The following is a 257889-nucleotide window of genomic DNA, read 5'->3' as shown; positions in this document are numbered from 1 at the left end:
ATGCATTTTAATGCATTTGCAGTTCACATATATTAGGGCCCATTCACACTTAAAAATGCAGAACAGTAGCGCTTTGCGCACGTGAACCAATTTTTATCTTTTATCAGTAACTTTCTGGTAGGAAAATAAATATATTTGTCACTCAAAGTTGAATCACGCTCCCCACTGCACCAGATGCTCCTAAAAGATGTATACAAAAAAGCTCCACATAGCGTAACTCTGTTATACCGAAATCACACACCACCCGTGTTCCAGTGACAATAGTGCAGCACACGTGACCATAAACTTCCACTGTAGCTCGCTCACCAGATGATGACCACCTCAGAAATCAGGTGGATCTATCGCTTCAATCACAACTCCTCACTGGCACTGTGGATCTTCAACTTCTATTTAATATTGCAGTAATCGATTTCCAATCATATAAAACATAAAATCACAACATAGTATAAAACCTTTTAAAACCAATAAGCTTCCTGAACTACAAGTGCGCACTCACGTATGGATTCTTGATAATCAGGCACATCATATGGACCAACAGCAGGGTCTGTTGCAACATCAGGCCTAGTCCCGTCTGGGTATGGGCATCGCGTCCCGATTCCTCTCCCGGGCTCCCGTATGTAGTCGCGCTATGATCCTCCGCTCCGTAACCCGATTCAACCACCGCCGCTCTAGTACCGTAGTGACGTCAGACACACTGGACGTAGCTCCACCCTACGCGTTTCGTCCAATCGGACCTGATGAGTCCGATTGGACGAAACGCGTAGGGCGGAGCTACGTCCAGTGCGTCTGACGTCACCACTGTGAGTGCCAGTGAGGAGTTGTGATTTAAGCAATAGATCCACCTGATTTCTGAGGTGGCCATCATCTGGTGAGCGAGCTACAGTGGAAGTTTATGGTCATGTGTGCTGCACTATTGTCACTGGAACACGGGTGGTGTGTGATTTCGGTATAACAGTTCTGCTATGTGGAGCTTTTTTGTATATATCTTTTAGGAGCATCTGATGCAGTGGGGAGCGCAATTCAACTTTGAGTGATTTTTCTGTGTCTGGAACACCGTAATAGCGATCCCACTTTTTGTGATGAGAACTTTTATTTGTCGTGGTATTGAACTAATTGCTATCTTAAAAGGTCTAAGGACAGGCAGCGCAGCTTTGTGTAATATTAAATAAATATATTTGAGTGACAGTGCCCATCCTTACATTTTTTTTACATTGATCTCTAAATAGATGCACAATCCATCTCCCATCTTTGCCGTTCCCACCCATACCACCAAAAGGTGCAAGCAAGCATTCTTTTTAAGCGAGACAGCTGTTAGTGGTTTGGGGCTACCACCCTCCTCCACTCCAACCCCATCCACTGGCCTGGGTATCCCACAATACACATGTAACTTCCAGTTTGCTGTGAGGGGCCACATTCTTATATTGCTCCTGATATTTTTAGGCTTCCCATCAGAGACTCCCCCTCCCTCCCTGTTACATTTTAATAAACCCCTTATGGTGGCCATACATGGTACAATTTTTCATACAAGCTTACCATTTCTATGTAGTATAAGGGTAAATTAAGTGAATATACTGAAAGGATAATTTAGGCAGTTACCTTATACTACATAGAATTGGTAAGATTGGATGAAAAAATTGTACCATGTATGGCCACCTTTAGATTGTAAGCCTCTGGCAGGGTCCTCTCTTCCCTAGTGTAATCCTTTCCTATGACTTCCTGTACTTGTATTACTGGCCCTACCTAACCAGCCCATTTCACATGATCATGTATTTTGTACCGTTTGCCTTGTATAACTTTTGTTCTATGTTGTATAACCTTGTTATGTCTGTCATCCTTGTATCATTGTATATATATTTATTGTCCAGCGCTGCGTAATATGTTAGCGCTTTATAAATGCAATAAATAATAATAATAATAAACAATGTGGCCCACAACTAAGACCGCTGTCTTTCACCATCGTTGAGACATTTTATTTTAAAGGGTTATGGACCAACCCATCATTTGCTGTTCATTCTTTTCACATGTGTGTAGAGCTTAACCTCCCTGGCGGTCAATTAAAACCGCCAGAGAGGCAGCGCAGCAGTTTTTTTAATTTATTTTTTAAAATCATGTAGCTAGCCTAGCGCCATGGTACACCACGCATGTAAAACTCTGTGCAGGCATACGCAAAGTCGGGCTTTACGCTGCGCAAGCATGCACACGCCCCAACCACAGTATTCAACCTGCGGCTAGTGACGCACGCACATACAAGACAGGAAGGGTGCCATTGCAGGGACACAGGAATGTAAGTATGAGTCTACGTGCAAACATGACCAAGGGCAATTTATTCTTAACAAAATGTAAGAAAGAGCAACTACTTCCCAGAGTTTTATTGTCAAGTAATCCAACTCTGCACACAGAAGGAGATATGCAGTGCAATTATGTATCAGAACCTCTGAGGAGCACTAAAACATGATCACGATCCTTAAAAGGATGATACAGGAGGAGATGTAGGCCATCAAAGAACTACTGGGGAATGATATATTTGGATGAAATAGATTGCAGTTATACTACAGGAAATTATGTGGACTTAAGATGAATGACAGAAAGATGACAGATTGAGGCAGGAATGTTTTGAGCCCCCCTAGACCAGCAGCTGGCATAACCTAGGACAGCTGCATTGAGAATCTTTTCCTGTCCAGAAAAAGACATGGATAGAATTAAGCTATATGATACGGAAACGTTTTTCAAGAAACTTATACTGAAAAAACAATTCCATGACGGGGACGCACTCTACTTCACAGACTATACCACCCCCATAAATCCTCCAAATATCTACCAAGTCCTGGGTTAATACCATACTGTATAAATATATAGAATTCTACAGACAATGGTTAAGATACAAATCCTGTAAAAGCAAATAAAGACGGGCCTTAAACTTACCAAGAGTAAAAATGTAAGTCGGTCAGTGAGGGAAAACAGGCATGTAATAATACGTTTACAGAGGATGGGGGTGCTGTTGCCTTGAACACTGTTGATTATATTCAAGAAGCACAAAGACAGCTACCTAATTCAGTCAAGAAGACTCCAGGCTGATGTTTTTCTAAATCTTCCCCAGAATCCACAAACACTACACCCAGGCAGGCAGATTCATCATTTCAGGTGCTGGGACACCGAAAGAGAATGGCTTCAATTCATCAAAGGGTGTTCGATAACAAAATCCCAGTCCTTAAAATACCGCATTCGGTATTTTACACTTCACTGTGCTAATTCATCAATATTTTCCCATGTGTGGTAGAGGTTCGTTAAGTTACCGAAGTACTACGGCTTCAGTTCATCAAAGGCTGTTAGATAACAGCAGAGTGGTGAAGCAGCTTGGAATGTCTCTGTGTTGTTACAAGCTGATAACAATAGAAGGCATCCAGACATCCCTTTACATGTAAACGTGTGTTATATTTACTGTTACTTATACTGCCTCTGCTGCTCTGAATCTGTCCATCAGTGTTTCTTAACATTTTACTTCTTTGCCACAACCTAGATAAACTTCCTGGAGACATTACAAATGCCATGCTTGGTGATTTCACCACTTGCATCTTTCATATTCAAACAGGGACTCAAAGGGTTACACCACCGTTCTCTCTGCTCACTGCCTGGGGGGTCTGGAAGCTTGTGTGGAGAAGCCTGTGTGACCTATCAGCACCTATCAGTGGCACTTGCAGGAGAACAGGGGCTGTTTCTATTGGCTGCCTGCTCCTGTTAATCATGAAAACATTCACACAGAAGGCTTTCGAAGCCTGTAACGACAGGGGAGAGCTGGAGATAAACACCGAATGTGCTAGCGAATGTGGTAATTGTGGTTGAGCACAATTCGGTAATTTATCTCATTGCTCTGTCATTTCAGCTTCTCATTCGGTAACAGCTTTGATGAATTAACATTTTCTTAAGTGCTCCGTTAACTCAGCTGTTTTCAGCATTACCGAATGCGGTAATGCTTGATGAATTGAAGCCAATGTCTCTGGCTGGAAAACATCCTAAACCCCCTGGTCAATTTTCTATGTTACATGTGACCCTAACCTTCCCCCATAGCACTAAATACCCTTCCTGATGCTTAACCTTGACATTTCCACCTAACATTAACTCATTCTTGATGCCTTCTTGTAAAACATCTTAACCTTGCAACTAATGCAAATCTTCACACTAGCCCTCTTACTCTGGCTGCCTTACCCTAATAAATAACTGATACCTTTTGTCATCTCTGTCTGAATTATCGTCCAGAGTTTCTGCACTACAGAAACTAGTCTCCATGACACAGGCATTTGTTGAATACCTAGTTATCAGGTCCCTCCCCAAACCAAGCAATGCATACCCTCTTTCCCCAAAACTTTAAGACATCCCCTGAAAGTAAGCCCTAGCAGGAATTTTAAGCGTGCTCATAATATAAGCCCTACACTGAAAGTAAGCCCTAGCGGCAGTAAGGGGAAAAAGTATTGGCAACTTCTGTTATTACTGGAGCCCTTGGTCTTGCAGGCAGGTAGACATGGAACACAGGAGGACGGGGATTGCAGAAGACACAGGTATAAAGGGGGACACAGAGACACTACAGGAGGTGGATCCAGCAGAGAAAGAGGCAGTATAGTGGGGAAGGCAGGACGACACACAGCACAGGAACTTGTGTGTTCATAGAAATATAAGACATCCACTGAAAATAAGCCCTAGCACAGCTTTAAGTGTGAAAATAAATATAAATCACTGTCTTATTTGTGGGGAAACATGGTATTAATGTGTTTTGATCTCAGATTATCAGGACTTGGTGAATTTACCATCTTCACCCCTCTCTTGTCTTCTCTTGTTTTTCAGGTAACCATAAAGCACAAGACAGATAAATTGCTCACAGTGACCTAACTAATACCACCACCACCAGTCCCCTGTCTTCAGAGGCAGACACAAGTACTTTGTGAACAAGGTACTGGTGCCTCAATTGAACTCACCTTTTCCTGCAAATCCTTGAATGTTTTTTTACCTTATCATCTGTGAGCAGTTCCTCAAAACAGGGCATTGCATTGGTGACGAGGGGCAAACACTCTGTCAGCGTATCAGTTGAAACCAGTTTAACATTCATTGGCCCTTATTCAACTCACGTTTTCACTTACATTTTCTCCTAGGTGCTATTTTCACACTGTATCAATACAATGCCTTTATAGCAGCAAGCCAGAAAATACTCAGAATAGTTTGGACGGTAGTTTTTCTCTTGCAAAATCCTGAAAAGTTATTTTAAATGGAAGATGAAAAGTGCACAGCAATATTACCTGTACTTACATGCAGCAGAAGTACCACGAAATACGCTAGTATAATAATAATCCGAATATTTGTATAGCGCTTTTCTCCTGTCGGACTCAAAGCGCTCAAGAGCTGCAGCCACTGGAACACGCTCAAGAGGCCACCCTGCAGTGTTAGGAAGTCTTGCCTTGAACTCCTTACTGAATAGGTACTGACCCTAGCCAGGATTCAAACCCTGGTCTCCCATGTCAAAGGCAGAGCCCTTAACCAGTACACTATCCAGCCACCTAGTAGCGTGACCGCTCCTACTACGAGGCCCTGAGCAGGGCCGGATTATCAACCAGGCAACAAAAGCAGTTGCTTGGGGCCCCATTCAGAGTCAAAGGGGCCCCATCAGCACATAAACCAGCCCTCGCCATCCAGTCAGCGGTGGCTGGAAGGTATAATGGTTAAAGGGACTCTGAGCAGTGCAGTAACTATGGAAAGATGCATATCATTTTAAAGCTCTCTTTCTCCTCTTTCCAACGATATATAAATGGCTGCCCTATGCCTTTTAGTTTTCGCTTTTTTCGCGATCGAAATCGCAGCCACAGGACGACTTTTCTCCAAAGTCGGCAGCTCGATTCAGCACAATGCAATGAAATATAAGGAACCCAGGGGGATATAATTACAAACATCATGTTGGTAGGTGTGAAGATGTAATTAATTAGTTGTGGGTATGCTTAAAGGCATACCCACAGGCACTGCTCGGAGTCCCTTTAAGGGCTCTGCCTCTGACACAGGAGACCAGGGTTCAAATCTCGGCTCTGCCTGTTCAGTAAGCCAGCACCTATTCAGTAGGAGACCTTAGGCAAGTCTCTCTAACACTGCTACTGCCTATAGGGCGCGTCCTGGTGGCTGAAGCTCTGGCGCTTTGAGTCCGCCAGGAGAAAAGTGAGATATAAATGTTATTTGTCTTGTCTTTTCAAATGATCCCGTGATTGTCTTCAGAGCCAGGCTCTCCTCCTAGGTCCCCCTCCTGCTACTGTGCGCTCTGCCGCTGCCCACTCCGCCCTTCCTTCCCACAGAGAACCACAGCTGCAGCAAGAATGATTAGCAGCAGTTGGCAAACGCTCACTCACCTATCCATGATCCAAGCGATAGAGATCCCATCATCTGAAACCCATCTGTCTCTTCTACAGTGCAGCCACTCGCTCTGAACATCCTGATTCTCAGATCAGACAGGAAGTAGGAAGTAGTAATAGTAGTGGTAACAGAGCGGCAGCACTCTAGAGGAGACAGATGGGCTCCGGATGACAGGACCTCTTTTGCTTGGATCGCAATAGGTGAATGTGAGTCATCTGGTGCTGTCATTCTCCCCCGCTGCGGCTGCCTTCTCTGCTGGACTATTGTATTCACTTGGATGGAGGCTGCATGGCGGCTGTCTAGTTTGGGAGGAAATCGGTTGTTCAGTGGTGGGGGTGGTTATGTAATTCTGTCTGGGGAACGGCTTCCGGTTAGGCGGTGTCCAGATCTTTCTGCTATTGCCAGGCTCGAGATGCAGGGGGAAAGTGCTGCTGCTGTGATATCTGGCGCCCTCTTCACAGGGGTGCCCCAGCCCCTCAGTGCAAATGTCCCAGCCATTTATCTCTCACTCTGCATTTTGCCGCTGCTATTCCCTGCATTGTGCACCCACAGAGGAAAGCGGGCTGTTGCCCATAGCAACCAGTAGCTCGGCTGCCCCGGTGTGTGCGGCATGTTGCTGTGCAGCTGCATCTTTTGATTCTATTACAACATGATGGGGGGGCCCAAATCAGTTACTTTGCTTAGGGCCCCATTTAGCCTTAATCCGGCTCTGGCCCTGAGTACTGTTTGTGATATTTATATTTGGTTCCTATCACTGCTGAACCAGTTAGCCTTAATTTTATCACCTGAGTTTGGCAAAACTTATCTAAAGCTTGCCATATAAACATCAATTTTGATCACCCAAATGGGCTCCACCATCGTGCTCCCCTCTCCCTCTTCCCCCCAATAAAAATAAAATATTGAAGTTAGAGCTGCCGGTGCTTGGAGCATTAGACAGTCTTGCCCAAGGACTCCTTGCTGAATAGGTAACCGGCTGCAGCTAGGATTCAAACTCTGGTCTCCTGTGTCAGAGGTGGTGTGTTTAACCAGTATATGGGAGGGTCTGTCGATTTGTGGTACAAACATTTGTAGGTTGTCCCCTCTGATGTATATGGTGGTGTCAAGAAAGTTAATCTCCATGTGAGAGTAGCTTAGTTTCAGTTTGATTATGGGATGGAAGGCATTAAAGTTCCTGTGGAATTTGAGAAGATCTTCTTCACTAGCAAACCAGATGACCAAGTTACTTTTGAATGAGTTAGGATGTCTCCTCATCACACTAAGTCTGTGGTCTTATCTTTTTCTTGTAAATTAGCTAGCATGTGAGACCCACTAGATGGTGTAATTAAGGCATCCAATGACATTTATTGCAGAACAATGTATCTCCATGAGCACTTCGCCACTTTAACAATTTATTGCTAGGTCATACAACTTAGCATCCAAATAAATGTTACCTCCTTTTCTTGCCACTAATAGAGCTTTCTTTTGGTGGTCTCTGATTGCGACTGCGATCATTATTTTTTTTTTTATTAATAAAAAATGATTTTTTTCTTTTTTTTTTACCAGATCCGAACCGACATAGGTTGAATCTACGTCCAGCAGGTGGTGCTGCGGCCCTGACTGGATGTAGGTTCAACGTCCCATTAACCGCATGTCCCCGCCGTTACTGACGATTTTGCCGCTTTGACCCCGCCGCAATTCACTCACCCTGCTGTCCCTATGACGGCAGAGCACTGTGTGCAGGTCAGGAGCCGTTTTCATTTGCTCCTGGCCCTGTCACCACTGTAAGCCAATCCCATTGGCTTACATTGATTGACAGGGTCAGGAGCCAATGAAAGCGGCTCCTGACCTGCACACAGCGCTCTGCTGTCATAGAGACGGCAGAGAGAGGAGCCTGCGGCGGGGACAGAACGGCGGGAGTGGTGGATTTGTGTGTGTCACGGATGAGCCGTGAAAAAAAGCAATTGCAATCGGTTTTCTGCACCGATTGTGATTAACGGTACAATTCCAATTGTATGTGTAGTTATAGCAGAATGCAAATCACTTGGGGTTGCTTGTTGCTGGCATCTGTGTCTTCGAAATCTTGCCACTCTAGCAGATTCTATTCAGCTGAATGCAACTGTTTCTGGGGATCATAATGTTTTCTTTTAATTAACAAGAACAAAGGATTTTCCCCTCATTGGCAGATAACAGCTAGTTGTAAAGCTCTGCCTGCAGCCACCAGTACCAAATGGTTACCTGTCAGTAAAGGAAGCCAGCAGCAGCTCTTCACAGCAGGGGGTAGGCTTACTGGAGCCAGGCTAAGCAGATATAAACTAAATGTATTATATGATTTTTGTGCCTTGTAAAGGATGCCGTACATATGATAGGTATGGAAATTATATCATTTTGTTAGTCAAGATCCGCTGAGTAGTTTGATATTACGTTTATGCCGCTGACCTACCCCGCCACGAGTTATTAAACTTTTCAGTAACTGAACATCCTACGGAATCCATGTTTAATATAATTTCAACGTCTATTTCTTGAGGATTATGAATTTGTGATTATTATTTGTGTGCGAGAAGCGTGCACTGAAATATGGAAAAGGTCATATTTGTTGGGCTTAAGCTTCCCGCCCAAAAAATAATAACGCCCAGTCCAGCCCAACTACATTGTGACCCTCACTGATTAGAAATTCCAACTATAAAACACTTTCCTAGCAGAAAATGGCTTCTGAGAGCAAGAAAGAGGTAAAAAAAAGGGGGAATTTCTTAGCAGTGAGGGTCACACTGTAGTCACGTCAGGACTGAGTCAGCCACTTGCATACCTGATATTTAACTATTTCAGGCAGAGAAAGAAAAAAAGGAACACAGCATAGTTATTTGTGTGCTAGGCACTGTACATACACATGTCTATCTCATCATGTCACATGCCAGTTTGGGTATCCTTTAACCTCCCTGGCGGTATGATAAGTGCGGCTGCGGGAGGCTTTTTCACTTTTTTTATAGCATATAGCTAGCCTAGCGCTAGCTACATGCTTCCCCCCTCCCTGCGGCGTCCCCCCGTATTCACCGATCGCCGTCGCTTGCCCATAAGGAAATCCCGTTCTGAACGGGATTTCCTTGAGGGCTTCCCCCGTCGCCATGACGACGAACGTCGTGACGTCACAGGGAATCCCGATCCACCCCATAGCGCAGCCTGGCGGCGATTGGCCAGGCTGCGCAAGGGGTATGCGGGGGGGCCCTGTATCGCGGCGGGTATCGGCGCATCGGCGGCGGCGATCGCAACAAACACGCAGCTAGCAAAGTGCTAGCTGCGTGTTTGAAAAAAAATGATGCGAATCGGCCCAGCAGGGCCTGAGGAATCCTCCGCGGTGGCTTACCCCGTGTCCAGCACGGGGTTGGACTATTGTAAAATATGTGCAAACATAGACAAATAAGAAGTACGTTTTTTCCAGAGTAAAATGAGCCATAAATTACTTTTCTCCTATGTTGCTGTCACTTACAGTAGGTAGTAGAAATCTGACAGAAGCGACAGGTTTTAGACTAGTCCATCTCTTTATAGGGGATTCTCAGTAAGGCTTTTATTCTTTATAAAGATATTCCCTAAAAAGGATTTAAACAAAGATGCTGGCCAGCTTCCCTGCTCGCTACACAGTTTTTTGGCAGTTGGACAGAGCAACTGCCATTCACTAAGTGCTTTTGAAAATGAATAAATCCCTGAGAACCCCCCCATGAAGAGATGGACTAGTCCAAAACCTGTCGCTTCTGTCAGATTTCTATTACCTACTGTCAGTGACAGCAACATGTAATTGAAACTTTTTTTTTTTAACTCAGTTAAAAGAGTTGTCAGGGAAATTTTACTAAAATAAACGCTACTTACCGGGGGCTTCCTCCAGCCCCAAGCTCCCAGGACCTCCCTCGCCGCAGCTCTGCCCGCAGACGTTTGCCGGAGCTCCAACCTGGTCCCCGGCATTGACGTCAGAGCGACCTGGAGGTCCCTCTGTACTGCGCCTGCGCGATTGTCGCTGTCAATCACCGCCACGTGGGCCGGAGCAGACTGCGCAGGTGCAGTAGTTCTGCGCCTGCGCAGTCCGCTCCGGCCCACGTGGCGGTGATTGACAGCGACAATCGCGCAGGCGCAGTACAGAGCGACCTCCAGGTCGCTCTGACGTCATCGCCGGGGACCGGGTCAGAGCTCCGGCAAAGGGCTGCGGGCAGAGCTGCGGCGAGGGAGGTCCTGGGAGCTTGGCTGGAGGAAGCCCCCGGTAAGTAGCGTTTATTTTAGTAAAATTTCCCTGACAACTCCTTTAAGGTTCCCTTTAGGCTGCTTACACACCAAGACGTTACAGGCGCACGTTAGTGCAGCCTGTAACGCTCCCCCAACGCACAGCAATGTAACACAAGTGGGCTGTTCACACAGCCCACGTTGCGTTACATGTAACGCTGCACGTTCTGCGCAAAGTGCAGCATGCTACAGCGTTGGAGCGGCTATAGCCGCGTTAGACTGTTTGCACATGCGCAGTGGGGAGCGAAGAGGAGGCGGGGAGAGCCAGCTACAGTAGCCGCGCACATGGCTACTTAATATTCACTGCACTGGCGGGCGCTGATTGGCCGGCGGGACCACGTGATGCGGAGTGTCTCGCTCCGCATCACGTGGTCCCGCTGGCCAATCAGCGCCACTCTGGGAGACATTATAGGAATCGAGCCGCCTAACGCGGCTCACTCTACCGTCGGCTCTTGCAGCACCATACATTGTGTTAGGTGCACGTTATGCGACCTTAACGTGGCACCTAATGCAACGTCTTGGTGTGCAAGAAGCCTCAAGCGGAAAAAGCCCTCAGTGATCAACTAGTTAATAAAGCACAAGAAACTTACACTTGCGAATGACAGGAAGAGCTAGTTTACACTATACAAATACAATTGCAATCGCTAAGCGATTTTTCAAAGAGATTTTCAGAGCGATTTTTTAAGGAATGTACGTCTCTGCACCTTCCTTTAACCACTTGATGACTGCAGTGTTAAACCCCCTTAAAGACCAGGCCATTTTTTTTTAACAAATAGGTCATTGCTGCTTTATGGCCTTGCTGCAGGGCCGTCCAACTCAGCATACAAGTAATCCCCCCCTTTTCTCCCCACCAACAGAGCTTTCAGTTGGTGGGGTCTGATCGCTCCCCCACTGTTTATTTTTTTTTTATATAAATATTTGTTATTTATTTTTAAATAAAAATGTCTATTTTTTTATTTATTTTTTTTACTCCCCCCTCCCTCCCTCTCCCCGCCAGCCAATCAACATGATCGGCTGTCATAGGCTTCAGCCTATGACAGATGATCACTGTCATGTCACCCAGGGAGACAGCCGTGTCAAACGTCTGTCCCCAGTACAGAACTACCTTAGATCACAGTGCTGTACGGCAATAAAAGACGGCAGTTTCGACGACTAACAGTCTCCGAGCGGCGATCGCCGCTGGGAGACTGAAGGTGGGGGGGGAGCTCCGCCTACTAAGCGATCTCCTGCAAAAGCCAGCCCCAGGACTTGACGCCAATTGGCGTTAGGCGGTCCTGGGCCTGCCGCCGCGGTCACACCCATTGGCGTGACGCGGTCTTTAGGTAGTTAAGAAAAAGATAGCGGGGCCCAGACCTTTGCTAACGATGAAACGAGCGCATACTCTAAAATAGTGGTGCTCAAATACCCCTTTTTAAAATTCGAGTTTGGTCGAATTCGAATAGTAAATTATTCGAGGTCAGTCGAATATTCGAGTCGAATAATTTTTACTATTCGATTCGACCTCGGACTTCGAGCTCACTATTCGAGTCGGTATTCGAGCTCACTATTCGAGCTGACTATTCGAATTGGCCTTAAATAGCTTCCAACACTTGTTTTGAGGGTGAATGATGCAAGAAACATCTTTTTTTCCAAGTAACAACAGCAAGTGATTATGTGGGGATGTTCCTTTAAAAAAAAATGTGGAAAGAGAAGTTGTGTCCTTAATTTTGTTCAGTAGTGTTACTGTATATACTTGTTCTTCTTCTTCTTTATCTTTCTTCTTCTTCTTCTAGATCTTCTTCTTCTATATCTTCTTCTTCTTCTTCTATATTGTCTTCTTCTTCTTCTTCTTCATCATCTTCTTCTTCTTCTTCATCATCTTCTTCTTCTTCTTCATCATCTTCTTCTTCTTCTTCATCATCTTCTTCTTCATCTTCTTCATCTTCTTCTTCTTCTTCATCTTCATCTTCATCTTCTTCTTCATCTTCATCTTCTTCATCTTCTTCTTCTTCATCTTCTTCTTCTTCTTCATCTTCTTCTTCTTCTTCTTCATCTTCTTCTTCTTCTTCTTCTTCATCTTCTTCTTCTTCTTCTTCTTCTTCTTCTTCATCTTCTTCATCATCTTCTTCATCTTCTTCTTCTTCTTCTTCATCTTCTTCTTCTTCATCTTCTTCTTCTTCATCTTCTTCATCTTCTTCATCTTCTTCTTCTTTTTCATCTTCTTCTTCATCATCTTCTTCATCTTCTTCTTCATCTTCTTCTTCATCTTCATCTTCTCCTTCTCCTTCTTTTTCAATATCGTCTTCTTCTTCTTCACGTATTTCTCTTTTCAATTTTTTTTTTAAAGAAATGCAGCTATTTTTGAGCGTAACAAATAGCTGGTGGGCGCACGCATGTTGGAAGCGCCATTGTATGTGCTCCCTGGCAGTGGAAACACAAAGACAGCAGGAGGTAAATTCAGCAGCAGGAGGAGGAGGATGAGTGTGTGGCAGCAGGCAGTCAATGAGGCAGGCAGCTCGCCGTGACATAATAGCCCTGGTACCTAGCGGTGATACCAGGGCTGTAAATAAACACAACAGGAGGTCCCAGACAGCGGTCGTGCAGCCCACATTGTGTCCAATACACAACTGGGACAACACAGTTTTCAACCCGGGCACCTCAGAAAAATTAAACCTTTTTTTTTTTTTTTAATGGTTTGTTTGGTTTTGGTTTTGCAACCAATATAGCTATTGTTTGACGTAATAGCTGGTGGCAGAGTGGCAGCAGAAGGTAATTCTGTGTACCCTGGCAGTGGGAAACACAGACAGACAGCAACAGCAGCAGGAGGAATGGAGGAGTAATGTGAGCAGCTATTGTTTGACGTAATAGCTGGTGGCAGAGTGGCAGCAGAAGGTAAATCATCTGTGTAGTGTACCCTGGCAGTGGGAAACACAGACAGACAGCAGCAGCAGCAGCAGGAGGAGGTATGGAGGAGTAGTGTGAGTGTGGCAGCAGGTAGGCAGCGTGACATAATAGCCCTGGTACCTAGCGGTGATACCAGGGCTGTAAATAAACACAACAGGAGGTCCCAGACAGCGGTCGTGCAGCCCACATTGTGTCCAATACACAACTGGGACAACACCGTTTTCAACCCGGGCACCTCAGAAAAATTAAACCTTTTTTTTTTTTTAATGGTTTGTTTGGTTTTGGTTTTGCAACCAATATAGCTATTGTTTGACGTAATAGCTGGTGGCAGAGTGGCAGCAGAAGGTAATTCTGTGTACCCTGGCAGTGGGAAACACAGACAGACAGCAACAGCAGCAGGAGGAATGGAGGAGTAATGTGAGCAGCTATTGTTTGACGTAATAGCTGGTGGCAGAGTGGCAGCAGAAGGTAAATCATCTGTGTAGTGTACCCTGGCAGTGGGAAACACAGACAGACAGCAGCAGCAGCAGCAGGAGGAGGTATGGAGGAGTAGTGTGAGTGTGGCAGCAGGTAGGCAGCGTGACATAATAGCCCTGGTACCTAGCGGTGATACCAGGGCTGTAAATAAACACAACAGGAGGTCCCAGACAGCGGTCGTGCAGCCCACATTGTGTCCAATACACAACTGGGACAACACAGTTTTCAACCCGGGCACCTCAGAAAAATTAAACCTTTTTTTCTTTTTAATGGTTTGTTTGGTTTTGGTTTTGCAACCAATATAGCTATTGTTTGACGTAATAGCTGGTGGCAGAGTGGCAGCAGAAGAAGGTAATTCTGTGTACCCTGGCAGTGGGAAACACAGACAGACAGCAGCAGCAGGAGGAGGAATGGAGGAGTAGGCGAGCAGCTATTGTTTGACGTAATAGCTGGTGGCAGAGTGGCAGCAGAAGGTAAATCATCTGTGTACCCTGGCAGTGGGAAACACAGACAGACAGCAGCAGCAGCAGCAGGAGAAGGTATGGAGGAGCAGTGTGAGTGTGGCAGCAGGTAGGCAGCGTGACATAATAGCCCTGGTACCTAGCGGTGATACCAGGGCTGTAAATAAACACAACAGGAGGTCCCAGACAGCGGTCGTGCAGCCCACATTGTGTCCAATACACAACTGGAACAACACAGTTTTCAACCCGGGCACCTCAGAAAAATTAAACCTTTTTTTTTTTAATGGTTTGTTTGGTTTTGGTTTTGCAACCAATATAGCTATTGTTTGACGTAATAGCTGGTGGCAGAGTGGCAGCAGAAGAAGGTAATTCTGTGTACCCTGGCAGTGGGAAACACAACAGACAGCAGAAGGGCAGTACACAGCAACCCACTGTAGGTGTAAAATGTGTGGCTGCAGGCGACGTAATAGTCAAAGTGAACCAGGCTGGCTTAGTGAGCAGGAGCCAGGAGGTGGTAAAGGGTGGTAAGGCACATTAACGATGGTTCCGGCAGCCAGTTCATGTCCCCCTCTCGCCGACAACAGGGGCCAGGAACTCGCCTTCCACCCACGCCTGGTTCATCTTGAGAAACGTCAGTCTGTCCACAGACTTGTGAGACAGACGTGAGCGTTTCTCAGGGACCACGCCACCAGCTGCACTGAAGCAGCGCTCGGACAGCACGCTGGAAGGGGGGCAGGACAGCACTTCCAGGGCGTACTGCGCCAGCTCGCTCCAGATCTCCATGCGCTTGACCCAATACTCCATGGGATCAACAGGGGCATCGCTGTCAAGCCCGCTGTACGACCCCATGTAGTCAGCCACCATGCGGGTCAGGCGCTGGCTGTGACCGGAGGAGGATGCTGCTGCATGCATCTCCTCTCTAGTCACTGCTGCCGGAGCCTCTACAGTCCTGTAGAGCTCGTGGCTGAGAGACAGCAGGTCTGTGGGGCGCTTGCTGCTGCTGGATGCAGGCACCTGCTGCTGCCTCTGTGCTGGCTGCTGGACAGTGGGGGTGGAAGGCTGGGGGAAGGCTTCCTCCAAGCGCTCAACAAGGGCCTGCTGCAAGCTCCTTATTTGTTGCGCTGGGTCTCCTCCTGCAGGCGGCAGGAACTGGCTCAACTTCCCCTTGAGGCGTGGGTCCAACATCATGCTTATCCAGATGTCCTCCCTCTGCTTCATCTGGATCACCCTGGGGTCCCTGCGCAGGCACGTCAGCATGTGCGCTGCCATTGGGAAGAGGCGGGCCACGTCTGCTGGCACATCGACGTCAGTGCTGTCCTCATCCTCCTCCTCTGCCGCCTCATCCTCTCTCCACCCCCGCACCAACTCAGCTGCGCTGTGCTGATCCCCCTCATCAGCAGCCAGGTCAGGGACCTCCACCAAGTCCTCCTCCTCCTCCCCCTCAGAGGTGGACTGCGCAGCTGGTTGCCGCTCCTGCTGGTCCAAGGCTGCCGCTCCCTGTTCCAGCAAAGCATCGAGGGCCCTGTTCAGCAGAGAAACCAGGGGCACCCACTCGCAGACCATAGCATGGTCCCTGCTCACCATGTTTGTGGCCTGCAGGAAGGGAGCCAGCACAAAGCACACCTGCTGCATGTGCCTCCAGTCATCATCGGGGACGATGGACGGGATGTTGCTGGTCTTGTCCCTTCTCTGAGCTGCGGAAACAGTGGCCAGGGCAAGGTACTGTTTGACAGCGTGCCTCTGTTCAACCAGACGCTCCAACATCGCCAGGGTGGAGTTCCAGCGAGTCGGAACGTCAAGGATCAGCCGATGGCGTGGCAGATCCAGCTCCTTTTGCACGTCTTCCAGGCTCGCACAGGCTGCAGCCGAGCGCCGGAAGTGACGCACAACATTCCTTGCCGTTTCCAGCAGTTCGCCCATCCCCTGGTAGGTGCGCAGGAACTTCTGCACCACCAGGTTCAGCACGTGGGCAAGACAGGGGATGTGGGTCAGGTTTCCCCTGTCTATTGCGGCAACCAGATTGGCCCCATTGTCGGCCACCACCTCTCCGACTCTGAGGCCTCTGGGGGTCAGCCAAATCCTCTCCTGCTCCTGGAGTTTGGCCAACACATGGGTTGCCGTCAGCTTGGTCTTCCCAAGGCTGACCAAGTGCAGCAGCGCTTGGCAGTGGCGGGCCTTCACGCTGCTGCTGAGGCGGGGGGTTTGGCCAGGTATGCCGGAGGATGGCAGAGGATCGGAGGAACCTGCTGCAGTTCCCCTGACCCTGCGGGGTGGCACCACCCACTGTGTTGCTGCTGCTGCTGTGCCCGCTGCTGCTCTCCCATCCTCACCCCCTTCCACCAAGCTGACCCAGTGGACAGTGAAGGACAGGTAGCGGCCTGTCCCGAAGCGGCTGCTCCAGGAGTCCATGGTGACGTGGACCCTTTCACCAACCGCGTGCTCCAGCCCTCGCTCCACATTGGCCATCACAAAGCGGTGCAGTGCAGGAATGGCCTTGCGGGCAAAGAAGTGTCTGCTGGGGAGCTGCTAGTCTGGAGCTGCGCAAGCAAGCAGCGCACGAATGTCGCTCCCCTCCTGCACGAGCGTGTACGGCAGGAGTTGGGAGCACATGGCCCGTGCCAGCAAGCCGTTCAGCTGCCGCACGCGACGGCTGCTGGGAGGCAGAGCCCTAACCACCCCCTGGAAGGACTCGCTCAAAAGGCTCTGGCGTGGCCTTTTGCTGACACGAGAATCAGCAGACACAGCAGAGGAGGCCACTGAGGACTGGCTGCCAGAACAGGCCTCGGTGTCGGCGGCAGGAGTTGCAGAGGGGGGAGGAGCAGTGCGTTTCCGCACTCCTGCTGGTGCTGCTGGAGGAGCAGGAGGGCGGGTGGCTGCTGTTGCTGCTGCTGCTGCTGAAGGCTGTGCAGTGATGGGTGTGGTGCCACTGCCAGCACCAGATGCCTTCAGCCTCTGGAACTCCTCATGCTGGTGGAAATGTTTAGCCGCAAGGTGGTTGATGAGCGAGCTGGTGCTGAACTTTAAGGGGTCTGCACCTCTGCTCAACTTCCGCTGACAGTGGTTGCAAGTGGCGTACTTGCTGTACACAGTGGGCATGGTGAAAAACCGCCAGATTGGTGACAGAAACATCCCCCTACGGCATGGAAGTGCTGCTGCCTGTCTCCCTGTGGTGGTTGGGGGGGGGGGCTTGGGTGCGGCTGGTGGTGGTACTGGCTGATGCTGCTGCTGCTGCTGCTGAGCCTGAGACACCAGCAGGCTGTGGGACGCTGCCAATGCTTGCAATGATGCGCCTCCTTGCAAGGCCCACAAGCGCATCCTCCTCCTCCTCCTCAGAGCTGCTGAGGACGACATCCCCTGGAGGTGGTGGCACCCAGTCTCTGTCTGTCACCGGGTCATCATCATCATGCCCCTCCTGAAACATGTCCTGCTGGGATGATGACCCCCCAAACTCCTCTCCTGATGCATGGATGGGACGCTTGACTGTCGCCACAGTCTTGCTGTCCAATCCCTCCTCCCCCAAAGTGCCCATCAGCATCTCCTCCTCAAAATCGCCAACAACAGCAGACAATACCCTGATGGTGCCTGGGGTAAAAAGACTGCTGAGTGACAGGTCGGCGACTGATGGTGAACTGGCCTCCTCCCCAGGCCCTGCTGGGCGGCTGCTGCGAACAGGGGTGGTGGTGGTGGTGGTGGTGGTGGTGGTGGTGGTGAGGGTGGAGGCCTCGGATGCAGAGCTGATGGCGGGCTGCTCATCCTCCGTCATGAGTTGCACCACAGTGTCTGCATCCTTTTCCTCAATGGGACGTTTCCGACCCGGCTGGAGGAAAATGGGAGCAGGTGCTACACGCTGCTGCTGCTGTGTCTCTGCAGCGTGAGTTGCAGATGCTCCTGCTGGGCGGCGCCCAAGGCGTCCACGGCCAGTGGCTATGGGAGGAATGTTAGCCACTGACGCTGCTGCTGCTGCTGCGGAACTGTGCATGGTGGCGCGCCCGCGGCCGCGGCTTGCCACAATGCTGCTCCCTCTCCTCCTGATTCCCTTGCTGCCCTTCCCCTTGCCCAAACCGCGCTGGCTGCCACTTCCAGACATCTTCAATGTTTTGGGCGTATAGACAAAAGTTTTTTAAAAGGGCGGGTGAAAAGTGGGGTACTTTAATGGAGTGGGTTGGTTGGTGAGGTGACTGAGTGAGTGTCCCCTAGTACAGTAAGTAAGTAGTAACAGTCAGGAAGTACAACTAGCAGTTACAATAATCAGTAGTAATCACAAGTAAATTTAGTGTGTGTACACTCAGACAGTGAGTGCACGCACGCAGGAGCTAGTAGCCTATGAACACAGTGACTGAGTGTCCTAGACTCCTAGTACAGTAAGAGTAAGTAGTAACAGTAAGTACAACTAACTAATTACGATAATCAATCAGCGATCAGAAGGAAATAGAGTGTGTGTTGTGTGTGTACACTCAGACAGTGAGTGCACGCACGCAGGAGCTAGTAGCCTATGAACACAGTGACTGAGTGTCCTAGACTCCTAGTACAGTAAGAGTAAGTAGTAACAGTAAGTAGAACTAACTAATTACAATAATCAATCAGCGATCAGAAGGAAATGGAGTGTGGGTGTGTGTACACTCAGACAGTGAGTGCACGCACGCAGGAGCTAGTAGCCTATGAACACAGTGACTGAGTGTCCTAGACTCCTAGTACAGTAAGAGTAAGTAGTAACAGTAAGTAGAACTAACTAATTACAATAATCAATCAGCGATCAGAAGGAAATGGAGTGTGGGTGTGTGTACACTCAGACAGTGAGTGCACGCACGCAGGAGCTAGTAGCCTATGAACACAGTGACTGAGTGTCCTAGACTCCTAGTACAGTAAGAGTAAGTAGTAACAGTAAGTACAACTAACTAATTACGATAATCAATCAGCGATCAGAAGGAAATAGAGTGTGTGTTGTGTGTGTACACTCAGACAGTGAGTGCACGCACGCAGGAGCTAGTAGCCTATGGACAGTGACTGAGTGTCCTAGACTCCTAGTACAGTAAGAGTAAGTAGTAACAGTAAGTACAACTAACTAATTACGATAATCAATCAGCGATCAGAAGGAAATGGAGTGTGGGTGTGTGTACACTCAGACAGTGAGTGCACGCACGCAGGAGCTAGTAGCCTATGAACACAGTGACTGAGTGTCCTAGACTCCTAGTACAGTAAGAGTAAGTAGTAACAGTAAGTAGAACTAACTAATTACAATAATCAATCAGCGATCAGAAGGAAATGGAGTGTGGGTGTGTGTACACTCAGACAGTGAGTGCACGCACGCAGGAGCTAGTAGCCTATGAACACAGTGACTGAGTGTCCTAGACTCCTAGTACAGTAAGAGTAAGTAGTAACAGTAAGTAGAACTAACTAATTACAATAATCAATCAGCGATCAGAAGGAAATGGAGTGTGGGTGTGTGTACACTCAGACAGTGAGTGCACGCACGCAGGAGCTAGTAGCCTATGAACACAGTGACTGAGTGTCCTAGACTCCTAGTACAGTAAGAGTAAGTAGTAACAGTAAGTAGAACTAACTAATTACAATAATCAATCAGCGATCAGAAGGAAATGGAGTGTGGGTGTGTGTACACTCAGACAGTGAGTGCACGCACGCAGGAGCTAGTAGCCTATGAACACAGTGACTGAGTGTCCTAGACTCCTAGTACAGTAAGAGTAAGTAGTAACAGTAAGTAGAACTAACTAATTACAATAATCAATCAGCGATCAGAAGGAAATAGAGTGTGGGTGGTGTGTGTACACTCAGACAGTGAGTGCACGCACGCAGGAGCTAGTAGCCTATGGACAGTGACTGAGTGTCCTAGACTCCTAGTACAGTAAGAGTAAGTAGTAACAGTAAGTACAACTAACTAATTACGATAATCAATCAGCGATCAGAAGGAAATAGAGTGTGTGTTGTGTGTGTACACTCAGACAGTGAGTGCAGTGCGCACACGCAGGAGCTAGTAGCCTATATGAACAGTGACAGTGAGTGTCCCTACGGGTACAGTAAGAGTAAGTAGTAAGTAAGTACAACTAACTAACAATAATCTATCAGTAATCAGAAGGAAATAGAGTGTGTGTACACACAGACAGTGAGTGAGTGCACACACGCAGGAGCTAGCTAGTAGCCTATAAACAGTGACAGTCAGTGAGTGTCCTACTCCTAGTACAGTATAACTACAATACTATTAGTAAAGGACAGCAGAAATACTGGTATAGATGAGAGAAATAAACAGAGGACAGCTGCCCACAGAGGCAAGGCCCCCCTGAGGCCTAAACCTGTAAGCTTGCAGCAGCTGCCTGTCTCTAATGTAACACACAAGCTACTAACTAAAATACAATGTCTAAATAACTAACAACAATATAGGTGTGTATAGGAGGTGTATGTGAGCAAAAACGCTAGGTAAATGACCACAATAGAGCTCTTGCTAAGCCAAAGCACAAAGGAGCAACTCTCTCTCTGTACAAGTCTCAGGCAAGCACAGAGAAACGGAACATGGCGGCCGCTATTTATAGGGTAGGGGCTGGCCAGGGTCCCCCTCTGTGATTGGCTGCCGTCAGAGGGCCTGGGAGCCCTCTGATTGGCTCTAAGGACATCAATCTGGGCTATGACGCTATTCGAGCTCGGTACCGAGCTCGAATAGCGCCGGGTTGCTCGAATAGCTCGAATAGTGAATGGGCTATTCGAGTGTACTCGGATAGCCCATTCGAATAGCTCCAGCTATTCGGAGCTCGAATACCGAGCTCGAATAGCTGAAAAAGAGCTCGAATATTCGAGCTACTCGAATATTCGAGCTCTGCTGAGCACCACTACTCTAAAACACAAATTGGTCCATAGTGAGTATGTTAGGGACTCGTCCACATGGTTGAACAGGCATATCCCAATTGGTACTTTCAGATGTGGGAGAGGTAAACTAAGCCCATTTATTGATCTACAAGACAATAGACACGCATAATCTATATGACAGAGTGCCCCTGTAAGTTAAGTAAGCCTAGTTCACACTATAAAAACACAATCGCTAAGTGCTTTGCAATTGTAATTTTGCAAAGAGTTTTTTTTTGCAAAAAATTTGTGTTTTAGCACATTCCTTTAAAAAATTTGTACAGGCAGCACGTTTTCGATTTTCTCAAAATCAAAACGTTGCAGTGAGAACACCCTCATAGGGTGATACTGCGGTAGCCAGTGGAGTAGCAATAAGAGATGCAGAGGTTGCACTGGGGACCTTGGACCAGAGGGGCCAACTAGGGGTCCTCCTTCATCCATCTTATTAGCTTATCATTGGTGCTATGCTGGTTATGAACACCTCTACATGTGCATTGCATAGTAGTAATCCTTAAAGTGTTTCCTTAGTCTAAATTCACCTCGCTGGCGATCGGAAATCTCAGCGCAATTCTCATAGTGTGAACCAGCCCTTAGAGGCTGGAAATGAAATATGTCTGGCTTTGATCTAATAATCACTTTTTCATGTGAAACGCTCAGTGAAGGTACACGATGCAATTTTCCCATCAGATTGACGGGTCGTTTAATAATTTTCGGCATGTCCGATCTGCTTCCGATCGAGAATGGGATTGATTTTCGGATGAGTACAGCACAAAATCGATCCCGTTCTTGATCAGAAGCAGATCGGACATGGATTGATTCATCAATCTGACGGGATATCTGCATCATGTGTAGCAGGCTTTAGTAGTGTTTTTCCAGATAAGACGAGATAAGAGTGCTTAACCTCTCTGGCGGTACGCAGTTTATGAGGCTGCGTCCGCGGGAGGGATTTTTAGAATAACATTGCTTTACAGCTGGTAGCTAGCACTAGGCTAGATACCTGTGGCCCCCAAGTCCCCCGGCACCTCTCTGCTCCGCCCGATCGCCGCCGGCAACACTCACTCGTCCGTGATCCTGCGAGAGCCGCAGCTTCCCAATTAGCTTCAGTCGTCGCTATGGTGACGATCGGACATGACATCATGCACAGTCCCGATCCTCCCCATAGCGAAGCCGGGTGCTGATTGGGAGGCTGCGCCATCGCGGGATCCCTGGGGGGTATGTATTGCGGCGCTGATTAGGAGGAGAGGGGAGGGCCTTGGGGGGCATAGGTAGCTAGTCAAGTGCTAGCTGAAGACTATGGCACAGTTTTATTAAAGAATAATCCTCCCAGGGCCATGCGATCCCCTGCAGCGGCTTGCCCGACACTGTGTCGGGCTTACAGCCAGGGAGGTTAAGTAACAGAGACAGATTTATCAACAATATACCACTGCTGGGAGAAATGGAGAAAACCTGGGGCAGAACAGGTGGAGAAATAGAGCGGCTGCTCAGAGTGACCATTCAGTATCCTCCATGTGGGCATCTGCTGCATTTTCTATACGAGTTCTGCTCCAGTTTTCATTGCTCTGGTTTTGGTAAATGGGGAGAATAGCAAAAAGTCTAGAACCTGCTCTGAGCAGCGGATGTGGCTTTCAGAACTGGCGGTTATGTTCCATGCAGACAATTTTTATTGACTGTTTTGTGTAACAGCTGTAGGAATGATCGCTGTACAGACATGCCGCTTGGCTACAGCTCAGAAGCCTGTTCTGTTGAAAGGGGGAGGACAAGCAGGACATGCCCTACTGCAGGGGCCATATGTGTATGTTAGCGATTTGGCAATTGGATTACTGAATAATGTCTTTGGGTACCTACATCCCAAAAACCTACAGATTGGTTACCTCTAAATTGGCCTTAGACTGCAATGGACATATGACTATGAAAGCATTAGACTCTGAGCACCTTGTAGCGAATCATGATAAAACAGTGCTTCTAAAACTGCTACTTTACAGATAGGTTGTAGTAAACTATGCCCACGTTATTTGGCCACTCACAATGCTTTGTGCTGTAAAAGGGTAAAATTGGAAAACTGTTCCCTATGAGGTTTCCTGCCAGGCCCACTAAACTAGACTAATGTCAACTCACCAGTCGTCTGTAATTCATTAGAGCTCTGAAACCCCCCCCCCCCCCCCCCCCCCCCCAACAGCAAGACAGCCACGGACATGTTTGTCTGAAGTGTTACAAAGCTCTTCGGCCACAGAGCTCTTAAACACGTTAGAAAAAAAAAATTGTGACTATGGATTGCAATAGGTCAGTGTGTGGCAAGCACCCACGGAGGGTAAAATGATGTGCTATGACCTGTAGTGCCTCTGCACACTCCGACACTCCGACGTCTTCCCATCAGTCAAGTCAGCACCATCCAAAAATATTTAAGCTCTTTTATTGATAAAAAAGTAGCATAACAGGCATTACAGCGACAGCAGCGCTGTTTCGGTCCGCAGACCTTTTTCAAGCTGTATCAAGCATTGTTACGCTATACTGAACGCACAATGTGTTTAAATAGTTAACTCCCCCACCAAACACTAATCACAGGCAAAAATCACACAGCCAATCAGATGTTCCAGGTCGCCAAACGGACCACATAGGGAACTGCAGTCTCTAGCATGCAAAATAGAGACATCCCATAATACTAGGCAAGGCCCCCCCCCCCCCCCATAGAGCGGACCTGAGTGTAAACCGCTCATTCAGTATGGAAATATATGCAGAAATATGCGCATCTGCGCACTTGCTTACCAAAAGCCCCAAGCGAGACCAGTACAGCCCGTGAGTGCAGCCGCTGTTACTTCCTACAACGAATGACATCACCATGACGTCTAATCACATGACCAGAAGTCACCAGGGGGCGTCAACAAGACTATGGATGACTATGGATTGCAGACCTCTAAAGATTTACAGGTGAGCGGGTCCGAATCGGCCGCGGCTCCTGTCATCCCTGCACAGCTATAGGGACTCGGGTGCGTGCTGTAGGAATCTGCAGCATGCCATCCAGAATCGGACGGGCAACCCATTGTGGGTATAGGCAGCTTTTCCTAGTCCCTCTGGTTTGTGGGGAAATGCTGCCAATTTGCTCCAAATTCAGCCCTAGTGCTCTGCACATGCGCACTGCAACACAACGACGTAGTGCGCACAGCAGTCCCAGCTGCAGGCGCACAATCAAGGATGGGCAGCACTTGCACAGAGTGCGCCAACCCATCCGACCAAAAAAGTAGCTTCGGGAGGATCTTAGGCATTAACATAGGGGGATGGAGGAGAACAACACATAGGGGGAGCGGTGGGCAACACACCATACAATTAAATTATCCAATTTTTACGGCAATTTCGATAAAAAAAATCAGTTGTCCTGAAATATCAAAAGCTTTTTTTTTAATTCGTTTGAGAAATCTGATCAAATTTCCCATTTTTATTCTATAAAAGAAGATCAGGAGTGTTGGATTTTTCTGATCAATTTTCATAAAAATTGAATGGTGTAGGGTAGCTTGTCATTTACTTGATGTACCGGCCCAAGCAATTTTTTCAGAGTTTTCAATCATTTTTTTCATAATTGGTGGAAAAATTGAACATATAAGTATGGCACATTGGTCAGATTTTTGAAATGTTACAGTTAGTCAAAAAAATTGATTGCAATTCTTGAATTGAAAAAGATATTTAAAATGTTTTGGCGTGTGGCCACCTTTATACTTACCTATTTCTCCTGATTCCAACATATGAACTTTGAGAACTGACTGTTCTCTCACTGCTTAATGTGTCCCACTGCTTGATAGGTAACAATGACAATGAGATTATCATTTTCTACACATGTTGGGATTTGAATGTTGTTTCTGATCAGTGTATATTCCCTGCCTTCTTCCATTTGACCACAAGATGTCTTTGTTGAGTAAATCAAAGAGTTATACTGTAGTTGTATTCCTGTTTTATTAATATTCATACTCGGGCTATAATACTAAGTTTATCTATGGCAACAACAACCAATTCAGTCACATTCCATTGTGGAAATACAAAGGAGCCTGCATGCTGCATAAATCTGCAATGTGCCGTCCTGATTCGCTCTGTAGTGCGACCCGGAAGGCAAGCCACTGGAATGATTGGCAGCATTTCCCCGTGCAGCTCTCGCAGGGAAAAGCTGAAAATCTGCATATGGTGAAAACCGGCCCCTAGACTCTTCACCCTTGTGGTGCAATTAATCTTCAATCGCAACGGCAACATTGCTGAAAAGTTGCTTCGCACCATGACAACAAGACAGCTAATTTTGGCACAGAGCTGCGTCAATGATTTGTGTGTGCCACCATAGGCCGTAATGAGAATTACAGCTATAGCAGCGCTCAGTGACTAATTTGGGCACCAGCGAGGGCTGGAGCTCAAATTCAAGAAAAAGAGGTAATTTGGCTGCCGGTAATAGCTGGTGCCTGAATTACATGTCCCCTTAAGTTGTGACAACTCAGACGGAGAATAGCATCAACACCACCCTGAACAACGGCTCACCCTGCGACGACATTTGGCCGCGGCCATTTTACATGTATGCCATGACAGTGCGATGTGCCCTTACAGTGAGTCATACAGTACAATGCAAGTATGGCTCACAGAGTAAATGTGCACGTCATCCCGCACTGCATGCACTGCGATACTGGGATGGAACCCACTGCACCGCGATTAATGTGAAAGCCCCAGAGGACTATCATTGCCTTTTCATTTGTAGATGCGACACGACACAATGGGCATAGAGCCAGGTCCAATTCACTTTTTCTCCTACGTTTTTTCCTACGTAATATTTCTACATTATAAATAAAATGCGCTTTCACCAGAAAGAAAGAAAATACTGTGAATAATATTGACAGTACTTTTTCACCTACTTTATGGTACTTTTTAATTGCAGAGTGCAAACGTTATTTTAAACACTATCTCCTAGGAGAAAACTGAGGAGAAAAAGTGAATTGAATCAGCCCATAGTATGAAAGGGCCCTCAAAGGAGCTGAGTGCTGAAATTAATCTTTCTATCTCACAAACAAGTTGGTTTTATGAAAGAAGACGTGTATGTAGCATGTCTGCTATTTTCATTATGCCTTTTCTTAACCACTTGAGGACCCACCCTTTACCCCCCCTTAAGGACCAGCGCTGTTTGTTGGGATCTGTGCTGGGTGGGCTCTGCAGCCCCCAGCACAGATCAGCGGGCACGCAGAGCGATCAGATCGCCCCCCTTTTTTCCCCCCTATGGGGATGGTGTGCAGGGGGGGTCTGATCGCTCTGGTGGGCAGGCTTGTTGCGGGGGGGGCACCTCAAAGCCCCCCTCCGCGGCGAAATTCCCCCCTCCCTCTCCTACCTGCTCATCCCCGGTGATCGGGGCTGCACAGGACGCTATCCGTCCTGTGCAGCCAGTGACAGGACGTCCCCTGTCACATGGCGGCGATCCCCGGCCGCTGATTGGCCGGGGATCGCCGATCTGCCTTACGGCGCTGCTGCGCAGCAGCGCCGTACAATGTAAACAAAGCGGATTATTTCCACTTGTGTTTACATTTAGCCTGCGAGCCGCCATCGGCGGCCCGCAGGCTATTCACGGAGCCCCCCGCCGTGAATTGACAGAAAGCAGCCGCTCGCGCGAGCGGCTGCTTCCTGATTAATTAGCCTGCAGCCGGCGACGCAGAACTGCGTCGCTGGTCCTGCAGCTGCCACTTTGCCGACGCACGGTATAAGCGTGCGGTCGGCAAGTGGTTAAAGGGAGTCTGAAGCGTTAAGTTTTAAAAATAATTAAAAAAAAAAATTCACTTACCTGTGGCTTCCCCCAGCCCCCTGCAGACATCCTGTGCCTACACCGTGTCAACCGATCCTCCAGTCCCCCGCAAGCAGCTAGTTTTGTTTTCAGCAGTGCGCCTGCGCCGCTCTGGATGTGTGCGTACTTGATTGCACTCCCGCTGCCGTGGCTGTCCTGTGCAGGCGCAGTACGTCTGGTACATGTACGTATGTACGTAGCACATGTACTGCGCCCGCGCAGGACAGGCCACGGCGGCAGGAGTGTGATTGAGTACATGCGCGACTAGAACCACGCATGCACACTGGCTGACGACTGGTCAGTCGCCGAAACTGAAACTAGCTGCCTGCAGGGGACCGGAGGATCGGTTTGAGACTGCACGGGCACAGGATATCTGCAGGGGCTCGGGGAAGCCCCAGGTAAGTGAAACATTTTTTTATTCCTCGGTTAAAGGATATCAGATGTCAAAATTGTAAGACGGAGAAGCAGGCATATACTATCACCTGTCCTGATGCCTGTCGCTCCCCTGTTCTTCTTTTTACCCCCGCATTATAGCAAAAAGCCTACTGGGCCCCTCTTCTGGGTCGATGGAGTCGGGCATTACTGCGCAGGCGCTGGCTGGGTTGCGCGCGTCCTACAGCCCATAGCCAGGAGCGCTCTGCCCAGGCGTCTGACGTCATTGATATCATACAATGCGCAGAGCTCTCCTGGACATGGGAGTTGTGAAGGGTTTGTATCTACTTTATAAAAAAAATAAAAATCATATTTTCTGGGTCTTTTCTAAATGTTTTCAAGTTCCAGTGGCTACAGTGCAAATATTATTTAAAAAAAAAAAAACAAGATGTTCCGCACTGTGGAAAATCGCAGAGGACGTGGTTGGAAGCCAAAAGTGACACCTGTGCTGGCCAGAAGGATAGTGAGAGAGGTGAAAAAGAATCCAAGGATCACCACCAAGGCCACCTTGGTGAGTCTGGGCTCTGCTGGTGGCAATGTCTCAAGGCAAACAATCCAACGGACACTGAACACTGCTGGGTTCCCCAGATGCAGAACAAGGAGGAGGACACTTCTCCAGATAAGGCACACAAAAGCTCGTTTGGCCTTCGCAAATGCTGATCTGGACAAAGAAGAAGATTTCTGGTCTTCTATGTTATGGTCTGATGAAACAAAAATTGAATTGTTGGGTCACAATGATGTTTCTTTCATTTGGCGTAAAAAAGGAGAAGTCTTCAACCCAAAGAACACCACCTCCACTGTCAAACATGGTGGTGGGAACCTAATGCTTTGGGGGTGTTTTTCAGCCAATGGACCAGGGAACCTATTCACACTAAACGGCACTGTGACAAAAGAAAAATACATAAGGATTCTCACCGACAACATCAGGCAGTCTGCAGAGAAACTAAGTTTCTCTGCAGACTTGGGCACTAGGACATTTCAGCATGGCGGTGACCCAAAACACACAGCAAAAGTGGAGAAAAAATGGTTAACAGACAACAACAGTAACGTTTTGGAGTGGCCCAGCCAGAGTCCTGACTTGAATCCAATTGAGAATCTGGGGAGGAAGCTTAAGATCAGGGTGAGGGCAAGAAGACCCTTCAACCTGAAAGATTTGACGCTCATTGCTAAAGATGAATGAGCAAAAATACCTGTGGAGACATGCAAAAAGCTGGTCTGCAATTATAGGAAGCATTTGATTGATGTAATAGGCAATAAAGGCTTTTCTATTGATTATTGAGAAGGGTATGAATAATTTTGGACTGGACACTTTTTGATCAAATGTAAATAAAAGCTTAGAAATGATTTTTTTTTCCACAATAATGCCTCTTTTACATCCTCTTATTATCTTTTGGGCGACCCCAATGTCATTTCCCATCAAAAAAGTTACTTTCTGGTTGAATAAAAATAACTAAGTCAAAATTTGCCAGGGGTATGAATAACTATGGGCAGTACTGTAGGTGTTAAGATTTCCATTTATCACTTTCCTCCTCATTTTCTAAATGGAACCAGCAGTTTTGTATAAGAATCCCATCAAACTCTGCACAAAGAAGAACTCTGTTTCCCCCTCTTTTGGTTTCACCCCAGATCTCTGCCTGGACTGCCTATGCCTAAAAATGGCCCTGCCTGTATGGTTTATCAGTAAGTGCACAGATCACAATCACATATTGCAGATTTCAGGTATACATGGAATTAAATCCATTACCAAGGTCACTGCACTCAGAATAAATACACTGTAATTACCTGCTGGATGTCACTGTTATTTTCTTAGCCTTTCAGCAATCCTCTTTATGGTCTGCTATCACACTGGGTTGCAACCTTTTGTTTTGTTGTTTATGAGGGAAGGCTCTGGATCCCTAAAGTTACCTGTCCTCTTTGCTTCGCCTTGTTCCACCACCGTGCCCCCCGTTCTAGCGTCTGACTTTAATGTTGAAGAAGTACTTGGTGCCTCGTCTTCGGAAGTTCTCGAAAGACCCAGCTGGCGGGAGATCTGGCAGGGGCCTTGCAGGGGAATGAGGAGACTGAGAGGACTGGGAAGGCTCTTAAGGGATTGCTAAAGATTGGGAATGCTGGATCTTTAGCAAACATCATGCTGCTGCTGTACACGCACTCACAATTCTTGGCTGAGGTGGTTTTTATTGTCCACCACGGCTGGTCAAACCAGCATGTGTATGTAATAATAACATTTCTATAGCGCTTTTCTCCCATAGGACTCAAAACACTTAGGCTCTCTCAGTTTCAGTAATTGGTAGTAGGGTGAAGTATTAACACAATAAAACTATATTTCTGCAAATGCCAAACTGAACAGGGGGGGTTTCAGTCTGGATTTAAACATATCCAGAGATGGAGCTGTCCTGATCTGCTGAGATAAAGAGTTCTAGTGTAGGCGCGGCATGACAGAAAGCCATACCTCCCAATTTTTTGAAATAAGAAAGAGGGACACTTAAGCCATGCCCCTGCCACACCCTCAACCACACCCCCGGCAAACCCCTAGTCACGCATACCATAAAGATTTCATATGAGAAACATGTTTTATAATTCGAACTACATTGGTCCTTTCTATCCTGTTCTTTTTTCTTCATATTAACATTTAAAAATAAGAAATACATTAATTTAAAGGTTAAGAATAAGGTTTAGAGTCACTTAAAGCGGTTTAACACCCAGCATTACAACTTTGCTTTAAAAGATTGCTTACAGCTTACAAACTATTATGCCAGATTTTTTCTTAAGCAGAAATTCACTGAATGGGTTAAACATGACATTTTAGTGTTGGATTTAACTAGGAATCTGCATCCGTTCTTATCTGTAGTTACAAAATGTATCTTTATTTGTAATACAAATAGACCTTTGAAAAGCCTGCCGGGGAAGCCCTCTTTGTTCTCTCAGAGCAGTGTTTGTTTGTTACATTGTAGATAGATACATTTGTAACTAAACAAGCAAGCACAAGGAGCATTTCTAGCTAAATGCAGCACTAAAATGTCATGTTTAATCCATTCAGTGAATTTCTGCTAAAAAAAAATCTGGCATAATAGTTTATAAGCTGTAAGCAATCTTTTAAAGCAAAGTTGAAATGCTGGGTGTTAGACCACTTTAACCACTTAAGGACCGCCCCCAGCCGATGGGCGGCGGCAAAGACTGGGCCCAAACGACCGCAATACGCCCATCGGCGGGGGCGGCTGTGGGAGTGGCTATGCGGCGATCGCGTCATTCGTGACGCGATCAGCCGCCGGGGACTGGCTCCGCCCACCGCTCGTAGTAACCCGCCGGCCGTTCGGAAGCGCCGGCGGGTTACTAGCACCCGGATCGCCGCATGTACTTAGTATAATAGGCTTTGTAATGTATACAAAGCCTATTATACTGGCTGCCTCCTGCCCTGGTGGTCCCAGTGTCCGAGGGACCACCAGGGCAGGCTGCAGCCACCCTAGTCTGCACCAAAGCACACTGATTTCCCCCCCCCCTGCCCCCTGATCGCCCACAGCACCCCTCAGACCCCCCCTGCCCCACCCCCTTCCCACTGTTTGCACCCAGTCACCCCCCTAATCACCCATCAATCACTCCCTGTCACTATCTGTCAACGCTATTTTTTTTTATCCCCCCCTGCCCACTGCCCCCTCCTGATCACCCCCCACCCCTCAGATTCTCCCCAGACCCCCCCCCCGTGTACTGTATGCATCTATCCCCCCTGATCACCTGTCAATCACCTGTCAATCACCCATCAATCACCCCCTGTCACTGCTACCCATCAATCAGCCCCTAACCTGCCCCTTGCGGGCAATCTGATCACCCACCCACACCAATAGATCGCCCGCAGATCCGACATCAGATCACCTCCCAAGTGCAGTGTTTACATCTCTTCTCTCCTCTAAACACCCACTAATTACCCATCAATCACCCATCAATCACCCCCTATCACCACCTGTCACTGTTACCCATCAGATTAGACCCTAATCTACCCCTTGCGGGCACCCAATCACCCGCCCACACGCTCAGATTGCCCTCAGACCCCCCTTTATCAATTCGCCAGTGCAATATTTACATCTGTTATTCCCTGTAATAACCCACTGATCACCTGTCAATCACCTATCAATCACCCCCTGTCACTGCCACCCATCAATCACCCCCTGTCACTGCCACCCATCAATCAGCCCCTAACCTGCCCCTTGCGGGCAATCTGATCACCCACCCACACCAATAGATCGCCCGCAGATCCGACATCAGATCACCTCCCAAATCCATCGTTTACATCTATTCTCTCCTCTAAACACCCACTAATTACCCATCAATCACCCCCTATTACCACCTGTCACTGTTACCCATCAGATTAGACCCTAATCTGCCCCTTGCGGGCACCCAATCACCCGCCCACACGCTCAGATTGCCCTCAGACCCCCCTTAATCAATTCGCCAGTGCAATATTTACATCTGTTATTCCCTGTAATAACCCACTGATCACCTGTCAATCACCTGTCAATCACCTCCTGTCACTGCCACCCATCAATCACCCCCTGTCACTGCCACCCATCAATCAGCCCCTAACCTGCCCCTTGCGGGCAATCTGATCACCCACCCACACCAATAGATCGCCCGCAGATCCGACATCAGATCACCTCCCAAGTGCAGTGTTTACATCTCTTCTCTCCTCTAAACACCCACTAATTACCCATCAATCACCCCCTATCACCACCTGTCACTGTTATCCATCAGATTAGACCCTAATCTGCCCCTTGCGGGCACCCAATCACCCGCCCACACACTCAGATTGCCCTCAGACCCCCCCTTATCAATTCGCCAGTGCAATATTTACATCTGTTATTCCCTGTAATAACCCACTGATCATCTGTCAATCACCTATCAATCACCCCCTGTCACTGCCACCCATCAATCACCCCCTGTCACTGCCACCCATCAATCAGCCCCTAACTTGCCCCTTGCGGGCAATCTGATCACCCACCCACACCAATAGATCGCCCGCAGATCCGACATCAGATCACCTCCCAAGTGCAGTGTTTACATCTCTTCTCTCCTCTAAACACCCACTAATTACCCATCAATCACCCCCTATAACCACCTGTCACGGTTACCCATCAGATTAGACCCTAATCTGCCCCTTGCGGGCACCCAATCACCCGCCCACACCTCAGAACGTCCTCAGACCCCAGCCCTGATCACCTCGCTAGTGCATTGCTTGCATCTATTTTCCCCCTCTAATCACACCTTGAGACACCCATCAATCACCTCCTGTCACCCCCTAGCACACCTACCCATCAGATCAGGCCCTAATTTGCCCCGTGTGGGCTCCTGATCACTCGGCCAAACCCTCAGATCCCCCTCAGACCCCCTTCCGATCACCTCCCCAGTGCATTGATTGCATCTATTTTCCCCTCTAACCGCCCCCTGAGACACCCATCAATCACCTCCTGTCACCCCCCTAGCACTCCTATCCATCAGATCAGGCCCAAAACATCCTGTCATCTAAGAGGCCACCCTGCTTATGACCGGTTCCACAAAATTTGCCCCCTCATAGACCACCTGTCATCAAAATTTGCAGATGCTTATACCCCTGATCAGTCATTTTGAGAAATTTGGTTTCCAGACTACTCACAGTTTTGGGCCCGTAAAATGCCAGGGCAGTATAGGAACCCCACAAGTGACCCCATTTTAGAAAGAAGACACCCCAAGGTATTCTGTTAGGTGTATGATGAGTTCATAGAAGATTTTATTTTTTGTCAAAAGTTAGTGGAAATTGGATTTTTATTGTTTTTTTCACAAAGTGTCATTTTTCACTAACTTGTGACAAAAAATAAAATCTTCTATGAACTCACCATACCCCTAACGGAATACCTTGGGGTGTCTTCTTTCTAAAATGGGGTCACTTGTGGGGTTCCTATACTGCCCTGGCATTTTAGGGGCCCTAAACCGTGAGGAGTAGTCTAGAAAACAAATGCCTCAAAATGACCTGTGAATAGGACGTTGGGCCCCTTAGCGCACCTAGGCTGCAAAAAAGTGTCACACATGTGGTATCGCCATACTCAGGAGAAGTAGTATAATGTGTTTTGTGGTGTATTTTTACACATACCCATGCTGGGTGGGAGAAATCTCTCTGTAAATGGACAATTGTGTGTAAAAAAAATCAAAAATGTGTCATTTACAGAGATATTTCTCCCACCCAGCATGGTTATATGTAAAAATACATCACAAAACACATTATACTACTTCTTCTGAGTACGGCGATACCACATGTGTGACACTTTTTTGCAGCCTAACTGTACTAAGGGGCCCAAAGTCCAATGAGTACATTTAGGGTTTCACAGGTCATTTTGAGACATTTGGGTTCAAGACTACTCCTCACGTTTTAGGGCCCCTAAAATGCCAGGGCAGTATAGGAACCCCACAAGTGACCCCATTTTAGAAAGAAGACACCCCAAGGTATTCTGTTAGGTGTATGATGAGTTCATTGAAGATTTTATTTTTTGTCACAAGTTAGCGGAAATTGATATGTATTGTTTTTTTTTTTCACAAAGTGTCATTTTCCGCTAACTTGTGACAAAAAAAAAATCTTCTATGAACTCACCATACTCCTAACAGAATACCTTGGGGTGTCTTCTTTCTAAAATGGGGTCACTTGTGGGGTTCCTATACTGCCCTGGCATTTTAGGGGCCCTAAACCGTGAGCAGTAGTCTAGAATCCAAAGGCCTCAAAATGACCTGTGAATAGGACGTTAGGCCCCTTAGCGCACCTAGGTTGCAAAAAAGTGTCACACATGTGGTATCGCCGTACTCAGAAGAAGCAGTATATTGTGTTTTGGGGTGTATTTTTACACATACCCATGCTGGGTGGGAGAAATATCTCTGTAAAAGGACAATTGTGTGTAAAAAAAATCAAACAATTGTCATTTACAGAGATATTTCTCCCACCCAGCATGGGTATGTGTAAAAATACACCCCAAAACACATTATACTACTGCTCCTGAGTATGGCGGTACCACATGTGTGGCACTTTTTTGCACCCTAAGTGCGCTAAGAGGCCCAAAGTCCAATGAGTACCTTTAGGATTTCACAGGTCATTTTGCGACATTTGGTTTCAAGACTACTCCTCACGGTTTAGGGCCCCTAAAATGCCAGGGCAGTATAGGAACCCCACAAATGACCCCATTTTAGAAAGAAGACACCCCAAGGTATTCCGTTAGGAGTATGGTGAGTTCATAGAAGATTTTATTTTTTGTCACAAGTTAGCGGAAAATGACACTTTGTGAAAAAAAACAATTAAAATCAATTTCCGCTAACTTGTGACAGAAAAAAAAAATCTTCTATGAACTCACCATCCTCCTAACGGAATACCTTGGGGTGTCTTCTTTCTAAAATGGGGTAATTTGTGGGGTTCCTATACTGTCCTGGCATTTTAGGGGCCCTAAACCGTGAGGAGTAGTCTTGAAACGAAATTTCTCAAAATGACCTGTGAAATCCTAAAGGTACTCATTGAACTTTGGGCCCCTTAGCGCAGTTAGGGTGCAAAAAAGTGCCACACATGTGGTATCGCCGTACTCAGGAGAAGTAGTATAATGTGTTTTGGGGTGTATTTTTCCACATACCCATGCTGAGTGGGAGAAATATCTCTATAAATAGACAATTGTGTGTAAAAAAAATAAAACAATTGTCATTTATGGAGATATTTCTCCCACCCAGCATGGGTATGTGTAAAAATACACCCCAAAACACATTATATTACTTCTCCTGAGTACGGCAATACCACATGTGTGGCACTTTTTTGCAGCCTAACTGCGCTAAGGGGCCAAAAGTCCAATGAGCATCTTTAGGCTTTACAGGGGTGCTTACAATTAGGCACCCCCCAAAATGCCAGGACAGTGAACACACCCCACAAATGACCCCATTTTGGAAAGTAGACACTTCAAGGTATTCAGAGAGGAGCATAGTGAGTCCGTGGCAGATTTCATTTTTTTTTGTCGCAAGTTAGAAGAAATGGAAACTTTTTTTTTTTTCTTTTTTTTGTCAGAAAGTGTCATTTTCCGCTAACTTGTGACAAAAAATAAAATCTTCTATGAACTCACCATGCCTCTCACTGAATACTTTGGGATGTCTTCTTTCCAAAATGGGGTCATTTGGGGGGTATTTGTACTATCCTGGAATTTTAGCCCCTCATGAAACCTGACAGGTGCGCAGAAAAGTCAGAGATGCTTGAAAATGGGAAAATTCACTTTTTGCACCATAGTTTGTAAACGCTATAACTTTTACCCAAACCAATAAATATACACTGAATGGGTTTTTTTTTTATCAAAAACATGTTTGTCCACATTTTTCGCGCTGCATGTATACAGAAATTTTACTTTATTTGAAAAATGTCAGCACAGAAAGTTAAAAAAATCATTTTTTTGCCAAAATTCATGTCTTTTTTGCTGAATATAATAAAAAGTAAAAATCGCAGGAGCAATCAAATAGCACCAAAAGAAAGCTGTATTAGTGACAAGAAAAGGAGGTAAAATTCATTTAGGTGGTAGGTTGTATGAGCGAGCAATAAACCGTGAAAGCTGCAGTGGTCTGAATGGAGAAAAAGGCTCTGGTCCTTAAGGGGCGAAAAGACTGTGGTCCTGAAGTGGTTAAACTTATTTTTTTCAAATGCATATATTCACATAGATCTTTACATCAATCCTGAACGTAGGACAAATGAGCAAGGAAGAGGGACTGGGATCCCAAAGAGGGACTGGCCGGACAGTTGGGAGCTAGGCAGAAAGCTTTGGGACCAAAGGTTTTCAGGTGGACTCTGGGTATGACTATATTATTAGAACCTGTGGTCCAAGATTGCAGGGATTGCTAAACAGCTGTAACATTTCTTTTATGTATCCAGGGCCCAGATTATGAGTGATAATATGGCCTTATAATAGCAAGATCCTTCTAGTTTTTTTTGAAGAGGAACCATTTTGTGAGAGGGGGTCATTACAGATAAGGGAGTCATCAGGTTCCTATTTCAGGGGCAAACCCAGGATTTTCAAGGGGGGGGGGGGGGGGGGGGATTCCTGAAAGGTCTCCCTAGGCAACCCATAATACAGTATAATAATATGGTAGGACATCATGCTGGGTACTCATAATGCAATTTCCTGTCCAACTTACAGGATCTGTCAATTATTTCCTAAATGTCCGATCTGCTCCCGATCGACAACGGGATCGATCAGGAGCAGTTTGGATGGACAGCCGACATTGGTAATGAAGGGGAAAGTGAAGCATTTACACAGCAGGGCACAGGGCTTTGTTCATACCTGACTGTTAAGTTCCCCAGAGCTGCTCCATGCTTTGTACACACGCTGCTGCTCCATGCTCTGTACACACTGAGGGAAAGAAAGGGGGCAGTGCTGTTAGCTGCAAGATGCCTGCAGATATTCTGTTGTCCCAACTTGTGCCTGTCCCCAGACACTGCACTGCCCCGGTCTGAGGGGGGATTCTGGGCAGCTGTAATCCCCCCCCCCCCCCTGCGTTTGCCTATGTAATTGAAGCTTGGCTAGGTGGCTGTTTCTACAATGTCCACAGTCCTACTTGTCTGGTGTACTTGTTTCTGGTAAAAAAAAAAAAGATCTCCTTAGAACCTTAGCAAATCAGGCCCACTGTATGATGTGGCTTGAAAGAATTAGTTTAAAAAAAAAAAAAAAAACTACACCTGAGCTGTCATTTTTAAGTACAGATTTCAGCATGACTAGTAGCAATGGGATTATACACAGTGGTCTTATTTCTGGGACTTTAATTGATTCCCACTGTGTGAGAAACTGAAATATTCTATACTGTTCTGGAAAAATCAACCTCTATGTTAGCGGCAGGTAGTCCGTGTGATAAAAACCCTGCCTACATTAGACAAATGTTTTCCACTGCTGAAACGCCGCAATTACAAGTTTCCAGCTATGTCTTTGTTCTGCAACTGCCTAGGCATTATGCAGGCTCAACAATAAGGAAAAGCATAAGCAATATATGCAAGGGTTGATTTTAAAGCATGGAAAAGATCAAAGTCTAGTACACACTTTGTGTACATGCAAAAAGGGCACCTGGACATTTGGGCCCATAATATCGGTTAGTAGAATATCAGTAAATTTACCAATATAGTACTATAACGAAGTGCAAATTACGATAGTAAAATATTGGTGAATGATACTATTATTTTACTACCATCTGACCCTATTGTTTACACAGAACCCTCCCGCTACCTATACCTAACCCTAACCACCCCCCCCCCCCCCACACACACACACACACAAAAACACACCTAACCTTATGCACCCCCTCCCCATTACCTAACCTTAACTGCACCCCTTCCCCGCCACAAGGAACGCTAAATATGGGGCGCTGCAATGCTTTTGAACATACATTGTACAGACATGCTGCTGCTCATGCTCCTAACTGTAGGAAGAATGGCATACATATCAAATAGCATATAAACGTAGTTCTTATGTTGGATGGTAGAGTAGTACACAATTGAAATTCCTTCACCAAATATATTACATCCCACTCAATGCTACTGGAATCCTATTCTTAGGTTCATGGCAAGTAGTTTTAGTATTCCGTTTTAATACCTCAAAAATACACTAAAATATTTCTTAAAATGGTTTGAAGGTAATAGAAAAGTTCATAGCTATCCACTGGAAACATAAGACTGCCGCCACTGTCTGGATAAAGTTAATTAATAGCAGTCTACTATTATATACCGTAATTTTACACATTAATGTAGGGATGTCTAAGGAAATTTTGAAAAAATATGGGGTAACTGGGCTTAAATTGACAGGCTTTTTATCCATGTTCTTTTTGTTTAGTTAGAAGAAACCTGAAGTGAGAGGGATTTATTTCCTTTAAAACACTGCAACTTGCCTGGCTGTTCTGCTGATCCTCTGCCTCTAATGCCTGGTACACACAACGCATCTTCCAGTCAAATCAACCGGTCAAACTGAAATTTCCGTCATGTCTGATCTGCCCCCCATCGAGAACAGGATAGATTCTGTGCAGTACTGACCTGTAAATCGATCCTGGAGCAGACCACACATGCCAAAAATGATCGATTTGACCATTGATCTGACAGAAAATTGCATCGTGTATACCAGGCATAAAGTCCGGTAAACACCTTCAACTTTAGAACGAGTGGTAAATTATTGACAAAACAGCATTTGAAAAGAAAAAAACATCTCTAGTAGTGCATAGAATGAAGAGAACATACAAACCTTCACACAACTGTAAATAAGCTAATCAGCAGCTGCAGCTCAACAAGGGAGCCTTTCAGGATCTCAGCAAGTGTAGAATTTGTAGTTGCAAAATTAGTCAATTTACACTGAAACATGGCATTCCTGCAAATACAGAACCACACTTAGGACCAGTTTCTACTGCAGGATGCACGCTGGCACTTGCAGTGATGCAAGTGCGCAGGCTAAATGCATGATGTAAGCCAGCAGTTCTAGGTGTATGCATGGCTTTTTCAGGGACATAAAGGAATGATTTGAACAGTGGCGTAGCTAAGGAGCTATGAGCCCCAGTGCGAGTTTTACATTGCCCCCCTTCCCCAAGCACTGTATACATAACAATTGATACGGCACACCGAAAACCTGCCAAGGACAACCACATTGTCCGAGGTGCAAGAAGGGGCTGGGAAAGAGTTTCTTAATGATTAATACTATTCAACGCATCTGTAGAAGTGATTATTACCCGTACAGGACCAAAAGAGAGGTAATACTGTGGTTGAGGGAGGGCCCCAATGCGGTCACAACCTCTGCATCCCCTATTGCTACACCGCTGGATGTGAATATTCACACACTGACCTGAAGTTATGCTTGGAAAGGATGTTGAGGGAAGCCTCTGGACTACCCAGAGTCTTCCCACTACTGAGTTAAGTATTCAATTTTTTACCCCTTCAGGTACCCTTTAGGAAGACAAAATTGTATTTGGCATAACTACTGTAAATTCTAATATCAATATGTTTCTACTAAGGTACGGGGCCCGGATGGCATACATCCTGGGGTGCTAAAAGAATTAAGTTCAGTTATCAATAAACCCCTTTATCTTATCTTGCAAGTGGGATAGTTCCAATAGAGTGGTTAATGACTTATTTTTTCCCCATTATTTAAGAAGAGCAAAAAAAAATCTATAAGCTTAACATCAGTTTTGTGCAAACTATTTTAGGGCTTCCTAAGAGATGCTATACAATACTTTATATCAGAGAATAACCTAATGTCTCAGCATCAACAGGGGCATAGCAATAGCCATAGCAGCCACAGCAGCTGCTATGGGGCCCTGGAGCATAGGGGGCCAGGTGGTACTTAATGTATTCACTATTAACTTTCTAGTGTTTCTCCACCCTCTGACTTTGTCTCAGTGCCCATGAACTATGTGTAGTGATGATTGCATGAGAATGTAAATTGCCCAATTAACTCATATCCATAGGGTAGGGGCAGTCAGCATTGCGCATGAATGGCTATATCTGAGGGCCCCTATGAAAGTTTTGCTATGGGGCCCCATGATCTCTAGCTACGCCACTGAGCATCAACATGGGTTTGCTAAGGAGAGGTTATGTTTGCCTAACATGCTCAGCTTTTATGAGGTGGGGAACGCTAATGTGGATATTTGGAATGCTGTAGATGTGATATACTTGGACTTCACAAAGGCCTTTGATACTGTTCCCCACAAAACTCTGGAGCAGAAGTTGAGGATGCAAAGACTGGGGAAGAATGTGTGTGCATAGATATGGAACTGGTTAATGGACAGAAAGTATAGAGTTGTGGTCAATGGGTCTGTACTGGGTCCAGAGCTCTTCAATGTATTTGTTAATGACCTAGCAGTAGATTAAGTAGAAAGTAATGTTGCCACTGTTGCAGATGATACAAAGTTGTGCAGAATTATCAACATACAGGAAGATAGTGACATATTGCAGAGAGATCTGGATCATGGACATGTAAATAGCAGATGAAATTCGATGTTGAAAAATGTAAGGTCATGCATCTTGGTCGTACTAATGATGTAGCACCATACAGAATAAACAGGACACAGATGAGGACATCAAACTTGGAGAAGGACTTAGGAGTACTGGTTGACAACAAGTTAAATAATCATATTCAATGCCAAGCAGCTGCAGCTACAGAAAATACAATTTGGGGATGCAGTAAAGGGGAAATATAAAATAGAGATGCCAGCATAATACTGCCTTGTTTAGCTCTCTTGTAAGGCCATATCTGGAATATGGAATTCAATTCTGAGCACCTCATTACAGGAGGGCCAATTTAATGCTGGGAATACACAAGGTTTTTTTTGCTAGATTTACTTTCCGGTCGATTTTCCGATCAATTTATTTTTACTTCTATGATAAAATTGATCAGAAAAATTATTTGAGCCATCTATCTGCTGAAAAAGCTCATGGTTTATTCCCAGCATTAGAGCAGGTGCAGACGAAGTGTATTACCTCCGAGGATGACACTAGGTAAGGTACAAAAAGTGTTTCTTAGACAATGGGGACATGTATTGCACTTCCTCAGGCCAATGATCATGCTAGGTGTGATCATTAAGCCGAGCCCTGAGGGCCTCCGGCGGAGTGAAAATGCATACAGCATTGGTTTTGGATGCAAAGCACTGTAACATGCGTGGAAACGCATACATTGTGAGCTGCATTGGTGTCTGCTTCACATCAGTTTTGTGTTGTGCTACACCAGATCCATGAAGCTAACCCTAAGGGGAGTAAGAGGCACAGCATAGGGATCACTATTAGTCTGGGCTTAAGACCAGAGGGCATTATGATTGATTTTTGGTAGGGGGACAACTCTACCTACATATTTCTGTAGTTTAGGATTGGGACCTCAGGATAATTATGTTTGGGGGAACCCTGCCTTGTGATGTGAAATGCTGCCTAAATATGTTTGGGGAACATTTTGCCTAGTTATGTAAGGGGGAGCCCTGCTTTTTGTTGTTAAATTCTGCCTAATTATGTTAAGGGAATGTGTTGCCCAATTATATTTGGGAAAAGTGCTGCCTAATTATATGTCTTCTACGGGAAAACACTGCCTTTTTGTTTGTATAAAAATCCTTCTAACTTTCACAACACAGTAAAAGTAGCCATTGTTAGTATAGGTCCACTAATGACTTTGCAAAGGTGTCTGCTTGTTTATAACTAGTGCTAGAAGCACCCCTTTAAAGGAGATCTTAAAGGACAACTGTAGGGAGGCTGCCATGTTTTTTCCTTTTTGTGCAATACTAGTTGCCTGGTTGTCCTGCTGATCTCTAATGCTTTTAGCCATAGCCCCTGAACAAGCATGCAGCAGATCAGGTGTTTCTGACATTAATGTCAGAACTGAAAAGAATAGCTGCATGCTTGTTTCTGGTGTTATTCAGACACTACTGCATCCAAATAGATCAGCAGGGCTGCCAGGCAACTGGTATTGCTTAAGGGGGAGTAAATATGGCAGCCTCTATAAACCTCTTGCTACAGTTGCCCTTTAAAGAAATGCTTTCAACTTACCTGGGGCTTCTTGCAGCCCCCTGGAGTCATCCTGTGCCCACAGAGCTGGTCTGGGTCCCTCAGGCCACCTAATCTGGTTGGCCTCCTCCTCGTGCTCCCACGGCTGGGAATGTTCTTCACATGCGCAGTATGCAAAAATCGCTACTGCGTATGTGCAGAGTGCTCCTGACTGCTGGAGCACAATCAGGGCGCGCGTGGCTTGGCCCGCGCATGTGCAGTAGACACCGACAGGCAGTGACCGTGCAGCTTAGTGGGGAAAGTGTCACTTTTGTATCATCCTACCTCAAGTTCTCTTTAAATGTCACTTTTGTATCATCCCACCTCAGGTTCTCTTTAACCCTCCTGGCGGTCTAATAAATTCCGCCAGGAGGCAGCGCAGCAGTTTTTTTTTTCTTAAATCATGTAGCGAGCCCAGGGCTCGCTACATGATAGCCGCTGCTCATCGGCATCCCCCCGCCCGCTTCGATCAGGAAATCCCGTTCAAAGAACGGGATTTCCAGGAGGGCTTCCCCCGTCGCCATGGCGGGATGACGTCACCGACGTCGTGACGTCATTGAGAGTCCCGATCCACCCCTCAGCGCTGCCTGGCACTGATTGGCCAGGCAGCGCGTGGGGTCTGGGGGGGGCGCGCGGCGGATAGTGGCGATCGAGCGCGGGGCGGCGGCGATCGATGTGCTGATGCAGCTAGCTGCGTGCAGCAAAAAAAAAAATTAAGCAAATCGGCCCAGCAGGGCCTGAGAAAACCTCCTGCGCGGCTTACCCTGAACTACGTTCGGGGTTACCGCCAGGAAGGTTAAGTATCAATTTGTATCATCCCACCTCAGGTTCTCTTTAAGTATCAATTTGTATCATCCCACCTCAGGTTCTCTTTAAGTGTCACTTTTGTATCATCCTACCTCGAGCTCTCTTTAAATGTCACTTTTATATCATCCCACCTCAGGTTATCTTTAACTATCAATTTGTATCATCCCATCTTAGGTTCTCTTTAATGATCACTTTTGTATCATCCCACCTCAGGTTCTCTTTAAGTGTCACTTTTGTATCATCCCACCTCAGGTTGTCTTTAAGTGTGACTTTTGTTGATAAGAACTTTCAGTTTGGCTGTGTGTATTCAAAGGATTCATGGAAAAAATGATTTCAGCTTGATTATTTTGTTTTTGTGTGTATATAACACACAGTCTTTTTTTTCACAGAAAGTGGCAGATAGGAGTGCCCAACATTGCTTTCAGTTAATGCATTAAGCCAGGTATTGAAAATAAAAAACAAAAAAGCTCCTCCCCTGTGCAGCTAACTACTGTACTTCCACAGGAACATGGGATCTTCTGGACAGTCTGTGGCAACAGTACTCCTAACATATTACACTTAGTGCTGAAGTAAATGTTGTAAAACATAAAAAATTAAGTGATTTGTGCTTACTGCAAATTTTGAAAATTATTAGCAGGCTGCAATGTGAAATTGAAAGATACAGTTAAATGACATGACATTTCAAAGACTAGTACATTCCTCACATATGTGTATGGCAATTTATGGATCAATCACAGTCACCCATAATGAGTCTGCAGGTAAAGGTGGCCACTAATAGTACAATTTGCTGAATGATTGTTTACGAACAATTATTTGCATGAACGATCAGATATGGTCGTTTGTGACCACTATTGGAAAAAAAAATCTAACCAATCTGATCAGATTAATAAAATCGATCCGATTTTCAGATCGATCACGTCAATCTGATCAGATCATTAGTGGCCACCTTTAGATGTTCTGACTCTGTTTGTTCCAACTGACTCAAAAAACACAGAGCCAAAAAGATCAGCATGACAGCCAGCTAAACTGGTATTTGTAAAGGGGAATAAAGTTGTAAGCTTACATATTCCTTTTACTTTAGGTTTTATTTTAAGTGTAACTCGAGTCAAAACTTATTAGGTGTTGGATTGAGTGATAGGTTAGAACCACGGTCATGTTTTATTCTTTTTTTATGTTCCTTTGTAGCATTTACATAACTTCCTACAGCCACAAAATGCAAGCCGAATGGTAGTATTTTATTTTATTTATTTATTGTATTTATAAAGCGCCAACATATTACGCAGCGCTGAGTATTGGAGTTTGAATTTGGGATATGGAATTTGGAAACCCACGTTATCCCAAACCCCCTACTTCAGCACCTGAGCAAATGGACAGGGTCCAGGGGAGTCCACTTATTTGCATTTCATGGTGCGCTTCATGTGACTCCAATGCTTCCTGTTTATGGCTTCATGTGGAGTTCACTTACTTGTGCATCATAGCAGCTTCACATGACACCTGATACTTCCCTCTACTGGCTTGAAAGGAGGGTGCATCGGAGTCACATGAAGCATGCTGTCCACTTGCTTGGGTGCTGAAGGGTGGTTTGGGATAAGTCAGGTTTCCAAGTACAATATCCCGAATTCAAACACCTGTCTTAACCCTGTAGAGAGTCTCTTTCACGTGAACTTAAAGGGTACACGAGGTGACGTGTTATATGAGATAGTGTCAAGCGTACAAATAACAATCTTGTGTTCCTTTTCTTCTTTTTGTGCCTAGAAGAGTTAAACCGTTTCTCTCCAGTCAGGACCAAGTTGGCCTCACTGATAAGGAATTAAAACCATAAAGCTCTTTCCTGGAAGAGGACAGCTTCTGCATGCAGGGGATAGATAAAAAAAGGTCAGTAGTTCATATATTTTAGCTTCTGGGACACTGAAAGACTGTATCAGTCATATGAGACAATACAACATTAAAAATACTTTTTTAACTGATACACAGAAAATAAAACTGCGGGATTCTAAAAAAGTAATTTTCAATTGTTTATCTCATCAGTCTATTTTCTCCTCTTGTTTCCTTTAAACGCATAGAAACATAAGAACTGCCATTGCTGATTTTGTTTAGGTAACACTCTTGGCTAGTTTGTCCCTTGCTTTACAGTAAGTCAGTCAAACCAGAAAGGAACATGTAAGATCAGACTTTCAAGCTTCTTCTAGGTAAGTAATTCATTGGTGAAGTCTGAGAGCCTGCACTGTGTAGTGTACAGGCAGTTTCCAAGATTTTCCTTTGTCTTATGCCCATCCCCAGAGTATATCAAAGGTGAAATAAATAGATCTAAATTCAAATTTTGGTATTCCAAGAGGTTCTCCAAAATCACAGTCCCAAACAAACTGCTCTTTCCCAAAATTACTTAAAGAATTCTTGAATGACCCAAACAGTACATGCACTTATTAACCTTTTACAAACTAAAACTCATGTACACAATAGCTTTAGCTTTTGTCCTACATTCGCTATCATTCATAAAGCATTCCCGCATGCGGAAATGCTGAAAACAGCTGACTATACCGACCACTTAGCAAAATGTCTATTCATAAAAGCTGTTTCCGCATGAAAAGCTGACATTCCCAAGCAGAGCGATAAATTACCGCCTTGTGCGGTGATTATCTCAACACATGTCACCACATGTCAATTCATAAAAATTAGAGCAGGCGGAATCAGTACGGAGAATACCGCTCCCTTGGATGTGGCGATAAGTATGCGGATAACAGCTAAGTTAATGGAGACAGACCTCCCAGGCAGCAGCAGTGAGAGCAGAACAAAAAAAAGGCATCCCAGAATACCCAGGCTGTGTTTTTTAACCCCTTGAGTACCTGTTTTCAGATATATTTCACATCAGAAATCCTGCATGTGTAACATTTCTTCTAAGCTGTGGGAATTAAATAACTTGTTTAGAAAGACTAATAGACAGATTCAGCGCAAATACAGGGCAAACAGAGGCAGTTTTAAAAAAAAAATGCACATCTAAAGGGATGCTGGGGCTGCCTCTTCTATTGTAACACTGTCTCTGGAGAGAGAAAATGTATCAACTCAGGCAGCTTATCGTGGTTCCGCAAGCCTACCGCCAGCCTGGAGCCAGCCTAGTTCGGGAAAATACCGCAGTGCTATCGCAACTGTAAACATTTTTATGAATGAACACACAGAAGTCTAACATACCGAATGCGGTATTTTCCCGCCTGGATTTTTTTTACCGAACACACTTTTATGAAAGATAGCCATTGTCGATGGGAAGAAAGGCAATGTACACATGCATTTCATTATGCAAAGGGTTAATATGAATATGTAACGGTAAGTAACAACTGCAGGATCTCAGAAGAGTTTAGAGTGGGTGTGTGTTCTTTCCTTTCTCTCCCTTCTTACCTGACTACTTTTTTTCCTGGTTTCTGAAAGCTCCAAGGACTGCTCACAAGTACAATAGATGAGAGGCCAATAAAATGAATTTAGACAAGAGATAACATGCAAAGCTAAAGTTAGCAGCACGTTTCTCTGACCTGATCGTTTCTACAGAATCAAAGACAGCAAGTGATTCCACACAGCAATTTGAAAATGATTTTTGACAGATTTCAGTGTAGCCACATGGAAAGCAATACTGTCCTGCTTCTGAGACCAGAAATAAACTTTAAGCAATAATTCAGCAAAGACAGCTCCTGAATTTCTGTCATCACAGGTTCAAACGTGGGATACCTAGGAAATATAGACATTGTTATTCATACTGTATACTACATGTACATATATGCAAACATTTACATCGATCTGTAAGTTAGTATAGTATGTGAATAACTTTTCATGTAAAAATGGCACTAAACTGAGGCATGCAGGATATACCTTACAATAATAGCTCTTTTGTGAGGCAATATTCTCATAAATGCTACTTTACCATAAATCATGATGTGAAAGAAAACATCTGTATTTGCAACAAAATCCAGGACCAACAGAAACACATTACTGTTAAAACACAGAGCTATAGGATCATTAAAAAAAGTCCCTTTCCTCTGCAATTCTGTCTGTTGCAGGGACACTTTCATCATAAAGACTGTCCTCTTCTTTGCTGGCACAGCAGGTTTTATTTGGGGTGTCAAGTTCCAGGATACCTTTGACAGAACTGAAGTCTGTATGAGTGCCAAAGATTTTATCCCAGTGGGTAAAGTGAGGGGCATAGTTGCTCATGGGCTTCTGGTGGTGCACATCATGTTTTTGTGGACCTCCATAGATTCCAAATGGCATGAGATGGGAAGTAGACCAAGGCAAATCATAACCGCAGTGATCTTCCACAGAAACGTATACATGGAATACCATGAATATCCATGTTGTAAGGATGTGGCATCTGAAAATAATAGGATTTAATGTTGTCCAGAATCCAACAGTCACCAGCTCCCAACCACCAAGGCATTGTGTAGCTAAGGCAAAAGGTGCCATGTATTCATGGTGAATGGCGTGGAATGTCTTATATAACCAGCGATTTCTGTGGTGGATCATGTGCCAAATGAAATACTGGAAATCAAACAGTAGAAGGCTTCCCATCACACCAAACAAGATATCCAAAATATTTGGGGCATCTTCTGGTAGAGGACATGGAGGTCTCCAGTACCACTGGGCAACAGCAGCAGGGAAAATGAAGAACAGGTGGTTGTAGAGAGTCACTCCGAGGCAGTGGAAAATCATTGGTCCAGTTGGATTCCTGTCCTGCTGGATTTTATACTTGTGAATAAAGGGCCACCTTCTACCCATGATGTTGAAGACCAGGTAAGGGATGCAAAAGATAGCGTAGCTTGACACAGTGAGGACTACAGGAAAAAGTGGAGCTCTCATAGTATCAGAGTAATTGAGCCTCAGGTAGTCCCATACTGGCTGAAGAAGTGGTCTGCTGTGATGGTATGTATCGAGAACATGGGACAGACAAGATAACACTTCCATCATCAGCACCTGCTTAGCTATAATCTTCAAGGGAAAAGCTGCAAAGGATCGTCCTTTTTATTATTCATTCGGATGGCGCTGAGCCGACTCCCCCTCCCATCTAGCAGCTTTCACAAACCCAACAATTCAGACCCTTTCTAGCTCCCTGACAACACAGCCTGGCTTCAGGAGGATAATGTGACTGCTTTAAAGGGGACATAATTAACAAACAGCGGCTTACTGTTACAGCTAAGGAACAGTGCAAGATAGGTGTTGTTACATGCTCTTCAGTACCTATAGATGCTAAGCAGTTACCACAGTTCAACTAGAAAAATGTTTCATTTTAGGTAGAATAATTCGCCAACAGTTAATACAATAGTCATATGCTAAATTAGCTAAATGAGCACAGTAAATTATTTATTTTGGAAACCAGACTATATTAAAAAGAATTCTGAATTTGTTATTGAGCTAAATACCATTAAAGGCTGCCTTTGTTTGCCAGTTCCAGGGCAGGGAAGTATTTGTTCATTAATTGCTTTGAAAAAGAGCCGGGACAAGGTCCTCCAGCAGCCAAGGCTGAGACACCAAAGTGCTCCCCTCCATTCCTCCCACCCCAGCCGTCACACACTGATTGCTATTAGACTAAGAGGCGCCCCAGGGCCCCCCAAAAGACTTAATCTCTAGTTATCTGGCTTGCAGTCACTGCCATGTATCCCCTTTTCTTATTTCTCTCTGCTTCAAACACAATAGGGGAATGATAGCTGAGTGAGTTGTGCATCCCTCCTACCATGCGCCCTGAGGCTGGAGCCTCTCCCGCCTCTTCCTCGGCCCGGCCCTGCTTTGGACCTAGGATATGGCCTGTGTGTCAGACAGTGGCAGCTCAATTAGATGTATACTAAAGCAACCACTGCCCCCTTGTTGAAGCTATTCGACCTGCAGGTGAAATATCTCTTTGGAACTCCTTGTGCAGGCTTTGGAAGTACTGCCATCCCTGAGTACAGCCGAAGATGAGAGGATCCATACAGTACATGTGTAAGTGCGGGGTCGCGTATGTGCAGTACAGATGCACTCGCCTTCAGAAACACTAAACACAAAATTTGAATGGGTGACAGCGGTGGAGGGAAGGGACATAGCAAGGAATGAGAAGGCTCTATAGGATCCACAGCTCTGTACATGTTAGTAAACCGCCAGTGAGCTGGGAGCAAGGTGAGCAGAATGACAGCTCACCCTGCTGCCCCTCAAATTCCTGGTGGTGTTAAATACTATTACCCCTCCAAGTTGTAGCAACTCCTAGGGAGAAGTAATTTCCAGCGATTGCTGGAACCCAGAATTACCTTTGCGTGGGGTGGGCACTATAGCATTAGTGCTACAGTGCGAGTGTGGAGTGCCAAAAACACCTGTTTCGTCCACAGCCTTCCCTCTCCATAGGTGAGTATCTAACTTTTGTGTTTTTTTGTTGTTGTTGTGGTTTTCTTTACTCACTGCAGGGCTGATTTAAAGACAAAATAGCTATGTGATTTTCACTGCATGAGGCAGTATGTAACTATCAAGGCAACAGCTGTGCCAGTAAGGCTGTAACAGGTCCTCTTGAGGGTGCAATTGAACTATGCGCATTGCTGGTCACTCCATTGCTGCGTGCGGGAATGTACTACCAATACATTTATGAGCATGTTAATATCTCTATGTTGTAACAGACCATGATATCCAAAAGTACCTTCTACGGTACATTTTTGAATAATAAGCACGTTACTATAGCAATTCTATGAAAACATAAGGAAACCTAACATGCCTGTTACAACATGCAGAGTGTGCATTGGTTAGAGTGGACTTAGCCTTTAATCACACATTTTGCAATACTGTGTTTATTATTAAGAATACATTATCATACAAATTTTACTTTAAAGAGTAGACTCCAAGAGGGAAGTATGAACATGGCCACTGCTAAACTCCTTATAATACACGCTACTTGCCCAGCTGCATTTCTGATATACCTATAATGGTTTTAATTTCAGTCAAAACTGATGTATCCAGAATTCAGGTTTTAGTGTAGTTCAATGACTGTGTCACTTTAAGAATATTATTATTTAAATATTTAGTTTGAGCAAAAGGTCATATTTAAAACTGAAGCACAGGTATGTGTACTTATGTGTGCTCATGCAAATACAATTTATGAAAACATGTATTGCTTTTGCAGCTATGCAACTGGATTTATTTTCATATGTAAATTTGGGTACCAGTGCTTAGAATGGTCTGTGATTTTTTTTGAATGACTGACGTAAGAGGACAAACTGCCGGACAAACAGGCAGACTTTGATTTTACTCTAGTCATCGTAAATTGGGAAACAAATTGGTCAATGAATTCCAGAATATTATTTTGTGCTATTTGTCAACAGAGATTAAACTAACAAAAACAAACTGGATACATAGAAAGTATAAAAGAGATCTAAAAAATCTATAGAAGATCAAACATTTCAAGCACCTCCTAGAGTGTCACTTATTTCTGTCTTGTAAAGTACAAAAAAAAAAACCCTCAGCTTTTCTCTACAATAAAAATACTTTATTTTTAGCACAAATTTTTTTTTTCCAAGTCAGATTTGCATATTAACGATTTTCATTCATAGAACATGTTCCGAAAATGATGTCCCAGTGTCCAAAAAACGGAGCAAAGTTAGTGTCCGGTCTCTGATGATGCAGATCATGGGCCAGTGCACCTCCATATAAGCCACAGGGCAGAATTTGATGAAGGGACCAGGGGAAACTGTAACCTATGTGATCCTCAACAGACATCCACACACTAAGCAAATTACATATCCATAATGTCAGAGGGTGACATCCTAATGTGACAGGGTTCATGCTGCTCCAAAAGCCAACAGTCATCAGCTCATAGCCACTAAGATTCTGACTGGACCATGAAAATGGGGCAACATATTTGTGGTGGACAGCATGGACTTTCTTGTACAACCAATGGTTCTTATGGTGAAACACATGCCATATAAAATACTGAAAGTCAAACAATAGCAGACATCCCATGACCTCACCAAGAAGAGTAAATACAGATGGAGCATTAACTGGTAACGATCCTGTTGGCATCCACATCCAGTTTACAAGCACAGCTGGAAATACGTAAATCACATGGTTGTACACAGCCTTCCAGACACAAAGAGTCATCATCTTTATTGTTGGATGCATGTTCTTCTGAATTTTGTATTGATACAAAAATGGGCATCCTTCCCCCAGTATATCTATAATAGCAAATGGAAAACTAAAACACAGATAACCGCAGAATGCCAGAGCGACAGGGAACAAAGGACAAGTCAAAATGTCTCCAAATTCAGATCGAAGAAAATCCCAAAAAGGCTGAAGAAATAGGTGGTTATGGTTGGATGTGGAGGAGGTCATTCTGTACTGAGAATATTTACACCCCCACTGCTCATTTTATATTCCTGCTAATCTGCAAATCCAGTCACCTGATGCCCTAAAGCCATTTTTGCTGTTCAGACTTTTGTGGCATAATCTCATTATGCATAACAAAATAAGCAATTGTTTTACTTGCAGAACACTTTGTATGTAGACTAATACAGAAACAGAAGGACTGTTTTTGCTAACTGAAAGGAAGAAATTAATTACCAATCATATCCATTAAATAAAACTGCAGGGTTGTATTTGTGTTTACAGCCATCATTTTGAACAAAATTTGTATTACATGACTAAAAATTGGTATTCTCACATTAACAATCACATAAAGACATTCTGTAGAGTGGACTTGAGTTGTGCTGCAGAGAAAAAAAAATGTTCTCCTTTTTAAAGCTTAAATAGTTGAAAAATGTTGTTCTTAGAATCGAAAGTGCATGTAGTTTTAAAAACGCAACGTTTTGCCTGCATTTTTGATGCGTTTGCGTTTTTCTTGTAATTGCTGATTGGCTAAAGAATCCTTTGTTTTTTTTTCTAGTTTACATTTCAACAGGAATCAGGAAATTGCAGAGTCTTCTGAGATACTGACTTCTGAAAAACGCAATGGAATCGCATTGCATTGCGTTTTTTCATGCATTTTTCAAGCGCTGTGCTTAAAAAAGTGCAGCAGGTACTGCGATTGCGTTTTTCTAAAAATGCATCGCACCAGTGTGTATAGGTCATCACGATTTTCATTATTCATTTATTCAAAAGACCTTGCGATTTTAAAAACGCATGCATTTTTAAAAACGCGGCGCAGGCGCAGCAGTGTGTACAGGCCAAATTTTGAGCAACTAGCAGCTAGTTTTGAGAACACTTACAGAAAGTAGATGCAGGGCAAGACTTTAAACATTTGGGGGAAAGGCTGGAGAACTTGCGTAGGTGCTACAAGAGAACAACAATAGAATGAATTGCATCGGAGGATAGAGTCTTACTCATAGGAGATCTGGTGTGGAAGCTGGGTGACACCAGAAATATGGGGGGGGAGGGGGGGGGGGAATAGCATGAGATAACAGGGCTCCCATAGGAAATGGGGATGAAAGATCTTTATATCGGTATTTTATGACTTTAGAAAAGCTTTCACTGGGCGCTGAGTCCAAAGAATAGTCCTAGGGCCATCATTTGCTGTAGAGTAGAAGTGTTATGTAAAGCCCACTAAATGACTTTGAGCATGATGGTCACGTTTGCTTACTTATTGACTCCACCACAGACTCTTAACCAAGCTACTAATCCCACTACAAAGAAATCTGTCAGGGAAATTGGAGGTTAGTTGGAGTGTATTGACATCGGCTAATGAGGCAACCTATATACTTTAACATGGCTGAGCTTCTGCAGTTACCTCTGGTTATGCTTCCTCTGGCCTTGGGTTTATCTCTGCTTGTCCTTTTCAGTCTGCACCAACTGCTATTTTTGCTAGCTGGAGGCTTAAAAAGTATTTCACTCATAAGTTGTGAAAACAGTTTGTGTGATAAAACATTTCCTGTGAGAAAGGATAAGTGAATAAGGAACATACAGGCTTGCAGATGAAATAGACTTCTTCCCAAATGTAGCTTGTTTTTGGCCCTTTTGCAACACGACAAAACCAGACTCTCTCAGACATTCCTTCACAGTAGCAAGCCAAATGCTAATTGTCCTCCAGACCACACACATTAAGCCTCGTACAGTACACACACTATACTGTACTATTCCCACTCTCTTAACCACTTACTGTATCTTCTCTGTTATTTGTTTCTTCATCCATCGTCGTAACTTTTCTTTCTACAATCTTCTACTTTTAATATCGGAGGTAGACTATTAGTACAATTTCATATCAAACCTTTGGTTATTTACTGTAAGAACAGACTTTCTTAATGTCTTTGTGATTCAGTAGATTAATAGACCCGTCATAGCAGTAAAGCTTCCAAGCCAGAGTAGGCACATGCCTAGAGGTGCCAGTGTTCTAAAGTTGGCTGGTTTTCATTATTCCTCAACACTATTCCCAGCACCATGGAGAAATGTAGCAGCTGTAGCCATCCAGCTACTTCTCAGGTCCTGTACTCCAACTGGGGCAAATTGGTCAATTACCCAGGGCCCCAGAACTGGCTGATGGGCCCCTAGTTCTCCATTCAAGTTAAGTGTGGAACCCAGGGCCCTGTAGTCCTGCAGAATACTTGCAGTGGAGCAAACTCACCTGTTCTTTCATCTCCATCCCTGCAATGTCACTGATGAAAGGAGGGAGCATACTGTCCGGACAGGTGAGTTCCACTGCAAGTACAGGAACCAAGGGGACCACTATTAACTTGAGGGGAGACCTGAGGGGCCCATTAGCAGGCTTTGGGGCCCCCAGTAGGAAAGCCTAATACCACCTTAGTGGGGTGAGGAATAAAAGGGTCATCTAATGCTGCTATTTTGTGGAAAGAGGGGCCACCTAATGCTATATTGTGTGTGGGGGAAAGCTGCTGGGTCAGGTGGTCCCATGTTAATTTTTGCTAAGGGCCCCATTTTATGTAGAATCATCTTGCTGCTTCTAGTCCTTTTTTTTTTTTTTTTTTTTTTCGTCAATAATCTTTTTATTAAGCATTTTAAAAAATACAGAGAAGAACAGTGCTGGTATGGCATTGAAAACAAGCAATCAATAAATTTTTGACAAAGGGTACTCTTCAGTATACAATTATCTGAGGAGTTTTCACGACCCTAAAGGTATCCAAAGATAACGTCTCTTAATCTCCAATACTGGTGTTAACAGGTGGCCGCGGCCTACACCAGTGTTATAATAATGGCAGTATTTGTATAGCGCCTTTCTCCTGTCGGACTCAAAGCGCTTGCGAGGCAGCCACTAGAGCGCACTCAGTAGGCAGTAGCAGTGTTAAGGAGACTTGCCCAAGAAACTCCTTACTGAAATAGGTGCTGGCTTACTGAACAGGCAGAGCCGAGATTTGAAACCAGGTCTCCTGTGTCAGAGGCAGAGCCCTTAACCATTACACTATCCAGCCACTGCCAGAAGATCAACAGGGCTCCCAGGCAACTGGCATGGTTTTCAAGGAACCAAATATGGCAGCCTCCACATCCCTCTTACCTCAGATTCCCTTCAAAGCATTATGCTCCCTTAACACTGTAGCCATTACAACGGATAATACTTCTATGGTACGTTCACATCAGCAGTTTCTGTCGGGAATAACATGCAGCATGCATTAAGTTTACTGGACAAGGTGTGCACATACAGTGGTAGTGAGACATTTCTATGGACTGCATTCAGGAAAAAACCTGATTAAAAAAACAACTGATCTTCTGTTGTGATATGGGTGATGGTGTGTTCCTTCTCAGGTGTGTGTATATTCAATGTATTCTAATGGGAAGGTCCATTAGATATGTTCTAGTAGTTAATGTGAAATATCACCACTAGATGGTGCTCTAGAACTAAGGGTCTATAAGCTTGACAGCACCTCTGTCCAGTCCTTAGTCATGGGATGTACGCTTCTAGTCCTTTTTAACATATTGCCAACTGCCCATTCTGAGTTTGGTCTATGAAGCAGATTGTCTTTCATGTATTGCTCCATGCAGTACTAGCTCTTGTCATTTTGCAGTTGTTATGTTAGAGGTCCTCTACCCTGTCCTCTATATGGAAAAATAATCTGACCATACAGTGTGCTGCATGAGACACGCACGCACGCACGCACGCACGCACGCACGCACGCACGCACGCACGCACGCACGCACGCACGCACGCACGCACGCACGCACGCACACACACACACACACACACACACACGTATATGTGGACAGCCCTTCTAATTAGGGGATTGGTTATTTCAGTCACACAAATTAAGTGCATAAAGTCAAGCATACAGCTGTACAAACATTTGCAGTAAAATGAGTCAAGCTGAAATGCTTAAAGGGACTCCGAGCAGTGCAGAAACTATGGAAAGATGCATATCATTTTAAAGCTCTCTTTCTCCTCTTTCCAATGATATATAAACCGCCGCCCTACGCCTTTTAGTTTTCGCTATTTTCGCGATTGAAATTGCCGCGACCGCGATTTCGATCGCGAAAATAGAGAAAACTAAAAGGCATAGGGTGACGATTTAGGGGTCGTCAGAAAGAGGAGAAAGAGAGCTTTAAAATGATATCCATCTTGCCATAGTTACCTTGTATTAAACAGGGCGACTTTTTCCTGCTGAATGGAGCTGCTGACACTGGGGAAAGTGTTGTCCTGTGTAATACAATGTAACTATGGCACGATGGATATCATTTTAAAGCTCTCTTTCTCCTCTTTCTGACGACACATAAACCGCGGCCCTACACCTTTTAGTTTTTATCTATTTTCGCGATCGAAATCGCAGCCGCGGCAATTTCGATCGCGAAAATAGCGAAAACTAAAAGGCATAGGGCGGTAATTTATATATCATTGGAAAGAGGAGAAAGAGAGCTTTAAAATGATATGCATCTTTCCATAGTTTCTGCACTGCTCGGAGTCCCTTTAATGATTTTCAACACTGCAATGTCAGAAAATGCCATATTTACAACAATTTTAGTGAAATATCTGCATTTCTGCCCAGCAGACCAGTCCCGATCACGTGCATATTGTAACGCCGCCAGTGAGCTCGGCGCAGAGTGAGTTGAATGACGGCTCACCCTTCTGCTGCTCAAATTCCCGGTGGCGTTAAACACTATTCCCACTCCAAGTTGTAGCAACTCGGAAGGGAGAAATAAATCGGAGTCCTGCGATTGCCAGAACCCCAAATTACCCTTGTGCGGGGCACACATTATAGCAGTAATATGCTACAGCGGCACCTACCTTCGGCGTTCAGTGTCAAAATGACTTGATTCAGTCCCGTTTAGCTGTTATTGCAGAGCAGAATGATCTATGAGCACAGCAGATAAAGGCTCTTTCACACTAGAGCGGTGCTGTCAGTTATGAAGCACTGCATATTGTGTGCAACATGAATGATAACATGAAAGTCAGTTGACTTTCATGTTACCGTTCACAATACAGAATGCATGACGCACGCAACTTCCCATCAGGTTCATTGTGTTGGAGTCACTGATGTTCACACTAAAACAGACCCTGCCATGCAAGCCGTGCATCAGGAAAACATGCACAAAGTTGTATTCGTGTAATGCGCTGTCTAGTGTGGAAGAGCCTTAGTCACAAAGTGCTAGATCACATAAACTCACAATACAGGGTCAAGGGATGCTGAAGTGCATTGTGAGTAGAAATTATTCCTCCTGGAAAAACTAATAAGGTAAACAACTGCATCTATAGTCCTACTCCTAAATAGGACTGTGCTTTAATCCCATAGTGTTAAAGGTCAAAAACTTGTGAAAATTTGCCTGCGTCAGGTGAATGATAATGTTTGTTTCACTCTCATACAGATGGATCCTGAACTAGTGAACTTTTCATTTGCTTCCAGCTCTCAACGTGTATCTATTATACAGCCACCAGGAGATTTGGGCGCAGGATAAAGACGATAAACAGCTTACCCTGCTCCTGCACAAGTCCCAGCCATGTTAATTACTATTCCCTCTCCAAGCCACCATGGATAGTGGGGGGAAAGATGTAATTCTGCTTCCAGCTATTGCGGGCGGCCGAATTACAGTGTTTTCATAGCAATTTGTGCTCAGTCTTTTGACGGCATCCAAATTACTCACTGATAGCCATAATTTCTGTTACGGCCTATGGTGGCGCTGGCTGCACCCAAGTTTGCTGCATTGTTTTTACAGCGCTCCCTCTCAACTGTGTTCTAACACAAAAGTGTTATGACCTCTAATTAGTTATCAGTGAGAGTGACTACAGACAGGCTGCAGAACAACAGCCAATTAGAGCCCTGGGGCCTTATACAATTTCACTTTTTCTCCAATACTTTCTCCTAGGAGATAATTTTTTATCTTTTGTTTAAAATAACTCTACAATTGATAAAGTACCTAAAAGTAGGTGAAAAAGGATTGTCAAAATTATTCTGTGTATTTTCTTGCTTGTTGGTGGCTTTAAAGGCATTTTATTGATAAGGTGTGAACCTTCCCCTAAGAGAAAACTTATGAGAAAAAGCAAATGGAATAAGGGCCCTGGATCCTTAATCCTTACAATGTGAAACAGGAAACACAACCTAGTTATAGGTAGGATTGGGAATGTACATGTACATATTTATCTCATCACATAACATGTCACTTCAGAGTCCATCTAAAAATATTTTTCAGCTGTAATCCTATTATCTATCAGCAATCCCTATTACATGCCTATGGATAGTTCATGTTTTGCATTGCAGTATTTGCTCAGTATTGAATAACTTTATACTGTATTTATACGTTGATCTATGAGCTGTTGACACAAATTATGTAGAAGTTAGTGCTGCTGACATTATTATATTTTTTTGTAAGTGGTAACATATTACCCAGCGTTGTACAATAAATTGGGGGTGCTGATGACACACCTGCATACATAACAGGTACAAAACTATGACACAGGAGCAGAGGAGGATTGTGCCCAAGCAAGCTTGAACGCTGAGAGGCTGGCATATAAATATAAATACCCATACAGAGATGCAGATTGTGAATGCCTTTTGTGCAAAATCATTAGTGACTGATTCATAACGCCTCTCTCCATTCACGTTGTCACTGGCATTCAGCAGACCAATTACAAATAAGCATGGATATGTGGTTTTCTGGCTCATACAGCAGAGCAGAGCAATTCATTTTTTTCTTACTCACCCATCTGAATCACAAGCTGGCAGGAAACCAAGCTACATCCACTCAAAAGCTGTTTATCTGACATTAGTGAGAATAAAGGTACTGTACTGCTTTCTCTGAGTATATCATTTTGAAGGAGAATTTTTTCATTGTTAGCAAAAATAAAAGCAAGTAGCTGTGGATAGTACTTTCATCAGTGAGCAGTAGGTAGGTTTGAAGGACATAGGACTCATCTTCAGACTGACTGCAATGTTTCAGTTATATTTTATCATTACCGAGCTTGCAACTTGCAGTACTAGGTCCCATGTTCGAATATTAGCCAGGCACTATCTGCACAGAGTTTGTATGTTCTCCCCATGTCTGCATGGGTTTCCTACCACCCCCCCCCCCCCCAAAAAAAAAAAAACTAGAACATACAGATAAATTAACCACTTGAGGACCACAGTGGTAACCCCCCCCCCTAAAGACCAGGCTGCTGGTTTCATAATTGTTTGTTTATTTTTTTTAAATAAATATTTATTTTATTGTTTTTGTACTCTTTTTCCCCAGAAATCCCCTCCCTCCCCCAGCCGGCCAATCACGCGATTGGCTTTCATAGGCTTCTACCTATGAGAGCCGATCACTCTCTTGTCCCCCAGGGACAGTGTCACACGGCTGTCCCCAGTACAGCGCTGCTGCTGATCGCAGCGCTGTACTATGTAAACAGACGGCGATCATGCCGCCTAACAGTCTACCGAGCCTGAAGACAGGGCGGAGCTCCGTCCCCCCGAGAAGGAGATGCGCGTGCACCCTGAGCACGATATCCTTCAGTAGCCGGCTCCAGGACTTAACGCCAATCGGCGTTAGACGGTCCTGGGGCTGCCGCCGCAGCCACGCCCGTGGGCGTGGAGTGGCCTTTAGGTAGTTAATTGCCTTCTCCCCTAAAAATTGGCCTTAGACTATGATGGGCATAGGACTATGGTAAGGATTAGGTTGTAGCAGTGGCGTACCTAGGGCATTTGACACCCGGTGCTGGGTATTAAAAGACCCCCCCCCCCCAAAAAAAAAATGGGTGTGGCTATAACCTACGGCGCGCGAAGCGCACTGCAGTGAAAAATGGGCATGACCATGACCAGATGAGGGTGGAGCTAACTAATTTAAAGTGAACCCAGGATGAGAGTGATATGGAGGCTGCCATATTTATTTCCTTTTAAACAATAGGGAGCCCTGCTGATCTGTTTGGCTGCAGTAGTGAACTGAATTACACCAGAAACAAGCATGCAACTAATCTCGTCAGTTCTGACAATATTGTCAGAAACCCCTGACCTGCTGCATGCTTGTTCAGGATCTATGGTTGAAAGAATTAGAGGCAGAGGACCAGCACGGCAGCCAGGCAACTGGCATTGCTTAAAAGGAGATAAATATGGCAGCCTCAATATTATTCTCACCTCGGGTTCCCTTTAAAAGTGCAACGCAAAGACAGTGGGCCCAAGTTTTGGTGAGACTTTTCCCAGAAAATTCACATAATTGTGCAGGTTTTCTCAATAAAATACACGTAAAGTGAGTAGATTTGCCCAGAAAATAAATGCAATCATGGCGGTAGATTTGCCTAGAAAATACATGCAATCATGGTGGCAGATTTGCCCAGAAAATACATGCAATCATGTGGAAGATTTGACCAGAAAATACATGCAATCATGGCAGACCTGGCCAGAAACCATTTCAATCATGTAGCAGACCTGACCAGAAAATGCATACAATCACGTAGCAAACCTGGCCAGAAAACACTTCAATCGTGTAGCAAACCTGGCCAGAAAACACTTCAATCGTGTAGCAGATCTGGCCAGAAAATACATGCAATCATGTCGGCAGATTTGACCAGAAAATACATGCAATCATGTGGAAGATTTGACCAGAAAATACAAGCAATCATGTGGCAGACGTGGCCAGAAAATACATGCAAGCATGTGAAAGATTTGACCAGAAAATACATGCAATTGTGTGGAAGATTTGACCAGAAAATAAATGCAAACATGTGGAAGATTTGACCAGAAAATAAATGCAAACATGTGAAAGATTTGACCAGAAAATACGTGCAATCATGTGGCAGACCTGACCAGAAAATACATGCAATCATGTGGAAGATTTGACCAGAAAATACATGCAATCATGTGGCCGACCTGGCCAGAAAACACTTCAATCATGTAGCAGACCTGGCCAGAACAGTCGATACACCTGCTAATATAAATAAAAAAAAAACATTTACTCACCTGAAGCAGCAGCAGACCTCCTGTCCCGGCCTCCGTCCAGCGCAGCTCCCACAATCCTCTGCAGCCAGCAACTGAAACTCCCGCGCTTAGAGCAAGGCTATGGGAAAATGGCGCCCGAAGCCCTGCACTGCAGACTCAAAGTCTCCAGAGCAGGGCTTCAGGCCATTTTACTGTAGCCCTGCTCTGCCGCAGCTGTGGGCTGCTGCTGTCAGTGAACTGACACAGCGTCTATTAGACGCCGAAAGTCAGTTCACGCTGGGGGGGTGCTTTAGGGGTGCTTGGAGAATGTCGCTGCCATTGCCCCAGTATAGCTAGTATAGTTGCCCCCAATATAGCTAGTATAGTTGCCCTTTGTGTAGGTAATATAGTTGCCCCAGTATAGCTAGTATAGTTGCCCCCAGTATAGCTAGTACAGTTGCCCACAGTATAGCTAGTACAGTTGCACACAGTATAGCTATTACAGTTGCCCACAGTATAGCTAGTATAGTTGCCCCAGTATAGTTAGTATAGTTGCCCCAGTATAGTTAGTATAGTTGCCCCAGTATAGCTAGTATGGTCGCCCCAGCCAGTATAGCTAGTATAGTTGCCCCCAGACAGTATAGCTAGTATAGTTGCCCCCAGCCAGTACAGTTAGTATAGTTGCCCCCAGCCAGTATAGCTAGTATAGTTGCCCCCAGCCAGGATAGCTGCCCCCAGTATAGCTAGTATAGTTGCCCCAGCCAGTATAGCTAGTATAGTTGCCCCCAGCCAGGATAGCTGCCCCCAGTATAGCTAGTTTAGTTGCCCCAGCCAGTATAGTTGCCCCAGCCAGTATAGTTGCCCCAAGTATAGCTAGTATAGTTTAGTTGCCCCCTGTATAGCTAGTATAGTTGCCCCCAGTAAGTATAGTTGTCCCCAGTATAGCTAGTATAGTTGCCCCCAGTAAGCTAGTATAGTTGCCCCCAGTAAGCTAGTATAGTTGCCCCCAGTATGACTAGTATAGTTGCCCCCAGTATGGCTAGTATAGTTGCCCCCAGTATGGCTAGTATAGTTGCCCCCAGTATGGCTAGTATAGTTGCCCCCAGTAAGCTAGTATAGTTGCCACCAGTATGGCTAGTATAGTTGCTCCCAGTAAGCTAGTATAGTTGCCCCCAGTAAGCTAGTATAGTTGCCCCCAGTATGGCTAGTATAGTTGCCCCCAGTATGGCTAGTATAGTTGCCCCCAGTAAGCTAGTATAGTTGCCCCCAGTATGGCTAGTATTTTTGCCCCCAGTAAATTAGTATAGTTGCCCCCAGTAAGCTAGTATAGTTGCCCCCAATGTAGGTGCCCCAGGAGTGGGAAGCAGGGCTAGATGGAGGGGCCCCTCACCTGGGACCCCTCCTTCTGCCTCTCTCTCCCCTCTCCAGCATAGCGGCGACAAGTGCAGGGCGGCCGGAGGCGTACAGAGAATTACTCACCTGATTTCCGCGTTCCAAGAGATGGCAGCGTCATGACGTTACAGGTCTCCGCCTCCAATGCCGTCCACTGTGCTTCCGCTAATCAGGAAGCACAGTGGGCGGCATTGAAGACGGAGACCTGTAACGTCATGACGCTGCGCTCCACGCTTGGAACACGGAAATAAGGTGAGTAATTGTCCATACCCCGCACGTAATTGCCGCCCCGCACTTGTCGACGCTAATTTCTGGAGGGGGAGAGAGAGGCAGAAGGAGAGGTCCCAGGTGAGGGAGGGAGGGGATATTTCCCCCCTCCCCACCGCTGCCTTCACAGCCTCTCCTTCTAGCCCTGCTTCCCCCTTCTGCTGTGCTGCTGTGGGGGGTCGTGGAGACACCCCCTGGGTGTCTGTCACCCGGTGCGCCCCGCCCCCCTGCGCTCTGTGGTAGGGACGCCACTGGGTTGTAGGTTCTTCTGACAAACTGTTATGTGACACTAAATACTCTGTAGTGCTGCAGAAGATGTTGGCACTATATAAATACTAAATAATAATAATAATAATAATGTTATACCAGACTTAATACCTCAGAATAATCTCAGCATGAGTTTACTTGTCTTACCAGCATGCAGAGCTTTTATGAAATGGTGAAGAAGAATGTGGATTTTGGGGAAGCAATAGATTTAGGGCTTGATTCACAAAGCGGTGCTAACCTACTTAGCACGTCTAAAGTCTTAAGGCGCGCTAACCAGGGTGCTAAGTAGGTTAGCACCGGTTTTCTCAATTGAGAAATCCGGTGCTAACCTACTTAGCACCCTGGTTAGCATGTCTAAAGACTTTAGACGTGCTAAGTAGGTTAGCACCGCTTTGTGAATCAAGCCCTTAGTGTACTTGGACTTTGCAAAGGCTTTTGACACTATTCCTTACAATAGTTTAGAACCCGGAGGATACAGGTACTAGAAGAAAATGTGTATATGTAAATAGAGAACATGTTAAAGTGAACCTAAAGCCGATCAAAAAAAATGAGATTAACTCACCTAGGGCTTCCCTCAGCCCCCTGCATCCGATCGGTGCCCTCGCAGCTCCGCTCCGATGCCTCTGGACCCGCAGGCGACGACTTCCGGTTTCGCCGTCACCGGCCGACAGGCATGGGAACCCGAGTGATTGTTCGCGATCCCAGCCTGTATATCGCCCCCTATGCTGCTATTGCGGCCAGGAGGTCACAATAGCAGTATAGGGGGCGAATTCAGTAGGAGACCTTTGGCAAGTCTCCCTTACACTGCTACTGCCAATAGAGCGCGCCCTAGTGGCTGCTGCTCTGCTCTGGCGCTTTGAGTCCGCAAGGAGAAAAGCGCAATATAAATGTTATTTGTCTTGTCTTGTCTTGTCTTGATATACAGGCTGGGAATGCGAACAATCACTCGCGTTCCCATGCCTGTCGGCCGGTGACGGCCAAACCGGAAGTGTTGGCCGGCGGGTGCAGAGGCATCGGAGCGGAGCTGCGAGGGCACCGATCGGCTGCAGGGGGCTGAGGGAAGCCCCAGGTGAGTTAATCTCATTTTTTTTGATAGGCTTTAGGTTCACTTTAAGGGACAGAAAGCAAATAGTGCTGCCAAAAAGATCACATAACTGTTATCATGGTCAGTACCAGGTCCAATCCTTTTCTATATGTTTATTCATGATCTAGTAGATGAAAACCATTGTGATGTTTCCATCTTTGCAGATGATACAAGATTAAGCAGAATTATAAAAACAAAGCAGAATAGTGACATATTACAACAGGAGCCTGACAGCAGGGACATATGGGCAGACAGATGGCATATGCAATTTAATGTAGATAAATGTAAAGCTACATACCCACGATATGATATATCATGAAACTCCGCCAACAAACAATTGTCTTTCAACTTTGGAAGCGGTGTGATGCAGACGGGAAAGGAGGAAAAATTATTGTTTAAACTAAATGATTTTTTTTTGCTGAAGTCTGTTGACTTTAGCGTAAATTTGAATGATCGTTTCCGATGTGATTTTTCATTATGGTGTTTCAAAGCAAGCGATCGTCATGGTTTGTCGGCTGTCTTTAAGCGTTGTTAAACAAATTTTCATTAAATAACCGTTACAAGATATTGTGTGGAATAAATGATCGTTTGATAAATTGACAGACTAAATCTTTCCTTGAGTATAGACCTTTAGGTAATGCACCTTGGATCTGCCAATGGTAGAACACCATAAAAGATAAATGGCATAGAGCTGGGAACATAATATTTGGAAAAGGACTTGGGAATACTGATTGATACTAAGTTAAGCAATCTTATTCAGTGCCAAGCAAATATAGCAATTACAATTCTGGGGTGCAAAAATGGGAAATAAAATGATGAAATGCTAGTATGCTACTCCCTCGATATAAATCAAACTTGTGAGACACTGGCATACTAATTCTCAATTAATGAGAGGGATGGAAGGTCTCCTTTAACCCCCCCCCCCCCCCCCCCCCCAATAAAAAAATAAAAAATCAGATGAGCCTTTTGTCACTAGGCTTGCACAAAGAACAAGGAGGAATGATCTGCGTATGGATTAAAAAAAAAAAGTTTTGCCATCTATTTACGAAGGTTCTTCACAGTAAGAGTGGTTAAAGGGCAGTGCAGAAACTATGGAAAGATGCATATTATTTTAAAGCTCTCTTTCTCCTCTTTCCAATGATATATAAACCGCCGCCCTACGCCTTTTAGTTTTCGCTATTTTCGTGATCGAAATTGCAGAGGCCGCAATTTCAATCGCGAAAATAGAGAAAACTAAAAGGCGTATGGCGATTTATGTGTCGTCAGAAAGAGGAAAAAGAGAGCTTTAAAATGATATCCATCTTTCCATAGTTACATTGTATTACACAGGACGACTTTTTCCTAAATTCAGCACTCAGCAGCTCCATTCTGCTGAATGGAGCTGCTGACTTTGAGAAAAAGTCGTCCTGTGTAATACAAGTAACTATGGAAAGATGGATATCATTTTAAAGCTCTCTTTCTCCTCTTTCTGACGACACATAAACCGCGGCCCTACACCTTTTCGTTTTTATCTATTTTCGCGATCGAAATCGCAGCCGCGGCAATTTCAATTGCGAAAATAGCGAAAACTAAAAGGCGTAGGGTGGCGGTTTATATATCATCGGAAAGAGGAGAAAGAGAGCTTTAAAATGATATGCAACTTTCCATAGTTTCTGCACTGCTCGGAGTCCCTTTAAAATGTGGAATATTTTATCACAGATAGTAGTTATTGCAAATTTTAGGTCTGCATTTAAAGGAGGCTTGACCTCTCCCCACACATACATTCCCAATTTACTTAAACTAATTAAAACTTTTGGTGATAGGTCAGGGCTTAGGTTGAATATTGACAAGACTGAGGCTCAGGCTTTAGCCCAAAGTAAAGCCTTAACTGATTCCGTGGGATTCCATGGGCATTGTTCTTCAGCCAAAATACATTACATATCTTGGAGTCAAAAATCTCTTCCAACCCATCAGAACTCTTTCATTTAAACTATAAACTTCTGATAGCTATGCTTAAACAATATATGCCAGGAATCTGTGTGAATTAGCCCTTAACCTCCCTGGCGCTAGCTACATGATGCCCCCCTCCCTTCCGCATCCCTCCCACCCCTCCGATCGCCGCCGGCGCTGTTAGCCATAAGGAAATGCCGCTCTTTAGGGCTTCCCCCGTCGCCATGGTGACGATCGTGATGACGTCGTGACGTCATCCGGAGTCCCGATCCACCCCTCAGTGCTGCCTGCCACTGATTGGCCAGGCTGCGCAGGGGTCTCGGGGGGGGGGGGAGGCCCTTACACGGCGGGTAGTGGCGCATCGGCGGCGATCGTATACAACACGCAGCAAGCAAAGTGCTTGCTGCGTGTTTTAAAAAAAAAAATTATGAAAATCGGCCTAGCGGGGCCTGAGCGGCGTCCTCCGGCGGTAATGAACGTAACAACTCGTCCATACCGCTAAGGAGGTTAACCAGCTCCAGACCACCTAACACCGATGGGCGGGGGGAGCATGAATACTAGCGGACCGCCTAACGCCGATTAGCGTCAAAGTGCGGTGGCCAGGATTAGCAGAGAACGTGCGCTTTCTTGCACGCGAGTTCCCTGCAGGGATCCGTCAGCAGCCTGCCAGCCGCGATCGGAGCTGGCAGGCTATAATAAAGGGGAAAAAAGCAATTTACATTTGTACAGCGCTGCGATCTAGTGCAGCGCTGTACAGGGGACTCCCTTGTCACTTAACTATCCCCAGAAGGGTCTCACAATCTAATTCTTATCATAGGCTGATGTCTGAGAGGTTACTGTAGTGTAAGGATCGCAGTTGGAGCCAATTTAGGGGGAGGGAAATAAAATAGGATATCTTATTTTAAAAAATTAACTGTTTAAATGAATTAAAAAAAAAACATCGCAGCAGCAATCAAGAGACCATCAAAAATACTCTAGTAGTGGCAAGAAAAGGAGGTAAAATTAATTTGGGTGGTAAGATGTATGGCTGGTTAATAAATCGAAGTGAAGCAAAGTGCTGAATTGTAAAAAATCGCCTGGTCACTACGGGGGTATGAACCTGTGGTCTTCAAGAGGTTAAAGGAAGCCTGAAGTGAGAGTGATAGGGAGGGAGGCTGCCATATTAATTTCCTTTTAAAAAATAGCAGTTGTGGTGATGTTCCCTCCTATGTTCCCCCTGCCATTGTCCTACCTTCCCTGCCCCAAACTCCTTAACAGCTTAACCCATTCAGGTTCCGTCGTTTTCACGTGAGAAATGTTCACCTCCCATTAATTAGCCTATAACTTTATCACTACTTATCACAATGCACTGATCTATATCTTGTTTTTTCCGCCACCAATTAGGCTTTCTTTGGGGGGTACATTTTGCTAAGAGCCACTTTACTGTAAATGCATTTTAACAGGAAGAATAAGAAAAAACAGAAAAAATTCATTATTTCTCAGTTTTCAGCCATTATAGTTTTAAAATAATACATGCCTCCATAATTAAAACTCACGTATTGTATCTGCCCATATGTCCCGGTTATTACACCGTTAAAATTATGTCCCTATCACAATGTATGGCGACAATATTTTATTTGGAAATAAAGGTGCATTTTTTCCGTTTTGCATCTATCACTATTTACAGGTTTAAAATAAAAAAAATATAGAAATATTTCATCTTTACATTGATATTTAAAAAGTTTAGACCCTTAGGTAAATATTTACATGTTTTTTTTTTATTGTAATGTTTTTTTTGTTTATAGTAAACATTTTATTTGGGTAGTTTTGGGAGGGTGGGAGGTAAACAATAGATTTATAATGTAAATGTGTGTTAATTTTTTTTTATTTTTTTTTACAGGTGTAGTATTACTTTTTGGCCACAAGATGGCGGCCATGAGTTTGTTTACATGACGTCACTCTAAGCGTAACATACGCTTACAGTGACGCATCGGGAAGGGAGCGGCCAGAAAAGGCGCAGCTCCTGAGAGAAGCTGTCGCTTTTTCAGCGGGGGAGAGGAATCAATGATCGGGCACCATAGCCCGATACATTGATTCCCTGGCTACCGAATCCACGGCCGGGAGTGCGCGTGCACGCGCGCGATCGGCCGCGGTAGCGCGCATGGTTCCTGGACGTAGAAACTACGTCCAGGAACCAAAATAGGTTAAAGGATACCCGAACTGACATGTGACATGATGAGATAGAAATGGGTATGTACAGTGCCTAGCACACAAATAACTATGCTGTGTTCCTTTTTTTCTTTCTCTGCCTGAAAGAGTTAAATATCAGGTATGCAAGTGGCTGACTCAGTCCTGACTCAGACAGGAAGTGACTACAGTGTGACCCTCACTGATAAGAAATTCCAACTATAATACACTTTCCTAGCAGAAAATGGCTTCTGAGAGCAAGAAAGAGGTAAAAAAAAGGGAAATTTCTTAGCAGTGAGGGTCACACTGTAGTCACTTCCTGTCTGAGTCAGGACTGAGTCAGCCACTTGCATACCTGATATTTAACCCTTTCAGGCAGAGAAAGAAAAAAAGGAACACAGCATTGTTATTTGTGTGCTAGGCACTGTACATACACATGTCTTTCTCATCATGTTACATGTCAGTTCGGGTATCCTTTAACTAATACTGTTCTCTGTTCATCTACCTTTTGAGTCTTACTGAGCATGCGCCTGCGCCCTAACTATGCTTGCTTTGAATATTGCACAGCTTGTGCATGGAAAGGATGCACTTGGGAAAAGAGCGCTGACCTGGAACAAGTAGAGATGTCAGCACCAATCTGAAAGAAAAAGGTTATTAAAAAAAAAAAGGTATGAGCAGCAAACATGTAAGAGAGAGCTTTTATTTTAACTACACAAGTGTACTTTGAAAGGACACATGGTTCTGGGCTGACTAGGGATGAGGGAGATTTGAAACTGTACACTAAACCAATGATGTGGGAAGGGCAAGTTACACCTTTTCAGTTAGTTCACCCACTGAGGTTTGAACTGTGGGTATTGGCAAGCTGCTAGAGCAGTTTTCCCATTGGATGCAGATCAATTGTGGGCAGGGCCGGATTTCTGGCAAGGCCACATAGGCCATGGCCTAGGGCACCAGAAATGTAGGGGCGGCTCAGTGAGGGGCAGTAAAGCTGTTCTATGCAGCCATCCCTACCTACAGTGACAGCTTTAACCTTTGAACTCTCTGTCCTGTGTACTTGTGTCGTCCCTGCAAGACCTGTAAGCTCTGTCCTGCAGGTACACTTCAGCCTAACTCTCATGGTGACACAATGGGTCCATCATTAATGAGATGGGAAACATAACGTAAAAGTTCTTAAAGAGACTCCGTAACAAAAATTGCATCCTGTTTTTTATCATCCTACACGTTCCAAAAGCTATTCTAATGTGTTCTGGCTTACTGCAGCACTTACTACTAACACAGTCTCTGTAATAAATCAATGTATCTTTCCACTGTCAGACTTGTCGGCCTGTGTCTGGAAGGCTGCCAAGTTCTTCAGTGTTGTGGTTCTGCTATGAACTCCCCTTTATGCACACTGCCTGTGTGTTATTTAGGATTAGAGCAGCTTCTCTCTTCTCTCTTTTATCTTTTACAAGCTGGATAAATCGTCCTCTGAGCTGGCTGGGCTTTCACATAGTGAGGAATTACAAACAAGGGCAAAGCTGTTTGCAGGAAGAAAAGAGCAGCCTGAAACTTCAGTGCATGGGGGAAAGAAACACACAAATGATCTCTTGAGATTCAAAAGGAAGGCTGTATACAGCTATACAGCCTGCTTGTGTATGGATGTATTTTCTATGTGTGGACATACTGTACATCAACCTACTTCCTGTTTTGGTGGCCATTTTGTTTGTTTACAAACAAACTTTTAAAAACTGTTTTTAACCACTTTTAATGCGGCGAGGAGCGGCGAAATTGTGACAGAGGGTAATAGGAGATGTCCCCTAACGCACTGGTATGTTTACTTTTGAGCGATTTTAACAATACAGATTCTCTTTAAGGAAAATATAACTTATAATTTATACGTGTATTACTGAAATAGTTATTGTCTGTGACATCCAATGATGTAAGTACAATTCTCATTGGGGCACACAGAGATAATAACCATACAGACGGTATAGTTGGCCTTGGGCGGTAAAAAGTACAAATCCAGCCCTGATTGTGGGTAACCCCCCCCCCCCAAAAAAAAAAACTCCCTTGTGGATCTCCAGCTCCAGTAAGTGGATGTATTGTGAAAACATTACATGGTTAAAAGCAAAGGAAACAGTATGAACTACTTTGAGTTGAGTGAATATTTCACAGATCTGATCAAGTTGCATCTACAGTGCTGCCCATAATTATTCATACCCCTGACAAATTTTGACTTAAAGTTACTTCAACCAGCAAGTAATTTTTTGACGGGAAATGACATAGGTGTCTCCCAAAAGATAATAAGACGATTTACAAGAGGAGTTATTGTGGAACAAAAAAACAAAACGAAAAATATTTCTCAGCTTATATTTACATTTGAGCAAAAAGTGTCCAGTCCAAAATTATTCAGTGCAGGAGAAGGAGAGAGAGGAGAGGTGACCAGCACTGCGATCAGCTATTTATTCCATAGTGTGACATATTACAGGCAAAAACACAATAAGTGCAAGCATGCGACATACCAATCTGAGAAGCGGTGTGGGTGGCGGTGGGTGCTGGGCACTGTTAGCCTTACGGCCGTTTCACGCGTATGTGCGCTTCTAAGGAGGCTCTGGTGTGGGCTGGATGCTGGCCGGGTGCTAAATACACTCTGGAGTCAGCGTTTGGCATGTTTGCACCGATGGAGACCGCTCACTTACTTTCTAAGCTACCAATAGTGCGCTGGAATGCATATGCGTTCCAGCTGGAGCATCCAGGAGGGCAGCACTTCCTTCCTACGGATACCCAAGCAGACCACACTTATTAGGTGGCTGAAATGCTATTGCATGCATTGGGTAATTACAAGGATGGATGTGCGCCATCTTGTGGCCAAAATTGGGTAAGCAGTGCAAATAAAATAAAATAAATGAGAATCTTCATGTACAGTATTACTTTTTTTTTGATGGTGCCGTTTACTGTGATTAGGATCCCTGGTCCATTGGCTGAAAAGGCAACCCCAAAGCATTAGGTTCCTACTACCATGTTTGACAGTGTTTATAGTGTTCTTTGGGTTGAAGGCTTCTCCTTTTTTACGCCAAATGAAGGAAACATCATTGTGACCAAACAATTCCATTTTTGTTTCACAGAAGACCAGAAGTCTTCTTCTTTGTCCAAATGAGCATTTGCAAAGGCCAAGCGAGCTTTTCTGTGCCTTATCTGGAGAAGTGGCATCCTCCTTGTTCTGTATCAGTGGAACCCAGCAGTGTTCAGTGTCCGTTGGATTGTCTGCCTTGAGATATTACCACCAGCAGAGCCCAGATTCACCAGAATGGCCTTAGTGGTGATCCCTGGATTCTTTATCACCCCTTTCACTATTCTCCTGGCCAGCACAGTGTCACTTTTGGCTTCCGACCTCGTCCTCTGAGATTTTCCATAGTGCGGAACATCTTGTATTTTTAATAATACTTTGCAGTGTAGCGATTTAGAAATGGCCTTGTAGCCCTTTCCTGACTAGTGAGCAGCAACCATGCACAGCCACAGGTCCTCACTGAGCTCCTTTGTCTTAGCCATGACTGTCCACAAACCAACTGCAGGGAGCTGCTGTTTTTCACCTGTTGAATTGATTAAAACAGCTGTTCCAAATTAATCAGGGTAATTAGAATGCTTTAGAACAGCTTGGATTATTTGGAACGGTATAGAACTTTGGCTTTTCCCACAGACTGTGACAGTTTGTGAAGGGTATGAATAATTTTTTGGGGGACTTTTTGCACAAATTTAACCTCCCTGGCGGTTAATTTTTTTTTCCAAAATTTTTTCCATAATTTTTTTGTTTCATGTAAAGCTACCAGAGTGGTAGCTACATGAAACACCACTAGAGGGCGCATGTGGCCCTCTAGTCCGATAGTCGCCGGCATCTATAGCAAACAGGGGAACGCGTATATAACGCGTTCCCCTGTTTGGCTTCTCCTGTCGCCATGGCGACGATCGGGATGACGTCATGGACGTCAGCCGACGTCCTGACGTCAGGCACACCCGATCCAGCCCATAGCGCTGCCCGGAACTCATTGATCCGGGCAGTGCAGGGCTCTGGCGGGGGGGGGGCTGTGTGCAGCCGATCGCCGCAGAGCGGCGGCGATCTAGCTGTGCGCACGGCTAGCAAAGTGCTGGCTGCGCGCACAGCAATTTACAGCATGTAAATCGCCCCACCAGGGGCTGAGATCTCCCCCTGCGCGGCATAGCCCGAGCTCAGCTCGGGCTTACCGCCAGGGAGGTTAAATAAAAACAGAGAAATGTGTTTTTCCACAATAATGCCTCTTGTACATCGTTTTATAAATCTTTTGGAAGACACCTATGTTATTTCCCATCAAAAAATTACTTGCTGGTTGAATAAAAGTAACCATAAGTCAACATTTGCCAGGGGTGTGAATACTTATGGGCAGCACAGTATACTTTTTTCATTTTTTTTTAGTTCATTAACCTCCATTTATACTTTTCCTCCATTATCTTCTTAGATTCATGCAACTGTTTTATGACATGATGGGCTATTGGGCTATTTGTGAAGAAGAGCAGTCTCTATGACTACAGGTGAAGTTAAAAAAATTAGAATGTCATGCAAAAATTCATTTATTTCAGTAATTCAATTTAAAAGGTGAAACTAATGTATGAAATAAATTCATTACATGCAAAGCGAGATATTTCAAGCCTTTATTTGTTATAATTTTGATGATTATAGCGTACAGCTTATGAAAACCCCAAAATCAAAATCTCAGAAGATTAGAATATTGTAAAAAGGTTCAATAAACTAGGCTCAAAGTGTAAGACTCTAATCAGCTGATTAATCCGAAACACCTGCAAAGGGTTTATGTGCCTTTAAATGGCCTGTCTGGTTTAGTAGGAATCACAATCATGGGAAAGGCTGCTGACCTGACAATTGTGCTGGAAACCATCTTTGAGGGCAGAGACACACCAGAAAAGCTCCCCACACGCAATGTAATGCTATGGGTTTTTTTTTTTACAAAATCTCATCGCTCCAGCATGCATAGACACATAGGATAACATTAGCAGGAGGTTTCAAAAACTCAAAACGCTCAGAAAAACTCCTCTGGTGTGCACCAGGCCTGATAGACATCCTGCATAAGGAGGGAAAGCCTCAAAAGATAATTGCAATAGAAGTTGGGTGTTCCCAAAGTGCTGTATGAAAGCACATTAATAGAAAGTTATGTGGAAGGATAAAGTGTGGAAGAAAAAGGTGCACAAGTGGCAGGTATGACTGTAGCCTGGAGAGGATTGTCAGGAAAAGGCCATTGTAGCCTTTCACAAGGAGTGGACTGAGGCTGGAGTTAGTGCAATCACACAGACGGATCCTGGACACAGGATTTAAATGTCGTATCACTCTTGTGAAGCGGCTCCTGAACAACAAATGTCAGAAGCGTCTTACCTGGGCTAAAGAAAAAAACTGTTCTGTTGCTCAGTGGTTTAAACTCCTCTTTACTGATGAGAGCAAATTTTGCATCTCATTTGGAGACCAAGGACACAGAGTCCAGTGTGATGTTTCTACAGTCTGTGTTGATTTGGGGAGCCATTTCATCTGCTGGTGTTGGTCCATTGTGCTTCATTAAAGGACGCCCGAGATGAAAATAAACTGATAAGATAAACAATTGCATCTATCCTCCTTCTCCTAGAAATGACTTTTTTTTTAATATCCCACAGTTGTATTTTAAATTTAAATCTACTTTTTATGTTTTTACAGTTTTATTGTTTCTGCTCAATGACACATTCATTGAAGTATGCCAGAGCTAAAAATCTATGAACCATTGACCCTTTTTATCTCTTTCCTGCTCTAAGAAGCAATTTTTCTGCTAGGAAAGTGTTTTATGACTGTAATTCCTTATCACTGAGGGTTACACTGTAGTCTGACCCAGTCCTGACTCAGACAGGAACTGTCACTTACGGTATTTTCTGCCATATAAGACATTTTCTCCCCAAAAATGGAGAGAAAAAGTCCCTGCGTCTTATAAGGCAAAGGCAGGAAATCCCCGACTTCCAAACGCCCGCTGATATAAACTGCTGACCCCCCGTCACGTCGGGTATTTCCTGCCTTTGTGCCCGCTCTGTCCCCATTATCTCCCATGTTTCCTTCTTGTGTCCCCGATATCTCCGCCATGTCCCGGCTTCTCTCCCCCATGTCCCCGCTACTTGCATGTGTCCCTGCTTGATGTTTAAATCTATACAGTGTAGCGCTGCTGCAGGCTCTTACTTCTCTAGCAGCACCTGTGGGGATAGTCAACCTCTTCACCGCCGCACTTCTCGCTCTAGTGAATGCGACTTGTACTGACGCGTCATCATCAGTACAGGTCAACACTAGAGTGAGAAGTGCAGCGGTGAAGAGGTCGGCTATTCCGGTGGGCGCTGCTGGAGAGGTAAGAGCCTGCAGCAGCACTACACTGAATACATTTAAACATCAAGCAGGGACATGTGCAAGTAGCGGGGACATGGAGGAGAGAAGCGGGGACACGGAAAGGTAGTGGGGACACTGCAGAGATAGCGTGGACACGGGAAGAAACACCTGGGGACAGAAGGTTGACATCTGGGAAGACAGAAGGGGGGACCTGGGGACTAAAGGGGGAGGGGGACACCTGTGAACAGACAGGAGGGGACATAGGAGGATACCAACTGGGGGAGAACATTTACAAGATGCTCCTGGAACATGGACGCACCAGGTTTAGTATTTTTTTTTTCCTGGTTTTTGCCCTCTAAACCTAGGTTCGTCTTGTATTTTAAACCTTTCAGGCGGAGAAAGAAAAAAAGGAACACAGTATAATTATTATTGTGCTTGGCACTGTACAACACGTCTATCTCATGTCACATGTCACCTAGTGTATCCTTTAAGTCCAGAGACAACGCAGCCGTCTACCAGGAGATTTTGGAGCACTTCATGCTTCCTTCCACAGACAAGCTTCATGGAGATGCTGACTTTATTTTCTAGCAGCACTTGGCACCTGCCCACACTACCAAAAGTACCATAACCTGGTTCAATCACCATGGGATTTCTGTGCTAGATTGGTCAGCAAACTCACCAAAAGAAAGATGAGAGACATGAGAGCGAACAATGCATAGGAGCTGAAGGCCGCTATTGAAGCATCCTGCTCTTCCATAACACATCAGCAGTACCACAGGCTGATAGCATCCATGCCACTCGGCGTTAAGGCAGTAGTTGATGCAAAAGGGGCCCAAACCAAATTTAGTACATGTGCATGATTACACTTTTCAAAGGTCCAACATTTTTCAATTTTAAATCTTTGTTTTATTGGTTTCATGTAATATTCTAATTTTCTGAGATTTTGATTTTTTGGGGTTTTAATAAGCTGTAAGCCATAATCATCAAAATTTTAACAAATAAGTAAGTTTTAGCTTTTAAGTTGAATTACTGAAATAATATTCAATATATTCAATATTCAAATTTTTCGAACTTCACCTTTATATTGCACGTTTTGTAGAGTGGAACGTTCGAATAATAAAACATAACAGTAAAAGGAACTTGAGATAAGAGACACATGGAGGCTGCCATATTTATTTATTTTTAAACAATACCAATTGCCTGGGAGTCCTGCACATTCTTCTGGTCAGTAGTGTCTGATTCACACACCTGAAACAAGCATGCACTCATCTGAAGCAAGCATGCAGCTAATCTAGTCAGACTTCAGTCAGAGCACCTGATCTGCATGTTTGTTCGGGGCCTATGAGCAGAAGTATTAGATGCAGATGATCAGCAGGACAGCCAGGCAATGTGCATTGATTAAAATAAATATAACTCTCACCTCAGGTTCCCTTTCACAAGCGGTTCATTTCTGAGTAAAATTTGCAGGGTACAACAAGGTCTCTAACTACAATCAGAGAAAGAACATGTGTGCATCAACCAAGTGAACCTGACAAATCTGGCTTTGCAAATTTGGCCTATTGGCTAATCACGAGACATTGCTCATGCAAATAAGCATTTGCTTTCGCATGCCTAAATATGCAGGGTCAAAACCAAAAACCGCAAAACAATCGCCCTGCGGGAATTAGTTCATGCTATACAGCACTATCCAGGGGCGCCACGAGGAGGCTTCCCATTGCCCCCATACAACCGGGGGGCCGCGGGGGTCCCAGGCACTCTCACCGCCTGGAACCCACACAGCGGCACCCCGGAGGCGGAGGCTGGGGGGTGCAGGCGATCTCCCCAGCGTGGCCAGCGCCGGGAAGAGCCGCCCGCACACACCTCCCAAGATTAAAAACAGGCACTTACCTCAACGTCCATTGCGTTCTGCTGTATGGGGGGCAATGGGAAGCCTCCTCGTGGCGCCCCTGGATAGTGCTATATAGCATGAACTAATTCCCGCAGGGCGATTGTTTTGCGGTTTTTGGTTTTGACCCTGCATATTTAGGCATGCGAAAGCAAATGCTTATTTGCATGAGCAATGTCTCGTGATTAGCCAATAGGCCAAATTTGCAAAGCCAGATTTGTCAGGTTCACTTGGTTGATGCACACATGCTTTTTCTCTGATTATAGTTAGCATTGCATTTCTTTCTTCTGAGGGCAGGTAGTGAGTGGCTTGTTTTAGGAGGTGAGAGCCCTGGAGCAGGCTATTTGCGCCTGTCCGCCCCTTATGTGTCGCGCCCAGGTTATGCGCATATAGCAGAACGCAATGGACGTTGAGGTAAGTGCCTGTTTTTAATCCTGGGAGGTGTGTGCGGGCGGCTCTTCCCGGCGCTGGCCACGCTGGGGAGATCGCCTGCACCCCCTGGCCTCCACCTCCGGGGTGCCGCTGTGTGGGTTCCAGGCGGTGAGAGTGCCTGGGACCCCCGCGGCCCCCCGGTTGTATGGGGGCAATGGGAAACCTCCTCGTGGCGCCCCTGGATAGTGTTATATAGCATGAACTAATTCCCGCAGGGCGATTGTTTTGCGGTTTTTGGTTTTGACCCTGCATATTTAGGCATGCGAAAGCAAATGCTTATTTGCATGAGCAATGTCTCGTGATTAGCCAATAGGCCAAATTTGCAAAGCCAGATTTGTCAGGTTCACTTGGTTGATGCACACATGCTTTTTCTCTGATTATAGTTAGCATTGCATTTCTTTCTTCTGAGGGCAGGTAGTGAGTGGCTTGTTTTAGGAGGTGAGAGCCCTAGAGCAGGCTATTTGCGCCTGTCCGCCCCTTATGTGTCGCGCCCAGGTTATGCGCATATAGCAGAACGCAATGGACGTTGAGGTAAGTGCCTGTTTTTAATCCTGGGAGGTGTGTGCGGGCGGCTCTTCCCGGCGCTGGCCACGCTGGGGAGATCGCCTGCACCCCCTGGCCTCCACCTCCGGGGTGCCGCTGTGTGGGTTCCAGGCGGTGAGAGTGCCTGGGACCCCCGCGGCCCCCCGGTTGTATGGGGGCAATGGGAAGCCTCCTCGTGGCGCCCCTGGATAGTGCTATATAGCATGAACTAATTCCCGCAGGGCGATTGTTTTGCGGTTTTTGGTTTTGACCCTGCATATTTAGGCATGCGAAAGCAAATGCTTATTTGCATGAGCAATGTCTCGTGATTAGCCAATAGGCCAAATTTGCAAAGCCAGATTTGTCAGGTTCACTTGGTTGATGCACACATGCTTTTTCTCTGATTATAGTTAGCATTGCATTTCTTTCTTCTGAGGGCAGGTAGTGAGTGGCTTGTTTTAGGAGGTGAGAGCCCTGGAGCAGGCTATTTGCGCCTGTCTGCCCCTTATGTGTCGCGCCCAGGTTATGCGCATATAGCAGAACGCAATGGACGTTGAGGTAAGTGCCTGTTTTTAATCCTGGGAGGTGTGTGCGGGCGGCTCTTCCCGGCGCTGGCCACGCTGGGGAGATCGCCTGCACCCCCTGGCCTCCACCTCCGGGGTGCCGCTGTGTGGGTTCCAGGCGGTGAGAGTGCCTGGGACCCCCGCGGCCCCCCGGTTGTATGGGGGCAATGGGAAGCCTCCTCGTGGCGCCCCTGGAAAGTGCTATATAGCATGAACTAATTCCCGCAGGGCGATTGTTTTGCGGTTTTTGGTTTTGACCCTGCATATTTAGGCATGCGAAAGCAAATGCTTATTTGCATGAGCAATGTCTCGTGATTAGCCAATAGGCCAAATTTGCAAAGCCAGATTTGTCAGGTTCACTTGGTTGATGCACACATGCTTTTTCTCTGATTATAGTTAGCATTGCATTTCTTTCTTCTGAGGGCAGGTAGTGAGTGGCTTGTTTTAGGAGGTGAGAGCCCTAGAGCAGGCTATTTGCGCCTGTCCGCCCCTTATGTGTCGCGCCCAGGTTATGCGCATATAGCAGAACGCAATGGACGTTGAGGTAAGTGCCTGTTTTTAATCCTGGGAGGTGTGTGCGGGCGGCTCTTCCCGGCGCTGGCCACGCTGGGGAGATCGCCTGCACCCCCTGGCCTCCACCTCCGGGGTGCCGCTGTGTGGGTTCCAGGCGGTGAGAGTGCCTGGGACCCCCGCGGCCCCCCGGTTGTATGGGGGCAATGGGAAGCCTCCTCGTGGCGCCCCTGGATAGTGCTATATAGCATGAACTAATTCCCGCAGGGCGATTGTTTTGCGGTTTTTGGTTTTGACCCTGCATATTTAGGCATGCGAAAGCAAATGCTTATTTGCATGAGCAATGTCTCGTGATTAGCCAATAGGCCAAATTTGCAAAGCCAGATTTGTCAGGTTCACTTGGTTGATGCACACATGCTTTTTCTCTGATTATAGTACAACAAGGTCTCTGCCACATAATCTCTTATTTAGCTTTCACAGATTAAAAGGGGAAATAGGGATACAAAGACTTTATGTTGAAATTATTAGACTGGAGGAGAGGCATGTGAAATCCCTGACAAGATTTACTCAGTAATTCAGAGAAACCAAATCAAACTGTAAAAAAAAAAAAATCTATTCTGGACTGAAGTGGTCAAGTTCACCAACAAAATGTATCTTAAGAAACTCACCATGGACCCAGCAACTTTGCTCTTTCACCACTCTGCCTCTGCTACTCACAATGAACAATCAGACCATAAAGAGACGCCTTCTGATATTGTGCATTTATCCTTTGCAGCAGCACGGAAAGCTTTAATCATTGGATATATCCGACCAGCCCTACCATATGGGACCTAAACGCAAAACTAATGGACCTCTTTAACAATGGCCAAAATGGACACTCTTCTTCACATGGAAAAGAGCTCCAAAAAATTCCTCAAGATCTGGAAACTGTTCATTGTGTCCAACTTTACCACACAAGAGATAAATAATATCATGGAACCCTTTAAATATCCTAGCTGGTACGCTATGGAAGATCTGCAGGGGACCTTGGGAAAGTTGGCCATCACACCTACGTAGGCATAACCACATTAGGGGAAGAGGCAAGCAAGGCAAAATAACATATATACATACTGTATATATCTTCCTTCTCTCTGTTTTACAAGAGAGAAGGAAGACCTGTTCTTTTCTTCTTTACTCTCTGTCTTTTCTTTTTCACTTTCTGGAGTCTGGCTCTTTATGCTCAACTCTATATCAAATGGGTCCTCAGGAGGGAAGAGAGCAATACAGGAGCCCTCTGTGACGCTATCCTCTATTCTTCCTCTCCCTTCCACCCTTTAGTCATTCTACACTTCCTCTTTTCCCCTTTCCATGTAATGATATAAAGGTTCTCACTATACTACAGTCATTATTAATATCAAGTAATACATGTCTATTTGTTCAGGCCTTTGAAAAATCTGCCATGATATGTTTTTTCCCCAAAAAAAGCGTGAAACCACATGTATTTCTTTCAATATACTTTTATTGTCCATATGTACATTTTCTTCAAAATGCTCAATAAAAATTACGTTAAAAAAAAAAGAAAATCTGTCAAGCACACATGTAATTAAGGGTGCGCACACACATCTAATTTTGATTGGCCATCGAGTGCGCAATTTTACCACTTTCATGTAGTATGAGAGCTTACCTACACAATTTATGTATAGTAAAATCAGTTGACCACTATGTGGAACTGGTAAAATTTGCCAATCAAAATTGGATGTGCGCACACACCTTACGGAATGTAATTGTCTAGTATTATTTCAGGTAATATCTGCTCAGAGAAAACGAATTCTAGGAGGTCATTTACACAGGTCTATGTTTCTCTGTGCTCATGTCATCGGTGCAACCAACTTTGAGAGTGCTGATACGCTGCTTTCATTGTAGCTTTGGAACCCACTAAAAGTATATTGGAAGGTTCCAAATTATTTGATCAGCAGGGGAACTGGTAGCAGCATTAGGATGAGTGCTGTATTTAAACCAATATTAAATACTGGAGAACAGGTTATTAACCTCCTTAGCGGTAACCCCGTGTGTGACACGGGGTAAGCCGCCGGAGGTTGCCGCTCAGGCCCTGCTGGGCCGATTTTAATAATTTTTTTTTTGCTGGACGCAGCTAGCACTTTGCTAGCTGCGCCAGCACCCCGATCGCCGCCGCCGCGCGCCCGATCGCCGCTATCCGGTGCGGCGCGCGGCCCCCCCCCAGACCCCTGCGCTGCCTGGCCAATCAGTGCCAGGCAGCGCCAAGGGGTGGATCGGGTCTCCCAATGACGTCCTGACGTCGGTGACGTCATCCCGCCCCGTCGCCATGGCGACGGGGGAAGCCCTCCAGGAAATCCCGTTCTTTGAACGGGATTTCCTGATCGGAGATCGCCGAAGGCGATCGAAGCGGGCGGGGGGATGCCGCTGAGCAGCGGCTATCATGTAGCGAGCCCTGGGCTCGCTACATGATTTAAAAAAAAAAAATTTAAAAAAAAACTGCTGCGCTGCCCCCTAGCGGTATTTTTCATACCGCCAAGGGGGTTAAGTATGCATTAACCCCTAATGGGGGAGTAACAGGTGCCAATAGCCTTAGCAACAAAATAGGGAACCAATTTCTCACAATGCTTCTTAACCACTTGCCGACTGCACACTCATACCGTGCGGCGGCAAAGTGGTAGCTGGAGGACCCTAGTTAATCAGGAAAGGCCGCTCGTGTGAGCGGCCGTTTCCTGTTAGATCACAGAGCGGGTCTCCGTGAATAGCCTGCGAGCCGCTGATCGCAGCTCGCAGACTAAATGTAAACGCAGGAGACGTATGTCTCCTTTGTTTACATTGAACGGCGCTGCTGCGCAGCAGCGCCGTAAGGCAGATCGGCAATCCCCGGCCAATCAGCGGCCGGGGATCGCCGCCATGTGACAGAGGACATCCTGTCACAGGCTGCACAGGACGGATAGCGTCCTGTGCAGCCCCGATCACCAGGGGGGACAGGTAGGAGAGGTGGGGGGGAATTTCGCCACGGAGGGGGGCTTTGAGGTGCCCCCCGCAACATGCCTGCCGACCAGAGCTATCAGACCCCCCCTGCACATCATCCCCATAGGGGGAAAAAAGGGGGGCGATCTGATCGCTCAGCATGCCACCTGATCTGTGCTGGGGGCTGCAGAGCCCACCCAGCACAGATCATAAAAAACAGCGCTGGTCCTTAAGGGGGGGGGGGGGGTAAAGGCTGGGTCCTCAAGTGGTTAATTTATTGAATATCAATATACAAAAACACCCCGCATATAAACAACCCCCTCCCCCCTAAAAACAATGCCTAATTTGGATTGGAGCGCTCCCCATTCACACCAACACACTCACATGCAATTGTATGGCCAAATAAGCAAGTTCTGACAATGCTCTGTTGGGAATAGCAACTAACAATTCTAAATAGTTTTCCTTAAGACGTCACATATGTCAATGGAATTCTGTTTGGGGTCTAATCAAATTAGCTTCCACATCACAGTTCCATATAGTGCTCTGGATCTTTAAAGGAAATACTAATGTCCACGGACTACAATGCACCTTACTCCATGGCAAGCTGCGTTCCCATAACGCTATTAGAGCCCTCTCGAGCTTTCCGGGTATAATAGTCCTGTTAAAGTGCTTAATCCAACGCTGCACTGCAGCACTCACCACCTCGTATTACGTCTCGTCTCTTATGTATTCATCTCTGCACTCGTGGGCTTGTGTCCGCGGCGTCCCGCGGCTAACACTGCCATCACTTGCTGCAAACGCGAGGGCTGAGGGGGAGTCTTCTCTGACCGGCCAGACTTGCTGGATCCATGTGCTAGTATAGGGATACAAAGCGGCACACGCTCTCCTCCGGCGGCATGTAACCATGCCTCGCATACGCATTACGCCCACTAATCGTCACGTGGGCTTCCTCAGTGCATCTGCTGTGGTCTGTGGATGTGTTGGTGTGAATGGGGTTATATATTTATCGAATGTTTTACCGATAAAACGTTCAATGAATGGGGGGGCGTGGCCGGAGCTCAGTGTGGATGGCAGCAGTGTGAAGAGCTCCTGATCCCAGCCAGCCAAAGCGACATCTCACAGCATGCCAGGCGGGGAAAATCAGACCCAAACCCCAGCGGAGGAGGAGATGGAAGCCTCCAGCCCCTCACAGCAGGATATCCAGCTCCCACAACGCATCCCCGACATGTTCAAGCGGAGAAGACCTGGGCCGCATGGAGAGCAAGATGGCGCCGGCTCCTCCGGGACCCGTAAGTCCGCATTGCCAGTACGCATGACGAACGCATCACATAGCAATAAACAGGCGGCAAGCGTACAGAATACCGCATCCAGCCGCGGAGGCGCCTCACAAGCACCCGCTAAGCAGGCTTCCAATGTGGCCCTGCCCCGCAGTCCATCAGCCTCAGAGTCCTCTGAACAGGGGATACCCTCCCCCACCTTTCTTAGCCCGGCCAAATCTAAGCCCAGGCTGTCAGGCCCGGTAGACTCACAGGCAGAAGCTCTCCCCCTGCTCACAGCAGTCACAGGCCACAGCAGTGCATTTGCAGAGATTCCTGACTCCAACCAGCCTGTGGACCGTGCTTTTCTTAAAGATATGATGATTGCTCTGGAAACTTCCATGACAAACAAGATACTGACTATAGCAAATTCTATGCAACAGTTTCATGATGATCTGGGAGCTCGTGTGTCACTCACTGAAGACAGTGTCTCCATGTTAATAGAGGAACACAATAAGACTGTCACTGTGCTTGAACGCCATGATTCAGCTAACGAGGCTACTCAGCTGAAGATTGCTGACCTAGAGGACCGTAATCGCCGCTGTAATCTTAAATTCAGGGGTATCGATGAATCGATAAATAGCGCGCATTTGAAGGGCTATCTGATAGAAATGGTCAGGTCAGCAGTACCCCAGTTTTCCAGCATTGAGTATACAATTGAACGGGCTCACAGACTGCCTAAGCCCGCTTTTCTACCTGAGAGGATTCCTAGAGACACCATAGCATGCTTTCAATTTTACCATGTTAAAGATGCTTTTTCTTCTTTCATGCGTCAGAATTAGCAACTTCCGGATCCATATAGCAACATCAAAGTCTTCACTGACTTGTCGCAGTTTACGTTACAAAGGCGCAGGTCCCTGGCTCCTCTAACGGCCTTTCTCAGAGAGCAACAGGTGCAGTATAAGTGGGGATTCCCTACTAAACTCCTACTTTCCCGGGATGGCAAAATCCACGTCATATCTACATTGGAGCAAGGAGTGTCTCTTTTGAACTCACCAGGCCTACAAGTCACTCTCGCTCAATTGGAGAAATATCGTAAACAACCATTGAACAACACTCCCCGCTCTTGGCGCTCTAATACTTAAAATGGCAGGGAAACGGTCCTTCACTGCTGCACCACTTTAACTATTCTTTACCCAATTTGGGTTTAGTGATACGGGTATCACCCCCCCCCCCCCCCCCTCTCAGTGTGGTCCTGGTTAAGCCACTGAGAGTTTCTGGGCCTACTAGTCGTGGGACAGTTAGGAGTGATTGCCCAGAGATAATGTTGATTTTATGTTTGTTTTATATGTTTGGTTTAAGTAGCTATGTTCCTGCTATCTTAGGATATTTGAGTCTTTCTTTGCATTCTACAGGAGTCCTGTCTATTCAAAAAGATAATGAGCCACAAAGTGTAAATGCTATATTTTTCATCGTTACAGTTTTCTCATGCCTAGACTGTTCAATATGATAACGCATAATGTCCAGGGGTTAAATGAGCCAGTCAAACGTAGAAAAGCATTTCAACATTATGAGAGCCTGAAAGCCTCAATCTTATTTTTACAAGAGACGCATTTTGTTAACTCTAAACCACCTACTTTTTCACACCGGTTATATAACAAGGCCTATTATGCCTCATTTACCAAAAAAGCTAGAGGAGTAGCTATAGTGTTTCATAATTCAGTCTCATTCACTCATATTGATTCCTTCATGGACCCGGAGGGCAGAATTCTAATTCTCAAAGGTATTTTGGAGGGTAAAGCTGTTACACTGATTAATTGTTATGCTCCCAATGCCTCTAAAACTACCTTTTTACAACTCTTATCATCCCAACTAGACAGACTGTCCTCAACACACTTGATAGTTGCAGGAGACTTCAATGCGGTAGCTAACCCACTTCTGGATAGATCGGTTCAATCCCCTTTTGCGCAAACTTTCCCGAGAAAACTCACTAGCTTCCTTTCTAGAGCTAAAGTTATAGATATATGGAGAGCCCATAACATCGGCTGTAGGCAATATACCTTTTTTTCTCACCCTCGTCAATCCTATGCCCGCTTAGACTACATTTACTTGTCCCCAATAATTGCCTCCAACTCTTCTTCCTCGGATATTATTACTTGTGGCTGGTCTGACCATCATATGGTTCAGTCCTCCTTGACTGGTCTTGGCATACCCTTCAATCCCGGCAACTGGAGACTTAACGACTCTCTTTTGGCTGAGGATTCAGACAGACAGTCTGTGATGGGAGAGTTGGAGGAATATTTTTTGTTTAACAATGAGGACAACACCTCCCCTATTCTAAGGTGGGCAGCTCATAAACCAGTTCTGAGAGGTATCTTTATGGCAAAAGCAGCACGGGCAAAGAAACTAAAATCACAAAAAATTCAGGCACTAACAGCCGAGCTAGACTTATTATATAAACGACATTATGGAACAACAACTAGGGAAATTTTACATGAAATTAACCTGAAGAGAACCGAATTGAACTCTATACTAGATAACTCTCATGCTAAAGTGTTAAAATTCTCCAAAGCAAAGTTTCTCCTACGAGGCAATAACCCCTCTACTCAGTTTGCGCGTAAATTAAATCAATATTATAAACCCCCACATGTTTATAAATTAAAAAGTCCTGGAGGCAGAGAGGAGGTACTACCCCCCAAAGTCTTAAAAATATTTGAGGAATATTATAAAAATTTGTTAGGAACCGAAATATTATCTAACATCACGGAACTTAAAGCATGGTTGGACACCTTACAGTTGCCCTCCCTATCACCAGATCAGCTGCATGCTCTTAATGCTCTGATCACTCCCATGGAAGTGTTAGCTTCAATTAAGTCGCTTAGATCTTCTACTGCCCCGGGCCCAGACGGGTTTTCTCTTTTATATTATAAAAAATTTGCTGACACACTACTGCACCCTCTGACGTCTATGTTTAATGCCGTTCTTCATGGCGAAAAACTCCCATCTGAAATGCTTTTGGCCAATATGACCCTGCTTCCTAAACCGGATACTGATCATTCTACCCCGGCAGGATTCAGACCTATATCTATCCTTAATAATGATATCAAACTCTTTGCTAAAATCCTGGCTTCTAGATTAGGCTCTATGGTGCGTGATCTTGTCGCTCCCACTCAAACTGGATTCATCCCAGGCAGGCAAGGCTCTGATAATGTTAGATTAGCGGTGAACATATTACAGGATGCTGAACTTAAAAACTCTAGGTTTATGATGTTGGGTTTAGATATTAGTAAGGCATTCGATTCAGTGGGCTGGCAGTATTTGGCCGCTGCTTTGGAAGGCTTTGGCCTAACTGGCCCTATAATTACAGCAGTTTCAGCATTGTATGACTCCCCATCTACAGTGATCCGCATCCCTGGTGCATCATCCGCTCCTGTTCAGCTCAAACGTGGGACCCGTCAGGGTTGCCCTCTCTCCCCATTGCTATTCGCTCTTGCTTTAGAGCCTCTGGCGGTGGCGATTAGACGACATCCTGACATCCATGGTTATGGAATTGACAATATTAAATTAACCCTGTATGCGGACGATGCTCTCCTGTTCTTGACTAGACTTATAACAACCATGCCCAATTTGTTCCAAATATTGGACAAGTTTGCTAAATTTTCTGGCCTTAAGGTAAATCCCTCTTAATCCACAGCCCTCCCGATTAATCTCTATCCACATACAATTAAATGGTTAGACTCTACTTATGGGTTCAAATGGAGTAAAACTAAATTTAAATACTTGGGAGTCTTTCTTACACCCGGCTATGGGGACCTGTACGGAACTAACTTTTCACCTGCAGTTAATAATATTACTCAACTCTTGAAATCATGGTCCTCATTTAAGGTTTCATGGCTAGGCAGATGTGTAGCATGTAAAATGATCATTCTCCCCAAACTGTTATATCTGTTTCGCATGCTCCCAATAACTATATCTAAAAAATCTTTATCTAGCATACAGCCAAAAATTAATACGTTTATTTGGGATGGCAAACCTGCTAGAATTCGAGCACAAGTCCTGTACAGACCCCCTTTACAGGGTGGTATTGGTTTACCCAGCCTATGGCATTATTACTTAGCATCTAAACTCAGTCAAATCTTAGATTGGGGAATAAACTCTAACCCCCCCCCACTTGGTATCAGTTTGAATCTACCACAATCTTCCCATTTTACTTATCTACATTGGTCACGGTTGTATCTAAAAGAGACACATCAACTCTTGCTAGCAAGAACAGGATTGTATCGTCACTGACTAAGCTATGGATCTCGATTGCCACTTCATATAAGCTCATGACCCTTCCCTCCTCCAGGATCTTCATTTTTGGTAATCCACGTTTTATTCCGGCCTTTAGGAACCCACAGTTGTTTTCCTGGTGGAGGGATAAAGGCCTTTGTACTGCTAATAAATTCTGGATTAGAGATGTTCCAATTACATTTAATATGCTCAGATTTAGTCAAGATGCTCCCCCGGAGGAAGTATTCCGCTTTTGTCAAATAAAACATTACTTCTCCTCCATCTTTTCATCACCCCCAGAGTTTGATCCCTCAATGTTTGAGTCACTCTATTTTGGATTTTCACGACGAAAAGGATTAATTTCATCCCTATATGCCCAGCTTATGGGATGTGATAGTGAGAATAAACTGATATACATGAGAGCCTGGGAGCGCGACTTAGGAACTCAATTTGATCCAACAGATTGGTCTTATATCCGGACCGCTGTCTCTGGTGTAGTCAAATCTAATATGGTTAAGGACACAGCACTCAAGATCTTGTTTCGCTGGTATTACACCCCGGCTAAAATTCATAAAATTTATCCCTCGGTTCCTTCGACCTGTTTTAGAGGATGTGGAATGGAGGGAACGTTATTGCATGTCTTTTGGGACTGCCCCAGAGCACAGCGGTTCTGGGACTCATGGAAAGCTATGTTTCGGGAGGTGTTTGGCTTTCCGGTTTCATTATCTGTTATATACCTTTAATGATGATGTGCCAGGTAGATTTAGGCCTTTATATAGATATATGCTACTAGCCGCACAATGGTCAATAGCCTTCAAATGGAAATCCACAGATCTAGAATTATCACTAGTTACTCAACGTCTGGACCTAATGATGATAATGGATCGGGTATTTTTCTATAGTATTGAGAATATGACAAGATTTGATCTCATTTGGGAATCCTGGAAAGCATATAGGAGTTCTTAACCTCCCTTGGACATATGTGTTCATATATCATAGAATGTTATACAGGATTGGAATCATTCAGGACACCTGAAACCAGATACCATATGCAGGAATGTATCTCGATAGCTAGTTTTTTCTTTTTTTCCTGTCTCTTGTTTTTATGTATGTTTTCTTTTTTTTATTTTTAGTATACAGTTTTATGAATGTGTTAGAGGGAGCAATATAATCTCATATCAAGGGCGGATAGGACGGACTGACCCCTGGGATCTCAGAAGGAGGTACCAGATACCCCATTTCCCAGGCCGGATGGCCCGACTATCCACACTATGTCCTTCGGATGCTCCCCCTCATTATTTTTCTTTTTTTGATGTTTAGTTAGTATGTTACTACCTTGTGTTTTATTTGTTCTGCTTTCAAAAGCTTTGTATATCTGTTGATCTGCTCAATAAAGCTGTTTAATATAAAAAACGTTCAATGAATATATAACACCTTAGTGAATTCAAGATTAGATTTTACCCATGAGGTACCGGTAAATTATCAAATGTTTGATAAAGTGTTTGGTAAAGTTCCGTGAATTGAGGCCACATTGTGTCTCATTTATATACAGCACTTGGCACTGAAGGGGAACTTCCACAACTAGAACTCCAGAAACACAAAAAATACAGTTTGTTCACAAAAAAAAAACAAAAAAAAAAAAAAACAGAGCACAAAGTCTGAGCTATTCAGGTCTGAACTCCCGATACTTAATGGTGCTGATTGAGACTGGCGCTGCTTTGCTGTTGAGCGATGACCTCCTATAACATGAACCTGAGTTTAGTCAGCATTTAGTTTTAGCAAGACTTCATTCATCCACTCCTGAAGCTCAGCACACATTTATTTTTGGAGTAGGGTCTGCCACGACAGGTTTGAATGATCAGACCATGTTCTTTCCAAGTGGTAACATATATATGGTGAACAGTAAAGGGGATAGTATCAAACCCTGGGGCACACTGTATTTTAGTGGTACATGGCTGGAGAGGAAAGGCCACAAGGAGGCGTTGAATCATTGGAAAAGTAAGCCATCTATGCCACCACTGTACTCTTGCAGCCTGAAAAGCAAGATTTCATGATTGACTGCGTCAAAAGCTGCTGAGAGATTAAGCATAATTAAAATGGAACACTCACCTTTGTCTCTTGCCATGAGCAGATCATTGAAGATATGGGTGGGGGCTGTTTCCCAACTTAGATTGTTTTAAAGCCAGATTTGTAGAGTCAAATATGTTGTTTCTTGAGAGTCTACATCGGCAGAAGCCGACAACTTGGCCGGGTCGCTACCTGCTGTGCAGGGGACAGCAGAAGACCGGGTGAGTGCGGAACTGCGGTGAGGTACACAGAGACTTTTAGGTGGAAGATGCCACAGGTAAGTAAAGATGCATTCATTTTTCCACCTCATGTATCCTTTAAGGACCATTGAGTCAATGTCTAAACTGTGATCTGTGAATCCATTAAAAAAAAAAAAAAGGTTGTTTTGAAAGCGTTGGGATGTCAAACCTTTCAAGGGTCAATATTTTATCAGTTCATTCACTTGGGGCTTGATTCACTAGGACAATTAGCATGCCTTATCAGAGTTAACAGTTAACACGCTTATCAGCGTAGCATAGCGAGAGCTACAAACTTATGCCTGGTAATTGGCAATGACGAGAGCTCCACTCGTCCTGCCCTGAGCCCATGCGGGTCCAATCACTTTAAAGCACATTATTTCACACTTGATTGGCCCAATAGGCTGCCTGCCAAGTGACAGGCAGCCTATTGGGCCAATCAAAGTGTGGGGATAATGTACTTTAAAGTGATTGGACCCACAGGGGCTCAGGGCAGGACGAGTGGAGCTCGTCATTGCCAATTAGCAGACATAAGTTCATAACGCTCGCTAGGCTACTCTAATAAGGTGTTTTAACTCTGATAAGGCATGCTATTTGTCTTAGTGAATAAAGCCCTTGGTGTTTTACAGCTGGTGCTGCATGGGAAAAATTGATAGGTGTGGTGGTCTGATCAAACTACTGGATCAATATCTACATTGAATATTCAAACATCTGAATGGAATATGAGACCCAAAGTTTTGCCTTTTGGGTAGAGAGATTCATGGTTTGAGAGAAGCCCAGTTTATCCATAGAGAGAAGTAACTTTCTTCCTATTTGGGAGGGGTGGGTATCCAGTGAAATCTATTGGTCTATTAATCTGTGCACCCACCTCTGCCTCCCCACATGGGAAAAGTATACCTCCCCTTAAGATCACCTGTCCACTGGAGAGATCCTCTGGAGTCTACTCTCCGTCGCCCCTGGGACACCTGTATGCCATGACCCGGTGGCACATGTCACCATGTACATGCTATCAGGTCACGGGTTCAGGCACCTGACAGTGATGGAGAGAAGACAGGACAAAGCAGGAGCCGTGCCAGCGGACAGGTGGGCTTACGCACCACTTCAACACTCACCACGGCCAGGGGAGTATATATTACTCATGTGGGAGACTGAGCGGGGGACCATTGCTCATCCAGATATTAAAATGTCACTCCAGACATTCACACTGCAGACCCCTTTCATGCAAGGAAAATCAAACCAGATCAGAGATTGATGCAGCAAATTGAGTAATGTATGGGAACCTTTTAACAGGGCAACACTTCTTAATACTTCTCATTGTAACACTCCAGACGCACTGAAAGTCTAGCATTTAGGCAATAGCTGCCAGACGAATTACATCTTTCCTGAGTCCATGTCAGCCTGAAGGGGGAATAGTATTTAACACCACAGGACTTTTGCAGAAGCAGGGTGAGCTGTTTTTCAGCTTCACTCTGTGCCCAAATTTCCCAGCGCCATTTTTTCATGGATGCTACTCTACAATTGTAGTCTTTGCCATAATGGATTACCCTGGATCCAGTGTTTGATTCAAAGCAGTGTGGTGACTGTTTGGTTTGAGTTACCCTCAATGAATATGATATGTTGGACCTTTTGCTAAACAACCACAGCACTGTATTCTTGGCAGATTACTCTTGCATTCTGTGCAAACTGTGTGGAATGACTGCCATGCACAGGCTGTTCCATTGCTGCATGTTTCTTTGCTTCATGCCAAGACTGATATTTATCGGATCATTCAAGCAATTATATCATCTGCTAATAACGCCTCTGCATTGTTATTACCCTTAGATATTAGACTTATATCAGATATAAACAAATTTGTACCATTAAAATAGCCATTAGTCAATATGTGCTAGCCTATGAAATACTTACCTGGAGCTTCCTCCAGCTCTCCACTCGTATCCGCTGGCCCGGGGTCCCCGTCGGTGCAGAGGCCGACCTCCTCTACTGCGCCTGCATGTGCGCCGCTGTCAATCAAGCCCGCGTTGTCTGCAGAGCTGCTGCGCCTGCGCACTGTGGACTTGATTACAGTGGCGCCTCATGCATGCGCAGTAATGACGACCTCGAGGTCGGCCTCTGCACCGGCGGGGACCCTAGGCGGCAGCTGCGAGCGGAGATGCTTTGTGGGACATGTAGGCTGCAAGGGGCTGGAGGATGCTCCAGGTAAGTATTTCATGGGATAGGAAATATTGACTGATGACTTTAAAATTTACATCTGGTTTATTTAACCACTTGAGGACCGTGGGCTTTACCCCCCTTAAGGACCAGGCACTTTTTTTTCCATTCAGACCACTGCAACTTTCACGGTTTATTGCTCGCTCATACAACCTACCATCTAAATGAATTTTGGCTCCTTTTCTTGTCACTAATAAAGCTTTCTTTTGGTGCTATTTGATTGCTGCTGCGAGTTTTACTTTTTATTGTATTCATCAAAAAAGACATGAATTTTGTCAAAAAAATGATTTTTTTTAACTTTCTGTGCTGGCATTTTTCAAATAAAGTAAAATATATGTATACATGCAGCACAAAAAATGTGGACAAACATGTTTTTGATTAAAAAAAAACCTATTCAGCCTATATTTATTGGTTTGGGTAAAAGTTATAGCGTTTACAAACTATGGTGCAAAAGGTGAATTTTCCCATTTTCAAGCATCTCTGACTTTTCTGACCCCCTGACATGTTTCATGAGAGGCTAAAATTCCAGGATAGTATAAATACCCCCCAAATGACCCCATTTTGGAAAGAAGACATCCCAAAGTATTCACTGAGAGGCATAGTGAGTTCATAGAAGATATTATTTTTTGTCACAAGTTAGCGGAAAATGACACTTTGTGACAAAAAATAAAAGTTTCCATTTCTTCTAACTTGCGATAAAAAAAAAATTAATTCTGCAACGGACTCACCATGCCCCTCTCTGAATACCTTGAAGTGTCTACTTTCCAAAATGGGGTCATTTGTGGGGTGTGTTTACTGTCCTGGCATTTTGGGGGGTGCTAAATTGTAAGCACCCCTGTAAAGCCTAAAAGGTGCTCATTGGACTTTGGACCCCTTAGCGCAGTTAGGCTGCAAAAAAGTGCCACACATGTGGTATCGCCGTACTCGGGAGAAGTAGTACAATGTGTTTTGGGGTGTATTTTTACACATACCCATGCTGGGTGGGAGAAATATCTCTGTAAAGGACAATTGTTTGATTTTTTTTTTACACACAATTGTCCAGTTACAGAGATATTTCTCCCACTCAGCATGGGTATGTGTAAGAATACACCCCAAAACACATTATACTACTTCTCCTGAGTACGGCGATACCACATGTGTGGCACTTTTTTGCACCCTAAGTGCGCTAAGGAGCCCAAAGTCCAATGAGTACCTTTAGGATTTCACAGGTCATTTTGCGACATTTGGTTTCAAGACTACTCCTCACGGTTTAGGGCCCCTAAAATGCCAGGGCAGTATATATGAACCATATCAATATCAATTTCCGCTAACTTGTGACAAAAAATAAAATCTTCTATGAACTCACCATACTCCTAACGGAATACCTTTGGGTGTCTTCTTTCTAGAATGGGGTCATTTGTGGGGTTCCTATACTGCCCTGGCATTTTAGGGGCCCTAAACCGTGAGGAGTAGTCTTGAAACCAAATGTCGCAAAATGACCTGTGAAATCCTAAAGGTACTCATTGGACTTTGGGCCGCCGTACTCAGGAGAAGTAGTATAATGTGTTTTGGGGGTGTATTTTTACACATACCCATGCTGGGTGGGAGAAATATCTCTGTAAATGACAATTGTTTGATTTTTTTCACACACAATTGTCCATTTACAGAGATATTTCTCCCACCCAGCATGGGTATGTGTAAAAATACACCCCAAAACACATTATTCTACTTCTCCTGAGTACGGCGATACCACGTGTGACACTTTTTTGCAGCCTAGGTGCGCTAAGGGGCCCAACGTCCTATTCACAGGTCATTTTGAGGCATTTGTTTTCTAGACTACTCCTCACGGTTTAGGGCCCCTAAAATGCCAGGGCAGTATAGGAACCCCACAAGTGACCCCATTTTAGAAAGAAGACACCCCAAGGTATTCCGTTAGGTGTATGGCGAGTTCATAGAAGATTTTATTTTTTGTCACAAATTAGTGAAAAATGACACTTTGTGAAAAAAATAAACACACACAAATCGGGTTCATTATGTTCCTCATGACCTTCTTTGGTCTTTTCTAGGGCCACAGCACATCCCTGGATATTTCCCTCTATATGAATTGTTTACTGATTGGTCAGTTTTTTTCGTTGTTGGATACTGGACTTTGCATATGATGGAAGCATTAAATCGCCTTGAGAGGGGCTGGAATTCCCAGCTGAATGAGATCTTTGGCAATAAAACAGTGGTGGAAGATCCGAGGTTTCCACCGGATTTCAAAAAATTATGTTATGAGATAAAAAGTACACATGCTGAGTATGTCAAATTATGGTGGAATGGCCACAGTTTGGAGAACTATAAGAAAGAGGGTATTTTCCCTAGAGGACTTAGAGTTCAGATCTTTCCTTCCTGGGAAGTTTCCGAACAAGAAAAGAAAGATTGGGAATTGGGGCTTGGAAAGTGCTCCATTATTATTATAGACATGCTCTTAAAGCATGATAAAGATCTGTTACCCAAACTTAAAGAGAGGATTAATAGTCTGTTGGGCCAGTTGAACAAGTTTGATAGTGTTAGACTAGTACAACCCTTCCTGCAACAACTTGATAAAGATGTGCAACAAGTAGAAAAGGTGACTATTGAAAACAAAAAGACAAAGTTAATAAGAGATAGAAATGACTATGCATCTGGGAAGGCCTTCAGGTGGAAGCATCGGGGTAACAGAAAAGGCCAGGGCTATGAACAACCGAGACGACCTAGAAGAGTGAAAAAACCAAAACCGGTTGACCCAAAACAACCTACATCTAATGTCCCACAATATACATCTCTGTCTGAAACAAGTACTGATTTTTTAGAAACAGAAAGCGAGGCAGAAGGGGCGGCCTTGCTTTCAAACGAAAGAGGGATAAACAGCCCCGGGGATTTCTCCAACAAGAGGAGAAAGCTGAATGTGAGCCCAGGGGAATTGAGGAGATGAGTACCCTCCAGGTCATTAATTTAACAGACTACCAGCTTAGCCCGGCCCAATTAAGTGTCTTACAGAGAGGCCTTAACTTTTCTCCAACTAAAAACATGGACGTCTTTGAAGTGGTTAAAGATATATATTTGTTTTGTCGAAGACTAGCTTTGAAACGTTTATACCATCGGGAAAGTAATGAACTGGATGTGCGAACACAGCAGATTGTTGATCTCCCGGATGAAAATGACAGACAAGTGTTTGAGGACCTCATGGACTTGCTGAGTGAGAATGAGAACAATATGGGGTCTGATGGAGAGAAGACCGCAAGAGGTATGTTCAAACCAAAATCTACTTTTCTACCTAATCTGTCTCTTTTTCCACAAATAAAAATATTCTTTGATCTGGTGGTTCAGGACATAGAGAGTTTAACTGCACAACGTCCCCATACGTCCAATCTAACTAGGTAAGAGAATGTTGCCATTTCTGAACTATCCACTAGAGACGATTTTGTCATCCGTGAGGCGGATAAGGGTGGGAATATTGTGCTGTGGCCGACCAGTGATTACCTGAAGGAAGTAAAAAGACAATTAGGAGATAGAAGATACTACAAACGCCTTTCTGGCAATCCAACAGCTCAATTTAATACGGAACTCAATCATCTTTTAGATGAGGCCAGAGAGAGGGGTCTGATCTCCCAGAAGGAAAAGGGTTTTCTTACAGTTAAAGAACCAGTAATTCCAACATTTTATCTTCTGCCCAAGGTCCATAAGAATTTAGAGTGTCCACCTGGCCGCCCCATCGTTGCGGGGATAGGCAGCCTCATTGAGAAGGGGTGTAGTTTTCTGGATTTCTTCCTACAGGAACATGTTACTCTGGACTCGTATGTCCGGGATTCATTGGACCTGATTACTAAACTCAATCACATTTCTTTTCCAACAGGTACTTGTTTTATATCGCTTGATGTGGAATCTTTGTATACAAACATCCAACATGATGATGCGTGTCAAGCAGTCCATTATTTCTTGTCTACCACCACAACAGGTAGAGCGGAATTCAATCTGTTCTTGATTAGTCTTCTAGAATTTATATTGGCCCACAATTTCTTTGTTTTTGATGGACAATTCTTTTTACAGACCCATGGTGTTTCCATGGGGGCAAAGTGTGCCCCCGCCATCGCCAACCTTTTTCTTGGGTGGTGGGAGCGGGAGACAGTATGGGGTCCCTCGTTGGAACGGTACCACCCTAACATTTTGGGGTGGTACCGTTTTATAGATGACATTTTGATTCTCTGGGAGGGCCCCGAAACAGTAGCCAGGGAATTTATTCAGGAATTGGGGCAAAATAACATGAACATTGTTTTAACATCTAAGATTTCACCTGTCTCTGTGGATTTTCTGGATTTGCATCTTTATTTTACAGACAATGGGCAAATAGGAAGTACTCTTTTCCGAAAAACCACTGCAGTTAATTCTTTATTACACTATGGATCCTTTCACACAAAGCAGCTAAAGAACAACATTCCTACGGGACAATTCCTGCGAGTTCGAAGGAATTGCTCTGAGGAGCTGGAATTCGAGCGACAAGCAAAGGATTTGGAAATGAGATTCCTACAGAGGGGTTACCCCGAACGGACGGTCAAACAAGCATACCAGAGAGCTAAACACTCCAGACGGGAAGAACTCCTATACGCAAAGAAAAAACGGACCAGCTCTACGGTAAGGCTCTGTACCCCATACAACACAAGGTGGGATGATCTAAAGTGTATTTTGACAAAACATTGGCCAATTCTACACACTGACCCAGTTTTGGGGAAGTTCATCACAACCAGACCGACTTTAACAGCCAAAAAAGCACCTACACTCAAGGACCGTCTGTGTAGGAGCCATTTTCAACAACAATCCAGCACACGTCTGGAAACCAAGGGAAGATTTCCCTGTGGATGGTGCAGTATTTGCCCCTTGATGAGACCTACTAAGGAAGTAGTCAGCCCCAAAACATTTAAAACACACCGTATTGAGGAGTTTATCAACTGCCAGACAGAAGCAGTCATCTATTTGTTAAGGTGCCCATGTGATCTATATTATGTGGGTCAAACCAAAAACAAACTGAAAACACGCATTCAGAAGCACCTCTCGACCATTCGTTTGGCAGAGAGGGACTTCCTAGAAGGTAAACCCCTTACCCCTGTGGCAGATCATGCGTTAAAAGCACATGGGGGATTGACAACTGGTTGGACAGTGTGTGGTTTAAAACGTGTATTTATGTCTTCCAGGGGCGGCAATATTGTTACGTCACTATTGAGACATGAAACAAGATGGATTTTCGACTTAGGCTCAAAATCACCGGTAGGTCTCAATGAGGATTTTTCCTTTTTGGGTTTTCTACACTAAATACTTACCTGACCGGTGATATCCTTGGTGAGTGGGTTCACTGGCTTGGATCACACCCATGATGCCTTTTTTTCGCTTTGTTGTGTCTCTTTTTGGTTCCTTTGCTTCTGACATTCTGGTTCTGCTCTGTGATGCTGTGACCTTATGTTTTTGGAATTTGTGAGTAGTTCCATTTTTACCATATTTACTATCATACACCCGTCTATAAATTTTCCTGGGGTAATCTCTCTGGTTATTGTTATGTTATTTTATTGGATACTTTCTTGGTACCTTTGTGAAATGGTCCACATTGGTGATTTTATATGAGTGGTTTCATCCATTTATTTGACATGCTTATTCAATATGTTTACTAACGTTTACTCTTCCTGTAGGATCTCTGAATTCTGGATTGTTTCTGATTTGCCTATGCTGATGCATGATAACAGTCTACAGTGTTCTTCCTTGCCCCTCTGGCGTCTGTGGAAAAAGTTCTTTGGACGGAGCTTCCTGTGCCCTATTTTATGTCTATACATATAATGTACATTCTTATGTGTAAAGTTTTGTTATACGATATGGGTTTTTCCCTATTGATGTATTTGAAACTGCAGTAATATCAGGTTTGTCCACTAGATGGCAACATTTGACTATTTACATTTCTATTGAGATAGAGATCTGCTTGTTTTCTTGTATTTTTGACCATTATATTTATTATAGGTTATTAGTCCTATTCATTTATTTATTTGTTTACCCCTTCTTTATTCATATGAGGGATTTATCTTTTCTTTTGTTTCTGTCATGGGGCGTACTATCCTTATACTATAGCCTTATTAGCCCCGTTCAGTATTTCATCTATTTTCCGGCACTACATTTCCCATGAGCCTTGTGAGCTGAGGGAGGAAGCGGGGCGGCGTCTATTGACGTTGCTTCCGGTTCTTTCTAGTGCGCGGCCGCGCACACAACATTTTAGCATAGTGGCTTCCCCCTCCCCGCCCACATATGTCCTGTACTTAAAGCCGGCTATTCACGTAGGTCCTTTAGCCCAGTCGAAGCTGCGCATTTAGGCAGCGAATCGCGACGGCGTCCGTGGGGCACCCCATTCCCTTGCCTGACATTCCGATATCCTGGTAAGCTCCAAGCCCTGTCTATTTTTACACTACTTAGCACTGCGTTGCGCTTTACCTGCTTCTCACTATTTGCACATCTGCTTATATCCTTTCACATTTGCCTATATCCTTCTTGGATGGGTGGAACCCTTATCTCATCCTCGTCTTTTGCACTATGCACTTTACTTATTGTTACACTTTTTGCACATGCTTGGCTGACAGCTTGCCAAGGGATCTTTGATCTCTGCTATATACACTGTCATACTCCGTTAGCTCACACTTGTGTATTTATTTAGGAGTTGGTTGCAGGCTTTGTGGCTATATGAATTATTTTGTTTATTTATCAATATTATCATGTGCCCCATGATCTACTGTTTTTAGTGTTTTTAATTTTGTATACTGAATAAAATTTGTTGATTATTGATTATTCAATTGAGTGGTGCGGTTTTTAGGGAACTACTTTTCTCCTTGTTTTGTACTTTTTGAAAAAAAAAACAATAAAAATCAATTTCCGCTAACTTTTGACAAAAAATAAAATCTTCTATGAACTCGTCATACACCTAACAGAATACATTGGGGTGTCTTTTCTAAAATGGGGTCACTTGTGGGGTTCCTATCCCGCCCTGGTATTTTATGGGCCCAAAACCGTGAGTAGTCTGGAAACCAAATGTCTCAAAATGACTGTTCAGGGGTATAAGCATCTGCAAATTTTGATGACAGGTGGTGTATGAGGGGGCGAATTTTGTGGAACCGGTCATAAGCAGGGTGGCCTTTTAGATGACAGGTTGTATTGGGCCTGATCTGATGGATAGGAGTGCTAGGGGGGTGACAGGAGGTGATTGATGGGTGTCTCAGGGGGTGGTTAGAGGGGAAAATAGATGCAATCAATGCACTGGGGAGGTGATCGGAAGGGGGTCTGAGGGGGATCTGAGGGTTTGGCCGAGTGATCAGGAGCCCACACTGGGCAAATTAGGGCCTGATCTGATGGGTAGGTGTGCTAGGGGGTGACAGGAGGTGATTGATGGGTGTCTCAAGGTGTGATTAGAGGGGGGGAATAGATGCAAGCAATGCACTGGCGAGGTGATCAGGGCTGGGGGTCTGAGGGCGTTCTGAGGGTGTGGGCGGGTGATTGAGTGCCCTAGGGGCAGATAGGGGTCTAATCTGATGGATAGCAGTGACAGGGGGTGATTGATGGGTAGCTAGTGGGTGTTTGGAGGAGAGAACAGATGTAAACACTGCACTTGGGAGGTGATCTGATGTCGGATCTGCGGGCGATCTATTGGTGTGGGTGGGTGATCAGATTGCCCACAAGGGGCAGGTTAGGGGCTGATTGATGGGTGGCAGTGCCAGGGGGTGATTGACAGGTGATCAGTGGGTTATTATAGGGAAGAACAGATGTAAATATTGCACTGTTGAATTGATAAGGGGGTCTGAGGGCAATCTGAGCATGTAGGCGGTGATTGGGTGTCCGCAAGGGGCAGATTAGGGTCTGATCTGATGGGTAACAGTGACAGGTGGTGATTGATGGGTGATTGATGGGTAATTAGTGGGTGTTCAGGGTAGAGAACAGATGTAAACACTGCACTTGGGAGGTGATCTGACGTCGGATCTGCGGGCGATCTATTGGTGTGGGTGGGTGATCAGATTGCCTGCAAGGGGCAGGTTAGGGGCTGATTGATGGGTGGCAGTGCCAGGGGGTGATTGACAGGTGATCAGGGGTATAGAGGTATACAGTACACAGGGGGGGGGGGGTCTGGGGAGAATCTGAGGGGTGGGGGGGTGATCAGGAGTCCCCAGGGGGTAGTTAGGACCTAAACAAAAAAAATAGCGTTGACAGATAGTGACAGATAGTGACAGGGAGTGATTGATGGGTGATTAGGGGGGTGACTGGGTGCAAACAGGGGTCTGGGGGGTGGGGGGGGGGTCTGAGGGGTGCTGTGGGCAATCAGGGGGCGGGGGGGGGGGAAATCAGTGTGCTTGGGTGCAGACTAGGGTGGCTGCAGCCTGCCCTGGTGGTCCCTCGGACACTGGGACCACCAGGGCAGGAGGCAGCCTGTATAATACACTTTGTAAACATTACAAAGTGTATTATACACTTTGTATGCGGCGACCCGGGTGCTAGTAACCCTCGGGTCACGAATGACGCGATCGCGCCGCCCATGCCCCTACAAGGACCGCCGCCTTTGGGCATGAGCTGGTCCTTGCGGGGTCCACTTTCCGGCCGCCTCTGTGCGTTAGGCGGTCGGGGAGTGGTTAAACCGGCTCATCAATTTCCATTGCTGCTTGCTTTCATCTGCTATACTTATGGAAACATGGCCTCAGATCATCATGTCATCATGAGACCTCCACAACTTAAGCAAGGGAAAAGGGAGGCGAATGCGCCCTGTTAAAATGTTAAAAGCTGCAATTAGCAACTATAGACGGTAACTCGGGCAACCAAGCCTTAAAGCCACCATTTACCATTAATAGCCACTTTTAGCCACAGTTTTTCATTTATAGCCACTAATTGTGGCTAGTTAAGTACCATGGGTGGTTTGGAGGGTGCTACGGTTAGGCAGAGGGGTACGGCGTAGCTTGCAGATCATGGTCCTGGACAATTGCATACATCATATGTTTTCTGTATCTAATAATGGGATGTTGTTTACAACGATAAATCCATTTGAAGATTTGTGAACGGTTTTTACAAAAGAACTTTTTGATACATTAAAATTTAAGATCATCTTGAAACTGTGTCTCTTCAAAAATATTTTCTGCTATACAGTGGAGGAAATAATTATTTGACCCCTCACTGATTTTGTAAGTTTGTCCAATGACAAAAAAATGAAAAGTCTCAGAACAGTATCATTTCAATGGTAGGTTTATTTTAACAGTGGCAGATAGCACATCAAAAGGAAAATCGAAAAAATAACCTTAAATAAAAGATAGCAACTGATTTGCATTTCATTGAGTGAAATACGTTTTTAAACCCCTACCAACCATTAAGAGTTTTGGCTCCCACAGAGTGGTTAGACACTTCTACTCAATTAGTCACCCTCATTAAGGACACCTGTCTTAACTAGTCACCTGTATAAAAGACACCTGTCCACAGAATCAATCAATCAAGCAGACTCCAAACTCTCCAACATGGGAAAGACCAAAGAGCTGTCCAAGGATGTCAGAGACAAAATTGTAGACCTGCACAAGGCTGGAATGGGCTACAAAACCATTAGCAAGAAGCTGGGAGAGAAGGTGACAACTGTTGGTGCGATTGTTCAAAAATGGAAGGAGCACAAAATGACCATCAATCGACCTCGCTCTGGGGCTCCACGCAAGATCTCACCTCGTGGGGTGTCAATGGTTCTGAGAAAGGTGAAAAAGCATCCTAGAACTACACGGGAGGAGTTAGTGAATGACCTCAAATTAGCAGGGACCACAGTCACCAAGAAAACCATTGGAAACACATTACACCGCAATGGATTAAAATCCTGCAGGGCTCGCAAGGTCCCCCTGCTCAAGAAGGCACATGTGCAGGCCCGTCTGAAGTTTGCCAATGAACACCTGAATGATTCTGTGAGTGACTGGGAGAAGGTGCTGTGGTCTGATGAGACCAAAATAGAGCTCTTTGGCATTAACTCAACTCGCTGTGTTTGGAGGAAGAAAAATGCTGCCTATGACCCCCAAAACACCGTCCCCACCGTCAAGCATGGGGGTGGAAATATTTTGCTTTGGGGGTGTTTTTCTGCTAAGGGCACAGGACAACTTAATCGCATTAACGGGAAAATGGACGGAGCCATGTATCGTGAAATCCTGAACGACAACCTCCTTCCCTCTGCCAGGAAACTGAAAATGGGTCGTGGATGGGTGTTCCAGCACGACAATGACCCAAAACATACAGCAAAGGCAACAAAGGAGTGGCTCAAAAAGAAGCACATTAAGGTCATGGAGTGGCCTAGTCAGTCTCCGGACCTTAATCTAATAGAAAACCTATGGAGAGAGCTCAAGCTCAGAGTTGCACAGAGACAGCCTCAAAACCTTAGGGATTTAGAGATGATCTGCAAAGAGGAGTGGACCAACATTCCTCCTAAAATGTGTGCAAACTTGGTCATCAATTACAAGAAACGTTTGACCTCTGTGCTTGCAAACAAGGGTTTTTCCACTAAGTATTAAGTCTTTTATTGTTAGAGGGTTCAAAAACTTATTTCACTCAATGAAATGCAAATCAGTTGCTATCTTTTATTTAAGGTTATTTTTTCGATTTTCCTTTTGATGTGCTATCTGCCACTGTTAAAATAAACCTACCATTGAAATGATACTGTTCTGAGACTTTTCATTTCTTTGTCATTGGACAAACTTACAAAATCAGTGAGAGGTCAAATAATTATTTCCTCCACTGTATATCCTTGTTCTCACATGATCATGATCCTGGGCCATGAGGACATCTGGGACCCAGCCTGTTTTGCATACATGTGTGTGTTAGTTTTTAAAACCCTACAGGTAAGTTAGCTTTTAAGTCACATAATAGTGGTAGTGGCGGGGCCTGGAGACTGGCAGCCACATAATTGCATTATTATGTAAAACTGGGGTTGCCCTTTAGTTTAGAGGTAATACCCTCTTTCCCTGAAATTAAGACATCCCCTGAAAGTAAGCCCTAGCAGGAACTTTGTGCATGCTCGAAATATAAGCCCTATCCTGAAAGTAAGCCCTAGCGGCAGTAATGGGAAAAAGTACAGCAACTTGTGTTTTTATGGGAGCTGATGGTCTCACAGGCAGGACCAAGGCTCCGTCATTGGACCAATTGCTGCACTCGCTGCTATTTAGAGAGTGAAGTGATTGAACCAATAACCAAGCCATTGTCCCGCCTACAAGATCATCGGCTCCAGTAAAAAACACACATTTCTGTACGTCTTCCCCATATGCTAAAGATTGGGGACACAGCAGCATGGAGCTGGGGAAAGAAGAGGGTTAAGGGGACATTGCAGGACAAGGGGGACAGCGTGGCATGGAGCTATGGGAAAAAGGAAGATGCAGGGGGACATCAGAGGACACAAGGGACACTAATACCTTTAGCCGTAAAGCCTTAAAGCGGACCCAAACCAAACATTTTTTTAATTCAAAATATTTAGTTTCACCACTCTAACACATACAAAGATAAATAAACACTCCTTCAAGCCTATGAGCATTTCAGTGCATGCTTTTCACCCTTCTCCTTTAATAACTAGTGTTATACTGGGGGCAGCCATTAGCAATTTCTCCATTGCCGGACACTACCTACGCCAGCATTTTGCCGGATTTTGTCCCGGCAATTTGAAAGGAAGGGAGGGGTTTCTCTAAAACATGTAAAATATTTTAGATTTGTCATCATGTAGCTGAAAAAAGGCTGCTATTTATTATTATAATTTAGAAAATACATTTTAGTTCTGAAATCTTGTATTTTTAATTTGGGTCCACTTTAACAAGCATTCAGCATATCAGGTGTTTCTGACATTATTATCAGATCTGAGATTAGCTGCATGCTTGTTTTTGATGTGATTCTGACACTACGGCAGCTAAATAGACCAGTAGGGCTGACAGGCAACTGGTATTGTTAAAAGGAATTCAATGTCAGCCTCCATACACGTCTCACTTCACGTTCCCTTTAAACTAATTTTTTTCTGATAAGCATATTTTAGGCCATTCTCCTTTAACCTCGTAGCCAAGTTGTACGCCTCTAGGTATACACATTGGGCATGATTCACAAAGCTTTTTCTCCCGTTTCCCCTCGGTTTTCGCCTTATCTATGTTACATTTTAAGCTCCCAAAGTGCAAAAATATAATAAAATTAAGGTAAGAAAAGTAATATTGACATGAATTTAATCAGGAACATTACTTTGATTATTTTGCTTTGTTATCAATTAGGTGATCAATAAGTAATGTATGAGACGTTCTGTAAATAGAGCCCATAGTGTAATACCCCACATCCTGTTTCCTCCCTATTCCTCTAGAATAAATTGTAAATTTGCAAGGGCAGGGCCCTCTCACCATTCTGTGTCTTGGAAACTGCTATACAATTTATTCATGTTACATTTGTCACTGTAATTACTATGTCTACCCATTCTGTATTATGTACCAATGTCTATATATTTTGTGTATACCGTTGTCTGTATTATTATGTATCCCATGTTTGTCTCTTACTCTGTACTGTGCCACAAAAAAGGTTGGCGCTTGATAAATCAATAATAATATTTATATGTCCCTAATGGGCAGGAATAGAGATTCAGCAACATTGCTGGACTATAAGAAACACCTTATGTATTGTATGCTGTGTATTGTGCTTGCTTTCAGATTATTATACATTTTACTAAGCTAAGTACTGTCCATAGAGTTGCTGAGACAATTATCTTAAAACAAATTTAAATTGATTACACACTTCAGAGGTATTACCTGCAATGGCAACTCATGATGTGGAAAGTGGGGAGGGGGGGGATCAGTGCGTCTTATGGTCTGAATAATACATATTCGAACTGGCACCTGGTGTCCCCCTATAAGCGTCTGCTGCAGCATCTGCTGCCACTGGACCCCAATTGCCATCGATCTCAGTCCTCCTAAACTACGGCTTTGCTTGTGTATTAATGTGCAGTTCAATCTCTAACATAGGTCACCGCTACTCAGCGAGTGTTCCTATTGGAGCCTCTGTCCCACCTGCGAGTCCATTGGCTCAGATTAACAAATGGGGATGGTGGTGATGCTTTCTTCTGAAGGAATAATATGTTCTCCTATGTCCCTCCTCTGGGCCGCGTGGTCCCGTGACTGAACTTCATATTAACTTACAAGTAAAACTGTACTGTAGGAGGGGAACATGGGGATAGAGGGAACAAGGAGATACAGGAGGACACGGGGGAAGAGGAGGACACAGAAGGACACAAGAGGGAAACATAGGAGGGCACAGGGGGGATACGAGGTACAAGGGGAACATAAGAGGTACTAGAGGGAGAAGTTCTACAAGACGCCCATGGACGCACCAGGTCCAGATTTAGAATAATTTTTTTTCCCTGTGGTTTTTCTCCTAGGTGCATCAAATGCCAGTAGAGTCTTATGGTCTGTTATCTTCTGTAGTCCCCCAAAACACTTGCAAGTTTACCGGTAAGTTTTAAAATGGTTTTAATCTTCTGCCAAAACTATTGGATTTTAGAAAATGTTTGCCACAGGTAAATGACCACAATTTTTATTACATCCCCAACAATTTGGCTTGTTAATGACCTTAGGTTGGAGTAATTGTAGCTTTCAAGATGGACCATACTGATTTTAATATCTTTGACCATAGTTCATCACTTACAGTTATTTTAAGGTCTATACTCTTTATTTTGCATCCTAATAATGTTTTGGAGATTTGTCGCGCCAAAACCTTTCAGTATTTTAGAGAGAGAATTTTATGAAGTTTTCTTTCTAGCAGAAACCATTCCTTGACTTTAATAATGTTTCTCAAAGTGGGCATTTAGATTTCTTAAATTGTTCCTTGAAATTTTTGAGCTGATTTTCTCAGATTGTTGTAGTGCATAAGACATTGTTTTAGCTACAAATCTGTGAGATTTTTCTAATATCTAGGACAATTCTGTTTTGCCTGAACCATCCCAGAGTAGAAAGAGGAGGATGTGTAATTTATTTTTTTATATGGTATGGGAAGGGTATGCTGACAATCCTGTTCAATGCGTTGTTATTTTTGGTGCCAAGAAAGTGCAATATTGACTTCATAGCATGTCAGCTCCATGGTTATCTATAGATTGTGGCTCTTAAATAAATGCCGTACTAATTATCTATCAACACCAATACCCTGGTAGCAGTTGTAAACTTATCCAGTGCACCTAGACCACCATATTGTTTATGGCATGTTCATTTCTTGTATGTGCTTCTAGGACATTTTTTTTCTCCATATAAATTCTTGAAAAGTTTTTCTCCACAATTTAAACCAATCTGTGGGTAAAAAATAAGAATATCTTGTAATAGAAACAACATTGTAGGCCATCTAATAATTGCTATTCTGCCTAGAATATTATAATATGGTTTATCCCAAGATGCCAGGTTTTTTTTTTGCTGACTTTTAGCAGTTTATCATTGTTTAATGTATATACCTTGCCAAGGTTTAAAATCATTTTCACCCCTTTGTTATTTGATGTCTTGATGATCTCATAAAAAATTTGCTGGTTTCCTTGATTGACGATTTGGTTTTGGGATTGTGTCTAATAAACACAACTTGTTTTCATTAATTTTGAAATCCAATGTAGAAGTAAAGCTTGTAGACTAGATGGTTCTGTAAACTTGCACCCTTGTCGACATAACAGGAAATAGATCAGAGGTCACAGTGCTGTATGGTGGTTTCAACACATTTCCTTAAGCACAAAGTTGTCCAGAGCTGTCATTTAGGCTTTAAGCATGTAACTGAACAGCCCCGAGAACCAGCTCAATAGTAGGCCTTTAGATCCCAGTATGCCTTTGCTCGAATTACAGAGCCACCATTGGAAAGAAGGTCAGGTGCTCTAAACAGTTTTTCTCAAAATCACTGTAGCATGTGTGGGGGGCAGGGTGTGTAGGAGAACAATAGGGATGGCCTGTGGTTGCCGAGATGATCCAACAGTTCGTATTTCTCAACGATGCATCTGAGAGGATCAGTGGCCGCTGTACACACTCTAGATTTTCGGCAGGGGGCACCGACTGCCAAGAACCATCTAGACTACAAGGCTTAAAGCATACCTGAAGTTACATGAAGACACATTGGGCTAGTAACATTATGAGATATGCAGCTTGCTTCATCATGTATAGCTACCTGTATTCGATCCAGCTTGCATCTTCTAGTGTCCGGTGCAGCTTTTTGAACTAGCCACTATAGCGCCAAGTTCACTGCAGTAACATGACAGTGAGCCTGAAACTAGCAGCCAGTTCAGAAGCTGCACAGGACACTAAAGAATGCAAGCCGGACAGGTAGCTATACATGCTGAAGCACGCTCTGCAGCGCACTCTACACCTGCCCGAATTTTCCAAATCACGTTCTGCATGGAGGTGACATCGGCACATGGGGGAGCGGTGTTTGTGCAAGAGGGCTTATCCGGGCATGTATACTGAACCTCGCACGTTTATTTTCAGTTCTGCTTTAAGAACTTATGCGGTGTCCACAGCGTGGTTATATGCCAGTGTTGCAGATCTTTCAAACTAATAACTGATCATGTAATGCCAACAGAAACAAGTGTGACGATATTCTAAATCAAACAAAGATTTATTGCACACAAGTGTGGAGAATGATTAAAAGATATCTCGCTCAAGCAGGCATTGCAAAGTTCTGCACTTGCATTACAGCTAGAGATGGTGAATGAGAAGCTAACAATTGATAAAGTTGATAGAAATTTTAGATTCATTTGACTGAATTGTATTCAGCTTGGAATTGGGTCAATTAAATACCTAATGCTGGGAATACACGATGTGTTTTTGCAGTTGATTTGCCGTTTGATCGTGTTTCGATTTGTCTTTCCGCTCCATTTCTGGCTCGATTCTCTTATCTTTTCTTATCAATTTCTATTCACTTCTATCAGAAATCGAGTGGTAAAACGATTGAGAGTTCGGACATGTTGGAAATTATCTTTCTGCCTCAAAAACGCATCGTGTATTCCCAGCACAAGTAATGATTGTGATTGGTCTAATTCCAAGCTGCATAATTTGCATAAAATCAACATTAAATTTGCATCAACTAAAAATGATTAGCATCTCACCGGCTGTCTCTAGTTACAGCATATAAATGAATGGGATGGGTCTGGAATAATATGCGGACAGATGATGTATGCGTTCACTAGTCCAATTAAATTAAACATAATATCTGTAATTGGTTTATTATTCGGATTATTTGTCTGCGATTAAATCTTGATGTGTGCAAAGCCATATATAGCTACTACTTGCGTAAGAAAATTACACTGCAAAATGTAAGTGCTTTCCATTCTAAAGTTCAAACCGATTCCACAAGCCATTTGTTCCAGTTGCTATTTGCAACACCAGGGGTTTGAGTACTGGATATATCCCTTCGAATAAACAACAATTTGGAATCTGAAAAACAAAATGGCAATTAGGAGGTTAAAACAGATTTTTTTATTTACCTACTTCTTAAAAATGGTGTAAAATAGATAATGCAAGACCATATTGGAAACACACTAAAGTACACTAAGAAATAAAAAACAATTACAAAAAGACTGCAACAAATCTTTCCTCAAACCCTCCAAAAAACGCTGCTCCCGTGGGCCGCAATGGCCCACTTTCACTTTCGTGACCTATAGGTCACAACGCTGCACTGAGAGACTGTGTGTCTCTCACAGTGTGCAGGGAGGCGGGAAAGCAGCAGGGGCGTGGCCGGGGAGATCAGGAAACCCTGTAGGAACGCCCCTGGTGGGCGTTTTGAACAGGGAGTTCCTTGCCCCTGTGTTTACCTCCGAGTTAGCGACAAATTTGTTGCTAATCTCGGGGGGCCATAGTGTGGTGGTGGTGGTGGGGGCAGAGAGCGGTGGTTGGGGGACACAGAGGCATGTCATGAGGCAGAGAACATTCCTCTGTGTCCCACCTGACCCCCCCACCCCCACCCCACCCCCAAAAATCACCTTGGCTCAGGTTGTCTTTAAAGGATGCATGAGGCAAATTTAAAAACTTCAGATATGCTTACCTGGGGGTTCCTCCAGCCCCTAGAAACCTATGTGTCCCTCGCTGCAATTCCACTTTCAGGCATTCTCACAGGGCCTCCTTCGAAGCAGCTGCAGACATGGCCAGGTCGGTGGTTTCTGAGCACGAATGAGTGCACGGCCACATGGCTTGCGTCCCGCGGCCGTGAGCTTCCTGCAGTACTTCTACACCTGTGGATAATGTTCCCGGCCACAGGAGAGTGACCCCAAGCGGCGCTATGGAAAGACTGAGACTGCCTGAGAGCAGAGCTGTGGCGAGGGACACATAGGCTTCTAACCCATAGCATTTCACTACATCGAGCAGTGCAACTCTGTGGTACAACCTAATCCATGCTGAAATCTTTTGAAAATCTGCTGCTATAGGTTCCCCTTAAAATTGATTATGTGGAGAAACTGGAGATAACTATCCTTAAGAGATGTGATCTCCCTTTTCTTGTGGGATTTCTTCTATTTTCCTGTAATGTGCCTAGGACTGGATGTTGAGTAATTCTACCCAGCAAGGACAGCAGTAAAATTCTGACGTAGGGTCTAACCCTACCCCACTCTAAGATCAAATTAAAAGTTTTGGTTGGAGCTCTTTGTTGTTTGAGGAGGGATAGCCATGGAATGTTATTTGCAGCTTGTAGAATTTGTAATAATGTTCCTCCCTCTTGTGGTCAAAAGCAGTACTGAACTAGATGGTGTTCTGGGTGAAAGAGTGCAACATAATTATGCCTCTGCAAGGGGTGGAAATGTAAATTAATTAGAAATATGTTGAAAAAAAATGTTGAAATGCTACATACAGTTTTACAATTTTTTGATTCATAATTATGCAGGAAAACATTCTTGGTTACACTTTCCTCATGCATAGCCGAGTGACCAGTCTGTATTTGGGCCAGGACACTACTTTCTAATCTACACCCTGAAAACATACAGATAAGTTAATTGGCTTTCCAGCAAAAATTGGGGCTAGACTAGGATGGTCATAGGAGTATGGTAGGGATTAGATTGTGAGCACCTCTGAGGGATAGTCAGTAACAACACTGTACAGTATATGTTGCCAAGCACTGTGGAAGTGCTATATAAATCATAAATACATAATGTTCACATGGTTGCCACCAAAATGCAAGCAAAAAACAAGCAATTAATTCAATGTCTCCAGAGCGTTTACTCCGGAGTTAGGGCCGGTGCACACCTAAGAGCGCTAGCGTAATCGCAAATGCTCAGTACTTTTAGAAGTTTTGGCGTGTTTTTGTGTATTTTTTTTTTTTTTTTTAGGTACTGTACAGCTGGTAGTGTACTGGTTATATAACAAAAACACTTGGAAAATCGCTCTGATCTAGCGCTTTTCAGAGCGATTTTCCACTTTCCTATACTTAATATTGAGGCTAAATCGCAGGACCCACATTTGCATTTTGGGGGGAAAAAAAATTAAATCACATCGCTCTGGTGTGATCCATCCCATACAAATACATTAGCCAATCGCTTTTCCAAGCGCTAACGGTTTTAAAAGCGCTCAGAAGCACTCTTGGTGTGCACCACCCCTAAATTGTATTCAATGGTTGTGCAATTAAAATCTGACATCTCACACTCTGGTAGGATTTACTACTACAGATTATTACATTCGTGATTATTGCATATCGTTCATTGTACTCTGGGTGATTGTGTTTGGCTTAAGCAAGACCGCAAGGTTTGCTGGAGCCTATTATGTATACTTACCTTAGGGAGGGGAAGCCTCTGGATCCTGGATCCCACACATTTGGGCTTTTTCTTAACTCTATAAGCACTCTTAAAGAGACTAACAAAATTTTCAGCCTTATTTCTTTTATCCTATAAGTTCCTATACCTGTTCTAATGTGGTCTGGTTTACTGCAGCCTTTCTAGTTGCACTGTCTCTGTAATAGATCTAATCTTCTATACCTAATCCTACCTTTGTCAAGGTTTGTCAAGGCACAGAGGAATGCACTGCCTTTTGCTGTGATAGGGAGAAGTTATGCACACCCCCTGCAGGCTCTGTGTGTGTGCTTTGTTTATCCCTCACAGACAGGTCTCTGCTCACAGCCAGCGTGTCTGTGACCTTGTGAACAGCTGTGAGTGCAGAAAGATCAGTTCAAAGCCCAGACAAGCAGCTAAGGCAACAAGTGGGAGAAACATTACAGCAGTCAAGTCACTTTTGAGAGAAGCCTCTGCAAACAGGCACCTGCTCTGATGTAGTTCCTGTTTAGCAGCCATCTTCATTGTTTACAAAAACAATAAATAAAACAGTGATTTTATCACCAAGAAAGCAGCAGGAGCACCAAAAATGTTACAATGGGGGCTAGGAGAAGACAACAAACACGCTGGTACTTTTATTTATGTAAGATTTTCACAGTACAGATTTTCTTTAAAATTCAACTGAAGCAAAAATATACTAGGAGTTATAACAATTCTATCTGTATAAATAATCCTGAACAAGATTTTCCTGGAATCTTACATGCTTATTTTGGTTTTAAGGGTTAAAATGTATATTTGAAGAAAAACTGACAACTGCTGCCACTCATATTTCTTCAGCTCCCATAGAGAATAATGATGAATTATAGAACTTCTTATCGCTTCCATGCTTCCAGGAATGTGTGTCAAATGCTTTATAACCTTTTATTAGTTATTAGGGAGAATTATGCTGCAGTCTGACACTGACTACATAGAGACTGGAATTTATAGTACTTGTTTATTAACCCTTACAGAGAAGAATAATGAAAATAGGGAACAAATCCAAGTTTTATGTAGGATTGCTACTTTACGTATGTTTATCTCATTCTGTATCTGCATGCAAGCCGGAATTACTAGCATCTCACTGACCATCGCTACTGAGCATTGTAAAAGTAACCATGAAATACTAGCAGCCTGTAAAAAGGAATAGCTGGTATAAGGAATGTGCTTACCCCCCTTCACAAGTGTTCAGCTGAGCATGGAACGGATTCACTTGGTTGTACTCTTCCGTGAAATAGTCTTTGAGCAATTTGAGTATTTTTGCTTATCCTTCCTGCAAGTAAGTAAACATTTTCAAATCAGTTAATGTCATGGGCTTTAAAGCAATTCATAATAAGGCTTTAAAGTGATCCTGAAATGTATTGCTTCCATACGATGGAGTACTATCCAGGGTGTAATGCCCTGATGTGCATTTCCCATTTCCCCCCTTCTCCTGTGGAGACTGGCAACAAGTTGGAAGCATGGCTGAGTAAGTATGTCTCACCCCTCGTGGTTCCTGTGGTGATTGGCTCTCTCCTCTCACTGGTACTAACGCAAACCTTTTGTGTCGTCATCAAGCCAGGATCCAGTACATAGAGACAAGAGGCTGGCATTACGAGTGAGAGGAGAGGCAAGCAGCCACTTACAGATGGCCTTAGCCTCTTTCAGATAATCCCTTGTTGTCTCCTCGGGTTGCTCCTGTCCCCCACAATATGGCCCAAAAGCCTGGCCAAGTCGTGCTTCAATGTGCATGTGCGGCCCGTGGCACTCCCGCGGCTGGGAGCGTCCTGCGGTTAGGATAGGAGGTGACGAGGGGAGTACGCCTGGCCGCACATGCATGACGAAGTGCGACTCGACCAGGCTTTCGGGTTGTATTGCAGGGGACAGGAGTGGCCCGGGGAGACAGCAAGGGATTGAGCAGCCTCAAGGAGGCTTAAAGAAGCCCCAGGTAAGTATGGTACCTGAGATGTCTTTCATCTCAGGTACACTTTAACCACTTAAGGACCGCCCCCAGCCGATGGGCGGCGGCAAAGACCGGGCCTAAACGCCCGCAATACGCCCATCGGCAGGGGCGGCGGCAGGCGTGGTTATGCGGCGATCGCGTCATTCGTGACACGATCAGCCGCCGACGACTGGCTCCGCCCCCCTCGCGCTGTAACCCGCCGGCCGTTCGGAAGCGCCGGCAGGTTACTATCACCCGGATCGCCGCATGACACGCGTATAATAGGCTTTGTAATGTATACAAAGCCTATTATACAGGCTGCCTCCTGCCCTGGTGGTCCCAGTGTCCGAGGCCACCCTAGTCTGCACCCAAGCACACTGATTTCCCCCCCCCCTGCCCCCTGATCGCCCACAGCACCCCTCAGACCACCCCCCAGACCACTGTTAGCACCCAGTCACCCCCCTAATCACTCCCTGTCACTATCTGTCAATGTTATTTTTTTTAACCCTAAACTGCCCAGACCCCCCCGCCCCCCCTGTGTACTGTATGCCTCTATCCCCCCTGTAATAACCCACTGATCACCTGTCAATCACCCATCAATCACCCCCTGTCACTGCCACCCATCAATCAGCCCCTAACCTGCCCCTTGCGGGCAATCTGATCACCCACCCACACCAATAGATCGCCCGCAGATCCGACATCAGATCACCTCCCAAGTGCAGTGTTTACATCTGTTCTCTCCTCTAAACACCCACTAATTACCCATCAATCACCCCCTATCACCACCTGTCACTGTTACCCATCAGAATAGACCCTAATCTGCCCCTTGCGGGCACCCAATCACCCGCCTTACACGCTCAGATTGCCCTCAGACCCCCCCTTATCAATTTGCCAGTGCATTATTTACATCTGGTCTTCCCTGTAATAACCCACTGATCACCTGTCAATCACCTATCAATCACCCCCTGTCACTGCCACCCATCAATCACCCCCTGTTACTGCCACCCATCAATCAGCCCCTGATCTGCCCCTTGCGGGCAATCTGATCACCCACCCACACCATCAGATTGCCCCAGACCTACCCTCAGATCACCTCCAAAGTGCATTGTTTACATCTGTTCTGCCATCTAATCACCCACTGATCACCCATCAATCAGCCCCTGTCACTGATACCCATCAGATTAGACCCCTATCTGCCCCGAGGGCACCCAATCACCCGCCCACACCCTCAGAACGCCCTTAGACCCCAGCCCTGATCACCTCGCCAGTGCATTGCTTGCATCTATTTCCCCCCTCTAATCACACCTTGAGACACCCATCAATCACCTCCTGTCACCCCCTAGCACACCTACCCATCAGATCAGGCCCTAATTTGCCCCGTGTGGGCTCCTGATCACTCGGCCAAACCCTCAGACCCCCCTCAGACCCCCTTCCGATCACCTCCCCAGTGCATTAATTGCATCTATTTTCCCCTCTAACCACCCCCTGAGACACCCATCAATCACCTCCTGTCACCCCCCCCTAGCACTCCTATCCATCAGATCAGGCCCAATACAACCTGTCGTCTAAGAGGCCACCCTGCTTATGACCGATTCCACAACCTTTGCCCCCTCATAGACCACCTGTCATCAAAATTTGCAGATGCTTATACTCCTGAACAGTCATTTTTAGAAATTTGGTTTCCAGACTACTCATGGTTTTGGGCCCGTAAAATGCCAGGGCAGTATAGGAACCCCACAAGTGACCCCATTTTAGAAAAAAGACACCCCAAGGTATTCTGTTAGGTGTATGACGAGTTCATAGAAGATTTTATTTTTTGTCAAAAGTTAGCGGAAATTGATTTTTATTGTTTTTTTCACAAAGTGTCATTTTTCACTAACTTGTGACAAAAAATAAAATCTTCTATGAACTCACCATACTCCTAACGGAATACCTTGGGGTGTCTTTTTTCTAAAATGGGGTCACTTGTGGAGTTCCTATACTGCCCTGGCATTTTAGGGGCCCTAAACCGTGAGGAGTAGTCTAGAAAACAAATGCCTCAAAATGACCTGTGAATAGGACGTTGGGCCCCTTAGCGCACCTAGGCTGCAAAAAAGTGTCACACATGTGGTATCGCCGTACTCAGGAGAAGTAGTATAATGTGTTTTGTGGTGTATTTTTACACATACCCATGCTGAGTGGGAGAAATCTCTCTGTAAATGGACAATTGTGTGTAAAAAAAAAATCAAAAATGTGTCATTTACAGAGATATTTCTCCCACCCAGCATGGTTATATGTAAAAATACACCCCAAAACACATTATACTACTTCTCCTGAGTACGGCGATACCACATGTGACACTTTTTTGCACCCTAACTGCGCTAAGGGGCCCAAAGTCCAATGAGTACCTTTAGGATTTCAAGGGTCATTTTGCGGCATTTGGTTTCCAGACTACTCCTCGCGGTTTAGGGCCCCTAAAATGCCAGGGCAGTATAGGAACCCTACAAGTGACCCCATTTTAGAAAGAAGACACCCCAAGGTATTATGTTAGGTGTATGATGAGTTCATAGAAGATTTTATTTTTTGTTACAAGTTTGCAGAAATTGATTTGTATTGTTTTTTTTTTCACAAAGTGTCATTTTCCGCTAACTTGTGACAAAAAATAAAATCTTCTATGAACTCACCATGCCTCTCACTGAATACTTTGGGATGTCTTCTTTCCAAAATGGGGTCATTTGGGGGGTATTTATACTATCCTGGAATTTTAGCACCTTATGAAACATGACAGGTGGTTAGAAAAGGCAGAGATGCTTCAAAATGGGAAAATTTACTTTTGGCACCATAGTTTGTAAACGCTATAACTTTTAATCCAATATACATACACTGAATGTTTTTTTTTTTTATCAAAGACATGTAGCAGAATAACTTTCGAGCTCAAATGTATAGGAAATTATACTTTATTTAAAAAATGTCAGCACAGAAAGTTAAAAAAGTCATTTTTTTGACAAAATTCATGTCTTTTTTGATGAATATAATAAAAAGTAAAACTCGCAGCAGCAATCAAATAGCACCAAAAGAAAGCTGTATTGGTGACAAGAAAAGGAGGTAAAATTCATTTAGGTGGTAGGTTGTATGACCGAGCAATAAACCGTGAAAGCTGCAGTGGTCTGAATGGAAAAAAAGGCTCTGGTCCTTAAAGGGACACTTAAGTCAAACAAAAAAAATGAGTTTTACTCACCTGGGGCTTCCAATAGCCCCCTGCAGCTGTCCGGTGCCCTCGCCATCTCCCTCCGATCCTCCTGGCCCCGCCGGCAGCCACTTCCAGTTTCGGTGACAGGAGTTGACAGGCTGGGGACACGAGTGATTCTTCGCGTTCCTGGCCACAATAGCACCATCTATGCTGCTATAGCATATATCATATACCATATAGCAGCATAGAGGGTGCTAATGTGTCTGGGAACGCGAAGAATCACTCGCGTCCCCAGCCTGTCAGCTCCTGTCACCGAAGCAGGAAGTGGCTGCCGGCAGGGCCAGGAGGATCGGAGGGAGACGGCGAGGGTACTGGAAAGCTGCAGGGGGCTATTGGAAGCCATAGGCGAGTAAAACTCATTTTTTTTTGTTTGACTTAAGTGTCCCTTTAAGGGGCGAAAAGACTGTGGTCCTCAAGTGGTTAACAAGTCCAGTAAAGATCACACTGGAGTCTTCAAAAGGCACCAGTTTGCCATCTGTAACCCAGTTATATATAACAGACACTAAAAGTAAACTGGCTACGAAAAAAACTATTGAGGGCCTGTTTCCACTACACGCAGATTCTGCATGCAGAAAACTGACTCCAATGAATGCCTATGGGAAATCTGCATCAGAGAATTCGCGTTCAGTGGAAACAGGCCCATAGGCATTCATTGGAGTCAGTTTTCTGCATGCAGAATCTGCGTGTAGTGGAAACAGGCCCTTATAGACTCCAATGAATACCTATGGGAAATCTGCATCAGAGAATTCGTGTTCAGTGGAAACAGGCCCATAGGCATTCATTGGAGTCAGTTTTCTGCATGCAGAATCTGCGTGTAGTGGAAACAGGCCCTTATAGACTCCAATGAATACCTATGGGAAATCTGCATCAGAGAATTCGTGTTCAGTGGAAACAGGCCCATAGGCATTCATTGGAGTCAGTTTTCTGCATGCAGAATCTGCGTGTAGTGGAAACAGGCCGTGATGCATACATAAGAGCATAAGTAACAAGTTAAATTTACAAAAAGAAAACTGTTCCATAAATAAAAGAACAATCCCCAAGTGGAAGCAAAAAATAAAATATAAAATAATATGCATCAAAAAGGCATTCGTATACATAAATATAAAATGTAATTTTATGATGTAGACAAATAATCACATAAAGTCTTAATTTAGGACTTGATCTGTATTATTACTATTTATTGTATTTATAAAGAGCCAACATATTACGCAGTGCTGGACAATATATACAATGATATAAGGATGACAGACATGACAAGGTTATGTAACATAGAACAAAGTTATACAAGACAAACGGTACAAGATACACGATCATGTGATATATGCTGTTAGGTAGGCTTAGTAATACAAGTATAGGCTGACATAGGAAAGGAGCACACAATCCTATAGACTACACTAGGCAATGGAGGACCCTGCCAGAGGCTTACAATCTAAAGGAGGGGGGGTGGAAGCACTAGGTAGGGCTGTGGAACAAATATTCAGTAGAGAGTTACTATGTGGTAGGGGATGGGTAGGCCATCATAAAGAGGTGAGTTTTGAGGGCTGACTTGAATGTGTTGAAGGAGGGAGCAAGTCTGATGGGCGGTGTATTAACTTCATCTGAAATCCCAGGGTCGTAGATATTAGTCTATTGCTACCCGCGCACTCCCACTTGCTCCCGTGCGCGTTTTCACCGCCGATCATTAGAGGGGAGATTAATTCATTCATCTAAGTACCCATGTCAGTGATCGCCAGCAGGCATGAGCTTCGTAAGAAATCCGAATGAGTTTCATTCAGATTTCACCCAGGTAATTAGTGCAGCTGAGCGGGTGGGTGAGGGGGGTTAAACTTACCCAGAAGTTTTCTTTTTTAACCCCTCCCACGTCGCATTCCAAGCCGCGTTCTTGTGACTACTGCGCTTCCTCCTTCCGGGTTGAAGGAGGAAGCGTAGTAAATAATAATAATAATAATAATAATCCAAACATTTGTATAGCGCTTTTCTCCTGTCGGACTCAAAGCGCTCAAGAGCTGCAGCCACAGGGACGCGCTCAAGAGGCCACCCTGCAGTGTTAGGGAGTCTTGCCTTGAACTCCTTACTGAATACGTACTTGACCTAGCCAGGATTCAAACCCTGGTCTCCCATGTCAAAGGCAGAGCCCTTAACCAGTACACTATCCAGCCACTGTAGACACGTGAAGCGGCTTGGAACGCAGTGTGAGACGCGACGTGGGATGGGTAAAAGAAGACGACTTCTGGGTAAGTTTAACCCCCCCCCCCCCCGCCAGCCACATCAGCTGCACTAATTATCTGGATGAAATCTGAATAAAACTGATTCATATTTCATCCGGAGCTCACCACTGATCGCCAGCATCAATAACATGCCTGCGATCATTGTAATAGCAAAAGTAACACATCCACGCACTACTTCTGGTTAGCGTACTAATAGTACTCATGGGAAGATAATGCACGAGGACATCTTGTGGCTAAATAGTAAAATTACACCTACATACATTTTTTTTTTTAATAAAAGCAGCACGTACATTTAAAATTCTCCTTACCTCCCACACTCTCCCATAGTTACCAAAATAAAACTTTTGCATTAAATAAATAAATAAATGAAATGACAAAAAAACAAACCAGACATAAACCTTAGAGACTGAACTTTTTTAATATGCATGTCATGAGGGTATATTAATTTTTTAAATTATGGGCTTGTAATTAATGATGGATGCAAAACTGAAAAAAAATGCATCTTTATTTCCAAATAAAATATTGGCACCATACATTGAACTAGGGAAATATTTTAAACGTTGCAATAACTGGGACAAATGGGCAAATAAAATGTGTGGGTTTTATACACAGTAGAAAGTTTTATTTTAAAACTATATTGGCCGAAAACAGAGAAATATTTTTTTTCTTATTATTCCATTTAAAATGTATTTAGAATAATTATTTGCATAATATACCACCCAAAGAAAGCCTAATTGGTGGCGGAAAAAACAATATATAGATCATTTTGTTGTGATTAGTTATGATTATGTTATTGGTGAATGAAAGGGAAGAGCACTGAAAAGTAAAAATTGCTCTGGTCCAGAAGGGGAAAAACCCCTCAGTGGTCAAGTGATTAAACTCCCTAGCAGTACTGACTGTTATACACGTCAATACAAAACATCCTTGATGTAAAGTCTGAGGTGGCTAGATTGTCTAGAGAGCTATTATCTGTATATATTATCGTTGTCAGGAAAAATTATAGTATTAGTAACTAACAAGACCATTAAAATCTACACCAGCCTTTCTCAACCTTTCTACCCTGGAGGAACCCTGCAAACAACTTTGGAATCTCAAGGAACCCCTGCAAAAAAATGTTTTGGTCTCGAAGAACCCCTGCATTTATTTTGCAGGAGGCATGGTCTTTAAAGCGGGATTGTCACCATAAAAATCAAACTTCAACAGCAACTGGTCTGAGTGTATTAAGTGATAAAGATGCTAATCCTGCATTCAAAACTTGCTAAACTTTATTTCTCTGCCTAGCTGCTTATCAGAAACACCCTCTAATTACTTGTGTTTACAAGCAAGGTTGAGGTGACTTAGTGATTGGATGTGTAAATAAAAAAAAATAAAAAAAGACAGTGCAGTTGTTAGTATACACCTCAGTGGGAGTGTCTGAAGACTCTAGGAGGAGGGCAGCTAATGAATACACAATGAGCAAGAGAAGGGAGGGGGGGGGGAAACAAGAGTCAGGGAGGATATGATGTCAGCATTAGCTTGGCAAGATGGCCACTGCCTAGAATAGGATTTTCTGCTTTTCCTTTATAAAATTCACAGGAATCATTACATGGATAGCACAATACATCTGTTATGTAAGTAGAAGTAGTATTTATCTACTTATATATGTGTTTTTTATTTCTAGGTTAGCATGGGTGTCGCTTGTTCTTTAAAAGTAAGTGTGGCTGTCTATTTCACTACCCCCTAATACACTGCCACTCATTACGCTGTCTCTTGACCCCCCAATTTAGTGCTTCCTGTTACAATACCCCCCATTATAATGTGCTCTATTATACGTCCCCCACGATGGGGGAAAATGCCAAGGAACCCCTGCAGAGTACTCAAGGAACCCTGGTTGAGAACGCCTGATCTACACTAACCAAAGGGTCACAAATAAACTAAATACATTCTATAAAAGCAAAGGCTAAAGACAAAATCCCATGTCACTGACTGCAATAATTATAAACACTGGGAGTAAGGGCCCGTTTTCATTACATGCGGTGCGATGCGGCTACATAGCCAAATCGCACCGCGGGTGTCCTGAAACCAATAAACGTCAATGGAACAGTTTTCATTGTGTGCAGAGCGGCAGATTCTCGCGCATCCGCCCGTCGCCCCCACATACACTTCCGCATCTCCCGATGTGGAAGTGACGCGACTGGCAGCGAAAGTGATGCGATGCGGCAAGGTAGCCACACGAACATCACTTCATAGTGGAAACAGGCCCTTCATTAAGAAACTAAATGACATACAAGGAAATGAACAAACAAAAGTAGAGGCAAAAACACAGGGAATAGCAAAAAAAACTAAACAAAAAACAAACAAACAAACAACAACATATAATGCTGAAGCAAAAGGGAACATAGCCACAACCGACTAGTTTACTGCATCAGCCATTGAATCAAACCTAGTAACTGTTCCTATGGTTCTTTTGTAGCCAGGGCCGGCCCTATACTTTTTGCCGCCTGAGGCAAATTTAGGAGAAAATTGCTAAAGCCGCCACCCCTCCACGTGGGGGGCTGCTGAGCCGGAGGGGTAGCGGGCAGGTCGGGGGTATTGGGCCTCCCTCGCCTCGGTCCCCCTATCTGCCCTTCCCATCCAGCTGTAATTACGAAGCAGCCGCTGCCCCATAGTAAGAGGCACGGGCGGGGAGGACTCACCTTTTCCGCGTTCCAGCGTGCATTTCTACTGACCTCACTTCCTGCATCGCCGTCCACTTACAATATAGTGGGCGGCGATGCAGGAAGTGACGTCAGTGGAGCGCACGCTGGAACACGGAAAAGGTGAGTCCTCCCCACCCGTGCCTCTAACTATGGGGCAGCGGCTGCTTCGTAATTACAGCTGGAGGGGAGCGCAGATCGGGGGACCCAGGCGAGGGAGGGGGGTTCAACCCCCCTCCCCACCGCTAGGCCCAATACCCCCGACCTGCCCGCCACCCCTCCGGCTGGGCGCCCCCCCCCCCCCCGCACCCACGGACGGGCGGATGCCGCCCCTAGAACTTTGCCGCCTGAGGCAAATATTTCACCCCGCCTCATGAGCGGGCCGGCCCTGTTTGTAGCTGTAGGCAGTTGGTGAGTTGCTTAACGATATCCCAGCAGTATACGACATACTCATATTACTACAAAAGTGCAAAGTGATGAAGTAAATACATACCTAGACATCTTCACCTTGTTCCTGCAGCCTTTGCCTCCTTCCCAATGCACAGACTGGATGTTTTTATTCATCATGTTTCCACAGGCTATGCACGGCTTCCCATTACTACATGCCTAGATGGAGAGGACAAAGATTCAAATTCATAGAAATAAAACCATAGGAATTTGTACTCTGTAAGGCACAGTGAAAACTAAACAGGAAATAATCATTAAATTAGAAAAAAGTTTTTTTGAAGGTGTATTCAAACATCTGCAAGATTACGGTAACCTCTTAAAAATACCGTAGGCTTACACCCCCCTAGTGACCAGGCTATTTTGTTTTACAATTTAGGGCTCTGCAGCTTTAAAAGCTTGCTACAGAGCCATACCATGCAGCACACAAATGAATCCCCCACCCCTTTTCTGCCCACCAACAGAGCTTTCTGTTTATGGCCTCTGATCGCTCCCCCATTTTATTTATTTTTGGTGTATTTACTTGTTTATATATTTTTTTAATACATTCCTATTTTTTGTATTTTTTTCCCTCCCTCCCTCCAATGACAGCGATCGGCTGTCATAGGCATCAGCCTTTGAGAGCAAATCGCTCCTGAGCCTCCCAAGGGGACAGCCGAGTGACACGGCTGTCCCCAGTACAGCGCTGCCATAGATCGGTACAGTGTAAATAGACGGTGGTAAATAGATGGCAATCGCCGATGGGAGACTGATAACGAAGCAGAGCTCCGTCATTTAAGTAGAGATGTGTGTCCGATCTCCTGGAATACACGCACCCAGGACTTGACGCCAATTGGCATTACGCGGTCCTGAAGGAGCCGCCGCGTTCACGCCAACCGGCGGTCCTATAGTGGTTAAAGGTCATCCACTACAAATGCTAGAATTTCCCATCCATTTGATCCACTGCAATTTAAAGTAGACTTATCACTTAAAGGGAACCTAAAGTGAAAGGAATATGGAGGCTGCCATAATTATTTCCTTTTAAACAATTCAGATTACCGGTCTGTCCTGCTGATCCTCTGCCCTCTAAAGATACCCATACATCTAGTGATTTTAGCAGCTGATCGACCTAGAGACAGATCTCTCTCTGATCAAATCTGATTGGAGAGAGATCTGTTGGCCACCATAAACTTCACTAACCTTGGAAACTGGACCCCAAATGAAGATGTACACCCCCCCCTCCCCCCGGTGCATAAATACATTAACGGTCTGTGTCTGCTGTGGTCTCTGCACTCCTCACCACACAGGTGCCCCACGTGGTTGTTGGTGTACTGGTGCGGAGACAGAGACGGCGGCAGACACTGACAGGTGAAGTATTCATGCACAGACACCAGGGTGGAGGGGGCACATTCTACTCTAGGGGGACAGCGCTGGGAGTTCTGTTGCTCGTCCCGATATCGCACACCTTACTGCTGCACACCCAATCGAGCTCTTCGGCCTAAGATTTTGCAGCAGGTCTGGTCCATACATGCAACCAAATTCAGCCCGATTACAAATATTTATTCAAGGAATTGTATATGCAGCCCTCAGCTTTATCCATAAGTGTGAAAAGAAAAAATAAATAAATTTAAAAAAAGACTATAGTAGCTACAGTTGATGCCGAAAAGGCCTTTGATATAATATCAAGGCATGTCTTATGTAAAACATAAATATTCCGTATAAATTGCATTTTTATAGATAGAATCAGAGAATTGTATGAAAATCAATTCTCCTGTGTAAGGCTGAACGTCTGTGTAGCTAGAGACTTCAGATTGCAGAATGGTGTGTGAGGAAAGGTGCCCCTTTTCCCCTCTCCTCTTCAACCTCTGTTTAGAATCGGTAATCAATCGGATACAGAACAAAAAACAGAGTGTATTATATTGAAAGGGGTTGATCCTTAAAGGACAACTGAAGCGAGAAGAATATGGGAGGCTGCCATATTTATTTTCTTTAAGCAATACTAGTTACCTGGCTATCCTGCTAATCCCTTGCCTCTAATACTTTTAGCCATAGACCCTGGACAAGCATGCAACAGATCAGGTGTTCTGGCATTATTGTCAGATTTGACAACATTAGCTAAATGTAGGAGAATGAAAGGAATGTATAGACTACTACTAACGAAGAGCTCAACTTAGGTGGCTGAAAAGATAATAAATGCATGTAAGTGAATGGAACAAATTTATTAAGATGGCATGTGGAGAGGTCCTAATGTTTGAGGAAGAATGGAATGAATAGACCCTATACCAAAGTAGAACTGAACTCTGGGAGATGTATGAAAGAAATGAAACAAATAAATGTACAAGGATGAATAGAAGAGATTATTATTACTATGAAAGAACCCAAATTAATTTATCATTAATCAATTGAGCATCGGCATATACCGTATATACTCGCAAGCAAGCCGACCCGCATGTAAGCCGACCCCCCCAACTTTTACCTGAAAAACCAGGAAAAAATGATTGACCCTCATATAAGCCGGGGGTAGGAAATGCTGGCCGCGTGATCTCCCCAGTGTGTCCCAGTATAGCTAGTATAGTGCCCAGTATAGCTAGTAAAGTGCCCAGTATAACTAATAAAGTGCCCAGTATGGGTAGGTAGTCCCCCAGTATAGCTAGTAAAGTGCCCAGTATAGGTAGTCTAGTGCCCAGTATAGTTAGCATAGTGCCCCAGTATAGCTAGTATAGTGCCCAGTATGGCTAGCATAGTGTCCCAGTATAGCTAGTATAGTGCCCCAGTATAGCTAGCATAGTGCCAAGTTTAGCTAGTATAGTGCCAAGTATAGCTAGTATAGTGCCAAGTATAGCTAGTATAGTGCCCAGTATGGCTAGCATAGTGTCCCAGTATAGCTAGCATAGTGCCCCAGTATAGCTAGCATAGTGCCCCAGTATAGCTAGCATAGTGCCCAGTATAGCTAGTATCGTGCCCAGTATGGGTAGGTAGTGCCCCAGTATAGCTAGTATAGTGCCCCAGTATAGCTAGCATAGTGCCAGTATGAGTAGGTGGGTGGGTGGTTAGGTGGTGCCCCTCCCCGCGGCCGCCGCTGCTATTACCTTAGGCGGCACCGCTTCCTCTAACCCCGTCCTGCTCCGGCGGTAACTAATTCACAACAGCGCGCCCCTCGGCGGCTGCTGTGTGATGACGTCGGAAACAATGGAGAGCGGTTCCCATAGTAGCGGCGATACATATCGCCGCTACAGGAAGCCGCTCTCTATGGTTTCCTCCGTCATCACACAGCAGCGCCGAGGAGCGCGCTGCTGTGAATTAGTTACCGCCGGAGCATGACGGGTTTAGAGGAAGCGGCGCCTCCTAAGGTAATAGCAGCGGCGGCCGCGGGGGGAGCGGGGAGGGGCACTACCTACCCACCCATCTACCCATACTGGCACTGTTGCACATGACTCGCAAGCAAGCCGACCCCCCAACTTTTGGGCCACTTTTTTTGGGGGGTGAAAAATTCGGCTTGCTTGCGAGTATATACGGTAAAACCCCTAAAGGACCAGAGTAATTTTGATATTTTAGCTATGTCACTACTCAAGGCTACCAAGATAATTATATATATTTATTTATTTTTATTTTTTTTCCCAGAACAAACAAATCTTTCTTTGGGAATTTTTATTTCCCAAGAAAGATTTTATTTTTTATGCTTTTTAAAGCAAAAAAGTAGAAAAAGCCCCTGAAAAAATACATTTCTTAGCTATTACCCATTATAGTTTTAAATACTATAAGGTGTAAAACTATAAATTTATAACGTGCTACTGTACATAAAAGCCAGAAAATGTATTAGGCTAGTTCTCCAGTTTATCACAAAACTTAAATTATCCTGTTAAAATTTATGGTGATGATATTTAATTTTAAATAAAGATGGGTTTTTGCTACAGTGTTACTTTTTTTTGCCTTGAACTGAAAAAAAAAATACAAGTATTTTTAATGGTAAAAAAAAGAAAGAAATGGTTAACAGAAAAGGTTAATTAAAAATTGTATTATGTAGAGGGTGTGGTTTTAAAAGTGGGTGGGGTTATGAGCACGATAAGGATGCGTGCCGCTGTGACGCACATATGCAGTACAGCATGCCTTGGGACCACTAGAGAGAGAGACTGGGCCTGCAAGAAGGAGGATAGGAGTGTCCTTGGAGGATGGAGAGGGAGCCCATGGGCTGGGGGGGGGGGGGGAAGTCCCAGGTAAGTATTAATGCTTTTATGTAGGTACACTGTACAGTATACATAGTCAAGCATAGGTGACCCCAGTATAGATAGTCAGACATAGGTGTCCTCAGTATAGATAGCTAGGCAGAGGTATCCCCAGTATAGATAGCCAGGCATAGGTTTCACCCGCATAAAGAGGATTAGGTGACCTCAGACATTTACTTACCTCTCCAGGTCCAGCGACGAGCAGCTCTCCCTGCCGTCCAGCCTCGCATTGCCACTAAGTATCGGGTCCCAGCTTGATGACATCATCAAGCCAGGACCCGACACTAGAGGCAGTGCAGGGCTGGACACCGGGCAGAGTGGAGGGGAGAGACGGTCGCTGGAGGAGCGTCAGGAAAGGTGAGTGGGTCCTCTTCTTCCGCCTCCGCTTTGTGATCACTACGATTGGCGGTAAACATAGGCCTGGTGCACACCAAAAACCGCTAGCAGATCCGCAAAATGCTAGCAGATTTTGAAACGCTTTTTCTTATTTTTCTGTAGCGTTTCACCTAGCATTTTGCGGTTTTGGGAAGCGTTTTTGGTGTAGTAGATTTCAGATATTGTTACAGTAAAGCTGTTACTGAACAGCTTCTGTAACAAAAACGCCTGCAAAACCACTCTGAACTGCCGTTTTTCAGAGCGGTTTGCGTTTTTCCTATACTTAACATTGGAGGCAGAAACGCCTCCGCAATAATAAATCTGCAGCAGCCCGGAAGTATGCATTTCTGCAAAATGCCTCCCGCTCTGGTGTGCACCACCCCATTAAAATACATTGCCCTAGCGTTTCCACATCTGCAATCGGATCTGAAAACGCGACCGTGCACTAGGCCATAGCGATCATGTGATCAGAAGCCAGTGAGGGGAAATGTCAGCTGTTATGTGACAGCTTAATCTCCCTGTTCAGTCCCGATGCGATTGCCCAGACCTGAAGTCAGTAACAGTTAAGTCCCGTCAGCTCCATACAGCCAAATGCAGGATGTAGCTGTTACGTTCTTAGTGCCAAAGGGGTTAATAAAGAGATCTAAAAATTAATAAATCAATAAATAAATAAATAAAAAGATGCAAACTAATAACCAGACATAAGGAGTTTCTCAGTTAAGACTTTAGGCAAGTCACCGGTGGCAACATCTTTACTTTTGGCTGGTGCATCACTGAGGAATGTTTGTTTGTTTGGAAGTCAGTAGAAACAACACCTGGGCCCATATGTAATTAACTTTTTCTTCTGAGTTTTCAACTAGGTGACATTTTAAAACTTGTCAATAAATAACCATATTCGTATTCCACTTCTTCCCACTCAACCCACCTATATCTGGTAACCTATGGAATGCCTGCTCAGTCTTCAAAACCTTTTTATTTGTAATGTCCTTACTTTCTTTGGGGTCACTGTAACATGTCTAAGCCTATCTGACATGGTCTCACCTGCTGTCCTCCCATATAGTGGACTACACTTTTATAATGCTCCTAGTAGTGGGAACAAACATGAAGGCGGGGTGGGTTTTCATCTGACTGTTGCTTGTTTAAGCCACTCACTCCTTTTCATTTTCTCTTTGGGCCTGATTCACATACTTATAGTAATATTACTGTGCGCAGGCAGCACATTGCAATATTACCAGTACTAACAACAGCAGAGTACCGCGTGTTGTGCAATAAGCGTGATCCGCAGTGCTCTGCTGTGGTTAGTACCAATAATATTGTCATTCACTGCCTGCGTATGGCAATGACTCAGCCCCTTTCTTCCATCTTTTGAAGTCCATGCAGTTTGCCTATATTTCCCTCCAAATTGCATTTATCTCTCAACTAGGCATGGTCATTCAAATCAGAACTGGAATTAAAACTTCTGCAGACTTTGGAAAAGGGGGTGGGGGAGTTAACTCTATGCGCTGTGTTCCATGTCACGGTCCATCTCTGCGATACTTCCTCCTTCACAGCCGGAAGGGGGAAGTATTGGAAAGACTGAAGGAAACATGATGCACAGCACACATAGGCAATGACAAAGGTGAGATAACCTTCCTGCCACGGTCCGCAAAAGTTCAGATTCGAGTGCTGTTCCAAATGCTTCAGAATGCTGTTCCAGTTTTTAATGATCTCTACCTCCTAGCCACGGTTTCTTTTCCTAGATAACTTCTGATTGTCTTCTCCAGTTCCTGCCTACTGAAATCACTACCTCTCCAGTTCCCTCAGTTGCACATCAAATCTGGGGCTAATGACTGCACACTTGTTTAGTCTGCCTGTAAGATTGACAACAATGTTTCCAGTCCTGTGATCATCAATTATTTCAAACTCCTCAATGTAGCCATGCTTCATCATCACAGTAAGGAAGCCCACAATCACTTTAGAGCACGGCCTGATGAGGACCTGACGCCTGACACGGTTCTCTGCATTATTGATGCTTTTAAGTGCATCCGCAAACACGTTCATGTGCACCATGGTGCCAGGTCTGGAGTATGGCGGAAAGAGGGAGGAGTTCATCAGGCCACGCTCTAAAGTGAAAGTACTGAAATCACTAGCATCATCTTCCAAGGTGTCTTTCACATTCCTATTGACACCACAAATCGTGCCACCATCAAACTTATTTCACTCATATTCTTCTATGGGCTATCTCAGAGGTCACAGCAATGCAATAAATCCTGCAGGCCTCTACTGTTTGTATTGTGACCCTCTGGAAATCTCACAGGTCCTCTGACCAAACTCGCACTGATGGCCACACACACACACCTTTCTTCCTGCACAGGACTACACACACACACTATTGCATTCTAGATCTGTAAGCTCTCTCCTCACATTCCTATTCAGAACTAAGGTGTTCATAATGGATCAGTAGTCAAGCCAAAAAGTCAGCATTGCATGTCTTATGTAACTTATTCTGTATATGTTGGCAATAATGGAAAGGTTTAGGGTAAATTATTGCACAGGAGATAATGCAAGGTTGTGCTGGCTGCATTTGATTGGACAACAGAGAGACTTCATCCAGTTTATAAATAGGGACCACATTACTTGAAAAACCTTAAATTTGATTAGGACTACTAATTATAACGAGAAAGTAAGTGTTCTCTAAGTTTGTAGTGTGTGCTATCAGCTTTATCTAAAGCCTTGTACACATGCTAGACTAACCTCCGAAGAGGCACTCAGGCACATCTCTGCCAACAATCTAGTGTGTGTACAGCCACTCTGATATGTTGCTGAAAGATTCATACTGTAAATCCTCCCTCTCCTTACTTCTGCTGGAAGCTGTGGCATCTCTATGGAAGCGGGAGGCCTCGATAGAGACCATACACGGTGCTCTGGTATACCAGAGCAACATGTCTGTATGGCGCAGTTTCCCCACAAAGTCACCAACAGGATCAAACTCAATCCTGGCACTGAAGGCGCGCACACACCTTAAAAAGAAGTTTGGTAGCATCCTGCGTTAAAGGCTACAGTTACATTTTATCTTGTGTCTATTCTACAGCTAAATAGTATTTGTCATTTTATACATTAACCACTAGATGCTTTCTTGTTTTATAATTTGTCCATACAGAGGTAATCTGCATCATCAAAGAAATTACTGGCTCTCAGAAAGAAATGACTTGGCTGCCATCTGCTGGATGAATCCTGCATGTGCTTATTGGCACTAGAATGAACTCCTCACCTGTTCCTTAGCACAAAAACCACATAGCATGCGAGTTGCTAACTCCATAACATGGTCTTCCACTTCATCGTGACAGATATCACAAGGATAGGCTTTCCCACAGCATGGAAACCTGGCACAAAACATTTGAAAGAAAGAGTGGAGCAATCAGAACAGTCAGCTTTCATCAAGTATAATGCATTAGTACTTAAAAATGTAAACATCAACACCAGGAAAACATGTCAATCCCTGAACAGCATGGTAACCACTATGCTATGTTTACAATATGGCACTCCTATTTATGTGACTGCAACATTTCCTCTATTTTGCTTGAACTGTAGGACGAGGTTCACTGTTCCCTCCAATAAAATTGCGTATAAAGGTAATTATGTCAACATAGCATGCCCCCTCATCATGTTTCTCAAGCCAAAGAATCATGGGTGGTCTAAATAGAAAAGTAACAGTCATGTGACTCCATAATACTCTACAAAATAAAAGAATAAAGCCTCACTTTACGGTTTTAATAACTTTACCCGATCTCACTTGTATGTGATGAACGAACGTTCCACTAATAAAGTTGCCTAGAAATTACACAAATATACAACATACTGAAAACATGGGCAGATCCCTAGGTATTTATTAAAAGCAGACAACTTAAGGCAAATGTATTGAAGCAACTTGAAGCAAGAGGAGCTGTCACTCTGTAAATCAACTAGCCTTTCATGGTTTGTGCCATCCACAGGCCTCTGCATACACAATCAATGATCTGCATATATGGTTGAGGTCCTGTAAAACAGCCTTGACTGGAAAATCCAAATTTCCCACTAGAACTAGCTGGGTGATTGTACAGGACCAGCAAAGTCATTCACTCAATGAGCCAGTTGATGGATGATGGGAAAGTTGTTTATTAGGAGGACGTGTTACAGCACAGAACGACTCCCTCATTATTTGATGGTACTAGAATAAAGTTATCTCTACACCCCTTTCTTGGGTGGAAAGTGATATCTTACCATGCTATTTTAAACAACTTTTAATTATTTTATTCTTTTTGGGTACCTTCTATATCAGTTTGCTAGCAGATGTCCTTGAGTTTGGCACATTGGGCTATGGATTCCATCCACACAAACTACCCTTGTTATTTGGAAAGTGACTTTCACACAGAGGAACTTCTGGAGACCTGAGTGGGAACGGGCTTACCCGCCCCCCCCCCCCCCCCCCCCACCCTTCAGTCAACAGAGTGGTTATCTGGATGACAACCAGGGTTTGTAAACAAGCATTTTATATCTACTTTATTTCCACCAAATGAAGCATAATGTACTACCGGCTCTTGGTGTTGTCTTCCTTCTTGCGTTTGATTGTCCTAAGCCTAGAATTCATTTTAGAGCATATCTTCTCATGATTTTTTTTTTAGATTCATGTAAGTATGGAGCTGTACTGTATATGTAGACATGAGAAAGTAGAGCTCAAGGTCTTCAAGAAGCTTCATATGAAATCACCTAATAATAATTAGTGGATTTTGCAGATTAATTTTATGATATGGTATGATTCCTTTCTGCACCCCATTAAGCCACCAAAAAGGTGGCAGGAGACCATAATGAATGAGCAGGTGAGTGTACTGAAATATTTCAGTCCATGGCTAAAGCGCCTCAGAATTCTTCAAGTGGACCTGAACTCTAGCAAAGCACACAATTAAAAGTCTTTGTTCAACACATAGTTGCTTAATAAATTCACAGCTCTGTTCTTCTTGTATTTCCAATTAGTCTTATCAGCAGATGTGAATCAGAGCCATCAGATGCCTCCTCCTCAAAAGTTGTGACTCTCTACTGGTAAAGTAAACTGTGAAACTTAACCCTTTTTGTGCTCCCAAGAATGTGAAACCAATTTAAACTTTTTTCTTCTTTAGGATTTCCATAAACTAATGCTGAAATATTTTTCCCTAAAAGTTATTGTGCTGTGGCTAATCTTTTAGAGCAGATATGAAGTTCTGAGTTTAGATCCACTTTAAAGCGAAAGACTAACATTTCTCACAACTGGTATCAAATTTACATGATTGTACATGTCAAGGGCTTGGCACTGAGCAATCATTGTCCAAAAGCCTTGTACGCACGCTAGAGGAAACTTGGCTGAGGCGGCCAATGACGGCCACCTCTGCCGAGAATCTAGGTTGAAGTTTTCTGGTAGATCTACCTTCAGTTAATGTCTGATGCTTTAAGGAATGGGATTGCCCTGAATCCCTGGGCAGCACTATTTAGTCAAACAATCCCTTCTCCCCTTATACCACGCGAGCAGCTTTGGTGTGCTCATCTTTAAGATCCACGACAACTCCCCTGCAAAGTACCGCGATTGCTTGAAGTCTCGTTTACACCCGTCGTGTGACGTTGCGCATACCTGCCCGCAGGAAGATGAATCGGGGAGCGTTCATCAATGTGGGATATTGCGGTGATCCATATTCCTTCATTGCAAGTTGAATATTCAGCTTTAGGCTAACCTGACAGAAGTGTATTACATTCTTGAACCTTAAACGTGTGTCTTACCCCCTGCTGCATATAATGTGTTTTCTTTACAGTGTTGTCTTTTGTATTGTTGTATGAATATCTTTTGATACTCCCCTACATGGGATTCTGTCACAATACTGTTTGTATTCTTCAATGCCTTGATTCTTTGATCAATACAGCTTGAAGCTAAAACACAATAACCAGTAAGATATTTTCTCCTATTTTCTATGACAGCAATCCCTTTCTTTTCTAGGCTTCACTGAAAGAACGTTATTTTTTAGGAATATAGTCCATAGAAATGCCTCACATTTATTATAGTCAGGATGTAATGCAATTTGTCCCCATGTTCCATGTGTTTCTACAGAAGAGCTTTGCTCGGCTCACCTAAACCAGCGGCAGCTCTTCCTGTAATGTCTACAGGTCCCTTGATCTGGAAGAGGTTTCCCAGACCTAATTGCCGGATCTCTAAGTTTTTTCTTTCCATAGAGTAGTTGATTTTTGCTACCTGTAACAACATTATTGTTAGTAGGAAAAAAGAATCCCTGCATGGACTGACATGTTTAAAGTTAGTTTACTAATGCTTATGTCCTAATTAACATGTTACAACAAAGTCAAGCTGCAATAACACTCTACAGCTCATTAAGGTTACACGTTCTCACATTTTTTATTTTTTTTTAGTTAAGCAAAAAAAAAAAAAGTTACTAAGTTTAGCAATTACAAAAATATTTTCTGTCACCTTAAACAAGCTTGAAATTTTACAAATTGCAATTATTTAAAACCAAGTAACAAAATTAAATATCTGCTAAATATTTAAACTGCAGTAGTGCATTCTCTATTTTGGGGGCTCATTTCATCAAGTACAAAAATACTTAACTCGCTCAGTTTTCTCTTCTGCTATGGAGAATCAATTGTTATGATCACAGAGGGCTGGTGCACACCGAGCGGCTTTTTGGGCGTTTTCAGATCCGCTTGCGGCTGCGGATCTGCTTGGTCACTGTATCTCAATGGGGTGGTGCACACCAGAGCGGCAGGCGTTTTGCAGAAACGAAAAATGCCTGGGTGAGGCATTTTTTGGATTGCGGATGCGTTTCTGCCTCAATGTTAAGTATAGGAAAAACGCAAACCGCTCTGAAAAACGGCACTTCAGAGCGGTTTTGCAGGCGTTTTTGTTACAGAAGCTGTTCAGTAACAGCTTTACTGTAACAATATATGAAATCTACTATACTGAAAACCGCAGCAGCAATCCGCAAAACGCTAGCAAACCGCCTCATAAAAATAAAAAAAAGCGTTTAAAAATCTGCTAGCGTTTTGCGGATCTGCTAGCGGGTTTTGGTGTGCACCAGCCCAGAATCTGGAGTTAGTATCTGAACGCAATGAAATGTCACTTGTTTATACATGCAGGTTCCCTTCCATGCTGTTCCTCTTTCCTATTTTAACCTCCATTTTGCTGAGAGCTTATATCTTTTTATATCCCTTACAGCTGTGGCTCCGCAATTTTAGTCACCGAGTTCCCAGCATGTTTAGCTATTTCATTTCTTCAACCTGGTTTGTCTCACTGGAATCCTGGTGTCTGGAAACCCAGTTCTGCCAGGTCTCTGTATTCTTGTTATCCATGTACAAACCTGATTATCCATCTTCATTAACCTTGCCTTTGAGTGTGTAACTTGCTCTGACCTGAGTGACTATGACCCAATTAATCTCTGCCCATTCCTGGACTCTTGACTGACTGCAGCTTGCCCCAACTCTTGGTTTGTTTACAGACTTGCCTCTGATCTCTGATTTGTACCTCACTTGAATTTAAAGCAGGATTAAACTCCAATTAAAAATCATATTAAAATTAAAAAGAGAGTGCCCTTAAAATCTATAGATTTATTAGTGAGGGTCATGTCTAGAACTCATGGAGAAGAATGAGATTAGTTTGGTCAGGTGATAGATGTGTATGTTTCTGATCGTCATGGTCATGTGACCACAGCAATTCAGAGCTTTGCAAATCAATCAGCTGACCAAACAAATCACATGCTTCTCCATGAGTTCTCCTAGACAGGACTATCACCAATAATAATTTTTACACTCTAAAGCATGATTCCAGCCTTATGTATGCACATTTTTTGATTTTCAACATGCTTATTGGCCTACGCTGCAGATGAGCCACTGTGCATTCTGGGGCAGTTTTTCTTTCTATCACTGAAGCCCAGAGAGGTGCTGAAGTCTCAGCAAGACTTCCTATTTTAGTTTTTATTTATGATCTGCAGTTCCTGTCGTTTCAGCCCACATTAAAACAACTGTTTACATACAGTTGTGTCTGAGTGCTGCCAGGGAGCAGATCATAAAGCAAAACTGAAGTAGCAAGTCTCACTCAAGACCTCAACACCTGGTGAACATTTTTTTTCCTGCAAAACATGCAGTGTTGGAGGACCTTGAGGACAAGGTTAAGGAACACTAAAGGATGTAACATACCTAAGGCTTTATTTGGGAACCGCTCAACCTTCTGGAATCTGGCAGCTTCAGCAAGTATGCTGAGTTTGCTGTGGCATTTAAGACAATTCATGTCTTTAGTTACACCAAAAGACAAATTCTGGTGAGAGAGGACGACAAAATGCAGAAATTCAGATTGATGAAACAAGCGAAATAAAAAGGTTATATAGTTACATAAATATTACACAAAAGATAAATAATTAAATAAATAGTAAAGACAAAATTGCAAATGTACATTGTTTTCAAGTTCAAAATAGTATTCCTCCTCTGTGTAGTTATACTGCCTTGGTTCCTAACCTATATGCCATGACACATTCATGTATTGTGGCAGCTCAACTCATGTGACATGCTTTCTGATTAATACTGTTATTATGGTTTCTGCTTATAATGTATGATGCTATGTGTAAAAAAAACATTGTAATTACATGGGATGTGTTGTGATACGACAAGATTTAAAGGGATACTGTAGGGGTGTCGGGGGAAAATGAGCTGAACTTACCCGGGGCTTCTAATGGTCCCCCGCAGACATCCTGTGTTGGCGCAGCCACTCCCCAATGCTCCGGCCCCGCCTCCGGTTCACTTCTGGAATTTCTGACTTTAAAGTAAGAAAACCACTGCGCCTGCGTTGCCGTGTCCTCGCTCCCGCTGAGGTCACCAGGAGTGTACTGCGCAGACACAGACCATACTGGGCCTGCGCTGTGCGCTCTTGATGACATCAGCGGGATCGAGGACACGGCAACGCAGGCGCAGTGGTTTTCTGACTTTAAAGTCAGAAATTCCAGAAGTGAACTGGAGGCGGGGCCGGAGCATCGGTGAGCGGCTGCGCGGGCACAGGATGTCTGCGGGGGACCATTAGAAGCCCCGGGTAAGTTCAGCTCATTTTCCCCCGACCCCCCTACAGTATCCCTTTAAGAAACACAAGTCTACTAATGAGAGCACAGGTGTCAAACACAAGGCCCACAGGCCGAATGCAGCCCTTCTTACCATTTTATGTGGCCCTACAGAGCTTCAAGTGTGCCTCACTGTAAACAGTAAACGACAGCACACTGCCTTCCCACCCAGAGGAGCACACCAGTCTCTAATTGAAACATTGTCAATTTGAGGTGGGGTGCAGATATAACCTGTGGGACCCTTCAGCAAGATTACCATGGGGCCCCCTCTTGGGAACAAATCCCCTTGTGTGACTAGTAACCCCTCCTTCCCCCCCCCCCTACACGCCAACCTCAGCTTACTAAAAAGACTATAGAGAAAGTGAAGGCTAGCATTGGGCCATATTTTATCTTGATCCTTTTCTACAAAACAGAACTTGTGCAGGTATATAAAACTGCTCCACTGTGCTACTCAGCAAAAGGGGGTAGCAACTGCCCCTCCCCCCCCACGGTCGCTATAGTTACGCCACTTAATTTGAGACTGTTCAATAAATGTTAAATCTTAAAGAGTACCCGAGGAGGTGCGGGTGAGGGGCAGATGGGACACAGAGGCATGTTTCCTGCTGCATGACATGCCTTGGTGTCCCTCCCATCACCCCCGAAATTGGCGACTTGCAGCTTGTCGTCAATCTTGAGAGGAAGGTAGGAGAGTTATTCCTTGCTAAACGCCCACTGGGGGAGTTCCTGAAGGCCTTCCCTAGCTGCCATTGGACAGCTCTGCCTCTCCATGGCCGCTCCCCCTCCTCCCTGCACTCCGCTCTGTGTGAGATGAACAGAGCGGAGCTTCCAGTGCCATGACCCCAGGGGTCATGAAAATGGAACTAAGCCAATGCAAGCCACAGAAGCAGCACAGAGGGTTTGAAAATAAAATTAAACTGTGATAACTGCTATCTAATGATACAAAATATGGAAGCTGCCTTAATTTCTGACTTATTTGGAACTTGTTAGTGTCCCCTTATATTTAGTCATGCACTGTGTTACGTAATGAGTCACTGATGCAGAACCAGCAATCATGTGAAAGTATTAACTTGCATTACTATTCCAGGTCAGTGAATTACCGAGTGGATATAGTCTCTCAATAGAGTTATACAGGCAATACACAATTAACTGAATCACAGATTTATATATGTCCAGAAACCCGATTTCCCCAGTGTTCCCCAGTACCTGCACTGGCTCTTCATGAGAACAATTTAGACAGCCAACCATGAAAGTGCACTCTGGTAAAACAAGATCCTTGGCAGCGGCTCCTTGAAATTCCACATATCCCAGGATGGTAGAGTATTGATGCAGGATACTGGGATAGAATGTCCCAGAGATCTGACTGTTACATTTATCACACTGGGCTGTACATGGGAGCTTTCCAGTCAGTGATAGGTCGGCTGTGATGTTACACCTAAAAAGATGCCACAGAGAATACATAAGCAATAGTAAAAAACAAGCAGTAGCTTTATAAAAAAAAAAAAATAATACAAGCAATAGCTTAACTGCATACAGAATGCCCAGCTCATGGTGACCAAAACCCACTAGGAAAAACTGAAAAGCCCTCCTACTTAAAAGCAACGCCAAGTATAAATTGCCTTCTTCCTGATAGAGGGCCACAGCATAAAAACACATACCTGTGGTTTCCTCCAGCTCTCTCCGGCCTGATCACTCCCCATTTCCAGCAACTGGCCCTGTAAAATCCGCCAGTTGAGGTAAGATGGCACAGCTGCAGCCCGGCCAGGCGCTCCCCCATCTCGCTCCCATCGCTGGGAGCCACGCACGTGCAGTTGGCCCTGGACCAAAGGACTTTCTGGGGCAAAATTTGGGCGAATGGGGACTTAGAAGCGGTCGGCATGGGATCAATCAGGCTGGAGGGAACTAGAGGAAGCCCCAGGTATGTATATTTTTATGCTGTGGCCCCATCTCAGGTTCCATTTAGAACAGAAGGTATTTGCAATTAATGTATTTGCTTTAAAGAGAATCTGTATTGTTAAAATCGCACAAAAGTAAACATACCAGTGCGTTAGGGGACATCTCCTATTACCCTCTGTCACAATTTCGCCGCTCCCCACCGCATTAAAAGTGGTTAAAAACAGTTTTGAAAAGTTTGTTTATAAACAAACAAAATGGCCACCAAAACAGGAAGTAGGTTGATGTACAGTATGTCCACACATAGAAAATACATCCATACACAAGCAGGCTGTATACAGCATTCCTTTTGAATCTCAAGAGATCATTTGTGTGTTTCTTTCCCCCCTGAGGGGGGAGTGCATAGCAGAACCACAACACTGAAGAACTTGGCAGCCTTCCAGACACAGGCTGACAAGTCTGACAAGGGAAAGATACATTGATTTATTACAGAGACTGTGATAGTATAAAGTGCTGCAGTAAGCCAGAACACATTAGAATAGCTGTTGGAACTTGTAGGATGATAAAAAACAGGATGCAATTTTTGTTACGGAGTCTCTTTAAGTAAGCAACTTTGGTTTCCTAACATGCATCACTCCCAAAGCGTCGTATGAGAGGGTTTTTACTTTTATAAGAAAAGACAGAGCAAAAATATAAAGTATGTGAATGATTATACATCAGTGGCTCAACTGCCTTACTATGAGGCACAAGAAATCGTATCTAATAATGGCTTGTGGTCTCGCATTTAAGCTTCCCAATTTCCACAAGAGAAAATAAAGTTTTATGGATAGTTTTTTATACAGCAGAAAAGTGCAGTTAATAATGCCCACAGGTACAGGTCACATATGCTCCTCTGGTATCAGATGTGATACTTTTTTAATCCAAGGGCAAGGATTTATTTAGGATATTTTCTTATGGTAGCTCTCATTTCTTACCTGCTGCAGCGCAAGCTCACTACAATTCGATATGCGATTAACGTTCCCACTCCTACGCCTAGTCTCAACCCCAAGAATCGTATTTCTGTCCCCTTCCTTGGCCCATGACTTCCTCCTTCTTCTACAGTCTTCATGCCATCAGCTGTTGTGCCAGGTTCCTCCTCTTCATCATCATCATCCTCATCAAAGCTAACCCAGCTATCAGACTCATCGTCTTCCAGATCTTCTGCAGAGCTGTCTTGTAGATCATTCTCTTGCACATCACCATCAGCATTAACTTCTTCACTTGATTTAACTGTGATGGCAGCCTGGAGCTGCTGATACGGTACAAATTCCAGTCCAGCCTTTTCTGCTTCAATGTCTCTCTTCAACTAGATATGGCAAGTAAAAACAATAAATAAACTGCCACTAATGTTTTATCATCATTAAATCTGCTCTCAAAGAATACCAAAGACATTACCAGCCGAGCTGCTTCTGTAAACAATCGTTCCATGTTGCGATCTAACCAGTGTAGATAGGGCCTGAATAAAAGCTCCACCTTCCCAATCAGCTGGTTAGTTGCATGTTTTCCTTGCAGCCATGCCTCAGAGGCTTCACGAATATACCTGTAACATACGAATAGTCAGATAATGTTATAAATACCTTCAACCGTAATCACAGGCAGAACTCAAATATAAGCCATGTGCTTTGACAATACTACAGGTCACGAATGGCACTACACTACTTATCAAGACATCAATTAGTACTACTGTTATGCTGGATCCACACCATACAATTTTTTTTGCAGATTTACCTGCCAGATCGATTATTTCCAGCATGTCTAATCCGAGAATCGATCAATGTTTTGAGCGATTTCTGTAGAAACAAACAGAAATTGCTCAGAAAATCGCAAAAAAAAAAATCGATTGATTCTCAGATCGGACATGCTCGAAATAATAGATCTGGCAGGTAAATTGTATGGTGTGAATCCAGCATAACAGGAAGAGTGAGTGCCAAAAACTTGCAAATGTGCATTTACTAAGACCATTTAAAATGGCAACAGTGTTTGCCTGCTAAATAACATGCAAAGCTGCTGCACAGATGTATTTACTGCATGCAGGGATATATTTCAAACTTTTTGTCAGGGAATATGCTCATAAAATATCCTATTTCTTAAAATAAAATAAAGTTGTTTTCATTTTTTTGTAAAGAAAAATATATAAAATTAACCCACCCCCTCCAACAGCATGCCCACCCCCCTCCCAAACTTTATTAACAGCCTTACCCCAATCAACATGACAGTTGTAAAGAAGTATTCAAAACACTACCAAAGCGTTCATTTATGTAGAATCCTAGCGTGGCGAATAAACGCTAAACCCTAAGCACCTATGGAGTTGGCAAATATTGACACCAACAAACTTTTCCTAGACATAAAACTAATTAAAAACATGCTGTAAGTAATTGTGGCCATCCTCTAGTAAAACTCCTTATTTATCAACGGTTAAAGTACATACAGAAAGCTAACCCTTCAAACCAAACACTAATCCTAGCCACACTGAAATCCTCTGTTTCTCCGTTACAGACAAACTTGGATGGTTTATAAGCAACGGTTTTGACCCAGAGATAAGATTTAAACAAATCACTGGCATAGCTAGAGATTATTGGGCCCCATAGCAAAACTTTAATGGGGGCCTCAGATGTAGGCGCTTTTGAGCAATGCCATCTGCCCCTACCCTATGGATATGAGTTGATTGGGCAATTTACATTCTCGTGCAATCTACACTGAATATAGTCCATGGGCACTGAGGGGGTGAAGGAACACAAGGAAGTTAATGGTGAATACATCAAGAACCACCTGGGCCCCCTCTGCTCCAGGGCCCCATAGCAGTTTCAATGGCTGCTATGGCTATTGCTACGTCCCTGAAACAAATGAAAGATTATTATAGACGGGGAAAACATGTGGTACACAGATGGGAGAGAATCAATTGAAAAGCTATATGAAGAAACTAGAGAAATCTGGCAATGAATAGATGGGGAACTCTCTGAATTTGAGAAGTATAGTGTGGCCCAGACTATGCCACAGCCTCTTTCAAAAATCTGATTCCCCTCGCACCTGTTATACCAAGCCATAAGGAAAAACTGTGTGGGTGGGGGAGGAATAGGTAGGCAGCTGAGCTATATAATATTATAATGGAGTATACTTAGGCATGAGTAATTCAATCTATCTGGATAGTACCAGACCCTGGTCTACAACTATTACAATTGAAACTAGTCAACCGATGGTACTCAATGCCCACCATCAAATTTTCCAAAAAAAAAGCCCTGTGCTTGGGATGCAATCTTGATATAGGACACACTCTACACATTTGGCAGACTTGCCCCAAACAAACCTTCTTTTGGGGAACAATAGAATCCTTTCTATGTCAGAACAACACCGGTTTATCTCTAGTAATTGCCCTTTTCGTACCCCCAACTAGCAATAGTGGTTTTCTATTACATACTGTTGAATTTGCCTTACCTGGCCATAGATGAGGGTAAAACTTGATCCTCAGGCATCAGTATTGTAAACACCTAAAAGTCAAATAAATACATGTATATTTGCTTATGTAGCTCAGTTGCTAGACATACAAAAAAAGCTATTCACAAAGTAGAAAAAAAACTGCTACAGCCAGAATATATACGTTTTCTTCAGTATAACCAGGCATTCTCCTTTATAAGATTTAAATGACTTAATACTTCAAACTATGATGGAAAGAGGGGATGATAAGCAGATATGAGCAGCAAGAAGCGCAGTAAGAGGGACCATATAAAACAAAGCTATCTGCTGTCAATCTTTGTGTTTGTATAATTCAACAAAAAGCACTAGCATGAAACGATGAAAATACAGCAGACGTCATAGCAAAACTAACAGATCTTATTAAATTCCCTCTGGGAATCTGCGTGGGGACATCTTTAATCCTCTGAAGGTAATCTTTAAAAAAGAAGAGTGAGTGAAGGGAGGTGGAATTAATTGTAGTGAAGGAGGCTGTTAGAATGAACTCCGCTTTCTGCATGTGTGAGGTGAAAGGAGAATATAGATAAGCCTGACTGCTCTCCCAGATAGGAGACATTGGAACTACATTTCACTCTTCACAATGCATGATGGGCCAAATAGTAAATATGTATATAGTGTTCCAGGAAGCGATAAGGTATAAAATATCCACTAGAGAAAAGCTTCCTACAGAGGCACAAAACCACTAGAGAAATGCTTTCTACAGACTTCAGATAGTAGTCAGACATGCAGACATAATCCAACATGTTATACAAATGACCTTTCACAAATATGCATGCTTTAGTCTGCCATACATCTATACGCATTGCTACAATGAAGGAAGGGGGACACACAGGCAGTGACACTGTGACAACTCTTATCTTGGATAAACCAACAGCAGTCATCTACATGGAATTTCTCAATCTGACCATAAACTTGCAGACTGGGTAACAATCAAACAGACCTGTAAAATCAGTTGGAATGATATCAATTAATCATTGGTTCAGCAAAACCATTTCAGGTATATTTAATCAAAGTGACCTATTCATTCATAAATGGCATCTAGCATGGTAACTTCCATCTAAGTGCATATGGCCAACTCACTGCCCCATATGCAAGTAACTTTTTCTCCTGAGTTATCTCCTAGAAGATCATTTTCATATTCTCTTAAGAATATCTTTCAAGCATTTTACAATGGAAAAAGTACATAGAAGTTGGTGAAAAGGTACTATCTAAATTATTTTGAGTATTTTCTTACTTGTTGGTGGTTTAAAAGTCATTTTATGACAAGGTGTAAAAATGTCACCTAGGACAAAACTCTGGAGAAAAAGTGGATAGCATATGGACCAGTAAGTCTCATAAGCGTGACATGTACAGGAGAAAGCAGGAGCAGCAAGCACTAGATTAGACTTGGCCCCCGTAGCACAAATACCTGCATGGGATAATCCTCTGGAAACTCTAGCATGATCTCCATCTCTCGGAGGTCAAAAGGCTGAAAGGGAAACATAAATAATCAGATGAGTATATAATCCAGGAGGTAGGGGATGGGATAAGAAGTGCATGTGACACAAACAGATACAGCCCTGCCTAACACAGCGGCGAATCCGGAAGAAGAAGCTTATCTTGCGGTTACATGTCATGTTGTATATGAATCAGCTTTCATAAGTATTGCTTCAGTATAAGGAAATGTTACCAAAGGCGCCCATTAACGATACAATTTTAATAAATGATCAATCTTCCAATTGCACCGACTGAATAGTGTTGATGGTGCCGATCAACAACAGAGAATAAATTCATCAGTCGGGTTATCAATCCAATGTAAGGTTTAATTGTAATTGAAATGATCAGATTGTTTATATAATTTTTCTTCCATGTATGTGCCAGATCGATTCCTTTTCATCGCAGTTATCAATCAGAAGGTCAGTTGCTCACTAAAATTGTATTGTTAATGGGCACCCTAAGACCGTTATCTTTAATGATCACTTAGATATCAAGAGTGTAACTACAGAATAGCTTACGGTATACAACAATTTCTTTTATAAAGATAGAATATCTGGCAAAATATCCAATGTTTCTTGATAACTGTAAGTTTAATGTAAACGCTCATCTCTGATCAAGAACGCAAACATTTTACATTCATTTTGCCACTTCAGCATTATTCTCAAGTCTGTGGCAGTCATAGCATAGGTATGGATGACAGAATTGCAGCTGTGAGACAGCATCTTCTGCTCTCTCCCTCCAGGCACACCTGTAAGGCTAAAATCACTTCCATTCAAGACCTCTGTTTAAGCTGCAAGACAGCAGCTTCCTTCCTGCATCTAAAAATACCAGAATCCTCATCTGCCAATATGTTCTTCCTGCTGGGACCATTGGTACTGAACACAATACAAACTGCCCCAGTGACTTGGTACAACTAAATCTTATTTTCTGCAGGCAGATTTCGTGCTGGAGACTTTGGCGTTAAAGAGAACCCGATGTGTGTTTAAAGAATGTTATCTACATACAGAGGCTGGATCTGCCTATACAGCCCAGCCTCTGTTGCTATCCCAAACCCCACTAAGGTCCCCCTGCACTCTGCAATCCCTCATAAATCACAGCCATGCTGTGAGGCTGTGTTTAAATCTGTAGTGTCAGTCTCAGCTGCTCCCCCGCCTCCTGCATAGCTCCGGTCCCTGCCCCCGTCCCTTCCCTCCAATCAGCAGGGAGGGAAGGGATGCAGGCGGGGACCGGAGTTCTGCAGGAGGCGGGGAGAGCAGCAGACTGACACTATAGAGATAAACACAGCCAGTTCTGACAAGCTGTTTGTCAGCAGCTTGGCTGTAATTTATGAGGGATTGCAGAGTGCAGGGGGACCTTAGGGGGGTTTGGGATAGCAACAGAGGCTGGGCTGTATAGGCAGATCCAGCCTCTGTATGCAGATAATAATCTTCAAACCCACCTCGGGTTCTCTTTAAGTAGGATGTCAATGGCTTGCAACTGTGGCCCATTGCCTTTTTTATAGGTTGGTCAGGATGTTTATTTCAGTGAAGTGGCAGGAAGATGTAGACACTGCCAGCTGTTGTTCTGTTGGCTATTAAAAAAGAAAAAACAAATTGACCTGCCAATAGCTAAAAGGAGCAAAATCAATAAACAAAAAAAACAAAACTGATGCAGGCAATTTTTACTCTGTATGGAACGCCTTATAGCAGAACTTCATGCTAATTCATTTAATCGTTTAAATGTGAATACATCTGTATTATAAAAGAACAGCCATTTCTCTCCTGGAACCTGCAAGTAAGTGCAAATCACCAGGACCTTTGTCAGCCCGCTTTTCTTGCTATGTCAAGCATCAAATCAGCAATGTAAGCTTACGGAGCTGAGCAGAGTGAGGATTTCACCACCTCATCTACTTATCCACACCTACCGAAAAGACAGTCTCATTTAAGCACATGGCATCATGGAAGGCTGCCTGGGTGTCACCCTCGACTCGGCCCTCTCCTTCACCCTCCACACCCAAACCCTTGCTAGGGCCTGCAATTTCCATTTACACAACATATCCAATATCCTTGCCTGACCCCGGGCACTGCCAAAATCCTTGTCCATGCCCTCATCATGTCCCGCCTGGACTACTGCAAAACCCTCCTGTCAGGCCTTCCTCAAAACTGCATTGCCCTCTTACAATCCATCATAAATGCAGCAGCCAGACCAATCTACTCCTCCCACCGTTCTGTCTTCATGACTCCCCTATGCAAATCCCTTCACTGGCTTCCAATACGGCTCAGAATCAGCTTCAAGATCCTATGTTTGGCCTACAAATCTATACACAAGTCCTGCCCAACCTACATCTCTGACCTGGCCGTCCTCATCGCTCCTCCAACAACCTCTTCCTAACCACCCCACGCATATCGCACTCCCATGCACGACTACAGGACTTAACTGCCACCATCCTGTGGATCTTTCTCCCATTGCCCATCAGGCTTGCCCCCTCCCCTTTCAACACCTTCAAACAAGCCCTTTAAACTTACCTCTTCAAGGAGGCCTACCTCACCTCAACGCTGCTATCTCTCTGCAGAGAACCTCTCGATGCATTTCCCCCTCCTTTTGTGTCACCACCCCCCCTCTAGCTTGTAAGTCTTTGGCAGGGCCCTCTCTACTTGTGTATCATACGGTCTTCCTGTATTGTGTTGTTGTATCTTATTGCTTATTATCTGTATTGTGTGGTTGTATCTTATTGCTGATTACCTGTATTATAGTGTTGTCGGTCACCCGTTATCATTGTCTGTAATATGTATTGTACAGTGCTGTCTTTTTTTTTTTAAAAGAGAATTTTTATTGAATTTTGTACAAGAAAAACATACAATCCCAACAATCCCAACAAGACCCCCCCCCCACCCCCTGACCCACAATCCCCAAACCCAAGAGGACCCCATCAATAATTAGGTAATGAAAAAAAAAACCATCTACAATTTCTTCCAATTGTTTCATACAGACCAAAACAATACCAGCATATGAGCTAAATACACCAAAAGAGCATTGAAATCATTAAGATTGTAGGGGAAAAAAACATTTACAAGTGCAGATCTGAAATATGTACTGTGATATCCAAATTAGGAATTACAGAATTAGCATTATCAACCCAGGGCCCCCATACTTTATCAAATTTAGTGGGATGCCCCCGAGTTTGATAGGTAAGGCAATACAAGGGCAGATTCTGATTAATTAACTTTTTATATTCATTCAAAGTTGGTACAGAAGAAGACTTCCACTTGAATAATAGACATTTCCTTGCGTAGAAAAAAGCTAACCTGAGGAATAACTGTTTATGCTTACCACAGGAAGTGTTGTCTATGATGCTTAGCATCGAGGCTTTAAAGGACAAGTCTACTGGTCTATGTAGTATCTGGGTAAGAAGCTGGGTAACCTGCCCCCAAAAACCCTGGACCGGTATACACTCCCATACACAGTGAATGAACCCTGCATTGGACTGGCCACATTTATTGCATTCCGAGCTGATACCACGGCCCATTTTAGATAACTGGAGCGGAGTATAATATATTTGATGGAGCCACTTGATTTGGATTAGTTTATCGTTAGCACTTATCACACTAGGCATATAAAAAGTTTCTAATTCTGTCCAATCTGCTGCACTTAATTCGCAGTGTTCAGACTGCCATTTGGATTTAATTATTTCAAATTTTTGAAAACCTAGCTTAAGTGACAAAGCCATGTAAAATCTAGAAATTTGTTTAGAAGTGTCTTTATTTAGAACCATCAGTTCCAGCTCAGAAGGCTCAAAATATACCCCTGAGGTACCCATCTGGGACCTAATAGCATCACGAAGCTGGAAATAGCGAAACAACGAATGCCGAGGAAGACCAAACTCAGATCTGAATCTAGCAAAAGATTTAAACTCACCATCCGCAAAGATATGATTAGTGTATTTAATCCCACGTTCGATCCAGAATTGACTATCTTCCATTTTAATAAGTTCAGGCAGGCGAGGATTTGCCCACAACGGGGAACTGGGGGAAATTGCACGCTCTGTGCTGGGAAACAGTTTCTCTGTTGAGGTGTATACTTTTAATGAGGAATTGAGAAGAGATGTTCCCACTTTACCTGGCGTTACACCTCTATATATAATATTGGCTAACGCCTCATAGGAGGTAGCGATATCAGCTTCCAGGTTCATGGATGCATCTAGTCTATCAGCGCTCATCCATTTTTGAATGACTCCTAATTGGGCCGCAAGGTAATATAGGCGAAAATTTGGAAGTGCCAGACCCCCAAGAGCTGTTGGAAGACGTAGAGTGGATAGTGCTAGTCGCGGAGTGGAACTGCCCCAAAGAAAACTAACTACCATAGAGTCTATTTTATTAAAGAGCCTCTTAGGGATGTAGATTGGTGACGCCTGTAAAACATACAGTAATTTAGGGGCATAGACCATTTTAATTATTGTGACTTTACCCACAAGATTAAGTGGAAGCTTATTCCAGTTTTTAAATTTGCTCTCCTGCGCAGCTAAAAGAGGGATAAGGTTAAATTGTATATAGTCTTCTATCCTCCGTGTTATATTTACCCCAAGGTACCTAAAGGACTCCACTACCATTAATTGAGAGGAGGGGTCTATTACCTCCGTTGCCGCAGGATCGATTGGAAAGAGAACCGATTTAGACCAGTTCACTTTTAGGCCTGATATCTTCTCAAAAGATTTGTATATTGTGAAGACTTCGACCAGCGATGGACCGGGATCTGCCAAATACAAAAGGACGTCATCAGCGTACAATGAAATACGTTCTTCTAGTTTATGGATCTTAAGCCCACAAATAGATGAGGATGACCTAATGTGTTCAGCCAGAGGTTCCATTGCTAATGCGAATAGTAGAGGGGATAAGGGACAGCCCTGTCTGGTTCCCCTATGGATCTTAAAGGGTTCTGATATATAGGAGTTGACCCTGATTCTTGCGCGTGGTTTGGCATACAGAATGTCAAACCATCTCCGGAATGTTTCGCCAAAGCCCATTTTATCCAACACTGCCCTCATATAAGGCCATTCGACTGAGTCGAAGGCCTTGTGAGTGTCAAGGGACAAGATGACTCTGGATCCTTTATTGCTGTGAGGGAATTGAATGTTGGAGAAAAGCCGCCTGATGTTACCTTTAGTGGATCTACCAGGGATAAAACCCGTCTGATCCTCATGAATCAGATGGGGAATATATTGATTAAGCCTCTGGGCCAGGACCTTGGCTAAAATTTTGGCATCAGTGTTTATCAGCGAAATAGGCCTATATGACTCGCAAAGATCAGGGTTTTTGTTGGGTTTGGGTAATAAAATAATTAAAGCCTCATACATAGAGTCAGGAAACTGACCGACATGAAGAGAGTGAGTAAACAACTTAGCCAACTGTGGGATAGAGATTGATTTACTCTTGAGGTACCACTCCACCGGAACACCGTCCGGGCCCGGAGTTTTGCCTTTCTTAAAGGATTCTATGGCTAGGGAAATTTCGGACTCCGATATGGGCAAATCCAACGCCAGCCTAGTCGCCTCATCAATACGTGGAAGATCTATTTCGCTCAGAAATTTAGAGATGGAGTTCAAATCTTTACTACTTTTGCTAGTATAAAGCTCTGAGTAAAATTGAAAAAATTCTTTAGCAATATCTGTTGAGGAAGTGCAGAGTGTACCCGAACTGTCCAGGATTCTAGGTATAGCAGTCGTTGAATCATTCGATCTTAGCATATACGCCAGCATTTTACTACATTTGTTACCAAACTCAAAGGTTTGTTGTCTAGATATAATTTCCCTGCGTTTTGCCCGTGACATCAGCTTCAGCTCGTATGATCTCCTTGCCACAGCCCAAGCCTCATATGTAATTGGTCCAGGAGCCAGAATTAGTTGCGTTTTAGCCTCCTTTACTTTTCTTTCATTAAAATCATGTGAAGCTTGGTCATTTTGTCTGATTATTGACAATGAGGCTCTAAATGCCCCCCTTAAGACTGCTTTACCTGCATCCCAACATATGTTAAAGTCAGCTGATCCTGTATTTTCATCCCAGAAGTGTACCATTGCTTCTTTACAAGGGTTTAAAATTGTCTGATCTTCAAGCCACCAGGGACCCATCCTCCAATGACCCGTCTGGAAAGGAGCTGGGCAGCGAATAACACAGACCATTGGAGAGTGGTCCGAGATGCCGTGAGACAGATATCTTATTTCCTCAACCAATGGTAAAATATCCCTGGTGCCCAGACACATATCAACACGAGACATGGAGTTAAATTGATCCGAGTAGCATGAAAATTCTGAATTGTCTGGGAAACGCCATCTCCAAATATCAGTAAGATTTAAATTTGAAATCCACTCATTGAGGGCAGGAAAGGACCGGGAACTCTTACAGAGTTTATCTTTTTGTGGATCGATGACTGCGTTAAAATCACCAGCTATCAGAATGGGGTTATCCAATTTGTCTCGTATTTTATTAGCCAAGGCATCTAGGACCGAGGCCGAGAAAGGGGGAGGTACATATAAAGATACTATCGTGAATTTTTTCCCCTCGACAATAATCGTGACAATTGTAAACCTGCCCTCTGTATCGACCTGGACACTATGCACTGAGCCTGTAAATTGTTTGCTAAGTAAGATTGCTGTACCCCTTGAAAAAGAGGAGAAGTGAGACACATGATAACCAGCTATCCAGGGTTTTTTTAGGGAAAGCACTCTACCACCAGTTAAATGTGTCTCTTGTAGACAGATTATATGTGGCGCTAGCTTTTTTAAATAATCAAATACCAATCTGCGTTTTATCACATCGTTCAAACCCCTAGTGTTCCACGATACTATGCGTAAATTAGCCATAATCATAATATATGTCTTTAGTATGAGCTTTTGGATCATTAGCGGAAGCTGATGGTATATTCATCCCAGCCGTAAATGAATGTAGGGTCCTCTTAACTAACCTAAACATTCCAACAACCCCTAACCCACCCCACTCCCTGCTCCCAACTCCAGGAAGTTTCATTCCCCGAACTTACTTAAACCTGGGTAACCAAGGTGGCCAGCCCTCCCCACCCGTGTTTAAGTAGGATAAGCATTAACCCAGACTTATTTACTTATTATTATAGCCATATATATCAATGGTGTAGAATATAAGTGTGACTGATATAAATCAGGCCACTAGAACTGTGAGAGTCCTGCACATAGCATACTAATAAGTTGCGCCAGTTATCCATGTAGTAATAAACGTACGTGACCAGTTGGATACATTCAATACATGTATGAAACAGTGTTAGTCCTCTACTAAGGCTTGTATATCTGCGAAGAGGAAAAAGCAGGGGGGAAAAAAGCATATAAGAAAACACATAAACATATCATACAAGCCTCAGTTTTCTGGTGAAGACCCGTAATGTCACCCTTGTATTAAATTCAGTGATATTATATAGGATGTGGCGCTTGTAGGTAGTGGCTTAATAGTCAGAGATATTGTTTGATGAGCGAAGTGATCTTCTGTTATCATATGGGAAGACCTTGGGCATCCAACCACTGAGATACTTCCTCTGGGGAAAAAAAGAAGTGCGCTTTGTTGTCCTTCATTACTTTCAGCTTTACTGGGAACAACATGCTGTATTGCAGTTGGTTATCACGCAAACGTTTCTTAACCTGGATAAAAGTGGCTCTTTTCTTCTGGATTTCTAACGAAAAGTCCTGATATATCGAAACTTTAGCTCCTTCAATGAAAAGATCAGGTTGATTTCTGGCTTCCCGTAAGATGGCCACTTTGTCTCTGTAGTTGAGGAATTTCATCACAATGGGTCGAGGGGTAGCCCCCGGTTTTGGCGGACCCCCAGGAACTCTGTGTGCCCTTTCAATTGCATAGGCATGAGAAACAATAAGACCAGGCAGGGCATCTTTAAACCAGTTCTCAAAAAAGATTTCAGGCTGTAAACCCTCTGCCTTTTCAGGAACCCCTACCAGCCTCAGATTGTCCCTGCGCGCCCTGTTTTCAAGATCATCTAATTTAGTGGAGTGGGCAGATGAGGAGTTTGTCACTCTCTGGAGATTTTGCTGCATTGGAGCGACTGTATCCTCCAACTCGCTGACTCTACGTTCTATTGCAGTTGTGCGATCCTTTACTTTGGATAAATCATGTTTGACAAAGGATAGGTCAGCCTGAATAGAGTCCAGCCTTGTAGTAAGAGATGTGTGTAAGCTTTTAATAGCTTCCATAATGTCAGTTCTAGATGGCTCCTCTGTGTTTTGGCTGTCTTCTTCCCCTACCTCCTCCATTATTCCCTCTTCTCCCTCCCCAGCAGACACGCTCCCTTTACTGGACCCGCATGAAGGTGACCCAGATTGTGGGGTCAGGGACCCAATATGTGCTCTGCCGCCAGGTTTATCAGGAGCTTTGGGTGGAGTAGAAGTGGATTTGGGAGATGTTGCCGTGGCCTACGACACACCCACTATGGCTTCCTCGCACTGACTGTCCCCGTTTTGCGCAGCTTTTTTCAGCTTGTCTCTCTTGGGTAGGTGAGTGGGAGATGGCTGGGTCTTACCCGAGGAGTGTGGATGTGAACCATCTGGCTGGCGGGAAGATTCCCTGCAGGGGATCGAGTTCTCCGTCTCCGCCGCCTTGCCTGTATCCACTGCAGGAGCGCCGGCGCCATCTTGTGTCGTCCCGCGGGCGAACCGCGCGAGCTTTTCTGCCGGTCCAACCACTTTCTGGGCTGGTTTGGAAGACATCCCTTCGCTCCTCTGTGAACCCCTCAGCCTCCGGGACCAGACTGAGGACGGCTGGGCTAATTTTGACAGCAGGATACCGCCGGAAAGATCACGGGTAAGGGAGAGCTGGGGATCTGCACGTCCTCACAGCTTCATGGCTGGCCACGCCCCCCACAGTGCTGTCTAATATGTTGGCACTATATAAATCCAATAAATAATAATAATAATAATAATAATAAAGGCTCTTTCTTATAATATTGTTAGGCAGCAGTAACAAGGTTTTTTGTTTTTTTTTTAACTTTAACGCAAACCTATCGCACTACCAGGCAATAAAAAGCAAACACAAAAATTATAATACCAGACACAGAGCCAAAAGCTATAGTCAGTAAAAATGTTAAAACTGACAAAGAGATGCAATGAAAATTAAAGCAAGTTGCAGCCCACACCTTCTCATTGGTTACTGTGGCTATTCCTCACATTTAGTCAGGGCTTTGGAGTGGGAGTTGGAGTCGAGGAGTTGGAGCAATTTTGGTTACCTGGAGTCGGTGGTTTCATAAACTGAGGAGTCGGAGTCAGATGATTTTATACTAAATCCACAGCCCTGGTAAGTATTAGACTAAGGAGTCGGAGTCGAGGAGTTGGAGTCTGAGCCATTTTTGGTACCCGGAGTTGGAGTCGGTAGTTTCATAAACTAAGGAATCGGATGATTTTTGTCCCTTTTTTTGTCCCACAGCCCTGCATTTAGTATCAGTAAGATGGATTGGGAGGAGGCAGGAGTGAGGTAAGAGTACTGTATTATGCTGGATCCACACCATACAGTTTTTCGGCAGATTTACCTGCCCAAGCGAACAGGGGCGTTCCTAGGGTCCTTGGAGATCGGTGGCACCTGGGGGCACTAGGTGGGGGCTACGTGCGGCGCGCGCAGCGGCAAAAAATGGTCATGGTCATGCAGTGAGTGGGCGTGGCCATGGGTGGGGCCAATCATACATTAGATTAGGACAGTGGTGGCGAACTTTTTGGAGGCCCAAACTGCAACCCACAAGTCACTTATCTATCACAAAGTGGCAACAGCAATTTAAACTAAATACTATACAAACGTTTTAACACATGCATGAACATTATGGAAAATCCAAGTTGAAAAACTGAAAAGATAAACAATTTCATCCATCCTACTGCTGAAAAAATAAATTCATTTTTTTAGAACCTCCCAGTTTTATTTTCTGTTTTAAAAAGCTAAAAAAGTAGGTTTAATGCTATTGTCTCATATGATGATGATCCAGCTTTTCCCATAGTCTCGCAGTTAGCAATCATGTGACCCCCAACAAGACAAATTTAGCAATCATGAGGCCCCCAACAAATCATGAGACACCCAACAAGACAAATTCAGCAATCATGAGGCCCCCAACAAGACAAATTCAGCAGTCATGAGGCACATAAATAGACAGCATTTCACATAAATAGGCAGAATGCCCCCTTAATATGGTAGACACCTCTCACCTGGCTTCTGAATTCTCCTCTACTGGCTGCTGTACCTGGCAATACTGTTTTTGGCTGGATTGGGGATGATGTGTGAGCTGAAAGGCCTGGCAGTGATGCTGTGGCCTGGCTGGCGGTGATGCTGTGGCCGATGTTGTGGCTGGGTTGGCTGGCAGTGATGCTGGGCTGTGCTTGGCTGGTTGAAGTAAATGCTGGCCTGACTGGTGGTGATGCTGTGGCCTTTTTGATAGTGATTCTGGGCTGGTTGGCTGGTGGTGATGCTGGGCTGGCTGGCCTGGATAGTTAAGGTAGCACCAGGAGTACCCCAGTTTAGGTAGTGACAGGCACCCCCCAGTTAGGTAGTGAGTGAAAGCAGGGACCCCCAGTTGGGTAGTGAGTGACAGCAGGGACCCCAGTTGGGTAGTGAGTGACAGCAGGGACCCCCGTTAGGTAGTAAGTGACAGCAGGGACCCCCGTTAGGTAGTAAGTGACAGCAGGGACCCCCGTTAGGTAGTAAGTGACAGCAGGGACCCCCGTTAGGTAGTAAGTGACAGCAGGGACCCCCGTTAGGTAGTAAGTGACAGCAGGGACCCCCGTTAGGTAGTAAGTGACAGCAGGGACCCCCGTTAGGTAGTAAGTGACAGCAGGGACCCCCGTTAGGTAGTAAGTGACAGCAGGGACTCCCGTTAGGTAGTGAGTGACAGGCGCGCTCCCCACCCCACCTACCTTGCTGCGTCAGACCTCAGGATCAGCGAGCGACCCGACCAGATAGAGCGGGCGCCGGGCACAAATATGCGGAAGTGATTTCACTTCCGCATATCAGCAGTGTCCACTAGGTCCTAGCGCCCGCTCTATCTGGTCGCCCGGCGCTGATCGAAGTCTGAATGGCAGCGGGGACAGCGGAGCAGGGCAGCAGCGGCCGGGAGATCCGTGGCACCCCAGGACAGATTGGGGGCACGGGCCCCCCCAAAATAGGGCTAGCGATGCCCCTGCAAGAGAATATTTCCAGCATGTCCAATCTGAGAGTCCAAAGATTTTATGACAGATTTCCGTTCGTTCATTTAAATAAAAAAAAAAAAAAATAAATAATTAAAAAAAATCATTCGATTCTCAGATCGGACATGCTGGAAATAATTGATCGGGCAGGTAAAGCTGCCGAAAAATTGTATGGAGTGGATCCAGCATTAAAGCTGCAAGCCTATGTAATCATTCACTTGCCACTGAATAGTAACAGCAGAGTACTGTTCCGGGTTAGCCATCAGTAAAAGCAAGAAGTTTTGAATCAGGATGATACCATTTATTGGCTAACTTAAAAGAATAAAAGTAAGCTTTCGGCTATTCAACCTTCACCAGACTGAATCCTGTATGCTGACAAGTTGTTAAAGAGACTCTGTAACAAATTTTTCAGCCTTAGTTCTTCTATCCTATAAGTTCCTATGCCTGTTCTAATGTGCTCTGGCTTACTGCAGCCTTTCCTAATTGCACTGTCTCTGTAATACATCTTATCTCCTTTCTTCTGTCGTGTCTGTCGGGCTAAGGCTTGAATGTGTGGAATGTGCAGGGCTGCTTGTGATTGGATAGAAGCGATACACACCCTCTGCAGGCCCCCTGCACACTCTGTTTATATAAGCCTATAACAAGCTGGTTAGTTTGTTTGTAAACACTGCCTAAAACTTAATTACAAGCCAGGATTGCAGCAGAGATTGGCAGAAACAGCACAGAGGGGCACAGGAAAAAATAAGGAATAGAATGGTATGCTTTTTAGTGTAAGAATATTAGAGTACAGATTCTCTTTAAAGCACACAGCTATATACTGTACATGCAACATCAAAATGGGATACATAGATTTGTTTAGAAACATAAATACCGGTACACACCATTAGGATGCCTTAACTGAGACAAAACATCAAAATGATTCAGAACTTCGAACAATACTCAGCAACACTGTTGCTTTATCACTGCTCAAGTTCTTGAACATTCTTTGCTGAAATGGTGCCTGTAATGGCTGGTTTAGACGGACACTTGCGCAGCGTTTACCGCAAGCGTTCGGAACGTTGTGGTAAATGCTCCCATTCAAGTGAATGGGAGCGTTTACGCCGAGCTTTTGCGCGCGTTTACACGATCGCGGCGTTCGGGTCTCGATTTTCGCTAGCATTCGAGCTGCCCCTGGAAGCAACATGTAGCAGCCAACCGCGACGGCTAATGTCCCCATAGGGGGAAGAAAAAACGCAATCACATCGGATTGCGACGCAAAGGCTACTGAAAGCCTGACCGTGCAGCCGCCGCAACGCCCCCAAACGTGACGCCACACAGACGTCCGTCTGAACCAGCCCTAAATTGCTCTATTGGCAGCCAGTAGTAAAGAAAGCACACTTTAACATGATAGATACATTGCCTTTATGAGAAAGTTCCTGATGTGAAGTGGCCATAAGAAGGTAATTTTCCTTTATACATTCACCTGTCTATGCAGTTATCTGTCCTTAAATGCAGCAGAAATAGAAGGGCATTATTGTGGTTTTCATACCTCGAGCTATTGTTGGTATTTGAAATTGGTATAGTGAATTTGAACACCAGAATGCTCCCAACCACCGATGTTCAGCACCTGAACGAGCAGCTAGGGTCAGGAGAAGGAGTTCACTGTTGTGTGTCACGTCAAATGAAGCACAACCTTGTCCACTTGTTTGAGAACTGAATAGCTACAGTCAGGAGTATTTGGTTGTTTGAATTCACTAGAACGAATTGGAACACCAACACTACCGCAGAATGTGTAGGTGTCACTATTTGATTACCTATACTACTTCTATGAGTTGGTGGGAAGCAAACACACAGAAGATGGACAGAAAAAGTGCTTCAAAAGACACAATGAAAGTCTCTCTGATAAGCTTTGGCATGGACCTGGACCCTTGGGAAATCCTAGTGCAAGTCTGCTGCGCCTGGCAAATCTGCACCAGCAAAGATGCAAGATAACAGTGGGGCAGAAGAAATGCGAGATACGCTAAAGCTAAACCATAACCAGCTCTTCCGAGCCTGCAGCGGACTGATGAGCCACACCCTGAAACACCATACCCAGATAACCTCCTCAATGTGATGACCTTGGTCATCATCGTCTACAACAGACATATAGAAACCATATTACATGTGCAGGTCACAATACACATAAATCATAAAATAAACCATCCTTACTTTCAAAACAATTAAAACTGCACAAAAATAGACTTCTGTCACACAAAGGGCAGGTACATACAGGAGAATCACAGAGGAATGAAGCACTCCACAACGCCCGGACATGCCAATAAGTCTCACAAGTATAGGTTGGCTTTACAACACATTTCCTTGTACACTTGCTCTATTGCTTTATACATCCCAGTGTAGGGCTCTGGTAGTACAGCACAACACAAATAACCTGGACATGATGTGTGGCTCCTACTATCTGCAAAAAGTATACAACCAAGACCTCAGCGTTTATTAAAATATTCAAAAATGAGGTCTCTTAAATTGACTAGTCAGTGCTAAGAAACAATTAGTGGTGGTGTTTGAATGCAGGTACCTACATTCAGACACCCGAATTAATACCGGACTTCAGTAGCCAACCTAGTGGACAGGGTCACGGGGGTTGCAGTCTGTGTAGCACTTTACATGACTACTATGCTTCCTCCTTCCAAGCCGGAAGCAAGAAGCATAACAGTCATGTAATACGCGGCATGAGTGGCCTTCCTGTAATCCTATCTATTAATTTGGGTGCTAAAGTACGATGTTCAGTATAATTTGGGTTTTCAAACGCAGGATACCGAAAAGGAACACCAAACCAGAAACAATTCTGTAAGTGAACCTATCCTGATAAAAAATTAGCTGCCAATGCAATTCTTTTTTCCTATTTATAAAGGACTTGTTGCCTGTAACCCATTTTAGTGACTGTATGTGAAATAGCACATATGCTGATTAGGATCTAAAACTAGCAATGCTGGTACTCAGTATGTTGGCCAATTCTCTTTCACACTAATGACATAGCAACTACATCTTACCCAGTCTGGATCTGTAGGCTCAATCGTTAACCTGTAATACGTGACCTTTCCATCTTCCCTTTCTTGAACGATTGCTTTAGGAAACCTCTTCAATAGCTGGGAGATTTCTGTCTTTCGTAACTGGGCATTAGTGTCAGGAGTGGCATCTACAACCTTGATTTCCGCTGGACCTGCTGCCGGCCGCTCCGTCTTGTCTTTTGAGGCTGGTTTCTTGCTCACAGATTGGTCATTAGACACAGATGGAAGCTTTTCTGGATGCCAGAATCTGCAGTTTGCATCCATAGAGCAGTAACCAGATGCAAAGTAGCGGCACAGTCTTCTGTTCTGAGGCTTCCTCTTTGCAGGTTCAGAGTAAGGTTTTGTGGACACTGGATTTTTGCTTTGGGGAAGAGATAAACCTGCTGCCTCACTTGAATCAGGTGCTTTTTCTAGGTTGTCCTTTTTCTGGGGAACCTTCTTTTCTGCACGCTGATGTAAAAATCGGCATCTTCGCCCATACTGGCAGTAGTAACCTTTGGAAAAAAATCTGCACAAAGGTGGCAGCTGATTTTGTGTTGTGGCATCTAGACTTTGGCCAGTATTCTCTTCACTGGTGGCAGGCAGCTCTGTAGCTTGTGCTTCACTCTCAGCCATTGCAATCTGTAGGGAAACACAAAGCAGGCCGCATGAAACATATACACATGCAAAATACTGTATATTCTGGCGCATAAGACTACTTTCTAACCCAGAAAAATCCTGTCAAAGGTAGGGGGTCGTCTTATACGCCGGGTGTTGTCTTATAGGGCAGGTGCTAAAACTTCCGAGCCAGACTGAAGAATCTGTGGTTGTCGCATATGGTGGGGCGAGCACAAAAACGTCCGCGGCCGCATCCCCACCGTAATAGGCGACCATATGAAAGCAGCAAGGGTGGTGCTGTACAAGTAGTCTTGGAGACAGGGATAGCTGACCAATCCAAGCAGGCTTTGTATACAACAACCAGCCAATCGCCGGGAGCGTACACAGCTTGCCGTGATTGACTGGTTGTTATATACTGGATGCCACAAACAGTAAAGCACCAGTATCTGTACCTGTTTATACAGTATAGCACAAGTACATACAGTACAGTATACAAATGTCCAACAGTCAAGAGGACTAGTCTTATACGGCGAGTATATCCCAAAATGTTTTTATTAACTGGAAAACTTGGTGCTCGTCTTAGGCCCGGTTCACATTAGCGTTCGCTGTCTGGATTCGCCGAGTCGGATCCGGACCGTATACTGTACAAACGGAACGTACGTTCCGCATAGCAATGCAAAGTCTATGCGGCCGTTCACATGCGTCCGACGCACCCGGACCGGAGCCTGACTGTACCATCCGTGCATAGAAACCAATGGGAAACGGAAAACACAGAACACACTGGCTATAAAATCCAGACGTTCTACCCCACTTCCTATGCGTTTTCTAGCGGCCATTTTGGATGGGGACACATGGGCCCAGCATTTCTGGAGTGGAGCAGCAGTGACTTTGTGCTGGAGCTGTTTGGTAGTATGTCGGACGTGAGGCCCTACACAACGGAGGAACTGATTCTACAGGTGCAGCGTCTGCTGACCTCCCAGACCCCAACAATTGTATATAGTGTGTTATATCTTTTAACAAATGGATCCGGATCGCAACCGTATTCATACCTGATGCTACGGATGCAAACGGACCGGATCCGGATCAGAACCGTACGGTTTCGATCTGGATCCAATCTGGTCATCCAGTCCGTTTGTCCCAGAAACGCAAGTGTGAACGGGGCCTTATAAGCCCAGTCATCTTATACGCCGGAAAATACGGTATATATAATAAGAAAAAAGCAAGGGGGAGAGGGGAGTGTTCTCTGAAGCACAACGGATTCCCATAGTGTACTATCGTACAGCTGACAAGGATTAAATAGAAGAGGAAAAAATGTCTATTAGGAAAGCATAGACTGTTGGTATGGTTGGCCATTGAAAAGTAGAAGATGCATGCTCAGACTGCTCCTATTACTTCCATACAGCATATAAAAAAAGCTACCTGCCCTGCTGTCAACATAGGAAACTTTTGGTAGCCAGGCTCCCGTCCCATCTTTCTCCTGACGGCAGCGTGCACATCAGTATGCAAATCCCTGAGGCCAAATCTACAGCCATAACCCTTTCTATACAGATGTTATCTACACATTATCATAAACTACCTTATTGCATTGGCAGTAGGGATTGCACCTGCAGAAGGATGGAAACCAAAATTCCTATAATGGAAGCAAGGCCAGTAACCATTTATAAACCTTTTTGAGCAGTAAAAGTTTTACTTTAAGGCTCACTTTAAGTCACCGCACACTCTGCACTTTCACTGAAGAGCTGGTTCAAGAGCCAGTCAAACTCTATTGCTTAGTGCTATGAGTGTAAAAACAGACATATACAGTATTAAGCAATAATTTCAATAAATTAGACATTTGATAAAAAAAAAAAAAAAAACCTTTGAATCAAACAAAAATAAATTGAAAAAAACCTAGGGCACCTTTGATCAAAACTTATCAGGATAGGCCGGTATGAAGCAGCCCATTAGCAGTACATTTCATACTGCATCATACAATGCAAAGTTAACAGTGGCGGCATTCTGGTACATTTTTACAATTTTTTCTTTCAGAAATCTGATTGATATTGGGTGGTGCACGGCTGTAATCCTGACAATGATAATCGTGGGCTTTGACCTATGCGGTGCTGTTTAGCTCTGCAGTGGAGAAGTGTGGTCACACAGCTGTTTATACTGAGCTTTGTTCTTGTCATATCCGACAGCAAAATCAAATAACTCTTTGCACACTCTCATGCAAATACTCACTGCAGACCAGGCATCCAGGAACCACTGTTATCCCTACAGCTAAGCTAAAAACAGAGGTCTTAAGGTGGTCATATATCAGGCGACTTGGTGTGGCCGATTGACCATCCAATTCTATTATTATATTCAAACTGAATTTATCTGATTGCCATCTGGAGTCAGGAAGGAATTTTTCCCTTTAGGGGCTAATTGGACCATGCCTTGTAAGGGTTTTTTCGCCTTCCTCTGGATCAACAGGGATATGTGAGGGAGCAGGCTGGTGTTGTACTTTATACTGGTTGAACTCGATGGACGTATGTCTTTTTTCAACCAAAATAACTATGTAACTATGTAACTATGAGTCAGTGCCGCCAAGTGCATGCCCAACTGACAAAGCGACCAATTTTGGGACGGAAATTGGTCGCATTGTTGATGCAAGATGTGGGGCGCATGGTGGGAACGGCGTGCAATTTCCCGACAATCGACGAAACCATCTGCCATCTCGCCGCTATGCTCCCCCCCCCATGCCAAAGTGTATACCGTATATACTCGCATATAAGCCGACCCGCATATAAGCCGACCCCCCAACTTTTCCCTGAAAAACCAGGGAAAAATGATTGACCCCCATATAAGCCGGGGGTAGGAAATGCTGGCCGCCTTATTCCCCGAGTGTGTCCCAGTATAGCTAGTAAAGTGTCCAGTATGGGTAGGTAGTGCCCCAGTATAGCTAGTATAGTGCCCAGTTTAGCTAGTATAGTGCTCAGTATAGCTAGTATAGTGCTCAGTATAGCTAGTATAGTGCTCAGTATAGCTAGTATAGTGCTCAGTATAGCTAGTATAGTGCTCAGTATAGCTAGTATAGTGCTCAGTATAGCTAGTAAAGTGTCCCAGTTTAGCTAGTAAAGTGCTCAGTATAGCTAGTATAGTGTCCCAGTTTAGCTAGTATAGTGCTCAGTATAGCTAGTAAAGTGTCCCAGTTTAGCTAGTATAGTGCTCAGTATAGCTAGTATAGTGCTCAGTATAGCTAGTATTGTGCCCAGTATAGCTAGTATTGTGCCCAGTATAGCTAGTATAGTGCCCAAGTTTAGCTAGTATAGTGCTCAGTATAGCTAGTAAAGTGCCCCAGGATAGCTAGTATAGTGCTCAGTATAGCTAGTATAGTGCCCCAGTTTAGCTAGTATAGTGCTCAGTATAGCTAGTATAGTGCTCAGTATAGCTAGTATTGTGCCCAGTATAGCTAGTATTGTGCCCAGTATAGCTAGTATAGTGCCCCAGTTTAGCTAGTATAGTGCTCAGTATAGCTAGTAAAGTGCCCCAGGATAGCTAGTATAGTGCTCAGTATAGCTAGTATAGTGCCCCAGTTTAGCTAGTATAGTGCTCAGTATAGCTAGTATTGTGCCCAGTATAGCTAGTATAGTGCCCCAGTTTAGCTAGTATAGTGCTCAGTATAGCTAGTAAAGTGCCCCAGGATAGCTAGTATAGTGCTCAGTATAGCTAGTATAGTGCCCCAGTTTAGCTAGTATAGTGCTCAGTATAGCTAGTATAGTGCTCAGTATACTAGTAATGTGCCCCAGTTTAGCTAGTATAGTGCTCAGTATAGCTAGTATAGTGCCCCAGTTTAGCGCTCAGTATAGCTAGTAAAGTGCCCCAGTTCAGCAAGTACAGTCCCCCGCTCCCCCCATGGCCGCCGCCGCCGCTATTACCTGGCGCATCTTCTATTTCCCTCTCCGTGCTTGTAAACATGCACAGCAGCGCGCCCGGCGCTGCTACTGTGACGAGCGGCGAGCCAGGAAAGAGCGGTTCCCATAGTAACAGGAAGCCGTGCTCTTTCCTGCCTCCTGCCTCGTCACAGTAGCAGCGCCGGTGCTCCAACACTTTATCCTACACGTCGAACTAACCTACATCCCATAGACTTTTACTATCCCTTCCCCTCCCCCAACCCTAACCCTCCTGGTATACGTTTGATAGTGGATGTAGGCAAATTCGACGTGTAGGTTATCACGTCGGAACACCCGGGCGCGCTGCTGTGCATGTTTACAAGCACGGAGAGGGAAATAGAAGATGCGGACAGGTAATAGCAGCGGCGGCGGCCATGGGGGGAGCGGGGACCCGCGGAACAGCGGAGGGGGGGGGGGGGGGGGGACCCGCGGACCAACATGACTCGCATACAAGCCGAACCCCCAACTTTTGGCCCCCTTTTTGGGGGTCAAAAATTCGGCTTGTATGCGAGTATATACGGTACATTACCTGTCCGCGGCCTCTGCTTGTCCCCCGCTGCTCGGGGCGCATTCTCCTCTTCCAGATACACGCACACCCCACGTGGCATGTGTGACATCACACAAGCGCCCTTACTAGGAAACCACGTGGGGCGTGCGTGTATGGAGAGGAGAATGCACCCGGAACAGGCGGGGACAAGCGGAGGCCGCAGACAGTAATGTATACACTTTAGCACGGCGGGCATGGGGGGCACAGCGGCGAGGCGGCGCACAGGGCCGATTTCAGATTGATTTCAGCATGAAATTGATCGGGAATCTGCCTGTGGTGTATGGGCAGCTGACAGATCTCTCACTTTTCAGATTCGATAAGAGAGAGATTTGTCTCTTGGTCGAATGTGCCCATACATCACTAGATCTATGGGCACCTTTAGTTTGCAAAAACAATTCCTTATCTTGTGTAGTCACGTACGCCATCCAGAGGCTGCCCTGAATTTGTATGTCTCCTAATCTGTCTCTATAGCATGCATAAAGCAGTACACAAGCATACAGTGCATCGGCCTAGCAAAAGATTAGGAGCACATAACCTAATGTCCTGTCTTGCAACATGAACGTTCTCTCAAGGAATAGAAAGTGGTTCAGACTTACCTCACCAAGGCCCTACAATGGCCTCAATTTACTAAGCTTAAACTCCTGTTTTTAATAACTCTTCTGAGCTGTTTTACAGTTATCACAATTATATCACCATGGTGATGACTGTAAAACAGCTCAGAAGAGTTATTAAAGACAGGAGTTAAGCTTAGTGAATTGAAGCCAATATATATATTCATATGCACCATACACACAACAGCAGGAGCTGTGTAAATGCTGACAATAGTTACAGAACAGAGATAGAGAACACTAGATTTAACTCTGGCCACAAGGAGCATAAATTACAAGAAAGACACAGAATCCATGCTCACCTCCTCAAGTAAGGACACTAAAGTGAGAGGGATATGGAAGCTGCCATATTTATTTCCTTTTAATCAAAGCAAATTGCCTGGCAGTCCAGCTGATCCTCTCCCTTTAATACATTTAGTTATAGACCCTGAACAAGAATGCAAATCAATGTTTGACTTAAAGGAGTACTGTAGGGGGGAAAAAAGAGAGTTGAACTTACCTGTGGCTTCTAATGGCCCCTCGCAGATGTCCTGTGTCCGTGCAGCCACTCGCCGATGCTCCGGTCCCCGCCTCCGGTTTACCTCTGGAATTTCCGACTGCACCTGCACGTCCGCGCTCCTGCTGACGTCGCCGGAAGCTTACTGCACAGTCCCAGTATGGTCTGTGTCTGACAGATGGACAAGACAAGTTGACAAGTGTGTGATACACTTTGTTGAGCCTGAAGAGAAGCCGTTTTTTTAAAATCCTAGTAGTTCAACCTCCCATTTCTAAGGCATATGATAGCAAATCTGCAAAATGCACATAGTTTTGCACTGCAGATATGTACATTTTGCAGCAAATATAATGAAAATATGTGATCAGCTGAGTTCCATAGTTCTATTACATACAGAAATGACATTGCAATTTTACTGAAACGTTTGCTGTCCAGAGTCCTCCCCCACAGTTAAGGTTTCTGTGTGGAGAGTGTACGTCAGATATTCTCTCTCTCTGATCACAGATCACCTGACCCAATCCACTTCCTCTCTCTGCTGCTGACGGACTAAAGCTCTGAACACATGCTAGATGATAACAGCCTCCTCTGCTGAGAAACAAGCATGGGTACGGCACCAACCACCCCTCTTGACCATTCGGGCCAGCAATCTGTCCTGTTGGATTACTTTGGCCAGTAACATTGGTTTTCCCACTTACCTAGTGATGTCACTCCAGCCCCCGCAGCATAGAACAGAACAGGTTGATTTTTTTTTTTTCTTCATGTGAGCAATGCGCCTGCCTAGCCTCGCCCTGCAATGCCGCCCGTGGGATTAGGTGCATACACATCCAATTTGACTGGCCAATCAATTGACAATTTTACTACCTCCATGTAGATGAGGGCCAACAGACTGATTACTATGAACAGAATGTGTAGATAAGCTTTCATACTACATGGAAGTGGTAAAATAGGCCAATCATAATTGGATGTGTGTACCAGGCTATAAGGTTCCAATCCCAGTCAGGCACATTGAGTGTGTGTCCATGCCTTAAAGGATACCCGAAGTGACATGTGACATGTTGAGACAGACATATGTATGTACAGCGCCTAGCACACAAATAACTATGCGGTGTTCCTTTTTTTTCTTTCTCTGCCTGAAAGATTTAAATATCAGGTATTTAAATTGCTAACTCGGTCCTGACTCAGACAGGAAGTGACTACAGTGTGACCCTCACTGATAAGAAATGCCCCTTTTTCCCTTTTTATCTCTTTCTTGCTCCCAGAAGCCATTTTCTGCTAGGAAAGTGTCTTATAGTTGAAATTTCTTATCAGTGAGGGTCAAACTGTAGTCACTTCCTGTCTGAGTCAGGACGGAGTCAGCAACTTACATACCTGATATTTAACTCTTTCAAGCACAGAAAGAAAAAAAGGAACACAGCATAGTTATTTGTGGGCTAGGCACTGTACATACACATGTCTATCTCATCATGTCACTTCGGGTATCCTTTAACACTTTGCAGTTATTCAATCAACAGCACATGGAGGTGGTGTGCTAGTTGATCTGTTATGTGCTGGGGAAGCAACTCCCGCTCTGCTAGTAGCAAGTAGTGTCAGAGTGCAGCCAGTATTTACTTACATAAAGTTCAAATGTACAATGTATAAAACTTTGTGATTTGCTACTTAAATAAGATTCACTATCGTATGCATTAAACCGTGAGGTCAAACTAGAGTTTTAAAAAACCCATTATTTTTTCTACCCAGATTATATCTATAATTTTACTCTGCGACTACAACTACATTACTTAAGATAAAAAGAGTGATGATTTTGCAATAACTGACTTTTGACTTTTTAAGCAGCACTGAAGCAAAAACAATACGTGATAAAAGAAATGTAGGTAATCAGGGGTTGCCTGCATTGAACACTGCATGTCTAGATTTGCCATAGTGGCCCAGCCTGAAATAAAAGTAAGATAATACATTTTCAGTGGTGATTCATGATTGTTCACACCAACAGTTTGATGTTTGTACAGGCGTGTCATTGTCTGTACCTGTCAAATTACGAGCAACAGGCAATCATCCACAACAGAATGTTTTGGCAAATTACTCTGCCCCGGGGAACTTCATGGAGCTGCCTGCTTTCTCTCTACTTATCAATATATGCAGCTCAGCTAAGCCTAGAGTGCATAAGCTATCACTGGCTGATGAGAGACAGTCGCCTGAAACAATCCCAAATGATCATTTCAGCCAGTAAATAGTGTGTATTGGGTGTTAAGGGGAACCTTAAGTGAAGGAAAACAGTTGCCATTAAAGGTTGGTACACACACCAGATAAAAGTCTTTGGAAAATGAAAGATCACAGACCGATTTTATCCCTTTCCATGTAGTAGGAGAGCTTACTCTACACAGTCTATTCTATTGAGCTGAACTCCCCATCAGATAAAAATCTTTGCAAGATGCTGCACACAAAGATGCTGTACACATGCAAAAGATCAGTATCTGAAAAAGATCAGTTCCTTCAAAATGCATTCATAGTCTATGATATCTGCAGATCTTATACACACCGTGTTTAACAGGCATTCATCTGCAGATCTGACAATCATCTGCAGATTTGAAGATCTATCCTGGTGGATCTGATCTGCAGATGATTGTCCATTAAACAAGGTGTGTATGAGATCTGCAGATATGAATGCATTTTGCAGGAACGGATATTTTGCAGGAACTGATCTCTTGCATGTGTACAGCATCTTTGTGTACAGCATCTTGCAAAGATTTTTATCTGATGGGGAGTTCAGCTCAATAGAATATACTGAGTAGGTATGCTCTTATCAGGGCTGTGGAGTCGGAGTCGGAGTCGTGGAGTCGGGCAATTTTGGGTGCCTGGAGTCGGAGTCGGGAAAAAATGCTCCGACTCCGACTCCTAATGAATTTGTAACTGTAATTAAAATAGAAAATATGATAAAATGTTCTATTTCTCAGATAATAGTCATTAAAAATAATGTATATATACAGTAATAGCTGTGCTTAGTCCACAAAAATGAAATAAACCAATCAAAATTAGTTACTTGTGCTGCTTCAATAAAGCAGTCCCCGTATTTTTAAGGTCAGATATACATATCTGATTGTGACTGTATATATGATGCGTACACAGGAATCTCTTATATATACTAAATAACATCTATGCTGTAAGAATAAAGCCTGATGTGTAGCTGTGTCACTAATAGAGATGGTCAATGAGATGGAAATAATTCTGCACTGATGCTGATTTATGCAAATGTATGCACTCCCTTTGCTGATGAAATCAAATAATTTGATATGTTATTAAAATTTGGTTTGGTGACTACAAATTAAAGGGTACCTGAGACGGATGAAAAGTAAAGTTTTATACATACCTGGGGCTTCCTCCAGCCCCCTTCAGGCTAATCAGTCCCTCACTGTCCTCCACCACCCGGATCTTCTGCTATGAGTCCTGGTAATTCAGCCAGTCAGCGCAGTCCGGCCGCATGCCACTCCCACAGCCAGGAACATTCTGCACCTGCGCAATAGTGCTGCACAGGTGTAGTATGCTCCTAGCGGTGGAGTGTGTTCATGCGCACTACGCCAGACTGGCTCAAGTACCTGGACTCATAGCAGAAGATCCAGGTGGTGGAGGAGGACAACGAGGGACTGATTATCCTGAAGGCGGCTGGAGGAAGCCCCAGGTATGTATAAAACTTTAATTTCATCTGTCTCAGGTTTACTTTGTTACACAGTAGTACTATACTCTACATATGCACTCCTCACAGAGCTGCAGGGAATCCACTGAGAATGCTGTGCACATTGAACACAGAGGTGTTGTCTGTTTACAATCTCCTCATTCCCCTGCAGAGTACCTGCACATCATTCTTACATGTACCCACACTTACATTGCCTAGGGCCTGATAGATGTTCTTTGTTCCGGTTTGTACCTTTTACAAGTACTATTACTAAGGACTAGTTTTAGTCTAAAGGGAATAAATATAGTAGTCTACATATCCTTCTCACTTCAGTTGTCTTGTAAAATTCCTAAGCGTTGGCAGTTATGAGACGAATTTCATGTTACATACTTTTAATCAACAAAATTGTAATATGCAAATTAGAGGAGTCTGAGTCGTGGAGTCGGTGGAATCCTAAACTGAGGAGTCGGAGTCGGTGGATTTTTGGACCGACTCCACAGCCCTGGCTCTTATACTACATGGAAGGGGGTAAAATTGGTCTGTGATCTTTCATTTTCCAAAGACTTTTATCTGATGTGTGTGTACCCACCTTTACTGATCCAAGGCAATGCTATCTGACAGAGGTATATAAACGCTAAGACACACCCCTTAAGGTGTACATCCCAGAAACTCTCATCACTCTGGTTAGACGAGGGGATATGTTCCACAAGTTGCTCCTACAAGAAGCTGTTGATATCTTTTTATATTTAGTCTTTTTGTGGTGAACTGAATAAAGGTTTTGTATCTGCATAATTTTACCTGTATGGCTATGAGCAAGGTTAGGGACAGTTTGCCTTTAAAATTTGGATGAGAGTTTCTGGCATGCACACCCTAAGGGAGTATTAGGCCCCATTTACACCTAAAACCGCAAAACACCAGTGATTACCGCTAGCGTTTTGCAGGAGTGATTTTTCCATGGAAAAAGAGTTTTGGGAGCGATCGCGATTAGCGGTGCTATGCAAGCTAATCGCGATTTGCCGGCAAAACTCTGCATGTTACGCATTTGTGGTTAACGAGAACACTGCCATAGGCTTAGGGCTGGTTCAGACGGACGTCTGCGTAGCGTCGCGTCTGGGGGCGTTGCGGCGGCTGCGCGGTCAGGCTTTCAGTAGCCTTCGGTCGCGTCGTGATGCGGTCGCGGTTTTTTTTTTCCCGTAGGGGAACATTAGCCGTCGCAGTTGGCCGATCCCTGGAAGCTACACGTTGCTTTCAGGGGCAGCCCGAACGCTCGCGAAAATCGGGACCCGAACGCCACGCCAGATCGGAAGTCCAATTCAATGTTTTCAAAGAACCTAACGTAAGTCTATAATAAAGAAGACCATATTTGACAGTTTTAGCAATTGAATAATAAACAAGGATCAATTGTGGTGGAAGCGCGTGGTGTGTATTTTTGTCGGACAAGGCTAGTGCTGGCAGCATTTCATAAAATATTAAGTCGGATTGCTGCCGGATCCAGATTACATATCACATGGTGGAGGTAAAAACACAGGAAAATGATTAACCGCCCACATGACATGCCAGGTATGAAACAGTGTACTGCCAGGTTCTCGCAACAGAGATAATCATGAATTCTGCAGCAGCCACACCCACAGTGGTTGAAAGCTGTATCACTGAACTCTGTTTCAGGTCAAGCAATCAAAATGTAAGGCATCATTTGTAACTATAAAAGCCTCAATTCATACAAATACATATTAGATGACATTTTTAGATCTGTGCCTATATATGGGGTTTAAATATTGGTCAGGACTTATATGGGTTAAGAGAAAAGAATTACAGAACTAGGGATGAAAGTTTCCAGAATCCAATGCAGCACATGCAAACACTACCTTTATTTTTACAATGTAGAAATGCAAAACAAGCAACAGATTGCCAATCATTTACAGTGATTATTGCCTGTGTTTCAGCTCCGAGCCCCTGGCAGCATTATAGCAATGTAAGCAGAGTAAGCAGTGAGAGGAACTCGCTGCTTCACCCCGACATAAACACATTCTTTTAGCACTTCCGAGGAGGAAACGCTGTGCAACTTCTACTCACCCACCTGGAACCTCACGTCCCACTCTAAACTTGTCCCCCTCCGAGAGCGTGTTGCACTGAATTAGCTTCCCCGCGTACACTGCACGATCTCCTTGGTTCCCTTTGATAGAAATGCACCTCACTACCCACAGGAAGTCTTTGCGAAAGGTGAAAGTACAGAGTGTATCCACGCGTTAGCATTGCTAAGGACAGTCTGTAGCTAAAGTGATTTATTTTCCCTGTATGTGTGTCCTGTGACCGATAGGGTCCCCGAAAACAAGCTCTGTGCAGCAATATGTTTCTCCCCGTCCTGCCTCCTCCGTCCTCCCTGCATGTAGCTTAGCTCTAGAGTGCAGGCAGGGTGTTCCGACGTGATAACCTACACGTCGAATTTGCCTACATCCACTGTCAACAGGGCTCTAACCTTCCTTTTTCTCCACCAGACACAGGCCGTGACTTGTCCTCACAGGTGAAAGCCTGCCATAAGGATGATGTGTGCCAGCCCGAAAGTGTATTATACAGGCTGCCTCCTGCCCTGGTGGTCCCAGTGTCCAAGGGACCACCAGGGCAGGCTGCAGCCACCCTATGTCGCACCCAAGCACACTGATTCCCCACCCCCCAGACCCCTGTTTGCACCCAATCACCCATCAATCACTCCCTGTCACTATCTGTCAACGCTATTTTTTTTAATGCCCTAAACTGCCCCCTGCTCCCTCCTGATCACCCCCCCCCCACCCCTCAGATTCTCCCCAGACCCCCCCCCCCCCCGTGTACTGTATGCATCTATCCCCCTGATCACCTGTCAATCACCCATCAATCACCCCGTCACTGCCACCCATCAATCAGCTCCTAACCTGCCCCTTGCGGGCAATCTGATCACCCACCCACACCAATAGATACGACGTCAGATCACCTCCCAAGTGCAGTGTTTACATCTGTTCTCTACCCTAAACACCCACTAATTACCCATCAATCACCACCTGTCACTGCTACCCATCAGTTCAGACCCTAATCTGCCCCTTGCGGGCACCCAATCACCCGCCTACACGCTCAGATTGCCCTCAGACCACCCCTTATCAATTCGCCAGCGCAATATTTACATCTGTTCTTCCCTGTAATAACCCACTGATCACCTGTCCATCACCCATCAATCACCCCCTGTCACTGCCACCCATCAATCACCCCCTGTCACTGCCACCCATCAATCAGCCCCTAACCTGCCCCTTGCGGGCAATCTGATCACCCACCCACACCAATAGATCGCCCGCAGATCTGACGTCAGATCACCTCCCAAGTGCATTGTTTACATCTGTTCTCTACCCTAAACACCCACTAATTACCCATCAATCACCCCCTGTCACTGCTACCTATCAGATTAGACCCCTATCTGCCCCTAGGGCACTCAATCACCCGCCCACACCCTCAGAACGCCCTCAGACCCCAGCCCTGATCACCTCGCCAGTGCATTGCTTGCATCTATTCCCCCCTCTAATCACACCTTGAGACACCCATCAATCACCTCCTGTCACCCCCTAGCACACCTACCCATCAGATCAGGCCCTAATTTGCCCCGTGTGGGCTCCTGATCACTCGGCCAAACCCTCATATCCCCCTCAGACCCCCTTCCGATCACCTCCCCAGTGCATTGATTGCATCTATTTTCCCCTCTAACCACCCCCTGAGACACCCATCAATCACCTCCTGTCACCTCCCTAGCACTCCTATCCATCAGATCAGGCCCAATACAACCTGTCATCTAAAAGGCCACCCTGATTATGACCGGTTCCACAAAATTCGCCCCCTCATAGACCACATTTTATTTTTTGTAGAAAGTTAGCGGAAATTGATTTTTATTGTTTTTTTTTTTTCACAAAGTGTCATTTTTCACTAACTTGTGACAAAAAATAAAATCTTCTATGAACTCGCCATACACCTAACGGAATACCTTGGGGTGTCTTCTTTCTAAAATGGGGTCACTTGTTGAGGTTCCTATACTGACCTGGCATTTTAGGGGCCCTAAACCGTGAGGAGTAGTCTAGAAAACAAATGCCTCAAAATGACCTGTGAATAGGACGTTGGGCCCCTTAGCGCACCTAGGCTGCAAAAAAGTGTCACACATGTGGTATCGCCGTACTCAGGAGAAGTAGTATAATGTGTTTTGTGGTGTATTTTTACACATACCCATGCTGGGTGGGAGAAACTCTGTAAATGGACAATTGTGTGTAAAAAAAAAAAATCAAAAATGTGTCATTTACAGAGATATTTCTCCCACCCAGCATGGTTATATGTAAATACACCCCAAAACACATTATACTACTTCTCCTGAGTACGGCGATACCACGTGTGACACTTTTTTGCACCCTAACTGCGCTAAGGGGCCCAAAGTCCAATGAGTACTTTTAGGATTTCACAGGTCATTTTGCGACATTTGGTTTCAAGACTACTCCTCACGGTTTAGGGCCCCTAAAATGCCAGGGCAGTATACAAACCCCACAAATGACCCCATTCTAGAAAGAAGACACCCAAAGGTATTCCGTTAGGAATAGTTCATAGAAGATTTTATTTTTTGTCACAAATTAGCGAAAAATGACACTTTGTGAAAAAAAAACAATTAAAATCAATTTCCGCTAACTTGTGACAAAAAAATAAAAACTTCTATGAACTCACCATACTCCTAACGGAATACCTTGGGGTGTCTTCTTTCTAAAATGGGGTCATTAGTGGGGTTCCTATACTGCCTTGGCATTTTAGGGGCCCTAAACCGTGAGGAGTAGTCTTGAAACAAAAATGACCTGTGAAATCCTAAAGGTACTCATTGGACTTTGGGCCCCTTAGCACAGTTAGGGTGCAAAAAAGTGCCACACATGTGGTATCGCCGTACTCAGGAGAAGTAGTATAATGTGTTTTGGTGTGTATTTTTACACATACCCATGCTGAGTGGGAGAAATATCTCTGTAAATGGACAATTGTGTGTAAAAAAAAAATCAAACAATTGTCATTTACAGAGATATTTCTCCCACCCAGCATGGGTATGTGTAAAAATACACCCCAAAACACATTATACTACTTCTTCTGAGTACGGCAATACCACATGTGTGGCACTTTTTTGCAGCCTAACTGCGCTAAGGGGCCCAAAGTCCAATGAGCACCTTTAGGATTTACAGGGGTGCTTACAATTTAGCACCCCCCAAAATGTCAGGACAGTGAACACACCCCACAAATTACCCCATTTTGGAAAGTAGACACTTCAAGGTATTCAGAGAGGGGCATGGTGAGTCCGTGGCAGATTTCATTTTTTTTTTGTCGCAAGTTAGAAGAAATGGAAACTTTTTTTTGTTGTTGTTGTCACAAAGTGTCATTTTCCGCTTACTTGTGACAAAAAATATCTTCTATGAACTCACTATGCCTCTCAGTGAATACTTTGGGATGTCTTCTTTTCAAAATGGGGTCATTTGGGGGGTATTTATACTATCCTGGAATTCTAGCCCCTCATGAAACATGTCAGGTGCTCAGAAAAGTCAGAGATGCTGGAAAATGGGAAAAATCACTTTTTGCACCATAGTTTGTAAACGCTATAACTTTTACCCAAACCAATAAATATAGGCTGAATATTGTTTTTTTTAATCAAAAACATGTTTGTCCACATTTTTCGCGCTGCATGTATACAGAAATTTTACTTTATTTGAAAAATGTCAGCACAGAAAGTTAAAAAAATCATTTTTTTGACAAAATTCATGTATTTTTTGATGAATATAATAAAAAGTAAAAATTGCAGCAGCAATCAAATAGCACCAAAAGAAAGCTTTATTAGTGACAAGAAAAGGAGCCAAAATTCATTTAGGTGGTAGGTTGTATGAGCGAGCAATAAACCGTGAAAGCTGCAGTGGTCTGAATGGATAAAAAGTGCCTGCTCCTTAAGGGGGGTAAAGCCCACGGTCCTCAAGTGGTTAAAGTTAGGCTTGGTTCAGGCTCTAAATAGCTTATGTTCCGCTCCAATGAGCGGATCGCAGCAGCGGAAGCAATGCTTTCCCGATGGAAAAGTTCACATTTCGCTCAGTTCCGCTTGTTGGAGTGGACGTTCCCGACCTGCACAATCCTTCTGCTCCACTTCGCGGAACGCAGCGCAGGAGCGGATGCGTGCCAATGTGAACCCGACCTTAAAGGGAACCAGAGACGAAGACTGCCTAAAAAATAAAAAAAGATGTTATTCATACCTGGGGCTTCCTCCAGCCCCATAAGCCTGGATCGCTCCCACGCTGCCGTCCTCTTTTGCCTTTATCGCCAGCACCGGATCCCGTCACTTTCGGCGGACGCAACCAGTCTTTCGCATGCACAGGGGCTCCCTCCGGCTCTGTACGCATGCGCAGTACGGAGGGAGCATCAACTAGCTAGACTGGCCGAAATGACAGGACCCGGTACCGGCGGACAGAGGCACCAGGGAAAGGCAGCGTGGGGGTGATCCAGGCTTATGGGGCTGGAGGAAGCCCCATGTATGTATAAATATGTTATATTCTTATCTCTGGTTCTCTGTAAAGTTGATGGGAATCGAAAAAAACTGATACCTAAGGAGAGGGAAGGCTCTGGGTCCTAGTATAGAGCCTGCCCTTCCCACTCCTCTCACAGTCCCTACATTTCAGCACTGAGTCCCCAAGTAGCAGTACTCAACCAATCGTTGGAATATTGCACTCTGCTGCTGCAGGAGGCTTCAGAAGTCTTTGGGAACCCAAGTGCTACCTAGGACGGCTGCTCCTTACTGTGCATGTGCGAGCACACTGTCGTGCTCACACATGCGCATTACAGAGCCGCCAGTCTTCGGTAGGACTCCGGCTCCTGAAGACTTCTAAAGCCTTCAGCGGCTGGGGATTCAAATGGAGGAGCTGCCGCTGGAAAGAGTGGCCCATGCGGTAAGGCTATGGGACCCATAGCATTCCCTCTCCTTAGGCAAGAATCCGTCTTGTTTTTATACCTATTAGTTTTAAAGTGTACCTGAGATGGGACTACAGGGTATATTTATATTTACCTGGGGCTGGGGCTTCCTCCAACTCCATGAGGTGCATGGGCTCCCTCGCCATCCTCTCTGGTCCTTCTATTGTCTTCAAACTCCCCTCCTCCCCGGTAACCTGGCCAGTTGTGTGCTCCTGTGTGCCTGGGAGTTTTCTGCGGGAGCGTGACAGGGGATACATGTGGCCAAGCCACACATGCACACTAGAGCGCGGCCAGCCGGATTACCGGGGAGATTCGAAAATGATGGCAAGGGAGCTCACGCACCTCATGGGGCTGGAGGAAACCCCAGGTAAGTATAAATACGACCTGTAGTCCCATCTCAGGTATCCTTTAAAGTGTAACCGAGCCAAAGCTCGGGTACAAAATTAGATACTTGCCTAAAGAGAGGGAAGCGCAAGCCTGCCCAGTAAACCAGAGCCAAGGGCCTCATCCTACTGTATATGCATGGCCACACTGCAAGACGAGGAGCCGGAGGGAAGCCGCACACAGCGACGGGACAGCAGAGTACAGAGGAAAGCCTCAATAGGACCCTGAGGTTTCCCTCTCTTAAAGAGAACCCGAGGTCAATCTTGGGGGGGGGGGGGGGGGGGGGGCAGAAGGGACACAGAGCCATGTTCTCTGCTTAATGACATGACTCTGTGTCCCCAACCGCTGCTCTCTTCCCCCCACCACCACGCTATAGCCCACCGAGTTTAGCAACAAGATTTGACACTAACTCAGAGATAAACAGAGGGGAGAGGAATTCCCTGTTTAAAACGCCCACCAGGGGCGTTCTTCAGAGCCGGGACAAGGTCCTCCAGCACCCAAGGCTGAGACACCAAAGTGCGCCACTCCATCCCTGCCACCCCAGCCATCACACACTGATTGCTATTAGACTAAGAGGCGCCACAGGGCCCACAACCTCCCCAACACCTTAACCTATTTTGGTTCCTAGACGTAGTTTCTACGTCCAGGAACCATGCGCGCTACCGCACGCTCCCGCGGCCGATCGCGCGCGTGCACGCGCACTCCCGGCCGCGGATTCGGTAGCCACGGAATCAATGTATCGGGCTATGGTGCCCGATCACCGATTCCTCTCCCCCGCTGAAAAAGCGACAGCTTCTCTTGGAAGCTGTGCTTTTTCTGGCCGTTCCCCCCCCCGATGAGTCACTCTAAGCGTGTGTTACGCTTAGTGTGACGTCATGTAAACAAACTCATGGCCGCCATCATGTTGCCAAAAAGTAAAACTACAACTAAAATTTAAAAAAATGAAAAATAACACACAATTACATTATAAAACTACTTTACATCCCACCCTCCCAAAAATAACCAAATAAAATGTTTAATATAAAAAAAAAAAAAACCATTACAATAAAAAAAAAACAACATGTAAATATTTACCTAAGGGTCTAAACTTTTTAAATATCAATGTAAAGATGAAATATTTCTATATTTTTTTTATTTTAAACTTGCAAATAGTGATAGATGCAAAACGGAAAAAATGCACCTTTATTTCCAAATAAAATATTGTCGCCATACATTGTGATAGGGACATAATTTTAACGGTGTAATAACCGGGACATATGGGCAAATACAATACGTGAGTTTTAATTATGGAGGCATGTATTATTTTAAAACCATAATGGCTGAAAACTGAGAAATAATGATTTTTTCCGTTTTTTTCTTATTCTTCCTGTTAAAATGCATTTACAGTAAAGTGGCTCTTAGCAAAATGTACCCCCCAAAGAAAGCCTAATTGGTGGCGGAAAAAACAAGATATAGATCAGTTCATTGTGATAAGTAGTGATAAAGTTATAGGCTAATGAATGGGAGGTGAACATTTCTCAAGTGAAAACGACGGAACGCGAATGGGTTAATATCTAGTTATATGGCTTGCCATGTCATGTATCCCCTTTTCTTATTTCTTTATGCTTCAAACACAATTAGGAATGACAGCTGAATGAATTCTTCGCCCCCTCCTACACTGCGCCCTGAAGCTGGAGCCTCTCCAGCCTATGCCTCGGCCCCGCCCTGGCGTTCTTACAGGATCCCTTGCAGCACCTCCTGCCGCTCCCCCACATGCTATGAGAGACAACACAGTCTCTCAGTGCAGCGTCATAACCCAGGGGTCACGTAAGTGAAAGTGGGCTATGGCAGCCCACGGGAGTGGTGGTTTTTGCGGCTACCTGATCAGCTCTCATCAGGTAGCCTATTTTTTTTTTTTGAGCTGACCTCGGGCTCTCTTTAAAGTGAGTATCTGATTTTGATCCAGAGCTTCAGCTCGGAATCGCTTTGAGGCCTCTTTCACAGTGCGACGTTAAAGTCACATGTTAGAAAATGTTTCAACGCAGACTAACACACAGCAATACTAAGTCTGTACGATATTCACAGTGCACACGTTGCGTTTGTGTGTAACATGTAGCGTTATTAGAAAGTGCTGCATGCTGTGCGTTATACACGTTATTAGCTGCGTTAGACTGTTTGCACATGCTCAGTAATGACTTGGAAGCATACTTTTCATTGCCTGTATGCTCTACAGTATGCGACGATAACGGGGCATTGCGATGTAATTTGCGTTGCGACCTTGACGTCGCATCAAAAACGCAACGTCCTACTGTGAAAGAGGTATACATCTGGCAAATTAAAAAATAAAAGTTTCACTCACCTGGGGCTTCTTCCAGAGCAGATTGTCCAAATGATGGCGCTATTATGGAAGAACCATAAAAAAACGCCTGGAAAACCGCTCTGATCTAGCGTTTTTCAGAGCGGATCTCCACTTTCCTATACTTTACATTGAGGCAGAAACGCCTCAGAAATCTCAAAAATGCTGCCGGACCCGAATTTGCGTTTGGGGTAAAAACGAGCCGCTCTGGTGTGCACCATTCCATTCCAATACATTAGCCAAACGGTTTTCCCCCAGAAAGCGTTTTAAAAACCGCTCAGAACCAGTCTTGGTGTGCACCAGCCCTCTGACAGCAAGGGGAGGGGGAAAAGGCAGGAAGGAGAGACAAACTGTGGCCCATATGCAATTCTCGGTGATATTTTTACACCTTCTCATAAAATGACTTGAACCACCAGCAAACAAGAAAATACTCAAAATAATTTTGAAAGCACTTTTTCACCAACTTTTAGGTACTTTTTTGCAATTATAAAATGCATAAAAGTTATTTTACATAGAAAGTGGAAATTATCTCCTAGTAGAGAACGTTAATTGCATATGGGCCTGTGTGTGTAATTCCTTATCTTAGTAGCTAAGTATTGCTGCAGACAAAAGCTTGTACACAGGAAGTTTTGACCAGGATATACCATTTATTGGCTAATTAAAAAAAAAAAAAGCAGTAGGCCTTGTTTACATTATAGGCGGTTTTGTTAAATTTTAAGCGCAGGCGATTTTCAAAATCGCCCTGAAAGCGCTTGTGCAATGATTCTCTATGAGAGAGTTCATATCAGAGTAGTTTGTTTGCGATCCGCTTTGAAAAGCGGTGCTTGGGCCATTTTTGAGGAGATTTGCCTCAATGGAAGGTATAGGAAAAACGCTCACAAAATCGCTTTGGCAAGCGATTGTGTGAGCTGTTTTTTTAAAAAAATACATTGTATTTATTTTTTCTGAATTTTTTTCCTGGTCAAAAGTCTCTGCAAAACAACAACAACAACAACAAATAACATTTGTAAAGCGCTTTTCTCCCGTGGGACTCAAAGCGCATAAGCATGGCTCCGACCATCGTGGTACAGAGGAAGAATTTTATAAATCTGGAAATGCCAGGCTAAACAGGTGGCTTTTCAGTCTGGATTTGAATAGCTCCAGGGATGGTGCTGTCTTTACTGGATGTGGTAGGGAGTTCCAAAGAGTAGGGGCAGCATGACAGAAGGCTCTGTCTCCAGATTTTTTGAGGTGCACTCTGGGAGTGACCAAGTTTATAGAACTTGCTGATCTGAGGTTGTGAGAGGTGTGGTGCAGCTTCAGCAAGTCCTTCATGTATCCAGGGCCCAGATTGTGCAGGGATTTGAATGTCAGCAGTCCAATCTTGAAGAGTATTCTCCATTCTACTGGTAGCCAGTGCAGTGAGCGAAGGATCGGTGTAATGTGACAGTGGCGAGGCTGGTTTGTTAGCAATCTGGCAGCAGCATTCTGCACTAATTGCAGGCGACGCAGGTCTTTTTTGGGGAGGCCAGCATAAAGGGCATTGCAGTAGTCCAGCCGTGATGTGATGAAGGCGTGGACTAGGGTTTGAAGATCCTCTGGGGGAATCAGATGTTTAATCTTTGCAATGTTCTTCAGATGAAAGAAGGAAAATTTAACTACAGATGAAATTTGGTTTCTGAAACTCAATTCCCCATCGATTAGTACGCCAAGGCTGCGCACAAGGTTGGAGCTGTTTATGTCTGAATTCCCAATCCTGATTGGTGTTGCTTTAGGATAGAGCTGTTTTGATGGCGAGCACTGGCTTTGGACAAACAGGACCTCAGTTTTGTCAGCATTCAGTTTCAACCAGTTATCATTCATCCATGCCTGAAGCTCAGCTAAGCAAGAGTTTATTTTTGGGGTAGGGTCTGTTCCACCAGGTTTGAAGAACAGGTATAGCTGTGTGTCATCGGCGTAGCAGTGGTACGTCAGGCCATGTCGTTGGATAAGTGTACCGAGTGGCAACATGTAGATTGCAAACAGCAGAGGGGATAGGATTGATCCTTGTGGCACTCCGAATTGTAGAGGTGCAGGTTTGGACAACCAAACCGCAAAAGCGCCTTCAAAAACTAGCGAACTTGCAGAAAATGCCGGAAACCGCTTAAAAAAAAACACGCGGAAAAAAAAAAGCCCACCGCGCCGGACACACGAGCCGAACGCAATGTGAACAAGGCCTAGGCCCTTGGTAAGTTAAACTGGAAACCTAAGTGAGGACTTCTTTGCACTGCAAGCCGTGGCTTCCGTTATGCTGCCTAGCCTCAGCCCAAATCCCTAAAGCTGCGCTAGGCACAGCTATAGTGGTTCGGCAGCATGCCATCCAGATTCGCACCGAAGTGTGATCTGGAAGGCAAGCCGCTAGAAAGACAGGCGGTTCCCTGTGCAGCTCACAAGTTAGGGAAACGCTGCAGATTTGGCCCAGATTCAGGCTCAGTGGAAATAGTCCCTTACACTTTAGGTTTCCTTTAATGGTCTTCCAATGCGAATAACAAAATCTATTTTTACTCACCTGGGGCTTCTTCCAGCCCCAAGCAGCAGTCTCAGTCCCTCACCGCAGCTCCGGTGGTCCTCTGTGCCCCTGCTGGCCGCCCGCAACGATGGCGACCATCTTCTGCACCTGCGCGGGCACTCGTGCCAGCGCGTCCACGTCATCCAGCGAGTACTGTGCCTGCGCAGAACTACTGCGCAGGCGTAGTAAGCCCGCACATCCACGTCATCTGGTGCATACTCCCCCTGTACAGTAGTTGTGAGCAGGCGCAGTACACGCCACATGATGTGGATGCGCTGGCACGTGCAGAAGCTGCCATATTTATTTCCTTTTAAACAATACAAGTAGTGTCTGAACCACACCAGAAACAAGCATGCAGCTAATCATGTCAGATCTGACAATAATGTCAGAAACACCTGATCTGCTGCATGCGTGTACAGGGTCTATGGCTAAAGGTATTAGAGGCAGAGGATTAGCAGGACAGACAACTGGTCTAAATTAGCCAGAAATACTTTCCTGTACCTTCAAAAAAATGTTCCCACCCCAATATCCTTAGTAAATTAATGTCCTACGCCAATAACCTCTATCTTGCTACCTTGATTGAAGATCTCCGATGACCTGCGCAACCACTGCCACACACCACTGGTCCCCGCGCAGCTCTAGCTATACTTAGTATAGGTAGAGCCAAAGCATCTTTGAATTTCACTCCAAGGCTCCCCATTGGTCTATTAACAGACCAATGTGGAGCCTTGGATCCAAATTGAAAGGTGCTTTAGCTCTGCTATACTAAGTATAGCAAACCTGCGTCTCTGTACTCTGCGGCTCCCGGCTCTGCCCTCCTCCCCGCCCACTGCACCTAAAAGCGCCCATCTGAGCGGTCACCCTGGAACACCCATAGTTCCCTGATATGTTATGGGTGCTCCAGGGTGACAGCATAGGTGGGCGCTATAGGTGCAGTGGGCGGGCAGCAGAGCCAAGCCTGGAGCCGTGGAGGACAGAGACGCAGCTTTGCTATACTCAGGGTGCAGTTAATTGCAGCTGTAATTAATATTTATTACACAGTAGTAGAGAGCAAAAAAAAATTCTCATCAGTAGGATGACAGGGCACTGTGCTTCAAACAGAGAAGTCACACATGCTCAACTTCACACCCTGATGCTGGCTAAGGGCAGTGAGGAGGGAGGCGTGTTAACATGGCAGCTCCTACAGGTATTTGAAATCAGGAGAAACTGCAGGAAAATAAAGGTAAAATAATACAGGGCACTGCTCCAGATTGCCATTAAGATACTCTGGGTGAAGCATTGTGTCTGCCACCGATTTTAAACTTTGTTTGGTATTTGCTGCAAAGATCCCTTTAAAGGAAACCTGAATCGGGGGAATAAAGTTCAGTTGTACATATCTTGGGCTTCTTCCAGCCCTCCATAGTATCTGATGTCCCTCAGAGTCCTCTGGATTCTATTCCTTTGTTCTGCTGTCACCCCAACTAAAGTCCACGACCTATGGCGCAGTTGCAGTTTTCACTGCCGGGAGATTTCTGCACATGTGCAGTTGTAAAGAACTGTAACTGTGCGAGTCGGCCAGTTGCGGATTTTAGTTAGGGTGACAGCAGCACAACAGAGGGGACCCATAGGACTCTGATGGACCTTAAATACTGCGGAGGGCTGGAAAAAGCCCCAGGTAGAACTAAGTAATTCTACTTACCAGGGGTAGGTAGGTAGTAGAATTTTCCCTCCCACTTCAGCTCTCCTTTAACGTAGTAGAGGGAAGCGTCTGGAATCTGTATAGACCAGAGGCTTCCACCATGTTCCTCGAGCCTAGCGCTGGGACCCTCTAAGGATATCCAACATGGTCTAATCAGATATGATACTGTGGCTGTGCTCTCGTCAGTGTACTAGTGCAGCCATGCTGTCCATGCGCAAAAACCGGTCAGCACCTGCCCTGCAGCACAAATCCCCTTGTGCAGGGTTTCCTTAGTGCTATCCTGATCAGTGAGCAAATTCAACATATTGAGAAATTAAATATTTTATTTCAGAACACTTTGCTTCATTAAAAGCATAAAAATAAAGAAACAGTCTTTCCAGGGAGTCTGTCCTCTTTCGATCTGCAGGGGAATGGAAAGCTGTAGCAGACAACTGTATCTCCTCAGTAAACCCATCTCCTGGTGACTGTGCTATCAGCAAATGCTTTGGTTTAGATATTGCACAAACATATTTGCAAGCTGTGAAATGTTTTCATTGGGATGCAGCTTGGTATAACTAATAAACTGTTGGCGAAGCCTCCTCAGCTCCGACATAGTCAAGATCCGGGGTAACTGCATGTATGCTTATTAAGGAAAACAAATCAAATAGCAATAAAATACACAACTAGACCTCAAAAACTTTTGTTGTTCTTTTTTAGTACATCATGGACATAAACACTCACATAACAGAAGGTCTATTGTAAATGGTGATAGAAACCTTGCCAACAACTGGATATTCTTAACACTTCGGTAATGTCAGATTTCTACTAGATACTGTAAGTGGCAGCAACATAGGAGAAAAGTCATTTATGACTCATTTTACTCAGGAAGAAACGTTCTTCTTAATTGTGTAGGTTTACATATATTTTAAATTTTACGATTTTCGCGACAGAGGTCCTTTAAATGGACGCCACATAGACTGCAATGTCAATTGCTTTTATAGCAGCACCCAGGATACAATTTAAGGACTGGTAGCGCCGATGATGCTAGTTTTTAGGCAGCACAGATATTGCTGAAGGGGGTTCTAGCAGCAAAGGCAACGCAAGTACGGTGAATACTGTGGCAGGCAGGTCCGGTAAGGGTTAGCCAGCGATAGAGGGAAATTTAGTGTAAGAATAGGGTCGGTTTGTCAATAGTAAAATATTAATAGAAATTACAGATGTTCTACTATCGCAGTGTTTCTCAAACCTATCCTCGTGACTCCCCAACGGTACACGTTTTGTTGGCGACCTCACCTATGTGCAGGTGGGGTAATTAGTGTCTCAGCTGGGTGGATTCCATGTAGCTGGGAAACTAATTACCCCACCTGTGCATAGGCGAGGTTGCCTGCAAACCATACACCATTGGGTAGTCATGAGGACAGGTTTGAGAAACACTGTACGATCGTATTACCCATTGCCCATTAGTACAATATCAGTAATTTTACTGATAGTCTATCAACAGCTATCCCCAGTGTCCAAATTACTGCAGCACCTTTGTTAAATGGATGGCATAAGACCTGCCTGAATGAGATTACAATTTCATTAGGTTTAACAAGTATTGAATAGAGTAGTTGCCTGAATTGAAGGTTGTTATTTGCTTGGTCAGAGCTCTAGGAGTCGGAACAATTTCAGGTACCTGGAGTCGGATGATTTTTATACCAACTCAAGAGCTTTGGCAAGTATTAGACTAAGTCGGAGTAGAGGAGTCAGAGCAATTTTGGGTACCTGGAGTTGGAATCAGTGGTTTCTAAAACTGAGGAGTCGGGTGATTTTTGTACTGACTTGGTAACAAACATTGGTTGGATAAAAACTTTTGGATATGTGGATTTCGAGGCTAGTTTCACAAATGGTGCGGTGCAATTGTCCTGCATCAGGAGAGCCCAGGGCAGGACAATCATTATCCTGTGCATGTTGCTCTATGGTACCATTACCCCGTGCACATTGCCCTGTGGCAGAGTGCGCTGGCAGAGTAATATTCATAGCTCCACCTCACAAAGTGACAGGCTTCCTGCTGGACAAGAAGTGCGTCACTGTTTTTCGGCCAATCGGTGCATGCGAGCCCCACCGCAACAATACTAAAAGATTGTTGCAGTGCCATAGACTCCAGTGCAAATGCCTGCCACGTGGTACTACTTGTCCCACTCAGCAATTGCACTGCAGAGTCTGCATCACCTCTGCTGCACGGTGATGCACTGCACATAGTGTGTCATGTCTCATTGAGACTAATGGCCACTGTGACAGGAGAGCAGCGGGGGAGTCTGCCCTAACGTGATGCAGTAAGTGTGAAAGTAGCCTAAAGGTGTTGGAGACTAATCCACCGAAGCCTTAGTTCACATACATCATGCAGATTTGCACTAATGGGTTGACAGTCAGTGTTCATGTTGAGTTATTAACGTCACTTTGCCGATGTACAAAACGGTCTGCAGAGCTTGGATAGGTGCAGGAAGCCAATACCTCTATTTCATCCAACAGACATTAGGATACAAACAACAGCCGCAGAAACAACTTGGACAGAGGGCCAATGGAGCGGCACCAAGGTAACCGGTGAGGACATTGCTCTTGGACATCACTTGAGCGACTTCAGGGCCCGCTTTACAAATGCTGGATTCTAGGCAGAGGCGGCCGTCATAGGCCGCGGCGGCAGTTACATCTTGCATGTGTACGGGGCTTACATTTCAACTTTAAGTTGTGCTATTTCTAATTCAGGGTTTACATTTATTTTTAAATGATTACATTCTGTGTTTTTTACACAGGCTGTAGAGGAATCAGATTATCAGTGGCTCCATTCTGGAGCAGAGATGTTCATGAATATGCATTCACTGCTATGTCAAAGGATATTTTTTCACTGGCCCCTGGCACTGCAACGATGTCTCCAGGAACGCTTGTCTTCTGAGCTTGCAATACAGCCTGTAAAAACAAATACATTTATTTTCTTACACAGACAATATAACTGTACGTAAAGCCAGTGAGGTTTAGGGAAAGGAAAGTCAGATACTTGCCTCCTCCAGAGGTTTGCTCCATTCTCATCCACCAAGCCTTTTCTAGAGCATAAACCACTGAAACACGGGCAAACTGGGTCAATTTGTAAAGCATTAACACAGAGGCAACAACAGGAGTGTTTTCGCACAACCGTGTAAACAATGTGTGCTAGGTCACAAGAAACTGCTCAATAGATAAGGGAGGGGAAATGACCATATACAGCACCACAAGCAATTGTATAAAGGTAAATCAATCAAAACACTATATAGTCATAAAAACAATTAAAAACAACCCCTGCTGATTGGTCATCCTCAATAATGAATAATAATCACCAATATAGGGTAATAATAGAAGTGAAATATAAGTTTATATAATCATATAATCATATGAGGTGCTCAATGTTTGAGCAACCACAATGATAGAACCCGGGTTCAAATAGACTCAATAAACATAAGTGCAATGTGCAAAAACAGTGATTATGGCACAGGTTATACCATGCAAACAACCATAAATATTAACAGTAATAAATAAAGTGCATAGTGTATGGAGGAAACATGTGAGATGCAAAAAGTGCTGAGTATGATGCTGGAACTGCGAGAGCATGTGCAGGGAGGAGAGCGCTTACGTGACCCAGGAGGATGAATGAGAGGAGACCAGCAAGGAGGGATGCCCCCGGCAGACGACTCAACCGGTATCGCGGCAGTCACACCGCTTTATCAAGAGAGGGGGATCCGGCGGATCCCCCTCTCTTGATAAAGCGGCGTGACTGCCGCGATACCGGTTGAGTCGTCTGCCGGGGGCATCCCTCCTTGCTGGTCTCCTCTCATTCATCCTCCTGGGTCACGTAAGCGCTCTCCTCCCTGCACATGCTCTCGCAGTTCCAGCATCATACTCAGCACTTTTTGCATCTCACATGTTTCCTCCATACACTATGCACTTTATTTATTACTGTTAATATTTATGGTTGTTTGCATGGTATAACCTGTGCCATAATCACTGTTTTTGCACATTGCACTTATGTTTATTGAGTCTATTTGAACCCGGGTTCTATCATTGTGGTTGCTCAAACATTGAGCACCTCATATGATTATATGATTATATAAACCTATATTTCACTTCTATTATTACCCTATATTGGTGATTATTATTCATTATTGAGGATGACCAATCAGCAGGGGTTGTTTTTAATTGTTTTTATGACTATATAGTGTTTTGATATTCAATAAATTTTGATTTACCTTTATACAATTGCTTGTGGTGCTGTATATGGTCATTTCCCCTCCCTTATCAATTAACACAGAGGCGCCGAGTAAAAACGATTAAAAGCTGTTTAAAGAGACTCCTAAATCTCGCTTCAGAGCTCATAGTTAGCAGGGGCATGTGTGCCCCTGCTAAAACGCCGCTATCCCGCGGCTTAACGGGTCCCTTCACCCCCAAACCCACCCCCGCAAACCTCGGTTGCAAATTTGGTCGTTCCTGGAGGCAGGGCTAACGGCTGCAGCCCTGCCTCCAGTCGTGTCTATCTATGAGGTCTGAAGCGAGATTTATTCTCGCTTCAGACTCTCTTTAAAGGGGAAAGTTGGTAGACTCACCTCCCTCATAGAAAGGAAAACCAGACAATGGGACGTTACTCACAGTATAAAGTAACTTTTTATTAAAAGCTCCAAAGTTGCAACGCACTTCACGGGTCACAATCCTGCCCCATCAGGCAAACATTTTTGGAGGGTACAAAGTTGGGTCAATAGCCTGGCTAAGCGCCTCTGTCGACAGATCGCCCATAACCCAAAAGTTCATAGGTCTTCATTGGTGTCCTCCTAATGTTGAGAATAGGATTTGTATTATTGTTTGAAAAAAATTGGCTACATATTTTTTAACCACTTCATATCCAAGAGTTTTTCCCCTTAAAAAACCAGAGCAATTTTCACCTGTAAGCGCTCCTTCCATTCATTCGCCTATAACCTTATTACTACTTATCACAACAAAACAATCTATATCTTGTTTTTTTCTGCCACTAATTAGGCTTTCTTTGGGGTGTAGTTTTTGCTAAGAATTATTTTATTCTAAAACTGTTTTAACAGGAAAAATAAGAAAAAAAAATGTATTATTTCTCAGTTTTCGGCCATTATAGTTTTAAAATAATACATGCTAACATAATTAAAACCCACACATTTTATTTGCCTATTTGTCCTGGTTATTGCAACGTTTAAAATTTTTCCCTAGTACAATGTATGGCGCCAATATATTATTTGGAAATAAAAGTGCATTTTTTCAGTTTTGTGTCCATCCCTAATTACAAGCCCATAATTTATAAAGTAATAATAATATACCCTCTTGACATACATTAAAGTTCAGTCCCTAATGTAACCATTCATGTATTTATTTGTATTTTTTTGGGGGGGAGGGGGAGGGCTATTGGGGAGTGTGTGAGGTCAGGGGCTAATTTAAAATGCAAAAATAAGTTCTAATAGGTCCTTTATTGAAAAATAAAATGTAGATGTAATTTTACTTTTTGGCCACAAGATGTCCTTGCCACTCACTTTCTTATGTGTCGTATTACGACCCATAGAGGAAGTGATGCATGGACGTTCTTTATGAATGGAGGCGCTGTCCCATGGACGGCTGCTTCCATTCACACAGGGGAACATTCTCACGCATTTGCTTACCTATCCTCACGCCCAACCTACCCCCACGAAATCGCAGACCCCCGCAGAAGAAATGTATTACTCCTCTACACCATTCTTGCATGGGGGGGGGGGGATCTACTCTTCTAGTTATTAAAAAGGAGTCTTCTGGCAATAGGGAGGCCTGTTTCTATTTGGGCAGTTTTTAGTATTAACCCTTTTTAACTTGGATACCAGTTTATGTTTATAGCTATTTTATACTTTAATGCTTTAGATCAAAGATGACACTTGAGTTTCATCCCACTTTAACTAAACTTAAAGAAGTCCTCAATCAAATGATGCTACCCCAAGTACTACTTACTCAGGGCTTCCTCCAGTGCCTGGCAGCTGCTATGTTCCTCACCACAGCTCCGCTTTCCGCTGCTGGCTCCCAGTCCCCCACCAGGTGTCCTCTACTGTGCCTGCGCTGCTGTCAACCACCTCCACGTGGTCCAGAGCCTACTGTGCAGGGGCAGAACTACTGCACCTGTGCAGTACCCTCTGGACCACGTACAGGTGATTGAAAACCGCGCTCTCGCAAGTGCAGTAGTGGACGACCTGGAGGTCCTCCAGCGCACCATCGGGGGCCAGCGGCTAAGAGCGTAGCTGTATCGAAGGACATAGTAGCTGCCAGGGGCTGGAGGAAGCCCCGAGTAAGTAGTACTGGGGATAGGATCATTTGATTGATGGCTCCTTTAAATGCATATCATTAAAGAGAGTCTGAAGCCTAATAAAATACTTTTTACTTGCTACTTTTGTTAAGCAATATCAGCTGTGCTGAAACACCGCATTCCCGCGGCAGAACGATGCCTCTATACCCCCGAAATCCCTAGGGCAAAACTCGGGGAGTGCTTCCTGTAAGAGGCAGAGCTTTGTGCTGTAGTTCTGCCTTTACTGGAGTCAATCTCCTCTCGGTGCTCTCAATCTTCTTTCACAAAGAGGGGTGGGGAGAGGCGGAGATCAGCACGGAGATTGACTCCAGTAGAGGCAGAGCTACAGCACAAAGCTCTGCCTCCCTGGGCAGCAAAATCCACGACCTGGAAAGTCATGAATTTTTGCCCCGGGATTTTGGGGTATAAAGCCCTCGTTCTGCCGCGGCGTTTCAGCACTGCTGATATTGCTTAACAAAAGTACAGGTAAAAATAAGTATTTTATTAGGTTTCAGACTCTCTTTAATTACATGTTGCTCTGATAAGGGAGAAGTTTTGGTGAGGAACACAAGATGACATAATCCTGGTAAACGCCAATGATAAGCCAATTTTACCACGTCCATGTAGTATTAGGGTGAACAGATTTTGAATACTATAAGCAGATTGTGTAGATAAACTCTCATACTAAATGGAGGTGGTAAAATTGGTCAGTGATTGGCTAATCAAAGATGAAGGTGTGTAGCAGGCTTTAAGGTCCCCATCAATGATAGAGGTTTGATTGTATTATCTTATCAAATCTAATGCTGGGATTACACGGTACGTTTTTCGCATTCGATTCGGCGCGTGATCTATTAGCAATTCGATTGTCTGCTCGATTCTCTTATCTTCCACTCGGTTTTCTTATTTTTTTCCCATTGACTTCTATAAGAAATCGAGCGGAAACGAAACGAGCGGAACATCGGACATGTCGGAATTTTATCATCAAAGGCATCTATCGGAACGATTCTTACACAAAAACAACATATAGTGTAATCCCAGCATTATATAAGTACAAGGATATATAGTAAACAAATATTTTTGAAGAGACAAAAGTTTCAAGATGATCTTAAATTTTAATGTATCAAAAAGTTCTTCTGTAAAAACAGAGTTCACAAATCTTCAAGCGAATTCATCTTTGCAAACAACATCCCATTATCAAGTACCAAAAACATACTTTGGAATATGCAATCCTTTAAAAAATCTTTTTAAAGAGAGTCTGAAGCGAGAATAAATCTCGCTTCAGACCTCATAGATAGCAGGGGCATGTGTGCCCCTGCTAAAACGCCTTATCCCGTGGCTTAACGGGGGTCCCTTCACCCCCAAATCCCCTCCGTACAGCGGGGGAGCGCTTCCCCATTGGGGCAGGGCTAACCGCCGCAGCCCTGCCTCTAATCGCGCGTCTGTCAGACGCGTATCTCCGCCTCTCCCCCGCCCCTCTCAGTCTTCCTTCACTGAGAGGGGCGGGGGAGAGGCGGCAATGCGCGTCTGATAGACGCGACTAGAGGCAGGGCTGCAGCCGTTAGCCCTGCCTCCAGGAAAAGAAGATTTACGACCAAGGTTTGCGGGGGTGGGTTTGGGGGTGAAGGGACCCCGTTTAGCCGCGGGATAGCGGCGTTTTAGCAGGGGCACACATGCCCCTGCTAACTATGAGCTCTGAAGCGAGATTTATTCTCGCTTCAGAGTCTCTTTAAACAATTGCATATTTCAACGTATGTTTTTGGTACTTGATAATGGGATGTTGTTTGCAAAGATGAATTCGCTTGAAGATTAGTGAACTCTGTTTTTACAGAAGAACTTTTTGATACATTAAAATGTAAGATCATCTTGAAACTTTTGTCTCTTCAAAAATATTTTTTTTACTATATATCCTTGTACTTATATGAGTATATTATTGGTGTTCTGGCACACCATTGAGGATATGGTTTTTGGGTCTCCCAATGTTTCCAATTACAGTAATCCCAGCATTAGTAACGAGAAAGAGTATTAAAATATATTCACCCAACTACTACACAGATATGGTAAAGATTGTACAATCAGGATTGTATTGTTGATGCGAACCTTTTCAAAGCTCAGTGCCTTCTGAATATCCTGGTTACCAAACATTTTGTCAGAAAATTGGAGGGGATAATTTTGGCAGGAAAATATATACTGTATTTATCCATATACCTCCTCACTACATGTATCCTTTAAAGGGAACCTAAACTGAGAAGGATATGGATTTTTCCTTTTAACATAATACCAGTTGCCGGACTCTCCTGCTGATCCAGTGTTGCCAATACCTTCAGCCACAGCCCCTGAACAAGCATGCAGATCAGGTGCTCTGACTGAAGTCAGACTGGATTAGCTGCATGCTTGTTTCAGGTCTGTGATTCAGCCCTACTTCAGCCAAAGGGATCAGGACTGCCAGGCAACTGGTATTGATTAAAAGGAAACATCCATATCCCTCTCAGTTTAGGTTCCCTTTAAGTAGAAGGATTTCAGTTTTACTAATTTAATGAGTAAAAAACAAAATTGCCATCAATCTAAATTTTTGAGGGTTTTTTTTTGTTCAAAGAACATCGATGTAAGTAATATTGTTACCTTTACTGATAATTGTTCAGGGGAGATTTATCTCATTGGGGAAAAGGAAGGTGACATCAAAATGCAACTAAAAGTCATTCTCCTAATGTATAGTATGTGCAAAAGCATACAAGTCATGTGACACTCACAGTCACAACGTCCTGCGTCACCTTGTCCAACTCGTGTAGGAAGTTTGTGGAAGACAAAGGTTGCTGTGTGGAAAAAAAAAAACACATTTAGAACATAATCCATCTATCCAACAGTATATAAGGGAAGAATATAAATGGTAAGATCAATTTTCCCTCTACCATCTTAAAAGGCCAGCATCAGCCTGGCAGAGGGAATACTAGCCTACATACTGTTTAAAGAGAACCAAATTATAACAATATATAAGCAATCATGTAAAATATTAAAAAATTATCTTGAATTGTGTACCACAAAGATCATATATTCATATACAAATATTATTTAAAGCTGCTTGCAAGACCCATATGGAAAAAGCAACATTAAAACATGCAAAGCTGCCGAGAGTTCAGTAAGGCAAGCTGTGGCTACACCGGTATAGTTCAGATCCTAATGGTGCAAAGCTCTTTGTAATAGGTATTTGCATGCAAATTTGCAAGCTGCTCCACTTGTGCTCTAAGCTGAACACCCTCTCCTCAGCCATACCCCCCCTCTATCAGTACCAGAGTAGGGGGCATGGCTGCAAGAGGTTGAACCTCTGCTGTGACACAGTGACCTTCTTCTAGTTCCCATCATGTTACTATCTGGAAGTTCCTGCATGATATCACCACTGAGGCTTTTTGAACGTACGAGGCCTTGGTGCATCAGATTCTGAGTGCCCTCTAAATTATAGAATCATACAGGGAGAAGTTCAAACACGGAGTGTACAACAGTAGGTAACAATGCTGAGGATGGTCCCTTTGACTGATTTCCTACCTTATCCTTTTGATACATCTGAACAATAGAGTTCCTTGCTGCACTACCGTCGCTTTTTACAAAGCAATTGAAAAGAGAATGTATCCTCTAATGCAGAAAATCAGTACTAGGATCAATACATCAGCTGCTGATAGGCAGATTTCTGCAATGGAGCCTAGAGATCTCCGAGAGTGTTGCACTGCTTCTCCTGTCTTGCAGGACCACGTGTGGATGTGCAAAGAAGGGATATATTGCTTACGGTCTGTGTGGATTGGTTGGGTGGAGGGGCTTTCCTGTGGAAAATTGCATTACAGATCTCTTCCAATGGAAGCACATCATCCTTTTGTACAGTAAAGAGCGGGCTGTCCCACCGATTCCGAGAATCAGGTGCTTCAAATCTCTGTACCAAAGCATCAAATCTGTCAAGTAAAAGCACATATGACAAACCCATTATTACAACATTTGACATTCTTGAGGGCTTTGAGATATACATCACACAAACCTAAATATTTCTAAGCGTAAACTATTTTTATCAATGTAACAGTTATGAAAACCTACACCCATCAATTTCAGGCTTTCTCAAGTCTTTCAGGTTGTATCCAGAAGGGAGCAAGAGTGTGTCTTATTATATTTTACTCATTCACATAATAACAGACTATTTTTCTTAGCTCTTTAAAGACTGCAATGCCACAGTTCACATAAATTACTGTCCTTTAAGGGGTAAAATCAAATGTCTGTCACAGTTTAAAGGCACAATTGACTGGATTTAATTAACCTACCACAATATTTGGGACATGGCAGAAAATAATATTTGAGAGAATCCACACAAACAAAGGAAAGCAGACAAAGATCATTTTTATGGTGGCCCCTTTTTTGTCCAATCTTACCAAATCTATGTAAAACTGATTGAATATATTGAATGGATACTTTAGGCCAGTGGTTCTCAAACTAAGGCCCGTGGGCCGAATGCAGCCCCCCTGAGGCTTTTTTACCGGCCCTTCACACACAGACTGTATTACATATACAGTGGTGTGAAAAACTATTTGCCCCCTTCCTGAATTTTTATTCTTTTGCATGTTTGTCACACTTAAATATTTCTGCTCATCAAAAACCATTAACTATTAGTCAAAGATAACATAATTGAACACAAAATGCAGTTTAAATTATGGTTTTTATTATTTAGTGAGAAAAAAAAACTCCAAATCTACATGGCCCTGTGTGAAAAAGTGATTGCCCCCCTTGTTAAAAAATAACTTTAACTGTGGTTTATCACTCCCGAGTTCAATTTCTGTAGTCACCTCCAGGCCTGATTACTGCCACACCTGTTTCAATCAAGAAATCACTTAAATAGGAGATATCTGACACAGAGAAGTAGACCAAAAGCACCTCAAAAGCTAGACATCATGCCAAGATCCAAAGAAATTCAGGAACAAATGAGGACAAAAGTACTGTAATTGAGATCTATCAGTCTGGTAAAGGTTATAAAGCCATTTGTAAAGCTTTGGGACTCCAGCGAATCACAGTGAGAGCCATTATCCACAAATGGCAAAAAATGGAACAGCGATGAACCTTCCCAGGAGTGGCCGGCCGACCAAAATTACCCAAAGAGCGCAGAGAAAACTCATCCGAGAGGCCACAAAAGACCCCAGGACAACATCTAATGAACTGCAAACCTCATTTGCCTCAATTAAGGTCAGTGTTCACGACTCCACCATAAGAAAGAGACTGGGCAAAAACGGCCTGCATGGCAGATATCCAAGGCGCAAACCAAGAACATTAAGGCTCGTCTCAATTTTGCTTAAAAAACATCTCAATGATTGCCAAGACTTTTGGGAAAATACCTTGTGGACCGACGAGACAAAAGTTGAACTTTTTGGAAGGTGCATGTCCCGTTACATCTGGCGCAGAAGTAACACAGCATTTCAGCGAAAGAACATCATACCAACAGTAAAATATGGTGGTGGTGTTGTGATTGTCTGGGGTTGTTTTGCTGCTTCAGGACCTGGAAGGCTTGCTGTGATAGATGGAACCATGAATTCTACTGTCTACCAAAAAATCCTGAAGGAGAATGTCCGGCCATCTGTTCGTCAACTCAAGCTGAAGCGATCTTGGGTGCTGCAGCAGGACAATGACCCAAAACACACCAGCAAATCCACCTCTGAATGGCTGAAGAAAAACAAAATGAAGACTTTGGAGTAGCCTAGTCAAAGTCCGGACCTGAATCCTATTGAGATGTTGTGGCATGACCTTAAAAAGGCGGTTCATGCAAGAAAACCCTCAAATAAAGCTGAATTTCAACAATTCTGAAAAGATGAGTGGGCCAAAATTCCTCCATAGCGCTGTAAAAGACTCGTTGCAAGTTATCGCAAACGCTTGATTGCAATTATTGCTACTAAGGGTGGCCCAACCAGTTATTAGGTTCGGGGGCAATTTCTTTTTCACACAGGGCCATGTAGGTTTTGAGTTTTTTTTCTCACTAAATAATAAAAACCATCATTTAAAACAGCATTTTGTGTTCAATTGTGTTATCTTTGACTAATAGTTAACGGTTTTTGATGAGCAGAAACATTTAAGTGTGACAAACATGCAAAAGAATAAGAAATCAGGAAGGGGGCAAATAGTTTTTCACACCACTGTAGATGTGGCCCGCTACATCTTTAAATACTGGTGACTGCATATAGAATAGCAGTGTTGGCACTACCCTTCCACATGGAAGCCAGAAAGCAGTCATTCAATGCCTTCCAATCCTAGGTATGCCTCACTGTCTGGCACACAAAAACATATTCAGGAACCGCATGAATGAGTGTGCCCATGTGTAGGGGTGGGTAATTTGCAGTTCATGCAACTACTGGAGATAGGGTGTCATTTTGGGGGAGGGGGGATGACATTATGGCTCACATATGACTTGCTATGCTAGGGGTCACAATATTTACACTCGCTGTGTTGGTGGAATAATAACTGCACTTGCTGAGTTGGGGGGGGCACACTATCTGAACATGCTGGCATGCTGAGACATGAGGCTGCACTTGTAAGTAGGCACTGTCTGCAATACCTAGGTTCAGTATAATGTTTTTCTACATCATCCGGCCCCCCAGCAGTCTAAAGTATTTTGACCCGGCCCTTGACCGAAAAAGTTTGGGGACCCCTGCTTTAGGCAGTTTCTTACATTATGGTACATAGAAATCTTAATATTGGAGTAAAAAGATTAAATCATTAGTGACCACCATAAGGTTCATTTCAGATGGAATGCTGCAGGCGGTAAATTCACCGCCTGTCTGCTGCTCCTGTGCACTGTCCAGGCACTTGCTAGCTCGGTATGCAAGTGTGCAAGTGATAGGTTCCTGGAGGTGGTCAATTCGCCACCTGTCTACTGCTCCTGTGCACTGTCTGGGCGATTGCTAGCTAGGTATGCAAGTGATAGGATGCTGGAGGTAGTAAATTCACCACCTGTCTGCTGCTCCTGTGCACTGTCCAGGCGCTTGGTAGGTAGGTATGCAAGTGATAGGATGCTGGAAGTGGTAAATTCACCACCTGTCTGTTGCTCCTGTGCACTGACCAGGCACTTGGTAGCTAGGTATGCTAGTAATGCAATACAAAGCTAGCAGCACTGGAGACGCAATCTAGATTAAACAAGATTTCTGCTGAAATATTGTCTAATATCTAATGAAAATCGTAATATCGCAGTGGCGTACCAATTCAGATATTTGTTAGCCACATCTTGGAGCATGCCCTCTGTTTAACCTCTCCCTCTCCATGGGTACCTTCCCCTCTGACTTCAAACAGGCCACTGTACTTCCCCTACTTAAAAAACCCTCACTAGACCCCTCACTTCCATCCAGCTACCGCCCCATCTCCTTACTCCCTTTTACATCTAAACTCCTGGTGCGTTTAGTCCACCAACGCATGGCCCATTACCTTGACTCCAACTCCCTGTTTGACCCCCAACAATCAGGATTTCGGCCAGGCCACTCCACCGAGACTGCCCTCACCAAGGTCGTCAATGACCTCACGCTTGCCAAGGCCAAAGGAAAATACACTATCCTTCTCCTCCTAGACTTCTCATCAGCATTCGACACTGTTGATCACTCCCTGCTACTCCAGTCCCTGCAATCTGTGGGTATCCAAGACCATGCCCTAGCATGGTTTTCCTCCTACCTCTCAAATCGCTCCTTCAAGACCTCCTTCAATGGTTCCTCCTCAACCTCCTTCCCACTTTCAGTTGGGGTCCCCAAAGGCTCTGTTCTTGGTCCCCTGGTGTTCTCCATTTACACCGCCTCCATCGGAAAACTCATCTCCTCTCTGGGTTTCAACTATCACCTATATGCAGATGACACCCAGATTTACCTCCATACCACTGACCTCTCCACCACCACCATGGAGAAGGTATCCTCTGGCCTCTCAGCTATTTCATCGTGGATGTCTGCCAGGTTCCTAAAATTAAACCTGGATAAGACTGAACTCCTGATCTTCCCGCCCTGTGCTGCTTCACCCCCACTGACCTCTATGTCACTGTCAATGGCACAATCATTCATCCAACCACACAAGCCCGCTGCCTGGGTGTCACCCTGGACTCGGCCCTCTCCTTCACCTCCCACATCCAAACCGTAGCTAGAGCCTGCTATTTCCCCTTACGCAACATCTCCAAGATCCGGCCTTTCCTGACCCCAGACACTACCAAACTCCTTGTCCATGCCCTCATCATCTCCCGCCTGGACTACTGCAACTCCCTCTTGTCAGGCCTTCCTCAAAACCGCATCGCCCCCCTAAAATCCATCATGAACGCAGCAGCCAGACTCATCTACTCCTCCCACCGCTCTGTCTCCACAACTCCCCTACGCAAATCCCTTCATTGGCTTCCAATTCACTTCAGAATCAGCTTCAAGATCCTATGTTTGGCATACAAATCCATACACAAGTCCTCCCCAACCTACATCTCTGACCTGGTCAGCAGATATACACCTGGCCGCCCACTTCGCTCCTCCAACGACCTCCTCTTAACGACCCCACGCATCTCGCACTCCCATGCCAGACTGCAGGACTTCACTAGAGCTGCCCCTATCCTGTGGAACTCTCTCCCACTGCCCATCAGACTCGCTCCCACCTTCAACACCTTCAAAAAAGCACTCAAAACTCACTTCTTCAAGGAGGCCTACATCAACTCAACACTACCCTAATCCTTTCTGCCAATAACTTCTTGATGCACCCCCTCTAGATTGTGTCACCAGCCCCTCCCTCTAGATTGTAAGCCTTTGGCAGGGCCCTCTCCCCTTGTGTATCATACTTGACTGTGTGCACTGTACCCAGAATTTGGAACTGGAAATTTTTTTACCACTACCATTGCAGTTTATGATCTGGCATTGTACTATTATCTGCATTGTGTTGTGTATCTTATTGCTATTACCTGTATTGTTGTATCTATGGTCTGTTACCTGTATTGTTCTGTCAACCCTGTTATCATTCTAAAAAGGTGGAGGGCGCTTTAGGTAGGTATGTTTAACTGTTCTGCCCGCTGCTAACTAGTTAAATATGGGGACCCACTCTCCTCATACAAAATAATTGTATTTGAGTAAACAGATACTAGTTGCGCTGGGTCTGTATCATTCACCCAATATTATATATATTCAAACCGTTATTCAGTAAAGCATCTGAAGATTTATTGATACAATAAATTACATTACATTACATGTGAGTCAAGCAATAATAGTATATAACTGTCTCATTCAGACTAACAATCATCCACAGACCCTCCAATGTGCATAGATTGCCAAAAAATAAGTAAATATAAAATATAAATATGTAAAAAAGGCCTTAGAGATAAGCAATTGCAAAAAAAAGAAAATATCATGCGGATACCTAAAAATAGTATATCAATAATTATAGATTGGACTCCCTCCAACGGAAAAAATTGCTGGCATGTCCCAATATAGATCACAATGAAGTCTCATAGAGGGATGACACCCCACGACTTAATATGAAATCGATCTTCCAATGTAGGTTACGCTTATAGATGCCAGGCGTCAAAGGCTCTAATCGGCATTGTAGATTGCATATAATTCATATAGTTCATGAGTGGACTCACCTCCTTCCTCAAAAGCCAGTAGTGTTTACAAGTTGTGATAACGGTGAATGTACTCACGTCCTGGGGTAAGAGCTGCTAAGAGATTTACAGGGGGTCCAGTTCGTGTGTCCGAGCTCCGGCCGGCAGCTCAATGACACTATTCGGCTCCGTACTGTATCCACGACCATCCGCAGCGATCGGGTGTAGTAGTTCCGGGTGGCGGCTGGTCTACTTCCGGTGACGTCACCTGCTCCTCGCGTCCTCTATTGCTAGGTTACCGCTGGATTGCGGTTAGCAGAGGATGATAGACAAATTATGTCTAGTAGTGCCTGTTGTAAGAGTCCTCGCTAAACAATGTAGGATGGTGCAGAGTGAGGGATAAGACTAACGCGTTTCGGCAGACTTCAGCTGCCTTTATCAAAGTCAACTGACTTTGATCGCATGGTGCGAGGAGCAGGTGACGTCACCGGAAGTAGACCAGCCGCCACCCGGAACTACTACACCCGATCGCTGCGGATGGTCGTGGATACAGTACGGAGCCGAATAGTGTCATTGAGCTGCCGGCCGGAGCTCAGACACACGAACTGGACCCCCTGTAAATTTCTTAGCAGCTCTTACCCCAGGACGTGAGTACATTCACCGTTATCACAACCTGTAAACACTACTGGCTTTTGAGGAAGGAGGTGAGTCCACTCATGAACTATATGAACTATATGCAATCTACACTGCCGATTAGAGCCTTTGACGCCTGGCATCTATAAGCGTAACCTACATTGGAAGATCGATTTCATATTAAGTCGTGGGGTGTCATCCCTCTATGAGACTTCATTGTGATCTATATTGGGACATACAAGCATTTTTTTCCGTTGGAGGGAGTCCAATCTATAATTATTGATATACTATTTTTAGGTATCCGCATGATATTTTCTATTTTTTTCTATTTTTTGCAATTGCTTATCTCTAAGGCCTTTTTTACATATTTATATTTTATATTTACTTATTTTTTGGCAATCTATGCACATTGGAGGGTCTGTGGATGATTGTTAGTCTGAATGAGACAGTTATATACTATTATTGCTTGACTCACATGTAATGTAATGTAATTTATTGTATCAATAAATCTTCAGATGCTTTACTGAATAACGGTTTGAATATATATAATATTGGGTGAATGATACAGGGCACCAGACAGACCCAGCGCAACTAGTATTTGTTTACTCAAAAACCCTGTTATCATTGTCTGTAATCCTATTTATTGTACAGCGCTGCGTAATATGTTGGCGCTATATAAATCTAATAAATAATAATAATAATAATAATAATAATTAGGTGGATTTAGCCAATCTCTACCTCCAATTCCATAAATTAAAAAAGTGCACAAATCCAGGTGATCTTACCCCGGTCACTGCTTTATTGCATATATGTCAGCATTACAGACAGACTTGCACAAACTTTTAAGCCTTCAAGCCTAATATCTAAAGGATGCAAAGTTGTACAATAAGTGATATCATGTAGCTATCAAAAATGTATCTGAAAGAGGAGTAGAGATCTGTTGAGTTGCATACATAGGCACATTTTCTGATATCTTCATTTAATATAAAAATATGGGAAACACTGCAGAATGTGTACAGAGAACATTTGCCATTTAACAGTCTCTCACCCCAGAGCCATCACAAGGAAAGGAATCCGATACCTGAATATGAATGTTGTCACCTGAAAAAGGGCAGTGTTTCTTTTACCCCTATGACATGAACCTTCCATTTTCTTGGTATTGAATCGCTGGCTACTCCTTTTACTCATCAACAAGTAGTGGCATAAAGATCAGGAAAGGTTTGGAATTTCAGCATTTTCCAGAAGCAAAACACTACTTACTTTGGAAATAAATCAGTTAAAATAATGATATTAAATATTAAGTAGAAGAAAAGCAATTTTAATTGTTCTCAAAAACAGTTTTTGCAAGCTGAGAAAAAAACTTGGTATTCTAGTCGCCTCCAACTAATCTCTAAACATCTGAAAATCTTTCCTCCTCATCTGCAATTCAAAGAGCTTCTTGTTGGAATAAAAGACGTACAAGATTTCTAGCAGGCGTCGATGGCGCCTTTGAACTAACCAATTCAGAAATCCGTACAACCCCCCAGAGAGAGGCTTGTGGAGCTCTGCATGTTAAAACTGCTTCTAATGAATTATTCTCTGTTTCCCTCCAAGGCAAAATTATGATTTTCTTTTTCGTGCCCTGTCAGTCAAGAAAAACAAATGAAGTGACAGTATCGCAATGAAGAAAAAAGCAGCATACTTTGAATTCTACTGATAATCACATTACAATTCCAAACACTGTCCTCGGAAAACAACGTCAATGTATAACTAATGGATAGTCCAAACAAAACATGTATAAAGTAAGGTCGTAATACAACAAAAGGATTGATAAATATAGCCTTGTGGGAACTCTGGATATGTTGGCCCCATAGGCACTGGCACAGCTAAAATGGAGGGAATGGAATAGAATGAATGTATCTAGCCAAAATACATCTGCCAGGCTAGAATAATCGGTATAGTTGAACAATGTAATCATTTAATCAGAGGCTAATAACAGTCAGATGATTCTACTCAAGTCAAAGATTTTCAAGACATCTCTTGCTAATGAGCAGATTCATCTCAACAAGGTCTTACTGTGATCCTGATTGGCTGTTAATGGTATAGAATCTCAGTTGGGAAGAGGATCCCTTGCAATGGTAAGAACGGTTAAAGAATCCACAACAATAGGTCATCACCAACAGTTATCCAAAGCTACCCTCAACTAAGCTACAGCTGACAGCATGGCAGGCCATGGAATATGAACACTTAGGTTCCACTAGGGCAGTGATGGCCAACCTTGGTACTTCAGCTGTGAAAAAACTACAAATCCCATCATGCCTCTGCCTTCCCGAGTTATGCTTAGAGCTGTCAGAGTATTGCAATGCCTCATGGGACTTTTAGTTCCACCACAGCTGGAGTGCCAAGGTTAGCCATTACTGCACTAGGGGAACTGTTACGGGACCTAGTCCGGCATGGCATCAGGACTAAGTCCAACGCTTTGATTACTGCCAGCCCCAAGCCTTGTCTCTGTGCCACATTATTTCATTATGTGGGGGCATTTGGGCTTGCCCCTAGGGACACCATTTCCGGGTCTAGTCAGGGATGGCATCAGGCTACAGGGATCAAAGTCCGTCACTTTGATCCCCTTCAGCACAGCACAGCACAGCACTATCAGTGTTCTCCCTAGGCTCTTCCCACCCTCCATCCCAGGTGGTTCAGTGGAACTTTTTGTCAAGAGTGTGATGGAAGATTGCAGGGCATTGATCTACCCTACAGCACCTATGAATCTTTCCCATTTGGAGACACAGGCCTTAAAATGGTTAAAAGATAATAAAGATTTAACCATAAGGGAAGCCGACAAGGGAGGGGGGGGGGGTGGTGGTCATGGCCACTAAGGACTATCAAGCTGAGTGCCTTAGACAATTAAACGACAGAGCCACCTATACGAAATTGCCTTGTGACCCTACCCCTAGTTACACTTTGGAACTTAAGAATCTCCTGTCAAAAGCAGTAATGAATGGGACTTTAGATAGGACTTTGGCCAACAAATTGGTACCACAACATCCTAGAAGTCCGGTGTGGTATGCCATCCCAAAAATTCACAAATCTACTGATAAACCGCCTGGGAGGCCAATCGTTTCTGCAATTGGCTCCCTTAAGGAGTCCCTTTCCCAATTTTTGGACTTTAAATTAAGACCCCTCTTGAGATCATTACCAGCATATGTGGGGGATACAGTAGAGGTGTTGAATATTTTGAACTCTTTTGAATGGCAGTCCTCATATCATTTAGCCACGATAGATGTTGTTGCATTGTATAGTAGTATTTGCCATGCAGATGGTCTTCAGGCCATATCACATTTTCTCCCAGGTTTACAATATTCAGATGAGGAACAGTGGTTCCTTCCGGCGGGTCTGGAGTTTGTCCTCACCAGGAATGCGTTCCTGTTTAACCGCCAGTGGTACCGTCAGGAGGTCGGCACGGCAATGGGGAGCCCGGTGGCCCCCACCTATGCCGGCCTCTTCATGGGCCACTGGGAGGTCAACCACATCTTTTCGATGGGGAACGCGTTTCTGGGGAGGATCAAACTCTGGATCCATTTTATAGACGACATTCTACTTATATGGGATGGAGATGCTGGGTCCTTTGAGGAATTTATGACGATTATAAATGACAACGATGTTAATATGGCCTTTACTCATACTTGGGGTGAGAAATCCATTGAATTTTTGGACTTGAACATTGATGTCAGTAGAGGGTCATTGATCACTAAGACATATAGAAAGCCCACAGCGGTTAATTCAATTCTACATTCCTCCAGTTACCACCCCCCTTCTACCATCCGGTCTCTCCCTTTTGGCCAGTTCCTCCATCTCAGGAGGAACGTGACCACAATGGAGGACTTCCTGGAACAGGCGGAACAGCTGAGGGATAGACTTCGTGCCAGGGGTTACAAGGAGGAAATTATTCTTGAGGCCTTTCAAAAAGCTGCCAACAAGGATAAACAGTCATTGTTGATTCCCAAAATAAAAAGACAGCAGAATAGATTCTTTATGCACTTTACTTATTCCCCTCTATTTGATAAGATCAAGAAATCGATTAATAATAACTGGTGGATATTACAGGAGGACAAGCTCCTTGAAGACAAGTGTCGACAGACCCCTTGTATATCCTATAAAAAGGTTCCCAACCTGAAGGATCAGTTGTCCCATAGTGAATTTGTGAGCAGCAATACCTCTAATTGGCTGGGTAGAAGCAGACCCCCCGGTAATTACAGATGTAACTCTTGTTCCTGTTGTAATTTCTTAATCACTGGTAGACAATTCAGCAGATTTGGAAAAACAGTGAGATTTAAACAGTTTATTAATTGTAAAACTAAGAGAATTATATATGCCCTTATCTTCCCCTGTGAATTTATATATGTATGTATGTCTACCCGCATGATGCAGGATAGATACCAAGAACATTGTAGATCTCTGGGAAATCCTCGTGCTAAGGGCTGCCCAAGGGTTATGGACCACATGAACTCTGTGCATTTGGGTTAAGGTTTTTTGGGCTGGAAGTAGTAACCAGACATGGTAGGGGCGGAGATTGGGTCAGAAAATTACAACACAGGGAAAGCTTCTGGATTTCTTTTTTTGAAGCTGTAGGTCCTTTGGGACTAAATGAAAGGAATGATTTTTCAGTGTTTTTGTAATGAGATATGTTGCTTTTTAATATTGCTTATTGTATTTTTAATTACACTCCCTTTTTTCACCTTTTGTGTTTTTTAGGAATTGATCTGTGTGTGGGGGGAGGCCAGCGGCAGCGCACCTAAAGACGAGATTGGTCAGGTAAATAAGTCCATTGGTCCCTATGCAGCAAGACAGCTTTTGCTGCCGTCCTTCATAGCTTGGGTGATACCCGTTCTGTTTGATGCCTGTTGCGCCCAAATATTGGTGCAGATTGATGTCTGTGAGATTCCCCGTGTGTAGACAGCTTTTGCTGTCAATTCTCATGCAGGTAGTAACAGTAACTAAGGACGCCTCTCGCTTCCGTGATGTGCGGGGTGCGTTGCTTTTTTTTGCACTGCATCTCGTGCACTCCGGATGGTGATAGGCGCAGATCTCTGTTGAGTGTATACGTCACTCGAGATCTGTAGGGGGCAGGTTCTATGCCGGGCGGGTTTGGCCACTAACAAGGGCCGGGGCTTGGTACTCTGTGGACCCTCAGCTCTGATTTGTCCTTTGCTGCGGGTGACCACTTCCGGGGACGGCATTTTGATGGTGTGCTGGGTCTGGCGTCCTCCCGCATCGATTTGGAAATAAGTGAGTACACTATTTAAGGGGTGACTACGGGGGGGGGGGCTCTTTTGTCCTGACAAAGCACTCTACAGTTGAGTGCGAAACAGCTGTTGACACCTTCACACGTTTGTCCCTCTTTTTCCTGGTAGACTGATGCCGTTACTTTGAAATTGATTGTAACCTGTTCTAATAAAGGCGTGTTTTTTTACTGGATGTGCCCAGCTGCTCTCATCTCTTCAAATAACTGGTCTGGTGGAACTGTTTTTGGGCTTGGAGCACTCTAGGGAAGCCTGCTGTGGTTGGTCCTGTGCACCTCCTCTTCATATTACTGCCCATCATGCCTCTGCCTTCCCGAGTTATGCTTAGAGCTGTCAGAGTATTGCAATGCCTCATGGGACTTGTAGTTCCACCACAGCTGGAGTGCCAAGGTTAGCCATTACTGCACTAGGGGAACTGTTACGGGACCTAGTCCGGCATGGCATCAGGACTAAGTCCAACGCTTTGATTACTGCCAGCCCCAAGCCTTGCCTCTGTGCCACATTATTTAATTATGTGAGGGTATTTGGGCTTGCCCCTAGGGACACCATTTCCGGGTCTAGTCAGGGATGGCATCAGGCTACAGGGATCAAAGTGTTGAACAAAGTCCGTCACTTTGATCCCCTTCAGCACAGCACAGCACAGCACTATACAACGGATCCTCTGAGAAAAAAACGTAAATGAATATTATGTTAGGATTGATGGAAATATCCATGCAATTCCCTATTCTGGTATGTAGCAATAATTACGCCTGAACGATTTTAGGAAAAAATTGAATTGAGCGATGTCTGTCCAAAATCACAATTTCGTTTTGATTCACAATTTCCTTCAAGCATTGTTCCCCTCCTCTGTACGCCTCTGTCCCAGTCTCTCTTTGTGCCCCCTTTGTCTGTGTCCCCTCTAGGTCTCTCTCTTGCCCCTCTATGCCCCCTCTGTCCTCCAAAGCTGTTCCAGCACGAGTCCAGTGATGCCCGTCTATCCACTTTGCCTCCTGCAGGTTCCAATGCACAGCATACTTCCTATATATGACATACAGGAACCAGGAAGTATGCCGTGCACAAGAGCCGGCACACAGCAAGAGAGGACGGACAGTGTTGGACTCGTGTCGGAAGGTATGTTCAACATTGCCGATGCTGTGGGCTGCACGTGCTGAGACTTGGTCACAATGTCCCGAAAAAAAAACAATTTATTATTACATGCGTAATTACAGTTCTAACAGTCCACAGATAATCATTGTGGGGGGTGCTGTGCCTTGACAAAGGAGACCCCCAGTGGCCCAGTGAATGGTCAAAGCTGTCTTTACTCATGTAAATATAAATTGTTCTGTTTTTTTTTAGCTATTACAGACCTTTGAGGATATGGGATGGAACCTATGTGGCTCTGCCCTATCATTCTAGAAGTGTGTGATCCTGGGATAGATTTCTATACTAATAACAACACTCAAGGTTTAGAGACAGTATGCCCTGATACAGTATAGCAAGGTTGTTTAGGGCTGAAAAATGTCAGAGAATAACTGCAATTCTGCAAACTTTATCTAAATTGAAAATTATAAACCATATTCTCATCTGCTCTCTATGTCACTTAAGCCTTTACAGGAGTGGAGACAAGACTCTACGAGACAACTGCTTGCAGTTCAGAAGTTTATGGAAAAATGGAAGAGGCAAAGGCTCTGGCGCATGGCGCTTTGAGTCCGCCAGGACAAAAGCGCAATGTAAATGTTCTTTGTCTTGTCCGTGCCTTGGTTTAATAAACTTTTCTCCCAGTAGTTTTTCACACCTTATCAGTAAAATTCCCTTCCCACCATCAGCAAAAAAAAAAAAAAAAAAAAAAAAAAAAAAAAAAAGCACTGTACACAAAATATGTTTTTTTTAAAGATACTGACATTTTTTTTCTTTATTTTTAGTATTTCTATACTTGCCATGTACACACGTTGCAGAAACCTCTCCTACTTGAATTAAGACCAATGCTTGCTGTCTGTGAAGAACATCTGCAAAATATCTGCAGTCATTGTTCTGTCTTCGTCCTCCTAAATGGCCTGTGCTTCAGTACATTTACCGTATTTTTCGGACTATAAGACGCACTTTTTCTCCCCCAAAAGTGGGGGGAAAATGTCCCTGCGTCTTATAGTCCGAATGTGCCCCAAAAGATGCAGATAGCGCAGCGGAAGCTTTACCTATCCATGCGCTCCTTGGTGCAGGCCACTCCACTAAACAGCAGCGGGATCAAGACATCGCTGCATACCGGTGGCGAGACAGAAGAGGGGCGATCTTGCCGGCTGTGTCATCTAACTCCCTGGATTTTCGGCGGCTGGACAGAACAGGGGTGATCCTGGCGACAGCTGTCCTCCAACACTCTGGACTTGCGGCGGCTTGATAGAAGAGGGGCAATCCCGGTGGCGGCTGTCCTCCCTCGCACTGCACTTGCGGCGGCTGGTTAGCAGAGGGGCGATCCCGGCAGATGTCACCCTACTTCGTGCACTTTTGGTGGCTGGATTGAAGAGGGGCGATCCGGGTGGCGGCTGTCCTCCCTCGCACTGCACTTGCGGCGGCTGGTTAGCAGAGGGGCGATCCCGGCAGATGTCATCCTACTTCGTGCACTTTTGGCGGCTGGATTGAAGAGGGGCGATCCGGGTGGCGGCTGTCCTCCAAACTTCATAGACTTGCTGCAGCTGGATAGAAGAGCGGCGATCCCGGCTGTGGCTGCAGCGGCTATAACGAGTACCGATGCCTGTGTACTTCCTCGTTTACTGGCGCCTCCTCATGACCCAGCCGCATGTGCGTCACACGTCATGAGGAGGCGCCAGTAAACAAGGAAGTACACAGGCATCGGTACTCGTTATAGCCGCTGCAGCCACAGCCGGGATCGCCGCTCTTCTATCCAGCTGCAGCAAGTCTATGAAGTTTGGAGGACAGCCGCCACCCGGATCGCCCCTCTTCAATCCAGCCGCCAAAAGTGCACGAAGTAGGATGACATCTGCCGGGATCGCCCCTCTGCTAACCAGCCGCCGCAAGTGCAGTGCGAGGGAGGACAGCCGCCACCCGGATCGCCCCTCTTCTATCAAGCCACCAAAAGTGCACGAAGTAGGGTGACATCTGCCGGGATCGCCCCTCTGCTAACCAGCCGCCGCAAGTGCAGTGCGAGGGAGGACAGGAGGACAACCGCCACCGGGATTGCCCCTCTTCTATCAAGCCGCCGCAAGTCCAGAGTGTTGGAGGACAGCTGTCGCCAGGATCGCCCCTCTTTTATCAAGCTGTCGCAAGTTCAGAGTGTTTGAGGACAGCTGCCGCCAGGATCGCTCCTCTTCTGTCCCGCAGCCGGTATGCTGAGGTCCCTGGATCCCGCTGCTGTTGACCCACACCAAGGAGCCTTCTGTCAATGTGGTGAGATCATCCACTTTGTAATGTCTATGTTTAGTAAGTGTAGCTTCTGGGGGAGGCAGATGTTAATTTAATGTAATGCAGTGTAGTGTAAATGGTGGGGCAGCAGGGGTGGGGTTGTATAGTGTAGAGTAGAAAGTGGGGGGGACATCAGGGACTAGTGTAGTGCAGAGTAAGTTTACTGGTCTGGCAGCAGGGGTGGGTTAGTGTAGTATACAGTGTAGCTACTGGTGGGGGCATCAGGGACTAGTGTAGTGTAGTAAGGTTACTGGTTGGGCATGGGGGTTAGTGTAGGGTACTTGGTCTAGCTGTCAGGGGCAGCAGGGGTTAGTGTAGATGGGCACTGAAGCTTAGACAAGGACAGCTTGGGGGGGAAAAGGGTCTACAAGACACCCCTGCACTATAGATGCACAAGGTTTAGAATATTTTTTTTCTCCTGATTTTTGTCCTCTAAACCCAGGTGCGTCTTATAGTCCGGAGTGTCTTATAGTCCGAAAAATACATAATGTACAGTATACTAAGCACAGATTGAGGAAAGACATTAGTTATCCTCCATACAGATTTTGCAGCCAGATTTTTATTTCAGCCTTACAAAATCCAGGAAAGTTTGAATTGAGTAAAAGCTTTTACTACAGGAAGGTGTACATACTATTGCAAATTCACAAACATTAAAGGGAAATTCCACAAAGCGACACTAGACTGGGAATTAAATAGGAATAACATTTGTATTTTCAGCAGCTTGGTCATCGGCAATGGTTTCAAAGCCTCGCTATCTAAATGACCATTTAATAGGAAATTCTATTTTTTTCTGGTAAATTACAATCCATCTAGTATAGTTCTATATATCCTGTAAAGCAGGATTAGCAGCAAACATTATTCTTGCTGGCTATAGATAGATGACTGGGTCCATACTCTGAAGTGGTCAGAGATATAATACTCAAAAATCAAACTATTATGTATTTGTATTATGCAAGGCATCAGATTCCAATCTTACTGTGTATGGGCTGGTGCACACCAGAGTGGTTCTGAAGCGCTTTTTAAGATGCTTGCAGGGGGAAAACCGCTTGGCTAATGAAAGTGAATGGGATGGTGCACACCAGTGCAGCTTGTTTTTTCCACAAACGCAAACTCGGGGGGCTGCAGCACTTTTTAGATTTCTGAGGCGTTTCTGCCTCAATGGTAATGTATAGGAAAATGGAAAACAGCTCTGAAAAACGTTAAATCAGAGCGGTTTTCCAGGCGTTTTTTTTACAGAAGCTGTTCTGTAACAGCTTTACTGTCTGTAACAATATTTGAATCTGCTACACAAAAACACTGCAAAAAACGCTAGGCATGTTTAGAAAACCTCTCTATACATGCCTAGAATCGCTCTGAAATCTGCTTCAAAAACCTCTAGCGTTTTGCGGATCTGCTAGAGGTTTTTGGTGTGCACTGGGCCTATGAGAAGCTTTAGTCTGGAAATCACAGTGTTAGCAAAGTTTGTGGGCACAGGCCAGATTTGTGATGTATGAAAAAACAAATGTGTTCCTAAACCGAGAAGGATATAGAGACTGACATTTATTTCCTTTTAAAGGGACTCCGAGCTCATCTTAAAAATTAAAACTCACCCGGGGCTTTCTCCAGCCCAGTGCTGGTCGGGAGGTCCCACGACGGCATCCTGGCTCCTCTCCTAGTCCCCGCTCCGAAACGGCTGACCGGCGGCAGCCCGGGCGACACTCGGCCGAGTGTCGGGCTTCTTCTTCGCGTCATCACGGCAGCCGGCGTGGCAGTACGGCGCATGCGCGCTTTAATCGCGCATTCGCCGTACTTTCACGCTGGCCGCCGTGATGACGCAAGGCGGCCGGCGTGTGATGTCAGCCGCGTCATACGCGGAAGAAGAAGCCCGACACTCGGCCGAGTGTCGCCCGGGCTGCCGCCGGTCAGCCATTCCGGAGCGGGGACTAGGAGAGGAGCCAGGACGCCGTCGTGGGACCTCCCGACCAGCACTGGGCTGGAGAAATCCCCGGGTGAGTACAATTTTCATTTTTAAGATGAGCTCGGAGTCCCTTTAAACAATGCAGATTGCCTGGCTGTCCTGCTGAGCCTCTGTTTCTAATATTTTTAGCCATAAATCCTGAACAAGCATGGATATCAGGTGTTTCTGAATGAACTCTGAATAGATTAGCTGCATGCTTGAGTCAGGTGTGTGATTCAGACACTACTGCGGCCAAAGAGATCAGCAGGACAACCAGGCAACTGGTATTGTTTAAACGGAAATAAATATGGCAGCCTCCATATCCCTCTCAACTCAGGTGTCCTTTAAGTCCTATTCTGCAGGTCAGTCTTGTTTTGGGATCCTGATACTTACATGTCCTCTGTATACTGTTCATCTGGACCTCTGTCTTGATTCCAGCTGGAACTGATGTCTGTAGATGTCACACAATGAATCTACAAAACACAAACAGATAAGACCTACAGCATTCCATTATCACCCATCATTCTGTCCTTTACGTTAGCTCCTTGGGTTCAGAATCTCACAAGTATAAATGGGACCCATTAAGACAAGGTGACATTCTCAAGACACTGGTATAAAAAAAAGAGAAAGGTGATAAAAAGAATATCTTTTATAATTAGACTGCAAAATGGAAACTTCAGGCCTTATACAGCTGCCTGAGAGGTCAGCCCCATCGCACAGGAAGACAAGAAAATGTTACTTGAATCATAAAAGAGTTACCCTCAGAATAGTGACTAAAGACTTTCTGACATTAATTATTAAGCTTTTATTGTCTAATCGAGCCAACGTTTTCGGGGCCACTTGAGGTTCCTTCATCAGGAAAGAGAAGAGGGAGAACTCTAAGAACTCACATCTGTGATGCAACTCGTTTCAGCGGCAAAAGCAAATGCGTATGCGTAATTTCTGGTGTTTAGAAAATATTGAAATGTATACAGTATTTAACTTTGTTATATTATACTGCATTAGTGGAGTCCAATTTCTGAGAGGTTTACAGACTGACAAGCAAAACTCCAGGCATCACAATGAAAACAGGCCAGGGTGTTGCTATACTGATATACTTAAAGAAATGTGAATACAGTTTAAAAGAGAAATAAAAATAGGCTTTTTCTACTTAAAAAAAGAAATAAAATAAATAAATACGGTAAATCTCTTCCCATCTATATGGTTGGAAGATGCAGATTTTTATGCAGAGTCACTTGCCTCCTGCTGTTTTACCTTAACCAAAATCTTGGGTGGTAAGGGCAGTTCAGAGCTTGAGTAACATTTAAATTTACATCAAATTTAAATCAATACAATTCATACACTGTATATACTCAAAGATAACCAGAAATGTGAGCCATGAAGGTGGAGTGTGTGTTGGGATAACGACTTATCTGCGAGTGTAAAGTGTTAATTTTCTGGTTAGGTCTGGGTCTGCCCCCCTCCCACCACATGAAGAGCACATAATGAATGTGTTTATTTGAAGAAGAGTACATGTGGGAAGCTTGTCTGTAACTATAGTTGCCCCTTCTGGCTCTGGTAGCAGCCCTCACATATCTGCCTTGTTTATTAGCAGGGTTTGTTCTAATCTGGATAGAAGCTCCTTAATTTATCAATGTAAAATACATAACTGATTTGAACTGGTTCCGGATGTGCTCTATGCCCTGTTCGGAGACTCTTATCAGTGCCAAAGCATAGATTTCAATACACTGGCTCCGTGCACTCCCGCCCCCTCTACACTCAGCTGTTCGATGACAGCTGAGCTCTGTTTGCTTTGCACTGTGATCACAGAAATCGAGGAGTAAAAAAAGGCTCTGCGATGAGATATCATGTGACAAGATAAGATAAACATACTAGCCCTACTAAGAAATTATCTGAAATCCCTTTCTATTACAGTACAGCAAGAGTTAAAAAAGATGTAAGTTATCTAGGCAAAATAGCTTGTCAAACAGCTTGTTGAATTCAGGCAGGTTTCCTAAAAAATAAATACAAGCCAAAAGGCTCATATCTATCAGGGAGATGACAAATAAGGTTTGAGGCCTTGTTCACATTATAAATCGCCAGCGCTATCGCAAGCGCTGAGCGATTTATTGAGCTTTTTAAAGCGCTTTTCCCTGCACTTTGAGCTTAGAAAAGCGATTTTGTAAGCGCTTTTGATGAGCGATTGTGATTTTTATTTTCCTGACATCAGTCCGGAAGTGAACTCTTTGAACCAAAAAAGAATAAATACAATGTATTTATTCTTAAAAGCGCTCGGGAAATCGCTATATAAAACACTTTTTCAAGCACTTTGCGATTTCCCTATACCTGCCATTGAGCTAAAGTGCTCAGAAAATGGTACATGTAGAACATTTGCGATTTCAAAGAAATCGAAACGCTCAAATGATTGATTTCTAAAATCGCCAGCGCTTAAAAAAAATAAATCAGCAAATGCTCATAGTTTGAACGAGCCCATAGTACAGGAAAGTACAAAGGGTCATCACCAGGGCCGGCCTTTGACCTGAGCGACCTGTGCGATCGCTCAGGGCGCTGGCTTCCAGGGGGCGCTCCTGCCGCATGGAAGCTCCGCCCCCTGGTGCCGTGATAGGCGCAAACATGATGCCCGTGCAGCCAGCCACCGTGATGGAGGGGGAGCCGCGGGGAGGGCAGCCCGACCTCTCCCTCCCTTCCTCTCCGGGCACTCTCCCTGCTCCCCCTCCGATGTACACTGCAGCAGAGCCAGACAGAACAACTCACCTCCCTGGTTCCGATCGCCGGCGCCTCTCACTTCCCGCTGGTCGCCTCTTCTACATTAGTTACTGATACACACTAAACTTCCTGTTAAGCAGGAAGTTTAGTGTGCATCAGTAACTAATGTAGAAGAGGCGACCAGCGGGAAGTGAGAGGCGCCGGCGATCGGAACCAGCGAGGGAGGTGAGTTGTTCTTCTCTGGCTCTGCTGCAGTGTACATCGGAGGGGGAGCAGGGAGAGTGCCCGGAGAGGAAGGGAGGGAGAGGTCGGGCTGCCCTCCCCGCGGCTCCCCCTCCAGTATGAGGTGGCACCTACCTACTCTATACTGGGGGCACCTACCTACCTACCTACTCTATACTGGGGGCACCTACCTACTCTATACTGGGGGCACCTACCTATCTAACCAATACTGGGGGGGGGCAGCTACCTATCTAATCTATACTGGGGGCACCTACCTATCTAACCTATACTGGGGGGGGGGGCAGCTACCTATCTAATCTATACTGGGGGCACCTACCTATCTAACCTATACTGGGGGGGCAGCTACCTATCTAATCTATACTGGGGGCACCTACCTATCTAACCTATACTGGGGGGGCAGCTACCTATGTAATCTATACTGGGGTCACCTACCTATCTAACCTATACTGGGGGGCAGCTACCTATCTAACCTATACTGGGGGGCAGCTACCTATCTAATCTATACTGGGGGGCAGCTACCTATCTAATCTATACTGGGGGCAGCTACCTATCTAACCTATACTGGGGGCAGCTACCTATCTAACCTATACTGGGGGCAGCTACCTATCTAACCTATACTGGGGGGCAGCTACCTATCTAACCTATCCTGGGGGGCAGCTACCTATCTAACCTATACTGGGGGGCAGCTACCTATCTAATCTATACTGGGGGGCAGCTACCTATCTAATCTATACTGGGGGGCAGCTACCTATCTAATCTATACTGGGGGCAGCTACCTATCTAACCTATACTGGGGGCAGCTACCTATCTAACCTATACTGGGGGCAGCTACCTATCTAACCTATACTGGGGGCAGCTACCTAACCAACCTATACTGGGGGCAGCTACCTATCTAATTTATACTGCGGGCCACCTACCTATCTAATTTATACTGTGGGCCACCTACCTATCTAATCTATACTGCGGGCCACCTACCTATCTAATCTATACTGCGGGCCACCTACCTATCTAATTTATACTGGGGGCAGCAACCTATCTAATCTATACTGGGGGCAGTTACCTATCTAATCTATACTGGTGGCAGCTACCTATCTAACCTATATTGCAGGTACCTACCTATCTAACCTATACACTGGGGGCAGCTACCTATCTAACCTGTACTGTGGGCACCTACCTATCTAACCTATAGCTGGGACAAATGCCTATCTAGCCTATACTGGGGAAAGTATACTGGCTACCTATACTGGGGACACCTACCTGGCTAACCTATACTGGGAGGGATCTACAGCTGGCTACCTTTACTGGGTCACCTATGCCTGGCTACCTATACTGGGGGGGGACTTATAGCTATATGTCAGGATTCAGGATGGACGGATACGCCCCCCCCCCCCCCATTAGTGTATGTGTGTGGTGCGCTGAAACACGAAGAGGATGAATTGGGGGGGGGGGGGGGCCACCAAAACCTGGTTACGCTCAGGGCGCTGTGAAACCTAAGGCCGGCCCTGGTCATCACGTATGCTTTTTCAGCTTAAAAGGCACAGTGTAGATTGTAAACTGCAACTGTGACGGTCACATGCAATCTTTAAAATAAAAGTTATAAAACAAACTAAAAATATAAGACTTTTCTATAATTCTAATGTTCTATTAATCATCCGTATTTCAAATACAATTTACTATCTCATAAGTTTATTTTCACTTCAGCCATGCAGTCCCAAATCAGTTGTAAAAAAATAAAAAATAAAATCCAAATATAAATATGCAACATACCAGGCAGTGTGGAGTCTGTGCATGTTTTATCAAACAGAACAGCTCATATCTGTATCCTAGAAAATAACCAAAAAAAAAAAAAAAAAAAAAAAAAAAAAGGTGTATTTATACATACAATCTTTAGTGAACTCTGACTAGTAATTTCTGGTGTGCAAAATGACCAATAATGGGATGACAGTGTCATAAAAAATGAACTGGGCAACACATGCTATCCCGTATTGCCTATAAAACTACGTTAACTGACCGGAATACAAAGCAAGGATTTTGTATTACTGCCCATGTGGTTCTGGTGGGTTTCCCAAAACAGTTATTCCAGACCAGTGAGTCGGCTGATTACATCTCAATCAAAACATACAACTGACCCACAAAATGTCTGATTTCTCTCAGGCAGGGATCACACTTGAGAAAATCCACAGGGTTTTGCCGCATACAAAAAATGCATGTGGAATCGCAATCGTAATTACAATGATAGCCTATGAGGTTGCTGCGTTTTCTGGTGGCATATGCGATTCGGCATAGTGTAAAAAAAAATAAAAAAAAATACAACCTGCACTACTTTTCTGCACAATGCATGTGATTTTCCATTAAAATCAATGGCTACTGTAAAAAAAAAAAAATTAAATGCAACACAAAATGCATAATTGTGCAGCAAAATGCTTGCGAGGAATCGCCTGTGATTCCTGCAGATCCAAGTGTGATCCATCCCTCAGTGACACAAAACATACACCAAGAGAGCCATGTTTACAATGTTGTATTACCATCATGAGATATGTAAAGTTTTACCTTAAAGAGGACAAGTTAAAAAAAAGAAGCTATCAGTTGCAATCCCTGCGTCATTCCATTAATAAGCAGGATGCAGTCCACAGGGAAAAGGTTATTTACAGGTTAGACCGAATATGTATTGTAATCGACTGCAAGTGTGCACTTGTTATCTGCTCTCATTGGATTTAAATATTTACCGGTAGCTGCCATCTGCTCCATTATCTTTTGCATAGTTCCATTTACAGATAGGTTGTATTGTACAGTCAATTTACTAATACCATATCCTAATATTTCAAGATAACTACATATTTAAATGCACGGTTGCAGGACATGTCCATGTTTACAGGCTAGTTATTTTATTTGAATTTGGTCTAGCAACTGGGAAACCATTGCCTTTTTAAACTTGGATAGATTTGGTCCATCTTCATTCTGTATACAAAGCAAAAATAATAAAAGGCTTATACACACCATGCAATTTTCCCATCAGATCGACAGATGGATCGAAAATTTCCAGCATGTCTGATGATCTGCTTTCGATCGAGAAAGGGATTGATTTTTAGATCAGTACTGCACAAAATCAATCCATTTCTCGATTGGAAGCAGATCAGACATGCTGGAAATTATCAATGGATCTGTTAAGCTGATGAGAAAATTGCATGGCGTGTATAAGCCTTCAGGGTACACTAAACCAATAAGTTTTGGCCTATCAGCCAGCCCAGTCAATGATGTGATGTTTTTAGCTTCCTTTAAGTACATTGATTCTTCTTCTTCCAGCCTCCTGCAGCAAGACAGCTAATTTTGGCACAGAGCTGCACTGAGGATTTGGGTGCATCCATAGCACGTAATGAGAATGAAGGCTTTAGCAGTGCTCAGTGACTAATTTGGGTGCCGGCATTAAGCCTGCCAGTATTTGTTTTTTTTAAAGCTACATGCCAGTGATGTTTGAATATTGTCATACTCGCATATAAGCCTAATTTTTCAGCACAAAGAATGTGCTGAAAAAAAGTTACCCCCTCGGGTTATATGCAAGTCAGTGGAGCAGAACAGATGGTGGAGCAGGATTTGTTACTGGCTGAGGAGTCTAAAGATCACGCACTAGTGATCCTGATCTTTCCAGCTGGCTCCCTGCAATATGGTGTGCAGAGTGCACTGCTCAAGACTACCTATGTCCCCTGGCTTGTGGGGTGGAGCATGCAAGCAAAGTGTTAGTGGTGCAATTATCGAGGATTCTGCCTATGTGGCAATCGCTGTCTCATATCTATGACGCCATGACAACTTGAGACACAGCTGTATCATCCTTGGGGCTTTGGGGGGGATGACTTGGCTACTGTGGAGGGGGCTATACTGGGGAGAGGCTTATATGTGAGTCAGTCACCTTTTTCCTGGTTTTTGAGGAAAAAGTGGGTACCTCGGCTTGTACGCGATTCGGCTTATATGCAAGTATATACGGTAAATGTCTTCCTCAAATCTATATGTCCTGAAGTCCACACTGGTCAGTAGGGATGGTAATTGATGTGCAAAAACATTTGAAACGATTGAGAATTATGCTTGTTATTATTTTGTTTTATTTATATAGCGCCAACATCTTCCGTAGCACTGTATAATGTTCAAAAACATAATAATGGGGAGCATAGATACATGAGCAGTTCAACATACTGTACAATCAGGACAACTAGTGATACAAGTACAGACATACACAATTGATTGTTTAGTTTGAAAAACGTCAATACTGATGGAAGATTATTTACTAAAATGCACAAAAACAGGAAACACAAGGGAGAGGTCCCTGCCCTTGCAAGCTTACAATCTAGAGCAGGCATGGGCAAACTTGGCCCTCCAGCTGTTACAGAACTACAAGTCCCACAATGCATTTGCCTTTATGAGTCATGACTGTGGCTGTCAGACTCCTGCAATGCATTGTGGGACTTTTAGTTCCGTAACAGCTGGAGGGCCAAGTTTGCCCATGCCTGATCTAGAGGGTAGTGGAGTTGGGACACAAAGAATAGACAAATGGGTTAGCAAATGAGGCAGTGAGCTTTAAATTACAGCTATAGCAAATTATAGGCTTCTTTGAAAAGGGGTATCTTGAGGGTACAAGTGACAGTTCTGGAGGAAGACTAGAAAAAAAAGCACTGGTGCAGGGGAGGGCTAAAAATTTATAATGACAGGTCCTGGAGGGGTTAAGGGGCGGGATTAACCCCATAGTATGCTGACATGGATGGAAAAGGTGTATCTTGAGGGTACATTTGAAAATTTCCAGGCTTAGCAAGATGGACAAGCTGTGGAAGAGTGTGTCAAAGCAGAAGTGACACTTGTGAAAAGTCCTGCATGCGAGAGTGAGAGGAGGAAAAGGGTCTGTTGGGAGGCGCAAAGGTTCCAGGAGGGATGACATCTGGATATTAATATGGAAATGTATGGAGAGGATAGCCTATGTAGAGCTTTGATTTGAATGATAGTAGGAGTTTGGGTGATTTGCAGCCAATGGAGGTATTGGCAAAGAGAGGTGGCATTACAGCTGCGGGGAGAAAGGAGGATGAGATCAGCAAAGCTCAGTAGGGACTGGAGAAGTGCCAGTCTGTTTTTTACTGCATAGATTTGCAGTAGCATTTGCCTAATTCTGCATCGATTTGAAATTATATGCATATCTCAGCCAAGTAGAAAGTTGGCACTGTCCCAAAACTATGTCCTAAAATGCCTTTAATTGTCCGTGGCAAAGGAATATAGAGGAACAAAAATGCCTATAGACATCCGTGGCAGGAGGAAGTAGTGCTTTTGTTCCAAACCGCCTTCAGATGTCTGTGACGTATAGATGCAGAAACACAGAATTGCCTATAGACGTCAGCGGCAGTCTAATGGTTAATCAAATATAAATAAATACCATTAACCAAGATGGTGTAGTCCACAAAGTAATCATAGGAGAACATACATATCTGATTTTACAAAATACCTCTAATGTAATTTTTTGTTAAGATAGCCACTAATGGTACAATTTGCTGAATGATTGTTTACGATCAATTATTTGGATGAATGATCGGAAATTATCTTTTGAGACCACTAATAGACAAAACTCTGCCAACCCAGGAGATTTTTGTCCGTGGTCTCAAACGATCATTTCTGATCGTTCATACAAAGTATCGTTCATAAATGATCAGCAAATTGTATCATTAATGGCCACCTTAAAGAACACGCGACACCCATGCTAACCTAGAAATAAAAAACACATATATAGGTAGATAAATACTACTTCTACTTACATAACAGATGTATTGTGCTATCCACGTAATGATTCCTGTGAATTTTATAAAGGAAAAGCAGAAAATCCTATTCTAGGCAGTGGCCATCTTGCCAAGCTAATGCTGACATCATATCCTCCCTGACTCTTGTTTTCCCCCCTCCTTTCTCTTGCTCATTGTGTATTCATTAGCTGCCCTCCTCCCAGAGTCTTTTTGTTTTATTTACACATCCAATCACTGAGTCACCTCAGCCTTGCTTGTAAACAAGTGATCAGCTAGGCAGGGAAATAAATGGAAGAGGAGGAATAGGAAAAAGAAATAAATGGAAGAGGAGGAATATATTATAGATAAAAAGAACTCCCAGCATTCAAAAGAACTCCCAGCATTCAAAAGAACTCCCAGCATTCTACTTTTTGGCACTGTTTGGCACTAGGGCCAGTGCTCCTAAAATATGTGATAACTCCAAACCATAACAGCAGAAAGTTTTGCAAGTTTTGAATGCAGGATTAGCATCTTTATCACTTAATACACTCAGACCAGTTGCTGTTGAAATTTCATTTTTATGGTGACAATACCGCTTTAAAAGCAATCTGAAGTGAAAATAAACTTATGATATGATTTGTATGTGTAGTACAGCTAAGAAATAGAACATTATTAGCACAGATATGAGTCACAAATTGTTTCCAATACAGTTGTAAAAAGAGTTTCTTTGAGCTCTGCTACTTTATAAAGTCATGGACAGCACTGTCTTTTGAAGCACTTATCTCAACTGCCTCTCATTGTTTCTTCTTTGTTTATGGTTATTCTGCAGAGAAAAGTTCAAAGGGTTACTAGCCCGCTCTGTGAAATCCTTTACAATGCTGAGTGTACTTGTGGAAACTGCAATTATTAGAGAATGATGCAATGTTATAAAAAAAAAAAAAAAAAAAAAGCTATATACCTGAAAATAAAAATATGACACCTTTTTCTTTGCTACTAATGTTCTATTAATTATCTGTATCATACAAAGAATTCATTATATCGTGAGTTTTTTTTCTTCATTTCAATGTCACTTTAAGGCTCCCTGCACACTGCATGCGAATCCGATTCTGATGTTTAAAGGAGTACTTTCGCGAAAAAAGTAGGCAGTTAAAAAATGTGACAGATGACAGGTTTTGGGAAAGTCCATCTTTTTAAAGCTGGCCACTAATGGTCCAATTTCTACCGAAAAATCGTTCGAGCGATCAGAAATTCTGATCGGACGAAAAATCGTTCACTACACCATCAACTAACCAATCTTTGCTTCCTATCTATCACGACCACCAAGAAAATCCAAATTTTCGTTCGACGAAAATTCATTCGGGCGACATTTTTTTCACTCGTTCATAATGGATTGTGTCCACCAATGGAGATTATTTACAACCAATCCGATCAGAATTTCTGATCGCTCAAACGATTTTTCGCTAGAAATTGAACCAGCTTAAGGGGGATTCTCAGGGCTTTCTTTGTTTTCAACAGCATTTCCTGAACAACAGTTGCAAAATCTAACTGACATTATAGTGTGCAAGTGATTAGGGAGGCCGGCTGGTATCTTGCTATTTTGGCAGTTAAACTGCTGTTCAGGAAATGCTGTTGAAAACAAAGAAAGCCCTGAGAATCCCCCTTAAAGAGAAACTCCAACCAAGAATTGAACTTTATCCCAATCAGTAGCTGATACCCCCTTTTACATGAGAAATAGAATGCTTTTCACAAACAGACCATCAGGGGGCGCTGTGTGACTGATTTTGTGCTGAAACCCCTCCCACAAGAAGCTCTGAGTACCGGGGTACTCTGGGCAAACTGCCACAATGTAACAACGTTCACAGACAGGAATTAGCTGTTTACAGCTGTCTCTAACAGCTAAAACAGCTAGGAGCAGCTACATAACCTGCCCACAGTAAAAATGTCACCATGTAATAAATGTCAGAATGTAAATCAGGGAGAGGAAAGATTTTACACTGGGCAAACACTGACTAAATCATTTATACATAATTATGGTAAAAATGACGCACTTTTTTATTACATTATTTTCACTGGAGTTCCTCTTTAAGGTGGCCATACATGGTACATTTTTTTCATCCAATCTTACCATTTCTATGTAGTAGAAGGGTAAATTAAGCGAATATATTGAAAGGATAATTTAGGCAGCTCCCTTATATTACATAGAAATGGTAAGATTGGATGAAAAAAAATGGTACCATGTATGGCCACCCTTAAAAAGATGGACTGGCCCAAAACCTGTCATCTGTCACATTTTGTAACTGCCTACTTTTTTCGCGAAAGAATCCCTTTAAATCGGTTTTTACATCAGATTCCGATTTTTAATTGTTACTACATGCTGCGTTTTTTCCTCCGTTTTTCTGTTGATTGCAATTTCTGTTGATTCTGTTGATTGCATTCAGGGAAAATCGGAAATGCAAATCGGAATCGGAATCAAAACGGATTTGCAGTGTGCAGGGAGCCTAATACTGTCAGAAAATGATGACTGTATACAACTGTTTAAGATGAGCACTGTCCTTTTCAAGACTGAATATGAAAGTGCAAAATGGAGAAAGAAAGAAAGAAAAAAAAAAAAAGCGCATACGGGAGAGAAGAGGATGCACTTTGCGTCATATGGGAGGAAACCATTTTACATACGTCATTTTTATTAATAATATTATTATTACTAAGAAGAAGAGGACAACGGGGGAAGGAACACCCAAGTCAAAGCCCATTATAAGTTGAGAGATCATTAATCAGATGGCATCTATAGTGTGGAGAGAACATGAACACAATCTAATAACAATGGTAACAAGAAGATACTAAAGGAAAAGAAGCAGTCACCTTTAATGTAGTTGAGGGAATCCAGAATCACAACATCTTCTTTATTCAATTTTCTAAAATAGCATAAAACAATAATACATTTCAATACAAATCTCCAAGACGCACAAATTCTGCTAAATCTAATCCACTTAATTTCTAAGATAGAAAGCTTCCAACAAATTACATTATTTTTTTGTATTAGTACTATTGATTAGGAAATGTGAGGGCATTTCTTTCAAGAGTAAAGATTACAACATTTGGAATAAGATATGCTAGTTAGTAAGAAGGATCATTTAATTCATAAAGCTACCCAAATGATTAACATACTTCTGTGACTCTCTTATTCTATACAACCTCTGGATAAAAGGCCAAATCCATCCAGAAACATTAACAGATGTATTTGCTTACAGCAATATCTGCTTTAGTATAAATGTATAAATTTAGCATAAATGTGTTTGTTGTACTGATTATAATTACTGATATTGATACACTGTTCAGCTGTTTGTTCATAACAGGCTACCTATTACACATTCCATTTTGTATTTACAACACAGAAAAGACAAATATTTCCCTATTACCCACAGTTGCATAGCTTTGGCAAAAAATGCACCATTTTTTATTTTTTGTACACCCTATTCATTAGACTAGATTATAAATCAAGAAATTCACAATCAATCATGCACCTTTAAATTTTTTGATCATAAAATCGACTTTGCTGTACAAATGATCGATTTTAATAAAAAAACAGAAAGTCAAACTTTTTAATTTCATCACCTCTGGCCACCTTAAAAGCCGATACACACGGCATACATTTGTCTGTTGTTGTTAGGCAATGATAAACAGACAAGAGACAACAGCATATTTATGGCAGCGACAATTTGAGTTGGTGAGAGTTGTACACACGTGACAACAGAAAGAGTGAAGACACGATTGAAGCGGTCTGCCACAGACTACGTATAGTAGTAGTACTATGGTAGTGACCCTTCTGTCTGTAGAAGACGTTCGTACACATGACAGGACACCAACAGAAGGGTAACAAAAATCTATAATGTGTATGATCCATATACTATGAAAGTGTTGCCCCAACATGCTGCCCAATCGTAATTTTGAAATTGACGGACATTACGGATCAGATAGGACTATGGAAGGTTCTTTACAGTTCAATTGGGGGTGGGGAAGTATCAATGCGTGAGGTCCTGGAGCCAGTGACGCAAAGTACAACAAGTGATAAATATTCACATACAATTATGTCTGAACACTTTGGAAATTTTTGATCTAGAAAATTAATTTACCCTTGTTAGTTGCACATATTGCTTGAGGTTCATGCACAATCATTTATTTTTTTTGCTAATTTTTACATTGTTTTATAATCAAACTATTTGAATGGTTATTTATTTATTTATTTATTACGATGTTATATTGCAGATTAGATCTATTTAAAATGTCATAAAATAATGCTGCCATATACACCTTATTTAGGAGTGACCAAAATTCAATTCAGTTTGCAATCTTTCCTTTTATGGTGATGCTCAAGTCTTTTTGCTGTTATAGGAGGTCAACTCTGTACACAAAAAGGAGTGTCTGCCACCATATTCTGTATTTTTTAATCACTATCAGATACATGTCTACAAATACAGAAAGCCACAGCCACCTCCGTAATTGCAGTCCTACTGTACAAAAACTGGGCATTTACTACAGTAGATAAACATTAGGTGTAGATTTGCATGTAAGGTACACTTGACTTCCTTCTGGCTGTATAAAACAGGCAACCAAATGGAGGCTGCTCTTCCACTAACTCTGGGTGCAGTAGATAGCTAGGCACAATTCTAGTTCCCAACTTGTGAATGGGCCACATGGGATCATAACAAGGGTAGTAAAAAAAAAAAAATTATCAGTTATACATTTGAGGCCATGGCCATGCACCTACAGCTTCCAGAATACCTTTTGATCCCCACTGATCTTCTACCCTTGAGAACCTTAGCAAATTGGGAAAACTGAAATGACCTCTGTGTGGCCATTGGCCAGTATATTAGCTCAACAGTCGTAAATATTCAAATATAGATGACTATTTACAGCCTTAGCTTCTTGTCTATAAACAGTACTTAATACATTGATGGTAACATGATAGTAAGCACATGGAAATGTAAATTGAAAAAAACTTTAAGGTAACAATTTTACTAATATCTAATTAGAGCCTGGCTTAACATTCAATGAAAAAAACGGCCTCCAAACAGCTTATTTCTTATATGGTTAATTGGGCATTGTGCTCCCCTTCACCCCCCATCATAGTCAGCTACTATTGGTAGAAGCCACCTTGTATAATGATGTACTATCCTCTTCAATCTGTAAACAGCACACTATAATTGTCCTGACTGCACAGCTCTCTATCAGTGTAGATTGCACTCAGAAGCACTGACAAATAAACAGTAACATTCCTCGTGGAAATAAAAAGATGTATGAAGATTTATTGACTTTGTGCCCATTTTCATAAGTCAGCTCACTAGTAAAATCTGTGTTAACATTTGGTATGGTGGATTTTGTAACCTTTCGACTTCAGCTCTTAAAGCTCCACGTAGGTCTTTTTCCTTTCTGGAATCTACAACAGAACAGAAGTTTAAATTACCAGAGGATGTGACACAGCACACTTTTATAAACATTACTATAAACCAAATACAACTCAGAAAGAGAAATTAAAGCTCTTCAAAGGAGTTCTAGTGGAAAACATTTTAAAATAATTCTTACATTTGTATTCTGGTTCACCATGAGCTTGCTGGGTAGTCTGTAACCCTACAAAACTTTGCATGATTTCTTATCAGTGGCTGAGCAGACACAGCCATTAGAATAATTGTGCAGAGAATAGAAAGCTTTTCTCTCATACCCTTAAAGAGAATCTGTACTGTCCGATTTGTCAAATAAAAAACATACCAATCAAGTCACTGTGATTTGGATTCCTCTTTGTCGTTTCCGCCGCTCCCCGCCGCAATCTTGGCTTTTAACCACTTTTCCCCGCGCGTACGTATTTCTCCGCCCCTTTTTCCATCCTTTAAAAACCAGGGACGGAGAAACACGTACTTTCCGCGTTCCCGACGCTGCCCGCGCTCCCGCTCGTAAACACGCCGCCCGCCGATAGTAAACACGCCGCCGCCCGCTCGCCCAGAGATCAATGAACGGGAAAATCCATTCCCGTTCGTTGATCTAAGCCCCGCAATGATCAGCTGCTCTCCTATGGGCAGCGCGATCATTGTGAGAAAAAACACAGCCTCCTTATTCTTCCTCCAAGCTTCCGGAAGGAAGCTTGGAGGTCGCATTAAAACAAAAAGTTACTGTGGCCATCTTGTGGCCAAATAGTAAACTACACCCTACACATTTTTCACATACAAATAAATGACTTTTACACATAAAATTAACTCATTACCTCCCACACTCCCCATTTTTTTTTTTTTGTAATTAAAAAAAAATTAAAAAATTTACAATTAAAAAAAATACATAAATAGTTACCTTAGGGACTGAACTTTTTAAATATTTATGTCAAGAGGGTATAACACTGTTACTTTATAAACTATGGGCTTGTAATTAGGGATGGACGCAAAACTGAAAAAAATGCACCTTTATTTCCAAATAAAATATTGGCGCCAAACATTGTGATAGGGACATAATTTAAATGGTTTTATAACCGGGACAAAAGGGCAAATACGTTTCATGGGTTTTAATTACAGTAGCATGCATTATTTAAAAACTATAATGGCCGAAAACTGAAAAATAATTATTTTTTTCCCCACATTTTTCCTATTTTCCCATTAAAACACATTTAGAAAAAAATAATTCTTGGCATAATGTCCCACCTAAAGAAAGCCTAATTGGTGGCGAAAAAAACAAGATATAGTTCATTTCATTGCGATAAGTAATAATAAAGTTATAGACGAATGAATGGAAGGAGTGCTGAAAGGTGAAAATTGCTCTGGTGCTCAGGGGGTAAAACCCCTCAGTGGTGAAGTGGTTAATTGCCAGTTTTAGGCAGTGTTTACAAACAAAAAACATGGCCGCTAACCAGGAAGTGATGTATGTGCAACTAGAAACGGCTGCAGTAATCCAGAGAACATTAGAACAGGTATAGGAACTCATAGGATAGAAGAAATAAGGCAGAAAATGTTGTTACAGAGTCTCTTTAAGGTGAGTACACACGCTGTACTTTTTCAAACTACGAGTCCGTCAGAACGATCGCCCCGCGGGAGGCATGCACAGTTCCTCGTGAGTATAAGCTGTCGATAGACTGACAAGACTGTTTTCGACTGATCCGCTGAGTGGATCAGTCAAAAACAGTCATCGGAACGACCGCCACGCGGGAGGTTCTGATGGACCCGTAGTTTGAAAAAGTGTGTATGCGCCATTAGTTGTCAGTCTCTCAGGAACAGAAAATAAATTTTTTTTTCTAATCAGCTCTGTGATATGAAAGCCTCTGGAAGGGGAGGAGAGGTGCTGATGAAAGCTATAAACAAAACCTACCATTCACCCTACCTCTCAAGCCCGCTGTCTGGGTGTCACCCTGGACTCCGCACTCTCTTCACTCCCCACATCCAAAACCTCACAAAGTCCTGCAACTTCCACCTTCGTAACATCTGTAAGATTCGCCCTTTCCTGACCTCTGCCACCACCAAACTCCTCATCCATGCCCTCAAAATTTCCCGCCTTGACTACTGCAATGCCCTGCTGTCTGGTCTCCCTATGACCCGAACAGCCCCACTGCAGTCCATCATGAATGCGGCAGCCAGAATTATCCACTGCTCCCATCGCTCCACCATGACGGATCCCCTCCTTGAATCCCTCCACTGACTTCCGATCCGGTCCAGAATCATATTCAAGATACTGTGTCAGACCTACAAATCTGTCCACAAAACCTGTCCAACCTACATTTCCGATCTTACTCAGAAGTACACACCTAGCCGCTCACTCCGCTCTTCCAATGAACTCCGCCTAACCGCCCCCCGCATCACCCAGTCCCATACACGCCTCCAGGACTTCTCAAGAGCTGCTCCAACACTATGGAACTCCCTACCTCCACCCATTAGGGCAGCCCCCTCCAACATCTTCAAGAAAGCCCTCAAAACTCACCTTTTCACTCTGGCCTACTACCCCTCACAAGTGCTCTAAACCTACAGCTGAACTCTGGTCTCCTACCTCTCGTGTCCCTACCTCTCCCTTTAGATTGTAAGCCTTTGGGCAGGGTCCTCCTCCTTTTGTGTCCAACCTGATCATGCACCTCCATTACTGTGAACCCAAAGGACCATCTAGGCTAGGCATCTGAGTGAACCTAACTTTCCTAATCTCCATGCTCCCCTCCAGTGACTGACTAAGCATTACCTTGTACTCATACTGTGCTGCATGATCTGGTCTTTCTTGTATTCAGGTATTGTCATTTTGCTGTAGGTCATCCCTAAATATTGTATGTATCCCTATGTATTGTCCAGTGCTGCGTAATATGTTGGCGCTTTATAAATACAATAAATAAATAAAATAAATAACCTTCTGCTTAGGGAAAGTCTATAAATACAAGATCTGAATGATTCTTTATCAGTGGCTCAATAGATGCAGTCATTAGAACAATTGTTAAGAAAGCAGAAAGCTTTTTCTCTGCAGACCTTTAACACGTTCTTCCAGGACAGGGAATTTTTTTTCCCTGGGCTGACAGTAATTTACTGTGCCTTTTCCCATCATTGCCCTCCAAGCTATTGCCTGGACTGCCTATGGCTTTAGGCGCCTCTGAGCTTCAGTATCACAGGACTGGATTCGCACAATAGCAGTAAGAGACCTCAGACCTGTAGCAAGGAGAGCTAACACTATGCCATTTTTCCCTTGTACTCATGCAGTGCATGCTCGTCACAAAAACTGCTTAGACTTGGCCTTGTCAATGGTGTGTGCTTTGTAAATCATGAAGTGTTACAGTAAGTGACATAACTATGTACACTGTGTAAAAGTGCTGCTGAAGATGTCAGCGTTATGTAAATACACAATACAGTACTAATAATAATGAATACTTTTTTTTTCACAAAGTGGAGAAGGGTTAAATCCCCTCAGAACTTTCCTGCTGTCTGAAGAATACTTAATTGAGTCCAATTTAATAAATACTGCCAGCATCAATACATCTATCACCTTTGTATAAAAAAGAGATATCCGCGCCTATGGAAATGTCAGCAGCTAAGTGGACTTGGCAATCCTCCAAACCTTCATATAAAATCTATAAGTAAAAATGTCCACAGCGCTATAAAGAATTAAGATCTTTATTTATATGAACTTAAAATGTTGCCTTGACCCTAGGCTAATAAAATAGCACCTTCCCCTTTAAACATTAATGACACGCAAATCTCCACTCACACAGTTCACACAATTTCACTGCAGTGAGCATTCATGCAAAAATGTAAAAATTGGGATCCCAGTAAAAGGTCAAAAAAACAGGTTATTACCTCCAGTTCATACACATTTTTCCTTAAAATATGGATAACTTCACAATGTGAGTCTAGTCCGCGCACTGAGAAATTGATTGATTGCACATTTGCCAAAAAATGCTTCCTCAATATTGATATTAGTGCTAGTTCAAGCTCATGCATGCAGTAATTTAGTATAGGTTGATATCGATATAGTCTGTATACTACACCAGTCACTCCTTCCGCAGATGGATCCTCTCGTTGCTGCTTTCTCCCTCCTCTGATCTCACTGGCCTCGTGATGTATGGCGGGGAGATCAGCTGGTAGTGCTTGGATATAGATGGCAAATCCGTATGTACGCCGCTGCCGTCCTCTGCAGACGAACGGTCTTACAAGCGGTGATTTCGTTCCACGCTGATCTGGACAATCCCACAGTGACGTCACTGATTGCGTAGTTACGTTAGGACACTGACGTTTCGGGAGGTAACGCCTCCCTTCTTCAGAGCTGTCCATCAGATACCTCTTCCAGCTTATGAACGATCCTCCTACCCTTAGGATCCACCCACTACTCCTCCGTGACGGCTTATTCTGCTAGGCTCTCATAGATCTTTTCAAAACAATATTACACATCTACACAGTGGACTTCTTCCATTTTGATCAACTGCATTATAAAAACATCCCACTTCTACATCCAGGTAAAAGGGGAACAGGGATCATCTTCACATTAATTCCATACATATCCAGAAGAGGAAAACACTCTCCATGCCTTCCTATTTATTCTTTATTTCAAAAAAGCATAAAATTCAAAATCGCAGTTTAACCCTTTTGGAGTCATAGTATCCAATGAATATATCCACAGGGATTCCGTGCGTGATAATTTCTTTATATAGTCTCCTCCCCTCCAATCTCTCTCTACTTTTTGTAATCCACAGAATGTCGTGCCTTGTATCGAACAATTATGGAATTTTTTGTAATGTGCAGATAGAGGGTGTTTCTCATTACCCTTTTCTATGTTACAGAGATGTTCTCCTAATCTTTTTTTCAGGGCTCTTTTAGTCCTCCCTACATATTGTTTTTGACAGGGGCAGCGTATCATGTATACAACCTCTTTTGTAGAGCAAGAAAAATTTCCCTTAATAGGGAATGTGTCCCCACTAAAGGATGAGGATATTTCCTGTATCACTCTCACACCACAAGTAGCCACACACATTCCACACTCTCCACATCTCCTGAATCTATTCCCTCCATTACTCGGTTGCGGATTTGTAACAGTGGGTGCTATTGTTTGCCCAATATTGGAACTCCTCCTAAAAATAACCTTTGGATGCTGTTCAAGGTATCCATTTAAATACTCATCTTCTTTCAGGACACTCCAATATTTATTTACTATTGTCTTAATTTTATATGCCTGTTCACAATAGTCAAATAAAAACGCTGGGGAATCCACAGACCAATTATCTTTGAATTTCTTCCCTATTACCAATTCTCCTCTATTCGCAGTCATTGTCTCATTTATAGCTTTCTCCAAATCCTCATCATTATAGCCTTTTTCTTTGAAACGGTTACTGAGAACTTCTATTTGGTTATGTAAATCCTCAGGTCTAGAACAATTACGTTTTAAGCGTAAAAATTGTCCTTTTGGCACATTGACCAGCCATCTAGCCAGATGGCAGCTATTAATATCAATAAAGCTGTTACAATCTACCGGCTTGAAAAAAGTTTTTGTGTGTAGTACATCACCATCCAAAAATACCGTAAGATCCAAAAAATTCACATTACTCATACTATTTTCCATTGTGAATTTGAGATTATACTCATTTGAATTTATAGCCTGAAAGAAAGTTTCCAAGGAGGTGGAACCCCCCTGCCATATAAAAAATGCATCGTCAATGAAACGGCGCCAGAACACGAGGCCCGTGCCGGGGCACATGGACCACTGGTCGAGGACATGTTCCTCCCAGTGGGCCATGTATAAATTAGCGAACGCCGGCGCGAACCTCGTGCCCATCGCCGTTCCCATGCACTGTAGATAATAATTGCCATCATAGTAAAAATAATTGTGTTTTAATATGAAATTCATAGCTTCCAGTATAAATCCTATCTGCTCCTCCCTTAAGTTTTCATCCTGTGATAAAAAATGCTTGGCCGCTTGTAAACCTTTTTCATGTTCAATTACTGTATATAATGAACTAACATCAATCGTACAAAGTATATCTCCCAATTCCCACTTAAATTGTTCCAATTCCCTCAAAAAATGTCCAGTATCTTTTAAATATGCCGGTGTCTTAACAACCTGCTTTTGCAAAAAGCCATCAACATATTTGGATAAATTTGCACTTAAAGACCCGATCCCCGATATTATAGGGCGTCCTGGAGGATTTTTAGAATCCTTATGCACTTTAGGGAGGTGATAGTATACTGGTAGTCTAGGTTTATCCACCAATAAAAAGTCATATTCTTTCCTGTTAATTATTCCCATACTTTTTCCTTCATCCAGGAAATCTTTTAATTTATTTGTGTATATGATAGTTGGATCCCCCCTCAATCTTTTGTAAGTTTTAACATCTGTTAATTGTCTGTAAGCCTCCTTTATATAGTCTTCAGAATCTTGTAGTACCACCCCACCCCCCTTGTCAGCTGGTCTGATAGTTATTGTATTGTCATCTTTTAAGGCCCTCATGGCTTTTCGTTCCCCACATGTTAAATTATCTTTATATTTGTTATCAAAATTAGTTTTTTTAATATCCTGAGTTACCATTGTTTCGAATGTAGTCATTGCTTTGCTATATTCATATGTTGGAAAAAATTGTGATTTTGGTTTCAAGTCAGTATGACAATATTTTGATTCCATTATATCCATCAGTGGGTAAAATGAGGTTGTTGAATTGGATGTTTTACCCACTGATGGAGTTAAGGGGGAAGGTATGGTGGCATCGGGGGGCCTGAACCAGACTGGTACACCGGACCCGGGAGCCCAGGCCGTGACGGGTGTGTGTGGTGATAGCCCGCCTGGTCTGGGTGCACGGAGTGAGGGTATCAGTTTTGGGGTGTCTCAAATGGATCCTGAGGTACAGTTGGAAATGGCCTGTGAGGTGTTGGAATCGCAGACCGTGACGGATGTATCCAATAAGGGGTGTCCGTCTGGAACTGCGGACCAGGCACCGAGCTTACAAAACAAATCCACTGGTCCCTCCGACAATGAAAATACAGGCAAGACACAGGCAGAAGGTGTAGGGGGTAATGGAATACACACGGAGAGAGGGGGAACAAAGGGTTTACAAACAGTAGAAAAAGTCAGAAAACAACAGCTAGAGGGTGCAATCCCAAAGACGACAAAAAATATTACACTGCAGAATAGATATTCTGCTTTACTGGCAGATTCCCCGCATACATCACGAAAGAATATGAGATCCCCAAGAACACCTAAACCAAATACACCTAAATCAAATAAATCCAAACCCCAATTTTTAGACTATAGAACAGCCATGATGTTGGGAGGTAGAAATCATGACCCCAATGAAAAGAAACTAATGGGTTCACATAGAGATAGAAATAAGACTAAAGAGAAAGAAGATCTGAGTCAGTCAACTTTGATTCCTTTTTTAGGGAAAGGGAAAAGACATCGAAACACATTAGAGGAAGGAGAGGAGGAAAGCACTCCAAAAAAACCCAAAGATTGATACGAGAAACTATACCTGTGCTTCCCAATGGGATTTTTAACCTAAGTAAAAAAATCTTGTCAGAATCAGAGATATTGATACTAAATAAAGGTTTAAAATTCGCACCTTCATCTAGAGCTAATAAATTTAACATGTTTATTGACCTTAAAAGATTTATGAGAAAGCTATGTTTGAAAAAGCATTTTGCTAAGAATACATACACCAAAAAGCAGGATATAATGGAATCAAAATATTGTCATACTGACTTGAAACCAAAATCACAATTTTTTCCAACATATGAATATAGCAAAGCAATGACTACATTCGAAACAATGGTAACTCAGGATATTAAAAAAACTAATTTTGATAACAAATATAAAGATAATTTAACATGTGGGGAACGAAAAGCCATGAGGGCCTTAAAAGATGACAATACAATAACTATCAGACCAGCTGACAAGGGGGGTGGGGTGGTACTACAAGATTCTGAAGACTATATAAAGGAGGCTTACAGACAATTAACAGATGTTAAAACTTACAAAAGATTGAGGGGGGATCCAACTATCATATACACAAATAGATTAAAAGATTTCCTGGATGAAGGAAAAAGTATGGGAATAATTAACAGGAAAGAATATGACTTTTTATTGGTGGATAAACCTAGACTACCAGTATACTATCACCTCCCTAAAGTGCATAAGGATTCTAAAAATCCTCCAGGACGCCCTATAATATCGGGGATCGGGTCTTTAAGTGCAAATTTATCCAAATATGTTGATGGCTTTTTGCAAAAGCAGGTTGTTAAGACACCGGCATATTTAAAAGATACTGGACATTTTTTGAGGGAATTGGAACAATTTAAGTGGGAATTGGGAGATATACTTTGTACGATTGATGTTAGTTCATTATATACAGTAATTGAACATGAAAAAGGTTTACAAGCGGCCAAGCATTTTTTATCACAGGATGAAAACTTAAGGGAGGAGCAGATAGGATTTATACTGGAAGCTATGAATTTCATATTAAAACACAATTATTTTTACTATGATGGCAATTATTATCTACAGTGCATGGGAACGGCGATGGGCACGAGGTTCGCGCCGGCGTTCGCTAATTTATACATGGCCCACTGGGAGGAACATGTCCTCGACCAGTGGTCCATGTGCCCCGGCACGGGCCTCGTGTTCTGGCGCCGTTTCATTGACGATGCATTTTTTATATGGCGAGGGGGTTCCACCTCCTTGGAAACTTTCTTTCAGGCTATAAATTCAAATGAGTATAATCTCAAATTCACAATGGAAAATAGTATGAGTAATGTGAATTTTTTGGATCTTACGGTATTTTTGGATGGTGATGTACTACACACAAAAACTTTTTTCAAGCCGGTAGATTGTAACAGCTTTATTGATATTAATAGCTGCCATCTGGCTAGATGGCTGGTCAATGTGCCAAAAGGACAATTTTTACGCTTAAAACGTAATTGTTCTAGACCTGAGGATTTACATAACCAAATAGAAGTTCTCAGTAACCGTTTCAAAGAAAAAGGCTATAATGATGAGGATTTGGAGAAAGCTATAAATGAGACAATGACTGCGAATAGAGGAGAATTGGTAATAGGGAAGAAATTCAAAGATAATTGGTCTGTGGATTCCCCAGCGTTTTTATTTGACTATTGTGAACAGGCATATAAAATTAAGACAATAGTAAATAAATATTGGAGTGTCCTGAAAGAAGATGAGTATTTAAATGGATACCTTGAACAGCATCCAAAGGTTATTTTTAGGAGGAGTTCCAATATTGGGCAAACAATAGCACCCACTGTTACAAATCCGCAACCGAGTAATGGAGGGAATAGATTCAGGAGATGTGGAGAGTGTGGAATGTGTGTGGCTACTTGTGGTGTGAGAGTGATACAGGAAATATCCTCATCCTTTAGTGGGGACACATTCCCTATTAAGGGAAATTTTTCTTGCTCTACAAAAGTGGTTGTATACATGATACGCTGCCCCTGTCAAAAACAATATGTAGGGAGGACTAAAAGAGCCCTGAAAAAAAGATTAGGAGAACATCTCTGTAACATAGAAAAGGGTAATGAGAAACACCCTCTATCTGCACATTACAAAAAATTCCATAATTGTTCGATACAAGGCACGACATTCTGTGGATTACAAAAAGTAGAGAGAGATTGGAGGGGAGGAGACTATATAAAGAAATTATCACGCACGGAATCCCTGTGGATATATTCATTGGATACTATGACTCCAAAAGGGTTAAACTGCGATTTTGAATTTTATGCTTTTTTGAAATAAAGAATAAATAGGAAGACATGGAGAGTGTTTTCCTCTTCTGGATATGTATGGAATTAATGTGAAGATGATCCCTGTTCCCCTTTTACCTGGATGTAGAAGTGGGATGTTTTTATAATGCAGTTGATCAAAATGGAAGAAGTCCACTGTGTAGATGTGTAATATTGTTTTGAAAAGATCTATGAGAGCCTAGCAGAATAAGCCGTCACGGAGGAGTAGTGGGTGGATCCTAAGGGTAGGAGGATCGTTCATAAGCTGGAAGAGGTATCTGATGGACAGCTCTGAAGAAGGGAGGCGTTACCTCCCGAAACGTCAGTGTCCTAACGTAACTACGCAATCAGTGACGTCACTGTGGGATTGCCCAGATCAGCGTGGAACGAAATCACCGCTTGTAAGACCGTTCGTCTGCAGAGGACGGCAGCGGCGTACATACGGATTTGCCATCTATATCCAAGCACTACCAGCTGATCTCCCCGCCATACATCACGAGGCCAGTGAGATCGGAGGAGGGAGAAAGCAGCAACGAGAGGATCCATCTGCGGAAGGAGTGACTGGTGTAGTATACAGACTATATCGATATCAACCTATACTAAATTACTGCATGCATGAGCTTGAACTAGCACTAATATCAATATTGAGGAAGCATTTTTTGGCAAATGTGCAATCAATCAATTTCTCAGTGCGCGGACTAGACTCACATTGTGAAGTTATCCATATTTTAAGAAAAAATGTGTATGAACTGGAGGTAATAACCTGTTTTTTGACCTTTTACTGGGATCCCAATTTTTACATTTTTGCATGAATGCTCACTGCAGTGAAATTGTGTGAACTGTGTGAGTGGAGATTTGCGTGTCATTAATGTTTAACCACCCTGGCGTTCTGATTAAATCGCCAGGGTGGCTGCGGGAGGGTTTTTTTTTAATAAAAAAAAAACTATTTCATGCAGCCAACTGAAAGTTGGCTGCATGAAAGCCCACTAGAGGGCGCTCCGGAGGCGTTCTTCCGATCGCCTCCGGCGCCCAGAATAAACAAGGAAGGCCGCAATGAGCGGCCTTCCTTGTTTTGCTTAGATCGTCGCCATAGCGACGAGCGGAGTGACGTCATGGACGTCAGCCGACGTCCTGACGTCTGCCGCCTCCGATCCAGCCCTTAGCGCTGGCCGGAACTTTTTGTTCCGGCTACGCTGGGCTCAGGCGGCTGGGGGGACCCTCTTTCGCCGCTGCTCGCGGCGGCGATCGGGCAGCACACGCGGCTGGCAAAGTGCCGGCTGCGTGTGCTGCTCTTTATTTGATGCAAATCGGCCCAGCAGGGCCTGAGCGGCAGCCTCCGGCGGTGATGGACGAGCTGAGCTCGTCCATACCGCCCAGCTGGTTAAAGGGGAAGGTGCTATTTTATTAGCCTAGGGTCAAGGCAACATTTTAAGTTCATATTAATAAAGATCTTAATTCTTTATAGCGCTGTGGACATTTTTACTTATACATCTATCACCTTAGTAAAGCTTTTTTTTCTATGAACTCCTTTCACCTAGTGTTACTTGAATTAGTAGAAAGACAGTTGAAACGAGACAGCTACAGTACTCGAGGTGGTTTATCAGCATAGTTGAACAATGATTTCTAAAATCTTTATATTGCCAAGAAAGGAAAAAGAAAAAAAAAAATCTACAAGCACTGCAAATCTCTTTCTTTGCAAAATGATTTATTTTCAGACATGATCCTCTGGCCTTTTGAGATGTAAAATTATCTGTCAAGTGTGAGCCCTTTGCAGCATCACAGCCAGCCAGCCCTCTGAACAAATAACATTACCTGACAGCCACGTTCTCATTCCCAGTGTATGCATAAAGCAGGAGGCAGTGCAAACAATGAAAGTCGTATATCCAAAATGAAGCTGCAGTCAGAAAAGCAACAACTACATAACACAAACAACAATGATTGTAACGCTTCGATGTCACCGATAGGACCATAATTCAGAGGCCTGTGAGCAGTGCCTGTTGGAGTTGTCACTGAGGAAAAGGTTTTCTCACATACCTTTCTCTATCTTTACACAACCATTTTTGTGAAAAAGTAATTGAAAACAGTAGGCTTCGGTTCTCAAAAACCGCAAAGAGTACTGTATATGCAATATCTGATAAAGAAATGATGGTCACGGTACACAGATTTAAAATTAATTATATTAACTCTTTCACTGCAAACTTATTGAGGCCAATTATAGTCAATAGTCTCTGTGCTTCCTCAGAGCCACGTCTCTAAAAGTGGAGTGTAAAATGTATAAGCTGGCTTAAAGGGGTCAAAGGAAAGCACTCTCTGGGGGACAGCTGTGAGGAACATGTTTTTCAATGGTTTTATTCAGTCGATTCAAAAGTTTATAAAAGTTTTGACATGAGAAATCAACTGTGTTTTATTATTATAGTTTATACGCTGTCATGAAAAACAAGTATTCCTACCTGCATACACAGAATTCTTATCAACTCCAAGAGAATGGTCTCCAACTATGCAAACTTTTCGCCCACTCTGCTCCAGATGCTCTTTCAGTTGTAATGCTCTTTGACTTTTCCCACTGCATGGAAAACCACATAATAGCACAAGAGGCATTGTGGAAACCAGCTGTAAAATTGAATATATAATAGAGAAAGAATTCAGTGATCAGATTTAGAAATCCATAATATTTTCAGATACACAATGAGACAAAGGCCATATGCTCACAGAGAACTGAAGGCTTTATACACATGCTAGATAGTTCTCAACAGAGTCAGCCAACTGGGGCCACCTATGTCTAGAATCTAGTGTTTGTCCATCGGCCCTGATGCGTCAGTAAAAGATTCATACTACAGTTTATATTGTCTGAAGGCAAGGACAATGCCATTGTTCTCCTACTCACCCAGCCCACTCTGTGCCAATCCATTATGCACCACTCATTGTCCCCCAGCTTCCCTCCAAGCAACTGAACGCAACACTAGCCTACAGGATAATGTGTCTGTAAAGTAATTTGCCCCAAGCTATCGCCAGATGGATCAAGTCCAAGTCCTTGTTGTCTACAATCGTCATTCGTCTGTACCAGAATTAACAAGTACCTGTTAATCCTCCCGCCCCATAAACACGTCTAAGTCCCACCCCGTCGTCCTGCAGTCTGCCATTTAGCCACAGTGAGCCCTGGTAACAGGCACAGTGACGTCAGTCCGGGTCTACTGTTCATGCGCGGGAGGTCTGCGCATGCGCAGTAGACCCTGACTGGCAGCGACTGAGGCTGGTAACGGAGTTCACCGCAGCTGAACGGCAGACCACAGGAGGACGGGGTGGGACTTAGACGTGTTTATGGAGTGGGAGGAAGCCCCGGGTAAATATCAGAGCTGTACTTTCCTTCCTCTCTGAGTCTCTTTAAGGTTGGGTATGTGTGCTCTGCCTCCGAGTCATGGGCTGGGTGGGCCCAGATGGGCCCTAAATTGAAATTTCTCTGGTGGGCCCCAAGGGACCCAGTCCGACCCTGCGTGAGTCGACTCTTCTGAATTGTCCTCCTGGCATGATTATAGGAGTTAGCTGCTCAGCTCAGGCAAAGCCTCACAGTACACTGTGTGTGGAGGGAGAGAAATACACAGAGGAACGGAAGAGTTCCGCTGAGAAGGCAGAGAAACGTCTTCAGCAGAGCCAGCACGTAATTAATGTGCTGCTGTCTGTGTGAGCTGCAATGTGTAGGAAAAGGACTGGTCTGACTCTGCCTCTTGAATCTGACTCGTGGTGTGTGCAGTGACAAACAGCAACCAATGAGCCAGCCCAGCCCCCCAGACAGCAGCGTCAAGAGATGAGAGAGGTCCCCCAAATGACTTGTCACAGCTGAAGTGCTACTGTGTAAAGACAACGAAGCAGGTAGCAGAGTACGTGTGTGTGTGTGTGTGTGTGTGTGTGTGTGTGTGTGTCTCCCCCCCCCCTTTCTCTTCTCTATCTCTCCCCCCTCCCTCCTTCTCTCTACCCCCCTACCCCTCTCTCTCTTCCTCCCTCTCTCTTGCTCCTCCTCTTTTGCCCCCCCTCCCCCCCACCCTGTCTCCCCCAACCCTCCATCAGCCCCTGCCCTCCCTTCCAGACTCTTAAGGTGCCCATTAATGATGCAATTCTGCGGCTGATCGTTTCCATGGTAATCAGGCAGAAACAATTGGTCATGCCCATTAATGGACAAATTCCCGTTAGCCAATTCGATAGGATTGATCCGAAAACCAGTTTGATTCTGATAATCTGATCAACTTAGCTACCAGTTATTCAGTCATTAATGGGGCAGGGCCAATTGCATCAGATCGATTACCACATTGATTGGAAATGATCTATCAGTCGTGGAAATATATCATTAATGGACACCTTTAAAGTGTACCTTAGTAAAAAAGTGCCCCTAGGGAGAACTTTCCTCGGGAGGGAATAGAATAAGCTTCTGGATATTGAAGACCCCCCAAGATCTCCTTGTTGGCACATAACAGAAATAGCCGAGCCTGATTGGGTCTGACCTACTTTGCAGGCACCTGCACAGTACAGCAGGCATACATTTGAAATCGGTGTCGGTGGACTTGGGTGCAGGACGCTGTGTATACGTTGGGTGCAGGACGCGGTATATGGCTGATCCTGCTTCTGCACAAGTCCGGGCCGTGTTAATTACTATTCCCCCTCCAGGCCGCCATGGATAGTGGGGGAATGATATAATTCAGCTTCCAGCGATTGCTGGAGGCTGAATTATTGTATTTTTTTAAGCAACCTCGGCTACGTCTTCTGACGGCGCAGACGTTACTCACTGAGCACCGCTGTAGATGTGATTGACATTATAGTCGATGGTGGCGCCGGCTGCGCCCAAATTTAGCAGCACTGAAAAGCACTGCTCTGGTACAGCAGACCTGATCAGACTCGACTACTTTCACAGAGCCCAAGTGGAAAGCTGCTACTGCGCGCAGCGACAACGGGGGTCCCAGCACAGTATCGGTCTGGCTGAGGAGGATGGAGGAAGCCTCATTAGGATTTATAGGCTTCCCCGGGGCAATTTTTAACCATACTGGTGTTCTTTAAACTTTAACATTTCAACATTTGTGTTTATTTTTATAATTTTAAATTTTACTTGTTCTATTTTTTTTAAAAAGGGTCGTAACAAACCCCTCCCACTTTTAGGCCACACCCTCCAGGCCACACCCCATAGCCAGTATTTTCTCCGTCAAAAGGTGGCAACCCACACACATCTGAGAGCATTTTGCACCAGCACAGTCACAGAATGTTCCCCACAACGTGAGCGCAATTGAGGAGGCATCCACCACTGAAGTTGTCAGTGGCAGAGCAGATGGAACCTGATGGATACCAAAAGAGCTGATGAACTATAGGAGCTGGAAGAATCCCAAGGTAAGTATAAATCATCTTATCCCTAGTCTCAAGTGAGCTGATGGACTATAGGAGCTGGAAGAATCCCAAGGTAAGTATAAACCATCTTATCCCTAGTCTCACTTATCCCTAGTCTCAAGTGAGCTGATGGACTATAGGAGCTGGAAGAATCCCAAGGTAAGTATAAACCATCTTATCCCTAGTCTCAAGTGAGCTGATGGACTATAGGATCTGGAAGAATCCCAAGGTAAGTATAAACCATCTTATCCCTAGTCTCAAGTGAGCTGATGGACTATATGGGCTGGAAGAAGCCCCAGGTAGGTATAAATCCTGCTATCCCTCGTCTCGCGTTTACTTTAGCACTGTAACAATTACCAGGTTCTCAAACAAGGAAACTTTACTTACTATATTAACATTTCTCACCTTCTGTACAATACAGGTTAGCAACACAATGGCACTCTTTATATGTATTTGTAAAAAAAAAAAAAAAAAAAAGCTTGTGTGTAGTCCGATGTCCCTCCTTTTCTCCCCCCTCCCGTTCGTCCCCATGCAGCGCTCGCCGCTCGGCAGCCGGAAGCAATGCAGAGGTAAACAGGATCTTACCCTCCGTCCGTTTCACCGGCGACACCCGCTTGGCTGCGATCAGCACTGCAGCCAGATTCGTACAGCCACAAGTACCGGCACCTGGTCTCTGGTTAATGACGTCATCAAGCCGGGACATGCAGCAGACAGTCACAGTACGAGGCTAGATGGAGTGTTTGCATAGGAGCGCTGCTCGTTGATGGTATAGGGAGATTCTTACCAGTTATGTCTCCTGCTGCCGATCTCGGCATATGAGAGATAGGGACCTTCAGGGAAACGAATGGGGAGGGGGACTACCAGGGAAACATAAGTGGAGGGCTCCACTAGACCACCAGGGAAACGTAAGTGGAGGGCTGACCACTAGACCACCAGGGAAACGTAAGGGGAGGAGGGGGACCTCTAGACCATTACGGAAACATAAGGGGTGGGGGATACTAGACACCAGGCAAACATAAGGGGAGGTGGACGACTACATCACCAGGAAAATGTAAGGAGAGGGGACCACTAGACCACCAGGGGAAAACGGCGAGGGGGACCACCAGCGAAATGAAAAAGAAGGTGGACCATCAGTGAAACATTAGGTGAGAAGGACCACCAGAGAAACATAAGGGGAGGGGGCCCACTAGACCACCAGGGAAGCTTACGGGAACTACTAAACCACAGGGAAATGTAAGGGAAAGGGGAACTCTGGGGAATCGTAAGGGGAGGGGGACCACAAGACCTCCAGGGAAATGTAAGGTGAGGGGGACCACAAGACCTCCAATGAAATGTTAAGGTGAGGGTACAATTAGTCCTCCAGGGACACCTAAGGGGAGAGGGACCATTAGACCACCAAAGAAATGTAAGGGGAGAGGGACCAATACACCACTAGGAAAATGCAAGTGTAGAGGGACCATAAGACCATGAGCAAAACTTAAAGGAAAGGGGTCTACTAGACCACCAGGGAAATCTATGAGGAGGGCGACCACTAGACCACAAGAGAAATGAAATGTAAGCAGAGTGGGGACCAGGCTGTCAGGGAAATGTAAGGGGAGGGGGGTGAACTAGACTCCTAGGGAAACTAGCAGGGGAGCCCACTAGACCTCCATGGAAACATACAATGCAGGGTACCACTAGACCAACAAGGAAATAAGCGAGAGGTATCACTAGATGACCATGAAAATGTAAGAGAAGGAGGACCACCAGGGAAACGTAAGGAGAGGAGGAACCACTAGCTCCCAGGGAAACATAAGGGTAGGAAGTCCGATAGTTTACCAGTGAAATGTAAGGGGAACCACAAGAAACCTAAGTGGATGGAGACCACTAGGCCTCCAGGGAAATGCAAAGACAGGAGATCCACTAGACCCCCAGAGATGGGAAGGGGGAACACTAGACCTCTAGGATATTTTAAGATAGGGGAACCATTAGACCAACAAGTAAACATAAGGGGGGCCACTACACTATCAAGAAAATGGGAGGAGAACCACTAGACCACCAGGGAAACATAAAAGCAGGGAGCCCACTAGACACCCAGGGAAGGGGAGTGGGACTCGTAGACCACCAGGAAAACATAAGGTGAGGACCACCAGAGATATGTGAGAGAAGGAAGACCACTAGACCACCAGGGAAATGTAAGTGGAGGGAGACCGCTAAACTTACAGGGAAATGTAAGGTGGGGGGTGGGCATTAGACTACCAGGAAAATGGAGGGGGAGCTTCTCCTTACGTTTCACTGATGGTCTAGCGGACTTCCTACCCTTGCGTTTCCCTGGGTGCTCGCAGTCCCCTCCCCTTATGTTTCTCCTGGTGTCTATTCAAATAGACTGGTAGCCTTCTGTGTCCTTTATTGTCCCCCCACTGGTCCTCCTCCATGCTCCTTAGTGCCCCTGATGTCCTCTATTGTCCTTGTTATGTCCCCCTTTGTGTCCTCTTTTGTCCCCCTCATGTCCTCCTCCTTTCCCATTTGTGCCCCCCTGTGTCCTGTTTTCTCTCCCTTGTGTCCTGCTTCGTGCCCCTTTGTGTCCTCTATTGTCTCACTCGTGTCTTCCACTGTGTCCTCCTTTGTCCTTTGTGTTTTCCTCTCCTCCATTGCTCCCTCCGTGCAGAGTAATTATCAGCGGAAGTTGAGCGTGTCTCACCTGATCTGTGGGTGCCTGTGGCGATCAGCTGCGTTTCCTCTCCCTCACTGTTGCTCTAATGCCGGCTTTTCCTGATTGCATCATTACACGCAACCGGCACTATGGGAACAGTGAGGGAGAGGAGGTGCTGCTGATCTCCTCAGCCACCCACGAATCAGGTGAGACACATGCTTGGCGTCTGCTGCTAAGTATTCTGCACAGAGGGAGCACTGGAGGGAAGGAGGACACGGGACAAAGGACAGTGCAGGGAATCCCCATCATTGTGGCGTGGCCAGGAGTTTGTAAGTCGGACTGTAAGATGCAGTGACTTTTGTTCCCACTTTTGGGTGAGAAAAAGTGGCTTATAGTCTTAAACATACCGTAATTAGAGACAATCATGCACATTTGAAGCTCTTGCGGGTCACATCAAATGGCGAGATGGGACAGATTTGGCCTACAGGACTTGAGTTTGACACCTATGATCTGTGCAAATGAGGCAATGTAAAAGCAGCAATTCTCCTAAAAAGTAAACCAAAACAGAACTATTTAGCTGATGAAATACTGCCAATAAAAGAGTATGGTTGGAAAGTTCAAGACTATTATGTCTTTTGTTTTGCAGCTGAATGAAGCAGGTTTTACATCACACTTGGATACAGTCAGGTCCATAAATATTGGGACATTGACACAATTCTAACATTTTTGGCTCTGTACACAACCACAATTGGTTTGTTTTGTTTTTTCGGCCGAATGATGGCTTGCTTCACTGATGGTGACACCTCTTTGGATCTCATCTTGAGAGTTGAGAGGAACAGATTCCAAATGCAAATAGCACACTTGAAATTAACTCTGGATCTTTTATCTGCTCATTGTAATTGTGATAATGAGGAAATAACACACCTGGCCATAGGACAGTTGAGAAGCCAATTGTCCTATTACTCGTGCTCCCTTAACAAGTGGGAGGCACATATGCAAACTGTTGTAATTCCTACACCATTCACCTTATTTGGATGTAAATTCCCTCAAATTAAAGCTGACAGTCTGCAGTTAAAGCACGTCATGCTCGTTTCATTTCAAATCCATTGTGGTTGTGTATAGAGCCAAATATGTTAGAATTATGTTGATGTCCCAATATTTATGGACTTGACTGTAGCTGCTGTTTAGAATTCAGTCTTATCAAAACAGCTCTTAAATTGACAATTGAGACTCCTAGATAGTTCTATTAACCATAAGAACCACACATGCAATGAATTATCTCATACGTTCATTTTCAGTTAATGTTTCCTTAAAAAAAAAGATTATACATGAATCAATCTGAAGTGAAATAAATATGGAAGGTGCCATTGGACTTTCTTTACAAGAAAATCTTTCCAGGTTTTTGTGCTGACTCCCAAGCCTTGTAATGCATTCTGAGTCACTGACTGAGAGCAAGTATGCCGATAAAGTGTTCTGACTCCACTGGCTGCTAGTGTTGATGTTCCAATTCAGAACATTGTTCATAATTTACCCAAACACCACAATTCAGCACCATTCAGCACTGAACCTATGGACAGAGTCAGGGAGAATTACTTACTTCCTCCTTCCAAAGCCGAAAGGAGAAAGTATCAGAGTCAAGTAAATGGCGCTGTGAAGCGTATGTAAGTGAACGCCCTCTCACCCTCTCTGCATGTTTAGGTTTGAATGGCGCTGATGTGTAGTATTCAGGTGAATTCGGAACATTGTTCTGATTTAGAACACCAACAATACTGGCTGCTTGCTTATGAAAGGTGCATAACTTATACTACTAATACCAGAAGAATAGAATGACACCCAGGAAAACAACATTTTTAAAGTCAATGTCAGTCTCCATATGCCCCGTACTTGTCTGCAGATTACACCTTTTTTAATAAAATGAGCAATGACACTACTTTGCTGCTGCCTTTTTTCTTATATATATTTTATTATCTTTTCATGGGAAAACTCTGAAGATATGACACTTTGATACAATGTAAATTAGTCAGTGTGTAACAGTGTACAGCTTGTGTAAGAGTGTAAATATGCCATGACATCAAAATAAAACACAGCCATTAAAGGAGTCATCAGGCTCCTTTATCATACCCCCCGGTCTACTTACCTGGGGCTTCCTCCAGCCCCTTGCAGCTGACATGTCTCACGCCGCAGCTCCACTCTCAGCCAACGGCCCGGGGTTACCGACGGTGTCTCACCAGGCCGTACTCTACTGCGCCTGTGCGAGTGCCGCTGTCAATCAATTCCACGTTGTCCGGACTGTAGTGCGCAGGTGCAGTATAGTCCAGACAACGTGGACATGATTGACAGCGGCACTCGCGCAGGCGCATTAGAGGATGACCTCGAGGTCGGCCTCTGCACCTGCGGGGGCCTGGGCTGGTGGCTGAAAGTGGAGCTGTGGCGTGGGACATGTCAGCTGCAAGGGGCTGGAGGAAGCCCCAGGTAAGTTGATCGGGGTGGTTGGATAGATTGCCGGATGACTTTTTTAATGTCTCAACCACCTGCAACATAAGTGAGTACACCCCAAGTGAAGAATGTCAAAATTGTGCAGCTGCCACTGGTCCAAACATGATGCCAGTCACTGTGATGTCAGCGTGTTTGAGCCAGTGGCAGCTGCGCAATTCAGGTTCATTCCCAAATTATGTGTCAGCTGTTGCCACGGCAACAAGTCACTATAGGGGTGGAGCCAGCGAGGAGTAAGGTTATAACCAGAATAGAGCTTCCTTTTGCTCTGCTCCTTCCAGTATGCAGGGATACAGATAAATGTATAAATATATAACAAAAAGTTGTGGGAGTGAACTATGTTACACTAATACTTTTGTACCTAGTTTCCAATTTCCTGTTTCATCACACTTTAAAACAAACCAGAGGCATCAAAGAAAAAAAGTTAGATAATTACAGGGCTGTGGAGTCGGAGTCGGGGCAATTTTGGGCACCCGGAGTCGGAGTTGGAGTTGTGGTTTCAGAAACTGAGGAGTCGGAGTCGCATGATTTTTTGTACAAAATCCATAGCCCTGTTAAGTATTAGACTACGGAGTCGGAGTAGGAGTCTAAGCAATTTTGGGTACCCGGAGTCGGAGTCGTGGTTTCAGAAACGTTGGAGTCGGAAGATTTTCGTACCGACTCCACAGCCCTGGATACTTACCTAAGAAAAGAGAAGACTCGGGATCCTCCAAAGCCTACTCAAGTCCTCCTTAAGACCATTGCAACTGTCCAGGACCCTCTGAAAGTTTGCCACTATGCTCTTCTTCATGAATACATGTGACCATACTGCTCCTGCGTGAGCCATGCCTTTGCAGTAGCTTGGCTTACTGCGTAGGTGCGGTCAAACTCGTGCAGTATGGACCCTCTGGACATATCCAACAAGAGCTTGTGGCCACAAGAACATATTTGACAAGCTCTTGTTGGATATTTTTGACTAGAGGCTTCCATCTACCTAGGTAAGTATTTTTTTGTTTTTCCGGGCTGCTCCGGGTTACCGTTAACCCCTTCCCGACTGCCTAACGCCGATAGACGTTGGGAAGGTGGCTTCCCAGGACCGCCTAATGCTAATCGGCGTCAAGTCCTGGGGGCGGAGATTAGCGGGGATCGCACACGCATCCCCACTGAGCTATGGAGATGCGATTGTGGCTGGCAGGCTGAAAACAAAAAACTAAGGCGAAAATGACTTGGACAGCCCTGCAGCCTAGTGCAGCGCTGTATGGGGGACAGCCCTGTCACTTGGCTGTCCCCTAGATAGGCAGGGAAACAGATCGCTCTCATAGGCTGATACCTATGAGAGGCGATCCATGTGATTGGATGGAGTGAACAGGGAGGAAGTAAAATGAAAAAAATAAAGCAATAATATTAATTAAAAAAATGGCAGAAGCATTCAGATGCCACCAACAGAAAGCTCTGTTGGTGGCAAGAAAATGAGGGCAGATTCATTTGTGTGCTAATTGTATGGGTGTGCAGCACACTGTTAAAGCTGCAGTGTGCTGAATCGTGAAAAATGGCCTGGTCACTAAGGAGGTGTAAGCCTGTGGTCCTCAAGCGGTTAATAGAGGGCTGGCTCTTTGTGAACTCATACGTTGGGTTGTAGCTCCTGCCTCCTTTGATTATTACAGTATGGCTGTAAGCAACATTTTGGGATCACTATAGTGGTCTTGGCCAGCGATTGGGGGGGGGCTAATCTGGCTACCTACAGTTTGGGGGGCTAGTCTAGCTACCTATACTTGCAGGGCTAATCTGGCTACCGATACTTGGGGGCTACTTATACTTGGGAAGAGGGGGCTAATCGGGCAACCTATACTTTTAGGTGCTACCTATACTTGGGGGGCTAATCTGGCTAACTATATTTTTAGAGGCTACATATACTTTGAGGGGCTGCCTAAACTTGTGGGCTAAGCTGGCTACATATACGTGGAGCATCTCATCTGGCTATCTACACTTGTGGTCTGCCTATACTTGGAGGCTTTTATATCTACCTATACTTGGGAAGGGGGGTGGGAGCTAATTTTGCCACCTATATGGGGGGGCGCCTGGGCTATCTGGATTCTTATACTGGGAGCTCATCTGGCTACCTATACTGAGGGGCTAATCTGGCTACCTATATTGGGGGGCTAATCTGGTTACCTGTAGTGGTCCATCTGACAACCCATGCTGCGGGTACCTCTACTTATACTGCAGCTACCTAATATTGGGGAGGGTATAACTAGCTCCCTATACTGGTAGTTACCTGGGGAACAAAATTACCTTTTTTTGCTACGGGGCCCCATGATTTCTAGATATTACTCTGGCTCTAAGCAAGTAAAAAAAATGAGTGACACAGCAGCTGATCTGTTCTTTAGAGCACGATGGTTTGACCATATTGGTCATTTTATGTAGACATGACCCTCCAAGGAATGCATAGTAACAGACGTCCTTCCAAATTGCACTGTGCTATATTCAAACTTATACTGTATATACAATCAAACATAAAGCAAAAGCTCTTATTGGTTTGCAAAGCATCCGCGGTTGAAGATTTTGTATTGCTTATTTTCCTAGCCTTTATTCGAAGTTTTACCTTTGCTAAGCAGACAAACATTGATTTAATCTCAGACGTTTTGTCGCATTGATTAGACACCTGCACATAAGATTTGCTTACCACGTACACTTTTGTGACGGGTGAAGACCACAGGCAAGAAACATTGCCATCAGCTAAATATGCAGTACAAACAAGTGATGGAGTTGAAAACTTGCATTGTAATTAAAAAAATATGGATTTCCTGCACTTGTTGGTTACATCACACCAGGCATTGTTTGACCTGAAGTTAACATGGGCTAAGGTAAGCAGTGGTGAATCACAAAGACTGGCATCTTTCGGTGAATAGAAAGTAAGGCTGCCTCTCATTTCTAATGAAACAAATTCACTAATGAACAAAATAATTTTATTTTGCAGAAACATCTTAGCAGAATGGCAACATACACAGATAAGTGTTTACTTTTTTTGCCCAGTTAGCTTGTGTGGCCAAGTAGAAACATCTTAAAGTGAACCTGAGACTGGCCCTTATGTATACTTACCTGGGGCTTCTTCCAGCCCCATGAGCGCGGCTTGATCCTCGGGTGCCACCTGTGCAGTAGTACTGCGCAGAATGCTTCAGTGGACGGGAGCACGGCAGGGGCACGCACGCAACTGAGCTTTGCATGCTCAGAATTCCGCGCCTGACCGGATTACCGAGAATCGAGGCGCCAGAACTGAGGGGCCAAAGAGGACAGCAAGGGAGCCCACGGTGCTTATGGGGCTGGAGGAAGCCCCAAGTAGGTATAAATAAGGGCCAGTGTACCATCTCAGGTACACTTTAAATACTGTTACGGTGCTTGATTAGACTTTTCTGTTTACTTATTGGTCTGGCGAAGTAAAAGATTTATTATTATTTATATAGTGCCAACATCTTCCGCAGTGCTTTACTGAATAAATATTCATGTCACTAACTATCCCTCAGAGGAGCTCACAGTCTAATCCCTACCATAGTCATATATTCATTGTAGTCTAGGTCCAATTTAGGGGAAAGCTAGTTAACTTATATGTATGTTTTTTGAATGTGGAAGGAAACTAGTGACCGGAGGAAACCAACACAGACATTAGGAGTACATACAAACTCCGTGCAGATAGTGCTCTGGCTGGGGACCCAGTGCTACACAGGCTAGAGTGCTATCCACTACATCACTGTGCTGCAGATGAATTTGAAGTTTATTGCACAGTTCTTGCTGGAGCCAGGAAGTGAATTGGACTCTTACGTTGGAAAATATATTGTCAGGGATGCCATAAAGTCTGGGAATGCCAATTAACTTATCTGTATGTTTTTGGGATGTGAGAGGAAACCAGAGTGCCCACAGGAAACCCACACAGACACAGGGAGAACATACAATAGATAGTGCCCTGGCTGGGATTTAAACCGGGACCCAGTGCTGCAAGGCGAGAGAGCTAACCACTACGCCACCGTGCTGCCCATTTAAAGGACACCCGAGGTGAAAATAAATGAAATAAACAATTGTATCTATTTTCCTTCTCCTAAAAATGACTTTTTAAGATATTCCACTGTTTTATTTTATATTTAAATCTACTTTTCAAGTTTTTACTGTTTTATTGTTTTTGCTCAATAGTCAAAGTATGTCAGAGCTAAAATCTATGAACTATTGACCTTTTATCCCTTTCCTGCTCTCAGAAGCCATTTTCCGCTAGGAAAGTGTTTTAGGGTTGTAATTTCTTATCAGTGAGACAGAGGCGCTCAGTGTGGTTTTTATGCTGATAAGCTGTATGCTCCTTTTTGATTGGCCTGATGAAGCGGGATTGAGCCCGTGAAACGCGTTGCCTATTTTTACTGTGGAGTATAAATAAATTGTTGTTTGACTGTTGATGCCACAGTCCTTCCTTTGTTTGCTTTGTCCGCATGGATGGTAGGTATAGTTCCCCCACTGCGCCATCGGTTTTAAGCTCGTTTAAGTGACTTTTATTCTATTGGCGCCTCCGGAAAGCTTCTACATATTATTATCAGTGAGGGTCACACTGTAGCCTGACTCAATCCTGACACAGACAGGAACTGCCACTTACATACCTGATGTTTAACTCTTTCAGGCAGAGAAAGAAAAAAAGGAACACAGCATAGTTATTTGTGTACTAGGCACTCTACATACACATGTCTATCTCATCGTGTCACATGTCACCTCGGGTATCCTTTAAAAGCATGGAATCTTTGCCATACTGCCGAAAGCTGTGATCAAATATTCTTTTAAGTGAGAAAGCTATTAGCTGTTTGGAGCTGCCAGTCCCTCCACTTCAACTCAATCCAGTGGCCTGGGTATCCCACAATGCATATGTAACTTCTGGTTTGTAGTGAGCAGATTTATGCAATAGTGTATACAACATAGGCTGGCGTTCTCCATTGCCACCTTTCTTTTACTGCAGATGACAGCATGCTGCCTTCCCATCCAGAGGAGCACATTGGTGAGGGACCACATCCAGGTATTACATCTGATATTTTTAGGGTGCCCACCAGAGACCCACCCACCCCAGATGGGTGTGGTACCCACCTAAGATGGTACAGTATTTCAGGTTTGGGCCTCTTCTGTGATGGAGTTTGACACTCCTGTTTTAAACCATCTAAAGAGATTGGGCTGGACAAGTGGCACATGGCTTATAAATGGCTGCAGGGAAAGCCTCTCGACAAAGTTATAGGAACAGAATGTGCAATTGCAGCTGCAGTATCAGAAATAGCATGAGCTTACCAGACCCCGTCCATATTCAGATTAGTAGAGCTGAGTGTTTTACCTACTCTGTATTGCCCCTGATGGTTCCATGTCTTGTGATATGCAGAAGCTTTCTAGAGATGTACAATGTTTAGTGACAATGGGAGGCTAGAGACTGCGGTGATGAGGACAGTGTGACTGGTGCTGGAGTAGTTCATATGTTACGTTCCAGGCAAGGAAGTCTGTCCAAACACTGGGACTTGGCAGAGCCTCATAAAGCTTTAACTGATCGCGTGCAAAGGTTAGCGCTGCGCGCGCGAAACATCGCACCGGGTGCGACTTAACCGTCGCACTGGGTGCCCCTAAAACGTTGCACTGGGTGCACCCGAAAAGTCGCACTGTGGGTATTTTAGGCATGCTAACTAAGTTAGCACCATTTTTCTGGATCAAGCCCTAACAGCTAGTCCACACTAGGTCCGGAAACGTATCTGTGGCTACGTTTTTCAGTCCTGATGAAAAACGGAGTCCCGGATATTAATGTTAAAAATAGCAGCCGTCCTCACCCAAGAAAAAAACAGATCTGTCTGCGTTTTCAAGGACCCGTTCTCAAAACCTGAACGAAAGGTCCGGAATTGCTGCATTTTTACGGACCACGGATACACGGATGGGTAGTGAAAAGCAATGGGAAAACGCAACTCCATCTCCACAGGCAAAATAGCACCAAAAACGGATGAAAAAACGGATAGCCTGAACTTTATTATTGGCCCAAAAAATCCTCCCACTACCTTCCTAATGATAGAGACGTTTTCTGTCCGTTTTTTGGGGTAAAAAACTGATGCAAAACTGATGCACTTTTTTTTGAAAATGGATCAGTTTGCGGTCTGGTGGTACTTCCCCTGATCCCGGACTGCAGCGTCCGTCCTGCAACCGTGCCTAGTGTGGACCTAGCCTCAGAGTTTAGAAGCTGACAGAAGAGTACAGCAGAGAATATACATGAGGATTGCCTATAAAGAGGTGCCATTTTTAATCACCATCAGGCTAAATGGGTCCTCTAAGGCTAAAACACACATACACCCATTATTGCCCCATTCATTCTATACACATAGGCAGATTGCATTTAATTGAACAAGAGGTGACATATTTATTTCATTACTGAGATGTATCTAATTTTCCCAGCGAGAACTGCCTGTCATCTTGGAATCATTTTTTGATCATAACCGTATTTTTACCTTCAATCATGTGATGTAGTGTAATTAAATTGTGATTTGCAAGTGAAAAGTCTCACTTGGTTGAAATAACTTTGATCAGAGGCTCTTTTAAAATGTTTCCTTCCATGAACCATTTATTTCCAACCGCATAACACTGTAATCCACTAATACAATATAATAATATAAAAGAATGCAGCATTTTATCCTAATGTCTGCATATGCAATGTGTTCCAAGTTCCTGTTTTTAAATGACTTACATACTAATAGCTTATAAAATAGAATATGGTATAACTGTATACTAATTTATAATCTTTTTGTTTTATTGAACTTATTTGTTAGTGACTTCTCTGAATGTTTACACACATTTTCAAAGTACGGTATGCAATGATTCCCATGCAGGACTCGACCCTTAATGGAGATGTATGCAACTTCTTTTTTCTTCATAAATGCAGTGATACGATATACAAAACCAGCACAACGTTTCGAGCCTGTCACCTTTTGTCAAGTGCTGAGGCTTCTGACACAAAAATGTAACAATATAGGCAAATAACTTACACACCAGGGTAAAAAGCAGATTTCAGTCTCAGATGCTTTCTCTAATATGTGTTGCTGCTCTTTACCCTCGTAAGGGTTAACAAATGTTCAAAAATGTGCCCTCCCCCCAATTGTTTGGGTGTGGTGCGTAAGTCATTTCTCTATATGTGTTGCATATTTGTGTCAGAAGCCTGCGCTCTTGACAAAGGGCGACAGGCCGGAAATGTTGTGCTGGTTTTGTATGTTGTATCACCGCATTGTATTCCCTGAGGTTGGTGGACTACTCATTTACACACATTTTCATCCTTGCTGGAAGTAACATTGTATAGTCTATGCGTAGCTGTAATTTGCATTACATACAGTCCCTTGCAAAGGTATTCGTGTGTCGTCCCCAGGGGAGGACTGGCCCAGGGGGACGGGGGGCAATTGCCCCCCGGGCTGCCCAAATCTTAAGTAATTAGGGCCAGCCGCTGCTATACGCAGCGGCCGCAGACATACCACAGGTGACAGGTTCGCAGTGGGGATCGCAACCTCGCACGATATTTCCCGGCAAGTTGAAGTATCCAATCAGAGAAGGGGCTGAGGCGGCCGGCCGTGGTGTGCCCTTGTGCGTGGCTGCGCCTGCGGTGGATGTGAGCGGCACAAGGACACAAATAGCTTAGGTCCTCTCCGGCCCGGTGGGTTGACCCTGCTTGACTCCGCCCCCCACCTGGAGCCATTGCCGCCCGCAACGTGCTGCTGTGCCTGCGGTGTCATCGAAGTGAGCTGTCTCACTCTTCAGCTTTCTGTGCTGGGGGGGCTGGGGGCCTGGAGCTGCGGCTACGAGTGGCTGGCTGGCTGTCCTGGCTGGAGGAGTCGGACACTCTGGGGGCTGGGAGTCGGAGATGCCACCTATAGCTGCTTGCTGCTGTGGAGGAGGAGGAGGTGTAGGACTGAGGAGACAGGAGGATAGAGGAGGTCGGGTCCAGGTTGCCAGAGGAGAAGGTGGTTTTTATACATTTTGTTTCTGTACTTCTTCTCCCTTCTTGTCACTGAGTTACTCACACTTTGCTGCCTGCCTGCTACTGCTATCAAATTCAATTCTCTGCCCAGGCCAGTGCCCTCTGAGTTTTTTTTGTGTGATAATCATCCCCATTCTGACCCTGGCCTGAGGGGGAACGTTTTTTCTTCTTGTGGTGTGATTGGCGGCAGGGGAGGGGAGAGGAAGGCAGTTAGGCACTGTCAAACAGGTAGTTGGAGGGGGGGGGGGGGGTAGGTGTCAGACAAGTAGTTTGTATGGTGGGTGGGCAGGAGTGGGGTTGGGCATCACCAGGTAGGTAGGTTTGTGTGTGTGTGTGGGGGGGGGGGGGGTTGTTTAAAGGAGTTATCAGGCATTTTTAATGAAATAAGTGCTACTTACCCGGGGCTTCCTCCAGCCCCACGCTCCCAGCATGTCCCTCGCCGCAGCTCTGCAGTCAGCCATTCGCTGCCGCTGCCTCCCAGTCCCCGGCGATGGCACCAGTCCGACCTGGATGTCGGCCTGTACTGCGCCTGTGCGAGCAGCACTGTCAATCACCGCCACGTGGACCGAAGTGTACTGCGCAGGCGCAGTAGTTCTGCATCTGCACAGTACGCTCTGGTCCATGTGGCGGTGATTGACAGCGCCACTCGCACAGGCGCAGTCGGCCTGACGTCATCGCCGGGGGCTGGGAGGCAGCGGCAGCGAACAGCTGACTGCAGAGCTGCGGCAAGGGACATGCTGGGAGCTTGGGGCTGGACGAGCCCTGGGTAAGTAGCACTTATTTTTATTAAAAAAAAAAAAGCCTGATAACTCCTTTACGGTTAGGCATCAGACACAGACAGGTAGATTGTGCAGAGAAATGGGGTTAGGCATCAGGTACATAGTGTGTGTGTGCGTGCGTGTGTGGCTGGGGCTGTTAGTCATCACAATTTGAAGATTTGCACACAAGAAAGATATGGCTTTGGGCTGGGGATGCCGTGAAACGGGCCTCTAGTTTGTGTTGTCCCCCCAGGCCAAAAGGTCCCAGTCCTCTCCCCCCCCCCCCCCCCATTTAGTGTTTTGTTGCCTCACAATCTGGATTTAAAATGAATTGTCTGAGAATTTGCACAATTTCGTTGACAGAACATGCCTACAACTTATTATGAAGCAAACAACAAATAGGATTTGCATCATCCACTTCCTTGCATCCTCCACCTTTAAAACCCATCTGCTTAACACTAACCAACCCTCTCCTATGCCTAAAACTACCTTCTACCTATCCTCTATCTAACTCTAACTCCCCCTCCTTTGTCTGACACTAAGCTCCCCTAACTAACACTAACCTCTCCACTACCTACCACTAACCTTTTCTGGGACACAAATTCCACCAGGTCACAAAAAATACTATAACACGAGCAGGATTTCTTTTGACCAGTAGATGGGACAGCCTTGGAAGAAGTGCAAAATGACTGTCAGGCTCTTAAGTACCCAGCACTTTTGCACCCATACTGGTATGTTCTGTTTTTACTTGAGCAGAGTGTGAAGAATTCACAGCATCAGTCCTTCCCAAACCTCATTTAGGGTCGGTGTACACTTGTCAGGTTGCAGGTCGGAATGCTAAGGGGAAGGAGTAGGCAGTAGGCAATCTGCTTTGGCATCCGTTTTTTGTGCAAAAGTTCTCTGTGTAGAGGGAGATCCATTTTTTTTTTTTTTTTTTTAAATCTGCAAAATCCGGACTCCGTTCAGTTTTCTAAAATGGAGCCCACGGATCAGTTTTTTTGAAGTGTGTGAAGACGGTTGCTATTTTTAACATTGGTATTCGTGGCTCCGTTTTTGTCCAGGGCAAAAAACAGAGCCACGGATACGATTTTGAAACAAGTGTGAACCGACCTTAAAAAATATTCTTTATCGATGAGCTTCATCATCAGAAATGTACTTTTATGGTGCTTTTGAGACAGTGTAAATATTTGTTTGCATTGCAATACAAATGACATTAAATTGGGTTTGTTGGCTATCCCATAATTCCCTAGTCAGTCAATCAGAGATGGCCAGCCTGTATTGGAAACCCTGTTGCAGTCTCCTTTTGGTATCTCCAGTTTTCTCAAACAAAAAAAAAAACCTTATCAAATCACTACTATATAGTTTAGCATTACATTTTAACAAAATATATTTCTTCGATCTACTTGTGAGTACTTTTTTGTCTCCTCAGGTCACACTATGCAGTAACTCTGCTTGTTTCACTGAAGAAGCTTCCTTTCCTTGCTCTCAGCTGTTACTGATATACGAGTGATTACTCAAAATGTCATACATGCAAAGTCAGAAGAGTCAGAATCCCCGTGGAAGAGTAAGCTCTCTCCTTTCTGTGGAATGACTGTGCAAACAGTTCTTAGACACAGGCCATTTCATTTACAAAAAGGTTTGTTATTTCTCATTTGTACTTGGTTTGTCAATGTAGGTTAGTGTTTTAGTTGTCCACAGTCGGCACCCCAAGGGCCCTGTGTAAAGAAGGCGATCACCAGCATGTAAAAAGAGTGGTGGACCTTCTCATCACACACTCTGAAATTAGGTCCAGTCAGGAGATGGTAGATGGTGGCTGACCTTACAAGACATGAATACGTGGACCGGCAGGGGGAGGATGAGTACAATCTTGCAAGGCAGCAGCAAGATCTTATGAGAGTTATTATTTATTTAAGTATGTATAAAGCGCCGACACATTACGCAGCACTGTACAGAGTATATTGTCTAGTCACTAACTGTCCCTCAGAGGGGCCATCAATGTAGAGTTCCATGGCATTCTTTGAAACCTCAGCTTCTGACAGAACTGTTCTCCTCTACAACATCTATGCTCCAACCTTTAAACAAGGCAACACCATTAACAACCTTGGCACCAGGTGCAAAAATTACTCACCTCAGTGGAGAGCCCACTTGGCCCATAGGATGGCTCAGTCCCTGAAACTTGCAAAGTGTATAATGCAGGTGCTGACTTACCCTTCTGAAAACTGGAAAGGGTGTTCAGTGTAAAGGGGTGATGACTGACACATCTGACTGTCCACAATGAATGTGGACTGCCTGATAAACTTATCAAAATGAACCAGGCTTGCATATCAGATGCCATTTACTCCAAGTGAATTCCAATTATTAGCTGCAGGATGTTGCTAAGTCAGTGTCTATGATAGCGCAAATACTTACATATTTAAGAGCTGCTGGTGGTCAGTTCACTAGCTCCAGAGTTTCCCATGTCCTGTTACATCAGTCAAGGGCCACACGTATTTTAACACTGCGCTTTACCTTTGACCCATGGCCAACCTTATACATGCTTTTTGGTGCCAGTGGCATCTAATACATATGTGTTCATGCACAAGCCATCACACATTGCGCATGCCTGAGAATGGCTGTGCAATTTTGCATACTTGGCTGTTAATTCATATGATTATTATTATTAAGTATTTATATAGCGCCGACATATTACGCAGCACTGTACAGTGTATATATATATCTTGTCACTAACTGTCCCTCAAAGGAGCTCACAATCTAATCCCTACCATTGCCATATGTCTATATATTATGTAGTGTACGTACTGTAGTCTAGGGCCAATTTTAGGGGGAGCCAATTAACTTATCCGTATGTTTTTGGAATGTGGGAGGAAACCGGAGTGCCCGGAGGAAACCCATGCAGACACGGAGAGAACATACAAACTCTTTGCAGATAGTGCCCTGGCTGGGATTCGAACCAGGGACCCAGCGCTGCAAGGCGAGAGAGCTAACCACTACGCCACCGTGCTGCCCATGATCTTGAGTGCAAGTATGCACCAGCAATCCAGAAACTCACCATTCTCACCTGACCGTTATTTCAGTCTAGGTAAAATACACAGTATTCCAAAGAAGGGCCCCGACTCAAACAGTTTGCAGGAACTCACAGGTTTATTGTTCCATTACACACACAACATGCCATCTGACCGTGTAGAGCCAACAATCGTTTCAGGACCACTAGAGGTCCCTTTTGTCAAGGCACAGGACAGTCCCTATATGAGTCTTAGTTAAAATACACCTGAACTGAGAAAAAAAAGTTGCATACTTACCACAGTAGTGGAAAGCCTCTGGATGGTCCTGCAGCCCATTGTTCCAATGTAGGGTCATGCTGTACCTATTTGACTTGCGCCAGTTGAATAGGTTTCTGTCTAGTAGAATAAAGCTGCTCATGCACAGCTTATTTCCTCCGTACATGAGAGCTTTGTTCTACTGGGTATGCAAAGACCTTACTCGTGCATACTCATTTAGGATGTGCTCATCCACGGCTGCGCTCATGGCCAGAAGAAACCTATTAGACTGGTGTAAGCCAAATGGATATTGAGAGAGCCTGAGCTGGAACAGTGGGCTGCAGGAGTATCTTGGAAGCCTCTGGACCATTAAAAGGCTCCCCCCTACTGAGGTAAGTAAGTACCGGTAACCTCCATTTTTTTCTTGAAAGATCCCATGTATACATGCAAGTATTATGTCCTTGCAGTGTGGTAGAGTGATAAGACTAGCATCAAATACATACAGGAGCAAATAGGAAAATTAAAAGAATTCAACTAATTTGATATTGAATTTAGGGTACCTGTAATCTGAAAGGGTTGAATATTGTGTATAAGTGAAGTATTTTTAGCCCACATTTTAAAAAGCAAGGTTGCTAAGCCTTGAGAAAAACTTTCAGGTAGCAAGTGCATGAAACCTTACCAAGTAGACATCATTCTTCCTTTGTTTAGTGCGGTCACCATGACCAATGGTAAGTTATTATTGCTCACTGCTTCACTTCATTCTTATTTACATTGTATTTTATATGTGCAACCGTTCAAGTTCAGGTGTTTAATGATCTAGACCCAAAGGCCAACTGTAATGAGAGGTATATGCAGGCTGCCAGAAAGACTCCAGAAAGTGCAAGTGCAATGCGTTTCGTGGGCATATCCCGCTTCATCAGGCAATAGAGATGGAGCATAAAACTCAGATAGTTCTGGTGCAAAGCTCAGCGCCTCTGTGTCTTTCTGGAGTATGTAAATAAATGATTGTTACTTTTGAATATACACAATAGTCCTGTGTGTCTGCTTGGAGGAGGTAAGTCCACCTTTGCCTCCTCTCATTTTAAATGTTTTAGAATATTTTATCCTTGTGGCGCCTCTGTCCACTCCAGAAACAAGCATGCAGCTAATATTTTCAGATCTGACAAAAATGTCCATAACACCTGATCTGCTGCATGCTTCTTCAGGGTTTATGTCTAAAAGTATTAGAGGCAGAAAATCAGGTGGATAGCCAGGCAACTGGTATTATTTAACTACTCTAAGACCGCTTCACGCCAATGGGCGTGGCTGCGGCGGCAGGCCACAGGCCGCCTAACGACAATTGGCATCAGGTCCTGGAGTCGGCTACTGAAGGAGATCGCGCACAGGGTGCGTGCGCATCTCCTCGGGGGGCAGAGCTCCGCCCCGTCTTCAGTCTCCGAGCGGCTATTGCTGCTCGGGAGACTGTTAAACGCCGTGATCGCCGTCTATTTACACAGTGCAGTGCTGCGATCAGCAGCAGCGCTGTACTGGGGACAGCCGTGTAACACGGCTGTCCCCCTGGGGGACAAGAGAGCGATCGGCTCTCATAGGCAGAAGCCTATGACAGCCGATAGCGTGATTGGCCGGCTGGGGGGAGGAAGGGCATTGGAGGAGAAAAAAAAATAGTAAAAAAACATGAACATAAATATTTATTTAAAAGAAAATAAACACAAGGGGGGCGATCAGACCCCACCAACAGAGAGCTCTGTTGGTGGGGAGGAAAGGGGGGGGGGGAAATCACTCGTGTTCTGTGTTGTGCAGCCCTGCAGCTTGGCCTTAAACCTGCAGTGCCCAATTATGAAACAAGCAGCCTGGTCTTTAGGGGGGTTTAGCACTTTGGTCCTCAAGTGATTAAAAGGAAATAAACCTGGCAGCCTCCATGCACCATCCACATCAGTTGTCCTTTAAGTTAGAAAAAAAAGATGATGTATTGGAAAATGTGTAACTCTCAGGCAGGTTGCACTCCTAATATGGCTAGGGTTAGTACCTATTCAGTAAGAAGTCCTTGGGCAAGACTTCCTAACACTGCAGGGTGGCTCTTGAGCACTTTGAGTCCAACAGGAGAAAAGTGCTATACAAATGTTAGGATTATTGTTAGTAGTGCGATGCAGTGCAAGCATCACACTGCAAATATGAGCCTTCATATAACCCTGTGCCACGGTGCGGTTACAGGGCCACATGAAGGCTTCCTGCTTGGGTAGGAAGTAAGTCACTGGGATTCCTGTCAATCTGCACATGCGCACTGCGTCGTTCCGCGCTCTCGTCGTGCACACACTGTGTTGCCCATTGACTTACATTACTGCATAATCTGTGCAGTAGGCACAGATCATGCGGTAACGCGTCAGCCCTTGTGCTGGCATTGCAGCGATTAGGATAGTTCCGGTGCACTGCATCTCATCGCGTGAATTGTGCAAGTCGCCATAGACTTGCAGGGGTCTTGTGGTGTGGAAAAGTAAAGCGGTGCGATCAGGCCCGGCCCTAGACTTTTTGCCGCCTGAGGCAATTTTCAAAGAAATCGCCGCCGCTGCCCCCCCCCAAGCCGTGGGTGTGGGGGGCCGCCCGAGCTGGAGGGGACAGCGGGCAGGAAGGGGGTATTGGGCCTAGCGGCGGGGAGGGGGGTCGGACCCCCCCCTCCCTCGCCTGGGTCCCCCGTCCTCCGCTCCCCTCCAGCTTTAACAAGGTCCGTGCTGGCTGCAGCTATTTGTAAGAGGCAACGGGCGGGGATTACTCACCTCTTCCTCGTTCCAGGCCAGCGTGCGCTCCACTGACGTCACTTCCTGCGGCGTAGCAGGAAGTGACGTCAGTGGAGCGCACGCTGGCCTGGAACGAGGAAGAGGTGAATAATCCCCGCCCGTTGCCTCTTACAAATAGCTGCAGCCAGCACGGACCTTGTTAAAGCTGGAGGGGAGCGGAGGACGGGGGACCCAGGTGAGGGAGGGGGGGTCCGACCCCCCTCCCCGCCGCTAGGCCCAATACCCCCCTTCCTGCCCGCTGTCCCCTCCAGCTCGGGCGGCCCCCCACACACACGGGCGGGTGCCGCCCCCCCAGAAGTGCCGCCTGAGGCAAAAGTTTCACCCCGCCTCATGGGCGGGCCGGCCCTGGGTGCGATGCAGCATGCAAGGGGCCTCAGTGACCCTGTAATTTATGGCACATAAGAGGAACATAGTTAAGTTTCCGTGATAGTACTACATCCAGACTAAAGCCTGGTACACACCTTCAATTATAATTGGCCAATCACTGACCAATTTTAGCACCTATATTTAGTATGAAAGCTTACCTAGACAATCTGCTCATCGTATTCAATATCAGTTGGCCCTCATACTACAAGGAGGCGGTATTGGTTAGTAATTGGCTAATCATAATTAAAGATGTGTACCACGCTTTGCCCTTTTCACACAGTATTCTATTCAGTGTGAGCCATTTAGTGGGTTTAGGCCTCATTCACAGTGGGACGTGGTGGGGCTGCGTTATAAACTCTTATAACACAGCTTACCGCACTGCAATGCTCCTCCTATGGGACATTCACAGTGCGACAGCGTCGCATTGTAACGTGTAGCATATGGTAATGCACTGCTTGCTGTGCTTTACCTCTAAACGCTCACATTACCAGGTACAGGAAAGCATACTTTTCATTGCCTATATGCTTTACCGTACCTATAGGACTGTAACGCAGTATTAATGTGCGTTACCACCTTTTTTTCGTCGAGTTGTAATTCTGCGTTGTGACTTTAACGTCACATTATAACGCAACGTCCCACTGTGAGTGAGGCCTCAAGGAACAATGTTCAAAATGCAATAACAATTTCTAAATTGCCGAATAGCAACATTACGTTGTCAGAGCTCCACTTTATGACTGCTATTTATGCTAAATCATCGATTGAATCCAAGTCCGTTTTCTTAGCTAGGTGCTGCAGTTGCATGAAAAATGAAGGGAAGAATCAGAGGCATGCTGGGATTGTATTGTATGGGCTACCGTTCTCAATAAGGCTGTGGGAGAGACAGCTACTGCTGCTGCCATCTGCATCTTGGCCTTGCAGTTTCATTAACATGTCAGTCTGCTTACAAGAGTTGATTCGTTTATTTTGCATTTATTTATAAAGCAACGTTTGCATACATTAGACCATGACTTATGCCAACAATACAGAGAGAGTAATATTATGCTTTTTGTGTGCAAGTAATGTCTTTTATTCACAGGTTTGCTGGGAACACTGTGCAAAGCGTCAGAAAAAATACTTCATACATAGTCTGTAGACGACAGTCATTACTTAAACATGAATATAAAACCTCACTTTAAAATTATGAATGAGAACACTCCACATTGTCATTAGTAGTTTTGTTTTATTTGTAAACAATAAGCTTTGGAATGTCTGAAATAAATTCGGCATCTCAGGCACAAATATATATATATTTACTTTGTATGTACAGGAAAATAAATATCTTCTCTACTTCCGAGACCTGCTAAAATAGTGATCCAGGATCTTCCTCAGTATCTGCTGGAAAACAAGTACACAATTATGGTTAGTATGAAGATTTTTTGGCGGCTAGATGGTAAAAAAGTCATTAGTAAATATTAGTAAATAGTTCCTCTGAGTCTAACGACGCATGTATGGAAATCTGAAGTGAAATTACCCTCTTTTTTTAGTTGACCTTGCTTGACAAAGTTTTTTTTTGAAAATATACTTACATATATAACATATTTGTGTTTTTGACATTTTGAGAATTGAAAAAAAAAACTTATAAAATAAAATTCTACATTGTTTTTTCCTGATATGTTACTCTGATAACTGTGGTAATTCCAGAGCTAATACCTGCCGACGAGCCCTTCCCACTCACTATATATGTGTAATGAACACTGCAAACCTCAGCCATGACCATCTACAAAGGTTGACTTTCAAATTGTGCCACATGTACTGGAACTGGCCTGGGACCATCCGAGTGCCAGCACCCTGCAAATATGTCCACAAGCTGGCTTTCCTGTATGAGAAGTTCTTTCACCATGAGCCTTCCATTCAGCTGTGTGATAACCTTATCTCTCTTTAAGTGTTGGAAACAACCAGCATCATTTTTTGCCCATAGCCCACACAATTACTTTGCTTTGAATAGCCTACCCTTTTGTTTTTATTGTTCTGCCCAGGGATCATGCACTAGATCTCTTCCAAAACTAATTTAGCTTGAAATAATCTTTTGTTTTAGATGTTTTGTAATTTTCTTTTTCGGGGGGGGGGGGGGGGGGGTGCTATCAATACAAAATAAACCAAACAACAGTTAGTGTGTTGAGTGGGAGTATCCCACTCAACTGGGCTTGGCCATCACTACTGCTTACTAAGAGGGGCATACAAACATCAAGAGGAGCTAAGGGTTTAAAAGTGGTGAGACCTCTGTAACAGTTCCGCCACTTTGTGCTTATAGCGAGGGTCCAGTAGCATTTTTATACTGTGGTCCCTCACTCAACAGGCAGGACAGCATGAAAGACCCCATTTGAACAAGGCCGAGATAGCCAGCTCCTCTTCCTCACTGAGGTCACAAAAGGTCTCCTCCTCCCCGCAGCCCCTTAGTGACAGTGTTCTGTCTGTGGAATATCTAACAGACAGAGCTATGCAATAGTGCAAACACAATACAGTGATAACAGAGGTTCTGGAATTCCACCATGCTAACTAGTTATGCAGCCATGCGAGATTGGGCGGTAACAGGTCTGTATGGCCCTTAGCTGTGCCGGTGCTGCATGTGCGCTCAACCGAACGGACCAGCTTGGGCATTGTTATTTATAAAAAAAAGTATTTGTTTTTTTTAAAGAAAATGTCAATGTCATTTACAGAAAGTTAATTAAGTTAGTGCGTTATGCTCAAGTAAATGGACCAGCGTGGCACCACGCCATGCTGTCACGTGTACCAGAGCTCTGGATGGGATGTGAAGTTTACTATAGAACTTTATGGTGGTAGCAAGCATACTGGCTCACTGTACAACCTATTATTTTCTTTTGTTTGTCAAATTTATCAAAAATTAATTCTAACATATTTGTGTGCTGCTTTTACTAATATGTGCATACCATGGTGTTTGTGTTTTGCGATCAGGTGCCTTCGTAAAAAACAGTTGTCCCTAGTTGAGTGTTGGGTTTCCCACAATTCAGTTTCTTTTGTC

The 257889-nt window shown here is 44.1% G+C and overlaps 4 protein-coding genes and 1 long non-coding RNA gene across 10 annotated transcripts; 1 reads left to right on the top strand and 4 right to left on the bottom strand.

Moving 5' to 3' along the window:
• Positions 1 to 46802: 46802 nt before the first annotated feature.
• LOC137561325 (cholesterol 25-hydroxylase-like protein 1, member 2) lies at positions 46803 to 47800 on the bottom strand. Its single transcript, XM_068272605.1, has one exon. It carries the CDS (start codon positions 47786 to 47788, stop codon positions 46844 to 46846), a length of 945 nt encoding a protein of 314 aa, XP_068128706.1. The 5' UTR covers positions 47789 to 47800; the 3' UTR covers positions 46803 to 46843.
• A 2487-nt stretch (positions 47801 to 50287) lies between these two features.
• Positions 50288 to 51039, bottom strand: LOC137561326 (cholesterol 25-hydroxylase-like protein 1, member 1). The gene has a single exon (XM_068272606.1). The coding sequence runs from the start codon at positions 50951 to 50953 to the stop codon at positions 50366 to 50368; it is 588 nt and encodes a 195-aa protein (XP_068128707.1). The 5' UTR covers positions 50954 to 51039; the 3' UTR covers positions 50288 to 50365.
• Positions 51040 to 106055: 55016 nt separating this feature from the next.
• On the bottom strand, positions 106056 to 166721 carry LOC137563416 (uncharacterized). Of its 5 annotated transcripts, none has more exons than XM_068275832.1 (13): positions 166387 to 166721; positions 154470 to 155108; positions 140212 to 140271; positions 138768 to 138820; positions 136731 to 136875; positions 136271 to 136641; positions 134610 to 134838; positions 132499 to 132616; positions 130426 to 130546; positions 127568 to 127679; positions 119790 to 119902; positions 110416 to 110516; positions 106056 to 106892 (listed from the first exon to the last, which is right to left on the bottom strand). In XM_068275832.1, exons 2-12 carry the CDS (start codon positions 155100 to 155102, stop codon positions 110453 to 110455), a joined length of 2019 nt encoding a protein of 672 aa, XP_068131933.1. In that variant the 5' UTR covers positions 155103 to 155108; positions 166387 to 166721; the 3' UTR covers positions 106056 to 106892; positions 110416 to 110452. The 5 variants fall into 5 exon arrangements, with proteins under 5 accessions (XP_068131933.1, XP_068131932.1, XP_068131936.1 ...); XM_068275831.1 differs by having other exon boundaries at positions 166391 to 166721; XM_068275835.1 differs by lacking the exon at positions 166387 to 166721 and adding an exon at positions 166234 to 166255.
• LOC137563418 (uncharacterized) lies at positions 166475 to 201740 on the top strand. Its single transcript, XR_011030346.1, has 3 exons — positions 166475 to 166533; positions 199440 to 199499; positions 201572 to 201740. It is a non-coding gene; the product is annotated as an uncharacterized lncRNA (long non-coding RNA).
• On the bottom strand, positions 178521 to 235277 carry LOC137563417 (protein KTI12 homolog). Of its 2 annotated transcripts, none has more exons than XM_068275836.1 (10): positions 235171 to 235277; positions 231672 to 231831; positions 219392 to 219443; positions 216869 to 216921; positions 210033 to 210088; positions 205710 to 205789; positions 188298 to 188457; positions 187270 to 187332; positions 181072 to 181140; positions 178521 to 178831 (listed from the first exon to the last, which is right to left on the bottom strand). In XM_068275836.1, exons 2-10 carry the CDS (start codon positions 231817 to 231819, stop codon positions 178688 to 178690), a joined length of 825 nt encoding a protein of 274 aa, XP_068131937.1. In that variant the 5' UTR covers positions 231820 to 231831; positions 235171 to 235277; the 3' UTR covers positions 178521 to 178687. The 2 variants fall into 2 exon arrangements, with proteins under 2 accessions (XP_068131937.1, XP_068131938.1); XM_068275837.1 differs by lacking the exon at positions 235171 to 235277 and adding an exon at positions 234991 to 235050.
• Between the last annotated feature and the right edge of the window lie 22612 nt (positions 235278 to 257889).

This window comes from Hyperolius riggenbachi, chromosome 3, assembly GCF_040937935.1.
Source record: "Hyperolius riggenbachi isolate aHypRig1 chromosome 3, aHypRig1.pri, whole genome shotgun sequence".
Taxonomy (NCBI): Eukaryota; Metazoa; Chordata; class Amphibia; order Anura; family Hyperoliidae; genus Hyperolius; species Hyperolius riggenbachi.
Note: the sequence above shows the minus strand (reverse complement) of the source record. Positions and strands in the feature narration are given on the sequence as shown.

What these genes read in the sequence shown, in the direction of transcription:
- LOC137561325 (XM_068272605.1), bottom strand. Translation starts at nt 47,788, where the DNA reads ATGATGGAAGTGTTATCTTGTCTGTCCCATGTTCTCGATACATACCAT.
- LOC137561326 (XM_068272606.1), bottom strand. Translation starts at nt 50,953, where the DNA reads ATGCATCCAACAATAAAGATGATGACTCTTTGTGTCTGGAAGGCTGTG.
- LOC137563416 (XM_068275832.1), bottom strand. Translation starts at nt 155,102, where the DNA reads ATGGCTGAGAGTGAAGCACAAGCTACAGAGCTGCCTGCCACCAGTGAA. An exon ending in CAGAGGATTATCCCATGCAG is followed by an intron (nt 138,821 to 140,211) that starts GTATTTGTGCTA and finishes TTTGACTTTTAG; the next exon opens with GTGTTTACAATACTGATGCC. An exon ending in GTTTTTGTGCTAAGGAACAG is followed by an intron (nt 119,903 to 127,567) that starts GTGAGGAGTTCA and finishes CTCTCCATCTAG; the next exon opens with GCATGTAGTAATGGGAAGCC.
- LOC137563417 (XM_068275836.1), bottom strand. Translation starts at nt 231,819, where the DNA reads ATGCCTCTTGTGCTATTATGTGGTTTTCCATGCAGTGGGAAAAGTCAA. An exon ending in TAAGAATTCTGTGTATGCAG is followed by an intron (nt 219,444 to 231,671) that starts GTAGGAATACTT and finishes GTTCTGTTGTAG; the next exon opens with ATTCCAGAAAGGAAAAAGAC. An exon ending in CCAACCAATCCACACAGACC is followed by an intron (nt 187,333 to 188,297) that starts GTAAGCAATATA and finishes TTTTCCACACAG; the next exon opens with CAACCTTTGTCTTCCACAAA.